The sequence below is a fragment of the Ochotona princeps genome, chromosome 6, assembly GCF_030435755.1.
Source record: "Ochotona princeps isolate mOchPri1 chromosome 6, mOchPri1.hap1, whole genome shotgun sequence".
Lineage (NCBI taxonomy): Eukaryota > Metazoa > Chordata > Mammalia > Lagomorpha > Ochotonidae > Ochotona > Ochotona princeps.
Window position 1 is genome coordinate 41,648,051 of NC_080837.1, and position 288,358 is coordinate 41,936,408.

Sequence of the window (288,358 nt, forward strand, 5' to 3'; positions counted from 1 at the left end):
TTGCATTGTGCTCTAATTATAGCTGTTTTAAATGTGTGTGTATTTGATTTGGAAGTCAATTATCATCATATAGCTCTGAGTTAAACCCCTACTACAAATCTGTTTTCCGAAACATGGTTGATCTGGGTCTTTGATTACAATTAAATAAAAAATATCATAAGGAAAACTTTTTATGCTTCTAAGCACCAGCATGAGTTTACTTCATGATTTCTCTTTACCCAGTATGTCACCAGCAGATTTATACTATACATTTTAAAAGACAGTTGTTTTGTCTCTTCCATCTTGTCTTTCCAGGGATAGGGGTGTGTGTGTGTGTGTGTGTGTGTGTGCTCTGTATCAAAAGCAGAAATTTATTAGAAGACCTGATAATGGCCAAGAAGGGATGGATATGTTTTGGAAAACTTAAGGCAGGTTTTCAGCTCATTTATAGGTAAACAAAAATTTGTTGACTTGACAACTTTCAGATGTTATTTAAGCTTGGTACTATTGTAAGAGGAAAAAAAAAAATTCATCAATCTGTGAGATTCAGTTCGTTTGATATAAAATGTCCTAAGAATACAAATGAGAAAAATAAACCAGGAACTCTACACCTTTTTTTTTTTCATTTGAGCACACTGGAGCTTGGATAGTTAGCTGCCAGTGTGTTTCAAAGTATTAATTGCTACTACTCACTGTAAGCATCTACGTACCATTACTTTGCATTTATGATCTCCTTTAGGCCTCCCAACAGAAGTATGTTCCTTATTCCCATTTTATGGATTAAGTAAAACCTATGCACAGATTCAAGAATGTTCTTAAGTTTCTGTAATTAATAATGGTGTAACTGATATTAACATCAACATAATACTATGACTATTCATGCATTTACTTTAAATACTGAAACAATCCTGAAATAGAAACTGTATGTATCCTCATTTTACCATGAAGGAACAATATAATACTTGACTTTAGCAATTTGTAACAGATGATACTTAAGTAGTGCATGATTCAACTAGGATTTCAATGAGTTTATTCCAAAATTAACGCTTTCATCAGTTAGCCAAACTAATGATTCAATCCCCTCAAATAGGAATTGGCCCCTCCCCCTCCCACTAAAACTAAAATTCCGTTTTACCTTACTTGGTAGGAATAAAAAGTTAAAGTATGTCTGAGTGGTTGGTGTCATCCTTTTCTCCTATCATATAGTAAGATTTGCCCTCATCTTTGTCTTCTTCACCCATGTTTATCCATATGTACCCAAGTCTCCTGGGTTCCCACATCTTGAAAAACCTTCCTTTTCTGTATCAGACTTAGAGACAATGCTAAGATTTGTTTTTCCTTTTATTTCGTTCACCCATGCTTGCCTGCCTTTTCCTACAGCACCTTTAGTCTCAGGACACCAATTGCTAAGAAAGTAGACCATACTTCATGCAGAGAAAGTGTCCTATTTTTTTCCAGTTCATTTTACATCTTGGTTTATTGGTTGGTGTCAAACCCAGAACTCCCACATAGATTCTACAACTGGTTTCTTCATAATATTCTTACTCAGCCTCATTCTCTTCTTCACTGGAAAGCTGTATTGACAATTCCATTTTCTTTCCTCTCAACCTCATGCCTTTTACTCCCTATTTTTCATATACATTTCAGCCTTTCATTTTCTATTTCAATATCTTCATTGCCCATGCCATTGTATTTTGTTCAATACTCATCCATCTTTTTTAGCATCTCCATATATTCCAACCTTCAAAATTTTTTCAAACACAAAGAAGACTTTATATGAAATGAAAAAGTGAAACATATAGTTAAGACTACTACCCAATATATTCTCTTACATGGCAAGTCATACTTAATTGTGAAATGTTTTAAATGAGCACATTTTTTACTATGGTGGTTTTGTTCATAAAGCTTTCTATAGTTGCATATATTGTGCTGATTTGATTTCCTGCTTATATTCTTGATTAAATTTATAAATAAAAGCTTTAATTTATACACATTAGTTATAGAATTGCCATCTTCTCACTCTACTTATTGACAATAATTTGGAAATAGAAAACATCACATCTGATTTATTATGCTATCCATTTACCCTGACCTGGGGCCACTTCTTAGTGATTAATGAGGTGTCAGTATATTGCAATATTAAAAAGATCAACCTGAGCCTTAACTGCAAGCATAACAAACTCTTCAGAGACTTATAATTTTGCTTATTTTTATTTCTATATGTCAATTAAATCAATAAATATTTTTACTTGGGAAATCGGCTTAAAGAATTTGTTTAAAATTCAATATATGCAGTAATTATAGCAATATGTCTTCTAAAGTTAGTGATGAGAAATTTGTAATAAACACACACTTATATAATTCCAAATGTTAAAAATTTAAAACAAAAAAGTCCCTTTTGTGAACATATTACTTCCAGATATCATAATTTTATGGGATATTTCAGATTCCTGAGTTACATGTTCCATTTGAATAGCAATTTATAGCCTAAAATGCATTTTTAAAAATGTAGTAGATTTCATTTATTTCCTACAAAGTAGTGAGGGCAGATAATGTTATAAATGGAATGGGATGAAATGCAGTAACACTAAATGGTTTCCCAAGGTCATTTACTGATCCAGGGCTTTGACTCCTTGTTCAGGCTCCTTTCCACTTTACCGTATTTACCCACACATTGTTTCAGACACTTTCTATCCAAAGTGATAAAAACTTTAATCCTTTAAACTGAAATTTCTTAAAAATACATTCTATTATGCTCTATTTGATCTGGTATAATAAAAGAGATGCTCTGATTAATTTGCTTTTTGGTTTTCAATTTTCCACATTTAGATATAGAAAAAAAATTCAACATCATGAAAGAATTTAAATTTCAACCTAAAGGGTACTTCAAAATCTTATAGTACTTTAGGGTTATAATTTTTCCCTTTAGTTTCAGAGAGATAATATCAAGTAAGACATTTCCAGTTGGGACATACCAAGTGCCTTTTTTCTTCTATAGAGCACTACGTCCTGGCTATGTCAATACAAAAGAACCACAAGGTTATAAGTTTTTTTTTCAGAGCTGAAACATTTTAAATACTGGCACATTTTCACATAAAATTTCATTGTGAAAGCACTTTGTCTTCCTAAACAAAAGCTGATTTCTTATTAAAATTATTATTAAAATGATGGTTGCAAATATTTTGAACATAGAATTCACCATGCTTATAGCTGAAACATTTATTTTCCATATAGGCAAAAATCATCAGTTCTACTTCAACAACAAAGGCATTGGTGACTTATATTTTTATTCTGAATAATCTCAGAAGTGAGGAAGGTGGATGATAAAATCAATCTAAGATAGGAGAATGACATTATCCCCAAGGAAAGTGTATCTTAGTTCCTATTGATGCTACACCTGATCACGTAGACTTAGATACGGATTATTATTTTGAAGATTACCCAAAAAAAAAAAACCTGAACTAGATTTTTAAGGATAGAGTCAATGTGTCAGGAGTTCTACAGGAAAAATTCATTCCTTGTCCACCTTCTAGAGAGTGCCTGCATTCCTTAATTCCTGGCGTTGTTACTCCAACTTCTCCTACTGGCCCCCTCTTCTTTTCAAAGCTCCAGCACTCCTAAGAATCCTGGCAATAATCAAATTCCTGCATAATTCAGGATAATCTTCCAGGCTCAAGAACCTTAGCTATACTCAGGAAATCCCTTTGTCATGTAGGGCTTTGATATTACAATATAGACATCTTTAGGTCAGCCTGTTTACCACCAGTCTGCATAAAACACTGAACTTTTCCATGAACATTTTTTTTTATAAAAAATCTTATGTAGAATTGATTTGAGATAATGCCATTATTGAAAAAATAAATCTTTGTAGAATTGATTTCTTTATATGAATCCTGAGATCTATGAAGAATATACCAGGTAATATTAATTGCCAGCTATTTTTAAAATATATTTCATATTTGATGAATAAATTGAATGTGCAATAAGAGTTTGTTAATGAGAGTGTTCTTCCTAGTTTTAGCAGGATCACAAGATGAGCAGCTGGGACTGGATCTGACAACCATAACATGACACCAGCACTGAAGGCAGTGGCTTTGTGGGCTATGCCACAGTACTGGTGCCTACAAAATTTTATACCATTTCAACATTAACACAAAGATGTAATAGTCAACATCACTAGTATAAAAATGCAAAAATCACAAAATATCAAACTTTCATCACCATTGATATTTTTGAAAAAAAAAACTTTATGTATAGAATTGCTAGGAGAAAACTGGGTGACAAATTAAATGCTTGGTCTTAATTATACCAGAAAAGACTGCTCATGATTAGGCCTAGCAACCAAGGTTGCTAATAGTTCCTTCACAGTATCTTTCACCAGGCCATTCTCCAGCCAAGCCTGCAGGCAGCACTCTGGAGAAGAGCCACTGTGTGCTTTAAGAATAGCTCTTCCAGACAGAGCCCAGATCTGGCTATGCATCTTCGTGGTAGGAAGAAAGAAATCCTCAAGAACCTTTAGGGCTTTTATAGATACTCTTGCTTCGACTCTATTTCTGAGTCTTTCTAAAATGAGAGCCAGAGAATGACAGAGTGTAGTAGTCAGTTCATTCCAAACGCTGAAGTGCTTCCCCACCTAGTACTTTACACGTTAACAATTTTGGAGTCATTTGAACTACTCATTGGCTCTGTGGTGCAATATTTTTTTAAAGTTATTTCTGACCATAACAGACACTTTTAGACCTGCAATGATGAGCAAACCCCAGAGGCAAAATACAATAAAGATTTAAGGGCTATGCAGTGCAGCAGCACCGTGGCCTCTTTGTGGGGGATGTAAACAGAAGTAGGCTGGCTGGCCTGGTATGTGATTATTTCTGACAATGCTGTAGTTTGTTTTACTTTCAGTTGATGCCAGCACTTTAGGGTGCTGAAATATATGATTCAAAAGAAGATAAGCTTTCATCTAGATGTGAAATTGTTTGTGTGCTGCTGTTTTCTTTATTGATTTAGTAAACAGCATTTGAAGCAGATGAAATATCCAGCAACAGAACTCAAATTACCCCCATTATGCCTCATATCAGCCCCTGTGCTTGGCTTTCTGTGTATGTAAAGAAAGATAAGACATATTAAATTCTGTATTTCAGTTATTTTAGCTAAATAAAGAAAGCCCACTTCATCCCATTGTTTATTCCATGTGATGACATAACTTGTCTGCTTCTTATCATAAAATTCTGATTTTACACAGTATTATCAGAAATATGCTTGTCATTTCTGAAGCATTTCCATCATGGAAGTGCTATTGTTATCAATGTTGGCATTTTACTTTATCAAATTTATCAACCAGTCCAGTTTAGCTATTGAGAATCAGAGTAGGGTCTCAAGCTTAGTCCAATATGATTTCATGAATATTTTCATGTATATGTATATATTCAGGTCTCTTACAGTTTTTAAAAAGAGTAAAGTTATGCGATCTTACACCCTTTACATACACATATGCATATATACATATGTTTACATATACTTAATACTCATAGTACATATACTCTTGGAATATTAAAAATACACATGTTAATTCATGTGTATCTACATGTGCATTCACATTTCCCAATGACCATGAACCTTGGTACAATTGACTACCTATTTCAGCAGAGTTCTGAGGTGTTTGTTGATATAAAAAAATCACTGGCAAATATGAATATACAGACCAAGGACAGAAGGACTTCCAAAATCATACAGGAATCCTAATTCACCACTGTCTCCTTTGAACTTTAAGCTTTTCCACGTATTTTAGCTGTTCCCTCTCCTTCAGTCCACAGTAACATTCAAGTTGAGTTTCCCTGTCTTTGCCAAGAAATGTTTTCTTCCTGACATTGGTATCTTTCTCATGAACAGGTTCTTCACCTGTTTTGTTTTTTTTTTTTTTTTAATTCTCTTTATAATCAAGATTCTGGGAAGAATTATCTATACTTGCTAATGTCTCACCTTGTTTTCATACTTCTATATCATTTCTAGTTCTACATATTTTTGAAACTACCTAATTTTCAACCTGACTTTTGATATCACACATTAAACTGATGACTCCCAACGGATGTCACATTAATAAGGCCATAGTCCCAGGATTCCTCATCTTAACTCAGTTTGTTACCAGCCTCTGCTGAAGGTGTCCCTTCTTCCTTTGGGAATACTTTCTTCACCTTGCATTTGAAAGGTTAGCCTCTACTGGGTTTATTCCTACTTCTTTATCTGCTCTATTTCAGTCTTTTTTGCCAGATTTCTTTCTTCCTTCTGGATTTCTCAACTGTTCAGTGTTCCAGAGCTCACTTGATGGAATTTAACATTATTTCCTTTTTTTTTTTTTTTTTTTTTTTTTTTGAGAAAGAGATGATTTCCCATCTACTGGTTCAGTCTATAAATGCCCTCAGTACCCAGGGCAGGACCGGGCCAAATCCAGGATCCTGGAAAGCTTTCTGTAAGTCACCCACAAGGGCAACAGATTGTCACACACTTAAGTCATCTTCTGCCTCTTAGGGTAGCAGAAGCTGAATTGGAAGCAGAGGAGCCAGGATTTGAAATAGGTACTTTGATATGAGATGCAGTCATCCTAAGTGTCAACTGACCCTCCATGACAATCACGAACCTGTGGTAGACTTTTACACCTATCCTATCCTCCTTGAGCTGATCCTGTTAACAATGCTTTCCCCATCATCTAAACTCAGATGACAAAGTTATATATAGTGTGAACATCTCACCTGAGCTTCTGATATACTATGAAACATCTCAAGGTGAGTGCCTAACATTTATGACTCAACCTAATAGTTCCAAAACTAAGTTCTTCTTTGCTTTTTCCCTTCATCTCAGTTAATGATGGCCTATCGCTCATTCCCAAAGTCTGAGTCACTGTCATCTCTAATTGCTCTTGTTCAGCACAATTATCCATCAGCCAACAATGGGTTCTTCAAAATACATCTGACCCATGCCCCTTTCCATCACTAAAACCTCTGACCACCACCACACAGAGCTCAAAATTCTGTTTCTCATCACAGAGTAAAGCCCATAGAATTCATAATCACTAACAAATCCCATGTAATCTGGCCCACTCATCATCTTCTATTGCTATCTTCTAATGTCTGCTGTAGCCATGCTACTTTTCATGTTCTAAAACCTTCTGGTGGGGCCCGGCAGCATGGCCTAGCGGCTAAAGTCCTCACCTTACAAGCGCCAGGATCCCATACGGGTGCCGGTTCTAATCCCGGCAGCTCCACTTCCCATCCAGCTCCCTGCTTGTCACCTGGGAAAGCAGTGGAGGACGGCCCAAAGCTTTGGGACCCTGCACCTGCGTGGGAGACCCGGAGGAAGTTCCTGGTTCTCAGCTTTGGATCGGCAGAGTACCGGCCGTTGCAGCTCACTTGGGGAGTGAATCATCGGAGGGAAGATCTTCCTCTCTGTCTCTCCTCCTCTGTGTATATCTGACTTTGTAATAAAAATAAAAATAAAATCTTAAAAAAATAAATAACACCTTCTGGACATATCCAGGCATGGAAATCCCTACATCTAGTTATGGAATTTAAAAGAAAAAAGTTCATATAAAATTGATGATGAAATATACAAATTAAGGGATGGAATGTTAGATCAATTGGCTAATCCTCCACCTTGAAGGACCCTCATCCCATATGGCCACTAGTTCATATCCCAGCTGCTCCATTTACCATCCAGCTTCCTGGATATCCCAAATTTTTGAAACCCACAATTCACGTGGGAAGATCTGGAAGATGCTCCTTGTTTCGGATCAGCTTAGCTCCAGCCACTGCGGCCATTTGAAGTGAACTAGTGGATGGAAGATATTTCCCTGTCTCTCCTCCTTTCTGTAAGTCTGCTTTTCCAATAAACTTAATCTTGATTTAGATTTGTATATTATTTCCTTATTTAAGTTTTAATGTTTTGTTTTGTTCCTACAGAGAACTTAATATGGTCTTGAATTCAGGCCAACAATGTGGAATGATTTGCTTTTTCCCCCTTTGCTTCTTTGGCCTTTGCAAGTGAGAAAGCCTGGTGTTTAATCAAATTATTTGTTAACGGTATTTCCATTTAAAGGACACAGCAATGAGAAGAAATAATAGTTCAGAAATATGCTGCTCTGTCTTCCTCCAGATTGTTACCTGTGTGACTCTTTCAGTAAACTATAACTGAACCTGTGGACACAACAGAGAAACTCAGTGTGCATTTATTATGTTTGGTATTCATGTTTCTGCAATCACTGTATCTAGTTTTCTAGAATCAGTTATTAACATTCATAATGTGCAATTTTCATACATATATGGCTTTAAGGAATATAGAAATACAGGTGTTATTAATTAAGGTTAAAAAGGAAAGCATATTGGAATTTTATAAAGAAAATATTCCCACTATTTTATACATAGAACATGTCTATATGAATCAGCAAAAGCTTACATCTATTGACTAAAGTTACCATAATATTAAGTATAAGTGTGATTATATATTGCACTCTCCTTGGCCTAAGTACGAGAGGTTTTGCCTGCATAGTAATTATTTTCATTCTGCTACTATTTTGTATTTGTTTAGTCACATTTAGGAAACTCTTTGGAGAGATCCTCATTAAGCAACCTCAGTTTAATATCATATGCCTATTAGCTTTCAATATCAAGTTTCTTTCAGAACTGTAAAATGTACTTTAGCATTTGTACAGGTAAAGAATTAGTTGTATGAAAAAATCAACTATAATGCACCATTTACAACATGATGAGAATTGTTTCCATGATGGGAATTTTTTTTTAACTTTGGAGTGGCATCATCTGGCTAGACAAGGCCAACAGCATTAACTATAGAGATGATGCTAGGATGGAATACTTGGGTCCCTTTCATTGCCATAGAACTTAATTTGGGAGTTAATATCAGGGCTGCCTCTAATACCATTCATCTGATGCTTGGCAAGTGAGTTGTCAGTAAAGGAGAAAATGTAGGAATAGTTCAGGTCAGTTAAAACAGGTGCTCTTATGTGTTTTACCAGAAAATTCCCCTCAGTTAACATCTTTTCTGCCACATTTTTGTTGAACTAAAGTGTCTTTTACAGTGTCAGAGTTATGAATACGGATAGACCTTCTCCTAAAGTGCCCCTCAAGTTCGCTGCCATTTGATCATTAGGTTTGCTTTTTATTACATGTCAGGAAGTGCCTCTTTTTTAAGCACCTACTAATAAATGGAAACTGATGAGAACCATATCTCCAGAGCAAGTGGTTAATTTAAAAGTCTTAAGTGAGGAAGTCTGAGGCATCTAGGATTGGAACATGTGCCCGTGGATCTTGATCTGCCATGCAGGGAACAGTTTATTTGATGTTAAGAATGAGGAAGTACACATTGTTTGGTAGTACTTCAGGTTCCAAAATGGAAACGGTTCATTTCCCATTGATAAAAGGACATGATAAATGATCTCTTTAAAGATATCTCCAGAATAATTTTTTCATTGCTGTTTATATGAGTCATACAAACGGTAACTGTAGGAAGTGTTAATAAGATCTGAAGTCAAAGGTGTTAGGGGTGGATGAAAATGGAAAGACAAAGCACATGGGGGTGCTTACTAACTGACAGTGGGAGCATAGGGATTGTGCATATGATCGCTGTGCCATCTGGGAATGTGAGGATGAGGCTGTGTAACAAGGAAGGCAAAGGAAGAGAAAGAAAAAGCAATGCATTTGTCTCACATATATATCTCTTTTGGTTGGGTACAGTTGAGATCCAACCCTATGCTACCTGTCTCTGGAAAACTTCTGACAAACAGCAACTCTAGAAAACAGCTCTTCAGTTCATGGAGATGTTCCTGATCTTATCTTAGTGAGCCCATATTCTAATACAGAAAATGTGAATCAAACTCACTGATGAAATGATACATAAAAATGTTGATTTTATGAGCTGCAGTGGTGTCAAGTAATAGCTTGTAGAGCCACAGAAAAGGCAGAAAACTAAAATCAGTAAGACAGAAAGGTGCAACTACTTAGCAGCAAATCATGGAAATCAAAGGGGAACCAGAACCCTGAAAGCGTTCAGAACTTCTAAATCAATTTTTCCCAAACATTTATCTATGAGATTCATGGTATAGTCAAATCCAACAAGTGTTAACATTTCAATTAAACCTTTCCTATTTTATAATTTCTAATTTTAAAATAAACAACTTCAAATAAAAAAATGTAGTAGGTGCCAGTTCACCTTCAATCTTGTAACAGTCTACATTTTATATGTCCTACACTTTGGCAAACAGTGCTAAATGGAAATGAAGTGTCTCATATTTTGGAGACCCGACCAGCAGGGACCAAGAGAAGCGGACTGAATGTTAATTCTTTGAGTGATTTAGAAGTGAGTTAAGATTAACACATATATAAGACTGTTAAAGTAACTTTTATACACACAACACATACATATGTACACACACACACACACACACAAGTTGGAATTCTGCAGAAAGGAGAAGCAAATATATTGTCCCTCCAGGCTAAAATAGTTACCATGTTGACTATTAAATTTAGTCCTGTGCTTTCTGGAAAGGTCAACATTATATCTATCTTGCTCTTGGGCTTTCTGACCTCTGTTGACCCTTGTTACTTAAGGGAAATACCCACATGGAAAAACAGTGCTCTTTTTTCTATGTTAAGAAACCAAGTTTCCTGAAATTTGTATTGGAAATTCCACGTACCCAGCCATCAGTTTCAAACCTGACAGGTCTTGCTAATAGGAAGGAAGGAGAGCTGGATCTGTCAAGGTAAGCAGGATGTGAAGAAGTCAGTGAGGCTCCAAGAGGGGCTTGCCTAGCATCTGACATTCAATGGCATGAGTCTGTGGGTAATCCTAGCTGCTGACTTCTGAGCCATCAACTCTTTCACTTGTCTACTGATGGATTAAAAACCACACCCAGATTTAGGATAATTATAACACAAAAATAATTACTACTTCTTAAGTTCTGTGCCTTGACTGGGCTCATCTGCTTGGCTTTCAGATGAAACTGCTCATGCTTATACAAGCTGTTGCAGTGAAGGCTGAAGACCAAACTCATATAGTCTAAGTGTCTAAGTTAGCACACTCACACAACTGGCAACTGATGCTGCAGCCCTTAAATATGGCTTTGCTCTGCAGCTTTTGCATCTAACAACATGGAGACTGAATTCTAAGAGGAAATAACTTACAACCAAACAATCTAAACAAAGGAAGGCAGCATCTTCAAGACTACTTAAGGGCCATGTTCAGAGCTGTATAGCATTACTTCATCTATATTCCATCTAGGAAAAGTAATTGCATGACTCACATAGATTCAGAAGAGCTTGAAAAAAACTCTTAATGATATGGCTGGACATAGCACAGTATAGAAGAGCATGTAAAATAGGAAATAGTATCATGATCACCTTTAGAAATAAAAACTACCACATCTTCCAAGAATTCTCTAGTTCCTAATGTCTATTATGATTCCAGAATACAAGCAGGTATTTTGGGAACATTTTATGCATCAAAAAGTTATGTAAACAGTGGACTACATTGTCATGACTTTGGCATGTATAGAAACTTATGGTATTGTGTTGATAGGGAAAAGAGTAAAACCAAAACTTTTTCTTGGCTTTATATTTTGCTAAGCTGTGTAGCCTGAGATAATAACGGCCTCATGCCTCTGCATCTTCAAAATAAAAGGTGAATTTGGGACATGTAGAAGAGCCTTTCACTTTTTAATAATTAGGAAACTATAAACTTAATGCCTATTTTCCTGTTGTGAGTCAGAGAATGATACAGTGAGTGAATTACTAAAAATATGATATTCTTGAGCAGTTCTGATTTCTGGGAATCAATAATTGATATTAAATACTGTAAAGAAGCTTGTTTATGACATTGATTATTAGACTAGCCATTTGGCCCTGGAGTTATACAAAAGCATTACATAATGATCTTCTATAGCACATAAATATTATTAATTTTCCCCTTTTGTATGTACTACTCTAACCAGACCTCTAACTGATAATCTTGGCCTAGTTAACAGTTACAGACATTGGTGAGTTTATCTGTAGTCAAAATAATCACCTTTTAGTAAGTCAGCTCTCTGTAACTCCAGCTTTTGCAACTTGGATTGTACTTACTATAAATAAAAAATATTTGAAAAAATTTGCCTGTACTGAACATGAACACTTATTCTTTGTCAACATTTGTGAAACAATGTAGTACAACTGTGTGACACTTTTTGATATTGTAAATAAGCAAAAGATGGTTTGAAGTATACAGAAAGATGTGTGTAGGTTACATGGACATAAAAACATTTTCTAGGGCCCGGTGCGGTGTCCTAGCAGCTAAAGTCCTTGCCTTGAATGCTCCAGGATCCCATATGGGCGCCAGTTCTAATTCCAGCAGCCCTGTTTCCCATCCAGCTCCCTGCTTGTGGCCTGGGAATGACCACAAAGCCTCGGGACAGCCCAAAGCCTCGGGACACTGCACCCACATGGGAGAACTGGAGGAAGTTCCTGGCACCTGGCTTTGGATTGGCTCAGCTCCAGCTGTTGCGGCTGCATGGGGAGTGAATCATCGGACTGAATACCTTCCTCTCTGTCTCTCCTCCTCTCTGTATATCTGACTTGGCAAAAAAATAAATAAATCTTTAAAAAAAAAAGTCCATAAAAGACTTGAACATTGAATAAAGATGCCAGAATAGGGTAAGGACATGTTTAAACAGAGAAATATTAGCCAGTGTGAAACAGAAAGGGCATGTTACAGAAAATAGAAGAGGTCAGAACAGCAAAGGAGTACCTGGAGACTGACAGACACCGGAAAGCAGTGGAAACAACAGTGTAGTGGTGCAGTGACTGATATTCCAACAGCATTCAGCAAACGGCACTCTGAACTCCACCAGCAACCAGGTGGTATGGGACATTTACTGGGAGCTCCAGAGGTGAACCCAGACTAAGAACTGCTCGTCTTGATGGTCTGTTTGATTTGAGCAGGAACTGAGACAGACGAGCACATCCCAAAAGGACAGTGTAGGAACAGGGTGGATTTTACAACCCAGCCCACCTCCTAAAGCCAAACTAAGCATTTTGTTTAATGAGGCAAGGACTATGGGGCAGGACTGCACATGCACGGAGCTGCGAGTGAATTAATTTCTGACTCAGTGAATTGCAACGTGGCATCCTACAGGTTCAACCCAAGACAGATCCAGGTAGCCCTCAGACATGATGGTCAACAGATCAAGAAATCTAGTAGTGGCCTATCAGGCACCATTTCATAGAGTGTAGCAAAGAGTTTAAGACTACAGGGACACAAATCAAACCACAGAACCACCTGGAGAGTGCATAATCCGGGAGTGGGAGAGACCTGGGAGGGAGATAGTGGGCTTCTCCCTCTTGGGTTACCACTCCCACTGGAGGGCATTAAAACCAGGACAGGGGCTGGGGTCGTTAGACAGAGAGGCACTCAACAATATCCGTGAGGGCTGGATAGTTGAGCTGGTTAGATGGAACTAAGCTTCAATACCCTTCGACATGTACGAGAGCCAAATGGGATGTGGGACAGACTGGACTAGTCTGCTACACATACTGGCAAACCAGGGTAGGGAGCAGGCCTGGTGGGGGTAATTGTGGGTCACTCCAACTAGGCTCCAGCTCCCACTGGTTTATGTGAGGGCCGAGTATGTGCTGGGCAAAAGCAGGCTGGAATGCAATACCCATTGGTTCTAGTGGAAGTTGGGGCTCAAAACAGAACCAACCCAGCAATTGCAACCACCAGCTGATTGGGGTGATGGATTGTGCCGGGCCCTGTGCTTGCTAGAATATACAAGAATCTGGTCTGGGAACACCTCAGACAGTTTCTTTGGGGATTCCCCCCAATCAAAATGCTGGACTCAGAACCCTAGCCAAGAAAAGACAGAAGACAGAACAAGTCAATCAACCACCTCAGCTATATGTTGGCAGCAAAATACTGGGCAAATGGAGACTCTATGATGGACTATGTCAATCAGTGGATTCAACAACCTCATCATGCTTGGAGTGGCGAGACTGGCAGCGATTCATAACTGTTGAACTATCAAAATCACTTGAGCAAGAATCCCAGAGCATGCCCCACATCCGGGACATGGGGAGGTGGGTGGGAGACTGGGTGGGGCTTCTCCTTCAATATCCCCCTTTACCTCAGATACATGAAGGAAACAATATGGAAATAATAGTCTTACCTACTTCCCTATAGCCCTTGAACCTTTTTACCCTAATTAACTATGTAAAGATTGTCAAAAATATAATAAAAAATGAAAAAAAAAAACAGACTGCAGGGGCAACAGAGAGCTGCATATGCTCTCTGAGCTCAGTGCATTGCACTGGTCCCACAGGGAAAATAATACTGACTACGACATTGACTGGGTCAAAATCGGTCCATGTGGCCCTCAGACCTAATGGCCAACAGGTTCCGGCAAAATCAGCACCACCAACAACCTAGCTATAGAGGACACATGGTGTCTCTCTAATCCTGGGACCTGCTCCAACCGAAATGGGAGAAAGGTTGTGCAGACAACAGTGCAGCCTCAGCATGGTATCACAGGAGGCGGAGACTGGTGAGCAGGAGCTGGGGCTAAGGAGATCATGGTGGAAATCTAACGTAAGAACCCAGACCTGGAACTCACTAGAGGGAGTGGCACAAGGGGTTGCAAACAAAGATCTGTGTACCAACTGCAATAAGTAAAATCGAACTGTTGACCTGTGGGTGACACAGCTTAGAAACCTGCCCCAAGGAGAAGACTCTGATAACCAGAAGTACAATGACCAAGAGCAAAAGAAGACACAGAGGTACAATGACTATTACTGAAGATTCCCCTGCAAAGGAGCAAAACACTTTGCCAACCTCAGAGTTCACTGAGGAAGAAATCAAGAAAATGGGGAATACAGAATTCAAAATACTTGTTACAAAACTTCTTAACAATGAGAATCATGTAAAGCAGGCATTCAAGGAATTCAAGGAATATGTCACACTGGATATGAATCAAAGGAAACCTGATATATCAGAAATGAAGAATACAGTGGAACAAATTATAAGTACAGTGGAGAGTCTCCAAAATAGAATGAAGCAAGCAGAAGAATCTCAAAATTAGAGATATTTCCTGTCACCACAGAGAAGCAAACGAAAAGCTGGAAGCAGAACTGATCAGGCAAAAAAAAAAAAAAAAGTATTCAAGAATTGAATGACACTATTAAAAGGCCAAATGTAAAAGTTCTAGGAGTCCCAGAAGGTGCAGAAAGAGAAGCTGGGTTTACAAATGTATTTAATGAAATAATAAGGGAAAATGTCCCTAATCTAAAGAAAAAAAATCGGAAACAATATCCAGGAGGATATTGAATAGGCTTGACCAAAAGTGATCTTCACCATGACACATGATAATCAAGCTCTCTTCAATTGAACATAAGGAAAAGATTCCTTGAAACCAATGAAAACTCGAGCACAACATACCAAAATTTATGGGATACTGCCAAGGCAGTGTTAAGAGGTAAATTTATTGCAATTGGAGCCCATGTAAGGAAACAGGAGCAACAACAAATATGAGTTCAGTATACACCTGAAGGATTTAGAAAGTCAACAACAAAATAATCCTCAAAATACAAAACTTGAAATTATCAAAATAAGGGAAGAAGTTAACCAAATAGAGACCAAAAAATCTACACAAAATCAATGAATCAAAAAGTTGGTTCTATGAAAAAATAAACAAAACAGATACCTCACTGGCCCAAATGACAAAAACAAAGGCGAGAAAAACTAGAATAGCATCAAAGATGAAAAAGGGAACAACCTAACGGACACCACATACAAAGAATAATTAGAAGTTACTACACACTACTATATGGCAACAAATCAGAGGACCTCCAAGAAATGAAGAGGTTCCTGGACTCCCACCAACTACCCACACTTAGCCAAGAAGCAACGGAAAGCCTAAACAAACCTGTAACAGAGGCAGAAATTGAATCAGATATCAAAACCCTACCAACACAGAAAAGTCCAGGCCCAGACGGTTTCACTGCAGAATTCTACAAAGCATTCCAAGCAGAACTGGTCCCAATCCTCCATAAACTCTCCAAATCAATAGAAGGGGACGTAATTCTCCTAAACTTGCTCTATGAAACCAACATTACCCTAATACCAAAACTGGATAGAGATCCGACAGAGAAAGAAAACTACAGACCAATATCCCTGATGAACATCGATGCTAAGTTCCTCAACAAAATACTAGCCAACAGAATACAAAAGCACATCAAACAGATCATTCAGATATGGTTCAACATACATAAAGCTATAAAAGTCATACACTATGTCAAACTCAAGAACAAGAATCATATGATAGTCTCAATAGATGCAGAAAAAGATCAAATTAAACGGATTAAAGATCTAAACCTACAACCAGAGACCATCAAACTTTTGGAAGAAAAAGTTGGACATACTCTGCAAGACATAGGAGTGGACAAAAACTTCCTAGAAAAAACACCGGAAGCCAAAGAAGTCAAGACCAAAATTTAAAAAATGGGATTATATTTAGCTAAGAAGTTTCTGCACCACAAAGGAAACAATCAATAAAATAAGAAACCAACAGAATAGGAGATTTTTGCACACTACACAGAAGACAAAGGGCTAATTTCCAGAATATACAGAGAGCTCCAGAACAACAATAACATCAAAACAAACATGCCAGTCAAGAAATGAGCACAGGAAATGGACACTTTACAAAGGAGCAAATTCATATGGCTAGCAAACACATGAAAAAATCCTCAAGCTCTCTGGTCAAAAAGGAAAATTCAAGTAAAACAGCACTAAGTATCCACCTAATACCTGAAAGGATTTCCTGTATACAGAAAACTACCAACAACAGGAACCTTATTCCACTGCCAGTGGGAATGCAGGCTAGTATAGCCACTATGGAAGTCAGTATGTAGAGCACTTAGGCAATTAAAAATTCACATACCATATGACCCAGCAATACCACTTCTAGGAATATATCCAAAAGACTTGTTATACCACAAAGCAACATGCACCCCAATGTTTACTGCAGCAAAATCAACAATCACAAGAATTTGGAAACAACCTAATTGCCCATCAACAGAGGACTGGATAAAGAAACTGTGGTTCATCTACACTATGGAATACTACTCGGCGATAAATAATGAAATGCATTACTTTGTGGCCAAATGGGCCAAACTAGAGACCATAATGCTAAGAGAAATGAGCCAATCCCAAAAGGTTTGTTCTAATATAATATAATATGATGTCAAATCTAGTGATATTATATGTGAATCTTATTCTATGTTAATCAGTGTTACTTCATGTACATTGTATCTAATGTAACAAGAACTTGTGATGTAATTCATTAACCATTCACCAGAGGTGGATTGTTAAACCACCTGAGATTTAACAATTATTGGTACGGCCCATAAACAATGAAGGCCTAATCCTCGCTGTACCTACATTAGATCCCCAGGATACAAGAATTAACCTACAATGAAAAGTTATTCTCTTATATGACTGGGAGATACTCCAATGGATGCATGATGGACTTGGGAAAATTCATGATGTACACATTATGATCCTAGAGAAAACAGAGGGGAGGGATTTGGGGAGGCAAGAGGGCAAGGTCCACCGCCAACTAAATTGTATCAAAAAAAAAAAACAACATCTATTTGTTGCCTAAAGAAGACACATTTTACCAACAAACACCAGGAGAAACTATATCTCATGTATTTTCAATTTTTTTGTTAGTTTCATCTCTTCAAAACACTTTCTTCTGATTAAATTCTTCAATGACACATAGATCATACAGTCATTTTCTTCAAGAATGTTCTTCATTTTCTTTTTCATTTCTTTAGTGATACATTAGTCATTCAGTAGCATGTTATTTAACTTTATGGTGTTGTTAATTTTTTTCTTCCTGTTTGATTTGTCACTTTTAAGAGGATGTATAGTAACTGTGTAATGGAGACTATCATATCCAGATGTGAGGATACAATGCAGTATGCATCTCTACTTCCAGACCAAAGATGGACTCCCAATGAAACTGTTTACTATATCTTGACAATAGGATGCTGAACTCTCTGCCATTGCCCATGCTCATAATAATGGACATATGACTGTGTTTGAAGAACTATGCTATAGTAATGATATAGGGGAACTCAGTAAGGGGGGAGGGAATCGTCGAGGGGATAAAGGAAATCCCAGGGCTTATGAAACTGTATCATAAAAAAATAATAATAAAAAGAAGTAAATAAATAAATAAATAACAGTCCTAAACTTGTACTAAAAAAAGATTTGAGCATTTCTGGGCTTTAGTAACTGAAGTACTTGCTGTTATGTGGGGTGTGGACATCTTAACTGCTAGACCACCCACTAGCGATACTCTTTTCTTCAAGCTACTTTCAGGTAGCTTAAATGACAGAATTGGGGTTAAGGACAATAGTAGCCTTCTCCCTTTAACCTTCAGTCCAGAGATTATAGTGGCTTATTTGCTGTTGTAATATCTGTTTCCTCATTATGGCTGCTCTATTCTCTGTATTAAAATTCTGCCTACATGAAATGTCTATCATTATCCTGATTGATATAATAATCTTGGTTCTTATTATGAACTATGGATGTTCTAAGCACTCTAACACCCTACACTAAATCTTTACCTCACCCTTTCATTTCAATGAAGATCAGATCATTCTCACATTCCAGCAGTCATTTATATGAAACTGCTTTCATGTATTCCCCAAGCAAGGTAAACCTCACTGAAATACAGTTTTACTCTATTCCATCAATAAGCAAATAATTAGTTGTTTCATTTAGCTTCTGGATAATTATAGACAAAAACAGGATTTATACAAATCCATGTTATGCTGGTCTTTTAATGTAGTTGCCTAATTGTATGTGATGTAACATTCATAAAGATACTTTCACACAATATGTCCCACAAAGTCAATATTATGGAGAACAGAGAATAAATGTGGGGCAACAGAGTAAGAAAAATTATGCAATAGGATACCTGGAGGACTAACAATCTAAATTCCTGGCAAGTTACGCTGTGTCTTAAGATTACCATTGATATAGAAATATATTGCAGAGATTGGACATACATAAACCACAGGATTGCTATACCATCCTTAAATTTTGTAAATGTATTTTCCCTTAGCACTTGTCTCTCACTGTTCAAAGACTTAAAGACAACACATGGCAATGGAGGACTCTTTGATATATCAAATTACATCTTCTCTTCTCAATCCTCTGCAGGAACTTCACTGTGCCTGAAGATTAGTTGCTCCTAGGCTTCTCTGAAAAGTGCAACACATGCCAGATCAACAGAAAACACTGTTACCAGGTAAAGATGATGTTTTGCATAATGGTTTACTTGCACCTAATGTCTTTGAAACATGCCAAGAGATATAAGTTAGCTGCCTGACACTTACAACTTTTACAAACTGTGTTGTGACAAATCCACAGCAAAGCAGTTTTCAGTGTTTGTGCCTGCCTCCTGACAGATGGGATCATCAGACACTATGAGCCCTCGCTTTCTATGTTAGAGGTAAAGCACTGCCTAAACTGAACTAGTGAAACTACTGAGCAGGTTTCCTGAAAGAACAGGATCTACTATCATGTACTCTGATGGGTGAAGGTCACTATATAAAGTCAGAGTTTCACTGGTTGAGATACAGTCTTTAACAAGGTGATTTTTTTCGTGTTATGTATAATATTCAGAAAGACTTTATAACATAACTTTAGGAATGAACATTGTGAGATGGCTGAGGTTGAAGATCACAGAGGCAGAGCTTGAAAGGATATTATAGCAAATGCTGCATTTATTCACTGAACTAATTCTCTAACTTCAAAAGCACAGCAAGTTAAGCTACTGACTAGAATACCACATGAACACCAGGCAGGAGCAGGCTGCTTTACTTCCAGTCTGGGTGCCTGGGAAAGCAGTGGAAGGCAATCTAAGTATTTGGATCCCTGTTCCCTTGGGGAAAACCCAGATGGAGATCCAGGGTCCTGGCTTCAGCCCGAGACAACCCTGGCCTTTATAGACATTTGGAAAGTGGAACAGCAGGTGGGCCATTCGTCTTTGACCTATCTCATGCTGTTTAATACTACCTTTCAATGAATGAGGCAGTCCCATGGGCTTAAGAGAGCCAGAGTTGCAGACTTGCAAGGAGCCTAAGGAATAGCCTCCGCAGGGGTGTGCAGAGACCTGGGGGCTCAAGCTGAGGCAGCTGGAGCAATAATGGGGATTTCCCCCACATGCTTGGTCCCAGAAAGGCTGAGAGAAGGGGAGGGGAGAGCTCGAGGTTAGCAAGATGGTGCAGTGTGCTGTGGTGGTGATGGGCTGAGCTAGGTGTGACCATGGAACCTGCCATCATGGGTAAAGGAACCAACAACAGTCTGGGCAGGTCAAGACAGCAGCACCTGAAAATGAATCCTAAAATAGAATGTGGGGTGGGCTGAGCTGTAACTGGAAGGGGGCGAACTTGGCATGGCCAAGCAAACCTCAATTCACAAGAAAAGAACAGAATTCAGGATGGAGTACAGGTCATGGTGAACTAGGCTCTTACACCGATTGGTCTGTATGAGCCAGGGATACTAGGCCACAGCATTGAAAGCAAAGGCTGAGATAGCTGAGGGGCTAAGTCAATTGGGTCAGAACAACCACTGGCATGTGTGTAATCAAGGGCTGGGAATAGACTCAGTTGTGGAGCTGTGAGAGTACACCCTTGCTGGGTTGGGATTCCCAAGGAAGAATGCGGGGGCCAGAGTGGGGGCTGTGTTCTGGTCTGGATATGGCTGTAATCTCCCTTGGCACAAGTGTAAACTGGGCCTGGATGCACCTAACTGGGCTAGATGCCAGCACCATCTGGTGTTCTGGAGAACCTGCATAGATGTAGGACAGACTAGACTAAGTCTCTGCACCTGCTGAGCCATGTGTGAGCAGTTCCTGGGTAAGGATGAGCCTTGGCTGGGCTGAAACATCCAACAGTAAGAACCGAAATGTATTGACAGCCAGCAAGGAGAGCTGGCCCATGGACCCAACAGTATGCACAAGATATGGCATAGGGAGAGGTTCTGATGGAGGAGCTTGGGAAACTCCTCTGTCGGGACACAGTCCCTGCAGGTGAGTGCAAGAACCACGATAGGGAGCAACCGAGATCAGGCCAGAGAAAGATACCCACCTGCATACATTTGGCATAGGATGGGGGCAGACCAGACTGAACCAGTTCACATCACCCACTGGCGAAATTGAGCACCAGAATAGAGTGAGGGTCAGGCCTGGTTCGGTTGTGACACAAAGCAGTGCACATTACAGAATGCCAAGGTGAGGTGAGCCATACCAGATGTAGCCACAGCGCCCAAAGAGCACACATGAGAACCAGGGAGAGAGGGGGCAAAGCCGGCAGGGGGAATGGGAGTTCCCCTGCTGGACAATCACTCCCACTGGAGAGCATGAGTTGGGATGGGGGCAGACCAGGCAGGGCTACAACACCTGTGGGTCTCATGTGAGCTAGATCAGGGGAAAGCCAGGTTGGGCTGACTGTTCTGACTGGTGCAAGCAAAAATTAGAGTGGGTAAGGGTTGGTTGGGCTTTGCCATAGCATCAGCTGGCAGAGGATGCTGGCACAGGGGGCTAAATCTGCCAAGTTCAACTGCAGAACCACCTAGAGTGCATAATCCAGGAGTGGGAGTGGCCTAGAAGGGAAATAGTGGGCTCCTCCCTCTTGGGTTACCACTCCCACTGGAGAGCATGAAAACCAGGACACGAGGAAAGGGTGGCTAGACAGAAAGGTACCAGTCAGTATATGTGTGGGCTGGATAGTAGGGCTGGTTGGGTTGAACTAGGCTACAATGCCCATTGACATGTACCAGAGCCAAGTGGGATGTGGGACAGACTGGATTAGTCTGCTACACATACTGGCAAACCTGGGTAGGGGGCAGGCCTGGTGGGGATTATGGGGAGTTGCCCCAACTAGGCTGCAACTCCCACTGGTTTGCGTGAGTATGAAGTATCTAGAATAGAGCTAGACTGCAACACCCATTGCTTCATGTGGAAGACAGGGCTGGAAACAGAACTGACCCAGCAATTGCAACCACCAGCATGTGCATAAGCTGATTGGGGTGACGGATAGTGCTGGACCCTGTACTGGCAAGCACACAACAATCAGGTCTGGGATCAGCTTAGAAGTTTCTTTGGAGATCCCTCCAAATGAACTGCTGATCTCAGAACCCCAACCATGAAGAGACTACGTCAGCCAGTGGATTCTGAATGGATTTCATCGTTATTGGAACGGCGAGATTGGCAGCAATTCAGAACTATTGAACTATCAAAATTGCTTGAGCAGGGTCCTCAGAGCATGCCCCACATCGGGGACCTGGGAATGGATGGGAGGCTGGGTTGGGCTTCTCCGTTTGTTTCTCCCATGATCACAGATAGAGGGAAAAAATGATAATATTAGCATGGAAACAATGATCTTACCCACTTTCCTGTAGCCCTTGACCCTTTATACTCTAATCAACTATGTAAGATTATTAAAAAAAAACAAAAACAAAAAAAGACGGTGCAGTGTGCTGGTGGATCAGGCTTGGGGAACTTTGAATGGGATAGGAAATTGAGTGGGCAGTGGGGTAAGGTCCAGGTTAGCACACATGCCTGGAGCTTGTGAACCTCATGGGAGGACACAGCTCCAGGCCAGCATATCACCCCACTGGAAAACTGGGCTTCAGCACACTAGGCTGGGGCACAAGGACTGGTGATTGCCCAGGGAAGGAGGTAAGGGGATGTATGGGAAAAACTACCACTGAGAGAGTATATTGCAGATGAGGAATGACTTCTGAGGGACTCCCATCAACAAGGCCACTGTACTTGCATTCAGCGAGGGGGCAGAGACCAACTGATTTTGAGCGGGGAACTGATGCACCCACCCATGTGGGAGACCTGAGCTGGACTAGTCAGCTTAGACTACCACTGACCACTACTCCCTGGCACACACTAAAGCTAGGGCTGGCAGCCTACCTGGCAAGGATAGATCACAGTACCCACCAGTGAGTATCGGAACAGGGGACAGGTAATGCTAGGCTGGGCCATGACATTAACCAACATGGGAGAGAATCAGATCTAGGGGCAGATTTTGTGGGGGTAATGTGGGCCCACCCCCTATGGAACTCCAGTTTCCACTGGCTTGCTTAAGAGCTGGGGTAGTGACGGGTTAGGCTAGGCATGACCATGGACCCCTCTGACACTCATGGGTACTGGGATTGAGAACAGGCTAGGCTGCAGCACCTGCAGGTACATCCAAGAATGGGGTATAGGGTATAGGGTGGGTCAGTCTAACATCTACCAGCTCATACAAAGATCAGGTCAGAGGGGACAGACTATGCCAGGTAAGGGCATAGTACCTGCTGGTACATGTGAAATCTGGATGTGGGAGTCGGCCTGGTGTGGGAACTTGGGAAACTCCCCTGGTGGACCATAGCTCCCACTGGTGAGCATGTGATTCAGACAAGGTAGATCCACCAGTCCACAAGTGTGTGGGTTGGTTCTGGAGAGGGGCAGACTGGGCAGGTCTAGTCTGCAGCACATGCCAGCAAGAGTTGGAACTGGCAGTGGGCTGGGACAGGCCACACACTGGCAAAGGCCAAGATGGGGGATGGGATATGCTGAGCTGGGTTAGAGCAACCACTGGTATGGGCAAAATCTGTGGCTGGGAACAGGCATGGTTGGGGAGCAAAGAGGATACCCTGGCTAAGTTTTGGTTCCCACTGGTGAGCCTGACAGCTAGAATGGGGGTGGCAGTCTGAGTTGGACATGGCTACAGTTTCCCTCGGCATGGGTGTGGACTGGGTCTGGAGTGTGCCAGATGGGTTAGACTCCAGCACCCACTAGTGCCTGTGAAAGCTAGTCTTGGTACCCACTGAGCCACATGAGAACTGTATCTGGCCATGGACCAAGAGTACCTGGGCTGTAGCGCCCACAGTAAGAACAGGAATGCATGTAGGGTGAGGCCACTCACTGTTCCTGCCAGGACAGGAAGTGGACTAGGTCAGGCTGGGCCAAGGACCCACCAGTGTGTGTGAGATCTGCCACTGGGAGGAGACCTGATAGAGGAGCTTGGGGAAGTCCTTTGTCAGGATGCAGTCCCTGCAGGTGAGCTCAAGAATCAAGATGGGGTCAGGTTACAGTACCTGTAGACATATGTGCAAGTCAGGTCTGGGGTTGGGCCAGGCTTGGTCAGTTCATAACACCCACTGGCAGATCTGAGAACCAGGACAGGGTGCAAGACAGGCCAGGTTGGGACACAACACCAGCCAGTTCATATTAGGACCGGGACTAACTGTTGGCTGGGCTGGACCAGGATGCAGCACCCAGCAGCATGAGCTGGAACCTGACACAAATTAGGCCAGGCAAGGCTATAGCACCTGTGAGCAAATGCCAAGGTGAGGCAGGCCATACCAGACTAGGCCACAGCACCCACAAGCACACGTGAGACCTGGGAGGAGGGGTGCAAGCCTGGTACGAGGTGCAGTAAGCATGAGAAGTGGGACTGGGAGCAAACCAGGCCAGCCAGGGCTACAACACCTGTTGGCCTACATGTGAACTGGGTTGGGGGAGTGCCAAGTTGGGCTAACCATCTATATCCACAGGTGCATGCATGAGCCAGAATAAGTGCAGGTTGCTTCAGCTTTGCTGCAGTATCATCTGGCAAGTGCTAGGACTGGGGACAAATCCTATCAAGCTAGACTGCAGAACCACGTGGAGAGTGCAAGATCCAGGAATGAGAGTGGGCCAAGTAAGGAAACTGTGGGTACCTCTCTGATGGGCTGCAACTTCCAATTGTGAGAATGAGAACCAGGGCTGGGGGTTGGGCCTTGTTAGACTGAACTGACCCAGCAATTCCAGCTATCAGTATGTGCATAGACTAATGCAGGTGACAGAATGAGGCAGACCCTGTACTGGCAAGCACAGACAAGAGTTAGGTCGAGGATCACCTCAGACAAGATTTCTTTGGGGAAACACTAACTAAACCACTATATTCAAAACTCTAACCATGGGGAGAACTGCAAGATCTGTGGACTGACCAAGAAGTGCATGTATCACTGGGCCTCCTCAGTGGCTAAGACAGAGCAATGGATGGCATACCCAGATGCACATAGAGGATATTGCAGTCCATTGGGGCCTGTAGAGAACATCTGGTACCATAACATAGGAACGAAGACAAAACAAATTGGTCAACTACTCCAGCCAAGTGTTGACAGCAAGTATCTGGGTGAATGGAGACTCTAAGCTGGACTCTGTCAGCCAATGGACCTTAGAAAGATTTTCTTGTCTTTGGAGTGGTGAGATCAACAGCATTTTAGAACTATCGAAATCACTTAAGCAGAACTCTTGGAGCATGCTTTGCATCAGGGACCCTTGGGTGACATCGGATGGCCATTCCCCATTTCCGGGTAATGAGGTGGCTGGGAATCTGGGTGTGGTTTATGCCCTTATCTGCTCCCTTCCCCCAGATACAGGAGGAAGAAAAAATTTGGAACCAATGCTCTCATCCACTTTCCCTAATCCTTGACTCTTCCCACCCTGAGCAACTATGTAAACATCATCAAAACTAAAAATCAAATTAAAAAAGAAAATTGCAGATTAACATTATTTTTCACAGTAACAGCATTTAGGATTTGTTCTAGATTTGCCAAGGTAACTTGTACACAATGCAGATTTTACTGACAATTTTAGCTTCTTTAAACACTTGCAATTATTCATTGGTACCCAAGTCAAAAATTTTTCCAGACTAGAAGGATATCTCTTAAGGAAAAGACAGGAAGGAAAGAAGAAACAGCCAGTCTCTAGGACATATTGTTTTCTTTAAAGATCAAATTTTCTGTTTTGCTGTGACAAAAACTTACTGGTAAAGGTGAGGTATATTCAGATTACCACTTTGTATGTTTAAGCTTTAATCCATGACAACTAAGAACCAAACGAATTACAATTTTTCCAGGCAATTCTGATGCAGAATATTTTGAAGATGTTTTGCCAGAGTTGAATAGTCAAAATGTAATTGATACCAGAACTGTTCGACTTCCATATGGAATAAATAAATGATAGTTCAGATCATAGGAAGCAGTATATTGCTACTATGTGCTCAGAGAGCTTGGTCCAGATTCTGCGTTTGCTACTTGTGTGCCTTCAGATAAGTATTTAATCTTTCAACTTGAATAGTAAAGATAAACCACCCTTATGGGTTAGGCATTGAGTAGCCAAATTAGGGAAACAAAGGGCTAACTCAGAGTTGGTGGTTACAATCCTCATCTACACATCCTTTCCCTCCCAGTTTCCTAATTACAGAGATAAGAATATGATGCTTCACGCCGTTTTCCCAAAACCCGTAACTCTAAAAAAGAAAACACAAAACTACTACTAGCCTACTACTAGCTCAGAAATTAGAAATTCGATCATGCTCCTGCCCCTGTTTTATTCATTTATCATACTTTATAAAGTTCCTTCAATATTCTATGTATCTATGACTAATTTCTACCCCAAGCCTTTGGACTTCGATTAATATATATAACAATGAATAAGGCTAATTTAATTTCCAATCAAGATAATAGCAGGGGCAAGAATAATCCTTCTCATTACATTTAGCATTAATCTTGCCTGATCTTTCTCTGATAATCTGAAATCAGATGAATAAACAATGAACAGGCTGATGCTAACTGTATATACAACCATATACTAGTGTACCTGTAGGGACTGGGGTGCAGGTTGCAGGTTGCTTGAACATAAAGGAAGCAATTGTCTGAAATTATGTGGAAACAGATTGGCAAGAAATAATAGAATCAGAAAACTTCAGACCAAATAGTTGAATTATTTAAATAGCTGAAATGGCACATGTTTGTTACTTCTATGTAAGGGAAAGAGACAAACAAATAAGGAACTTCTAGAATCTTTACATTTTAGTGAGCATGGATCTTCCATCCCCTGGTTAATTCTCCAAATGTTCATTCCATCCCCTGGTTCATTGGCCAAAGTGTAGTCAGGCCAAAGCCAGGAGCCAGCCATCACCACCCAGAATGGCAGGGAACCAAGAATGAATTTTCAGAGAGCTGGGTCAAAAGCACAGTAACAGACTTGAACTCTGTCATGGGATTTGGAAGCAGTAAACCTGCTGCATGATATAATGCATGTCTCTTCAGAGTTTTGACCTTGGAATTCCAAGCAAATATTAGCAAAATGGTTCATTATTTTTTATTAATAATCACACTGATGCCATCAGAATGAATGGAGTCATTTAGAGGTAAAATATTGTAGATGCTAAGAAAATTCAAGTGTACACTTCAAATTGATCTAATCCTAAAGTGATATCTTCTTGACGACACTAATATTGAAAACAGTTCTGTTTTGCTGATGCTTTCATAAATGCATATGGCTACAGAGTGGCCAAGTGATATGAGAAGAGGATTTGCTGAAGAGGCCACACTTGGCATCTAATAAACAGTATTGATTCTTCCTATCTGTTCACCATATCCCAACTGAACTTGTTGCCATGGTATTGGTGAACATAGCTCAACATAATCACAGCTTCCCATTCATGTACCACAGTGATGTATTTGAAATTAAGTCTCTTTAAATCCCATTTAACAGTCAAAATGAAGACACAAGAAGATAAAGGGCAATGTGTTGCTATGTTTTCAAAAATTGATTGAAATAACACTTCCTAACATAAATCAATATTATCAACAATCTTTATAAACTGTGCATGATTTACCACCGATACACATGACGCACCAATCCACTTGCTGTTTGCTGACCTTGTGCAGGCAGATCAGAGTTGAAGGCAAAGCACTAAAATTTGGCTTCTGTTAAACTGGAGTTCTTCTAAATTATTTTTACCTCCTAGCTTCGCTCCACGTCCTTACACTTTATACAGCAAAAGTTTCTGGTGCACTCAGACAAGAGAATGGAAAACAATTACTTTTGGCACGAATCAATTTGTTTCTAGAAGAATCTTAAGCTGTCATTGATCTTAAAATATTTTTGGACTTAAAAATCTATACACTGGGCCAGCATTGTGGTGCCTATTAAGTATATATGAATTAGAGACATGTGTGCTGTATGGAATAAGCAGAGGCTTAAAATGCAAGGAGAAAGTAACTTCTGGCAAATCCTATTTGGTATGTTGCTGATTCTAAACCTCAAGACTTAACATATGAGGATGAGTTTGAGGTAAAGCAGAGAAACATCGACGTACATAGATGCATAGGTTTAAGCTGCTGTCTGAGATATCAACATCCCACATGAGTACAGTTTTGAGATTTGGACATTTCACTTTGGATCCAGCTCCCTGCTAATGTGTTTGAGCTCCTGCCCCCGTATGGGAGACTGGAAGAAGTTCTGGACTCCTGAGTTTAAGCTAACATAGTCATAGCCATTTGTGGCCATTTGAAGATTGAACAATCAGATGGAAGAGTCTGCCTCTTTCACTGTAAATCTGCCTTTGAAATAAAAATAGATCTTTGGATAAAAGCTCTATGCATCTATGTAAGTCAATGAATCTCTTCATGCTTCTGTGCTTTATTCCAAGCCCATCCACATAAGTTAACTCTTGGAAATAATGGATTAGGTTCAGCGATACACCAAGTATGATTTGCCAGAAGTTATTTTTTGTTATATTTTAAGTCCCTGCTTATTCCAGGCAAATGCAGCACACATGTGTCTAATTCATTTATACCTAATGAGGTGAAACATTTGTCAGTACTTTACTGGTCCAAAAATATTTCTGAGACTCGAATAAGCTTCTTTTTGTTTTCCATGTCTCCAATGAGCTGAATCCAGAAGACCTGACAAGCATAGTTTAAATAGCAAGATACACCTTTCAATTTAAAACTTGATAAAGATATGTACCCTTGTTTCTTACTCTATCAAATTATTTATGATGTGATTATTTTAATATGATTTTAAGCATGTCAAATGTTTGAATTGTATTATTTTCTTTTGATGCTAACACAGAGAATTCTGCATGTGAGAAAACACTTCCTGGTTTGTACCAGAATAGAGATTAAATAATCAGTATCCTTTTCACTGTTTAATAAATTATCCAAAGCAAAGTCAAAGATTAACAAAGGTATTTTTATATAAGCAGCATCCAAACAATGATGGGTCTATTCCTGTTAACATGCTTTAATACATAAGAGTTGGCTTCTTCTGATCACTCATCACAATCATACCCACAAACTCCAAATTTCTCATTTATTATATTCTTCTGCAATATTAATTTAACACATCTGTTGCAATTCTGGGAACACAAGAAGATACAAATTCCATGAATGTCAGGCAGGCTAATGACAGTCTGAAGCCCAATACCCTTGAAAACACTGGATAACCTCTTGAGGAAATGTTGTGAAATGACAATTATAGAAGAATATTTTGCAAAGACAATCACAGAGCTATAGAGTCAGAGCATAATAACAGAGCTGTCTTCCAGAGAAGTAGGTTCTCTAGCTTCAATCTTTATGTCTCATGAACTATGAATCCATGTCTCTAAATAATTTCTCATGTTGCTTAAATCTATTTTATCTTTTCAAGTCATCTGCCTACATTTAATCAACTGTATCCCAAGCTTTCCTATGGAAACGTGTTCTGTTTTTGAAAAACATTAGTGGGCTTAGAAATGGGACATGCAGGGATGGCACCAAGGCGTAGTGTGCTAGGTCTCAGCCTGCCGCACCAGCATCCCAAATAGCTGTTGGTTCATACCTGGCTGCTCCACTTCTCATCCAACTCTTTATTATAGCATGGGAAAGCAACAGTAGATGGTTCAAGTCCCTGGGCTCCTGCACTCATGTGGGAGACCTGGCTGAAGCTCCTGGATCTTTGCTTCAGATCAGCTCAGCTCCGGCCATTGTGGCCATTTAGGAGTGAATCACTGATGGAAGATCTTTCTGTCTGTCCTTTTCTAACTCTGCCTTTTAAAGAAAAATGAAAGAAATCTTTAGAAATAAAAAAGAAATGGTATATGGAGATTGGTTTCTCAAAGGAATTAATGAGACTGAAGCACAACTCACTGGATAATGACTAGAGTCAGGTGGCCTGAATTAAAACATCACATTTGTGTACACACACACACTTTGGATACAAAGCTTAACACCCTTGTGCCTCACTTTTCTCAAGCAAATATTTGTTTCTATATATAATTACATAGAGCTGTAATAGAATTAAATAACACCTGTACGGAAAATATGCTTCCTAATAAGTAGCTAGTGAATACCTCAGTGCCAACTTCCTTGTTAATATTTACTCACTTGTGTCTTCAAAATTGGCTTCTCCCAGAAGAGCTCCAAAATTCATCCAGTTTATTCTCTCCTCATTCTTACTCTGATACTCAATAATGGCTAAACTGCATTTGTAAGGATTTGATGTTTTGAAATAATCTTACTACAATATGTATTTCATTTCTGTCTTTCCAGTTAGAAAGCCAACTCTCAAAAGCAGAAATACTTCATTGTCCCTTTTGAGTTTTGTACCACCCTCTCCTTATCTTTATAACCCATACTGCAATGGTCAAAATATTTTCCATAGTTTATTATTTTTAATCAAGAAGTATTAAAAATCTGGCTTCAAAAACTCATATATATGTATGTATCCTAATATATACAACGTAAACCCCTTTAAAGTGTACAGTTCAGTGGTATTAGGCATATTCATGTTGTAAAATGATCTACATGACCTTTGCATCCTGAAAAACTACAACCTTAGCTATTAAACAAGTACCTGTTCTTTCCTCCACATCTCCAATAACTACAGTTGTACTTTATTTCTATGAGTTTAAATACCTTAGATATCTTGTCTAGGTGAAATAATATGGTATATTTTTGTGACTGGTTTATTTAATTCAGCATAAAGTTGTTAAGCTTCATTCATGCTTAATGAAGTACTTTATAAAGCTGAATAATATCTCACTATAGATATATAGCACTTTTGTTTAGCCATTGCTTGTTTTTGTGCATTTAGGTTTCTTCTACATTTTGGATATTATAAATAATGCCATTATGAATATGGGTAGACAAATACTCTGCTTTCTATAACTTTCTATTTATGCCTAGAAGGGAAATTGCTAGCAAAGACCTTTATATAAATGCAGATATTTTCCCTGCTATTGAAAAAATTCTTTGCAACTTACTAATTCCATAATTAAATTCTGAATATCAGATGTTGGAGTAAGCACTAAAGATGTGAAAATCAGTAAGATGTCATCCCTAAACTCAAATATCATGTGACTTCAACATAAAATAATAATGAGCATATGAATATAAAGGAGGAGGAAAGGTGTATATAGGAGACAAGATTTTAACAGGTTCTCAAGTCTTAAGTAGAAATTATTAGGCAGAGGATAAAGGAAACGCATTTCAGGGTAAAGAAACTACAGGTACATAGCACAAGTGGTGCGACGGTGCATTATGTTGGCAGAAAGCACTAAATTGGTGGAGCTGGTATGGCTCAGTGGCAGGAACAAGAGAGTGAAGAACTTGGGAAAGATCAAATTTAAATCTGTTATGACAGACACTGAATGACAAAAATAAGGGTTAACACTGAATTTTAGGCAAAGAAGCTCCAAGAGAGGCTCCTGGGAAGGAATACTGATTTTACTTGCTTCTGGGAAGGTTAAGAGTGAGTAGTAAGGGAGATTTTATTAGGGATAATAGATAAGAGGTCACTGTAAAATATAGACAAGAGATAATGAGGGCTATCTTTTTGTTTGGTTGTTTTGAATAAAGGAAACTATTGAAAAGGAAATGCAGGAAGAAAATGAGCAATTAAAACCTTTAGGTGTCTTTTTACTTTTAAAAATTTACATTAAAAAAAATTTATGTGTTTCCTATGCCCAGTTTTAAGAGTATAATGATACTTCCCACTATTACCTGTCACTTAACCTCTCTAAGTTTTGGGAACCTATCTATAAAATATGAACAGTGATACCCAGAGGACTATGAAGATTGAGCAAAGTGATGCATATGTATGTGCTTTGTAATCTGCCACATTCTGTGCAAATGTAAAGTGATATCAATATTATTATATACTCAACAACCCGATAATTTAGTCGAAACAGTATATTTTAAATGTATTTTTCAACTAACAAGGTATCCTATTTTCACTAATAACACCAGGTTGAATAAATCAAACCTCATTAAATCGAAGTCAGTTCTTTGCAGTCCCTTGCATTTAAAATTAATGATGTAAAACTGTAGTAGAAAAGAAAATGGAGCTGACTAATCATTTCAAATCTACTTGGACCCATTTTTTTCCCATGTTTTCTCCAAATTACATGACCTTTACTATCAGTAAAGACTACTTTTAGACAGGTATATAACCCCAAAAAGTTCTTGTGCAACCTCTCCATTTTACTCAGACGCACACATATAAAGAGATAGAAATATGGGACATTTGTCAAGATGATTTGGTATTGTGCAGATGGGCATTATATAAATGTGGATACTGTTGGGATATTTAAAGTAATGTGGATGCAAAGACATTTTAGTTTTGAACTGACACAGACTTTAGACACACTGATGATAATAAGAGTTAGCAAGACTGTCCATTTATTCCATGTGTTAGCAGTCTTAAGTTGCACATTTCCTAGCTACACCATGAGTGGAAGATGTTGCAGGCCTTGAAGTTTTCCCCCCCGCCCCACCCCAAGAAGAGACGGAAAGAAAAATAGCAATTATTTTTTGAATCTGGAATAAATTTGCTAAGAATTTGACTTGGAAAGGTAGAAATGGGTTTGTGAATACTCTTCCTCTCACATATAAGGAGTCAGGAGCATAATCATTAGAATGATTTAGAAAGAAGTTTTTTAAGTCAGTCAGAAAGTAATAGGTTGTATGCACTGACTGGGTCATGTGTCAGGAATTTTGGCACATACATTTTGAATAGATAGTAAACCTTAATATATAGGATAACTTTTTTCTTTAAAAGTTGATTTTTTTTATTTAAAAATCAAAGTGACAGAAAGGAAAGACAGAGACAAAAAGAGATATATTCTTTCTGCTGGTTCACTCCCCAGATGCCTATAAAAGCCAGGGGTAGGCCAGCCTTTTTGCCAGGTGCCTAGAATTGATCTGGGTCTCTAGGGTGGGTGGCAGGAATTCAAGCACTTGGGATATCTACTTTTTTTCAGGCACATTAACAGTAATCCAGATGGGAAGCATGTGCTAAACCAGGATTTGAACTCCAGCACTCCAGTGTGGGATGTGGCACCCCAGGCAGTGGCTCAGTGCACTGTACTACAAACCCATCACTAGATGTGCAAACACATATATACACACAGATACATATATGATGCATATTATGAATTGTTTCATTTTTTAATTGGGGAAGAAGTTCAAAAGATGGCATAGAATGACTCATACCCACATATAGGCAAACATGTACTGAACCATCTACTATTAGAATTATGGTGGGTGAATTTCATTTAATATCTAGTTTAGTAGCACTGCCATCCAGAATGCCATCAATTTTAAATGAAAAACTATCCTTTTTCCTCAATTTTCTTTGCCACAGTAGTATCATTTTTCTTCCAAAAATGCAACTCCATTGCCAATTTTTACCTTCAAATAATTGTTGGCATTTTATCCGTAATTTTCATTCCCATTAGATCTAAGATGGAACTAAGTCAAAATTAAAATATGATAGTGAACAACTAAGTAAATACTTGCACATATTCTGATTGACTTTTTCCCATCACATCTTTATCTATATGGTCTTTTCTCCCATTTGAGGCTCTTCCCATTCTGACTCTATTTTCCATCCCTTTGATGTGTAAAGTTGGCTCCTGCAGTTAGGATGATAAGAAATTCTTATTTAATAAACAAAAACACTCCTATTTATTCGCTGATTATTTATTAAATAAGAATAAACCAGCGGGGGGAGGGGTGGGGTGATTCCCAGTTCCAACGAAACTGTATCACATAATACAATGTAATCAATGAATAAAAAAAAAAAAAAAGAATAAACCAGAAACAGTCTGGTTGAGTAAATCCCAATATGATAACTTGGATTTTTTTTCCAAAGTTACAAATTTACAAGTAGGTACTTACAAGCAAGCAAAGATAGGTTAGTCAAAATCAAATAAAACCCGGAGTTCAAGAACAGCCAGCAAGTAACCCAGCTGTAATGTACTTATAAGAGCTGCTACTACAATAGCTCAATAGAACATCTTAAGTACTAACTTTATCACAACATACACAAGAGATAGAGATGGATAAACAGATACTTAGAATGGTGGTTATATAGGTACTCATAACCCAAGTTCTTATAAGCTGATCAGTAGGAGAGCCAAGAAGGGTTCCTTAAGTCATGTCACACTACAGATTTCAGATACTTTAACTCATTTCCTTATTTCTACAGCACCTAAAAAACATCTGGATGATATTGCAAGAAAAAAAGAATAATTTTCTCTACTTTAAAGGAGTTAAAAAGTCTATATAGTCATAACAATATTCCCTTGTAAGTTCCTATGAAGCCGACTCCCTACGCGTTAATTCAAATGGGTGTAATCAGAACATCAAAATATGCAACATATGTTCATTATTTACAGATAACCAGCGAGGAATACAAAAGCCTATGACATAGGGAACCCTGACCTCCTAAAGTCCAGGAAAACTTCCCAGGAAAGATGGTCATGAGCCGATGATTGGGCTGGCATCACAGCTCACAGCCCCTGAAAAGCAGGTTGCCCTAGGTTTTATATTATTTCCAGAGGAATCGCTTGGCTGAAGTACTAAGAAAAAGGTTTCAGAGCTTTGAAGAGGGTGGGGGTGATAAGGAAGCATCTCCAACAGAACCTGGTGTGTTCTCTCTCTCCGGGTTGTAGATCATTGCACTCCCCACACATTCTAGTTGTTCTGAGAACTACAAGGAAAGGATGAGGACTGTTTGTCCATGGTTATCCACAGAACTGTCTTGTAATCTCCTAGGCTCAGACGTCTGTTAGCAAAATTGATCCACTTACTAATCCACCCATCTACCAAGTCTAAAGGCAGAGAGTTTTCACATCAAATAAATGCAACACCTTGACTGGCACAGTATCAGCAAACTATCATTGAGCCACAGCCAGGCTATATTTCCTAGGTCAAGGTGTCACTATCTTAAGCAGGATTGATTATAACGGTTGCCTGGGCCAGCCACATATCCCAGGATACCAGAGATCCAAGTACAAAGTTGTTAAAGAAATCAAAGCCAGGTCCTTCAAAGGAAGCTCCACTGTTTATAGTGGTGAGATTGCCTTTGGATTTCATGTCATTATAATAGCAGATGTTTATCCAAATGCAGAGAGATATCAGCTACTATATACATGTACTCCACTCATTTTGGTTCCAAGTGTATACTTGCAACTCTACTGGTGTGTGTGTCTGTGTAATCTTATGGAGGGACTTAAGGGATGTCTATAGGACTGTCAAAACAGTAGCAGAGGAAGAAGCACACTAGCAAAGGTCTAGGTCAGGCCTTCAAATATTGTTCACAAAACAGAGTCCTAAGCACAGTACTAATTAAATTAGAAAAAGATACAAAAACACAGTAATTCACACTTCCTGGAAGGTTCCTATGGTCTGAGTTCAGCTTTAAGCTGCATCTCAGTCCCACAGATGATATTTAGGAGGTTGGAACATTATGCTCAACACAAAAGTCCCAGTTCTGCCAGCTTTCCAGGCTTGACACTGCCTATCCTATATTTGGGTCATCTCCAGAACACCCATGGAGTTATAGTCCTGATATGCACATAACACCTGCTGTGTTATTGTTCTGTGACTCACTCACAGCTATGGGGGCAATGACTGTACCAAGCCAAATCTCTGAATGCACATCTGCATGAAGTGTTTTCCTTATTTGATGTGGACTTTCAACACAGAGGGCTGGTATTAGGTCAGTCCTAGTGTTCACGGTTACTTCTGGGAACATTAACCATCAATATACTCAAAGGAACATGGTACAAAGTACGTATCTACCAAAGTTTTTTTTTTTTTTTGATAGTTGTGGTTGTGACAAAAGCATTACTCCCTCTCACATGATGTCAGATCCTTATAAGGTAATCCAGGCTTTGGGTGGCATTGTTCATTTTGGCATTAAGAGTGGTTTACTACTGACAAAACTCAAAGGTTGCTATGGACTGTAACAGAACGATGTCTGAAGATTGCCCCAGCTCTTTACCAAATTACCAAAAGTAATCACAGCTTGGGAGGATGTAAAGGTGAAATTAGGCTTCCTGACTCCTGCTACCATGCCCTGATACAAAAGTCAAGTTCCTCCCAAGTCCTAGTTATTTTGGCTACAGTGTTTGAACATTAAACAACTCATGGTCCCGTCACCCAGACTAAACTCCCAGTTGATTTGGAAGACTATGCCTCTATTTTTTCCCATTTTTTGTTTCTTTTCCCTTGCTTTCCCATATTTCTCTTGCAATTCTAAAGTTGCTCTCTTCTTCTGAGGCAGAATCCTCCAGTAAGTGGTTTAACTGTTGTGTCCTAAACATATCACATATAAAAGTGCATACTATGAAGAAAGTACAAATGATATTAAAAAGAACATGGCATTAAAATGCTTAATATAATAAGGAAAACAAAGAATGATAGATTGGTATTTTGCAGGTGCAATCTAATCAGATGGATGTCTGGTCTACTTGTATCCCTCTGTTCCCAAAGCTCAGTGTGTTTCAAGATGTGGTGATGTTTTCCTTTTGATGGAGTACAATCAACATTTCTGCATTGCCCAGGGATTAACCCCCATTGCAAGACTCTCCATTTCCTTTATTTGCTGAGTCAGCTGCTCCATTGCCTAATAGCTCCACAGAGTTGCAAACAACAGGGTACATTGGAGCTTGTGATATTTTGTGAGATTGTGTCCATTTTCATTTTGCTTAGTTAGAGACATGAGCATTCAGAAACAAGACAGAAAGTTTCCCTAAAAGAGGACTGCAAAGCCCCGGTTGCTACAACACATAAGAGACCAATTTTGTTGTGTCCTGAAGTAAGAACACCACCCAAGTGGCATATAGGCCATCTCCAGTGACCATAATGGTCTACAGGCTGTTAGGTCCCTTTTTGTTATTAGGTCAATAATTATTGCTCAACTGCATCTGGGGTACATTTTTTGGCTTTCCACTCAAGTGGCCATGGCATTCAGCCCATGATAGTCTATTGTTAATTGCCATGTCCCCAAGGCCTTTTTGACTACCCTGCTACATTGTGACAGAATGGATAGTAACATTTTTACTTACAATATCTCATGAATTCACAAATCAACATCCTGGATTTTATTCTGATGTAATGCTGGTTTTGCCGAATGACCCACTGGGTCTTAAGATAAGCTGGCAGGATTACACATCCCTCGCTGTCATGATTTAAAGTGTGGGTTGTGAAGGGCATGTAATACTCTTTCAGGCTACCATGATATTCTGTGAGACTGTCAGCCAAAATGTCAGCATCTACTATGTTCTCAGTGATAGGAACCATGGTTGCCAGCAACAGAAACATTTATCTCAAATCATCCAAATTTTTCCCTAAGGGGATCTAAAAATATTCCTTTGTGGGATCTAACATCAGAAATTATGAATTCTGGAGAGAATCAAGATGGTGGAATAGGGTAAGGACACGTTTAAATGGACAGAAAAACATTTAATCAGGATGAAGCAGAGAGGACATATTGCAGGAAATAGGAGAGGGCAGAGCAGCAGCAGAGGGGTACCTGGAGACTGACAGACACAGGAAAGCAGCAGACACAACGGTGTGGTGTGGTTGCAGTGGCTGATGCTCCAGCTGCATTCAGCTAACAGTGATCTGAACTCCACCAGTAGCCAGAACTCCACCAGCAACCAGGTGGAAAGGGACTGTCACTGGGAGCTTGGGAGGTGAGCCCAGACAAAGAATTGTCCATCCTGCTGGTCCATTTAATTTGACCAGGAGCAGAGACAGAGCATCAGATCCCAGACAGATGGTGCGAGAACAGGATGGATTTCACAGCCCAGTCAGCCCTCTAGAGCCGAATTGGGAGCCATTTTGCATAAGGAGGCAAAGGAAAGGGAAAGGACTGAGCACACACTGAGCTGGGAGTGAACTCATTTCTGACTCAGTGAACTGCATCAACGTGGCATTCTACAGGTTCCACCCAAGACAGGTCTGGGTAGCCCTCAGACCAAATGGCCAGCAGATCAAGAACTCTAGTAGTGGTACGTCAGGCTCCATTTTGTACACTGTGGCAATAGCTTTAGGACTGCAGGGGACAACAGTGAACTGTGCATGTGTTGAGCTCGCAAGAACTCACTGAGGTCCGTGGATTGCACTGGTCTGCAGGAAAATAATACCGACTGTGGCATCGTACGGGTCAAAATACGTCCCTGTGGCACCCAGACCTAATGTCCAATAGGTTCCGGCAAGATCAGTGACACCAAAAACCTAATTATATAGGACACATGATCTCTCGCTAATCCAGGGACCTGCTCCAACCAAAACTGGGAGAAAGGTTGTGCAGACAACGGTGCAGCCTCTGCACGGTATCACAGGAGGTGGAGAGTGGTAAGCCAGGAGTTGGGGCTGTGGAGACCATGGTGGAAATCTGACAAAAGAACCCAGACCTGGAACTTGCTGGAGGTTGTGGCACAAGTGGCTGCAAGCAAAGAGTGTGTACCAACTACAATAAGTAAGACCAAACTGTAGATCTGTGGGTGACACAGCTTAGAAACCTGCCCCAAGGAGAAGACTCTGCTAACCAGAAGTACAATGACCAAGAGCAAAAGAAGAGACAAAAGCACAATGAATATTACTGAAAACTCCCCTGCAAAGAAGCAAAACCCTTTGCCAATCTTAGAGTTGACTGAGGAAGACATCAAGAAAATGGGGCACACAGAATCCATAAGACTCATTTTAAAGCTTCTAATCAACAACGAGAAGCACATACAAGAGTTCAAGGAATTTAAGGAAGCAATAAAGCAAATTAAGGTTGGTATATCAGAAATTTAGAACACAGTAGAGCAAATTACAAGTACAGTGGAGAGTCTCCAAAGTAGAATGAAGCAAGTAGAAGAAAGAATCTCAGAATTGGAAGAGATTTCCTGTCATCAGGGGGAAGCAAGCAAAAAACTGGAAGCAGAGCTGGATCAGGCCAAAATAAGCATTCAAGAATTGAAAGACACTATTAAGAGGCCAAATATAAGAGTTCTGGGAGTCCCAGAAGGTGCAGAAAGAGAAGCTGAGTTTGCAAATGTATTTAATGAAATAATAAAGGAAAAGTTCCCTAATCTGTAGAAAGAATTGGGAAACAAAATCCAGGAGGGGCACAGAACTCCCAACAGGCTTGATCAAAAGCGATCTTCAACAAGACACATGATCATCAAGTTCTCTTCAATTGAACAGAGGGAAAAGAACCTGAAATGTGCATGTGAAAAATCAATTGACATATAAAGGAATGCCAATTAAACTCACAGGAGATCTCTCACAGGAAACTCTATAGGCCAGAAGAGAATGGAGTGACACATTCCAGATTCTAAAAGAAAAAAAAATGTCGGCTTCGGATAACATCACCAGCAAAACTTTCTTTAATTTTTAAAATGAAATAAAACTTTTCCACAGTAAAGAAAAGTTACAAGAATTTGCCTCTTCCAAACCTGCCCTACAAATGACACTTCAAGATGTTCTCTTGACAGAGAAGAGGAATAGCACCTACCAAAACCAAAGGCAAATGGGAAGAACATCCCAGCAAAATGACAACAGAAGACTAAACCATTAACAACCCATTCCTAAAATGACAGAACCAAAGTACCATTCATACATATTAACCCTGAATATAAACGACTTAAGCTCAATCAAACGTCATAGCTTAGTAGACTGGATTAAAAAACAAAACCCATCTATTTATTGTCTAGAAGAGACACTTCACCAACAAAAATCAGCGGAAACCATATCACATGGGTTTTGTTGTTTTCTGTTTCATCTCTTCAAAACAATTTCTTCTGATTAAATCATTCAGTGACTCGTAGATCATACAGTAGCATCATTTTCTTCAAGAAGGTTCTTGGTTTTCATCTATTCAGCTACACATTAGTCATTTAGTAGCATGTTATTTAACTTCTTGGTGTTGTTAATTTCTTTTTTCTCCCTGATGTTGATTTTGTTTTGTGGCTCTTCATTTAAGGGGATGTACAGTAGCTGTGTAATGGATACTATCATATCTTGTAACATGTCATTTAACTTCATGGCATTGTAAATTTCTATTTATCTTTCTATTATTGATTTTGTATTATGACTTTTCATTTGATGGGATGTACAGTAGCTGTGAAATGGTGACTAACACATCCAGATTTTAGGACACAATGTAGTATGCATTTCTACTTCCAGACAAAGATGGAATTACGGTGGCGGCTGTGGGGCGTGCCCCTGCCGGGTCGGACCCAATGCTGGGGGCTCACGCCAAAGACACTGCCGCAAGGCAGTGAACGAGTCCTCAGCCTCCCCCAGGACCCAAGAGAGCTCTTTCCTCAGGGTAAGTGCGCCATGAGGGAACTTGGGAACTGGGTTAAAATTCCTAGCTCCACCGAAGACTACATCCCTACTGCCAAGGAGACCACAGGGAAATGGAGTGCCTTCGGAGACCAAGAACTCTGAGGTCACCCACCCCAATTTGGGTCTACCACACGGGATGGAAAAAGCCCAAATCCTGCCTTGCAGGATCCAAGCTCATTGGAACAACAGCCAGGATCCCTGAGCAGTCCACAGAAAAAGAAGAACAGTAAACTTCCTTCGGGACTAGGGAGAGGAGCTTTCTCTGGTCCTTGCCTGCCTCCAATTTTGGGTCCCCACCTCCTCTCGTAATAAGCATCAGGAGTGCTCCAGAAACCCCTCAAAACAAACAAACAAACAAACAAAACTAGAATAGATAGAGAACAACAAGGAAATCTGAGAAACAGACAGGAAACGGCCAGCGGGGATGCACTTATAACTCACTGGGTGGGACAAAAAGATTAGTTACTCCTCACTGGGGTATGAAAGATTTCTCTGCACACCCCTCCTAAACATGCTCACCTACACTGTTGACATATATCCTGTTAGAATTATACAGTTAGACCACCTGAAAAACAGCCAGGTTCAGCGAAAACATGCTTCAATGCTATAAACTGCTAAATACTAAAATTAGAATAGGCATGAGACAGCTGAATAACAATCTAAGCCATTTTAAGGTGTATAGAACATGGTTGAATATAAACCAAAATTGAAATGACTATGAAGAAGTCACAGGTTGTGGTTGAGAATCTGCATTTTCCTGTTAACATATTGGTTAATCAATACCATGTCAATTAATGCCACAATGTTGTAAATGGTTGGAAATATTATGTTGGGGCTTTTAATTGATTGGGATGATACTCTGCCAGCTCTACCTTCAGACCAGAGATGGTCTCACCAAGAAACCATTGAACTTACCAGGACAATAAGATGCTGGACTTTATGCTTGGTAAATACCTCCAATGAAAGAATATCAACTGAATTTGAACTATGGAAATGCAACAAGGTGGAGCAATCCGCCATGGGGGGAGGGTGTGGGGAGGGGTGGGAAGTATCCCAGTGCATAAAAAATGTATCACATAATGCAATGTAATTAATTTTAAAAAATGAAATGCAATAAAAATGTTTTTAAAAAAAATTCCTAGCTCCGCCCAGCTGCTAATAGCTGGCGGCTGGGTGAGTTTGGAGGGGTTCAGGCCTTGGGTTTGGGGGCAAGTGCCGCTCCTCACAGTGTGGCAGCTGTGGGGGGTGCCCCTGCCGGGTCGGACCCAATGCTGGGGGCTCACGCCAAAGACACTGCCACAAGGCAGTGAACCAGTCTCGGCCTCCCCCAGGGCGGCCAGTGCACCATGTGGTGCCAGGCTCTGCCTGCTGGCTGCCTGGCCAGGGAGCTCTGGGGTATTGGTTGTCTGAATCGCTGCTTAGGTAGCTCCAGGTTGATCCCACTGTGCTTCTGGGATCTCAGTCAATCCTTAACATTCCCAATGGCGGTAACTCCTCCTTTGAAGAAATTGGTAACGGAACAGAACGTACTGGGCAGGACTGAGCAAACCTTAGCCTACAAGCAAAACTAGAAACCAGCATGGAGCACAGGTCATGCCGAGCCATGCTCTTGCACCTACTGGTCTACTTGAGTCAAGGACACTAAGCCACACAGTCTAAGGCAGAGGCCAGGACAAGTGAGGGACTGAGACAAGCTGAGTCAGAGCAACCACTGGCAGGCGCATGATCTACGGCTAGGAACAAGCCCAGTTGGGGAGGTAAGGGGACACCTTAACTGGGTTGAGGTTCCCACCAAGGGGTGCGTGTGCTGGAATGGGGTTGCGTTCTATCTAGGAAACAGTTGCAATCTCCCGAGGCACTAGTGTGGGCTGGGATTGGATGCACCAGGCCAGGCCAGACTCCAACATCATCTGGTGTCCTGGAGAACCAGGGTGGATGTGGGACTGACTAGGCTGGGTCTCAACCCCCTACTGAGCCATGTGTGAGCTGTATGTGGGTATGGACGAGCCATGGCTGGGCTGAAACATCCAACAACAAGAACCAGAACAGGGTGAAAGCCAGCCAGGAAAAGCCACTGTTCCTGCTAGGACAGGAGGTGAACTGAATAAGGATGGCTCAAGGACCCCCTGGTATGCACAAAATCTGGCATTGGGAGAGGTTCTGATGGAGGAGCCTGGGCAACTCCTCTGGCAGGACACAGTCCCTGCAGGTAAGTGCAAGAAGCATGATAGGAAACAGCCCAGAATAGGCCATGGAAAGTTTCCCACTGGCATACATTTGGCATGGGTCAGGGGCAGACCAGGCTGAATCAGTTCATGTCATACACTGGTAAATCCGAACACCAGAACAGAGTGTGGGTCGAGCCGGGAATGGTCACGACAAAACCAGTGCACACTATGGAACGCTAGGATGAGGTTGCCTGTACTGGATTTGACTGCAGCACCCAACCAGCACGCATGAGATCCAGGAAGGGAGGGGCAGAGCCGGCAGGGGGATTAAGGGGCTGGTCCCCTCACCAGACAGCTACTCCCACTGGAGAGCTTGGGCTGGGAAGGGGACAGACCAGACTAAGCAAAGCTGCAACACCTGTGCGCTGCACGTGGACTAGATCAGGGAAAAGCCAGGCTAGGCGGATTATTCCTGCTGGTGCAAGCATAAATTAGAGTGGGTGAGGGATGTTTGGGCTTAGCCACAGCATCAACTGGCAGAAGCTGGCACTGGGGACTAATTCTGTCAAGTCAAATCACAGAACCACCCGAAGAGTGCATAAACCGGGATTGAGAGAGACCTGGGAGGGAAATAGTGGGTTCCCCCGTCTTGGGTCACTACTCCCACGGGAGGGCATGAAAACTAAGACAGGGGTTGGGGTGGCTAGACAGAGAAGCACTCAACAACATCTGTGAGGGCTGGAGAGTTGAGTTGATTAGATGGAACTAAGCTTTAATACCCAGTGACAAGTACAAGAGCCAAATAGGATGTGGGACAGACTGGACTAGTCTGCTATACATACTGGCAAACCAGGGTAGGGGGCGGGCCTGGTGGAGGTTATTGTGGGTCGCCCCGACTAGGCTGTAGCTCTCACTGGTTGATGCAAGGGCCGAGTATGTGCTGGGCAGAACCAGGCTGGACTGCAACACCCATTGGTTCCAGTGGAAGTCAGGATTGAAAACAGAACCAACCCAGCAATTGAAACCACCAGCTGATCATGGTGACGGACTGTGCCGGGCCCTGTGCTTGCTAGAACATACAAGAATCTGGTCTGGGAATACCTCAAAGTTTCTTTGGAGATCTCCCCAATCGAACTGCTGGACTCAGAACCCTAGCCAAGAAAAGACTGAGGACAGAGCAAGTCAATCAACCACCTCAGCTATATGTTGGCAGCGAAATATGGGGCAAACGGAGACTTATAATGGACCATATCAATCAGTGGACGACCTCATCGAGTGAAACTGGCAGCGATTCATAACTGGAGAACTATTAAAACCATTTGAGCAAGGATCTCAGAGCATGCCCCATATCCGGGACTTGGGGTGGGTGGGAAACTGGATGGGGCTTCTCCGTCAATATCCCCCTTTACCTCAGATACATGATGGAAACAATATGGACATAATACTATTACCCACTTCCCTATACCCCCTGAACCTTTTTTTTTTTACTGTAATTAACTGTGTAAAGATTGTCAACAAAAATACAATAAAAGAATAATAAAAGAATATAATTATACATACTGAGTTTCACTACATAATAATTTTACTATATTTGATATTCAGATATTTTCAAATTTCGCACTGATTTCTTCTTTGAAGCACAAGTTGTTTCTAAGCGTACTTTCCCAATTCTAAATGTATATTTTTTGCTACTGGTTTTCAAATTAAGTGAATTTTTGGAGCTACAGAATTTGTTGAGGATAGCCTTATGTTCAGCATATGATCAGTTCACAAATGTTTATGCATTGTCCAATTGTTGAGTATCAAATTCTATATTGTGTCTGTTCAGAATTTTGTTCAAGTCTTCTGTGTTTTAACTTACTTTGCTTCACCAATTCTGCAAGAGATGTATTGAATTTTTCAGAGTAATAATTTGTCAATTTTTATCTTATTAGGTCTTCTTTATAAAGTTTGAACCTAAGATGTCAGATAAAGTTTATAATTGTTATCTCTGACTAGTGGATTGATCCTTTTATCCTATGTAATGACCATCTTTTCTCTAGTAATGCTTTTTGCTTTGTGGTCTCTTTGGGTGATACCAGTATAACCACAATGACATTTTAGTTGGGCTAGAGTTTGTGAGTTACATATTTTTCTATACTTTGACAATTACTTCTTTTGTGCACTTATGTGTTAGGTGTACCTCTTTTGAACGTCTTATAGCTAGATTTAAAATATTTAAATAATTTTGTTGTATTTGCATTTACTGTAAAAATTACTTGTTTTGATTTATCTGCATGTATTTGTCTCTTTTCTGTTTGTATCATTTATTATGAATCCTCTCTTTTTCCTGAAATTTTAACATTAAATGATGATCAATTTTAAAAAAAAAGATGGAATTACAATGAAACTGGTTACTATATCTTGACAATAGGATTCTGGACTCTCTGCCATTGTCCATGCCCACAATGATGGACATATGACTGTGTATGAAGAACTATATTTTAGTAATGATATAGAGGAACTGGGGGGGGATTTGGGGAGGGGATAAGGGAAATACCAGGAGCCTATGGAACTGTATCATAAAATGATAATAATAATAAAATGTAAAAAAAAAGAAAGTATGAATTCTTCCCTTTTTTCTCCTTTCATCTTTAAAAGGTACATAGAACACATGGCCTTTAGTGAGGACCCAGAGACTTCCACCCCATTCCTTATGGCATTCTTTTTTGAGATAATAAACCATTCTGCCCTCCCTCATCAACTCCTTGAAATAATCAAGACAATGTGTCCTCAACCTAGATGTTGCTCGTATCTCTCCTACTGATAGACAGTCTCTCCCTCTGAAGGTCCACATCACACATCCTGGGCTCCTCTCAGATGCATTAGTGACAATCTGGAGTCCCTTTTCCATTCCACATGAAGTGTACTGAGAATTATTCTCAATAATCACTTTCTAAGTTCTCTGGCTGTGGCAATGAACCATTTCATAAATGTGCAACCCTTTACCACATGGCTTTCTTTCTACCTAAGTCCATGCAGCTAGCTCAGCCACACTGCGTGTGTGAAAGAGAGACTGAAGAAGACTGAATCTCTGCCAGTCTTCTTTCCATAAAATATACAGCCAAATGTCCAATCTCTGTGTCCCCAGGCTGACATCCCTGCCCTGGTCAGGTACTGGGCTGTTTCATCCCCCCTTGCTTGCATCAATCAGCCATGGTTCCACTGTAATGGACCCTGTTCCATATGCAAAGTTTATGAGGCAGATTCACAGTGCACAATTATTAACCTGAGTTTAGTGTTGCATAATACCCAGGTACACAGGTTACATAAGGTAGACCTATTACTTGTTGACAGGCACAAAGGGACAACAGAAACCTAGAATGCAGTGAAGCAGCATGGGAACTGGAAGCTTTTATACCCTCCTATGCATTCTGTATCTGAGGGACCTTGGCAAGCATCGCAATAGGGCATTATACCCATGTACATGTGAATCACTGGGAAAAGGATGTCACATTTCTGGGAGGTGGGGTAGATAAGAAAACAGCTTGAGCCATTCTAATTAATTACTCCTTTATCTCAAAATATTGCTATCCTTAAACATTCCAGTTATTCTAAGAATTGTCAACAAAAATGAAAGACCTGGGTTAAAAGCCACTCAAAGAACTCCCCTGCAGCTCTTATTTCCCACAGAGACAAGAATGCAGATGTGCTACAGTTTGGGAAATGTACTTAGACACTTCTAGGGAGGAGTTTGTCTCACAGGCAGACACAAAAGTATGCCCTGTTTTCATGAGGTTGCCCAGCCTTCAACTCTGCTTAAAAGTCCTTTTAACAGAGTACACTTTCCACTTGTACCCAACTGAGGTGGGAGTTGGTGCTTACTGCCTTCTGCAGGAACTAAGGCTGAATTACCCTCTTTCTATCCTGCATGGTCTAAGAGAAACACCTGGTTCAGTAGACAAGTTCACCTACAAGGTGAATTTGATGTAAAGAATGAGGACACTCCTTGTTCCTGCTGCAAAATCTTTGACTTGTTGGTTACAACCCTACACCATTCTCCCATTCTTGCTTGTTTTTCCAGACCCTATTGAATCGATAGGGTCAATCAGTTCCCTTTGGGCTTTTATGCAGAGGAAGTTTCTGATGCAGTCACCAACCCAGACTGACACTAATATAGTCAACAGATTGCAATCTTACTCATGGCAGTATTAGGTTGCTCAAACTCCTCATTCCAAGTATGGTGTCAGTTTGCCTCAAGAGGATTCTCATTGGCGTTGGGTGAGTGACCTGCTTATTCCACCAAGATCCATTAGATATCACATCCAGGCAAGAAGGCTGAGGGAGTCTCAGATGTATCTTGGGTGCAGCACTGCCAAAAACACTAGTGTGAGCATTAGATTCTACTGTTAACCTATGGAATGAATGATCTCTTGTTCCCATCACTTAGACACAATTGACACCCAGATGACTTAAGTTTTAGGATGGATAAGAACTATTTTGGAAGCTTGCTTAGAAGTGCAGCATCCTGATTTTGTTTTTTTTAAAGTGGTATGGTTTAAGTCCCTCTCTTCTCTCCAAATCTCACTTCCTTAGTTTCCTATAATTTCTGTCAGATTTTTTTGAAGTGTGGAATATATATTTTTTTAAAGATTTATTATTATTGGAAAGCCGGATATACAGAGAGGAGGAGAGACAGAGAGGAAGATCTTCCGTCTGATGATTCACTCCCCAAGTGAGCCGCAATGGGCCGGTGCACACCGATCCGATGCCGGGAACCAGGAAACTCTTCCAGGTATCCCACGAGGGTGCAGGGTCCCAAAGCTTTGGGCCATCCTCAACTGCTTTCCCAGGCCACAAGCAGGGAGCTGGATGGGAAGTGGAGCTGCCGGGGTTAGAACTGGTGCCCATATGGGATCCCGGGCCTTTCAAGGCGAGGACTTTAGCCGCTAGGCCACACCGCCGGGCCCAAAGTGTGGAATATATGTTTTATCAAAAATATTTTATAACCTAGAAAATGAATCAATATTAATGTAACATAGCAACATACAAGGTTGCATAGAAGTCCACTTGAGCTTTAGATATTCAATTATGTAGGCTTAGAAAAAGAAAACAAATGGAGTGCAAAATTGTCAGCATTTCAAGAATTCTGCCAGCCTTCTATAGAGGGTCATGCACTCTTGCTCAATTTCACTGCACTCTAGAAAGCATCCATATCACTAAACTGCAAAAGACCCCAGTACCTAGAGATGTGCACATTTCTAACAATATGCTCCCCAAAAGTGAACAGATTACTTCATCACATATGCAACTGAGCAAGAAGTAACCTATTCTTAAGTATCAGGAAAAAATATGGCATGTGAAGTTGATTAAGAGGCCAGCTTGGGATGCTCCAAGATAGTTTAAGTGTTTCTCAGGCTTATGCTATCCTTGGAATATTATACTCTAGTAAGATCATTCTCCTTTGACGGTGCCCAACATTTAGAGAAACTATGTAGTGTAAAGAAAAAGTTAAATGCCTTCACCTTGGAGCAAGACTGAGTGAATTCCTTGCTCTGGCATTTATTAACTTTGACTTTAGGTGTATTGCTCACCCTCTCTGTTTCTTCACCTATAAGACAATAGTCTCTCCTTCAAAATGAAGAACTCCAGGATACTGAGTGTCAAAACCACAGGCAAATCTTGGTGTAGGGAGAGAGGGGGTTGAGGGATCCTATCCACTCTTTCAATTTATCAAAACCAGAGTTCTGCAACATGTACTTGACTTGCATTGCTTCATTGAAATTTAGGCCATACTAGAAAAAACATCTGCCTTGCTTTCATTGTGGCATCCACTACGCCTGGAAGCAATGTCAGTTGGAATTCCACATGTGGACTAAAAAGTTCAGCCAAGCCAGTCATACTAGAACCATAAATGGGCTACAACTGAATGATTCACTGATCAGCCTAGGTTGGGTTCCCATCCCTATACTCTTAAAGTATCTCGTAATTCTCCTTGGAGATACTTATCAGATTCTGCTTAAATTATTATTTATTGCACACCATCCATTTGTCCTCGCTATTATCCATCCCCCTGCTCCATAATGCAAACTTTATAAGCACCTGACATGTTGCTTTGTGAAAAGTAGACAATAAATATTTACTAAATGAAAAAACTGCATGAATGGCAAAGAGAAATGTACACATTTTAGAGTTTTAATTTTTAAAGTTGAGAATATGAATAGGAGAACCCAATATCCATTTATATCTTGGTTTCCAAGTAAACCATGATTCACCATCCTGAATGTTCATTGAAATCATCTGAATGTGACAAATCTTACATCAGCCCTGGTTAAACTACAGTGCTCAGGGTCCAGAGATGTACAAACCAGCAGATGGAAGATTTCTCACTCTAATATTGACATTCAATTAAACAAATCTTATTTAAATTAGACAAAATTGGAAATTTTATAAAGAATCCAAAGTCTCATTTTTAAAGTTTATACCCTCCTAATTTCTTTGCAGATCCAGTGGCCCTCCAGCAAAGCACCCTTTCCAGAATAAGGGACCTCTTGTTTTCTTCTTGTGGCTCTACATATCAAGATTTACACTGCAGGACTGCCTTGGAAAGAGAACAAAAGCAACAGAATACTCCCATTTCCCTTTAGTTCTTTGGCCCAGGATAACATTAAAATTGTAGCCAGTTTGATCAGAAAGTAGTATGACTATCTGCAACGGGTCCAGGAAGAAGTAGAGAATCAGATATGGGAAAGTGTTTATCACAGTGATATGTTATACTTTTGTCAGGGCCAGTGACAATCAGTATGGTAAATTGAGATCAAGGCAGACCATTAAAACCTTTTTAGATGTTAGAGAACATCTCCTGTGCCTTGAGTTTACACCAGAACAGACTAAGACTAAAAGGTTTCTGATGATTTCAGAATTAGTGAGGGGACAATAGAGGGGCTACAAATCAGGTGCGCAGAATCCTAGGAATTGGGAATTGAGAAGACATCGTCATGCTTCTCATAACACCCTCTCCTGCCATTCTACATGACTGGTTATGCAAGAACTGGACAAAAACAAAGCTTTTATGAATCAGCCAGAGTAACTGCATGGCAACGGATTAAAATGAGGCAGAGCCTTCTATTGCAGTAGAAATTCCAGTTCCTTGAACTTTCTGTTATCAATATATTACATTATTTAGAATGAGAAATTCAGCAGGCAGGAACTGAATTTTGTTGAGCCCTAAGGTCAGGTTTTAAAATTTTTATTATTAAGTATGTATGTTTTCTTACAACATAAGTACAAATATTTAAATTCTGGATTGGAAAATTTTCTGATGTTTGTTGGGCAGATATGAACTTAACTATAACCTGTAGCAAGTGACTTTGACTTATGTATGTTATTCTCTTTTATTTATAGTTTTTAATGACATTGAACATAGATTTAAATATTAGCAGTTTAATTTCTTGCAATAACTACGAGAAATTTTAAAAGAGAATATTTTTAAAATAACTTTGTTGGTGGTTTAGTTCATGGAAACCCAAAATACAGAATTATGTCTCTGTTCTTTCTTCAAAGTCCCTTATTTTCATGTAACTATAGGGCTCTTCGGCACTAGCATGAGAAGTGACACAAGGAAACAATAGCAGCAAACATCTTGGCAGGATTTGGAAATCCTCAGACTTGACACTAGTCAAACCCAAAGTGCCAACTGATGAGCCTGCAAACTTAGACGTGCTTACAGAGCCTTCTGGAGGGTCTACAGCCAGAAGTACATTTTCAGGTCATTTTCAAGTGCCAGTTAACAATTACTCCAAGGATTTTCATAAGAAACTGTTTCCACAGGAACTCTTAGCATAGTATCTCCTGTCCTTCCAGTAGCATGGCTATCTCTGACATCTTTACACCTTTCCTGTCACCCTTAGGTTATGAAAAAAATAAGAAAATTGTATTCAAAATACTTACAAGTATATACTAATAATATATACGTCTCCTTCCTTTACAAATTCCATCTTGTTAGCCCACTACCCTTAAGCTATGCATAGGGATCAGTGGTTTTTCAGATCTGACGCCAACACCAATCTTCAAATTGGCTGGCAGGCAGCACCAAGAACCAGACATGGCTGATACCCTCTGATGAATATACATATCTTCCTTCTTTCTCTGTAAACCAATTAACTTCTTGAGCTGGCATGACTTTCCTGGGTGTAAGCCATGACTCCAATTGAGTATTTTCTAAGCCCCTGCTTAGAAACAGGGCAGCTTATGATAAGTATTAGTCACAACATTATTTGAACTAACTAGTACAGGTAAGACTTGCCAAATTAACTAGATATTATTGAAAGAACATCAGTTAAGAGTTCATAAGTGGGCCTGGCATGATTGCTCAGTGGCTAAGTCCTTATCTTGCAAGAGCTGGGATCATGTCCCACCTGCTCCACTTTCTATTCAGCTCCTTTCTTATGGCCTGGGAAAGCAATAGATGAATGACCCAAAGCCTTGGGAACCCGCATCCATATGAGATTTCTAGAAGAAGCTCTTGGCTTTGTATTGGCTCAGCTCTGGTCATCGTGGCAATTTGGGAAGTGAACCAATTGATGGAAGATCTTTCTCTGTCCCTCCTTCTCTCTCTGTAAATCTGTCTTTCCAATAAAAATAAATCTTATAAAAGTAGAGTCCATAGGTATACAACATATTTCTATGAGACACAATGTTTATCATTAATAATCTTTCATCACTACCAAATACTAAATTACTGGGACCCTGTGAAATCATTGAAGTTCCCTTGGCTCCATTCCTCTGAATTGAAAGAGTAGGTGGCCTAATTTGTTTTTATTTTCTCATGTGGTATGTGAAGATGAAAGTGAGATAATTCTAAAAATGCTTTGAATAATTATAATGTCTACTGAATACAAAGTTGTTCACTGCTTGTGGGGGAATTAAAAGGTACAACTATTTTAGTCTACTTTCTATTACCATAACAAAACACTAGAAACTAGGTAATTTATGTAGAGCTGTGTTTGGTCATGGTTATGGAGGCTGGCGAGTCCGGGACCGTGGTTTCAACATCTGCTTGGCATATCACATGAACTTCTTGCCATGTCAGAAGATGGTGGAGGACATCACATGGTGATATAGAGCACACTCACGAGAGACACTTTTATAGCAAAACCATCTTCTTCATAACCTAACAATGTCTGAATAGATTAATCCATCCAGGAGGTCAGAGTCCTCACCAACTCAATCACCCCATAAAGGTCCCTTCTCCAAATATGACCACCACATGAATTTGGGGGTTAACTTTCCAATACATGTCATGGACACGTTTAAACCATAGCAACAACCACCTGAAAACTAATCCAGAGTCTTGTATCAGTTAGGACTAAGTCTACAACAGAAAATGGAGGTGCTTATATATGAAAATAGATTCATACTGATCCAATACAGCCCTAAGGAATTAAGTCTATTTCTAGTAGAGTAGCAGTGGGAAGGTATCCAGATTCCTTCTACGAGTGAGATCCTAAAGGTTGGCCCTTATCCTCATGCTCAAGATGGCCATGGTCTCCAGGCCTCCATCTATATTTCTGATACTAAGAGCAAAGGAACGAAGAGAAGAGAGGGACAAAGCTGTGTGCCAGTTGTGTTTAAAAATAGTATCCTGAGAACTGCCACACAGTTTTTCTACTTACATAACATTGGCAAAATACAGTCAAGTGGACAAACTGAGAAGGAAGGGCTCTCTTCTACATCTTCATGCGCCCAATAAAAATCAAGGGAGAGTGAGTTTTAGAATTGACAGCTAGCAGTTTCTACTTCATAAAATTCAATGCATACATACCTTATGACTCAGCAAACAAAATCCTTCCTATTTATATGCTCTGTGGGGAAGCACCTTCCTAAGGCTAGAGTTTTCCCTGTGAAATAGCCTATCAGGAGTGGAACGAATAATGAGACTATTGTTTGTCATTCTTACTATGGAAAGCACCAACATACAGAGGTAACTATTTTAGGGCTTGCAGTGTGGGACAAGAGTAAACTGCTGTATGTAATGCCAGCATCCCATATTGGAGCACTGGTTCAAGACCCAGTTAGTTACTCAGCTTTCTGCTAATGCCTTTGAAATTGTAGGAGATGGACCAAGTAGTTGGGCTTCTGCTACCTATGCAGGAGACCTGGATGGAATTCAAACTCATGGCGACAGCTTTGCCCTGACTTGGTTGCTGCTTCCATTTAGAAAGTGAACCAGCAGATAGATGATCACTGTCTTCTTTTCTGTGTCACTCTCAAATATCTAAAAGGTACTTTATGTAAATGAATCTACTTAAACAACTGGCAAACAGTAAATTATGAAAATACTGGTAAGTATGATAATATGCAAATTGCAAAAAATTCATGGAATAATAGTGTATACTGCTTATGGATGAACACAAACATGGAATTTGTGGGATACCTTAACTAAATACCAGATTCATGTGTCATGGTATACAATGCTATGGGCAAATGCATGAAGCCCACTATCCACTATTAACCTACAAATAGCTTTGCAACTCTAAAATCAAATGCCCACCCCACTCATCCCTTCTTTCCTTCCCTATTCATTTGACAATAACCAATTTTGTCACTATCTTCATAGCTTTGCCATTTTCAGAATGTCCTTGCTTGCGATCCTACACTCAGCATCTGCATTGGCTTCTTTCACTTAGCAATCAGAATTAATGACTAATATTTTTGTGTCTTCATCTCCTTACTAAATGACATTTCTCTATGTATATATCACAGCCCATTATCAACTTACTTCTTTTGTTTCAAATTTTCTTCAGTACTGAATAAATCTGCCAGACATTTGTGATCAGATTTTTGTGAAGATGCAATATTTTCATCTTCTATGGTTAATTACATAGAGCACAATTGCTGAATCATATAGTAAACTTAGGTAACTAACTGCCAAACTCTCTTCCTAACTGGTTATATATTTTACACCACACAGAGATGACAGTTCCATATCCTCAGCAGCATGTGCATGTTCTCAGTGTTTAAATCTTAGTCATTCTAGTAAGGATGCAGTGATATTTAATTTTAATTTGCAAGTTCTAAATAAATGACATTGAGCAACTTTCATATACTTGTTTACCATTTATTTTCTTTGCTAAGGTAGTTCACAAATTTCACACAGTTGAGCTTGTTATTACATTTTGAGACTTTTTTTGTTTTTTAAATACAAATTATTTGTGAACTTTGCACTCTACAAATATTTTTACCCAGGCTACATCTTACCTTTTTCTTCTCTCTCTTTAAAGAAAGCACTAGTTTTTTGGGCCTGGCGTGATAGTCTAGTGGCCAAGTCCTTGCTTTATATGCGCCAGGATTCCATATAGGCACCGGTTCGTGTCCCAGCTGCTCCAGTTCCCATCCAGCTCCCTGCTTGTGTTCTGGGAAAACAGTGGAGGATGGCCAAAGCCTTTTGGCCCTGCACCTGCATGGGAGACCCAGAAGAGGCTCCTGGCTCCTTGTTTAGGATTGGCTCAGGTTCGACCATTGCAGCCCCTTGGGGAGTGAAGCAGTGTACAGATCTCTCCATAAATCTGCTTTTCCAATAAAAATAAATAGATCTTTTAAAAATGCTTTATTTTTAGAATTTATTATTATCATTTATATGATGCAGTTCCATAGACCCTGGGATTTTCCTTATCCCCTCTCCAAGTCCCTTCCACCCACACTGAGTTCCTATATTATTACTATAGTATAATTTTTTTAAAGAAAGCAATAGTTTTCATATAGAAATTTACCTCAACTACCCTGTGATATTGCTGAAGTCCCTTCTCTTTCTCTTCTACCTCATTTCTACCTGCAGACATTCAAGGAGAGAGGCTGCCTTGAGAGTTGCATCCATATCTCTAGATGAGGCAAACATCTACTGTCAGATTATCAAAGACATTTGGCACCTGCTTCAGTTTTACCCTACTGACTCCACCCTGCCTTTCAGGCTCATCAACTGTTCCAATCCCTGAATCAGCCTAATGGTTCTGTTTTTTTCCTTTCCTTTTTGATTAGTGTCTGGACCCTCCTTCACCTGCTCTGTTCAGAGATTTTATTTTGACTCTTGCTGCAAAGTGGTCTGAACAGATCAGTTAAGACTTTCAGTGCATAATTATGTAGTTATATGAATTATTAGCCATAATTTTACCAACAGGAGCAAGTACCAAATTCCCTTAAATATTCTGAAATTATTTGAACTCATTTTTACTAGAAAGCAGGCATGTGTTTATAACCTATTCTATAATTTCAATGAAGTCAATTCTCTATACTTTCAAGCATGCCTATCATACATTGTAAAGACAGTTTACTAAAGACAGACAGATCTATATTCAAGTAACAGGATTTCTCAGTCCTAACAATTTATATAGGCATCAATCAAGACACAGAATCTCAGGTGACATCCTCTGGGCACAGGCTACCAAGCATAATTCCTACATATGGAAACATGGGGGTATCTTAAAATATCTTATCTACACATGCTAAAGAATACCACTTACTTCACCAATGAAAGCTGATTTCAGATATGCTAATTAATGAATCAAAATTTCACCAGTGAGAATTCTAGCTTTTACTCTAACTGAAAAGATACTATACCTGAAAGAAATTATAGTGGACACTTGTATAGTTTGTACATTCTGAAAATATTTGGTCATCTCTGAAAGTTAAATTTTTAGGGTAATACATAGTATAGGACTTAAACTTGGCTGTACCTACATTCTCATGTCAATTTTTTTGAAATATCTCTTTTGGTTACTATAATAATCCTCACATCCTCCCTTGGACATAACATTTATTGCATGCTCCCGATGTGCCAAGCAGTCTATTGGGTGTTTCATAATTACAGTTATAGTCATTCCCTAGAAAATTGAGTAATTCAAAGTACCAGATAGCATTACATGTCCACATTTTACAAGAAGAATTGTAATTTTTCCAAGATAATTTTTAGAGATAGATCTGGAATTCAGGTTTGGATCTACCTACTTTCAAAAAGATCAGCTTAAGAGATACGGCAGTATAGTTTTCTAGTATATACTTAAAGATACAAAAGTCACTTTTAAATTTCCTTGTTTTTTTGGTTAATGGATAACCAGAAGAATCTAGTGACAGCATCTGTTTTGCCAATAACTTCCAGATGTTTATGAAAACTTCCCTTTCCTCTCAAAACTCAGCATGAATATTAAATTAAGGATTGCTGCCACAAGGAATACTAAATGTGTCTCTACTAAAGGATTTTAGTCTACACTATTTCCTCTGATTCTTTTCCTCACACTTCTGAATTTGTTAGCTTTTCCTAAGGTAAAAACACCATTTACTTTCTAGTTTTATTTCTTATTCCATTTCAAAAGCCCTTGGCAGTCAACTTTTAAAGATTAACAGAGGGGCCTGGCGGCGTGGCCTAGCGGCTAAAGTACTCGCTTTGAACGCCCCGGGATCCCATATGGGTGCCGGTTCTAATCCCAGCAGCTCCACTTTCCATCCAGCTCCCTGCTTGTGGCCTGGGAAAGCAGTCGAGGACGGCCCAATGCATTGGGACCCTGCACCCAAATGGGAGACCCGGAAGAGGTTCCAGGTTCCCGGCTTCAGATCGGCGCGCACCGGCTGTTGCGGCTCACTTGGGAAGTGAATCATCAGACAGAAGATCTTCCTCTCTGTCTCTCCTCCTCTCTGTATATCTGACTTTGTAATAAACTGAATAGATCTTTAAAAAAAAAAAAGATTAACAGAGATTTCTTCCTGGTGATTACATTTGATGACTCTACCTTCAAGGTTTGGATTCTGCCACAGAAACTGTACTTAATGACCCTTCCCTGAGACACTATACATTAATAGTTTTGTCCAAAACCACTACAGAAATAGGATCTCTCACCCAAATGATATAAACATGCTCACCCAAGAATCAACTATTTGCCACCCGACCGATTACTTGAGAGAAGTGGCAATGAAGCAGCCTCACTTTGATCACCTGACTTCAATAGTGCACCTATATTTTTCTGCCTCCCTCCAGGTTCTTCAATGCTGTTGACATTAAGTAAACCTTGCAGGGTCTGGCATCTTGCCAGGGTTTTGTGTCATGTGACTAAAGACCTTCTTTGAGGAGAGTGTATGAGCTTCTCATTAGCATAATTTAAACATCAATTATGAAAACAGGCCCCCAAATGCCATGAAAATAAATAAACCACTGAGCCACTACTGAGCAAACTACCTTACTGCTGAGGCTCAGGCACACAATAGAATGATTAGCACAAATGCATTACTAGACTCAGCTGTATTTCACACAATATTTGACAATCCATAGGGCCCACTTCTGTTTTCCTATAAATAAGATATACAATTTAATGGTTCTCTTTTATCTTGCACATCATAGTGAATCTGTGAGAACATCATTTAACTTCAATCCCTCTTTCAATTGCTGTATACTTACAGATGTGAGTGAACAGAAGTAGTAACGGTTTCCATTTTAGCCTATGAATATGTACCTTCATACTGCTACCAGTAAAGTGAAAAATCCCAATGTTCTATATTAAGGGTGATTCTCAAATTTACCAAAATATAGCTATGAAAATTGGCATTTTTGCCTATATTAAAATATTTTATTATTTTATTTGAAATTATGAGGACCTCAAACTGAGTTTTCCAAATAATTAAATCTTGATATATGTGTAGAGCACAGTGAAAACACTGCTTTATAATCACCAAACTATCCACATATTAATTTTCCTATGTATAACTTAAGGGAAAAATAATCCAATATTAAAATTCTGAATTTAAAAAATTCTTATCAATTTATGCAATGGGTCATTCACTCTTAAATGCTGATCAAATGTGTTCTAGCAATACCAGATAAGTGTAGCATTTTGAGAGGCTGCATTTGCTTTCTAAGAAACTCCTTGGTAACATCTCAAACTCTATGCTCTGTGTTTTTAACTCATTTATACAAAATAAGACTCAGTTAACACACGATTTTCTCTCATATGAAATGGAATAAATAATACTAATCATATAATTGGCTTGTTGTGAAAATGAAATCCAATATTTTATGTAAAGAGTCTGGTCTGGAAGGCTTCTGGCTTCAACTCCAACATGAGAAGAGTTCATAGATCATCTGTCGTGCTCTTAGAACATGAAAAGCTTAGACAAACCGAGAATGTATTTGGATCCAGTAGAGAACTAACATCACAAGGCAAACGAGCACCTTATAATCTAGAGGCACAGGTACATCTAACTAGACAGCAGAGATCTGCAAACTGGGACATACAATCGACAAATCTGATGAAGGCTGAGTGTGAGAATCTCTCCACTTTTTCATGAAGTTTAGCTCCAGAAATTCAAGGTTCTTTATGAGAAACCGCCTTATGCATGGCTCTAACAAGCCCTGTGCACGAATCATTATTCCCTGTAACAAGGTCTACTTTTTGCTCCCCTCACACCACTTTCTCCCACATTGACACGCCACTTGCCTTCCTGTCTTCTCTAATGTTTAAGACAACCTATTGTATAAAGACTTCAAGGAAAGATGTTGTAAATTTTTCAGCCAGGGAAAGAAATATGGGTGTGAGAGAGTTCCTTTGGCATAACATGGAGAAACACTTGCATTAGAGCAGTTTGTAGTATAAAGAGACAGACATCTAAAAGACTGAGATTTAATCAAATCATAGTAGAATCTCTCCCCTGCCATACTGGACCACAGTTAACAACTAAGGAACTGTAACATGCATATTTTTTAAAGGCAGAATATTCAGGGAAGCCCGAAGTCATGAGGGGAGATAAAAACTAGGACACCAGAGAAATTTGCAGCCTTTGGTTTTTACAGCTAGGACAGCATTAAACAAAATTCAACTACTAGATAGATGAATGTAAATACTCACATAAAGTCCCCTAGTTACTTTATCTCCTATCAATAAATACCATATTTTGACTTTAAACAAAAATAACAAGACTAATAGGTATGCAAAAGCTACTATCTCTTTGAGAAACAGCCTGAATTATTTTTAAACAGCTAAACAAAGTTTATATAACCTAGCAATCCTATGATATATTTACCTAATACATTTGAAAACCTGGTCCATCCTATGCCTCAATTTTTAGAGAAGGTTTATTTATCACCAAAAAATTAAAAGCAATCACAAGGTCTTCGAGATCCTCTCTGGTGGCATATACCAGGACTGTGTTGTTCCATAACAGAAACACAGCTGTTTGAGAGTAGACTTGGTACATGAACGACACAGTTGAATGAACTTCTGAAGCACTTCAGAGATAAGGCTTAGAATCTGTCACAATGGACTGAATAATGTTCCCAGGGGAAACACACACACACACACACACACACAGAAGAATTAGCTATGAAGTCATAAAAACACATGAATTACTTAAGTACTCACTGCTAATTGAGAGACGTCAGACTCAAAAGGCTGAACAATTTATGTTCCCAATTATTATTCCATGAAAGGAAAAATTATAGTAATAGTAAGCAAATCAATTGGGTCAAAGATTCATTCTAAGATATTTAGTAGGTAAAGCACAGGACAGTTGTCTGTGCAATGCCATCATTGTGGGTACATGACATGATATACTTGACAAAACCCACAAAATTATATAGCAGAAAATGGAACTTAATATATCAAAAATTTCAAAAAGCCATTTAAGAGGCTAGAAGTTCTTAGGATGGAAAGTACAATGCAATTAAGTAATCTATCTGTATCACAAATACCTGAAAACATCTTTCTGGGGAAGTATGGGGCATAGGGATGTGCCTTCCTAGGTAGCTTTGGAAATGCATAATTTGCAAGACTAAAGACAACAGAGGATGCACACAAGGACTGTATGTAACTGATTAAGCTGTTCCCATGGGGACATGGGTAATAACTCTGCTCCAATTCTATGTGTATTATAGAACTGAAAAATTAGGTAGATGGCAGGTACTGGGAAGCAAATTGCTCCCTGCAAGTGAGAAAATTACAGGTGAGCAAGGAGCTGGAGTTTCCATGACCCAGGATACAATGAATTAAAATATAAGCCGTTTTATGGACTCAGTCTTTGTTTATATAGATTCTAAGGGTTACATGCAGAAGTATATGCAAATACATAAATTCACGCAGGTTTTTGCTTTTTCAACTGCAAGAGGCAAAGCCAGTAACTCCTGGAAGCAAGAAATATACCTAGCCTCCAAATCTTGGTTCTAAACCTCCGGTTAGAGGAGTTACATAGTCCATGGAAATGACTGATTCTAGGGCTAGAGTAGAAAATGTGTGAGATGAATAAAAAAAAGCTCATAAATATAATCTCCTAATAGTACATATTAAAGGAACACAGGAGCCACTGAAAGAGCTACCAGTTAATGTGAGCAATAAATAGGGTAATCTTAGACTATGCCCACACTACCAAATTGCCACAAGTATGAATTCATACTAATAATTACAAATTGCCAAATAAGTGAGGGGAATAGACAAATATCTGAGTAGAACTCTCAGTAACTTATGTAGATACTCTACCCACAAGGAGATAGAACCTAATTTGCCACTCCCTAGAATAGGCTGTACTTAATCACTTCTAAGGAATATGACAGAAGAAACAGGAGAAATAGGAAGTTTTTAGCTGAGAGAACATAATATGTGTTACTTCAGGTGACAAAAATTTAACATCAAGTGATGGCATTTCAATCTTATACCCTTAAGATGATTTGATCAGAAAAAAGTGGTTTCATCGCTTTCATTATCCTCCTTCAAACCCATAATTCCAGTTCCAAGTGATTTGAGAGAAACTTAGTCCTTTTTGCAGTTGCTCATACTATTGTCCTTGCCTAGAATGAGCAACACTGGATCCTTCCACACCCACATCCTTTTGCTTAGTGACTAAGAAAGTGAATCTTAGAGTCACAGATTGACACAAAAGAACTCAGTAAATGTTATGTATTGCTATCAATGTTCAGCCTTTAAACCTAAATACCACACCATAATTTCTCCTTTTTATGGATCCCACATCCCTTCTGCACAAACCATAAGGACTTTCTTTTCTCTGAAAATTCATTATTGCTTTGCTAATGTCTATGTTTTTAATTAGTGCTCTAATAATCTGTATCACCTCTCTCGCTACACAGAGAACTCTTTGAAAAGCCAGGCCTATATCCTGCCTTCAGGCATCTCACAGTACCCAAGACAATGCCATTATAGTGTCACAGTAAGTATTCATTGATTTTGAATCCATATACAGCACTCCTTTGTTTTGGAAAATACTTGAAGTCCACAGTTTGGTAGCATAGGAAAGTTAATGACCGTTATGAAAGTCTTTTCAATGTATCAGGTTACTTAAATTTCAAATTAAGTTGCTCTCTCCATCCTGAGATAATCAAAGGAAACAATGTATCAAGAAATCTGCACACCCATACAGAGCCTAATAGTTATCTTGACTCTGCAGAGATGACAAGGAAAAGCCATTTCATTTTGTTTTCTTGCTGAAGAAACATATGACATTCATCAGTATAACTTTATGAGATAATTTTAAGAGCCTCACATTCTTAAAGAAAATCCCAGTCATTTTTATTTATTCTGAATTGCAAGAGGAATAGTTTATTACTAATTCCTCAATTATTTCATTATGCAGCACAAATAAAAAAATTCTGACATCTCTATTATGTTTAGCAAAGAATCATGTAATTTCATAAATAATTTTGAACATAGTGATTATTTACTTAAAGCATAGAATATGCAGGAGGAAACAAATCATATTTTTCTGGTACCATGTAATAAAATAATTGTGCAATTAGTAATAAACATCATGCAAGAATGATAAATGCTTTATTTAAAACTTGGGTAACAAAAGCACATCACTTGTGCTTTTTTCCAAGAGAACAAAATCCGATGGTATATTAATCAAAGGGGCTTTTTTATGCCTCTGGCAGCAGTGTTTCAAAGTAAATCCTTAATATAAGATCCCAATCCCCAGTTTCAATTTGCTTCCAATGGAAAGGACATTAGAGTTTATAAAATACTCCTTGATTACTTTTTTCGAAGGCCTGAAATCTTGACATGTCCATGACTTGCTCACACTGCATCAATACACAGTGGTTGAAAGAGCAATACCCATCGTGAACATTGCCACATTGACTTATAGAATCATGCCCTTGAGAGAAAGCCAGAGAGAAAAAAGGAGCGCCAGGCAGTGACAAAAATGAAATAGAACTGTCATCTGGCAGTTCTTCATAGTCCGTCAAGGAAACTATTAAAGACGTACAAAGAGGCAGAGAGTGCTTGGGCAAAGGTTGTTAAACCATCACTTCAAGGGCAGGTCACTGCAGGCTGTTCAAGAGTTAGTGAAAAGACCAGCAAATGCTCACTGAGGACAGCGGCACTTGCTTCCTGCCCCATCCCAGGCCAAGCAGGCAGAGGAACTGGACTTTTTCCAGTTTGTAGCAACTTGAGATAAGGATTTGGAATTTTAAAAGAACAGACTTTTTTAAACATAAAATTCTTTACCACTGGCTCCCATTTGTATCAATTGAAAATTAGTAAGAAATCGTGAATATGGAAAGCAACAGAAAAATGTAAGCCAACTTCTAGGAAAAAGATTGGATCCAGTCACATCTAGTAATTAAATCCCTAAAGCAACCAAGAAGATGGAAGTTCAAATTTTATTGTATTTTTGTTGTGAAATACTTGATTTTTTAATGTCTACATAAGCTCAAATTCCTTTTGTTCTGTCTTTTGGTTTACAGAGCTGTCCGGAAGACATGGATGTCTTAGACTCTGGATGCAATTTAGAGTGTTCACACAAGCTGAGGCAAAGCTGCAACTTCTTAAAGCCATATTCGTGTAGGGGAAGAAGAGTTTTGTTATCTTCCTTTTCTATCCAAGATGTTATAACCACTTTTATTCTAATTTGTTTTTATTCATCCAAAAATTTTATATTTTTCCCAGAACTAGAGTACCTTGTCTAGAATAATCTTTTAAAACATTTATTTATTTGAAAGGCAGAGAGAGTCAGAGTAAGCTTACATCTGCTGGTTCACTCCCCAGATGGCTGCACTGACCAGGCAGGGGTCCAGCCAAAGCCAGGAAACCTCATCTGGATCTCCCACCTGGGTGACAAGAACCTAAATACTTGGGCCATCCTGTGCTTCTTTTCCAGTTACATGAAAAGGGAACAGGGTTGGAAGCAGAGCAGCTGTGATTTGAATTGGTACTGCAATATGTGGTACTGGTATCATAGGCAGCGGCTTAAACAATTGCACCCTAGAATAATTTTTGTCTTTCACTCTCATGGATTCTCTAGGTTCAGGGAAAAAGTCTCTGCATAAACAGATACACACACATACACACCATAGGTTAAGAGGTCATTTCAGAAGTATTTCCTTCAAGCGCCCCATAATCAAAAAGTATGCTATAGACCAATAGTCATCTTAGCACGGGCATATCAATAATGATTTTTTTTACAGTGTCACTAGTCTCATACAGATGGAAAATCTTATTATGGTCTAGGCTTTTCTAATACCCCTTTGGCCAGGCCAAAGCTACCATATGTCAAAATGAACAAAAAAAGTTTTTTATGATGCTGGAAGGAATACTGCAGAATTCAATTTGCAAATTTGGCTACAGATACAACTACAACCAATATGATACTAAAAACATCAGTAACAAAAGTATAATGAGTAATTTCCTGCTGTGTAACCAAATATCTGTTGGACAGGTCCTTAGGGGTTCATCACAGTGACTGTCACTAACTACTACTTTTGGCAGGGACCTTTATATCTTTTGTTTAAGAAATCTTTTTAAACATTTATTTTTATTGAGAGTCAGAATTAGAGAGGAGAGTTAAAGAGTTCTTCTAGGCCCGGCACATGCACAGATCCCATATGGGCGCCAGTTCTAATTCCAGCAGCCCCACTTCCCATCCAGCTCCCTGCTTGTGGCCTGGGAAAGCAGTTGAGGATGGCCCAAAGCCTTGGAACCATGCATCTGCATGGGAGATCTGGAACAAGCTCTGGGCTCCTAGCTTCAGATCGGCACAATTCTGGCCATTGCAGCCACTTGGAGAGTGAATCAACAGACAGAGGATCTTCCTTTTTCTCTCTCCTCTCTCTGTGTATCTGACTTTCCAATAAAATAAGAGTTCTCCCATGTGCTGGTTTACTCCCAAGTGTCTTCAACGTCCCCAGTGGAAACTGTCCAGAGCTGCTTCTGGATTTCCCAGGGGGGTGCAGGAAACCAAGGGCTTGAATCATCCTCTGCTGCCTTACAGACCATCAGCAGGAAGCTAGATAGAAGTAGAGGCACAGGCAAGGCTCAGCCTACTATGTCATGGTGCCACCCTCACCCTTACATTTTTAAAGAGAAAGATTAGCTGTAAATAGCATTTAGTTAATATTTTATTTTTGTAACCAAGTGCTTTAAAATGGTTTTCTTCATTTCCCAGACTGAATTTAATTTAATGTACAAATTATTTTTTAAAAACAGTATAAGGCAAAGTGTTCTTGGCTGCTGTGTGTCCAGATACATCTAAAAGGTTAGCAGAACTAGAAGTTTTTGCTCATTCCTCTAGTCAGTTAATGCTGAGTTTTATATTTGTCAGCAATGTTCCCCATTCGACTCATTTTATGCAGGTGAGGATGAGGGTGGAGGATGAGAAGGAGAATCAATGCCATGAGGTCAATATCACAGTCTCCTACAGAGGAGGAAACAAGACACAGTAAACAATCTGTGCGAGTCCCCACTCCCCACGGCCAGTAAGTAGCAGGACCAAGATTTGAACCCTGGACTCTGATGCCACTATATTTTCAATGCCTGAGCTGACAAATTGGAGCTAAAGATAAGAAATTAGCCCAGATTTAAATCAACAGATGAGTAGATAAAGACAATGTTGTGTATGCTCGCGCATGTGTGTCATATATATGTATGTATACATATATGTGTGTATATATGTATATATGTATATATACATCCATACATATATATGTTAGAATAGAATAATACTTAGCCACAAAGAATGAAGATATGCATTTTTCAACAAATTGGATGCAACTGGAAACCATTATGTTTAGTGAAACATGCCAGTCCCATAAAGACAAATACCGTGTGCTCTCTCTAAACCTGGTAGCTAATACAAAACACAAAAATTAGGAATGAAGGGTCACTTTGAAATACAATGGTCACTTTTAGCCTGTGTCTATATGCCAGTGGAAATGTTGTCTTCCTACTTTTTTGTTGTTGACTTTATTAGTGGAGAATTAATCCTGTGACTATTGAGTGGAGAAAAGTTATGTCTTTGTAAAAACAAAAGTTGATGGAGAGGGAGAGGCGGGAGTATTGGGTAGTAGCAAGGGAGTGAAAGAAGTGTGATTGTTTTCTTGGAATTGTATCTATGGAACATGTGAAATCTGCTGTGTTTATAGCAATAAAATTTTTAAATAAAGGTTCAAATAGGAAAGCTCATGAAAATGACAGTATAGCACTATAGGTCAATTTAAAAACCAGTCAATATATATATTATCATAGGTCATGCATTTTTATGTGAATTGTAGAAATGGATAGTAATTGTAAGTAACATTTAAATAGTAATGTGAGCTGGCAGCATCCCAAGAAAATGTTTGAAGAACATGAACATGTGAAAGAATGAAGTCACTACCATCTGAGATAGGACCACAGTAACCAGAGATTACATGCAGGAAGCAGTCTGAATACGGACAAGTTCAACATTCTCTTTACTAAGAGATAACCACAAAACGGCTTCAAACAGCACCCCAATGACTCTCCATTGCATTTTCATTCAATCCCACATAGCACATGGTACATTCCTATGTTAAAATATTATTTGTTGCCTATCTAAAATTAAAATTTATCTGGGCATCTGGTATTTTTCCTTGCCAATCCTGGCAACCCTACATAACACATACATTTGTCTGATTCTCTTTAAATGTCATCCCCTCCAACTTCCCATCCTAAAATCAAGCCCAAGCAATTACCCGCTTTGTTCCTTCACCAAAAGCTCAACGAGAATAGTGGCAGGCACTGGGATTTGTTCAATCACTGGATGAAAGGAAGAAATTTCTAATTTAAGCATTTGTTTAACTCAGTGTTACCGTATTTGCTACTAGAAAGACAGAAGAAGAAAATCTATGTTTTTATTGGAGAACGAGGGAGCTGGCATAGGAAGGTCAGGAAAACAGGAAAAAATTTTTTTTTCATGATTTTAGTGAAATAAGCAATGCACAGTCTGTGGAATTTTGGTTAAGGATGACAATTTAAAAATGAGGGGGATGGGGCCCTCTTAAGTATAATGGACCTTGATGTACATGAAAAATGACTTGAGTACCAACAGATGTTAAACTCCCTTAACTTTTTTTTTCAAAATACCAAAATGGATTAGAAAAGTGCAAAACAAAAGAGTCGAACTATCCCAAATTCTTCGAATTCTCTAACAGGGCTGTAAGCAATTTTACTTTAAGGGTGTGTTTTGTTTTTGTTTTTTTGAGTTTTAAAAAAAGTAGAGGGATAATTTTATCCAGACTAGTACTTTTGTTCTTCAGCTCATGAAACCTAATATTAAAGAACTAATCAAAATTACAATTTCAGTTGAGGACACATTCAGGCTGTGTAAATAGTGATTCTGGTAGAATCATTTGGAAATTTCGTAGTTTTCCTACTTATGTTAAAAATCATATTTCTTTAAACTATTCCTCTCACATTTTTGGTATATTTGGCACCTGCCACTCCTCATCTACAAGAAGCTTGCATAAGATAGCATCTGATTTAGCACAAAATGGTACTTACATAATTTTTAAGATTTATATGTCAACATTTTATGATGTTCAATAAATGTCATCATGAATTCCATATGCTTTAGTACCTGAATAAGATTTAAATTATGGCAAATCTTGCTACAGATCCTTCAGAAATAGGAATATGTGTCTTTAAATGTCATTTTAGCTAAATCTCAAAGAATACCTTCTTTTCCAGCCCTGTTGTCAATTTGACAGTGCACTAAGATCCTCTGTAAATGGGAACAGTATCTTACCATCTTCTGTTTGTGTTAATGCAGCAATATTTATCTTCCTTTCTCTAAAGGTCACTAATGGGATAACCAGCTTACTATCATTAGCATGCCTAGTGGACAGAAGTATCAATTCAAGTATATCAAATTACTGAATAGCTATCAGACAACTGGTGTATGCAGGCAAGATACTCCGAGGTAGTAAGAAAGTGACAAATACAATATATTCCTTTAAGTTCAGAGTCTATTTGGGAAAAAAAAAGGTAAGTATGATCAGATCAACTAACAGTACAAAATTTAGGTATCAATTTCAAGAAATGTATATGGTTTCACTTCAAAATAGGAGTTTATGCATAATATACACGCTTTGAGAATAAAATGTTGCAGGAGAAAATCCTGGAATATAGAGGAAAGATAGTAGTAACCAGAGAACTGAGAGAAATAGCAATAAATGAACAAGGAAAATATGGCAGGAATATAAAACAGGTTCTGCCTTTTCACATGTTCAGCTGCCTCAGCACAAACCTTGTTTCCTTGACTAGTCTGTTTGTATGTTGAGATTTGCTTTCATTTTTCATTGTTTTTGGTCAATGCTGTCTAACCAGAATGTGTCTAACAGCTACAAAAAATGATGAATAAAGATTACTTTTTCATTTTGCTCCCCAATCCAGCAATCAGAAACAGAGTAGGTGCTCAATAAGTCTTGATTTACTTAATTACCCAACTAGTGAAATACTATTTCTGATCAGGTATAAAGCCACGATCCAGAAAAGTATAAAGGAAGTAGTTTTCAAAAGCACATTTTATAAAACATTCAGTGTGTGTATCACTGGAGGAGTAGTTTCACAGCTGAAATAGTCCTAAAAACAAACTACTATCTCCCTCATACATGTTCCCTACTCATGAATGTTAAGGGTTTCATTGTGATTTCTCTAATTCCAAAGTAAAAAGTTGATATTTGGCTAAGATGCTTGAAATTATAGTGACCATGTTTGCTAAAAATAAAAGGTGTGGGGCCGGGAGCTATGGATTAGTACTAGACTAATCTTCTGCCTGTGGCACCAGCATCCCATAACTTAATGACAGCAGGCCAACTTGAGTTCTGACTTCTCCACTTCAGATCCAGCCTTCTCTTTCTGGCCCAGGAAAGCAGAAGAGAACAGCCCAAGTCCTAGGGCGCCTGCACCCAAGTGGGAGACCTGGAAGAAGCTTGAAGGTCCTAGCTTTGGATTTGCTTGATCATGGCCATTGCATCTATTTGAGTAGTGAACCAGAGGATGGAAGATCTCTCGAATTCAAATATACCTTTAAAAAATAAAGATGCTGGGATTTTGTAAAAAATAAATCTGCCCTACGTATTTTATTGGCGCATATTTTAACAACAATAGGGTTATTTTATGGCAATCAAGTGACACATAAATTAGGGGTTCAAGTGGTTTAAAAGTCATTTTTGGCTTTTAAACATTCTTTTTAATGCCTAAAGTAAATACCTGAGCTAATAAAAACTTTAACATAGTAATAAAGTATTAAATGCCCAGGAAGTTTCATGTAATATACATAAACATATACCATATGTATAAGTGGGAGGACCCAAGTGTACAACAGAAGTCAGCCCATCTTAGTACAAGAAGACAGTAACAATTTCAAATCCATCATCTAGTACCAATTCAACATCTTATAATTATGTTTTCTAAAGTGATAGAGAGGTCTCCTGGTGGTAAAATGTTAAGAAATTAACTTTTCTTTCGATTGCCTTGTAAGTTTTTTAGAAGGAAGACTTGCATTTGAAATATGCTGTTGTGATGTGACCAGTTAGCTCAGTTTGTTACCGTGTGATGTTAGTAATAAAATATGCTGTTGTGATTGGGTGTGCTATTTGGATTCTTTCAATTGCGGTTTTGACTCCTGGAAACTGGCTGGTACAATTGAATTGATAACTACATAAGCATTTTAGAAAGCTATAACTTAGATAAATATTCGATGTTAAGTGATTAGAGATCATTTGAAGTTGGAAATTCAGTGAGATCAGAGAGCAAAATCTTCCATCTTTATGTCAATGTGGTGAGATTTTTTTTTTTTTTTGGCCCTAACCTAAGCTAGTGCTTTTGATTAATAGTTTTAAGTCTTTCAAAGAAAAGTGGTTCTGCAGGATCAGAGACTAGGGCTTGAAAGTTCAATTCATCAACAAATGTCAGTTGATTCAACAACCACTTCAGACTCCTGAATCTAACACTGAGGAATAGTGGTAAAGCTGAGGACAAAATCATAGCATCCTCAAAGTCAGGAGATCCTGTACCTAAGTTACTTATCTATTACATTTAAGATTATGATAAATATTTCAAGGTTCCCTAAAAAAATCATCTGTGAATCCCCACCTTTGGTTACTGTTTAAGGGACTTGAAACATGGCATACCATAATGATATAATACTTTAAGACATTATTTTAACACCTTAATCATTAGTATGACATCATTAGTAACCTTACCTCCCAAACCTTATAGTATCTTACATTTGAATTTGTAATGCCCTCAGTGGATTATCATGAAAACTGCCTACCTGTTATTCTAAGCACAAACACCTATTAACTGTAAATTAAACTGACTTCAACAAATTTTACTAAGTATTTTCAATGGGCCAAGTACATACTAATTAATATAACAGGATCTTTCTTCTTATAATTTACAGTATGGTGTAGATAAATGCTTAAATGAAATTAAGGCCTATACTTATTTTGCTTCAGAAATTTAGCACAGAAAAAAATTCTAGTACTGAGTTTCTTAAAATAATAAGCCCTGCATAAATGGCTCAGTCTCATGGAGGAAATAAATGTTTTTCTTTTTTCCTATTTCTATTTTTTCCAGAAATAAATGTTTAAATTGTTCAGCACTTTTAATATTAACTATATTTGCTCAACTACTAAAGTCAGCAGGCAATTGCTGGTATAGGGTACTGTGGGTGGATGACTTGGGGTGATCTAATCTGCCTGCTCTGTAACCCTCATTCTCTAACACACATTCATGGAAACTGCAGAAGAGAAACAGTAAGATACAACCATGCACACATTTTTCTAAGCATCTATTCATATTAGATCCATCAACATCTCATTGGCTGAAGCAAGTCACATGGCTAAGTCCAAAATTAGTGGGGGAAAAGTCACATGAGAAGATGTGCATACAGGACCGAATGACAATCTACCAAAGGGCAGTTAAGTGTTACAGAAAACAGAGTGGAAAAAAAACCAGAAAATAAAAAGCTATGAGGGGAGTTAGAAAAATTAGGTGAAATCTGAGCCGAGTTTTGAATTAGGTGAGATAGCATTGTTCACAGTGGCAGAAATGATTCTACAGAGTGAAGGCTCTGAGCCCAACTTGGATTTGGCATGACTGAGAAACAGCAAGTAAGCTGGAGCAGAGAGAGAAACTGGTAGGTCAGATGTTGATAGGAGGGCTGCACCAGATAGGGCTCATGGGCCATAATTAGGACACTAGCTTTAATTATGAGTGACATCGGATGCATTGGATTTTGAGCAGGGGATGACTTAATTGAACTCAAGTTTTAAGCATCTCTTTTATTCCTGCAAGAAGGATTAACTTTGTGAAGCAAAAGGTAAAAACAGAGAAGCCAGTTAGGATTTATGGTCTTAATATATCTACAACTTGATGGTGGGGAGTTTATAAGAATAATGTGAAGGTGGTGAAAGGGGATAGTATTTTGGGAGTTTTTTGATAGTGCTAATACTATTTACTAAACCTTGAGGCTGATGTGCTAATTGATATTATATGTGTGTATATCACACATATTTTTAATTGCTCATTAAAATACACATTTTCATTGCTGTAACAACTAAAGCCACCTCATCTACCTGGGAAGGTAGTATATGGAGAACTACACCTTGGGAAACCCTACCTCTAGGGACATTTGGACCAACAATCCAGCTAAAATTCCTAAAACTTAGTTAAGTGATCAAAGGCATACTAAAAGATTAGACTAGCAAATTTTATTGGTGACTCAAAATCAATTTTTCTAGAACTTTGAAAAAGGGCTATTCTCTTTTGCTAAATTAGTAAAAAGATCAAATATTTTCTGCATCTTAATGGCTTTAATTTTATCATATAAGTCCCTAGCATTGATTCCTCACATCAGTGCATTTTCTTTTAGTGTTTAGTGACTTAGGTTTTATTTCCTTGGTTTATTATGTTCATAACTTGTGAGATTGCCCAAGAGCCCTCCTTGGGCACATACAAGTCTCTAAATTATAAGCATATCCAACTATAGGGAAGGGTGCTCTATAAATGAAGAGTACACATACCACTACTCTCAAACCATATAGACTTTGAATGTATCCTTACAGTTTTATTTTATTTATTTTTACTTGGAAAGTAGAGAGCGAGCAAGAAAAGAGAGAGGAAAATATCTCCCATCTGCCATTTCACTTCCCAAGTGCTGGTAATATGCAGGACTGGGCCAGACCAAAGTCAAGAGCGCAGAACTCCATTCAGGTATGCCACATAGGTGTCAGGGACCTAAGCACCTGACCCATCATCTGTTGTACCCCAGATGTATGTTAGTGGGAAGCCGCATGAGATGCAAGGGGGGACTTACATCCAGGCACTCCATGACATGTTGGTGTTCTACATGGTGACTTAACTACTGGATCACAATGCCTGCCCCTGTAAATGTGCTTTATTCTTGTTGCCACTTCAGTTCGTGAAAATTATGGTTTTCACAGGTACTACATTTTAATTTTTTCTCCCTAGACAAAGTTAACTTTTCGGTAAAAATGTTTCCACAGCAGCAACTCAACAAAAATGTATAATCTTGCCCCTCAGGGTAACTCCTCACTTGTTTGAGATGAAAAGCTGTTTATACACATGGTTGGAAATACACACACCAGAAAAATTAATCATGCAAATATTTGCAAAGTGGGAACAGTAAATGTTGGAAGCTTCAGCAGCAAGCAGCAGCATACCATTAGAGTGAAATGCGGGAGTCACAAATGACAACTCATTTGGACAAAATCATGATGCAAACCGCCTCAAAAACATCCTGGGTGTGTTCCCTGAGGGATTAGGTTTTGGCAATCCTACTGCCAAATATTAGAGTGGAAGGGATTTTCAGTAAGCATCTCCAAACAGTACTGTAACACACAAGATGTAAAAATTAGAGCTGGCATTCTGAGGTAACAGGGTTGGCTATTTGCTCTGACAACGTTCTTCGCAGCTGTATTCATGTATAAGAAGGATCTCTATTTTATTTTGTAGTTTTCAACAGAGAAGAAGAATTCTCCTTAATTTCTGTAGGGAATTTATAATGTTCAAAGAAATGAAATATAAATTCAAACAAGATATCATTTTTGTTACGTGAACAGATAAAAAGCTTAACTTCCATTATTGGAAGAGTCTTACCAAGAACAATGGGAAGGCATTTGATGGTGTAATGGCTTTGTGCGTGACTAGCTCATGATTTCAGGTCTCTGGACATGGGATATACTTAAAGACCAACAATTCCCCGTCTCTATCTCCTCCTACAGGTCTCTGCTGTCTCCATTCACAAGGGACAGAAGGAAGAACCAAATTTAATGTGACAAATCAGAGGTTCCAAATCAGTGTGACTACCTAGTGTGTAAAATATTTTTGTAAAAAAAAATTGTAGGCACTTTGTTAAAAAAAAAAAAAAAATGAAGCGTTTTAAGATGACAGGAAATGTTAAGCCAGCCCAGAGTCCTGTGAGAGTGCAGAAGTTACATATCAAGGAAATTGACATTGATTTTTTTAATTTAAGATTTATTCATTAAATGAAAGGCAGACTGACCAAAAAAGAGTAAGTGAGTGATAGATTTTCCATCCACTGGTCCACTCCCCAAATACCTGCAAACGCCAGGGCTGGTCCAGGCTGAGTGAAGCCAGGGGCCAGGAATTCCATCTTTGTATTCTACATGCATGGCAGGGATGCAAGTACTAGGGTCATCATTACTTGTCTTACAAGATGCATTTGCTTATGGCACTGGCTTAGTTCAGTGATGATTTCTGATTATTTCTTGAATACTCAAACCACTGAACACAGACATATACCGTATTCCCATATTTGTAGTCAATGCTTATAGTAATCAAGCTTTCTATGTGTGATATTTATCACTTTTTGGAGAGAAAATGATTATTATGATGAGTCACAAATAAAATACATCTTCTCATTTGGGTTCCCCTTTCTGAGCAAAATAAGCTTTGAAACTAAGACTATTCTCACCTAAAATGAAGACAAAGCAACAACCCTTACATGCTCAGTTCATCTTCCTTTTCATTACTCAGTGCATTTTTAAAGCTGACCTGATGACTAAGTTGTGCTGTATTCACCAATACGAAAAAGTAACACTGAAAGAGAAGGGGACAGTGGGATATTGCCCCGGTCATCACCTCTGTCAACCCCTGATTGTGGTGTCAAATGGGTCCAAACAGTCCATGCTCCATTATCTGCACTGACAGTCCCCTGCTGTGAATCAGGTTTTAAAGTTCTGCTGGAATACTTAAGCTTTATATCCAGACATGGTTAACTGTATGGTTTATTTTTGCCTCCCCATGCAGTCTGCTGCCCAGCAGGAAGCTTTTCAAACCCAAACATTCAATGACCTTCTCCAACCCAGGAAAGTGTGAAAGTAAATAGATTCAAATCAATATAGAAAATTCACATTACACTTTTGTTGATGGGTAATATGTACCTCTAGTCATTATCGCTTTTGATTTAGACTCAGGGAACAGCTCTGCACAAAGGGTAAAGTGCACAACTCCTCTAAGTGCCATCAGTGCTCCACCAAATGTCTATATGCTGGACTTTGTTTCACTGTCACTGCTTCTGTCAAAAATAGACTATTGACTTCAGAAGTAATAGACAGCTACAAGGTAGTCACACTATGATTCTGCTAATTCTGCAAGTGTTATCAGGATCCTGTAAGACACTATAAGACACTATCCACTTATTGCATGTGGTTTTTCATTTGCATTGAGCTTGTAGAAAATGACTTTCTGCTGAAGAACCTGTAGTTCATCCCATTGAATCCTGTCACAAGATAGTCTGAGCAGAAAAATAAAAACTAAAGGGAGTTAGAAGGAAAGCATTCTCCAACAGAGAATGTTCATGTTCACATCTCATATATGTAAATACCTCAAAAGCACCTCTTGCTGTTTCAATCACAGGTGATAAAGCATCATGTGATTTTTTTGGTGATAAATGCTTAGAAGCTTAGAGCCTAATTTGCTATTGGTGACTCACAGTGTAATGAATGCCTCGAACCAACACATCCTGAAGTCTTCCTCTAATTAGCTGGTAATCCAACATACATAGACACTGTTTGGAAGAGGAATTCATTGAGGCAGTAAGCTGTGTTCCCTTCATTAAAACTTAACCTTATTGGGCTCAGCAACATGGCCTAGTGGCTAAGGTCCTCACCTTGATCCCATATGGCCACTGGTTCTAATCCCGGCAGCTCCACTTCCTCTCTGTCTCTCCTCCTCTCAGTATATCTGACTTTGTAATAAAAATAAAAAATAAATCTAAATAAATAAATAAATAAAACCCATGATAAAAAAAAACTTAACTTTATTATGACAAATCTGCCTTAATACTACCTATGTCAACCCTCTTTAATCATACTGAATAATTTGTTTCCAAAAGTTTTTATGTCTTATTCAGTGTGAAATACTTGAGGAAAAATAGATCACATCATTGAAGACAATGTCATCCATTAAAAATATTATACCCAATACCCTGCTGTTAGCAGCCACTATGAGACAATACACATTTCAATGCTGCTAAAAACTCAGGCAATGCTATTCATGCACACTTGATTCTTCAACATCAGTGCTCAACTTTCCTACAGGCAATGCTGTAGACTTGAAAAGTTCATAGATTTATTTAAGATTAAAAGTAAAATATTTTATCCTTTATTTTGGCAATTCACAAGCATTGGTGGTATGGCCATTGCTCTGGGCATCACCGAGTACTGCAAACCTACCTACTCTATCTTGTTAGGACCTCTTTCATCTTTCATGACAATAACTTGCAGTATGTAGTTACTGTCTTCTGGTAGCGGGTGAGAGAAGGGGGGGGAAGCCCCAGCAATTACTGTACAGTACTCAAATCTGCCTGCCAACAGAACAGTGATTTGTGAGACACATCAAGAGGTGCTGGCAAGATCAATCTGCAGAGACTCCTCTGATAGAGGAATAATGAGTTGACAAAGACCAATGTTCAGTTGGGTCCAAGCCCAGTAAGATTACTGTTCAGCATCATCAATATTGACTCTGTTTGGAACTGACACAATCAGACTGGAATCTATTGTATTTTCCACAGCACTGTCACACATGATTTTTAACTTTGGCTCAGAAGTTTGTAGAGGAGCTTGCAGATGTTGGTAGAGTTTTTGCTAACTTAAGGAATGTCGTTATTAAGTTGGAGTTTCACCCATACTCACTTGTGGTTCTGCTGTGCTTTCCAGAGGTCTGTGCATTGAGTAGAGTAGACAAGCACAAGGCATAGGAGGAGATAACAGATTGAGGAGATGAACTTTTCTGTTTAATCTCCATTTTCATTTTTGCTAATTTTTTAAACATAATTACCAATTACTATTTGTAAATGTGTAGGCTGTTTGGCTTCAGCTTAATAAGAACTCAAATGTTTCTGCTGATACACTCAGAATTTTCTGCTCTTTAGCAAAACATTAAAACTCATGCCTAGGGTCGAGCGTGGTAGCCTAGCAGCTAAAGTTCTCACCTTGCCTTGAACACCTGGATCCCATATGGGTGCTGGTTCTAATCCTGGTAGCCCCACTTCCCATCTAGCTCCCTGACTGTGACCTAGGAAAGCAGCTGAGAACACCCAAAGCCTTGGGACAATGCACTCACATAGGAGACCAAGATGAGGCTCCAGGCTCCTGGCTTCGGATCGGCACAGCTCCGGCCATTGTAGCCACTTGGGGAGTAAATCAATGGACAGAAGATCTTCCTCTCTGTATATCTTTTTACAATAATTTTTTTTAAATAAAAAAGGGTCATGTCTACCATTACAAGGCAAGTTATATAGAGGACTTTCTATAAAATGAGAAATTGTTCAAAGAGTTAGAAATTTGATTTTAAACAATTCCCATAGTCTTTCCCACTGTGTTTTATAAGTCATTATTCCGACTCCAGAAAGCTATCAACTTTATGTTGACTGAGATTTATTTATGCCTTTGGTCATGGCCATAAGACCTCTGATACCTGCTGAATGATGTAGCCATCTAGAACTTTGACATGATCCATAGCCACTGAATTAAATACTGAGTAGTCAGTAAGAGACAAGGACTGGATTTCTCTTTTGCTAAAGCACACAGAACAATGGCTCCTTTTGATCTTTCTTCCCATGCAATCCGTCTCAGTGTAAACTTTATGAGCTGTATGTGCTATAGGAAGACAACAAAATATACGTTGAGAAACTCACAGGTTTACAGCAGGTTTACAATTAACTTCATTCAGATCTTTAAGTCAAAGTTAATTCATCAGTGGCATTGTCCCACTGAACTAATCAGTCACTACATGGTCTCACTACCCAGCCTACAATGACACTAATGGTCTAGAGTTTTATGTAATTAGTCTTTTATGATGGCATCTGCAGCTTCTGAGCAAAAGCACTGCCTGTGTTTTCTATGTGAGGCAGAATTACGCCTAGCTTCTTGGGCAGGATATCTTTGTGAAGCCGTAGCACCTGCTCACCTGTGGTCCAGTCTACTTAGGCTAACATTCCTTTTTAAGAGTGCTGCCTACACCCCAAAGTTCTTATAAATGTGAATTGTTTTCCAAACAACTATAACTTCTTCTTCTCATGGAAAAAAAACCCTTTTTGCTTTCCTGCAGAGGCTTTTGTTTTGACTTCCCTGGTGTACAAAACAACAAAATGTCCTTTTTTTTTTTTTTTACTTCGTTAGAAAGGACACAATAAAGGCTACCATCTTAAAATGGTGCTGGAAAAATTAGGGCACAAACTGGAGTCTTAGTATTCTGGTGACCTATAGCTTAGTGGCTTTGGAGAAATTCTAATCCTCTGAGCCTCATTGTAATGGCCTGGATTATGGGAAAAACACTGAAGGCCAAAGGATGGTAAGCATAATTTGTTGATGCTAGAATATTAGTAACAGCAGTTACTGTTTTGTTGTTTTTTCAAGATTTATTCATTTGTATTGGAAAGTCAGATTTTACACAGAGAGACAGCGAGATAGAAAGATCTTCCATCTTCTACTGCTTTCCCAGGCCACAAGGAGGGAGCTGGATGGGAAGTACAGAAAACGGGATACAAACTGTGCTCATATGGGATCCTGGCGCATACAAGTACTTTAGCCACAAGGCTGCCACACTGGATCCAGTTACTGTTTTTAAATGGCCCGTATAAAGCAGAAAGAAGTTTGCAGTGTGTGATACGAGAAGTCTAATCTTCCACACAATTTATTTCTTAGGTGGGATGGATTTGGTTTGGACAGACCACAATTCTGAGTAACATGCTAACTACAATCTCTGAGGACTTCAAAGTCATCACTTTCAGCATTCTCCTATAGGACTAAGAAATGCCATTGGCTTTAAACATTACAAGCATCAAGGGAAAGGGTGCAAATGTCAGTATGTGGATTACATGTGAATCTTTGTGTGCAGCACTGAAGACCTGCCGGTCCTCCGAGTACTTAAATATCAATGCTCAGAGTTGGCCATATATACAATTGAATTAAGCTTCTATTAATTTTAACATACCAAACAATTATTGGAAATGAAACTCCTATCAGGAATCTTCTCCAAGCCTAGAAGTACTAACTTAGGGAATTCTAATTTAATCTGAAGTTATTGTTTGATAATTCAGATCACAACAAAGGCTGGTTTATCCAATAATCACACAGCATTTTGAAATTTAGGAGTACAGGACTGGAGCCAGCCAGCATTGTGGCACAGCAGGTTGTCTAAAACCTATAAGGTCATAATCCCATGTGAACCTTGTTTGAATCCTGGTTGTTCTACTTCCCATCCAGTTCTCTAATGCTTATTGGAAAACAGTGAAAGATGGCACTGAGCCCCTGCCACCAGCATCGGAGACCTGGATAAAAATCCAGCCTCCTGCCCTCGGCCTGGACAAGCCCTGGCTATTGTGGCCATTTGCTAAGATGATCCAGCAGCTGGAACTCTGTCTTTCAAATAGTTTGTTTTTTTAAAGTACAGATGAGGAGTACACTATTGTTTGAGAAGGAGAATAATTCCAAGCACAGAAGGGGAAAGGAGCATGGTAGATGTTCTGTGGTAAAAAGAAAACTGAGCACTGAAACAGAAGGCCTATACATCTAGACACAGATAGTATTCCAGGTACCACGCATGAAGGCAACAAAGGGAGACGAGGTATTGGCCAAAGAAAAGAGAAAAATAAAACACAACTATCCATCACAAATTCTTGCCAGGGCTTTTCCCCAATTCTCATTTAATTTAATAAAAATAATTTAAGCATGGATATTAAACATTTCCCCTTCAAGAAAAAATGGTGTTCAGAACAAACTGCTCAAGAAATGGGCAAGGGAAATGGGCAGACATTTCACAAAAGAACAAACCCAAATGGCAAACAAGCATATGAAAAAACGCTCAAGTCCCCTGGCAATAAGGGAAATCCAAATGAAGACAACAATGAGGTACCACCTAACGCCAAAAAGGATGGCACACATACATAATACCACCAACACTTGCTGGCGAGGATGTGGGGAAAAGGGAACCCTTCTCCACTGCTGGTGGGACTGCAGACTTGTACAGCCTCTATGGGAATCAGTTTGGCGAATACTCAAACAACTGAAAATCAACATACCATATGATCCAGCAATAGCACTCCTAGGGATATATCCAAAACATCTCATACACAAGAAACCAACATGCATGCCTATGTTCATAGCAGCACAATCTACAATCGCAAAAACCTGGAAGCAGCCAAAATGCCCATCAATAGAAGACTGGATAAGAAAGTTATGGTTCATCTACTCTATGGAATACTACTCAGCTATTAAAGAAAACGAAATGCAGTTCTTTGTGGTCAAATGGGCCCGACTGGAATCCATCATGCTAATAGAAATGAACCAATCCCAAAAGGTTAAATACCACATGTTTGCCTTAATCTGAGATGAAAAGATGACAACTTGGAAGATAGTACCTGTATATTGTAATATTAGTGCAATCTCTAACAACCTGTATCCAATGCAATAAGATAATGCGATATAATCTATAAACCAACAATTAATGTCAGAATACTTAAGATCTACATTGAAAAACTGTAAAACCTACTATACCCTCAATACGCTATGTTAACCTGTAATGGGGAGGGAGTGCAGGGAAATCTTTCAGGACCATAAAAAGAGTGAGAAAAAAGTACAATATAGCCTATCAAGATCAAATCTGGTAATCCATAGACAACAGACTCAAAGCGGCACTAAACAACAATAAAACTACTATACCAATGCATGAGGGGGGAATCAGGTGCGATCCTGACAACCTCTTAGCAGGAGGTCATGTGCGTGAAGCAGGGGGGCACTCCAGAGTGGAGCAGGTGGTAAGGAGGAAGCTTGGATCCCAACCATGAAGACTCCCAGACCTTCACTACAAACTATTAATACAAGCAACAAGGACTATATCCCAACTGCCAAGGAGGCCACAGGGAATTGGATGCCCTCGGAGGCCGAGTACTCTGAGGTCACCCACCCCCAACCGGAGCTTCCACAGGGGATGGAAGAAGTCCAAACACCACCGTGCAGAAACCAACGTCATCGGAAAGACAACCAGAAACCCTGAGCAGTCGGCAGAAACAGAAGAACAATAAATGTCCTTCGGGACCAGGGAGGAGAGCTTTCTCTGGTCCGAGCCTGGCTCCACCTCTGGACCCCCGCCCTCCCTCGCAATGACCATCGGGATCGCTTCGAAAACCCCTCACAGCAAACAAACAATCATACAAACTAAAAAAAAAAAAACCTAAAATAAATAGACAAACAACAGAAAGTAGAGCTTGAGATCTGACAGGAAAGAGCTGGCGTGGATTGGCTCATGCCTCGCTGGGTGGGACACAAAGATTAGTTACTCCTCACCATGGTGTTGAGGATTTTCCTGCACACCCACCCCCCAAAAATGTGTTCTGCACCTTAAATGTCGACAAATACCTTGTTAGAGTTACAAGCCAGTCTAGATTATCCTAAAATCTGCCAAGATCAGCAAAATTATACTTCAACACAACAAATGGCTAAATACGAAAATGAAATAGACACGAGACAGCTGAATGGTACCTTCTAGCCATTTTAAGGTATATAGCAGCCAGTCCAGTATATAAACTAAAATTGAAATGTCAATGAGCTAATCATAGGTTGTGGTTAGGACTTGCGCTTTTTTTTTTTTTTTTAACATACTGGTTACTCAAAACCATGTCAATTCCATAATATTGCAAATTGCTGTTGATGTTATATTGGGACTCTTAATTGACTGTGATAATATTCTACCACTTCTAACTTCGGACCAGAAATGGTCTCCCCAAGAAACTGTTCAACCCATCTGGACAATAAGTAGCTGGACTCTATGCTTGGTATATGTTTGCAAGGAAAGAATCTTGATTGAATTTGAACTGTAATACTGCATCAAGGTGGAGGAATCCACCAGGGGGGAGGGGAGCGGGATGGGTGGGGGGATCCCCAGAGCCTATGAAACTGTCACATGATGCAAAATAATTAATAATAAAAAAAGAAAAAAATGGTGTTAAGTATGACATGCAAGGGCTTTTGAGACAGTAGGAATCACCTACTACTCGAAGTCAAAATCACCATTTATTTTTGGTATTAGAGCTTCATTCATATTCTCAGTCTCAGTTTTTGCCTCTGGATTTTAATAACAGTTCCTTTTGCACCAGGCAGAGCAGATAAAAGTACATACGTAAGAGGCCTAAGCCATCTTTCTCCATAATCATATATAGGAAAAACACATATACTTGACAATAAGACAGATTACAGTGGTATGTAGGAGCCAGTAGGTCCACTGCTCTTATTTTTCTGTTTAGAGAAACTAAAACAGAAATTCTGTTTTAGGGACCCTAATTTCCTGTCTGATGTATGTCCATGGTCTTCACGTGCTTTTACCTGTAAATTCCCTTGATGCGTAACTATCAAAGTCCAAAGAAGGGTAAAACTATAATGTGATAGTATTTACAAATTTTTTATACCCTATATTTTTCCAGGCTCTAAAGAGAGTAAGATTAAAATATGGAATTAGGAGTATTTCATGAATCATTTTTCTTCAAAATGGTAGTCTTTCAAGAATAATTCTAATAAGATTCATTTATAATCACCTGAAAGAATTAGACACAGCTGATTCCTGATCTTCCAACCTGCCAGATCTTACTTTTCTATGAAGTTTCCAGAAACACTCTAGACTTTATAAGAATTGTTAGATCTCTAATTCTTGTTAAAATTCAGTCATCATTTCCTACTCAATACAGACTGCATCACTACATGTTATTTTTCTGATGGTAAATGGTGAAATGTCAAAGAGAAACTCACAGAATTATGTCACACACTAACGATATCCCAGAATTTGAGCTCTGACAAATATGAACATTCTACTAAAATATAAATGTCATATTAATTTCAAATTAAAACCTGAATTAAAATTTTATTGACATTTATACACATGTTGTGTTTTCCCCAATATGAAGGAATTTAATTTTATGATTGAAATGTTCTGAGTTAGTGCACATATTCCTTTGCAGGTTTCTATGCCCCCCAGTAGCCAGTCATGTTAAATTTTGTGATAATTGGCGAGAAAAAAATACTTAAGATGTGGTAACAGAAACAGTATTGCACTTACTTCTCAGCTTGTGGGTCCAGTGATCCCTCTAACATGTCATTTCACTCAACTGTCCTTGAAGGTGAGAAGAAACTTTAGCTTGCGTTTGCATTTGTCTTCTTGGGTCATGCTTCCTCAGTTCTCTACTGCCTGGTGTGAGCTGCCAACATTAACAATAAGAAATGTGAAGTTTATCATTATATTCCTACAACTGTATAGATTAAATACATGCAGTTTTTGCCTTTAAGTAGACATTTACACTTTATATATTTTTTTTACATAAATCAATCAAAGGAGAGATGAATTTTGTCATCAGCAACAGCTCAGAGTTACGAAACGCAACAGCAAACCAGTTAAGTAGAGGTCAGTGTTGTAGCTACCTATGTAAAACTGCTACCTGTCATGCCAACATGACAAATGGGTGCCGGTCTGCATATCAGCCGCTGCCTTTGGATCCAACTCCCTGCTAATCGCTTGGGAAAAGCTACAACACAGGGCTCAAATCTTAGGGCCTCTGACACCCATGTGGGGGACCCCAAAAAGTTCCTGCCTTTGGAATGGTCTAGCACTTGTCTTTGCACCTGAGGACTGTACAGAGGATGAAAACATCTCCCCTTCTGTAGCTCTAACTTTCAAATAAACAAATGCTTAAGAACTCCAAATGACCCTGGAACCAGACTGTACCAGTTCAGAGAATTACCTTGCCACTGATTAACTCTAAGACCTCTCTTTATCTCAGATTCTCCATTTGTAAAATCAAGATAATAATTACATCTCAGGAATTCTGTAGGAATAAGGTGAACTAATAACATAACCAAAGCACATCGAACACTGCCCGGGACATAGCCAGCAGCAATTAACATTATTAAATAATTCTGTAGAAGAAAGGTGTGAATGCTGTGATACATTACTTTATATATGTTGAATGCACACTATGGATATTAGATTTTCTTTATTAAGATGCTAATATGGATGTAAAAAAACCACTAACATACATTTAAATGATCTGCAGCCTAATACAGAAAAATATTCCTAGTAAGTATGCTTATAACTTAATTGTAAAGAAATAAACTATTTCAATTAATTGGGACTAAATGAAAACAGAACTAGAACCATAAAGTCTGGAATTTCAGACTTTGGGATATAACACATTAATTAAAGGGAAAGTTGATAAGGCAGCACCAAGACAGTAGGGCAACTCATGTAATAAGGAACACAAAATATTGCAAGACTCATTCTCATCAAGTTTATATAAGGAATGATAGTTAATCATCTTAGCCTGATGAAATTGTGAGAAATCTATGAGAAGTTAATGGAAAAACAAGGGTCCAGCCTCGAGCTTGGATAGATCAACCTCCTCCTGCCACTAGAAGGAAAGCAAGTAGGGTTCAGATCTTTTTATGGGATAAGATAATTACGTCCAGGGGGAAAAACAGAGAATCAGCCATAAGAAATGGAGTGTGAATTGGTGGAGAAAAACTTAGTTTTTGGAGCATGCCAGTTTTGTATAATAGATGTTCCCATAACAGCCAATTCCAAGCCACTCAAGTGGTTCCAACTATCTTATAAAATTTCCAAATGCTTAACAGCTGATTGACAAGAGCTAGCATAAGTCAGCTTCCAGACATGGAACCTGGTTTTCAGAATTCAGGAAAAAGGTTAAAGGCAAGGAATTAGAATAGAATACTTATGATAAATCCCCAAATAGTGAGTCAGATCTTCATGTTCTCTGCCAAGTGTCCAAGGTTTAACCTTGAAAGATTCGGCAAAGGTGAGCTCATGAACAGCAATCATGCACAGCCTCCCAATGAAGAGAACTGAAATGAACACATTTGAGAAGACATAGCTGTCTCCTTTCTATGCATGGCTTCGAACGGAACAAGTAAACACTAACTGAATCGGTTGTTGAGCATCAACATAGAAAGTCTAAACCAGCATCAAGGGCTCACCCATTGAACATTTCATGATAAAAACAAATCGATAAGAGTTCTTTTAAGAATAAAGTGCAATGTTTTTCCTTCTCATAAAGTTTCCCTATCTTCCAGAGTGAAACCTAAGAACAACTGGAGACAATAACACTAATAGTTAGCACTGCGTGAGTAGATGCTGTATGACTGGCAAAGGTCAAGGCTTAATTATGCAGCCTCCATTAAGCATATTGAAATAGATTTTAAATATTATCTTCTGGAGCCTAGGGCTCCACTGAAGTGTCTGGTGGAGGAGAATCAACTGAGGAGGAACAATCAAGCCAATGAGCTGAGGCCTTGCATTCTCATTTCAACTTCAGCAAAGCCAACTCCATCTGTATCTGCTGATTGTTTTGAAGTTAATGAGATGACTTTCCAAAAATGGGTTCTATTGACGTTTTAAAGATTTAGGCTGGTATGGGCATCCCATGTTTAATGTAGCTCGATTCCATGCCAACAAGACTCTGGCTTCTTGGTGACGCACATGCTGGGAAGCAGTAGTGATGAGTTGAAGTCTGAATATCTGCCATCCCTGGATTGCTCCCAACTTTAGCCCTCAGTGTGGACATTTGGGAAGTGACCCAATATTTGTTGTTAGCTCTGCCTCTCTAACTTAAAGAGTTAAGAATTAGAATGAAAATCTTAAATTTTTTTTCATGCTAAGAAAACCAAAACTAAAAAAAAATTATTTTTATTTGTGTTTCCACATGTTAATGACTATTAGCCTCTTATTGAATATCCTTCCAGATGTTTTGTTGGCTTTTTACAATATACATATTAAAGTATGTTTTAAGAAATTCACAGATGCCTGAACACAGATGAGCAGGGACCATAGTTAACGTCTGTCTAATTTCTTAGCAAGAAAAAACAGGGAATACCACAGTCTCTTACACAAAGGCCTTATAAATTGGTTCCTTTGTCTAAGAAATTCAGTGAAACAGCTAATGATGACATTCACTTCCGCCTATTCTATTACATCTAAGTCAACTGTCCCCCAGAGGAGGAAGTTCCACGCTAAATTCCATGAAATATAATGCATATTCTTGGGTTGGGAATAGATCAGATAGACAGGTTACACCCTGGCCCCATGGGTTCATATAATTCTTAAATGTTATATTCTCCTGAGGCCCAGCTTTTCTCATTAGGCATTAATATCATTTCAGAGGGATAAAAGATTGATACAAACTTCGAAAGATTTCAAGAGCAAATAAATGCTAACTTATCAGTTTGAGTCAAAGAATATTAAAATTAGATGAAAATATACAATTAACCTAATACATTTTGAATTAGGACTAATTGTTTGAAATTCAAAAAGACCCCAGGATATTTTTCACTTGAAACACAGAAATAAAAAATTCATACTAAACAGGCAGAGTATGCCCTCAAGGTTGAAAACATTAATCATCATGCATCTAACTGTTAACTGTAAAAAATCATTTTTGTTCTGATTTAAAGGGAATTATTTAGTGAGTGTTTTTAACTTCTCTGCTTTCTCAAGCAGAGGCAGTAACATGGGGTCAGGTTCCTGGCTTCTCTGCCCTTCATGTCTCCCTTCTCTACAAGGAGCCGCCTTTGATATACAAGGGAGCTTCTGGCCCAAAGGAGGATGCACAAAGCCCAGGAAGAAATGAGATTCTGCTAGGAATGTAATTGAGAATTAGTTATTAGATTCAGAAAATGAGTTCAGCTGAACAGTCCATATATGAAGGTGTTACACATTAACCCCAAGGAAACATGAATTTAAGGTGACAATTAGTAGGATAGCTCCCCACCAACTGAATTTTCCATAATATTCAAAAGACTATCAAGCTTTAAGCAATGGTTTCAAGATAAAATTTGGATTTTTTTATAGAATCAGTGAGAAAATATACCAAATATCTTGCTTTATAACCCATTTATACGGCTTTCTCTATCTGACTAGTATATAATGGTATGATTGGACTCTTCAATTATGAAACTTAACTAAGCAGGATACAAGGTAAATTTTCCTGTCTTAGAAATGGTTCCTGTACTATCAGAGACTCAGAAGGAGTCATCTGGTTTTTTATTTGATGTTTGCTTCTCTGAGACAAGAAAATTTTCAGAATTAGACTTTGATTCTAGACAGTATATTCTTCTGACAGGGCTGTGGCATACCCTCTATAGGAATACATTTTACAAATATGTGCATCACTACATGAGAACTTTTGTACATTTAAACACCAGCCAAAACTTGACAGATGTTGTCTACTAAAACAAATCTTCATATTTTTTTTTTTTTAGTGTTTGGAGGTCATTGTTATACTCTTAATACTGTTATTTACATGAACACTGGATAATTGTAACAATCACTTTCTAACATTAATTTGAAGATATGGCTATTTTCGACAGTGTTTCAGATTGATTTTTTTAACATATAAATTTTCGAAACTATAAAACATTGACTAACCTACATGGTAGGACCTATGTCACCTAGAAAACCACATACTTCACAAGTACAGTTAGTATTGTTCATTCATTTTCTACATTTTTCTATTTTGAATTTTATGGTACAATTCCATAGGATCTGGGATTTCACACCACCCCCCAATTTCCCACCCCTGACTGATTTCCCCCATATTATTACAACAGAACAGTCCTTCATAAGCAGTCATAAGTTCATCAGTCTATTATTTAAGTGTGCCCCAACGTCACTGATACAAACAATGTCACACAGTCCAGAGGCTCACTCATTTCTAAACTACTAAATTTCACCAAGTTAGTGAAAATTTTCTATATATATATATGTATTCTTAAATATACATTCTTATATATTTTTTCCTACCATTGACATCCCTGAATCCAATTCAATATCTCAATCAAGCCAGTATTACAGGTTATAGCTGACAATCTAATTTTTGTGCCTATATCTCTTTGTATGTTTTCTCCACTCCTACCTGCTCCAAATTGAGCTTTCATTGCAAGTAGTCACTTTCAGATGGTTATCAGAGGATAAAAATTAACAGGTAGTTCAGGGGTATACCTTAAACAATGACTGACAAGCTGAAGGCATTTAAATGTTCTAGCTTCTTTACCACTCATTGGAACTTCCTCGAAGGTGTCACTAATAAAATTACCAGAGAAATCTGACTGAGTCAAAGTCACCAGATTTGATCTTGTGTTGTTTTTTCTAAGACCCTGGAGTATTTCCTCGAGAATGTTTCCTAATTGATGAGAATTCTTGTAAAAATTATCAGCATATCTTTTTATGGAGAACCCAAGCTAAGATGGATTAGTGTAAAATTTACATCAACAAGAAATAAATTTTAACTTATATGCTCCCACTTTATACAAATAGTTTTCCAAGTAGAAGTCATTCTAAACTCTCATTCACATTCAGACTGGGTAAGATTTAGGACTAATGTAGAATATTTCTAGTTGTTATAATGTTGAATTAGGTAATGTAGCTGACCACTCCTTCTGAGAACATTTGGATATAAGATTGGAAAGTTAAGGGAAAATTGAAAACCAAAACAAATATTAAATGTCAACACTGCCTGCAAAAAAACATTCTTTGCATTTATGCCTTAAAAAGAGGGTAGAGATGAATGAAACTAAAGTATAAAGTTTTTGCTTTATCTAGAGATGAAAGCACTAGTTAATGTTAGATATATATGTCAAGGATGCATGCTGTCATCTTTAGTATAGTCATCAAAAGGACAGTAGGTGAATATGTAACTTCCAAACTAACAGAATGAGAGTGCAGTTATGAAAAGTGATCACTGAACTAGAAACCAAGGGGTGGGATGTAAAGGGAGGCAAAAAGCCGCTGGAAGAAACAGAAACCAAATGAAAAGAGACTTAAGCCAAATATACTGATAAGCAAGTCAAATATAAATAGGTTAGCCAAGTCAACTAAACACAAAGGATGTCAAGCAATTATGAAAAAGGAAACCCATGGAAGTATTGTTATAAACATAAGTAGCTTAACTATAAGGATACCAAAATAGTAAAAATAACATGAAAGACAGCTTACTCATTAGTACACAAACACAGATGAGGGCAAAAAATTTCTGGGGTTAAAACAGAATACCTAATAAAATTAACTGGAAAGATACAATAGATGCACTTAACATACCCTTAAATGCATATAAAGTAACTAGAAATAAACAAAAAAGCCCAAAAGATTTTAACACATAACTGATAGAACAGGAAAACAGGAATTATAAACATGATCAAAAAGAAATGTGATTGAAATAATGAAGCAATTATTTTAGAACATTGTCTCTGGGAGTATGACATTTTCCCATATGGGTGCCAGTTCTAATCCCAGAGGCCCTGCTTTGCATCCAACTACCTGCTTGTGGCCTGGGAAGGCAGTCAAGGACATCCCAAAGCCTTGGGACCCTGCACCTGCATGGGAGATGTGGAAGAGGCTCCTGGCTCCTGGCTCCTGGCTCCTGGCTTCAGATCAGCGCAGCTCTGGCTGTTGCAGCCACTTGTGGAGTGAATCAACTGATAGATCTTCCTCTCTGTCTGTCTCTCTGTGTATCTGACTTTCCAATAAAAATCAAAATTAAATCTTTTAAAAATAAAAACACATGGACCCAGTGCGGTGGCCCAGTGGCTAGGGTGCTCGCCTTGAATGCGACAGGATCCCATATGGGCACCGGTTCTAATCCTGGCAGCTCCACTTCCCATCCAGCTCCCTGCTTGTGACCTGGGAAAGCAGTTGAGGACAGCCCAAAGCCTTGGGACCCTGCACCCACATGGGAGACATGGAGAAGTTCCTGGCTTCTGGCTTCGGATCGGCACAGCACCAGCCGTTGTGGCCACATGGGGAATGAATCATCGGATAGAAGATCTTCCTTTCTGTCTCTCCTCCTTTCTGTCTGTCTGACTTTGCAATAATAAATAAATAAATCTTTAAAAAAATAGAAACACAAAGAATAGGTAGAATATAAGGAGCAGAAACTTTGAAACATGTACTTAATGGATAACAATAAAAATCAAATTTATTCAAAAATGGTACATTAATAAGCCCCTGATAAAACATAGTTAAGGGATTGCAATTGTGCAGCAAGTTAATCTGCCACTTAAAATGCTGGTATTTCATATAAGGACAGTTTGCACATTTGCTGCTCCAGTTGTAATCAACTCCCTGCTAATGCACCTGCCATGGCAGCAGAAGACAGTCAGTCAAGCTGTTTGGGTTCCTGCCAACTGCATGAGAGACATGAATCTCCAACCTCCCCCATTGTGGTCTTTTAAGGTGTGAACCATTGGATAGAAGGTCCGTCTCTCCTGCTCTGTAACTCTTCTTCTAAATAAATCAATCTTGGGAAAACAAAGTTAAAAGAACAGTAGCCATGGGCCTGGCATGATAGCCTACTGGCTACAGTCCTCAACTTGCTCATGTTGGGATCCCTTGTAGGCACTGTTCTAATCCTGGCAGCCCTACTTCCCATCCAGCTTCCAGCCTGTGGCCTAGGAAACTAGTGGAGGATGGCCTTGGGACCCTACACTCGCATGGGAGACCTAGAAGAAGCTCCTGGCTCCTGGCTTCAGATCAACTCAGCTCCAGCCATTTTGGCCACTTGGGGAGTGAGTCTTCAGATAGAAGATCCTTTTCGGTTTCTTTCTTTCTATAAATCTCACTTTCCAATAAAAATAAATAAATCTTAAAATAGAACAGTAACCAAAAATAATCAGTATCAACACAAATATCTTCATAAATCCCATACATGTGATGACAATAAAGCAAAGTCTAGAATAGACACATTTCTAGAAAACATTAAAACTGACAAATATTTTTTTTAATTCAGTAGTCACACAGTGCTTGTGAGAAACTAAAAAGATAACCTGCACATGGAATAATTCATATGATTAAGGCACTCTGAAATGTCTATACCCTATCTGAGTCCAACGTTATGGCATTTAGGAATGCAACTCTATGGAGACAGTAAAAAGATCACTGGCTTCTGTGAGAGAAGGACTGAAGGGAGATATTTAAGCAGAGTACAGAGTTACAAGTCAGTAAAAATACACTGTATGATTAATGGAGATATGTGCCATTATACATTTTTTTCCAAATAGACTGAACATACAATACAGAGTGAACCTAATAAAAACCATGGAATAGGTGATAGTAATTTATCAATGCAGGCTCATCAGTTTATAACATCCCCACCAATGCCACACCTGTTAATGTGTGAGGGGAGATCTATATGGAAACACATATTCATTTTTTACTGTAAGGTCAAAACCTCTCAGAAGTATCTTATAGGCCAGCATTTTGGTTTAGCATGTTAAGCCACATCTGTAGTGCCAACATCCCTTATGGGCACCTGTACAGATCCTGAAAGCTTCACCTCTGATCCAACTCCCTGCTGATACCCTGGGAATGCAGAAGATGGCCCAAGTCCTTGGTACCCTGCAACCCACGAGACATGGATGGAGTTCCAGACACCTTGCTTTGGCCTGACCCAGTCCTGATCATTGTGCCTGATGGAAGATCTGTCTTTCTCTCCCTCCCTATACCTGCCTTACAAATAAGTATTTTTTAAATCTATTTTAAAACCCTAAAGTGAGTCATTACTAGAATAATTTTTAAAAGATTATAGGTGAGTTATGATATGGAGACGTTGGTCAAAAGATATGTAAAAAAATCCCATCTAGTTAAGATTATTTGAAAAGGAGAGTTATGCAGAGAGGGGGAAGCAAGCGAGAGCACTTCCATCCACTGATTCACTCTGCAAATGCTTACAGCATCTGGAGTTGGGCCAGACCAAAGCCAGGAGTCTGGAACTCCAAACAGGTTCCCATGTTGGGAGCAGGTTCATCTTTAACTGCTCTCAGACACACCACCAGGGAGCTGGATTGGAAGTGGAGCAGGCTCCTATGGAATGTTAGCATTGCAGGTGGCAGTTTAACCTGACGTGCCACGGTGCTGGCCCTAGGAATTATATGTTCAAACAATGTATAGAATAGGAATACAGGAAGTAGATGTGTGATTGTTAGGGAGATGGGTGGGAGAGGTAGGCAAAAGCAGAAAGGACAAGCAGAGATGAGGGAGAAAAATAAGGGATAACAAGAATTTTGGAGTTTCCTTTATACATAAAGTTGTAAATATGTGATAATGGATATATATCATAACTTTTGGATAGCATGCTTTAATGAGTGAATTGAATAATTGTAAAACTTAAGACGATGGAAACTAATGAAGAGTTAGATATATGATGATGACAACCAGACTCAGAGTGCATACAGCAGGATTCTAAGCTGTAACAGCAGAGGGGTGGGTGTTTGGCAGAGAAGACAGCACTTGCGACTCTTGCATTCCATATTGAAGTGCCTGATTCAAGCTCCAGCTCTGCTTCTAATCCAGCCTCCTGCTAATGTGCCCCATGGGAACCAGAAACTGGTTAACGGAAGCTGGTCCCTGCAACTCACATTGGAGATACAGCTTGAGTTCCACGCTCAAATCCCTGCCTTTCCACTAAACTTTTTAAAAAGATAGCTTCACAACCCAAATGTGAACATTTATAAAGAGTAATAAAGTGAAAAAAAGTGGTTACTCTGGTTCAGAGGGAATGACAGGGCTGTGATTACAGAAACTTTCTAAGTTGCCTGGCAATTGCTAATTCTTGTCACCTGAGTGTTTCCTTCCTGATAAATCACTAAACTATACATCTTTGCTTCATTGAGTGTAACCATATGTTATGTTTTAAATAACTTTTTGAAAATAAAAGTGTTAATCTTAACCAACTTGAGGGAATATTAATGTTATATATAGTCACCCTATTTTGTTGCCTGAGAATATTCAAATATAACTTCATAGATAAATTCATAGCATTTGAATGCTAGCAGCTTAAAAACTGGTATTTGACAATTCTAAATGCAAGTCTTAAGAGTGGTAGGCTTTTACAAAGTTCAATCTGTTCTCTGCTAGACATGTAGTAGGATATTTGAGTGAATTTAATACTCAATATGAGTTATTTATCTGTAGCAGACACCAAGGTATGTATTTTTTTTACAGTACTAGAGGTTATATCTTAAAGTCACTTTCACAAGTAAAAGGTGACTCAGAAAGCAAAAAGATTGAGTACATTTTAGAATGATCAAATTGTTACTGTCATTGTACTACTGATGCAAACAAAGCTCAAAGAAACTAACATTTTGGTGATAGAACTAAAGAGCATTTACAGTGAACGTCTCACAAGGAAATTTTAGCGTCAATCTCACTTGAACACTGGAGTTTTATTTGCACGATATTCAAAACATTTTTGCACGATATTCAAAACATTTTTGATTGAGTCTTAGTAATAAAAAAAAATGCTGCCTTTCTTCTCACCCGTTTCCTCTGATGGGACAATAATCCGTCTGACTTAGGAGGCCTTATTACTACATGCACATACATGAGAGCATACCCATGCAATAATGATGTTCAAATTTATAAAAGTATTTAGAACTAATCTTATTTTCTATTTCTTTCCACGATGTTCCAGAATTTTAGAGGGCATAGAGGCCATGCCCAAAAATTTATATGGTATAAACAATGCAGTGTAAGGAAGTTGTATTATGGTGCTACAAAAATAAAGAACTTCAATGTATACTAACATTATAGACCTAATTTTTTTTTAAAGATTTATTTTCTTTTTATTACAAAGTCAGATATACTGAGAGGAGGAGAGATAGAGAGGAAGTGGAGCTGCCGGGATTAGAACCAGCGGCCATATGGGATCAAGGCGAGGACCTTAGCCAATAGGCCACGCTGCCGAGCCCTATAGACCTAATTTTAAAGATCAAGATAATATAAATTATTCCACAGATGAAGTTACTTTTAGCTGCTGGTTTTATAAAAACTTGGAAAGTTCATTATTTCTAAATTCTGTGCATAAATTAAAATTTAAGCTTATGATTTCTTACATGTATTTGAAAACAAAAGGTGTTGAAAATAGTTAAATCTTAAACCTAGAATTATAGCACTGTATTCTTTAGTGTCAGCACACAACTATTTCCCTACATGTCACCAATAGTAACACACACACACACAACTAACAAAAAAGCAGTCAACTCCCAGCGTAAATTACTGAATCGTTATTGTCATGGCGAAAAGATTATCTAGGATTTCTTGCCACATTGTAAAAATTCAATGACAGTCAAAAATGAGCGAAGGAGTTCGAAGGCAGTGTGAGCTGACTCGTAAGTTGGCCTCAGAGAATAATAGCAAATCATGTCCTAAACTCAGAGTAGCAAAAAGTTTGAACTAAATCCAGACTATTTGAATTTTTCTCACGGAGAGAAAAGTGAATTTCCTCTACCTGCACTGTTCTATTCCTATAACTAAGCTTGACATGGTTTCTAGTTTCAATACAATAGAAACAAAGACAGGAAATTATGCTTAGTATCCTTCACATCTATGTCTTCAAGTTTGTTTGGAAATCTTTTAGGCAGTTTTCCTTTCTCCAAAGTTCTCTTCCGCTGTTTCTTTAACTGGAAGAAGGTTTTCATTTTATCTACTGTACATTTCCAAAGTATATGTGTTTCTGGGCATGGTATTTGCTTTTCTTAGAGATAGGAATCGCTTTTGTTCATTTACCTTCTTTGAAATTCATTTCTAGTAGCTGCAGAGCGGCTGCTATGGAGTGTTAATAGGCTCCTAACATAGCTGTCATTTCAAGTAATAGGTGCCAAGCTTTCAGCAGCTTATTAACACATTATAACAGCAACCCCTGCACTAAACAAACAAATTGCACAGAAGAGGACACAAGCAAAATTAATGTATATAAATATATACATCCGCATGTATACATATATATATACTTAGAACTCATCAACATATTTGGTTCCATACATGATTAGCCTAGAATTGGCACTTTGTTTTTATGAATATTCACAGAGAGAAGGAGTAGATCGGATTTGTACTTGGTCCCAAATGTGAGAGGAATACAAACTGGTGTAATTACTGAAAGATTTCCATCCTCCCAGCCCAGTGATGCTCTCAAGACCGAAAAATTGCAGACTTGTGGTATTTCACATCATGGTGCTGTGCTAACGTGATCTTTCAGCGCCACTTCATGGGGGATACTGCAGAGGAGGAAGAGGGGAAATAAGAACTATACCAACTGGCAAAAATACTGAGAAAGGAAGAGATACAAATATAAAAATGTGCTTCGAAGAGTCAAAATTTGCATTTGGATATGAACACTGGACCAACTCTCTACAAACACAAGTGCACTCTTCCAGATGCAGGAACAGACATATGTACAGATAAATATGAGTGTATATTCACACATGCTTTATATAAATATGTATAAATACACACAAATATACGTATATGTATCTATATATATATTGTCCTTTACAAATGTTTATATAGCTAATGGTTGCATAAAAATTCCTAGCAGCTTTCTTGAAAACAGTTCAATAAGGGCTCTAAATTTTACATTGTAGTAAAAGCTGATCTTTTTAATCATTATAATAAATCCCAAAGCAACTTATAATCATGTTGTAATATATTTGGAGGTTGCAAATATGTTATACCCAAAGTTTAAATTAGCAGGATAATTTATAAAATTTACCAAACTTGGTGATATTAAGAGGTCTTTATGGCTTGTTAATCTTGTAATATTTAATCTATGCTGTCTGCATTGTTACTAATAACATATGGCATTAAGCATCCACTAAATACAAGTGATGTTGTAGTGCCTCTATGAATTACTTGTGTTGTCTTAACTGATTCTAGCATCTGGATAATTTTCAATTCTAAAGAAATTATAGACAAACATTTATAGAAAAGTGAATAATAGGTTTTCCAAGAGAAATAATTGCTTCCCAGTACTACTTTTGTTGGACTAGATACCTTGACATCATAGTTGGAAAAAAATTGAAATTTGTAGCAAAAGACTATAATGGATTAACAAGCGCCATTACTTAAACAGCACTGACCACCACCGCCTCCCCCTGCCCCTGCCAATAAAGCTTAGACGAGAAAGCTAAACTCCAAGAATGACCATACAATTTTAATGCTTACTATAGAATGCAATTCATGAATAATTAACACTTGTCAATTCAGCAAAAAAAAGTTTTTTTTTTAAAGTGGATATAGCACATAAGTAATCAAGTCCCAAATTTTTAAATCAATCCAGAGCTTATTCCAGTTACAATGCTACACTGGCTCCTATCTTATCCCTAACTAGATTGTACTACTGCTACTTTAATATTTCAAGTTGTTTTTCATACCTAAAAGGTGCTTTGAAAGTGAATGTATTATTTTGTGAAACTCCTTAGTGAATCAGATTCCTCATTGCTTTCCTTTTTAGCTGTCTCAGATCACATTATCATACACATACATGCTACTCACAGCATATATAAAAGTGCTTAAATACTCTTCCGGCTGCACGCTCTTGAGAGAGTCCTGCATTGTATTTTTCCTCAATACAGTACCTGGTGCATGGGTGCTGTTCCATAAATGCGGACTTCATGAGCAAATTAGGGGGAAAAAAGAACACATCCTCTGTAGTCTCAAATCTGCCTCAGCTCTTGCTACTTAGGCAAATTCAATTTCATTTTCTCATAAATATCTACTAGTTCTAACTTATGAGCCACAACAACAGTGTCTGAAAGTGAGGATCCCAATTCCACTCAAAGAACTTCTCTTGTTTCTTTGCAGGAGTAAATTGATGCCTACAAAAAATAAATATGCAGTAGGGTCAGGGCCAAGGGTCCCTTTGTATGATTTTAGTAAAAACATTTTTTGTGGAAACGTATCTGCAATAGCCTCCCAAGAGTTTGGTCAAATCACCCCAGAATTTGGTTTCCGATGACTGTTATACGATATATGTGTGAAAATAATGGGCAGTGGATTTCATATTATGAATGTTATTTTGGCTAACATTCCCAGTAATTACCATGATTTTAAAATAAGAGTACAAAAGTAAAAAATAAGAAAATGAGGAAATAAAGAAAATATTTCTAGCTGCATGGACCATAAAGTATGAGCTTTCCATTTTCCAATTAAACTGTAGAGGGAAGCTGCTCTGTGTTCCTAGCTTATTTTTAATAATCTCCCCCGTAAATATAGAATATATAAGTGCTTGCATAAAGGCCTAAAAAGACTTATTACACAATAAAGGCTGATGGTGAAACCTGTTTTCCACCTCAACTTATTGCTATTCTAACAAGTTGAATAAACTTAGAAACTAAGAAAATGTCATTTTTCCATTTCTGCTAAGGAAGGTGACAACTGCTACATAATCAAAGCTACAATTTGCCAAGATACTCCTAATATATTTTTCCTTTTATTGAAAGGCTAAAGGATGACACATGTAAGTAGGGGAGTTAAGTTTCATGATGATTAACATACTACAGAGGAAAAGGTAACCAGGATGTTTAATTTTAAAATCAAAGTGTAAGGAGTTGGCAGCTTCCCAGAATTTGATCATGTGAGTGAGCAGGAATTTGAAGAAAGTGCAAAAAAAAAATGCTCAGCCTTTAAAATAATCAACAGCTTTCCCAAGTCTTGCTATTATCACGGGAAGAAAAAAAGTAAAAGAAACACCCATATACCATACATGCATGTAGTTCTATGGCCTCGTAAATTAACCTAATGACAAAAGATTATACCCAAGTGATGAAAGTCCAGAGCCATGATTATCTTTATTGGTAATTGGGACCATAAAGTAGTTCCAAAGCACCTTTTATTCGTCATTTGTTGACAATTTAACCAATTCTCCTGCCTGCCATCCTCCATATTTAATACCCCTATCGAAATATGCAACACACTCGTTTGTATGGGAAGGATGTCTTCATATTGTTATGCTGTTGCATATCCATTACTTGCTTATGTTGCTCAGTCTACCTCGTGCTTTTTTTCCTGTGACACCTCTGAGATGGTACCCATAGCAACATCCCTGAGATGGTGAAAGTGAAGATGCTGCAGTCAGCCCCAGCACACGGTGCTGACAATGCCAGTCATTAAGACTGCAGCTTCTGCCTGCTCAGATCTCCCTCGCCCCTCTCTGGTCTTGCTTCCTTCCAGCAGCAGCCACCGAGCTCACTCAGAGATCCAGAGACTTGCTGTTAATGATTTGTCACTTGTTTAGAACACCTCAGGATGGCAGGTCTGTATAATCTACTCTCAATGGCACTGCCAGGTTGCATTAGGAAACAATTACCCGGTTTATGACTAGTGAACTAGGCACTAGAATTTCCAATTAAACTAACATGTTTCCAAAGGAGCCTGGGTGCCCCTATTTTTGAGGAAAGGAACAGATTAGAGACAGTTCTACTCACTCAGCTTCAGAGTAACCTATGTGTTAATCTGTGCCCTGTCAATTCATAAACCGAGGGCAACTGAATATGGACAATGACTTCATGTGAAGTTAGTCATTGATATTTGTTGGATTTTCACCACTTGTTAGAATCTGTAAAATGAACAATGGATATATTTGTCTAAATATTCTTATAGGACAGAACCAAAAAGAGTTACAAATAGCTTCATTACTTTATTCATTGCCTTTCTGGTGTGTGCAAGCAGATCTGCTAAAAAATATATCATAAATAATTGCCTGGATCTGTAGTTTTTAATCAACATTAAGAAATTTCACCATAAAAACCATCTAATAATGAATGACTAACATCAGTCATGATAATACATTCGTATAAAAAGACTAAATGTTGCTGCATTGAACACATTTTGTCTTACATACATCCATGCATTTGAAATCACTACATGTTTCTTAAAAACAGTAAGGTTTTTTTTTCCTTATAGTCAAGAAAGGTCAAATGTTATTAAACTTCAAAAAGTTACAGTCTGGAGTTTCCAGGAAATAGTTCTCATAATGTCAAAAATAACAATTTGTAAAACAGAATCTTGTTTAAAATTATAGGGAAAAAAGTTTATGGATACTTAGTCAAAAGTCTACATGCAGGAATATACACATACTCCCACATCCCTTATCATACCCCTCCAAAAAAGATGACAGCCAACCATTTATCAGTAGCAGTGTGAAAGGAGAAGATTTATCATTGTAAATTTTTCATTGCAGATGGTTTTCATTTTAAGAGGCAGGGAAGCAAGTTTTTTGAAATCATTTTTTTCCCTTAATGCAATTGAGCCAGACATTTCTCGTAAATCTTGTTGCTTTAGTAGACAATACTCAATTCTCTAAACTTTATATGCAATATCCAGCTTTTTAATTTTTTTAAGCTGCCTGTCTCCCCAGCATAAGAATACAAGGCAACCAAAAGGTGGACTCATAGCCAGGCTTCTTCCCTGGACCCTCCCTCACAGTTCATCGAAGGCATTCTTTGTGTTCAAACATAATGGTGAATTTCAATGATTTTGACAGTTTCTGTTTGTTCATTTTTTTAAAGAGGAAAACAAGTGAGTCTGCCGTTAATGATATATTTCTAGTCAGATAGCAAACTCATCCCAGTGAGCCATTTAATTCATTGAGTCAGGGAGCCAAAAAATAAGTAAAAGCCAGGAAAGGGGGAAAGAGAAAAGCAGAAATGAGAGGATTCTTCCTTCATAATTAAAGAAAATCATTTAAAATAATTGAACTGAATTTAGTGGCTGATGTCAGTTCCTATAAGGAATAAGGAACTATCATTTGGTGGCACAGTAGTGGATATTTTCATTGAACAAGTGACCTGACAGTACCTTCTAAACAATGAATCTTGTCATTAAAGTACATTCTGTCAATTTTTAAGTCTTCAGGATATCTAAAAGTCAACATACACTGAGATATTATCAAAAAATACTATCATTTTTACATAACAAGTTTAGTGCCAGATGCATATAAAATTATTTGCATTTCTTTATTTATATCCATCTATATGTTCTAATGAGAGATTTACCTCTACTGTATCCAGGCTAAAATACACTGATTTTTCAGAATCTGAGCTGGATATCTTGTGAACATTTACATTCTTGTGTCTTATTTACTTAATGTGATATGGTACAATATTTCAACATAACTAAAGCATAAATCAATCATACTACCCATCGATTCCTTCCATTTCCTTATCTTTTCTTTGTATTTGGAGCCTACCAGCTCTTTTCTAGTTCTTACAGAATATAGTCTATCATCATCTACTACAGTGACCCCACTTTGCTGTGGAACATCAGAACCTGTTCTTTCAAACATTTCAATCTTTCTCCCCTATTCCCGCACAGAATCTAGTAACTTTAAGAGAAAATTTCAGGTGAGAGAAATACAGTATTTTTCATTTTCTAGTCTATTTTTTATACATTTCCAGCCCGAGTTATAAGGATGAAATAAAAATGGAATCACTGATACAATTTTTTAAGCTCTAAGAAGTTCAAGAAGTGAATTCTACCAAAGATAATATTCAACTAGTATTTATAAGAGATGCAACCAAAAAAAAAAAAAAAAAACCTCAGTAATCATTCATAGATTATTCTTCCTTTTCCAGCCAATAAGCAAAGCTGGTTTGCTGGTGAATGCAGGAAACCTCTCCTGAATAGAGAGTGTATTAGAAGGGGCATTGAAGCCTCTGTCCATTGATACCCCATTCAGTGGTACTGATGTTAAAAATCAGTGGTTTTAAACAAAGTGAATATTGAGCATTTTAGAAATAGATAAATGATCTCCAGTCAGGATTTCCTAAAATAATTGTTGTGTAACTTCACACCAAGGAATGCCTTGACATTTTTTAGCTGCATCCCAGATTACACTTCTGCTGCCAACATATCTGCTTCCTGGGCCCACTTGATATTATTAAAGAATGAAAATCACTCAGAAAAAAATAATCCCACTTTCAAGGGCTCTATTTCCCTATAGTCCAAATTTATATTTACTTGACATGATTTTCTTAATCATCTGGCAGATAGGCTAAAGCAAAAAGCTAGGATACCCTTTTGCTCCTAGAATACATCTTTAAATTTAATTCTGGAAAGTCTAAACAGGAAAATTAGTTATAATCCCATAACTAAGATTTTATACAGCCTGGGTGATATGTATTTGTTTTTCTAAAGCAAACCACATTTGGTATAGAAATGCTACCTCTAAGAAGTCCACATTAAGTCATTTTTAAATCTCTTCTTGCCTAGGATCTCAGGCAAAAACCTTGAACTTAGAAAACTCAGGAAATTCCCAAAGAGGGACCTTTGGGAAATTGTAGTTTCCGTTATAGTGATGATGGTCAACTCAAAGACATGTTCCTGTTGCTTCCTCAGCTATGCCACCCTCAGCTCCAGGAACTTATTACTATAGTTTGAGGCCAAATTAAATGTTTCATTTAAAGGGATATAAAGTAACTGTGTAAAGGGACAATCACATCCAGAAATGAAGATACAATGCAGTATCCATCTCTACTTTCAAATCAAAGATGGACTCCGAATAAAACTTAAATATATCTTGGACTCTGCCATTGTCAATACCTACAATGTCAGGATACACTTATATAGCCAAATGATGGACCTATGACTGTTTGTGAAGATTATACTACTGTAATGATATAGGGGAAATCAGCAGGGAGGAGGAAGGAAAATCCCAGAGCCTATGGAACCATACCAAATAATAAACTTTTAAGAAGCATATTTTGTATATCTGTGTGATCTTTCATTGTATAGCTGTTAAATTTTCTGTATCTCAGCCACACAAGGATCCTATATAGGCTCTGGTCAGTGTCCCTGCTGCGCCACTTCCCATCCAGTTCCCTGCTTGTGGCCAGGGAAAGCAGTAGAGAATGGCCCAAAGCCTTGGAACTCCGCACCCACATGGGAGATCTAGAAGCTGTTCCTGGCTCCTTGCTTTGGATTTGCTCAGCTCTATCTATTGGCAGCCACTTGCATTTATATTCCTTCAAGAATTTATTACTATATTATGAATCTTTTTATATTGAAATTTACATCTAAAGCCACATTTCTATTTCAAAAGAATTGATTCTTAGCAATGGGATTTCTGTATTAAAAAATTCAGGAGCCAGTAGGGTGGCTCAATGGGCTAATCCTCCATTTGTAAGCATCAGCATCCCTTACGGGTGCTGATTCTTGTCCCAACTGCCCCATTTCTGATCCAGCTTCTGACTTGTGGCCTGGGAAAGCAGAGAAGAATGGCCCAGGTATTTGGGCTCCTGTTCCCTCATAGGATACTCAGAGGAAGCTCCTAGTTCTGGGTCAGCTCAGTCTGGCCATTGCAGTCATTTGGAGAGTGAACCAGTAGATTGAAGATCTTTCCGTCTCTCCTCTCTGTGACTCTCCCTTTCTAGTAAAAATAAACAAATCTTTTAAAATGTAGACATTTTTGAAGATCTCTTAAAATTTCTAAATTTCTGGGCTGGGAGCAGTAGCCTAGTGGTTAAAGTCCTCACCATGCATATGCCAGGATCCCATATGGGCGCTGGTTTGAGTCCCGCCATTTCCATTTCTCATCCAGCTCCCTGCTTGTGGCCTGGGAAAGCAGTCGAGGACGGCCCAAAGCCTTGGGACTCTGCACCCACTTGGGGTACCCGGAAGAAGCTCCTGGATCCTGGCTTTGGCCAGTGTGGCCACTTGGTGAGTGGGTCAGTAGATGGAAGACCTTTCTCCCTCTCATTTTCTCCCTCTCTCTCTACCCCCTTCCCTCTGTAAATCTCACTTTCCAATAAGAATAAATCAATCTTAGATTTTTATAATGTGGTTTATACAAAGGAACAAAAGTGATTAGTAGCTGATTAGAAGTGTTCAGAGATTAACATTGTTTCTCCCCTAATCCACCACCTCTCAACTACTACCAGAGTTTGCTTTATAAATATTTGAATTGTCTCAACTTTGGATGGTTAGTGGCATTTGGGCATGAGTTTTTCTACTGATTCCCACATTTTCTTTTTTTTTTTTTATGTATAATCCATTTTATTGTATTGTTGTTGACAATCTTTACATAGTTAACTATAGTTGAAGGAAAATCAAGAAAGAGAAGGAAAAAAAAAAAAAGGTTCAGGGGGATAGGGAGGTGGGCAATGCTATTATGTCCATATTGTTTCCATCATGTATCTGAGGTAAAAGGGGATATTGAGGGAGAAGCCCCACCCGGTTTCCCGCCCACCCCAAGTCCCATATGTGGGGCATGCTCTGAGATATGTGCTCAAGTGGAGTTAATAGTTCTCCAGTTATGAGTCACTGCCAGTTTCGCTCGATGAGGTGGTCCACTGATTGATATGGTCCATCATGAAGTCTCCATTTGTCCCATATTTCGCTGCCAACATGTAGCTGAGATGAATGATTGTCCTATTCTGTCTTCTGTCTTTTCTTGGTTAGAATTCTGAGTCCAGCAGTTCAAGTGGGGAGATCTCCAAAGATACTTTGAGGTATTCCCAGACCAGATTCTTGTATGTTCTAGCAAGCACAGGGCCCGGCACAGTCCATCACCCTGATCAGCTGGTGGTTGCAATTGCTGTGTTGGTTCTGTTTTCAGTCCCGAGTTGCACTGGAACCAATGGGTGTTGCAGTCCAGTCTGGTTCGGCCCTTACATCAACCAGTGGGAGCTGCAGCCTAGTCGGGGCGACCCACAATAACCCCCACCAAGTCTGCCCCCTACCCTGGTTTGCCAATTTGTGTAGCAGAAGACCAGTCTGTCCCCCATCCCATTTGGCTCTGGTACTTGTCAATGGGTATTAAAGCTTAGTTCTATCTAATCGACTCAACCATCCAGCCCTCACAGATGTTGTTGAGTGCCTCTGTCTAGCCATCCCAGCCCCCGTCCTAGTTTTCATGCCCTCCCACGGGAATAGTGACCCAAGAAGGGGGAACCCACTTTTTCCCTCCCAGGTCTCTCTGTCCCGGTTTATGCACTCTTTAGGTGGTCCTGTGATTTGACTCGACAGAATTAGTCCCCAGTGCCAGCTTCTGCCAGCTGATGCTGTGGCCCTGATCTTGTCCACATGCAGCGCACAGGTGTTGTAGCCTTGCTTAGTCGTGTCTGTCTCTATCCCAGCCAACACTCTCCAGTGGGAGTGGTTGTCTGGCGAGGGGACCAGCCCCTTAACCCCCCCGCCAGCTCTGCCCCTCCCTTCCTGGATCTCACGTGTGCTGGATGGGTGTTGCATTCATATCCAGTACAGGCAACCACGCCCTGGCGTTCCAGAATGTGTACTGGTTTTGTCGCAACCAAACCCGGCCCATTCCACACTCTGTTCTGGTGATCGGATTTGCCAGAGGATGACATGAACTGATTCAGCCTGGCCTGCTCCTGACCCATGCCGAATGCATGCCAGTGGGAAACTTTCCATGGCCTATTCTGGGCTGTTTCCAATCATGCTTCTCGCGCTTACCTGCAGGGACTGTGTCCTGCCAGAGGAGTTGCCCAGGCTCCTCCATCAGAACCCCTCCCAATGCCAGATTTTGCGCTTGCCAGGGGGTTCTTGAGCCAACCCTACTCAGTTCACCTCCTGTCCTAGCAGGAACAGTGGCTTTTCCTGGCTGGCTTTCACCCCATTCTGACTCTTGTTGTTGGATGTTTCAGCCCAGCCATGGCTCGTCCATACCCACATACAGCTCACACATGGCTCAGAAGGGGATTGAGACCCAGCCTAGTCAGTCCCACATCTACCCTGTTTCTCCATAACACCAGATGGTGCTGGGATCTGAACCGGCCTGGTGCATCCAATCCCAGCCCACACTAGTGCCTCGGGTGACTGCAACTGTTTCCTAGATAGAACGCAGCCCCCATTCCAGCACATACACCCCTTGGTGGGAACCTCATCCCAGCTGTGGCTTCCCAGATTGGGACCGTTCCTAGCTGTAAATCACACACCTGCACGTGGTTGCTCCGAGGACCATTAGGTGCCAGCCTGCTACACAAGCCGGAGCTTATCTTTTACTTGATAGGTGTTCAAAGCTCAGCATTGTTAAGGGATTGGAAGTTCTTCAAAGGAAGAGTTACTGGCATTGGGAATCTTTAGGATTGACTCAGATCCCAGAAACAGTGGGGTCACTCTAGAGCTATCTCAGCAGCGATTCAGATGTCCAATACCCCAGAGCTCCCCGGCCGGGCGGCCAGTAGGCACAGCCTGGCGCCAAATGGCGCACTGGCCGCTCGGACCCAGCCCGCCATGAGCCATGGGCACATGGCGGACTGGGTTCGGGATCCGAGCTAGACGTCCTCTCCCGCAGCCCTCGGCTCGCCTCTGGCAGCCGGAAGTTAAATCCTGCAGGCCCGAGGTTGCGCCCCTCCCCAATCCCGTTCACCCACCACCCAATGAGGGTGTTGGGTGGGTCCCGGACATGCCCAGTCACGGAGGCCTCCCCCCTCGGCGTACTCACCCCAGAAGGAAGCAGGCCGCACCCAGGCATGTCCGGGCCCAGCCCGCCATGAGCCATGGGCACATGGCGGACTGGGTTCGGGATCCGAGCTAGACGTCCTCTCCCGCAGCCCTCGGCTCGCCTCTGTGATTCCCACATTTTCAAGCTAGTTTAGGTTCCACTTGCCCATAATGGTGAAGTGCTTGATACTAACTGTACTCACTGCATTACTCTTCCCCATCTTCTCTTCTTGCTTCCCAATATTTCCTGGAAGTATGCTATCATCTCTCAAATCAATTCTCAGCAGGAAATTCCTTCTATCAGTGTGTGCTTCATAAAATGGCATTCACAACCAAAAAGCACAGCCCAATCTAGCCTTCCAGCGTTAGCTTTTACCAAAAATGTGCAGGGTTTCTGTGTCAGAGTTTGACTTCATGGTTTCAAAATTCCTAGAGAAATTTAAGTTTGAATTTCTGCCACTTTGTCTACTCTCATCTTTTAGATAAATTTAAAATTGTAAAAGTTTAATCCTACTAGGATCTGATATAAAATTCTGTTCACAAGAAGTTAATCTGAAACAATTTTTGTACATTGTACCTGGTACGTCTTTTCATTACTTTCAGTTTTATATCTCTCAGTAAAACATGCTATTGTTTAAAATGATGAAGTTCATCTCTCATAACAATGTGAAGCAAATATTTCTTAAAATGAAACTAAACCTACCGCTAAAAGTCAAAGAAGATTTTTTCTCATTTTTCCACTGAACTGTCCTTTTAACTTTTTGCTTGTTGATTTCCTTAGAGGAACATTAAAATTTGGCTGTAATGTAAATTTAAAATGTTATCCAAAAAATTGGGAAGGAAAGGAATATCAAATTCTTAGAATTTATGAACTATGTGCAATCTCTTCTGTTTAAACATTAATATGAGAATTAAGTTGTAATAACTAACACTTGCTGTGAACTTCAGATTCTAATGTGTTAAATTATTTAAAAAGTTGTCTATAGTGATTTCAATTACAATATAGTACAATAGTGTGGATACTTGCTTTTAATATGCTGTCCTTTTAGTTTACAGATATAAATGCATAAAGTTTTAGAAAAATGCTGGCTTCTAGTATATATTTATACTTAATATTAACTAGATAGAACTTTATTTCTGAGATAGTTGGTAAACAGTGTAGTAAAGTTTCAGCTGTTATTTGATTTTTAGAATTCCATGTTTGTTTTACTTTTTTTAAAAAAGGCATTTTTTTCCTTTCCAACACAACTATAATAGAAACCCATTTTACTTACTTTGTTTTGTTTTTAGTGCCAAATGATTTGCCTGTTTTAAACATGAAGTTGCATACTTAACAGATAACTTTGGAAAAGGTGTGGACACTAAAAGTAAGGCTCAATGAAATGCCATGAACTCATGACAACTTTCAAGAGTCAATTTTTGTTCTTCTGTGCTTAGAAAATGAGTTTGAAATGCTGCATTTAATGTTAACTCCTAAAGAGGACTTTGACAAATCAAAGTTTGTCAAATATCCAGTTTTTGTCACTAGAAAATTTAGTTCTCCAGCTCTCACATTTTTTATCTAAAATAACTTCTCTGAACAGCTATAGTTGGTACCTTTATCAACCCTTGTTTTTACTAAAGTAGCCAGCAGCTATCCAGGAAAAGTACTTGCTTAATACTTGTCAAGATACAGTTTTCATACCATGAAAGTCATCCATTTAAAGTATTCTCTGGTATGTATTCAAAATTCTTTTTCACTTGGATAGAATTATAGTAGTTTAAATGCTAAATTCTCTACTAAATTGATGACACAGGATTTCAGAGAACTTGTTCATGGAATAATATGTTTAGTCAAGTCAGGTTTTCTCAATGTGCTTTCATCATTACAGTAGAAGCATTTCAAATCACCGTAAAACTCAAACACAAGTCTAGAAATACTTTTAAGGGGTACATATGCAGAGTTCTGCTTAAAATATTACAATAGGTAAACCTATTTGAAATAGAGGCTGGCAAGACATTGGAATGGCTATTTACCTTGAAACAGAGGAAAATACATTTCTTAGACTACTCCATCCCTGTTGCATGTGATCATCAGAAAACTCCCTGCCTTTGCTCTCAAGACTGATACAAGTGAGATTACACTGCAACCTCTTCCTTGTTGTAAGAGTATAGATATTTTAATTAAATGACAGTGTGAAATACTAAAAGTTCTCCAAAATTAAATTTTCTAAGATAAAATGTTTTGATGGGAACCAATGGTTATTTTTAGGATTTTATGCTACTGTGAGTTTAGAATTATAGGAAAAAAACTGTTGCCAAATGAATGAAGTAAAATTCACATTCTTGGGAATGAGTCAAATGCTTGCATTTACTTTGGTGGTGCATTAGTTCTTGACTAGATTTGTTTGAACACCCATGTGCAAGAATGGTCTGATATTGCTCAACCTATTCAGAAGTCAAATTTAATTTCATGGTTCATCTGTTTGATCTGTTCCATTCCATGTTTCAAGATTTTCTAATTATGATTCAGAATATCGATTTAACATGATGTCAGGTTTGTGTGAATGCTACCTTCCACATTGGAATCACTGGTCTAAATTCAGGTGGGAGGAGACCTCAGATAACATGGGTGTTGGATCCACCATACTGAAAGACATTCATGTGTTTTCACTGCCGGTGATTGTGTTTCAAAACCATGTGGTCTCAACAACACATAGCTCTTCCCATTAGCTATCAGCATGAAATACTGAGTGCCTGTCATAAGCAAAATCATGTGGCAAATGCAGAGGAAAGAAAGGCAAAGTTAGGACTGTGTGAAAATAAACTTGACTGAAGGCTACTGGCAAGAGTAAAGCAGAGGGAGCAGGAAAGGTAACCCTCTAAACTCTCAATCCAGTTACTCAAAGAGCAGAGGTTCGCTCCAGACTTACAAGATGAGCATAATCATCTACCTTAATCAGATTAAATCACTGTACTAAATAAAGGCTTGTCAGAACAAAATATGCCAAATTCTCTTTGTGTATACCTAGAAATTAAGCTCCATTCCATGCAGACAATATTTACAAAAACCTTTTATTGTGTAAAATTAGAGCATGAAAGTGAAGAGTTAAAATCATAAAAATGATTCTATTTTATAAGATTATCATCCCAAAGCCTACACATTAGATATAAACACTATCCTACAGCTTCCACAGACAGGATATAGCAATAAGAGAAAGGATTTTTAAAAAGAAAAAAACTTGAGTTCAAGTAATGAACTCAAGCAGTGGGGGAAAAATGCATAATCATGAGCAGGAAGTTTTATCCTGGAGTTCAATGTGAGGGAATTGGTTGAGCTTTGGTTTGTTATATTTTTTCCTTTAGACCATTAGGCTCTTGCAGCACCACCTCTGGTTCTGGGTCAGTGCATGTGGCTCCAAGTCACAGCCCCACCTCATTCACCCAGGGGTCCAATGATGTATGATGCTAAATCATCCACAGAATACAGAACCAAGTACTCAGGCTTTTCTAATATTCAGAGAAAATGAACTTTAACTCAAAGCTATGCCTGGCTAATTAAACATCCCTGTGATCTAATTTGTTTTAATTGTTTTCAGAAATTGAGATGTAACAGGGGTTATATAGGATTATCCTAACAGAAAATTGAGTTTTAGTCTGAAATAACCTAAAAATGAGCGTTTTCTGAGTTGTTGCAACCTGTTGCTGCTTGGTCATAACATGCAAAAATAAGAATGGCACAAAATTGCCCTTGTACCTTTCTGACATCCTAAAATTTCAGTCTCTGGGAAGTCTAAAGACGGAGAAAAGAAAGGGTGAACAACAGGAGAGAAGTGGAAGTGGTTATCACCAATGAAAACAGATTATCATGAACCAAAGGGCCCTCCTGCAAGTTGCAGCAAACACCCAAGAGACCAGAACCAAATGAACTCAGACTAAACTAGTTTAAAAAAAAAAAAAAAGCACGAGTTAGGACATTGGCTAACTAGATCACTGACTACTTACACTGGTATAAACCTGTTAATAACACAGATCTTGGTCTCCTCCAATGGTAATAATTGTCATCTATAAAAGTCTGATGAAATTGCCTCATAAGAGTTATTTAAGTATATAAAATTAAACACATCTATATTTTTAATGCACCTCATTGTAGTTCATTATGTAAGACCCCCATATGTTCTGTATCATTAGTAAAACATTCTCAGTGGTGTAATGATGTAGTACATACACATGGGGTAAAGTAATGCGTTTTTCATTTATTCTGAACATTTCATTACAGGGTAGAGACACTGCAATTTTTCACTGGAGATTTCATTTTGGTGTGGGCAAGGGGAAAGAGACCTAAAGCCAAAGCAGCATCCAACCACTCTAATTTTCTCACTCCGCCGCTGATCACTTACTTAAGGATAACTTCTTAACAATCCTATTCCTAACAGTATTTAAAAGAAAAGACAAGTTCCTGGCATTTTTTCAACCTGACTTCCTTGATTTTTGAGGAAAAAGAATCCCTTAATTCTTGATGGCTGTTTTTAACCAAAATAGTTTATGCTCTACTTCCTTAAAGGGAAATTTTGGCTTACAGGAGATGAGAAATTTAGGAGGCCATACTTGCAGATTCAGCTCTCTTGAATATTTGCTTTTGGGGGTGATCCACTAGAATTTAACCTTTTCTTTACTTGATTGGTATAACCAGGGATTTTCAATGTCCTCATCAAAAAGACAGCTATTTAGCAGAGTGGTCCATAGCTCTTAGGATGATAAGAGGTGGTAGTATTACAGCTTTCCAATAGCTATGTGATGATTATATCACATATCTTAATGAAAGCTTACAGGTTCCCACACAGATACAAATGTTAAGTATTCCCATGGGATATTTCAGGGTCCCTGGTGCTTACAACTGTCTCTTCATTTTGCGGTGTTTTATCTTCTCTTTTTTCACTTATTCACAGTAGTGTAAGGATAGCTAGCTTCTTGCTCAGTCTGAGCATGACATTGGCTATGCTATTTCCTTGACCCGTTTCCAAGCCTTTGCCGTATCTTCAGGCCTAGGCAAGATATACAAGCAAAGCATGATCTTCCAGCAGTGCCCTTCCATACAGTTACTCCTACCTGTAGATGCCTTCTGTCAAAATGAAGTCACATTTTATATATTTCATTACACGATTCACTGTTGAGCAAAGGGTACCAACTGGGCTAAATGAAGAATTCTGGTAGATGTATGTGGCTGACTCTTGTGGGTTGGTTTGTGACAACATGCTTCATTTTTCTTGGGATCCAGGTAGTAATAGGCACTTTTCCTATTCACTGTCACCAAATATCTGATCTACAGCCTATTTTCTATTCATTTACTTTATATGTATTGTAGTAACTCTGTTCTTCTCCTTTAGTGTTTGTGTTATGATCAGAGACCAGTCTGTCAGAAATAGATGTAAAATAAGGGAAAGTAAGGGGGAAGAGACACTTGTGAACTAAGAAAATTAACAGCCAGAAAACCATCAAGTCCCTGTTGCCTACCAGGCATCTAATAATAAGGCAGGGAGCCAAGGATATTGAATAGCTACTATTTTCTGTTTAGTATCATCCCCTTGTTAGACTTTATGCTTGATGTCTAACAAGATGGGCAAACTGGTTTTTGCTTGCAGCCCTTGAGCTGAGATGACTGCATGGTAGCCAGTGCACAGGTAAGGCAATGACTTAGTATTTTGTTACAACAAACCCTGATGAAGAAACACTGTGGCAAGTTGAGAGAAATGAGTTTTTCAATTCTCATTCCACTGTTCTGTTATCTAAGAGATATTTCACAGTCTGCAAATGAGGAACCAGAACTTAAAATAGAATCAAGGCTAAGCTAAAAGGAACTCAAGGTTAATTACATTTGCTGCCTGCTTTATAACAGATTTCCTTTCTATTCATCGTAAGTACACAGCACCTAGCACGTGATCCTCCATTCCCGTATGACCCACATACAGCTGTGCACATTATCTGGCTGACAGATGTTGGATTAAGACTGGATGATACAGCTCATGTGAAGAAGAGTAGTCCATTAGAACAAATTGTCTTCTTTGTTAACAGATTCACTATTTGACCCAGACCTTGTGTTTGCTTTATCCGTAAAATTTAGTAGATTCAATCTCTTCTTGATGTTCTCCTGTCTCAGAGAAGAGCTTAATTGGGTTAAACTTAGAGAAGAGTTTAATTGGGTTAAAGGTTTTCGCCTTCAGTTGAAACCTCTGATTCTAGTCTTTAAACACAAATGCTGTTACTTTAACCCCTGCTCCCACAGCTATGTTCTCCAGGGACTGGTGATCGAGACTGAAATTAGATGACAAGTGCTAATATCTGCTATAGGTTTATCAGTTTTTGCTGGCCTTGCAGCAGCCTTCAGTATTTCCAGTTTATTCAGTACAAGATGGTGAGGGACAAGGGTCCTAACTAGGTCGCCATTTTCCCATTCTATAGCTTTTCTCATTTCATTACTCCCACCGTCCTGTTGCTCTCAACTACCTCTGAGCACAACTCTCATCTTGCTTTCACCTCATCTCCCATGCCTACAGGAGTGGGACCAGAGGTGATTAAGAGTATCCTTCTCAACTCAGGGAAGGAGATGCACAAAGGACATTTGGGTTATTTTAAGAGTTTTTTTTTCTTTTTTCACTAGCAACTGTGTGAGGCTGCAGGTGCTGATACAGATGGCCCTCTCCTTTATCTAGATGGAAGTAAGAGTCCCCAGTTTGGCAAGACCTCAGAACAATGTGGAAAACGAGGTTCAGATGAAGATGTTTCAAGAATCACTTCCTACACAGTGAAGACATATGGGAGTAGATCTCAGCTGAACCTATGATCTTTCAAGGTTATGAGATGGATAAAGGAGAAAGAAGGAATGAGATCATAGTATAAAATAAACTGATCCTATGATACCCTTTACTACTGTATTTCAAGACTCAAGGCAAAGAGGTACCTGCTCCCACCCACAGATGCTCCCCCAAAATAGAAACCCCAAGAACACAACAGGGAGGTGTACAGTTCCTTTCTTGATGCAAGACGTGAATGGAACAGGGAAGTTCTCTCTGCAAAGATTTTAAACCCTAAACTCCCTCCTACAATGGGTTCTAAGCTGCTTCTCCTTTCTTTCCTCTCTATTTCTTCTGACAAACATTTTTCAACCTACCATTTTAAATTAAACTTTCCTCTTCCCTTCCTGTCTTGAACTGAAAAGGAGACCTTATTTTTTTAATTTGGTTGTCTTTCCTGGATTGTATTTATGAAGTCATTTGTTGCTCTGTGTCTGCTGGCATCTGAGACACTCTAATGAGCTCTCTCTTACCTACCCTTTTAGTTTACTTCTGTCAAATTCCACATCCCAGGCAGGTTTCATTTGCCTCTTTCATCAGCTTTAAAGCAAGAAACAACTAACAGCAACCTTCCCTAGACCACTTGATACAAGTTGTTTGGGTCCACATTTGTATTTAAATGCAATATTCATCTTATTTTTTGAAATTCTGTTGTCCCCAGATCCTATGCTAACAGAAACAGAAATATTAAAATTCTTTTCGTTTCTTCATTTTGCTAGGATAGAGTTGATAAGCCCAGAAGGATGAGACAACTTGCTTAACTTCTTTGCTCCCAAAAACATTTCAAACACAAAATCTGCTTTGACTATCTTAGAATAGAATTCTCTAGGCTCTTGGTTTAGAGGGTGAGGAAGAAGCATGGAGGTATACTGGAAAGAATAAAGCATCACATCCCTCCTTTTAACTTGATGTCAGTTGCCTCTACATGAATCTCACCTGATGGGCAAAGTCATCCACGCCAAAGTACAGCTGAGAGAGAATCGACATTTCATTTGCACCTTAGTAGTGTTGGAAGCCCTGTATCCTGGAGACAGGGTGGAGAGCTTTTAACATAAATGACTCCCTCTAAATGCAACCACAGATGGAAGCACAGCAAGGGCCTGGGAGCAGGCAGGGGTTTCTCATCCACAGTGACTGTCTGACACCAGATATCCTATTAGGGTGGCCTAGGAAACACAGTGAATGATGAATGGTTTATCCCTGGGCTCTTGAGTCTGATTTAGTTCCACTAAGAAGGCAATGAGAGACAACACATAACTGCTTCTTCCTTTGAGTGCCCAGGTAGGAGGTTTGCATGGTGGGCTGTGATCACTGTGACCCGGGGCACGGATGTGTGGCACATGAAAACAGAAATACAAGAAAAGTGCCAGGCATAGGGCATAGCTATGCCTGCCTTTTACACCACTAAACATTGCTTTTTCACAAGCATATAAAATTCACCCAAGTTATTTAAAAAGCAGAGGAAAAAAGTTCCCATAACAATTACATGGATATTCTGTCAACAGCAGTAACAGTAGCAGTTACAGAATAACTACAGATAATTACAATTATTTAATTCAAGCTACCAAGTCACTTCATGCAGAACATGACTCATTTATCATTATTGACCTTAGAAGAAGCAAATTTACCCAAATCAATAAAGGTTCCAAATATCCATTAGAGCAGACAGAGATTGGTTACAAGTGTTAGGGGTTTCTATATACCTGGATTAATAGGGGGAAGTAGGTCTGGATGCTTTTGATTAATGAAGAGGTTTTTTTTCCTTTTGAGACAGTTATTTGAAGCAGAATTGACCTTAATTTCTCCTTTAATTCATGTTATGGAAAGTCAGTTATTTTTGTTAAGAAGTTTCACTCCCATTAGTTGCTGAAACATAGTGTAACTACAAAGAGAATTAATCTATAAATAGGTAGAGTTCAACTTTGTTTTTAATGGACTCTTTGGGGCTCCCCTGAATATTCATGTGGCAGAGGTCAGTCTGGTTGGAGCAGACCAAACATTATCGTGCTTGTCTTTGAAACGACAATTATGAACTTCAAACACTGAGAAAATTCCTCCAAATTACAAAAGAAGCAATGGTTCAAGAATCCCATCATAATTAAATGGATGCTCAGTCAACAGCAGTAGTGGCAGCAGTTTCAGATAACTACAGATCATTACAATCTCCCTATTGTAGAAATGAGAAGCTTTAGGCTGCTTTTGAGAGTCTGGTATTGAAAAATAAAATAAATGTAGATGAAAATTGTGATAAAAAGCAGTCCAGTCCCTTAAGTTTCGAATAATTTCAATTGATTCCCAGGTGTTTTGCAAACATTTCCCTGCATTTAATTCTAATACTGAGAAAGGCAGGGAGAGGAATCAGAGGAGAAAAGTTTCCCACCTCTTGAGTACACAGGTTGAAGTGTGCCCCCTCTAGTACTCCAGTATAAGATCCAGGATAAAGAAATTGGTCTTCTGACCAAAATATAACATTATGAAATTAGCTATCTTATGAAAAACTTCATTTTTTCCTTTTATTTTAATTTATATTAACAGATTTATTTCAAATTTAAGAAGCTTACCATATTTCTTTCCCTTCCTCCATCAACCCTCCATATTTCTTTCTTTAAAATTTTCCAATGACAATTTCAATTTGCTTTATAATCAGACTAACTGCATCACCAGCAATGTTTAGCAGTTTAAAAAGTAGAAAGATCACTGCTCCATGGGTATATAGATAAGGGCTATAAACAACAATCAAATCTAAAAACAGTTTCATTTTTTGTAGTTTTATAAAAATTCTGTATTAACTACCACATATCAAATAAAACTGAAATTTCTTTCCTATTTTGACTTATTTCACTAAGCATGATTGCCTGAAGTTGACAAAATTTCATGATTTCTTTCATGACAGAAAGTAAAATGATGCCATTCTACAGGAAGATCCATTTCTACAAGATAACGTGGTTTTCCTGTACCACACCCAAAATTCTTGGCCATATCTCTGGATCTGTATCCTTATTGGCTAGCATGAACACCCAACACTTGCAAAGGCCAACCTCTGAGCAGTCTGTGCTGTTCAGGTGGTCCCAATCAATGCAAACATTCCACAAACGGATCATTTGGAAGAACTACACCCATATGCTCAAATGGGTTTGAGGTCTCCCTGACCCTAGGATGAAATGCTCTTTGCTCTCCTTGAAGATCAGGGGCAGCATAGAGCCCACACTTTACACTTTTGTCAGGAAGCCAAATTCCAGAGCCCTCTCATTACATATGGAGTTTAAAAATCTCTTACTTGAAGAATTAGAAAATTCTCTTCAGCTCAAAACTCAGCACCACAGGCAGTCCAGGTACTGACAAGGAGGCTATCAGCTGGAAACACTAAAGGGGCAATTGCTTCCTTGACACCATCTGGGGTAGGAAAGCTAGAGTGAGGCTGAGAACATGGAAAGGAGCTCTAAAGGAAGAGGAAAAAATGCACAAGCAGAAGTCCCTGGGATTGAAAATTTGTTCCATTTGTGTTTCTCTGCAGGAGGAAATAAAGAAATGCTGACAGGGCATGCCAGTCTGAATCCCCCGAGCAGTTGGCCTGTTTGACTTTGTGTGATGGTGGGCCAACCTGTGTGCCTGCCGGCTCACACCACTGTAGCTCTTCAAACACATTCTATAGATCCCGCTAATAAATTCCGTTTGGCTGCAACCCTTTCCCAGTTCCAGGCAGTCGCCTCTGAAGTGTAAGTGCAGCCTGTCTTTAAGCCAGGCTACTGCCACTTACTGTACCTCTTTGGAAAACTAATCTATGCTGCATTTAAAGGCAGGAAGCAGAGATGGAATGAAAATGCAGTACCATGGCTAGAGGACACAGCTCTCACACCTTCTGCAGCTCCAGAATAAGTGCTATGTTTTAAAAATATATATGTATGTGTTGGCAACATTGAAAAGGGGGCTAAAAAAACATCCCCCACAGAAGTGAGAGCAGCAGCAAAAGAACCGTTAGCGCCCTGCTGACGGGAACAATAGAGCATATGGACATCACACTGCGCTTGCCAAGCAGACTAGGGCAGGGTGATCAAAATGGAGTCAATCTGCTTCTCTAATAGCAGAAGGATCGCCTTTGTGAACACTGTCTCCAAGTGCACAACGAGGCTCTTTAATTGCCTGAGAAAGGAAAGAGGGTTCAGTTCACATTTCAGCCAAATGCCCTTCTTCCACTGGGCATCTTTTTCTCTGCACGCTTCCCATGGTGAGTCTGAGGGAGCCATTGTGTGCAGATCCAGTGGCCTGTACCTTAGCACCATGCTAGAACATCCCTGGACAAGGACCTCCTGCAGAAAGCACTCCCAGTCATGTCAGAGGTGGGGCTGACTCAACTGCTGTAAACAGCAGGACCAACAGTACACGCTGACTGGGATCACAACCCACCAAGCAGCTCTGTGGTTCCTACTTACTCCCTTACATGTCCTACCTTGTTACCCTTCTCATAACAGCTGTCTTTACAGAAAGTAGCACAGGGGAATCTAAAAGCAAGATTATGTAATACAATTACCTAAAGTTGTGTTTATGTCGACATTTATTTGAAAATCAATTCTGACAGTGGCAACATTGGATATTGAACTAGCACACTTAGGTCAGCAGGACATTCATGTGGCTAAGATTGTGAGTTTAATGACCAAATGGACCTGATAACATTCTCAAAGAGGAAAGTTCTATATGAATCAGGATCAGAAGAGGAGAATTAGGATCCAGGAGCAGACTGGAGAAATTTTGGATAGGCTGCCCAGCGCTGGGCTGAAGCTACTGGCAGAAATAAACAAGAGCATAGAAATGAGTCTAACATGCGAAAATTGTTTTAGTACAGTAACATAGAAAAAGAGAACACAAACACAACTATCACAAGGTCACTCTTGAGTCCTGGTTTCAGTGTGTGTCTGTACACTGTGTATGTGATGTGAGTGACTACAATGCTAGTGAAAGGATAAAGGACCTCCATATTCAATCAACATCTGTTAGAAGACCTGTCCCATGACAGGGACTATGCAGATGCAGTCTGGGAAGTCTGCAGGTGAGACATGAAAGTTTGTTGTGGGAGTCTGAGGGGGTCACATCAATATTCTCTCTTGGAAAAATTAGTGATAAAAGGGAGGAATCTGATTAACCACTAACACAGAATACAAAAAAATTTACAAAATTCCAGATAATGCCTAAAAAATAGGAGTACTCAATAATTTTTTTGCTGAGAAAAAGAAAAGAAAAAATTAAAATATGATAACTGACACAGTAACAGAATTTGTAATACAAAAGACCAGCTACTTGGTCTATGCATTGGTTACACAGGCATGCTCATTCAATTGTACTGTATGATTGTACTATAGAATTGTACTGAAGAATCATTGTACTGTATGATTCTGATATATGGACTTCTCCATATGGACTTTTATACCTTCAAAAAAGACTTCAGAAAATAAAAACAAAAAAAACTCAAAGTCACTTAAAAATTGAAACATCCAGATAAACCAAAATGATCACTACAGAGCAATCCTTAATCCAGAAGATTTGTCCTAAGGTTAAAAAGCTGAAGTAAAAGAACTCTCAGAATTACTTAAATCTTAAGATTAAAAGACTCATGTTACTGTAGTTCAGAAAAGAAAAGCAGGAAATCTACTAATGTGACATTTCATAAGCTTCAAAGTCAACATATATATGTCTGTCATAGCCATGAAGAAGGAAGGCTGTTGGCTTGACAATACCCATCACATTTTCTGAACCATTTTGAAATCGATTTCCCTTCTCTGTGGGTTGACTAATTACCCAGCATTCACGCAAGCAGTATTAGCATCCTAGAGTTCTCATTCTTTCCGTAAGAAGGTTTCTATCACCGAAACACATTGTGACATCAAGTAGAGTCCTTGAATCTTTCACCATATTTCATGGTCTTTTATTCTGTATGTACACAAACACGACTCCCACATGTATATTTAAAGCACAGGTCCTTTCTTTGAACTTACTACTCATGTATCTAACTGTTTAACACCTCAGCTTGGCTGTCACACAGGCATTTAAAACTATACACAAGTATATCCAAATCTCTTAATCCCAAATGAAATCATGCTTCACCTGAAAAGCTGTGAGAGTCCTTTCTGCTCATCATATCCTCCATGCAATCATCTATTTTTCCGCCAAAAGATACAGTACTTTTAAAATATCAATTGAACATTACTTTCCTATTTAAAATGTTACAGTGATTGTTAAGTGCACTTCCATTAAAAACGAAATGCCAACCCATGACATTCGAATCCCTAGAAATCAGCATCAATTTTCTCATTTACAGTACTGTTGTCAAACGGCATTCTCCCAGTCCTCTCAACCTGAAGACCAGGCCCTGCCTCAGTGCCACTACAAGCTGCAGTGCTCCTCCGGTAATCCTAGAGTGGCTTTCCTCCTTGCTTATTTTGCAATGGAAACAATATCCCCTGGCTACTCTCTATGATAACTTTTCCTACACTTGATCTTAGCCAAAAGGCTGAAACTCTTTTTAAGAAGGACCCTCCACCCATGTCTTGTTTTTGTCCATTCCTGGGCCCTATTTATGTACTTCAAAGTATTCAACATATTGTGCTCACAAAAAAAAAAAATCTGTTTTATACATAAACTTAAACAAAAGTTGGACAGAACCAGAAAATGCTGGGATAGTTTTGCTAGGTGCTCAAAAGCGAAAATACCTAGAAATAAAGAGTGCAATTTCCTGCCAGATATAATTTAAACATACCAAAAAAAATGTAAAAAAAAAACCATTCAATGTAAACAATGGCTATGAAGAAAGTGACTATAATCGTAATTATATTGGTTAAGGCAATGTTAGCCAGTGTGACAGATACACTTCCCAATCTCAATGGCTAAAATATCAATTTCTTCTTACCCTTGTAACAGTTCAATATGGGAGCTTGTTGCTGGGTACATCTCCTTAAAGAGTCAATCAGATTCGACCATCTTTAACATGTGCCTCTCAATGTCATCCTGGGGTTTGACTACACTACAGTTAACTGGAGGAGGAAAAGAACATGAAGGGTCATGGGTAAAGAAGCTTAAGGACAAGGCTCAGAAGAGGAGCATACCATTTCTGATCACATTAAGTTGGCTAGACCTCAATTTTATGAATGATTGAATTGCAAAGGAGGCTCAAAAATGGAGTTCAGCTTTGTGTTCAGGAAGTAGAGTAAATGAAAATGCCTTTCAGTAACTCTTTAGAGGAGGAACAAGTCAGGTTTCTCAAGGTTATTAATGTCCTCTCCTTTTCTGGGTTCTGATTACCACATGAAGATGCATTGAGATGAGTCCTTTATGATTTGGCCAATATTCTGTATAGGTTACATTTCAATTAATTTATTTTTAAAAACTTTTAAACATTTCATTCAAGTTGTCAGAGTTAAAAAGTGTTATTTAACAGGACAGTCAACCCTAAAAACAGAATGAGCTCACTTACAAATGCTTTGTGATAAAAATTTCTTAAGGTGCATTGGGATACTTTCTTTGAGGTCCTAGTCAATCTCCCTTATTCAGAAGTGAGCTACAGGAGACATCGGAATGTGCTCCCGGCTGGAGTCCCTAACGTGTTAATGTGCAAGGTCTGTGTGCAGAAGGCAAGCTGCCATAGATTTCACTGACTTTGGCAGCAACTCAAGGGTTATATTTTTCTCAGGGATGAAATATTCTTGGATAATTGTTCCAACATGTGAAGCCCAAAAATGTTTTTTGTGTTTCTTTTTTTTCTTGTGTGTGTGTGGAAATGATCTCAGGAAATAGAGACAGACAAAAATACATACTAAGTTATCTAGTCTGTCTCTTGGGACTCCAAGCAGATTTATATATTTCAAGATATTTCACAGAACAACCCAGTTGTATGTGGAACAGTTAACCACAGACCTCCCTGTCAGTCTGCCTTTATGGTACATGACACACAACCCCACGCATGTGCACCATTTTCATCCTTCTTAAACACAGGCTGGCTTGGCTTTATGGGTGTACATAGATTGAACATATGCCTATGTAATATGGTATGAGAGATGCTAGAAAAAAATGACTGTCCAAAAATAGCTCCCTACCTAGTATGTAACACTTTGCTAAAATTCTGCTATGAATGAATATGTAATATGAATTTTCCACCTTTGTGAGAATTAGATTAGCAGATCCTTCTTCTCCAACATAACGTGCCAAGAGTGTGACACTAATATTTAAAAGATAAGATAGTAAAAGATAATTATGGAGTATATGGCCCTGTTCAGGAAGAGAAATCAAGGAAGTTGCTCTGGATATGAGAAAGTGAGAGCTATTGCATACAAAAGACATTACATACATATCTGATAAAGACATAGTTATTTAACGTCTTTCACTTGAAATGATGGAATATTAAATTCAATCATGGCAATTCAGTTCTGCAGTTTCAGTGTTACACCATATATTGCTCTATTTCAACAGCTGCATAGACTACTGCAACCTATTCATGTCAGCTCTGTCAACCACACTTTAACAGTGTTAGGCCTATCACTTTCTCTTGGGAATCTCTTCAACCCACCCATTTCTCAGATGAGAAACTGAGGTCAAGAGATAGGAATATCTAATCAAGGACTCTAATCCAAATCACCAGACTTCCCATTCTTCTCTACACTGTGTGACGGTAATTAGTATTAAGGTTTTACTTAGAGTGGGGCACTTTGGGTTATACAAAAAGTTCTAGTAAGTGTTTGCTCCCAAACATGCTCATACTATACACCTAAATCAATCAGAAAAGAAGTGTTATTGTTAGTGGGAAATATCTGATGTATCCTTCCCACAGGGGAAAAATAATTAAAATAGAAACCCTGGTTCCTTAGGGAAGCAGAGTTTCACTTGGAGAGGATAATTTGTATAGGTCTGCTTTTGTGACTATTCCTGAATGAAAGATGCTCAACTTCTCCTCTGCACCTCCAAGACTTTGGCTTACTGCCTAAAAAAAAAAAAAAAAAAAAAAAAAAAAAAAAAGTATGTGTAGTTCAGAGCTTCAGCTACAAAGCTCAATTGTTTATGTTCATACTAAGTTAAGTTCTCCAATGTAACCTCTCTTCTTTATTTTAACCCTCAACATCCTTAGTTCTAAACTGTGGAAGAAAAAATATGATTTATTGGTGATTTCCATAGACAAAAATGTCCGTATAGTTTTGCAGTCAAACTAAAGGTTAATTATTGTGGAATGTAATTATTGAGGAAAAAGTCCAAAATACTAAACATTACAATTGGAAGGATATTTTAAATTGGAGTTGTTACCTCCAAGGTCTTCAAGACCTTGGTAGGTAAAAACATAAATGTGTACAGTGAGTTATTGTCAAACAGTGAAATATGGTAGGAACTGAAGCAACTATCCTTTAATTCTTGATGGTAGTCCCTATGCCAACTACACAAAAAAATGTATCAAAAAATCCAATTAAAACCATGCCTGACTGCCTCAAATACGGAGCCCTCAGAAAAGCTATGTCATGTAGGTACTACTTGATAAGCAAAAATTCTTCCTCCACAGTTGAAATATCTATGTCACATACCTTCCTGCTCATTTTAACTCCTGGGGCCATCTACAACCAGGCTAATTCCACTCAGACATTAGAAATTTTGCAGCAATTTGATTTTAGATGCCAGCATAGCAGTTAGTAAGGTATGCAGAAGAAGGTGACAGCTCTGTGCTTTCTTCCACTGGTGTGGAAATAACCATAATAAATTTTATCAAATGTTGAGGACAATATTTTAAAAGAATCCACACAGAATGGAACATTTCTTCAGAGATGAACCACCAATGATGATGAGAAACAAATCAGGCATATCTTAAGAGGACATTCAGGGTACAGTCACCAGGAATCAATGGCCTTGCCTACTTCTGGGTCATCTGAAGCCATGCTTTTAATTCCCTTCAGCAATTCTGTAGATGACTTTTGAACTATGTATTGTATCCATTATGGGATACATGTTACAGGTATTATTCACACCAGTGGAGAACAACATGCAACTCACTGCCAACATACCCCCTTCCTTGGTGTACATGTCTTATTTACTCCTATTAATACAACATAAAACCATATTGCTTGAAAATGAAGTTACTTTTCGCAAAACTTCCAGTTTACCTTCACTATTGTTGCTAGTATCCTACATAGCCCACCCTATAATTAAATAGTACAACACATAAATTGAACATGAACATGTTTCATGTTCTATTTTACCTACCTAATGTTGGCTCCTTACTCTGACAGAGCTCACAAAAACATTTGCGTATCCACTGAGGAGCTAAAAATTTATAAAAATTTTTCCCATCAAATGTCTTGCAAGTTGCAAGGAGCCTTAGAAATAAACAGAAGATCTGGTGCTGTAGCCTAGTGGCTGAAGTCCTCGTCTTGCACATACTGTGATCCCATATAGGTGCTGGTTCCAATCCTGTCAGCCCCACTTCCCATCCAACTCCTTGACTGTGGCCTAGGAAAGCAGTTGAGGATGGCCCAAAGCCCTGGGATCCTGCACCCACTTGAGGAATGAATCAGTGGACAGAAGACCTTCCTCTCTGTCTCTCCTCCTCTCTGTATATGTGACTTTCCAATAAATACAAAATAAATCTAAAAAAAAAAGAAAGAAACAGAAGAAATAACATTGAAGCAGGGATTGAACATGGTAGTTAAGACACCACATGGAATGACTGTGTCCCATATTAGAGTGGCTGGAATAAGGTCCTGGGTCTTATTCCAACCCCAGCTTCTTGCCAATGCATTCCCGAGAAGAAAGTGATACTTTAGAGTCCTTGGGTCTCTGACACCCAAATAGGTGTTTTGGATTGGGTTCCAGACTCACACCTTTGGCTTGATGAAATGTGGCCATTGCGGACTTTTGTGGAACGAAGTAATTGATAGAAAATCTCTTTCTACATCGCTTGGTCTCTTAGATAAATGTCTTTTTCTAAAATAATTTATTTTTCTTTTTATTGGAAAGTTGGCTACACAGAGAGGAGGAGAGACAGAGAGGATCTTCCATCTGTTGATTCATAAGCCTTAGGATGCTGCATCATGTGGGAGACCCAGAAGATCCTGGCTCCTGGCTTTGGATCAGCTCAGCTCCAGCTATTGTGGGCACTTCAGGAATGAACCAGCAGATAGAAGATCTTTCTCTTTGTCTCTACTCTGTAAATCTGCCTTTTCAGTAAAAATACATAAAATTGATTTAAAAAAAAAAACTATAGAGATATCCAAAGTAGGTCTTCAAAGTTGGGTAGGAGTTTTTTTTTTAGGCACAAGAACACATGTGGTAGGTTATTTCCAGATGATGAAACTTCTTGAGGGAAGCAACTAAGGTGTTAAAGGCATCTGGGAAAATCCGGGTTCATGGCAGAATATAATGTGAAAAATAAGGAGCTATGTTTACATACTGGAAAATATGAACTTTATTAAGCAAATTATTAACTGTTTTTTCAGACTTGCGCTATCTGCTAACTTGATAATGACGGGTATATCTAGTCCATGTTATAGATTATAATGTTAAAGAGGACTGCTCAGACAGGAAATACCTGTCATGTTTTCATCGAGTTATTCATCTGTTGACAATGGAAATAGTGAAGATGTAAGACATCTAAGAGAAAATGCACAAGACTGTACACATAGAAAATGTTGGGATTTAGTGACAAGCTGTTTCTGAATGATGATGGAAAGAGGAATGAAGAATAACTTTATCCTGAGTGAATGGCAAAATTAGTTTCAGAAACAGCATGATTATGAAACAGAAGATGTTGTGGGCAAGTGCTGATTCAGCTTGGTAGCTATTAGATGTTAGAATTTGGCAGGGCCACAAGAAATGAAGATTTCAATGCCAATTGCAAATTTAGGACTGAAGTCTGGGTGAGACATCAGAGTTAAAAATGGAAGATGTTGAATTTATCCACTTAAATGCATTTCTGAAACCCTACAAGTGAACAAAGTTTAAAAGGATGCTAAAAGTCATGGCCATTATTTTTCTGACATTTATTATATCACTGGATAACAGGTGGAAGGATGCAAATATATTACTTTGTGAACTTCCTTTCTCTATTTTAATGAACCAAAACCATCGGAAGACTACTAGCTAAATTGAGGAAATTTTCACACAATCAATGAGTGCCAATCACTGAGAAGATGAGTCTTCTCTGCAAAACCAGGAGTCAGTTAAAATTAAAATTCTGGTAAGAAATATTTTTTAATATCTGTTCTCTAACCTACAATGTGTGCTTGGAAACTTCCTGTCCTACAGCATCTTTCATTGAGATTATTCATTTGATGCAAAAAGGCTCTCATTAAAACTACTCTCCTTTAGCAGAGAAAAGCTCCTCTTAGAATTGCTTCCAAAATGGTTTGACCAGGAACTGTATTTATGAATTTCGAAAATATTTTCTGTCACGATTGACATCATTTATCCATTTAAAATGAGTTTTATTTCAATGCACTTTGCTGCCATCTATGCTAATTGGAAAGTCAGTTTGAGATATCTTTTAATCTGCTTTTTAAAATTGACCAAGGCTGCACAGTTTCTTTAACCAAATATAATTAATTTCCATCTGTCCAAGCTGATCGCTGTAGGCTGACAGTCCCTCATATTCTTTATTTCTAATATAGTCTTTTGAATATAGTACACCTTCCTTTTATCTCTTTTCTCTTCCTCCTGCAAATTGGCATTTTCTGTCCTTTAGGAGTCTCATTATCATCCAAGAATTTTTCTCCACAATAAAGGCATGAAACTGGGGGTCCCAACAGAAAACACACCCTCTTAAGTACAGAGCACATTTTCTTTCCTTTCCTGGAATCTTCTCTGTGATCCTTATGGTTTCTCTAGCTCTCAAGTGTCAACAGAGACCTGAAACTTCTCAACCGTTGACTGCCTACCTCATTCGCCCTCTATTCCTCCCAGGCAGCATCCTAAGTAGAATGGAATGCCGAAGCACCTGATTGGCTCATGGACAGAGCGTTCATTCTCCGGGAATGCCCTGTAGATACCAATTGAAACTGCATCATCCATAAAAGTAATCCATAGACCCATTTGCTTTTCATTTTTGGCTTATGATAGCAATAATGACTATAACACAGGGTCCAGGAATTGATGACCAGCTGGGGTTAATGGCCCTTGGCTGCACTGTGGGCTATCAACTCCCCCAGCTGGTCATTAATCCCCAGGAAATGCCCCATACCTTGATCGTTATTACTTAATTAATGCCTCTTTCACTTTCAGCCTAAGTGCTCAGACCACTGTAACCCTAACGGCAGCTTGCATTTGAAATTGTGTATTTCCACTCAAATACTGGAATTCCCTATGGTTGCATACATATTTTAAATTTTTCCTAGAATAATTGATTATGTTTGCCTCAGGCTTTTTTTTCCCTTACAAAAGTCGGGGGTGGCGACAGTGGTGAGGATTTATTTTTCACATGAAAACTACTTGCACATCAGAGCCACAAGGTCAAAAAGGAACTTAACTGTGCTCATCCTGCCTTTCATTTTTAGGTTGTCTAGGTTGTTCTTCTAGAGCTTTAAATGAAGAAATAAACAGGAAAGAAGGCTCCCTTTTCTGCAACTGCCTAGAATAGTCCTCATAGTTCTTGAAACACAACAGAATTTGACTGCATCAAAACTCCAAGTATTTTTTATAACTAGTTCCATAAAACCAGAAATAAATATTCAGATAGTTTAACATTATTATGTATTATATCGTCAGAGGTGACTATAACCTATTATCAAAGAATAAATTACCAGGCTAACAGAAACATTTTGTTTGGTTTCATGACTGAGAAAAACGGGTAAAGAAAAATGTAAGGGGAGCTTTTTTTCTGAGCACACAATTACCACATGGAACAGGCCAGATGCTTTGGGTTGGCTGGGTTTATGTACGAAGAAGTGCCTGGTTATGAATCAGATATCAGCTCCAAGTGATCTTAACTTCTTTCTCAAGTAAAACTATATTTACCGCAGAAGCATAAAAGAAATGCAGTCCTCTGAGAAAAAACTGATGTTATCTGAAGAAATGTTTCTAAGAGATTAGCACTGATTCATGACTATCAGTGGTTCAAGTGTGGAAAACAACCTGAGATCATTTGGGAAGATCTAAACTGTAATGTTTTATCTTAAAGTTTGCTTTGAAAATCACACATCTACAGGATGAATGCAATAAGAAGAAATATACTCTTACCAATGGAATCACTGAATCTTAAAAACTTGGTAAAGCATTTGAAGAAATTATTTAGCCCCCTAACCCAGCTTCATACAGGTTTACGCACAAAACAGTATGAAATAGCTTTAGCAGAGAAAAATATACCCTAAATATAGTTATATGACTACTACCCTAAATGCATCTTAAACAGTTGTAACTGATGGGTAATGTTTTCATGTAGTTAAGTTTGAGTTCATTTTCTCTTGTTTTTAGTGCTGATAGAAATGTCTTGAATATATTCATTAAATTGCCTTCCCTTCTAGACCCCTACAGAAACAAAGTACCAATTCCTTCATCACACCTTTCTGGTTTTATTTCTATACAATTTGTTTATTTGTGTCATTAGTTCCTTTTAATTCCCTACGATCTGCTTTCAGATATGTGTTACAGTGTGTGTGTGTGTGTAGGTTACATGTTAGGACCTAAATAATACAAACATTTAATCGAGGCTCATGGCTCTTGGTGTCTGCACTGAATCGCAAAAGATTAGAATCTAGTTTCTTCTCTGTTGACAACTTGTCAAATACTTGAGTGACTTCATGATGGGCATCCTGCTTCATTTTTCTAGTCAATGTCTTCCACAAGCACAGAATGTTTGTTGTGGCTATGCTTTGCACTAGGCATGGGGCATACAGAGATTTAAACCAAAAAGGGAAGTCCGTATAAGAACCAAAAAGTAATACAGAACAGACACAGTTCAGGTCAACAGATGTATCGTTAGCATACAGAAAAGTCAAGAGATCATGGGAGCATACAGTAGGGAGGTGACATCTAATTACACTTTCAGAATTAGGCATCTTTCCTCAGAAAAGTAATACCAGAACTGAATTGTAAAGAAGGGAAATGAGTAAATGAAAAGGGAAAAGAAAGCTATTCCAGGCAGAGGCAGTAGCATTTATAAAGGCACAAAATGTGAAAACAGGTGAATATTACAAAAGGTATCAAGTTGACATCATTCTTGGTTGCATAAGTTACTCCATGAGCTTCAAGGTTTTTTGTTTTTGCTGAACCTCCCCTCCCTGGTCCCTTTCCTCTTTGTAGTTGCCATTTTTTCGCCTCCCTCACGCTGCATCTTTACTCTTGAGCAAGCTTTCCGGGCAGACACATTTGTCCCTGTCTGATCATCCCCATTCCCGTATGTTCTTCAGAATTCTCCTAACCCTATTAGGTGGTGTTTACTAGGCCATGTTTGTTTAATGTGATACATTGCAATTGTAATCTCACTATAAACTACCTTGTAAAAAACAAACAAAAACTACCTTGTGCTGGTGGTTCAATGTCAAATAACTAAGTATTAAAACACAGTTTCTTCTGTAGTTATGCTTAAATCTGTTCAACCTTTCCCAAATATGTGTGTTTCTCATTTGATGACTTTAACCTATTATCCTGACTTAGAATCTGGGACAGCTATGTTCACTACAGGAGAATTACATGAAATTTACTTAATCAACAATAAAAAAATTAAACAGTATATAATCCAGGGCCCAGCACAATGCTTACGGGCTTAATCTTCTCCTTGTAAGCGCCAGGGTCCAGTGTGGGTACTGGTTCATTTCCTGGCTGCTCCACTTACCATCCAGCTCCCTGCTTCTGTCCCGGGAAAGCAGTGGATGGCCCAAACCCTTGCAACCCTGCAACCCATGTAGGAGACCCAGAAGTTGTTCCTGGCTCCAGATCAGCTCAGCTTTGGCAGTTGCGGTCATTTGGGGAGTGAACCAATAGATGGAAGATCTTTCTGTCTCTCCTTCACTCCATAAATCTGATCTGCTTTTCTTATAAAAATGAACTAAAAAAAATAAAAATTTTGCCCTTTAAAAAATAGTAAATAATTCAAGAGTAACATGAATATAAAAGTCATTTGAATTTTATTTCCTAATATTTTTGTTGTAGATCAGGCAGTACCCTTTATCTACATTCTTTAGCTATGTATCATATAAAATGGAAGATGATTAAGAAAATAACACATCTCAGAAAGTGACTTCATTATAAAATGAACTATAACTTTGAGCAGAATATTTATAAAATTAGAACTGAGATGTGTAAATTATTATAATAATAACAATATAGATACAATAATGAAGTATTACTAACTAAATTCATGCTTTATTTGTATTCCCTTAGTTTTACTGAGTATCTTTTTTGCTTCTCAAATTCCATCAAAGACATCATCTGACATCATTTATAAAGTCTTACTTGATTGTCTAGATTGTGTCAGCTTCTAAGGATTCTCTGGTTTTTGGTCACCTTGAAATTTTTGAGGAATCTGGGTCAGGAACTTTGTACAACACTCTTTAATCTTGGTTATCTGATGTTTTTCTCACAATTGGACAGGGTTTAGGGAGATGTTGGAAAGCAGACTACAGAGGTAATTTGCCATTTTCATTCTGAGATCAAGGGTATATGCTACACATACCAATGAGACCAGTGATCACAGGTGACCTATCAACATGGTAGCACTTATTCTTCATTACCTGGATGACATAATATTTCTCATTTTTTCTCTACAGTTACTATAAGAATGATAGTCATGAGCCAATGCAAACATTACTCTTTTCTTTGTTTTTACCTAGTCCCATAAAGAAGCATGGTTTATCTTCTACAAACCTTAAAAAAGATAGAGTAAATAATACAAAAACTAGAAAAGTATATATTGCACTTAATTGTAAATGAGGTATCTTTCATTATTGTGCTCTTTGGAAAAAAGCCCTTACATATGGAGAAAGTTATGTTCTACCTTCTTAAGAGCAGAGATAATATCTATGTGAATTGGAAATATTCAGCAGGAACTTCTTGGTGCAAAAAAATTAATTTAGAAATTGTACATATCATCTGTCACTTTTGTGTTTCTAAAAGAACTATAGATAAATACAGATCTATAAATTCTGGTATTGAATACAGAGACATACAAGAAAGCAAGAACAAAGATTATTCTTGGGCATAAGAACAGAAACGGATTGGAGGGCGCCTCATTGACAACTGAATTATCATATACAATGTTACATTTCTTGAGTCATTTACTCTGTCCATCTATTTTAAATATTTAGAGTGCAAAACACTGTCATTTATGCGAATAGGTAAAACCAACCAAGACAAGAATAGCCGCATTGGCTTATGAATGTTTTAGAATACAGGACAGACCAGATCAGTGATTTCAATGATTGTTCTTAGCACCTCAAGGTGCGCCCCAGACTGCTTTAGTGTAAGTGAGAAGTCAATGTAGGGGCTGGTTTTGATAATAAATAGTGTATGCCACAGTTGTGTGTGTGTTCGTTGGTAGCAGCAATTGGGTAAGAGAATCAATAGTCTGATTAAAAAAAGAAAGCCCAAGAGTCTTCTAAAGCTAAAAAGTTGATTTGCTATTTTAGTGCATGTCATTGAATGTACAAACTACTCTGGTTGCCAGATTTACTAGGAGAATTACCCTCCATGTAGGCTTCAACAAAGATTAATATTGGCATTGATAAGGAGAAATGCCTGTATTAGGTTAGTCCCTTGGAAGGGACTTTTCTCTCTATTGTATAACCAGTAATTCTCAAGGGATAAATAATTTAAATCACATCTCACCAAATGCATTACAGAATTGGTGTCTGTTTATTTTCTTTTGCACTGGAGTAAGCTTTCACTATTCCATGTAAGATATGATTTAATGATTTAACTACTGTATTCATAAAGAAGAGATTATATTGCTCAATAATTCATTAATGAGAATAAATTACTTTTTTTTAATTTTGGAGTTGCTTATTGTGACGAGAGTAAACACAGAAGTTCTAAGAAAAAATCACTAGAAAGAAGTCTAAATGAAAATGTTCAAATGGAATTAAAAATCAAGACAATTGTTTTTTAAGAAAAGATTATAATTCTCACTAGTTTGAAGGCATAAATTCTGAAAAGAAGTGTTGCCTTCTTGAAAACAGAAAATACTGATTTTGTCATAATTTTAACAAAGCTCTGCATAAGGTTATTAATATCAATTGATTTTATATAGGCTTTAATAGAATCCGAAGATGCTGATTTTTTTAGATCATACGTAGTCAAAGAGAAAAAGAAGAAATCATAGCCTATCCAAAAATAGAGGTTAGAAGAATAAGTAATATTATGTAAAATGGAACATTTTATAACATTATAAGTAACATTTTATAAAATTTTGTAATTCTACATTTTATCCATAATAGTTGTATATTGTTTTAATTTATTTATAATGTAAGTATTTTCATATGAAATTGAGAGCATTTTTAGACTCCTCAGCTATCTCAGAAAAACATAGCTTCTCCTCAGCTTAATGATATGATCCTGAAAATCTTTCTGGACAAAACCGACACTGTATAAAAATTGTGTGCCACATTTCAGCTAATGTCAAATGAGCTTTCTCTGCTTTCTGTGCCATAACATAGTATAATAGTCAGTTCTGAAATTAGAAAGGAAATTGAAATTTAATTCTTGTAGCTGCCCACTATAAAATTTTATCAGTGCTGTCCCAAAAAGGATAGATGCAGAAGTAACGTTGTATTCCCATATTATGTTATTTCAGGTCAGTGCCAGACTCACAAAAGACACAAAAAGTCTGTTAGCATACAGCCCAGCTCTACAAATTTGCCAATAATTGCAATGAATTTAGCACTTACATCCTCGTAAACTCTTGCAAGTTATATGGCAATTGGGTGAATGCATTGCATACCCTTGAAATCTAAAATGGATAGCAAAAAAAAAAATGGATAGCACATATTAAAAGAATGCTCTAGTGATTGAAAAGGGTAATGATATTTTAATTTCCAGTCAATGTTGATTAGTACAATGTACAATTATTTTCATATAAATGATCCTAGCTATGTTTTAGTACAAAACTGAGTATTCTTTTACTACTGTATTGATAGTATTAAACCATATGGATCTTGCTGTAAAGAAAGAATGTATACTATCCAGTGTTTCACTATCACCAGCAGATAAGAGTATGTCATTAAAAACTACATATTGATTTTAATTAGAACGGGCACTACACCATTAATATGAGTTGTGATGCCACTAAGCCAGTTGTCAAGGGGGGATTAATTAATTAATTGTAAATTAATTAATTGAGAATGAATCAAATCAACTTACGAAAATGAATACAGAATTTGGTAAGGGGGATTAAACTCACAGAGCAGATTGAAAACCCAAGGCAATCTAAATTGTTAATCAAGACTGGAGAATATTAAGCAACTCATTAAAAGAAGTACCTGTTGGTTTTGAGAAAGTAGTAACAATGAAGGCAATACATCAAATTCAAGCATTTCTTCTAAATATCAAATTCAGAAAAATATGATTTTCCAGTTTATATTTTAGCCTTAGAAAAAAATCTGTAGTATGAGTTACTTAACACTAGTTACAAATTTAATCATTTTATTTTCTGTTCATGCTTAAAGATGAAACTCTCAGATGCCTGAAAGGAAATTAATACACTACACAGAAGAGAAAGTCTATTATAAAGACAGAGTTACCTTACATTTTTTATGGGTTTCTCTCCAGTTACAACATTTTGTTGTTTATGAAATTCAGTGTTTCAGCACTGAGCAAAATGGATAGTTGGCTAACAAGTGAATATTGTGTTTGGAGGGAATAAATAAATTTCATAAATTCAACTGTGAGAAAATATAGGTAGATTAAAGTTCATAAAAATATGCTAAAATGGAAAATATTTGCTCTTTGAGGCAATGTCTTATTAAAATTTGTTTAATATTTCTGTGCTTTCATGAAAAAAGGGAAATCAGGGGATTTCTAATGACCGAAGAAGACTAATACATCAATTATAACCTATTAGCAATGACTTAGATCAAACATTGCACCATGAAAATTAAAATCACAAATTATGAGATTCTGATTTCCAGAAACAGTCCTTATTCACAGACAATTCCTTTCTGAAAGCACTTGTAAATGGATACCAGAAAGAAAATTCTAGTCTTTCTCTAGCTCGTCTGCGAACAGGCTGCTACGCTGCTAATATGTATAAAACCATTTGTAACAAGCAGTGCTATATGTATTAGATCTTCATCAGACAACTGAATGAAGAATTCCAAGAGGTAAAAGGGCATACCTGTGCCTAACAGTGTTAAGGATTACTGGGTAAAGTTAACATGCTGCATTACAGCAGAGACTTCTGTGACTCAGCATTTATGCAGGGTATGATATGGACATGACTTCAGTTACTGCCAATAATTACAAAAAGTAATCTTCAATTTGTCCTGTGCTGGTTGATGGTGAACCCACTGTAATGGAAAAAAAGCACCGCAAAACATTGCCTAGAGATGAAGCTCCTTATTTTAACAGTTTATTTTGTACATGCAGTGATGATTTACATTCTGTTCTAGGAGCTTGGGATATATTGGTAAGAAAATGGATGGATGGATGGATGGGTGGATATTTATGATTAAGACAGAAATAAGATGCCTGTGTCCCATATCTGAGTACCAGATTCCAAAGCTCTTTTGGCTCCTGAGGCAGCTTCCTCTAATGCAGAACGTATAGTTTTGATGGACTAAGTGATTGTGTTCCTTCTAGCCATGTGGCAGGCCTACACTGAATTCCTAACTCCTGAGAGGAAATTAAAATCCAGGATATATAGAACTTTGTGGGTCACCATCAAGACTAATTTATCTCCCTGAGTGAAATAGTGAAGCAGGTTTTTTGAACCCAGCCTTCATGCAATATCATTCATGTTTCAAAAGAATGAGCCTTAGCTGTTCTACTGATCACCAGGGATGACTAGAAACAAAGACAGCAGCACAGCCCAGAAGAAACATGATGGAGGCACTAACCTGCATAGTAATAGAAGCAATGAAAAGTGGTCCAGTTCCCTGCTTATGCAACTGGGAAATAAGTAGAAGAGACTCAAGTGCTTACACTGTACCTCTGCAACTTTTAGCATGGCCCAGTCATAGCCTTTGCAGACATCTGGGGAGTAAACAAGCAAAAGGAATATCTCTCTCTGACTGCCTCTGTTTTTGTAACTTTGCCTTTCAAATAAATAAATACAGCTTTAAAAAAAAATCCTCAAGAAGGATTAACCAACTGTGTTGTATAGATATGTGGATCATTAAAAAAATGTAAAATATGGCACCAACTTTAGAATCTTGAACTGAGGAACACTTTTTAGCAATATGTCACAAGATCCAGAGTTAGAGATTCAGTTCCATCCCACTTACAACCAGCAGCTATTTACTGTATAGTATCTCTGAACATTATTTCCTACACAGCAACCTTACAGAACTTCTTTGAAGTCAGTGAAACAGTTTATGCAGAATCACCTATGAAATGCCTATCACTTTACATGTTATATAATACAAATACCAACAGGAACTCAGATTATTTCATTACATACTTATATATAATTAATTCTATATCGTGTGAATTCTGATATTTTATTACTCATAATTCATTTATTCTTTTACTTATCAAATATTTTATATTATTTAAGTTTAGTAAGTTACTAGCCCCTAAGGAAAACAAGAAGATGAGATGTGGACTTAATCCCTGAGGACATTTAGAATTGACCGGGTTCTACAATAACTACTCCACAGAGCTTATCTGTACACTTCAGGGGAGGAATTTTAGGAGTTGCTCTATCAGCACCCAGAAAGGGAACTATAAAAACTGTGCTGCAGGCAGTTCCTGGCTCCTGGCTCCAGCCTAGACTAGCTCTGGCCACCTGGAGAGAGAATCAGTGGAGGGATGTCTGTCACTATCTCTGCCCACCTCACCCACCCCATCCCCAGTCTCTATCACTGTGCCTTTCAAATAGAAACAAAAATAAATAGATCTTTAAAAAATGTTAGATTCCCTGATCTTCAGAAAAACAAGGCACATTTTCTGCATTTGCAAAGTGGCAGTACAGATTAGCAAAGATACAGTGTATCTTCTAGAATCTTACTAAATAGGCCTTCACAAAAGCATAAATCTTTTCAGTTTTCTGAACTCTAAATTTGGTCAAAGAAAAAACACTGACCTATCTTGAAGTGACTTCATGGCTTCTGCTTTTCTGAAAAGTTGACATGCTTTAAAATAATATAGATGATATTCTTATAAATAATATTTCATTTATTTATACTTTCTTATACCTTATGACTAAACAAACGATTCAAGATAATAGAATTTTTAAGAGATAATGATAAAAATTTTAAGTCAATATATAAATCTATGTATATGCAGAACCTACATATTATTATATTCCACTTGATTTGTGGTTTCAACATTTTTAAGTTAATTCAGAGATTCCTGGCAGCAATGACTAAAGGGAAATATAATCCGTAAACCAGAAGGCTCTAGTTCCTCATAAAAGCAGTTTCCTTGGGGAAGGCCGCTGGCCTAGCAGTTAAGATGCTTCTTAGAATGCCCGCATTCCATATCAGAGTGCTTGCATCCCCCTCCTAGCAACAGTCCTAATTTCAGCTTCTTGCCAATGAAGAATCTGAGAAGTGGCAGGTGAGAATTCAAGTACTTGCATCCTTGACGAGCACATAGGAGACCTGGATTGACTTCCCAGTTCCAGGTGTTCACCTGGCCCAATCCTACCTATTGCAGGTGATTAAGGAACAAGTAGAATTTCAGTCTTATTTCTTTCTCTTTCTCTCTTCTCTTTCTCACTGTCTTACTCTCTTCCTATTTGCCCTTCAGATTTTTTTTTCAAAAAATACTTTCTTAATATTGAACTCCTTTTAAAATGTTTTGATAGAGGTCTCATACATGAATTGATATATCAATATTTTTGCAACAAAATGAGTCAGGAATTTCATAAAAATATTCCCTTAAATACTTTTCAATAAAAATAATTACTAGGGTTTGGTGCAGTGGCCTAACAGTTGAAGGCCTCACCTTGAATGCACTGGGTTCCCATATGGGCACTGGTTCTAATCCTGGCGGTCCCTCTTCCCACCTAGCTCCTTGATTGTGGCCTGCGAATGCAGTCAAGGACAACCCAAGGCCTTGGGACCCCGCACCTGCATGGGAGACCTGGAGGAGGTTCCTGGCTCCTGGTTTCGAATTGGCTCAACTTTGGCCGTTGCGGTCACTTGGGGAGTGAATCATCAGATAGAGGATCTTCCTCTCTGTCTCTCCTCCTCTCTGTATATTGGACTTTGCAATAAAAATAAAATAAATTTTTAAAAAACTAATAGTTCAAAATAATCCAATAATGTTAAACTTGTTGCAAAGGAACACTGTCCACAGATATCATAATCATACATGTGACCATTCAAATCAGGCACTCCAATTTTATATCTATCTTATCATCCATAATATACCCTTATACTTGTTCATTTATAACTTATATCTTTATATACACATTTACATATATGCATGAATTGGTCTTAAAGGATCTATAGTAAACACCACTTCTAGTTTATGAATGAAGAGTTGGACAAGGGTCTGGGGAACTGTGTGCTATGCCATTCCTCTGGATGAAAACAGAATAATCTCCTGTAGAAATCAAACTAATGAGAGATGTAGGACATTGCATTTTTAAAATATGACCTTTTTAAGATTGTCACCCGCATGCACATCCAAGTAGATATTCTCATCTTCAAATGGCACTAATTCCCAAGATGACTTGCACTGAATATCAGTGCTTGTCTCAGAATATTTTTGTTGAACAATCATATAAACAAAGGTTCTTTTGAAGTCCCACTGGTAAATCCTTTTGCCAATGTGGATTTGCGAAAGTCTAACACTAGAATTCTTCCTTACACAAACCCATTTTATACTCAGAGAGGTCTCTTGAGACTGGTGGATTCATGAAATAAAACATCCAACTTCTCTTAACTTTCCATATTAATTTCAGGTATTTAAACTAGTAAAGATGTTTCTCTATTGTTGTCTTTGTATTTGTTTGCCCTGGTATTAGTTCCCCTACATTTTAAAAGTTACTGGCCAAACCTGATTTTCCTTTAAAATTGCTCCTGATGCTATTGAGGAAATGTCAAAAATAATGAAGAAAAATCCTAACGTGCTGTCCAACTGAAGTTCATCTTTTGAGATGAAAAACACTCATAATGAAAATGAGTTGACAGCTTACTTGATGATATTTACAGCTGGATATGACGTCAGTAGGAAGGATGGTACAGATCAATTTTAATGGCCAGCAGCTAAGCACGCTTATTGATCTGGCAGCTTGCTACTCTACAAATGGCAAAGACCATTAATATGCTGGCACCAGGGACAGGGGAGAAGCATAAAACAACAAGTGACAATGAGCCTTTAAAAAAGATAATTTAGGAGTGCTGATTTGATGATCATGAGGGAAAGTGTGAATTCATGATTTAACCCCCATTCACTACCTCTCAACTAAAAATTGATTACCATCTTAGGAGTCATATTTCATTTGTGAAAAATTTAATATATTTCATAATTTCCTCTTTAAGCTCTTTTCTTTCAGCAAAACCATTTACTTTCCAGTTTGTACTAAAGTATTTTTCTGGAAGAACTGAATTATTTTTGCCAGAGCAGAGTGATCATATGGGTGAAGAATAAATAAAAAACATATGTAGTATCCTCCATGCCTGTTTCTATATTTCTTTTCTATCCAAAATAGACAATAATATTAGTTCCTCCCTGGAATATAAAAATGGATAAGATATGCCTATTGAATGCTGCTAGAAGACATTTATTTTGGGAAAATTGTATTTTAGTAAAAGCAGTCGGTAGCTCCCTCATAGTAATAGTCGGTATTACAAATATATATCACTTGAAATTGGCCACTGTTACAGAAACTAGACTTATCCTAAGCTGGAGGAGATGTGTATACATGGCTACTCACAAACTTTTCATTCAGACATCCTGCATTGTATGTTAATGTACCTAATGGAATCTCAACAAATGGATGTTAGGTGGGCTGACTGTGATAATGAACTTCTAACCTCTAGAGATGCAGTACATCTGTTCACATCAAAATGTGTTGTTTATTAAGCTCCCACACTCTGAAGACATATGTAGAGTATCAATGTGAAAATAACAAGTTTCAAACTCTTCAAATGGTTCCTAGTTAGCCAGTAAAGAAATATTAATTCTCACAGTGTGGAATAAATGCTTCTGCAAATTGACAATAGATTTGAATCCTAAAAAACAGTATCTGGTATACAAAGCCACCTGATATACCAGTATCTGGTATACAAAGCCACCTGATATACCAGTATCTGGTATACAAAGCCACCTGATATACCAGTATCTGGTATACAAAGCCACCCGGTTATTGTTGAAAGGGGAAAATTATAAATTTCAAACTTAAGAGCTCTGTACCTCACTGCATAAATCCAAATGGCCCCTTAAGGAGAGAAGAGAATGAAGTCATAAATTCAAGATGATTTATGATCTCTTATACTCAAGTCTTCTCACCCATTTCTTAATGCTAACTGAAAGATTGAATTCCATTTTCTTGCTTGTTCTTACAAGAAACCAAAATTTTCACTTAACCAATATGCATATTTTCAAGATTTATTGGTTAGTGCTTTGTAAAAAACTTCAAAAGAATTTCAAACTCTGAACTATTTATAAGTCTTGCTAGTTATCTCCAAACAAAAATAGTTTCAAGTCATATACTTATACTTCTCTGGCAATAAGTATAATTCTACTTTCTCCTGAATAGTCTTCTCTCAACATACTGGATTTAATACTTTACTGCCTGGCAAAAGCAAATGATGGCAAAAGATGATAAAATAATTTTCTTTCCTAAAAGAACATTTCCTACTAATTTTTCCCAGGTGAATAGGAAAAGGATCTCTAAAACACAAACATGTAAATTACTTCTAGCATCCCTAGTTGATATCTCCACATTACGACCTGTTACTATTTATATAGCCTAACAATCCAAAAATCACTTACAATAAACTTTCTATTGAATACCTAAATGAGCTAATTTTAATACAGTACCAGAATATGAAATACATACCTCACATATTCAATATATGAAAAAATGTGAAAATTACCAAAGATATTAACTATTAGTTCAATATCAAATCAAGCATTTTAAATTTAGGATGTTTAAATATTAAGATATTAAAAACTAGAAAATTCTTGATAAAATAAATGTTATTAATACCCTTACCAAATCCCCTTCATTGAATCGGTCAATCGCTGTGAATGTCGGATTACTCTTGGCCTAAAGAAAGCCACATTGCTGATAAAATCTCTATTTCTTTCTCTCACACACATGTACACACATAGCCAGACGTTCCCACTGACACACAGTCACACAATAAGCAGCTCACAGCCAATGGCTGCTTCACTTGATGGTACAATGTGTCACTTCCTTACCTCTTTATAAGAGTGCCTAGCAATGCTAGAATTTATATTCCAGAATTCCTTGCAGAATTATGCTGGAAACCAGATACTTGCTTAGATCCTTTTCCTACTGCACTGTACCTCTTCCCTACTTTGCTCCTGAAAGCATTCACTTATTACACCACATACATCAAATTCATGTCTCAGGTGTGGGCATCCTAAGCAGGGGCTTATGCCCACCATACCAAAATGCCCCACCTGTTTTAATTTAGCAAGCAATTTGGAAAAATGTTGACGTTATGAAATGAAACTAAAGCGAGTAATTGAATAGTCATGTCCGGTATTAAAATTTCCAGCTTTAGGAGTTTTAAGTTGCTCCGAGTTCTCTCCTTGATTCCTGACCTTTTGCCACCACCTAATACTAATATGCCAACAGTGGTTCTGCCAAAGGTAATTTCCATATTAATCCTGTACAAAATTCTTTTCTCCTCTATAGACTATTTGTTACTTTGTATTATTGTATCTATTACTTTTGTAACAATGCCTTAAGCAGCAGCAGGATAGAAATTAAGCTGATTAATGTGACTATGAATTAAAACTAAGATCTAAGAAGGAAAGAAAAAAGATAAATTTGTTCAAGAAAAAGGTTGATCCTTGAAGCTGAATTCGTACTGATGGGATTAATGTCCTTTTACCAAGTAAGGACACAATGAGAAGGTACCACCTATGAGGAATGGGCCATCATTGTTCGGTGAATGTTCTGAGGCTGACGTCCTGGACTTAACATCCTGAAGAACTGTGAGATATAATTTCTTCCTGTCTATAAGGCACTCATTTTATGACATTCTGTTACAGCAACCAAACATACTAAAACATACACAATCAATCATCAATTAGTAAAACACTTAGAAATCAATGTTTCTCACAGATGATCAATTTTATGATTAACTCACTGACTCATCATCCGTGAGACACAGCTCAACTTGAAACTCACAGAAATTCTTCATATGCAACTGTTCTTACAAGATATCCAGAGAGACCACGAAACACTCTCCTTGAATGTTCACCCACGTTATGCTTACATGTTAAAATGTCTGTCAGTGGTATACTTTGATGTCTGTCTTCCAACCCTGCCTGTTGGAGAATGCTTGCCAACTCAGCCTTCAATGTTTCCAAAATAAACAAATGAAAATGGAAGAGGGCATTCCTGGAAAGGATCAGAAGGTAGGAAACACAGGCAGCATATTCAAGAAATAATTGTTTAGCCTCACACAGCACTGACACCTTTCAGTTGACAGTCATTTTCAAATCAGTTTTAATATGTGTATCAGAAATTCTACAATATGACCACTAAGTAGAAAACTTTTATCTGTGGCATAAAGGGTAAAAGTAGTTTCCTCTTTAACTACTAACTACCAGAAATTAAAGTTTTTAAGAAGTCCTAAGAGACAGGAAGGAATCAAGCTAAAAGTCCCTTTTGATTTATTTCAATCTCTTTTTACAGAGATAGCCATTGAGACATGTATTTTTTTTTTTAATGTCAACTCACTGAGTACTGACTGCAACCACTGGAAAGGCGTAATAATTGATTTCAATAATTAATTCTTACTTGCCGAAGTAATGTTGCTTATGTACTCCTCCTCGGGCCCCAGTTAAAAGGAACTCAAAGGCAGGAGTGCATAAACAGCTACATTACTTTGGGGAGCTAAAGTCCCCTAACATACTGCAGATTTGGGAAGAGCTTTTAGGCCTGGGGCTATTTGAAGTTAATTCTTGTATGGTCCCTTGTTCCCTTATGTTGTCCGTGATTTCCTAATCATTTCAGAGTAGAAAGCTGAGTGGAGAGTTAGACATATTTGATCTCGGTCGGCTCAGTCAGAAAATCCATCTTTCCACTAAAACAAAATCTTCGAAAAAAAGAGAAAGAGAGAGAAAGAGAAAGAGTTCTGGAAGGTAGGGAATCGGAGTATTGGAGAAGAGAGCTAGAAGGAGAGAATAATCAGAGATGAATGTCAACAGAAAAACACGATGGAAAATGCTACTTGGGAAATCAAATGATCCACATCCCATTTCATTTGAATGCTTGTTAAAGTCCAAGCCACTTCTAACTATAGTCAAAAAATGCTAACATAGATTCACTCTCTGGCTCTTTCCAAAGGGCTATCTCAGATGCCTCATGCAAGTAGAGACTAAACTAACTCCATATGACAATATATTATTGTTTCCTCTAAACTATTTCCATACATTTTTAAAAATAGTATTTCATTTGCCTGAATTTATGCTTGCCGATAAGGGTAAAAATCACAGTTGATACAATATTTTACAACAGTTATCATTAAAAAGCAGTTACATGCCCATACCTGTAAATTTCATACTTAAAAATAACTTTAAACCACCCTCGAGGTTATATATCTGGGTCCCCTTGACCCAAAATGTGTCACAACATAGACATTACACAAATTGGGGAATTTACAACCCCATACTGATTGTGATGTCAAGGCTTTGTTGTATATTAAGGCCCATAAAAGGCTGGAAAGCATAAATGGAAAGCAGACCCTTATTAGGCATTGGACCACGCATAATCATGCCCAGGTACGAGAACCAACCTCTTGTTACTACCTGGTCCCAGGGCGATAAGGTTCCTGATGTAAAGAACAGATTAAAAGTAAAACAAGACCAGATGTTTTTCCTATTAGATGGATTAAGTCAGACCAAACCTAAAATTAGGAAAACACACGGGGCTGATTTACTACTGCCTTGCGATGGGTAGATGCAGTAGGAGTTGGGGCTGGTGGCAGCCGAGCCAGATCTGTGTTTATTAATGGGACTGAGGGAGTAGGGAGGCCTCACCCCTGACTGCTCTAAAAATGCTGAACGGGAACCCCAGCCTGGCGATGAAAGCTGCTTTCTGAAGGTGGACGCTCAGGAAGAACAACATCAGAATTTGCTTCACACACAGTCGATGCTTTAGGGGCCACAGGCAAAGGCTGCATGCACTAACTTCCCTAATAAAAAATATCTCAGGAATAAAAGTGCCACATTTGCTGCTCAAAGAATGTTTCTCCCTCTAAACTGCTGCTAAGATTCAAAAAAAAAAAAATCAATTTCATTGAGACTTTAAAGGCCAGACTCAGCAATTCAACCACATATTGTTTCTTTGCAAAAAGAAATTGTTCAATGGAATATTGCTACCAGTGAGCCAGTTTAATTTCACTGGATAGAAGACATGAGACCAAGATGTTCAGAAACCCTGTTGTAACTGCTGGTCCTTTGACTACAGCTCTTGACTGTAGTCCCTTACCAGGAACCTGACACAAGCAGATGAGACAGTCACCTTGAAGTATAGGAAAACTAAAAAAGTTTTCCTAGGGATGGAGTAGATGAAACATAAAAAAATATTTTGACAGCAGCATGCTTAGGATAGAGTTCCTCAAAAGAAAATGTCTTCCTAATTCTGTTAGGTATCTTAAATAATTTAACTATTATGAAGATACTAAAAAGTATTATTGCTTCTTTTGTTTATGTTGTTACTTTGTATGCATTAAAGAACCAGCAATATTGTACTGAAAGATATGTGGACACCAATTCAGACCTGAGCTACAACTCTGAATTATCACATAAACCATAACACATAAATTCTATCCATCTCTTTTACTTGCAAAAAATAGAGGTCAAATATACATTTTAGGCTCTTGATAGGGGTGAGATAGAACACACCTGTAAGAGCACATGGTATTATATTACTCTGTATGGGTGTTCTATAGACCCAGAATACTTGCCTATCTGCCTACCTCCCTAAACACTTGTATTATTCCAGTTGTCCCAATACTTTGCGGAAATTCACCAATCTATCAAGAAGGCAAATCCTAGGTAGCCTATTAGATTATTCTCCCAGTCTTGAGGTCTCCTATGAAGAAACATTTTTGAATAGATTATTCTAATGAATTTTTAAAAATTAAAAATTTTTGAGCTTTCAGAAGTCTTTCATAAGATAAATTACTATTATCATCTCCTGATTAATTCATGAATGGGTCTCTACGAGCAATCCAAGCAGTTTAAACTGCATGTTGATGTGAGACGAGGACACATATGGGCCCCTAAGACCAATAGCTAGCAGAAGATGTACATATGGTTGGAAGCTAGATGCTACACTGGCCAAAAGAAAGATAAATGGAAATACAGTCAGGGCTTCAGGGAGTTAAGAACCAAGCCAGAGACACTAAAAAAAGAAGAAATCTCTCAAAGAAATATCTCCCCATATGCTTCCAACTCCACCCCATTTCTCTCTCTCTCTCTCTCTCTCTCTCTCTCTCTCTCTCTCTCTCTCTCACACACACACACACACACACACACATACACACACACACACGAGTTCACATATGTGGTCATTCTAGTTTTACCATTAGGCAGCTTCAGATAGCAAGCTCTATAGGTAAAGAAAATTATACTGTACCAAATGAAATTTTTAAACAAGCATTTGGGAAATCTGTATTCATAAGCTGTTTGCTAACAGATGAAAAAGCATTACTTTTGGAGGAACAAATGGTCATCACCTAATTTGCAATGCATGTAGTCTCAAGAGTGTCACTTTTCTATTACTTGCTGGTTAAGGCGACATACCAGAAATTACAGTACAGCCATAAGAGTACTTGTTGTACCTAAGCATGTTAGTTTGTGCTTCATTTATACTCCCACAGCAGTAGCATACATCATTTTTGCAGTGTTTACCTTATAAATTATTTTTACCCATAGAATAAGAAATGTGGTCACTGATAACATGATAAACCGTATTCCAAAATAGATGCAGTTAATATAGGTGCGGACGCATGTTCCAGCTGCTCCACATCAAATTCAGCTCCCTGATAATGGCCTGGGGAAGCAGCAGAGGATGTTCCAGGTCCTTGGGCCCTATTCCCAGGTGGGAGACCAGAGGAAGCTTCAAACTCCTGGCTTTGGATAGGTTCAGCTCAAGTTATTATCACTATTTGAGGAGTGAACCAGTGGATGGAAGTTCTTTCTCTATCTTCCCTTCTCTCTGTAAATCTGCCTCTCAAGTAAAAATAAGTCATTTTTAAAACATAGCAATAATGTAATAAAATACCTGTAATAGCAACAAACATTTGGTCTGGCAGTCAAGATGCCAGCTGAAATATCCGTATACCACCTGTTGGAGTGCCTAAGTTCAACTATTGGCTCTGCTCTCAAGCCTAACTTCCTGCTAATGCATACCCTGGGAGACAAAAGAAATACTTTGGGTAATTGGGTACCTAGAACCAGTGTGGGAGACCTGGATTGCGTTATTACTCCTGATATCGGCCTGGCCCATTCCTGGAAATTTTGGGTAAATTGGAAGTAAACCAGTGAATGAGAGCCCTCTGTTACTATCTCTCTACCTATCAAATAGATCATATTTTTTAAATTCTACAACATAACAAAATTGTAATAGTTTTAATAAAATATGGCCTGTATTTCCAGTAGGATTTTTGGAAGTTAGTATTATTCCATGGGCTTTAGGGAAAGACAACCAATTCTTCCCCCATAAAAAAATCTGTTGTTAGACACTGCAAGTTATAGCAAACATACTGAAAGCACCACAATTTGTGATCTTTCTTAATTTTTCCTTTTAAGTAAAAGATTCTATAGTAGTTTTGAAATGTATGTCTATTGTTAAAAGAAGTAATCTTTACAATTATATATTTAAATGTACTTGTCAAGGGTGAGATGGGAGTGATGGAGACAGAAGACTTGAAGGTCATGTATTTATGTGTTTTATGTACTCTATGACATTGTTATTACTCCTTGACGACGTATCACTTTGAGAACAATCCCATCCCTAAAAGAAGTACACTTTAATGAACTTGTAAATAAACATTTCTATGGCGAGCTGCTGAACATATTGAAGAACATTTGTAGATAATTCTCCCACAAACCACACATTCAGTGAAAAATGAGGTTTAGTTCATGATTTGATGTAACACCAACCCTAAATAACACAGATCTAATAATTTAAGAAACCACATATTGAAGAACAGAATTCCCATGCAAGGACCCATTCGCCAAAATCCTGCCACTGCCAGGGTAGGGCCAGGGTCAAACCTGGGAGCATGGAATTCAATCCAAGTCTCCCACATGTGTGCAGGGTTCCAATTCCATGAGTCATCATCTGCTGCCACACAGGGTCTTCATTAACAGGAAACTGGAATCAGAAGCCAGAGCCATCATTCCATGCATCAAAACCAGATACCCAGCATGGAATGCAGGCATCTTAGCTGGTATTTCACTGAATAGGCCAAACAATCACTCACCCCCCACCCTTAATTTCTTGATACAGCAGTGTACATTCTAAATTTCAAAGAAGTATTATGGAAAGTCAACAATTAACAAATTGAACATGTTTTGATGACGCATTTATTTCAAGAACATTGTTATTCCACATTCACCTTTAAAGCAAATCATATTAACAGATAAAGCATGTTTAATATCCATCCAAGCTTCAAATTATATATCAAGTTTTGTAAGGAATATAGCTTCTGTGTTCATTTACAACTGCTCCAATAGTAATAACATGGCATAATGGAATATTAAGAAGTATCAAAACATTCCCACTGTCTAGAAACCATACTTAACCCAGAAAAATTGTTGTTCATGCTGTTTTTTGAATGCTCAAAGGAAGCATATAGAAGTTAGATTATCACGTTAACTATGCAATATCTGTGAGTAATATATACAACTGTGTTTTTATGGCCACTGTATTAAAGATATTTCATTCACTCTACTTTAAATTCTATTCAAAAGTAAGTGTGCAGATACATAACCTATGTAACTCAAAGGAGAGTAGAATGTCAATGAATGAAAATTATTCACATGAAAATCTAGTTACATTACTTTGTCAGTATTAAACTGATAAATTAATAAAGATATTCATGCTACTGCTGTTATACAATAAAATACTGTAAATTCTTGTGCAGTAATTCATATTGGAAGATTTCTGTTCCAAGAAGTCACACTGTAAACGTATTAACAAAATAAATATTTGTTAACAAATTCAAATAAACAATGATGTTCATCTGTAATGAAGTTTGTTTTAGTGTTCAAAGTAACTCTAATGTCAAATTGTATTTTTCAATCACAGAACTTTTTGAAGTTTAAATTTTCAGTTTAACATCATATAACAGACAAAGATGATAAATGGGAGCATAATGAAAAAGTAAAACACTCCTGTGATGGACTGAATCATGTCCCCCATTCTTTTGTTGAAGTCCTACCCACCAGAACCCAAGACCATTACTACATTAGGATAAATGGATCTTAAAATAAGTGCAAAAGATAAAACACAGCTACTACTATGGGCCAAAAACTGACCAGTGTCTTTCTAAAAACAAAACAAAGCAAGAAGGAAATCTGGATGCACAGAAGAGAATCAAGGGACACCTCATGCTTAGCAAAATGCACCATGTGAAGAAACAGTGAAAGTTGCCATCCACAAGCCATGGAAATGAAACTAAAAAGAACCAGCCTGTAATACCCTGATTTTGAAAATGCTTCAAAACTGTAAGGAAGGGAGGCAGGGAGGGGAGGGGAGAAGGGAGGGGAGAGGGGAAGGGAGGGGAGAGGGAAGGGGGAGGGGGAGAGGGGAGGGGAGAGGAGGAGGGGAGAGGAGGGGAGGGGGAGGGGAAGAGGAGGAGGAGAGGAGGGAAGGGGGAGGGGGAGAAGGGGGAGGAGAGGAGGGAAGGGGGAGGGGGAGAAGGGGGAGGGGGAGAGGAGGGGAAGGGGAGGGGAAGAGGAGGGAAGGGGAGGGGGAGAAGGGGGGAGGGGGAGAAGGGAGGGGAGGGGAGGGGAGGGGGAGGGGAAGAGGAGGAGGAGAGGAGGGAAGGGGAGGGGGAGAAGGGGGGAGAGGGAGAAGGGAGGGGAGGGGAGGAGGGGAGAGGAGGGGAGGGAGACGGGAGGGGAGGAGGGGAGGGGAGGAGGGGGGAGAGAAGGGGAGGGGAGAAGGTGAGGGAAGGGGAGGAAGGGAGGAGGGGAGAGGACAGGGGATGGGAGGAGGGGAGGAGAGGAGAAGACAGGGGAGGGAGGAGGGGAGGAGGAGGAGGGGAGGGGAGAAGGGGAGGGGAGAAGGGGAGGGGAGAAGGGGAGGGGAGAAGGGGAGGGGAGAAGGGGAGGGGAGAAGGGGAGGGGAGAAGGGGAGGAAGGGAGGAGGGGAGAAGGGGAGGGGAGGAAGGGAGGAGGGGAGAGGACAGGGGAGAAGGGGAGGGGAGAAGGGGAGGGGAGAAGGGGAGGGGAGAAGGGGAGGGAAGGGGAGGAAGGGAGGAGGGGAAAGGACAGGGGAGGGGAGGAGGGGAGAAGGGGAGAAGATGGGGAGGGAAGAGGGGAGGAGGGGAGGAGGAAGAAAGGGGAGGAGGGGAGGGGAGGAGGGGAGGAGGGGAGGGGAGGAGGGGAGGAGGGGAGAGGAGAGGAGGGGAGAGGAGAGGAGGGGAGGAGGGGAGGGGAGAAGGGGAGGAGGGGAGGGGAGGAGGAGGGGAGGGGAGGAGGGCAGGAGGGGAGAGGAGGGGAGGGGAAAGGAGGGGAGGGGAGGGGAGGGGAAAGGAGGGGAGGGGAGGGGAGGGGAAAGGAGGGGAGGGGAGGGGGGAGGAGGGGAGAGAGGAGGGGAGGAGGGGAGAGGACAGGGGAGGACGGAACAGGAGAAAACCAACCCGAAACCTTCAATCATCCGAAATCACTTTATAAATATTAATAGAGGTCCAAAAAGCTAATCCTCAACCTACAGTGCTGGTATCCCATTTGGCCACTGAATCATGCTCCAGCTGCTCCACTTTCAATCCAGCTCCCTGCAAAGAGCAGCTCAAGTCTTTAGGCCACTGCACTCTTCTGGTGGAGGTTCCTGGCTTCTGGCTTTGGTTCAGCTCAGCTCCAGCCATTGCAGCCATTTGGGGAATGAGTCACCAGATGAAAGATGTTTCTCTTTCTCCCCCACCCTCCCTCTCTCTCTCCCCCTCCCTCCTTCCCTCTCTCCCTCTCATTTCTCCTCTCTACAAATCTTTCAAATAAAAACAAATATTTAAAAAATATGAATAGAATTTTAAAAACATGTAGGACTTCTAGTTTATCTAGTTTAAAATCAGTGATATGAAAAAAGGGAAAAGTCGTTTCACATTTATAAGAAACAAAAAACCTGAAAAACTGCACTGTAAGTTCTCTTGAGCCCAATATAGCACTGAAATTAAAGTGCATCTGATATCAAACCTAAAGAAAGAGATGTGCTTGGAGAAAGAACAGCAAGAAAGCCTAGTTACCAAGAAAGATGCTCAAAATACAACATAATTTGGTAAAAGAAATGAGTTATAAAATTTCTAACAAATTATAGAAGATTAGTATGAGATACTATGAAAGAATAATCCCTAAGAGGCCACATTAATAAAGGGATTTGCACTTTCCTGCAGAAAAGTATTGAAATAATTATGTAACTTTTCCAAAACTCATCTTGTCTTAAAATATATATATAGAATTCTGAACATACAGTGGAAAAGTACCAAGATTCACTGAAATACACTGGAGAAAACCCATTACAACTGAAGGAGAAGGAGCAGGGGATGCACTCCGTACCTAGAGTATATGAATGAATACTGGCTAGGCCAAACATTAAATGTACACACATTCAGTATTAGGGCTTAGTCATACATCAGAGACTGTCATTCAACCCACCCATCACCCTACATGTTAACTAAAAGTAATAACAGAATATAGCTGAGAGAGCTGAAAGAAAAAAAAAATAATCCCTGAGGAACAGCACATGAAGAAGATCCAAATTAAGATACATAGACTGAAAATGAACAGCTGAAAAAAGATGTATCGGGCAAGTGGAAAACAAAAACTAGCAGAATTTGCTATAACATATCAGCTAATTTTAAATTAAAAACTGTAAAAATACACAAAGAAGGACATTACTCATTCATAAAAAATCAACTAAGAAATTATAATAATCATAAATATATATATACCCAACTCAAGACTACTCAGATGCATATGGCAAATACCATTAGCCCAAAGGGAAAGACAGATCCCAACACAGATTGTTGGGGACTTCAATACCTCACTATCATCAATGGGCAGATCATGCAGATAGAAAATGAAAAAAGGATACATCAAAGTTGGACCACACTATTGAGAAAATAGGCTTACCAGAAATTTACAGAGCATTAAGAAATAGAAAAGGAAATGTAAAACTTTTAAATTAAAAAAAAAAAACAACATTAGAACACATGGGATACAGCGAAAGCAGTATAAAAGGAAGTTTATAGCAATAAATGTTTACATGTTTAAAAAGGAGAAATACTGTGAATAATTTATAGTTTCATCTCCAGAACTTAGAAAAAGTAAACCAAACACAATTAGTAAGGAACAGAAAATTTTGATCAGAGCAGTTTTGTTGAAATTGCAACCAAGAAAAAATATAAAACAGTACAAATACAAAACAAAAGGCTATTTGTTCTGAGAGGATAAAATGAAGGACAGAAGAAAGCTCAAAGAATCACAAGGAAAAATTTGGTGCACTAAGGATAATTATAGCCATAACAAGCTCCTTGGGCATTCTAGATTTTTACTAGATTAACATAAACATTCACACTAAAATGCTGACAAGAGGGAAGGTAAGTTCATCTTCAACCATAGGAATTTTAAGAGAAAAAAAAATGCAAAAGGGACAATGCAATCATCAGAACCAGACTCACATAAGAAAAGGTAAATATAAAATATCTATAATTGACATATTTCAACTTCTAATGGAAAGTACAGAAAACATGTGTAAAATTTGATAGGTAATTATACCAAAAAATGGCAGTTATCTGAAATAATAAATCCTAGCATGTCATCCAACTTTTTGGGAATGAAGACTCAAATCTCTGGAAGTTCACTTCGATGCCATACCATGACCTCTATGAACTGCTGCCTATCAGACAACTATTGTGCTCATAGACATTGGTGACACAGAACACAGCTAAAAGAAAATCACTCAAAGGTTATCGCACTTCTGAGCTCATATAAAACAAAAGCCAAAGCAACAATGCAACTTATGCCCCATTATGCCTAAACAAAGAGTATTTTCCAATAAAAAGCTACTTAGCAAAGAAGAAATTATTATGCCAGATTCAGAGATGTCAATGGTGGAACAGTATCTACCTGATGCAGCTGTTCACAATAGCCAAAATATGGAATCAGCCACAGCATCCATCATCAGATGAATGTGTAAAGAAAATGTACTTATACAATATGGGATACTATTCATCCATAAAAACAATGAAATCCTACAATCTGCAGTAAAACAGATGGAAGTAGAAAGATATCATGTTGAGTGAAATAAGCAAAACAGAGAAAGACACACACATAATGATCTTATCCATATACAAAAGATTGAAAAAAACTCAATCTGAACACAGGGATACTGCAGTTACTAGAGTACAGGAGGGGTTGAGAGTTTTTCAACATTACCAAATGGATGCTATTTTTAATTGCTATAGAAACTTAAATAACTTTTTAAAGTCTATACTGTGAGTTCATATCATGTAGAAGATGTATAATAAAAATGACACAGAGGTGAGAAGGAGAAATTAACAAAATACAGAAATAAAAGTCCACTGATAAAAAATCAATATAATATTTGAAAATGGACTTAATTTCATATTACAAACCTATAGAAATAATTAAAATGTTTTTAAAGAGATTCAAATAAAAAATAGATAAAATTAATTTTAAAAATATTTGATTAAAAACACAGAATAGGAAAGGGAAACAAATAATACAACAAAGTAGCGGAAGGCTTACAAGATGGTAGCTTTCAATGCACTCATAGAAACAATCAATTTAAACCTAAAAGATTTAAAAATATGCATTACATAGTGGATGTTAACATTGGATTTTAAAAAAATCAAGACCTAACTATTTTCTTACACAATCTCCTTTAAGTATAATCACAAACTGACTAAAGAAAAAGTTTGCTGTAAATATCATGTTTTGTCAAATTTTGTTTTAAATATTGTCAAATTCATCAGACATATATATCTCCACGGTATGTATGTGACTATTTTTAAATTTATTTGATATAAGTGAACTGAACATCTTTCCATTTGATTATTGCTTATAGACATTGCCTGTTTTCCTGCTGGATTATGGTCTTTGTAACTTTCATTTGCTTGACTCTCCAATTAATAGATCCAGTAAGTATTTGACTATAAAGCATATTTAAAATGTTATCTCAAAAGATTAAACAAATAAAAGAACAGAGAGGTTTATAGCATACAACCACTAATCAAGTGTAAATTGAACTAACTATATTAATTTCAGAAGACATAGAACTCAGAAAAAGAAATGTTAAGAATGAAGAGGTATGTCACCTAAGAAATTACTTCTACAAAGACAAAAATTATGAACAGAAGAATATACTTGTCAACTTTTGTGAAATGCAAATAGAGTGTTTTTATGAAAACTTGTAGCATGAAGTGCTCACATTAGACAATATAAAGATTTAAACTGAATAACTAACCATATGAAACTTAAAAAAATGGATGGAACAAAAAAATGGATGGAAGTAAGAAACATAGACTTGCATAAAACTTTTTGAAGACTTTTTAAAAATCAATGAAAATGTTGAGGGGTGTTGAATGGATAAACAGACAACAAATCTGATACTAATGCAGAGGTCAATGGTATAAACTCACTGAAAGGAATCAGAAAAAAGCTCAATTAATTTACTCTGACAATTGATCATTTACTTGTCCTGCAAAGCTAAAAACAAAAAGAACTCATAAACACTGATCTTTAACTGGTGTACTTTTTCTCATAGGGGATGGTATTAGTAATTGTGAAGTTGCTTTGTACATACACCAGACACTTTACCTCTTTGAACATATAATCAGATAAATGATACATAATGGAAGCCAGATTTCTGAGACATGAAAGAGATTACAGATGAGTGAAAGGGGGATTTGAATGAATCCTGTGTGCTGGATTAGTCACAAATGAATGTATAGTGAAAGTTATATCTTAACATATCAATACATACAAAATATGAATATTAAAATACATAAAATATTTACCAGCACTACCATTGAGAGGGCTAGACAAAGTGACAACCATAGGAACGAGCACAGCAGCATCCAGATCTATAATTTCTAAATATCAGTCACTGATCTCCAACAAGAGAATCTAGAGCTTTTGAGGAAATATTGACTCAAGAACTGGAACACAAAAATCAAAAGATGAAGCCTGGGAATCTAGTAGTGCCAAACATTAAGGAAAAATCCAACTGTCTAAAAGGACTGGACACATCAAAAGTTTATCTGAGACAAACTAAATAAGCTCCCATTGGTTAAAGATGTTGCTTGAGCACCAAGATTATCAAAAATAGTTTGATACTGGAACTAAAAGAATAAAATAAATACCTTTGTTATAAATATATTTGAGAATTAACATTACAGAGGTTTTCTAAGTAATATCTGCAGATATGCCTCCCTACATGGAGGAAAGCTTAATTTCCCTCTACTTGAAAATAGGTTGGACTTAGTCGCTTATTGCTGAGACTTAATGCAGAAAAAGAGAGTTCCTACCTTTACAGTACAGAAACTGACCATACATCACCTATCAAAGCATCAAGGTCATTAGCATCACAACCTGTATATCATAGTGTATCATACACCCCTTAATGTGATAGGTACTTCATTAGTTTAATATTCCTCAAAAAATAAATAAATAAGTAAAAACACTATAGCCCCAGTCGTATCATTAGAAAACAGCAGGCACATTCAAATTAAGGAACATTCTACCAAAACACTTGAATAGTAATTCTGCAAATTAGTAGTATCATGAAAAACAAGAAATGTCCATGAAGATTAAAGGAAGAGATACGGCATTAAATACATCATGATACAATAAATATGATAGGAAAAAAAAACAGAAAAAATAACCCACATGATAAAAATCTAAATCATAAAGTCTTAATTATATGGCATCGACATAAACATATTAATCTTAACAAGCATACTGCATTTAAGCTCAAAGTCAAAATTAGGGGAAATTGGAGGAAGAGAATCCAGGAATTCCTCTGCTATCCTCATAACTTTTCTGTAAACTGAAATTTCAATAAAATAAAGCTTTAAAAGATTTGCCAAGCCTGACTCCATAATTCTTGAGTAATGTTTTACATAACAAAAATGTTAATTCTATTTATAAAGACATATAACCATAGAAACACAAAGAAGCATTTTTGAAATAGCTTCATACCTATAGCAGTGTTCTAGTGGGATGTTTGTTCAAAGCTAAAGAGTGTTTTAATACATGCTTTAGATGTACCAATTAGATTCTTAGAGCAGATATAGGGAAGTGTGTGTGTGTGTGTTAATATTGCTGGGATTTCATGCAGTGATAGAGATGCCTTGAAAAATGTTTCACAGATGCTTCAAATCATTCATTTCTCATAAACATATGGAGTCTATTCTTCCGTCACTGTGCGTAATTCCTATTGACACTAATGGTAACTGTGCATGCATATCAGTATAATTTGGCCTCCAACAAACTGAAGATCATCACTACTGAGAGGAAAAGCAAAGAAATCTAACAAAGAAAGAAACTGACTCCTTAAGGGTTAGACTCTAGCATCTCTTATTAAAAAAAAAAAAAAAAAAAAAAAGGTCTGCTGTCTCCACAGTTAATCTGCAGTGATTTTAATCCAACAAAACAGAATAATCAGACCATGGCATAGATGCTATATTTGCAAGATCTGAAGATAACAGATTACCTTTTTCAACCATAACAGGAATAACTAAACATTTTTAAAGCAACTGAACAAAAATTCCAACGCTCCGAGGATAGCTAAAAGCTACTAGTTGGTAATACTCTGCATTACGCGCTTGTCATTTAAAGAGCTTCATTCAAAGCCCTACCAACTGAAAGATCATTTCTTCAAATTTTTTTATGAGATTATTCTCTATTTTTCAGCTTCACATTAAAAGTAGATTTTTTTTTCCTATTTAAAATGTAATACAACAGGAATCCGCCAAGGGGGAAAGTCTCACATTCAAGAGCAGTGTTCACGGTTGCATTGTCCCATTTCCACATCATAAAACATAACAAAGTTCCTAGTTGTGCATCTCAGCAGTGTCCTTTTGGCCAGATTCCAAGATGCAGGGGGTCGCTTCAGAGCTCAGTGGGAAGCAGCCATTATGTGTTTGGGGGAAGCCATTTGAAGCTGGCAGGTGAGCCAATTCTATCACTGAGGAGAAAGTACTGCTAGTAAAGTCACCTTGTGACAAGTGTCTCCCTGCTGTGGGTTAACTTCCAGAAAGAAGATTTGGAGAACACATAACAGTTCACAACAAGGAAATCAAACAAAATAAATTGGGCATAATTTGACACTGTTAAAATAAGAAGTGTCACCAGCGCTGCTATGAAGTGGGAGTTATGAAGAGCTTCTGCAGAGATTAAACATTCAGTTAGACAATAAGATAGCTTGCTGTGGTCAAGCTGAAGACATTATTCTTAATGTGTAAACTGATGGGAGCTGGTGAATAAGTCTGTTTGACAAACAGGGCTGCCAAAGGGGAGCAACCAGGCCTCGGGAAGCACGCATGTGTTCATGTTACTGATTAGCCCAGGAAGAGATACATAGCAATAGTTAACAAGATAATAGAATATGCTATTTTTAAAAACTTTATCAATTTCAGAGAACTGAACAGGAAAAAAAGTACTGTACAGAAACATGCTTTTCTTTTCAAAATTCACTTGGCTCTTGGTAGACAGAACAGAAATATTTCCACATTATAGTTTTTTCTAATACCAAAACACTGTCATTCATTTTTTTAAACAAGTCCTTCCTCAGTGCATCCCCAAATGGTTTAAATTATATGGAAGGAATGCCCAGTGGAAAGAAGACAAATCATACGAAATAGTTCAAATAGAAATATTGGCACAAATTAGCAAAATATTTCAGTCACAAAGTAGTCAGTCTCTTCAGTGTTTTTTTTTTAACCTTTTGTGCATCCATCTCCCACTTGCCAAAAAAAGCATTTCATACATGCTTTTTTTTTTAAAGATTTATTCATTTTATTACAGCCAGATATACAGAGAGGAGGAGAGACAGAGAGGAAGATCTTCCATCCGATGTTTCACTCCCCAAGTGAGCCGCAACGGCCAGTGCTGCGCCGATTCGAAGCCGGGAACCTGAAACCTCTTCCAGGTCTCCCACACGGGTGCAGTGTCCCAATGCATTGGGCCGTCCTCGACTGCTTTCCCAGGCCACAAGCAGGGAGCTGGATGGGAAGCGGAGCTGCCAGGATTAGAACTGGAGCTCATATGGGATCCCGGGGCGTTCAAGGCGAGGACTTTAGCTGCTAGGCCACGCCGCCGGGCCCATACATGCTCTTATGTGCAGGAACCCAGCATCCTCATTTAGGCTTTTGCTTCACTAGTATACGTCTATTCAGAATGAAACCCTATTCCTCAGCTCTCATCCTTATTTGCTAAATTTGAGTGAATCTGAACTGCTTTTAGAAATAAAACTGTTTACTTGAAGAAATCCACACTGAGATATGAATTACTGGCCTCATAAATTGTTTGCCCTCGAAGGCAGTGCCTTCCAATATTTGGTCTCTGACTCTCTGCACCATGCCAAACACTCATTTCTGGGCCCATTTAGTGATTCAGAAATGCTGCATATTAAACAATCTTCTACAGACGACTGCACTGACAGAAAAGTTGAACAACTGATGATGCAATCAGTATCAAAGAAAATATGGATAATTCAAAAGACCACCTCTAGAATTTCCAGAACAATGGTTAGGAAGTAAGGAGGGGACAGTATGTTTGAAAGGAAAGTTCTTTGACACTTTTGAAAACAAATTAGGCAAATTTTTTTGGCAAGAATCCTGGGATAACGAGCTGTTGAAAATTGTAGGCAACTGGAGCAAGAATAGTCTTAGTTTCAATTATTGGAACTTTTAAAAATTGAAAACAGCCTGATTCATTTTCTCTTTTATGTCTTGCTCTTGTTTCTGTGATGTCAAAAACCATTGTCCGTAACCTGGTTTATGTTATACAATTACAAAGAAATGTATAGAGCAACAATGATGGACATATGACTGTGTATGCAGAACTAACTATAGTAATGATATAGGGGACCTCAGTGAGGGGGGGGTTGGGACTTGGGGAGGAGATATTGGAAATCCCAGGGCCTATGGAACTGTATCATAAAAATGATAATAAAAAGTAGTAAAATAAAAAATAAAGATTATATGAAATTTCTCCATACTAGTTTTCCAAGTTCTATTTGAGTTTAAATATATTTCAAAATTAAAGGTCAAAACGTTTCTGTCTCTGATGCAACAGATGTGGAATCCAGTCTGAGCTCTCCATTACTTCAGCTCTCTGAACTCCATTTTCAAGGGCAAAATGGAACTAATTCTGTCACATCCATGTCATATGGGGTGTTAATAAAAATTTGCACTTGTAAAGAAAAGTGATATGGAAATACTCTATGAATCATTATGTTGTATATGAGTACATATTAAAGCCCTGATTATTACATTTATAGATATAATTAATTCCAAAAAAAGTACAGAATGGGCCTGGCATGGTAGCCTAGCAGCTAAAAATCCTCACCTTGAACATGCCAAGATTCCATATGGGTGCTGGTTCTAATCCTAGCAGCCCTATTTCCCATCCAGCTCCCTGCTTGCGGCCTGGGAAAGCAGTCGAGGATGACCCAAAGCTTTGGGACCCTGCACTTGCGTGTGGGAGACCCGAAGGAGGCTCTGGGTTCCTGGTTTCAGATTGGCTCAGCTCCAGCCATTGCAGCTGCTTGGGAGTGAATCAACAAACAGAAGATCTTCCTCTCTGCATGCCTGACTTTGCAATAAAAATAAATAAATCTTTAAAAACAAAACAAAACAAAAAATGTATAGAGCTGTTCATTATTTAGGAGAAACTATTACATGTTGTGATTCATCTAAAATTTTCTATGCTATCTTTTTTTTTTAAAGATTTACTTATTTTATTACAAAGTCAGATATACAGAGAGGAGCAGAGACAGAGAGGAAAATCTTCCATCCGATGATTCACTCCCCAAGTGATTGCAATGGCCGGTGCTGTGCCGATCCGAAGCCAGAAACCAGGAATCTCCTCCAGGTCTCCCACGTGGGTGCAGTGTCCCACAGCCTTGGGCCATCCTCGACTGCCTTCCCAGGCCACAAGCAGGGAGCTGGTTGGGAAGTGGAGCTGCCAGGACTAGAACCGGCGCCCATATGGGATCCCAATGCTTTCAAGGCATGGACTTCAGTAGCTAGGCCACGCTGCCAGGCCCTATGCTATCCTTTTTTCTAGGAAAACCCAAAACAGGGATCAGAGTGTTGGGATCTGATCCAGCTTCCTGCTGATGCTCACCCTAGGAGGCAGCAGAGGATAGCTCACATACTCATTTTCCACTGATCCATGTGGGAGATCTCAACTGAACTCTGAGTTTTGGCTTCAGCCTGGCCCAGCCCTCATTTTAATGAATAAATAGATTTTTAAAAGACACTACATTTATGAAATAGTTGAAATCTGCTTCTTACAATCACCTTATAATGTCATAGTGATATAGTAAACATCATTAGTACACTATATTCTTCCAAGGAAATATTTCTCTCTCTACATTAGCAAACTTAGGATGAGTCACTTTTAATTTGAATTGCGACAAAGGGAAAAGAAAGGCCCTGGTTTGTAGTTCATCTGTCTTTGCAAACTGTTTGGCTTCTTCCTGCCCCTTCACCTCAGTCAACTTTGTTCATATTCTTCATCCTGCTTCATGTGTAGATGTGTAACAAAAGAAAAAAGAGAAACCAAGAGTAGAAATACAAGTCCCTGGGAATGACAAAGAAAAGGGAATGATAAAGAAAAATAGAATAGTGTCTTGCTTCTCTCATCGGAGGCTTGAATTTGCTGCCTGAAAGTACTTGATAAAGTTCACACAATCCAAATTGGGGTACCAGAGTTCACTTCCTAGCTCGGGTTCATAACTTCCTGTCAATACAGACCATCAGCAGAAGCAGTTATGGCTCAAATAACAGTTCTTGCTACCCACATGGAGACCTTGATTGCATTCATAGCTTCTCACTCTGGTTCTGGCAGCCACAGCCATTGACAGCACTAGGGAAACGAACCAGTAGTTGGGGACATTCTCTCTCTCTCTCTCTCTGCTTCCACAATAAGTTAAATAACATGTCTAGAAGTCCATGGAAATCAAGATATGTTAATTTGGGTGCAAAAAATTTAAATTTGTGCATAATTTTTTCATAATAAGCATTTCCCATGAATTTCAGAAGACCCCCTTATAGTGAAGTCCTGGGAAGTAGTTCAGAATGTAAAGAAAAGATGGAATATCATTGGACCATGAAGTAACGAAGTTTTGGGAAATACATCTGAATACACAGTGGTTAGCTTCTCTAATATAATTTTATTCATTAAGATATAAGAACAAAACACTATTTAAAATAGAGGATAACAGATCTACTGTTTCCTCAGAGCCCTTCCCTTCATTTGCCTTCCTCTGATCATCCAACATCCAAAAGCTACTGTCCCTGCCAGTCCAAGTCCACTGCCTACTTGTACAACTGCAGAGGGGTGGGAAAAACAAGTTGTAAGCATATCCCTTGAACAGTTTGATTCTCATCCAAGGTCAGGATTCCATAATCTGCTTATCCCAAGATACCAGCATATTCTCAAATTTTGTAAATGGTCTTCATACCATATTCAAGGCAAAAACCACAAAATTAAGCAAAGTCAGTTTGCCTTATTTTTATATAATAAAATGTTGACTTTAATATCATTTTGGCATTTCTCACACACCTGAGACTACTCTAAAAACATTGTATAAAATAGGTTATTTAATCTTTACAGCAACTAAGGAAGACAAAGGAAGCCGAAGGTTAGAATGCTGTAATGATTACTTTGATAGGTTAACGAGTTTGCCTAGTTTGAGGTAGGGCTGAGGTTCAAACAAGGTCTATTTAATTCCAGAGACAAGCTGCACATTTAGCTAGTTTGATATATAATCTCCCTGCAGGATTTTATCAGAGCACTTAATAGGCTAATGTGATTGTGAATCTCCAAGTGGGAGATGCAATAAACAGCATTTCACACTTATTTGATTATTAAGCCCCCTACCTCCTCGCCCCTCTTATTTTTCTTACAGAATGTTGTGCCAACTGCAGAACATTGCGTCTTGTTTTGTCCCTTAAATGCATAAAATACCTTTGCTTTTCTCACTCATTCTTCTTTGTTCTGCCCCTTACAAGTTGTGTATTTTATACTCCTTTAATTTCCGATGAAAGGAAGACCTGCCCCCACCTCCAAATCCAGAATATTCATATTTTGTAACATTTTGGTCCTGGATAGTGTGTCTTGTACCTGTTAATGCTTCCTGGCATAACAAAGCTTCTCATAAAGTTTTCATTTTTTTCATGGCCCAAGGACACATGAGAAGCTAAAGAGTTGTTAACTCATCCTAGGTCTATCGTTTGTTATCTACAGGAAAAGATACTATATTGTAATAAATTTCATAATGATTTACACACAATAGGCATTTGCAAACAATCAGGGTCATCACCTTGCAAGTCTTTCCTATTTCTATAACTCCATGTTCATATATGAACCATAATTTATTCACCATGCATTCTATCTCAGGCATATTTCATTCTTAATTCATACTAAATGCATCATTATTTGATTATGTTTTAATTGGCAGATCTCTATACAGCAAAAGAATGCTTTCTGGGAGTCAATCTCGATCACGTTAAAATCCAGAGGGAGAAGTTCTGAAATTTGCTATTCGCTTTCCTCTTATCTCAAATCATATATTGAAGATCCATATATATACTTCTAAAATGACATTTAATGCAAGGATGTGTTTTTTTCTATATTTGTTGTCCCTTCCCAATGTTTCAAATAGACATAAGTGGAAATCTGGATAGACGGGAACTTAACAGGTTTCTTTCTTTTCTGCTCGACTTCTCATCTGCCTCCTAAAATAGATCTTTACATAGGACTAACTGAGAACGCACATACAGATGCATGGTTAGTTGCCCAATAGCCCAAGCAACTGGGTCGCAACGGGTGTGGATGTATTTTCTTAGCATCTCTGCTGGCAAATAGCTTCAGGGATTTAGCTTGTGGAAAATGAGCCCTGTTTTGCTTAATGTTTTAGGTTAGGGAGTGGCTGGCAGCATTCTGTGAAAAAGTGACACTTTCAACACTGTAAGTGATTTGCTGACTTTATTTAACAATATCTAAACCATTTTAACCAACAGTATCATATAGCTTGGCACATTATACCACTACAGATCTTCCGGAAAGGATGAAATGGCCAAATATTTACATGCATTCCGTTTTCTTTACATATTTGTATTTCTACCATTTTGAAAATTAGAATATAAACATTCTGTTTAAAAAATCTGTTCTCCCCCACATACTACATATTCAAAGAGCAAACACACTTTTTCCCTTTGGTGTGTATGTGTATATATATAGATAGATGAGTATATATATAAATATATATATAAACAAACATATAAATGTAGGTGTATCTGGATCTCCATACTTTAAATATCTATGTGTATTTAATAGCCCCAATACTTTGTTTTATGATGTACAGCAAAATTATAAAATCTGCTGTCCCTGTAATTACATTGCCCTTTGCCGTCTCTTGAAAAAAAAAAAGAAAAAAAAGAAAAAAGGTTGGTGTTCAAATTTTCCCCCTGTTTTATTTGCACCCTATTAACAACTGTTACTGGAGCTTTAATTATGCCCCTGTGATTGTGGAGTTGTGGCTGACTTGTGTCATTTTCCTCCCAGGGGATGCTTTATAATTACCAGCATCCATCGTGGCTGCCTGTAAGCTGATGCTTTTTTATTACCAGTTCAATAATCACTGCATCCTTGTGAACATCTGCTCTGCAAGCCATGCATCGGGGGTCCTAGCGCCTGTCACTTGATGTTCCCTCACCACAGTGACCTTGGTGCCCTCGCCTTCGGTTTATATCTAATTTGTTTACCAGAGGCTCTGTCCAGAAAGTCTCCCAGGAATGCAATTAATACACTAGATTTGCAAACAAAAGAAAATTTTGCCCTTTTTCTCCTTTCTCTTTTTCTAGATTATTGTCTTACTCTTAGATTCCATAATTTCTCTTCCTAGGAGAATGCATCTTCTAGGACTTGTGGGAACAGGCAGCATGAGAAATGATTTTATTTGGAAGCCTTCTCCCTGCTTCTATTACAAGTAGGTGTTTGCTTTTGTGGTATATCTCCTCGTGGAAATACAGAATGATGATGAGTTACAGGACAGATGTTTAGATTGAATGCTGCATTCATATGGCAAAGTGAAAAATTCATTCATCCCCATTCTGGTTTTATCTTCTTTCTAATCTCTTGTCTCATTTCCCTTCTTATCCTAAATAAATCTCTCTATGTTTTATAGAATTATTCCTCCCTTTACCTCCAGTCTCCTTCTTTGGAGCATGTGCTTTTCTTTTATGGTCTTTTCCTTCTTATTCGCCTCCTTATACTAACAAAACAATGTAAGTCAAACATAAAAATGGGCAAAAACAACAGATCCTGAGCTTAAGGTGCAATGCAATAAGCAGGATTTGCTGTAATACTTGCACAACAGTAATTCCTCAAACCTGAAAATTACACAGAAATAGTATAGAACAAGCGTGCAACAAAGTTAAGGAGAAAGACTGTCAATTCGACTTATATCGCTCACCTCAGACAGCATTGAGTAGGGATCTCTTTGGTCCTTCTCTACACCCACAAGATTTTGTCTTCTCACTAGTACATAGTACACATTCACTAAATGTTCCTTGAGTGACTGACTAGATGATTCTGCTTATGGTTGAAATTCTATTTTAAAGCCATTTAGGACAACTGACTCCAACCTCAAATAAAACACACACACACACACACACACACACACGCACCACAGAGTATTTTCAAAACTTGTAGCCTATGTCAAGACCAACATTCAAATCCATGATTTGAGGTACACTTCCTAACAAAGCTTAGTCAAACTTCTACATAGAAGCATTCGCTTTCACTTGCACCCCAAGGAGGCAAGAGATCAAAATAAGGCACAGCAGTTAAAAACCAGTATTTAGTATGACTTTCACCTCCCCTTATATCACCAGTCTACCAAATCCCCACTCAAGAGGCTGAATAATGCTGCTGTTGACTGTAGCCAAAGGCTGAATATTACAGAGCATAAGACAAAGCAGAGTTTGACAGCCAAACTCACTGTCTTGTTGGCTAAATCTAAGAAATAGCTAATTGAACAACGAGATATTGGTCCTGAATTGCTAGAGTTCAAAACCAAATGAGCTAGGAGATAAAGTACAGACAACTGTAACATAAGTAAATCAGAGGATATCACATAATACAGAAGGAAATCGGGGAGGGAGCAAAAGAGGAAAGAATTAGAATAGGAAAGAAGGAAAGACAGTAGGAAGAAAGAAGGAAGGAGGGTAAGAAGCAAGAAATGAAGGAAGCAAACAGGTAAGCCAACAAGAAAGCAATCCAGTCAACAAAATCTATACTTGGGAAATTAATTCTCTACAGATTAAATGAAAATAATATCACATATGGAAGTTACTCTTTATAAAAGATTATGTTTCAAAGAATTTTAAGTGCCTCCACCAAAATGAAATTACATGAAGTAGATATGGAAAATAATCAATGAGAAATCCAGCAAATGGAAAACGTCATAAAGGAACTGAAATATAAAATCTCACAAGTTACATTTTAAACTGAATACAGTTGGTTAAAGAATAAGTAAAAAAGTGCTGAGAAATACTGAGTATTGAGACATTGCCCAGAACACAGCATCGAAAGATACAAGGATTGTATAATATGAAATAGTAGTTAAGCAATAAGGAAATTGTGAGGATCCAATGTATATTTAAAAGAAATTCCAATAGATTAACTCAGTAAAATGGGATAAAAATGGAATTAAAAGAATAATGTTTGAGAAAATTCTAGAATTGAAGACAAGTATAGCACCGCCAAGCATGTAGAATTAGAACTGGTCTGAAACATAGTATTGAACAAGATTACCATTTTACAGAATCTCAAAGTGTTTCAATAACTTAAAAAATTATAATAAGTATGAAATTGTTATATAAAGTCTTCTAGTCCATTATTGGGTGTATTTTGTACATATAGAATTTTTTAACATTTTTGTACAATTTGTTAATTTGTGTTTCTTATTATTGCTTGTTGAATAGAATATTAAAATAAATTTAAAAATAGAGACCCACTTTCATTATTTATGCAATTTAAAATACATTCAGCATAAAACACTGCTGCAAAATCTAAATCCTAAGATATTTTGCTGCATATGCTATCATTTCAAACAACAAAATACAAGAAAAATCTGATTTTCACAGCCATAGGCTATGGTAGAGCTAGAAAGCTCATTCCTCTATATTGCTTACCTACCAAAGCTGTATTTCATGCTTAAGTTTTTTAAAAATTTCCAATTCAAATGAAACTGCTCCTCACCAAAATTATACAAGTATTGAGATGTGTATCTATCGTGAATAACTAGGGTCATAAAACCCAACTAATACAAGCATAAAAGACAAGTCAACATTCCCAATTCAAGGGAATTATAAAATAAAATTATTAGTTCTTAGTAATTAGAATCTTAGCACGTTAAGTGAGAGTCTGGAAGTTATATTGAAGAGTTTACCTGTCCATGAAGGAAGAACAGCAGCATAACTATACCCTGTGCCCCTGGGGATAGAGGAAAGGATGGAGCACAGAGAGTCTACTGTGGTATCATTATGTGGGTGTTTCTGCAACAGATGATGGGCCTTTTCTGTTAAGACAGAAAGCCACATCACCCACTGACATCTCTGAAAGGCACTTTGGCCGTGAACGGATTCCCTCAACATTCCCTACTATCGATGGCTGACTCTTCCAGATCCTCATAGTGTTCTCTCTGCTTCTTTCTCTGTTCTCCAGTTTACCATTTTCCCCTCCTTTGTAATCTGCCTGATGTCCACCACTGTCTTCCTGTCCCTGTGGATCCCTCCCCACCTCCCACCTCACCTCCACAGAAGTGCTGCCACTTGGTGTGTCACCCTCAGTGCCAACACAGGGCTCAGGACCCTCAGACTCAACTAATGTCATAGTTAGTTGAACCAGAAAATGGTTCAAATCCAGAGTGTTAGAAAAAGATACTCACAGGAGGGGTCTGATACAAAACCCACCTTAGAGGGTACTGGGGATTTCATGAACTCAAACTCACAAATTTCACTTTACTAACATTTATGAAAAAAAAAACTGATGTTTAAAAAAATTAGTTGGCTTATTTTGCTTTATATCTAGGAATCATCAGAAAACTACTGAGGATTTAAAACATAGTATTATTGGCCAGCACAAATACCACCTTAGGCCTAACTGTGAACTCTGATTTTTCTGGTAAGCATACCTAGGCTATGAAGTTGTGTCAATCAACACATATACTGCCCTTTATTGTACCAGAATATATTTCTATCTCGTTTCTTTATTTTCACTCAAAGAAAATAAGTTGAATCATAAATTTGGGGTCATTAGTTGAGTGAAAACATTTCACTAAAACTTTGGAAAGATGTACTCTTTAGAGATTCAAACATGAAGACAAATACCATCCTACTCATTCCAAGGCACTGTTCAATCAGCCCATCATGCTCACTGAAATAAGCCATTCCCATACTATAGATAACATATGTTCTCTTACACAAGGCAACATTTATGCAACATACAAAACAAACAGATACATAGGTAAACATGTACATACAATATATTCTCATAGAGGAACTGTATAATTGGGATTAGCATTCTGGGAAATATGTCTAGGCAATAGAATACTAGATTTTCTGCCATTGCCAATACCTACAATGCCCCAATACACAGCAGAATGTTGCACTTGCAACTGTTGCTGAAAAACTATACTATTGTAAAATAAGAAAATGGTATAGGTTGGAGGGGGGTAAGTGGGGAAGGGGTAGTAGAGGGAGAAATCCTTATACCTACAAATGATCATGAAAAATAACAATAAAAAATAGAAATGGAAAAGAATACAACAAAAAAGGTCAATTGACATTATCAAAAATTAAAATAAAATAAGAACATGTATGTACTACATCCTTATGACATGCAGTGATAACAAGTTACATGATTAACTTGGTTGAAATCTGTGAAATCCTGTGAGTTAAATAGAATCACTCAAAGACAAGCAAAATTGTTACAGACCATAGGACCTAGTTAGTAGCAATTCCGGGACACACACCCATCAATGTATTGCATGTGTGTTATATCACCCTATCCCTTTATACATACACTGAGTACATCAGGGCCATAACTTGCATGTAGGCAATAATAAATGGGATGCTATCTAATTATCTGATTTAATGATCCCATTATATTCCATACATAAGAGTTAGTTGATATCTCTTATATGTCCAGTAAGTAGTAGAACATCACTAAAGACAACTTTCTCTATACCACATGTCAAGGCACTAGGGTTTAGGACTGGAGGTTGATGGAGTAGAATACATGCCTACTTTTTCATTTCTGTTCTTATCACTTTAATTCAGCTCATAAATAACTGGATAGAGTTTGTGGTCTTCTTTCCAAATCAATTAAATGATTTTCAAGTTAGAAGGGTAATTTAAATTTACTGCCCATATATCTATGTCATTTAGCCCCTCCTCAAAACCTGATATATATGGTTATTTAAGAATGCTTCAAGTTCAAAGCTAGTATCTACATGATGAATATGCAGCTCCTCATATCAAACACCCTGATTAATGATAATGTGATCATTTATCAACGTTAAATTATCAACATTCACAGAAGGCCTAGCACGCTGCTCTCCACCCACAATCCCAATCAAACTGGCAGAGCTCCTCCTCCAAGAAAAACATCAGCCCTCTAACATAGCTTGTCACATCACCTGCTGTCAGAGCAAAAAAAAAAAAAATACTACTACTACTACTATTAATAATACAAACAGTACATGTGTTTGTGTGTAAGGACTGCATTAACAGCAGTTTCCTTTGTTTCTAGGTATTGAGGAGGACACTCACTGTGGACAGCACGTTTTATAACAAACTAGTTTTGGAAAATCCTGCTCTTCATTTATTTTTCTAAGAGACTGATACTTTTGTTCAATAGTGCAATTTTTTTTAAAGATTTATTTTTATTACAAAGTCAGATATACAGAGAGGAGGAGAGACAGAGGAAGATCTTCCATCCTATGATTCACTCCCCAAGTGAGCCGCAACAGCCGGTGCTGTGCCAATCTGAAGCCAGAAACCAGGAACCTCTTCCAGGTCTCCCACGTGGGTGCAGTGTCCCATGGCCTTGGGCCGTCCTCAACTGCCCTCCCAGGCCACAAGCAGGGAGCTGGATGGGAAGTGGAGATGCCGGGATTAGAACCGGCGCGCATATGGGATCCCGGGGCGTTCAAGGCGAGGACTTTAGCCGCTAGGCCACACCGCCGGGCCCTCAATAGTGCATTTTTAGAGTTACAGCAGCCCAAGCAGTTAGTAGAGTCCCTAGTTTTCCACCTATATGGCTAGAATCCCAGTGTGGAAAAAGGAAAGCCACCATAATAATGTATGCAATAGCAATCAGACCATTATGAGAACAAAGTTGGTCAAATAGAACTCTTTGACAGAGAATGTAATTTTATGAGACCATCGCTGATTATTCCTAAATAATTTTCTGAAAATAATTATAATTCATTTTAACTTACTTCATCTCCATAAATACTACTTTGAAATTATAAACTACATATCACTATAATGGCTTCCTTACAGGCCTACTGAAATATCTGAGGAACATAAATTCCACAGTATTACCCAAATATAAGGATGAAAGCAAATGATACAGGTTTAGGGTATATAGTTTCTAACAAGTTAGTTTCCCCTATGAGCTTCAGTTTACTCATCTGTAAAATAATTTGAATAATATCTCAAGATATGTGATTAAGTTGTACATAAACATTTCCGTAAATCATCTAGCATAGTGCTTAAGATTGGTACACACCCCATAAATAGTACCTATTACTGTGATAATTGATAATAATTTATGCTATCATTATAATTATTTATAGTTCTCAAAAGAAATGGAAGGTTTCATTGTGGGTAATAAAAATTAAAGTTGAACTTCAGAGTTGTCTTTGATAATGAGGCACTTTTTCATCAGGAGTCTGATCTACTTTTATTTTTAAATATATTAAATATTCAAGCTACAGTGTCCAGTTGTAAATATATTCTTCCTATGCATGTACATAAATGTAAGGAAAATTAACTTTTGGTTTATGTATTATGAAGAGAAGAGAATTCTTAAGTCAATATCACTTAAGCAAACTCATGCCCCTTATTTTTGCATTGTCTCACGTGACTTTCCACCAGAAAAAAAAAAATAACCATTTTTTTTCAACTCTGGTATCCCTTCTTTATCATTTACATGCCTTTCCTCTTATCTTCATCATCTAGATCTTTTCCAGGCCATAAAAGTGTCTGCAATTACTAGTGATCTTCTAATATGGAGATAAAACGTCAAGAATTTAGCTCTGTTGGTCATTATTCAGTCTAGCTTTCCAAAATCAGCAGAATTAGGATCTGCCGATGTTTTGTTTGTATGCTTGATTTTGCTTTTATTTTCTACTTGCCCAATGTCTACTATTAGCCTAAGGAATAGGACTTTAAGACTGTACAGATTAAGTTCAAATCCCAGTCCTTTCAGTTACTAGATTTTTACCTTTGGACTACAGAATACATACTCTAAGGTAAGAATATCTCATCTTTCAGTGAAAATTCTACTACTCACCCCATTCTGAGAGGTGTTCATAGGAGTTAAAGGAGTTGATATGTCTGTTTAGTGGCTGTCACATGAGAAATGTTCAGTAAAGATTTGAGACTATTAACAACACCTATTTGTTTAGCTTAAGATATTTTTCAAACAGAGCAAATTGGGTTTTTCTACTTTAATTTAATGCCCCTGGTTTTTCCAAATTAATGATTCTCTAAGTTTCTGTAAAATGCAACAACTTAAATATACTCTTAATATTTTCTATGACATATTTTTAATTATCAAATAATAAGCTATATCATCTTATTAGCAGACCAATTATATTTTGACTTTTTTGTTTAAACCATGTTTATTTATCTAATTGATACTATTTATTAGGGTTTATGCATTAAATGCATGCTTCTTAAGCTGAGTAAGGAAAAAATAATATTTTTATAACTTGCTCTTTGTCTTGTATAATTAACAGAAGATACACCTTTAAGTCACTGCCAGCTAGGGAGAAGTGAGTCACACATGAGAGAAATATCTACAATCTACAATGTTGCTCTTGTCATTTCTTTAACTGCTTCTATCTTTAGAAATGCATCTCGAAATAGAAATTTTAAATTACCTAAGAGGGCTCTCAAAACAAGTTCTGTTAGCTTATGGAGTTTTAAAAAGTCCTTATGACCATAAAAAAAGATTTGAAGCATCTTTATGATGTCTGAGATGTGATGTTTAGAGCTAACAAACTAGGCACTTGGGTAAAGTCTTAACCATGCAAAACTTCAGCGAGAATTGCAAAATCTGCTTCACACAGTAATACCATCCACATTCCTGTCCTTAGAGCTCCCACTGAGTGTTATTCAGATACCAGATAAGGCTTCTTACAATCCTCAAATGGTTCTGAAAAGATCATTCCATGTACTTTCTTAATCTTTTATCCTACACAGACCGGGCATCTTACAAGTCTCTGCATGAGACAGACCATTAATCTGAGAGTCTTTCTCACAGCCTGGGTGGCCACTCCGCTAAGACTTTGTACCTTTCATTATGATCATACTTTACTGATTGGTTTTATACCCAGGAAGATATCTAGATTATATCATTGCTTTATAAATTAATTTTTGTTTATTCCGCTTATACTTTTTTAGGGTCATATAATTAATTTTCATCATTTGCATTCATCCTTACAAAATGATATGACCTGCTTCTCTCTAAAGGCCCTCTATGCTTCCCCAAATGGAAGAGGATTCTATAGGGAAACTAAATTGCTCACTAATGCTAACTTTTTGTTATCTAAATTCGCAGAAAGCAAAGAACATGTAGTCCCACAAATCAAAATAGTGCAAAAGCTCATTAATAAAAAATATTTTACCTCAGCAGAAAATAAGGAGTTTCAAAAAATCAGTAGCACCTAACATTAAAAATCACAATCTCAGTAACACAAAAGCAATGGAATAATTTTCATTTCTACAATGTTTTTCTTCCCCAAATTAAAAAGAGGAAATGACTGAAAATGCAACTGCAGGGCATACATTCAGCAGAACTTAAGATGTCCCTTGGGATGCCAAAATTCCCATATTGAAATACTCCATTCCCAGTTCTAATTTCCTGCAAATACATACCCTAAGAGGCAGCTTAAGTAGCTGGGTCCCTGACACTATTATGGAAGATCTGGATTGAGTCCCAAGTTCAGCCTGGCCTAATCTTGGCTGTTTCTTTGGCATCTGTGGAGTGAACCAGCAGATACGAAATCTACCTTGCATACAGCAGAAACACAGCAAATATTACTGAGCCAAAAGTTAAAGACAATGAGATTTCTGCTTATTATTGTTTAAGTAATTAATATTTTGCAAATAGTCATTTTAATAGATGCAAGGTAGACTTTTTAGTCAAGTTAAAACCATGTGTTCCCTGAAATTGTGGTATCACTAACTTCTTACAATGAGCTGTCAATTATTTTTGCAAGTTGATATTCTATGAAAATTTCAAACAAAAAATAGTATAAAAATTTGGGGGTACAGGCCCAGCACAATAGCCTAGTGACTAAAGCCCTTGCCTTGTATGTGCCAGGATCCCATATGGACGCCTGTTCGTGTCCCGGCAGCTCCATTTCCCATCCCACTCCCTGCTTGTGACCTGGGAAAGCAGTTGAGGATGGCCCAAAGCCTTGGGACCCTGCATCCACGTGGGAGATCCAGAAGAAGCTCCTGGCTCCTGGCTTCAGATAGGCTCAGCCCTGGCTGTTGGGCCACTTCAGAAGTGAATCAGTGGATGGAAAGTCTTCCTGTCTCTTTTCCTATCTGTATATCTGCCTTTCCAATAAAAATAAATAAATATTTTTAAAAAATCAGAGGCGGCTCCATGCAATGGCTCTGTGGCTAAATCCTTGTCTTGAATGCAACAAGATACCATACAGGTACTGGTTTGTGTCCCAGCTGCTCCACTTCCCATATAGCTGCCTGCTTGTGGCCTGAGAAATCAGCAGAGGAATCCTAAAGCTTTGGCACCCTGCACCCATGTGAGAGACCTGGAAGAAGCTCCAGGCTCCTGGCTTTGGATTGGCTTAGCTCCAGCCACTGGGGCCACATGGGGAGTGAATCAGCAGATGGAAGATCTTTGTCTCTCCTTCCCTCTGTAAATCTGTCTTTTCAATGAAAAAGTAAGTAAACCTTAAAAAAAAAAAAAAAAAAGTAAGAAGATGGGGGCTAGTGCTGTGACATAGTAAGCTAAGCTTCTACCTTCATCCAGTACCCTATATGAATTCCAGTTCAAATCCTGGCTACCCCACTTCCCATCCAGCTCTCTGCTTATGGCCTGGGAAAGCAGCAGAGGATGGCTCAAGTCCCTGGGCCTTGGTACCCTGCACCCACATGAGAGAACCAAAGGAGGTGTCTAGCTTCAGATCAAATCAGCTCCAGCTGTTGCAGCCATTTGGGGACTCAAGCAGCAGATAGAAGATATCTATATCTCCTCCTCTCTGTAACTTAGCTTTTCAAAATAAAAATAAATCTTAAAAAAATGAACATGTACACAGCTTTCTGTGTACAAGCTTCTGTGTACAAGCTCCCCACAGAGATGAAAAGAACATTCAGTCATCCACAGAGGTTACAGACACCATGATAACTGTCAGGAAAGAGGAACCAGAGACTCACTGCCCTTTCAGGGGTAGCCATGTCCATACACAGTCCTTTCTATTACCATGCAAAGATATCTAACCCAAATCAATCCTAACCTTTCTCCTACTACTACACAGTTTTTGCAGTTCTATGGCACATTGGCCATTGGCTAACAATCTGCCCTTTGTGAGTTAAATCACATAAAATATGTAGTCTTCATACTTTCAAGTCTTTCCTAACAACACAAACCTCAGCTTCTCCTCACTCCTCATCTTTAACCTGATTCTGCTACATTTATTTTCTCAGTTTAGCAGATTTCCATGAATTATAAATGATTCTAAGTAAAGTATGTCTGTTACTGCAAGCTCTTTAATGGCAAAAGATGAGTATAGAATGATTATTCTGGATATTTGTTGTCCTTCCCCATCCTCAGGGTACTGAGGCAGCTGGGAGGCTAGGTGTAGCTTCTCCCATTACTTCTCCCCTTCCCCCAGATACAGGAAGAAGAAAAAAAAAATCTGGAAGCAAAGGTCTCACCCACGTTCCCCTAATCCTTGACCCTACCCACCCTAATCAACTAAAATAAAACATCAAAAATAAAAAAATTAAAACGATAAAAAAAACAGACCCATCTCAGTCCTATTTTTCCTACCCTTCCCCAGATCATAATCTCTATGGAGTATACTAAACTGGCCCCAGGGGTACTTTGGGAATGGGAAGCATCACCACTTGTCCAGATATTTTAATGAGAGATATTATGGTATCTGTTGTCTTGACTCCCTCTCTGCTGAATAACAGATGGACAGAGATTGTATGTTTCTCCCAAAGTCTACCCACAGTCCTTATCATGGACTTATACTCTTCAAACTCCTTTCCACAGTCCTTATTCTGGACTCATACACAGTCCTTATATTCTTTTCAGTTCACACTCTTTCTCTCCCCATCCATTTCTAGAAAATGCTCCATCATCTTGCTTGAAGCTTATTAGTGGTGATGTCACCTTGCCCTTGTGAACCCTCCTATAACTCTCTTTCTGAGAGACAGGCAGAGATCTTCCACCTGCTGGTTCACTCCCCAAACTCTGAAAGTACTCCTAAACTACATGGACCTATGTCATTCCAAGGCCAGATGCCTGGAACACAATCTAGGTTTGCCACATGGGCAGCATGGACCCAGGTTCTTGAACTACAACTTACTTCCTCCCAGAGGGTGCATTAGCAGAAGCTGGAATTCACAAAACTTGAGAAATGACACCTTACCCTGACTGGCTATGATATACCTCACTCTTTTAGAAAGACCAAGAGAGAAGGGAAATAACCGAATCTTCCATCTGCTTGATGCCACAAAGTCCTACTTTGTTCAGTATCTCTCTTTTTTTTTTAAGATTTATTTTGTTTTTATTGGAAAGGCAGCTATGTAGAGAGAAACAGAGACAGAGACAAAGATCTTCTATCTGATGATTCACTCCCTAAGTGGCCACAATGGCCGAAGCTGAGCCAATCTGATGCCAGGAGCCAGGAGCCTAGAGCCCTTCCGGGTCTTCCATGTGAGTATAGGGTCCCAAGGCTTTGGGCTGTCCTCGACTGCTTTCCCAGGCCACAAGCAGGGTGCTGATGGGAAGCAGGGCTGCAGGTATTAGAACCGGTGCCCATATGGGATCCCAGCAGGTGCAAGGAGAGAACTTTAGCCCCTAGGCGACTGCACTGGGTCCCAGTATCGCTTCTTGATTTCCTCAACACTGTTCTTATCTATTAAAACTGTTGTGTTAAAATCTCCTGTTACCCCATTTAAGTATTATCTATTTCCTAAAGTATTTGAGTAATGTGAGGAGGAGGGTATGTTTTATAACCACAACAAAACACTGACTAATTTTCTCCCGTTGCAGCAATTCCAATATTTTAATGTCAGTATCCCTTCACCTTCCTAAAAGTTAACAATGCCTAAGACTCTTCTTTTGCTTATATTTATGAATATTAATGGATATAAATAGCTTATATTTATGAAATTAAAACTCAGCATTTACTTAATATACTTATTAGTTCATGTAAAACATGATTAACTAAATATTAAAATAAATAGCATGATAATAACATGATTGTTTTTAAAAATATTGAGAAGGGTGAAATTTTTTATCTCTTTTGCTACCTGACATAATAAAAGACAGATACCTGCTTCTGTATCCAGGCTACGGTACTACGTTGTTTTGGTATAGTACAGGAAGCAAATCCAGGTTTACATAGAAAAGAAAGGGGTAGTAGAACAGCTGTGTCTGATGATTATAGATGCCCTTCTATGAAGACACATAAAGACTCAACAATTATAGTGAAGCATAGTGTCTCAAGTGTGGAATCTTAAACCCACCAATAAGCTTTTAATATTCTGCAGGTTAGAAATCATTGGTTTATTTTTCTTTGGCATAAATCCCTTACCCAGGTCTCATTCTGTAAATGTGAACAGGCTACTTTGAAAACATTATTTCACAAATTATACAAATTTTTCAAATATTTATTCATTTTTGTAGCAATATCTAAAATGCACATTTACCTATGTCAGAACCAACCTTAAGAGAATATATGTAACTATCAGAAAGCTCTTAAGTTCATTGTGGATGTTAGTGCCACCATAAGACTTCTGCTAAAGCAATAGCTTGTTTTACCTAGAAATGTGTCTTGCCATTAAGCACAAATAAAAACAAAAAAGTATTTCAGTATTTTGAAGTAATGAATAACTTCAATCTTGAGTATCTAAAACACTTGCTCATTTGCCAAAATTCATTCTAGTTCCTTCTCTCTCGCGTGCGCACTGTCTCTCTCCCTCTCTCACCATACACACACACACACACACACTTACACACTCACACACACACACTCACACATACTCTTTTGATGATTAGTAGTTGCTGAGAACTTCAGGTCCAATAAGCAAAGTACAAGGTAACTGTGAGCAAAACAAGACTAGTCATGACTTTACAGTCACCCTTTTGTAAAGTCAACCAGTTCTTCCCATGAGATATCAACTCAGTCTTCTTGTTCACAGTGAACTCTTTAATCCAACAAGTCAGTTACCACTGTCATGTTTTTCCTTTGGACTGATACTTCATCCACCACATGTACAGTGTCAACCCTGCAAGATACTATGATTTTTCTCCAGTCATTTTTCATCCCTGTTTAAAAAACTCAAATTATACTTGCTTTTTAAAGAGCTCATTGTTTTTATATTTAAAATCTCCCTCTAAAAGCTACAAAATACATTATACTCACTACTATAATCTAGTGCAGAATTAAAATTTCTATTATCTGCAAATCCAATTTTATCAGATTTCATTTCTTTTCTATTTTCCCTAATTTCTTTACTTATTTCCTTTAACAATTTTTCAGCAACTTTAGACAAAACATTCATCTTCACTGAACATTCTGCTAATTTCCTTTACAAAGCAATATTCTAACTTTAAACAGAAAGTATGAGTTTTAAGAATAACTATTTCTCCTTGCTTAACAATGATCTTTCTTTGACCTAATAACTAACTAACATTAAAATGTCCAAAACTGACATGTTCAAATTTACTGTCTGAGTCAATACCAAAGGTGTTAAGGGAAATTTTTCAATACTTATTTCTTATAGTGTGAACTTTCAAGCAGTTTACAAAGATTTTGAAATGGTTCTGGATGAGTCAGAAATAAACTTAGTAGGAATGAAATTTCAGAGCTTTTTGTATGTACTTAAGCAATGAATGTTAAAAGTTCTTTCAGAAAAGTCAACAGTATTTTCTGTATAGTAAATTCTTGGAGAATGAATAGTCATCTCTTCCAACAATTAAAACCTAAGGTTTGGAGTATCTAATTCCACAGCAGCAATGTCATATCTGGCAATGTGTATGGTCCCAGAGAGCAAGACATTCTTTCAGCTGTTTTCCGAAGAAGAGTGACAAACTAAATTGCTTTGAACTCATTATTTGTCTCTCTGTGAACTTATCCTCATAGCCCTTAGGAAGATAACAAAAATTGCATAATTAAATCAAAGCATGCTGTTTAAGTGATAAGACAAACAAGCAATAAAATAGATAGCAGCCCATTCTCAAAACTATCACCTTAAGATGCAAACTTCCCTTGTCTCAGCTTCAAGTTCCACAAAGCACATACTCCAGAAAATTGGTGGATCTTGGCTATGAAACCAATATATGCCCTGAATCTTGTTAAAGCAACACGAGAAAATGATTCCCTAAAGGATTATCTTCTATTCCAAATTGAAGTCATATCCAACACTCTAGCTTTCAAATACCAAACAAATAAGGCTTGTGGCATAAGTCGATAGCTTCAGGATCTGAAACTCAAGTTCAGGGTGCAAATATGCATTGAGTGGATAAAAAGTGAATACTAACTGTCCAACAAATTGTTAAATAAGATAAAATAACAGCACAGAGGAGAAAAGCATGACTTGCAGTGTGGTGAATTAACTTAAGGGCCCGTTTCATGGAGTTTCTTTATGCAGGAGGCAAGAATATATCTAAGTTATTTTCTTCCAGAGCATGTCATAAAGTATTTACAGACAATAGTAGCAGGCACATTGGTAGAATTTATAAAAGATTTTGAGTTTTTGAAGTACCATCATGTGCAAGAACTAATGCAATAGCAAATCAGAAGAGAAAGAACTGAGCTATACAAATTCAAACATCGAAGTTACTATGTATGAACCATGAATTTTGAACAGCCACAAAGCTGGAGAATTCTATGTGATTCACTCCAGTACAAACACAAAAGTACATGGAGCAATAAGGGGAAGATGGAGAGCAGTTTAATAGGTAAGAGTCAACATGGAGTGAAACAGAATGAGGAAGTGATGCGGCCAGTGAAGCTGAGAACATAGTGGCTGATAGAGAGCTGGGATGAGAGAGCACCTTCACTTCTCTCAATACTACAAACCATTTTATCCAAGTGTCAATTAATATTAGAATGGCCCTCCAGAAATAAATACAACTGCTTGGTCATTGTCTTCTTTCTATCAGTTCAGCTATGAATTAAACAAAAAATATTGAAAGTTTGAGTTACAAACTCTGACATCCTTAAACAGTTAGTCCAGAAATACTAGCCTGACCTCCACAGAGCACCAAAGAAATCTCCCAGTAATTAAAAGTCGTTCCCTAAAATCATTGCCATAGTCAGCTAAATGTCAACACAATGTTGTTTATATACACTTGTATATAATACGAATTTCTAATATACAAGTTTCTAATATCTAATTTCCAGTTTTTGTAGACTGAAACTTAAAAGAACTTAATGGAAATCTTGAAGTGAAAAAAACATAATATTCACTTTTAGAAAACAGTTTGTTATTAGACTTTTCAATTAAAAGTCCCTGTCATCACTTTTCTGCCTAGTCTTTTAAACATATCTTCAGTGAAAGTAGTGGCTATGTCAAGCTGGGTCTGAACCTGTCTTGTAAACAGAAAAGAAAAATGTCACAGCTGGGCCAGATTACATGTGCTCATTTTGGGTACTATGTATTTTGTGCATATATCCATTATATATGTACAATGTATATGTGTGTGTATAAATGTTTATGAGCACCTGTGGAGAGACATCATCAGAAAGACACTAGGTATTCTCCTCTATGCTTTTAAGAATATTTGGCCGGTAATTTGTTAGTGGGTAGGAGAAAAGGAGATGGAAGAACATGTCCAAAGCTTTTTCACATGTTCTGGCATTTTTTAACAAAGACCATTAAACAGATGGCATGTGGCTTCACAAACTTCCAATTTCAAAGTTGATTACTCTTAAACTAGCTTGGATAACTTCTACAAAACCTGGTTACTTTAAACCAAACTTTTGTTTTTTACCATGTAGAGTAAATCCAGCTCTCCGTATGCTTTTGTCATTAGCAAAAGCTCTGAGGGTGGTTTCACAGGGATTTTTATGCATTGTTCTATGTTCTTTGTTTGATTTATAAACTGCTGAGGGGAAATGGGGTTGTAAACCTAATCCAGGTTTATGGTATAAAAGGGCAGCACATTTTAGAAACACCTTGTGGTCCTACAAATAGAGTTAACTTTAAGCAATCTATTTAGTGAAATCACTGACTCAACTATGTATTAAATTGCTGCCAGTTGGAAATAATGGGGCTTGGCAGTTTTACAGTCAAATGTAGTGGGTATAGGAAAATATGTGGAGACAGGAGACTTGCAAAAGACCAAGCTGTTGCAGCATTTAGTGATGGAAAAACCAAGTAATTCACCTTGACTACACTCAAAGGGTAAAAAACCTGAGAAGCAAGCTTCCACTATTAAACAGTTAATTATGGTGTGTTTATGTGTATAGGGCCTGATTGTTAATTGCTTAAACTAAGTTGTTCTATAAAGACAAGTGCATGTTGCCTGGATTCCTATGTGCCTGAGTTTGATCTGTATGGCGAACTGGTCTGTTTTCCAGGGTGTTAATTGATTGACATAAACTTAAAGTCTGGTTTTAGAAAAGAGATTTTATAGATACCTTGAGCAAGACAGAAACTATGAGGAAAACTCACAATTGTAAAAGTAAAAATACTACATGCTATGCATTTTTGTCTCTTTATTCCTTTGAGCAAATAATAAATATGAATGATTGTAAGGTTTTTTTGGGTTCAGAGTCTTTGAGAACAGTCATAGGAAATAAGATCCCTGGGAAAAGGTCAAAAAAAGGTAGGATTGTTTGGGCTGGAACAAGGAAGATAAAGAACTAATATAACATGGTCTTCAAACTTCTGAATGTCATTACATGAAATAAACAGACCATTTTATCTGCACATGAATGTTGAGTTGGCAAAGTTACAACAGAAATAATTTGGGATAGAAATAAAAATTAACAAGTTTATGTCTACATTTTAAATGTTTGTATATTTCTTTAAAAATTATTCTAATACTGTATACATACCAAGAAGTCCACATAAGTGCACAATGAGTTTGTCATCTGATCATACTCATAATCACCACCCAAATTAAGAACAGAGTATTATGAATATCCTGAGTTTTTATTATCCCCCCTCTCCATTTCCTTTAATATGTAAAATAAGAGTATACCTCATTATTTACATGATACAATTCAGTTAAATAATATTTATGTACCAAATGACCTTGAAGTTACATAAGGAAATGAAATCAGCACATGAAAGTTACATGCATTCCCCCTGCTTATAGCAGCTAATTCACAATAGCTAACATAAAGTACTAACTTAGATGCCCATCAACTTTTGGTACATAAAGAAAATGTGGTATGTGTGTTCAAGAGCCAGATCTAGGGGTGGGCCTGGCAGGGGTTCTTAGAAGTCCCCCCAATAAGGCTGCAGCACCCATCTGTATGAGTAAACACTGGGGCCGGGAGTGGGCCGAACCAGGCCTCTGCGCCCACCAGTATACATTAAAACTGGATCTGAGGACCAACCTGGTAGGAGTTCTTAGGATTCTCCCTAGGCAGCTACACCCACTACTCTGCGTGGGAACTTGAGTTGGGGGGCAGGCTAGGCCTGGTGCAGGTTTGGGTATGGTAGGGGGATAGGCCAGGTGAGGTGGCTACATCCAGCAACATACACGCAAATCAAATCTTGAGGACTGGCCCAGTGGTTTCTTAGGGGTTTCCCCAACTAGACCACTGTACCTGATCTCTCACCTCAGGGAACACCACATACATGGGTGGTACAGCCTTACAGCACATGTTGCAAGACTGGGCCACTTCCCTTGCTGACTCCCATGCAAGTATAAGGAACATACCCTGATTCTCATGAAAAACAAGACAGCTTGCTCCTCAAATCCAACAGAAGTATCAAGTATTTTCAGATCAAAGAGTGGAAAAAACACACTTGAACACCATTTCAGACTAAGTTCTACAACAAACACCTGAGTCTGTGGTCATACTGAGATAAACAAGGCAAGCCAGTAGGCCTTAAAAGGAATTTCTTACCTGTGGCCGAATGAAGTCAGCAACTTCTCCGAAAAATGAAGACCACTCAAGTAACACCTTCAGGACATTCTTCTCTGCTTCTGGGTCCATAAGATAACATCAAAAGACTGTCACTGTCCCTTGGTAGGGATGTAGTCCGACAGCCAAGAGCAGCGCACCAGCTTCCTCCCACTGCTCCTCCAACTGCTCCCTGCTGAGCACGCAGGAGGGAGGGCAGAAACATTTATCTCACACACCTGCTTGCCACGCCCCATCCCTCTCCATCCTAATCAGTAGCCCAAATGAGTCTGCAATCCTCTCACCTGTGTAATAAACATTTAAAGATAAGTTGAAAAAAAAGAAAATTTGTTACATAGATACATGATGGAATATTATTCAGCCATAAAAAGAATGAGACCCTGACATTTGCAGCAAACAAATGCAACCGGAGATCATTATGCTAATAATACAAACATACATAAAATCACATTTTCTCTTATTTGTAGTAGTTAACATAGAGGATTTCTTAAGAGTGTGGATGCTGTTTACATTTTTTAAAAACAGACACCAGAATTCTGCAATTGACATAGTGACATTTCATACAGAATATAGACCCATACTTAAAATTTTGCACTAAAATTTATAAAAAGTTGGCCTAGAAAACATTTGAATTTATCAGAACTATAAACTTTAGAAAAATTGTTACAATATTTTTAAATTGTTTAAATTGTGCTTAGTATGCACATAATTTAACTGTAAACCTAAAAATGTCCTAAAGAGAAAAATAGTACTGGCAAAAGCTGTAACAGGTGGGACTTTTTTGTTTTTCACATTTAGTTAAAATTGGTCAAGGTTTCTACCTTGGAAGGACATGTTCTCCAAGATTAAAAAAAAAAAAATACAATATTCAAGGTGCTGTGACTTAAAGTTTTGAACTTGGAATTTGGTCTTCCATTTCAAATTCAAATTTAGAAAAAAATGAGTAATAAAAGACAGCCTTACACACTATATTGTATACAGCAGACTTCAATATCAAATTAAATTCCCAGCTGTTCTGAATTAACTGCATGGGGACCATTAGTTTTATCGGGCATAAAGTTTTGTTAATCCAGTAAGCACTTACTGTACTAAGGATGGTCTACAGAAAGTATAGGGAATTTCTGTTTACAGAAATCCTGGGAGTTACAGCATCCTGGAAAAATATACCCAGGGAACTCATGAAGCAAATCAGCAAGAACAAGTTTCATCTAGTACAGATTATAAGGAACATCTGATAGAATTCAGAAGGAATTCAGATTGTAAGGAACATCTGATAGAATTCAGAAGGAAACAATTGACCAAAGGACAGCATGCAGTTCCAACATACCTTGTGTCTGGTTCAAATCAGAAGGGAACAGAGGTGTGTGTTCTTTCCTATGTGGACCTTAAGCATAGTGGTACAAAAATTGTTCAAAAATACGGGTAGTTCTGTTTGATGGATTAAATTAAGAGATTAGTAATGAAAGTAAACTAAGAATGTTCCAATTTTCTTATTTGTAACAGCCCTTTTACTTTCTATTATCAAACTTGGGGCTTTTCTACATTATTCTTACTAGTATTCTTTGAGTTAGAAGTATGGCTCTATAAGAAGGAATAAAATCATCTGTTTTTTTTTTAAGATTTATTTATTTTTATTACAAAGTCAGATACACAGAGAGGAGGAGAGATAAAGAGGAAGATCTTCCGTCCGATGATTCACTCCCCAAGTGAGTGCAACAGCCGGTGCTGCGACTTTAGCTGCTAGTCCACACCGCCAGGCCCTAAAATTATCTGCTTTTTAACATGCTACTCAGTAAGCTATTTTTTCTAATGTTCTCCAAGTGTAACTCTCACAATTTTTTCTAATTACCATTCTTCCCATCTATTTTCACATTCCTTAGTTTGCATGTCAGCCCCAAATGCCTCAATCCATCAGTTAAATTAGTTCTGTTTCTACAACAGCTCACAACAGAGTTTACAGCTGAAGCTCTTCCTCTAATCTAGTTCTTGTTGCATGTACTATTTCTTTATTGACCTTAGATTTGGAGAGGTTTAAAAATAATACATATTAGCAAGGGTTGCATGCTTTCTAATCATACATTTTCTCCTGATAACCATTTAGTTACTTGATTAGAAACAGATGCAACCTATTTGAAATGTGAACTGAAGAGTAAACTGCTAGTAATTTTTACATACCTTTCATTCTATGTGTATGTTATGAAATGCCTTATAAGTTGCGTTTTTTAAATAGTAAGCATTTCTTTTTTTTTTTTTTTTGGTAGTTACAATATTTTTTCTGCCAAATGATCCATTCCAAAACCAAACTAGCAAAACAAAAAATAAGCCACAACAAGACTCAACAGATACTGAAAGCCATAACATTTAAATAATCTGCAAACAAGAGCCTTAGTACTGTGATACTACAAATTTTAAAACCAGCAAAGATCCTGGTACTAAGGTCATGCTATATAAGAGAGAAAAATTCATCAACAACTGTTTATAACCTGAAGTAGAATATGATAACTACCTTAATTAAAATATATACAATGTATTATGTAAAATGAGGAGAGGGAAAATATACCTGTCTAAGGAGAATCAGGCAGAAAATGATGGGTGTTTGTGTTGGATCCTAGCAAAAGAGTATGGTTTCAGTGTTTGGGATGGGGAGAAATTCTAGGTTCCAGCTTTAGGACAAGCAACAACCTCTAAAAAAACATCCTTGTAATCCATGCCAGTGTAATCAATTGCAATTTTATTGATACAAGGCTACATCTCTGATTGTTACATATCTTATTGAAGTGACCCATATCAATTGCATGGTGTCAACCAAAGGTGAACTAAGCCATGAAACAAATGACTTTTGTAGAATTTCTTTTGCAAAGGTACTAAAATATTTCCTTAATCAGAGTGCCAATTGAACTGAAATTTTTTAAAAATAATAATAATAAAAAAAAGCCCAGGGAATCTCTTCAAAACAGAGCCAGCTCTATGAGTGATTTTTGCAGTTGTTGCTGTTGTTTTATAAATACAACAAAATTAGAGCCATCAGCTCAGTCATCAAATCAAATCTAAGCTAATCCAATATTCATTATGCCTGGTTCATATCTATGAATAATAGCTATCAGTAAAACACCAGCTAGATTGGGCCCGGCGGCATGGCCTAGTGGCTAAAGTCCTCGTCTTGAATGCTCCTGGATTCCATATGGGCGCCGGTTCTGGTCCCGGCAACTCCACTTCCCATCTAGCTCCCTGCCTGTGGCCTGGGAAAGCAGTTGAGGACGGCCCAATGCATTGGGACCCTGCACCCACGTGGGAGACCCGGAAGAGATTCCTGGTTCCCGGCTTCGGACGGGCGCACACCGGCCGTTGCAGCTCACTTGGGGAGTGAAACATCGGATGGAAGATCTTCCTCTCTGTCTCTCCTTCTCTTTGTATATCTGACTTTGTAATAAAATAAATAAATCTTAAAAAAAAAAAAAAACCACCAGCTAGATCACCTAAATTTGGATACCAAATTGTTAGCCTTAGTAAACTGAGGCTTTTACAACTGTTTGACTTAGAAAATTCTTACCAAGGGCTAAACAAGTGCAAGGAGTTCCTAAGCATGAACTCGAGATTAAAGTTATAGTTTCTGTGTGTGACCAAATAGCTTGGTTTTTACACTTCAGATTAGATATGGGAATGACTGGGGAAACCTTCCCTGGGAGACACGTGTAAATTAGAATAACCAGACACTTCAAAATTCGCTGCCTCTTAATGAATAAAAGTTTATCAAGAGACTGCTGATTTCATCCTGGCAATGCTCTTTGCACACACAGACCTTTCAGTAACCACACAAAGCAGAGAGCAGGGATCTCTTAACTAAATGGACCTTTCTTTCCCCACTGCTTTGATCAACCACCATTTCTATTTAGTCATCTCTGCTCCCAAAACTGAGTTCTTGTATAATTCTGAATGTCTATAATGGCTTGTTTTGGCACTAACTCTGTAGAGTTCAAACTTGGCTACAGAAGCAGAAAGATTTAAGAGCCTCTCACTTCACAAACTTGAGTTCCAGGTTGGGGCAGTGACAACCTGTCAGAACCTTGTTTGTGGCACCCCAAACACATGGACAGTGGGAAAAGGCTAGAATAATCCTAAGGCCTTGGTTCTCTTGGTCATTAATTCCATTGATTATTTAAATACTAAGACAGGCTCTGATGCCAGCCCAAAAAATAACTAGTCAACTCATATTTCCCTTGGCCTTTTAGAAAAGTCAGATATGCCAAAATGCTGAAATGCAGCTGAGTTAAAAAAAAATCTTTCTAAAAGAAGTAAAGGAAGAGAAGAAGTGAGGGTAAAAGTGTTCCAAACAAACGAAATGTTGATCTGCCTTTTATTAATTTCATTTTTTATCTTCTTGTGTACAGACGTTTGACAGCTGTGACATTCATGGGCAATGCATTTGAAAAAGAAGACATAAATATTCAGAGACATATTAGAATGCTGTTCAATGTAAGCACCTGTCTACTTAGTGTTGACAGAAAATCATTTACTTTGCTTTATGCATGTTCCCTCCAGAGACCACAGAGGTCCTATTTTATTTAAAGAGCTGGTCCAATATCAGGGCTTGCTCTTGAAACTGCAGTATATATAGCTAATTATATTTATTGAGGAAATAATTCTGTTTTATATTTTCAATAATACTTAAACAATTTTGTCAGTCTTGACCTCAGAAATGATTGTCCCCAAGGATTCTGTTAACAACAGACTTCACACACAGCCTGAAACCAATGTCCTCATGCTACACTGTTGCCATTATCACCCAGGCAAGATCTTCAAACATAAGTGGCAGGGAGACGTGTGCAAGAAGAGACTGCAAGATCTCCATGGATTTTATCAAAAAAAAAAAAAAAAAAAAAAAAGCTCAGGCAATGCAATCCACCCTTGTGTCTGAAGGCAGTGGTTCTTCCTTTATCCACAGCTGTACTTGCTGAGGCTTCAGTTATCCAGAGTCAGCTGTGGCCTGAACGTATTACATGTAAAATGCCAAGAATAAGTGACTTATGAGTTTCAAAAAAAAAATTTATAGATTTATTTATTTAGTTTTTATTGCAAAGTCAGAGAGATACAGAGAGGAAGATCTTCCGTCAGATGATTCACTCCCCAAGTGACCGCAACGGCCAGACCTGAGCTGATGTGAAGCCAGGAGTCAGGAGGCTCTTCCGGGTCTCCCATACAGCTACAGTGTCTCAAGGCTTTGGACAATCCTCGACTGCTTTCCCAGGCCACAAGAAGGGAGCTGGATGGGAGGTGGGGCTGTGGGGATCAGAACTGGCTCCTCAGCGGGACCCAGTGCATTCAAGATGAGGACTTCAGCCACTACTAGGCCACCGTGCCGGGCCCAAGTTTCAAACAAATTTATTACATTGTATTGCTATAATTTTTGTTTCATGTTAATAATTGTGCCTAATTTATAAATTAAACTTTAAAGTAGATTTGGATATTTGGAAAAATAATATATACATAAGGGTTTGGTACTATCTACTGGGGGTCTTAGGCCATATTTTGTTCAGATAGTGAATATTTATTGCATATTATGTTGATATGGCCTTAAAAATTAGAGTAACGCATGAGTCAGTGCAGTATTATAAATCTCATGAATCGTGACTTACAAATCAAATTTGGTACATTTGTTCCTCTCTATCTCTACCAAACCAGAAAGTCATCATGTTATTCAACTAAACAAGTGAGGGTGCACAGAGAACTGGAAAGAAGGGAGAAATAGCATCCCTTGTATTGGCACTAAATTTGCTCTGGCAACCTCAGTAGTTGACTGTCAAATATTGTCTCAAAGCGTTCTAACTTGCCCCCAGGTGATTAAAATAGGCACGCATAAGTTAAATTATTCACCTCAAACGTAGTTTTTCTTCCTGTACTTGGCCAAATGCATTTCTTGAAGTAGTATGGCCAGCAATGGGTTAATGCCGGTCTACCAGGCGCCTCCTGCTGAAGATCAGGTCAGAATTACATACATACCGTAATATCAGAAATATAATGAAACACAGACCAGAGTGAGCAAAGCCTAATTTTTTGGCTACGAAATTTTTCTCCATTTTAGTTTTACCCGACCTGAGTATGTAATGACGTTAGCCGGGTCTGATGGGGGTGGGTGTGGAGGCAGGAGCCGGAGGGCTGGGTGAGGCCTGAGGGAAAGGGCACTAGGAGAGAAGCCCTCGCGTTCCCGGCTTCCAAAACCTTACAATGCTGCCACCTACAGGCAGAACGTGTCAGGGCCGATTCCGCTAACACTGTCTTCTTACCTTAACAATGAAAAACATACCAGGCGGTGGTTGAAGACCAGAGCCCCAAATCCAGAATCCTGGAAAGAGTTAAGTAACCAGGTGATATGAAAGCACAGGCCCTTTAGCTTAGCTAGTTCAGTGCCGTTACATAATTTAATTAGGATCATCACATGGCAACCGAAGCTGTCTAGAGGAATTATGAGCCACAAGTTCAGATCACATGTGAATCCTTTTGCTCAATTAAAGCTAAGCAATTTTTAAGATTTTTTTTCCTCTTTGCAGTATATGCAAAGAGCAGTGAAGCATGACCTGCATATTTTTCACATTAAAATTATTACATAAAGCCTGTAGCATTTGAAATACTTATGGAAATCAAAATGTTACACTCTGACCTTGGGCATTTAAACTTCGTCATTTTTAAAGCTATTGTTGCCATGTTCTTCTTTGTTCTAAGAAAATTACTGTGGTTAGTTATAATAGCTGAATGAATAATTACTGGGGGAAGAACAGAAATATGTAATCGTGATGAAATGATTCTTGAGCCTACAAACTACTAAGCAGAGTTTTAATTCTGTTTGAAGTTCCAACAACGTGACTAAAGGCAATATCCTACCGTACCTGTCAATACAAGTGATTGCTTGCTTTCTCAGTAGGCACTACAGTCCGTTTGCCTTCAGATCAGGGAAAAAGCTGGGTGAGGGGAATACTGCTGGAGGAGTCTGTTACAGGTTGATCTATTTTTTTATGGTGTAAGCATATACAGCATTAAGCATTTTACTCTAAGGTTTATTATTATGCCTTTTTCTACAGTTTTGAACTTTCTGGAGGCTTCTACCTTTCTTTTCCACTATTATATCAGAAGACAGAAAAGTCAGTGGTACTCTATGTTCTTAACTTGGCTTTAAACTTATATAAACAGGGCCCGGCGGCGTGGCCTAGCGGCTAAAGTCCTCGCCTTGAAAGCCCCGGGATCCCATATGGGCGCCGGTTCTAATCCCGGCAGCTCCACTTCCCATCCAGCTCCCTGCTTGTGGCCTGGGAAAGCAGGAGAGGACGGCCCAAGGCTTTGGGATCCTGCACCCGCGTGGGAGACCTGGAAGAGGTTCCTGGTCCTTGCTTCGGATTGGCGGGTACCGGCCCGTTGCAGCTCACTTGGGGAGTGAATCATGGGACGGAAGATCTTCCTCTCTGTCTCTCCTCCTCTGTGTATATCCGGCTTTCCAATAATAATAATAAAATCTTTAAAAAAAAAAAATAAACTTATATAAACAGATGCAGAATAATAATTTAAATTTCATAAAATAAATTTCATAAAAATAATTTAAATGAAAATAATGTAAAATGATACTGTGGGATCATATTTATCATTTAAATACTACTATTATTTAAATCACTACTCTAAAAAACTTGTCTTGAAATTTTCAAACTATTGGAAACTTTAATTTTTAAATAATTGGGAGAATAAATATTACTTTTAGTAAAAGAACATCCTAATAAATATTACAAAATAGGAGACTATGAAGAAACAAATGTTGATGTTAGAAAGCATAATACCTTAAGTTAGGAAATCTCTGAAATTTAAAATAATTTATTTATGTACTAAGATCTTGATATTCCCGCATGTATTGCTTAATGCATTGAGATGAGAACAGACAATAGAACTTCCAATGAGTACTGTAAGAAATTCTTCACTAAATCCTCCATCAAAGAGAATAGGCAAAATTAATTTTACGTATATAGTCTACTTGTCATTTTCAACAACAAAAAATCTCTTTGGATCTTAAATATATATGCTTTGTAACTGAGACACACACTGTTAGCTTTTTTTTTTAGATAAGAGGTGTATCAAATGCAGAAATTATACAATCTTTACTCTTATAGCAATCTGCAAAGGTTAATTGTTCCTACTTTTGCAACCAAATATTAACAATTCCTTTAAACACTAGTTGGATTTAGCCATAATAAGAATATAAATTCAATAAGACATTCGTAAGGGGAATACAATTTTTTAGAAATTTCCATATTTGCCACAATAAATGTTATGCCTAGAAATTTTATAGCTAACAGAAGCACAGAAAATACTATACCCAGAGCTAGAAAACCGTTCCAGTACAAAGAAAGTCTGATATATTACCTTCCAAATACATAGTATATCCCTGGTAAAGTTGTAAATTATGGTTGCAAATGAGGCCACAAACAAAATTTTGCTCAAGGCATGAATCATAAATTCAAACAATAATCATCTCCTACGCTAGGCACAACTACTTTGTTTACTTCTTAGATGCTGTTTCCTAAACATGAAGATGAAAGTAGGTCAAGGAAATTTAGCATCTTTTTCTTATGAAACTTGCTATGACATGGGATGGCACTGCCTTATATGAAATTATATAAGCCTTGTAAATGTTAAAAATCTGTTTTTACAGAGCTGTATCCTTAAGCATATTTATGGTGTGACTCACAATGACACCATATCATCAAACCATAGACATTTAGTGAGGAAAAATAAATGACTCACAACAGAAACTGACTAGGTGGAACTCTAATGCATCTTTATACTGCAAGGAAAAGGAGTTTTAACTCACGTAAAATAATATTTTTAATGTATTTATTGAATTTGATAGTTTGTTCCTGTTTGAACATCTATGGAGAATCATCTGTTTTTCTCATTCATTATTTCTCAATTCTGTAAAAGCCTAATTCCATTAAAGCCTTCTTAAACACAAAGCATAAGAAACCTGACCTTTGATTAAATCTGCTTAAATCACAGAAAGAACAATGACGTGAAGTCACTTAAATGCCAGTGGTAGAACACACAATTATAAAATATCTTTAGAGTACATTTTAATATTAACATAGTGATTTTATTTATGGATGATAAAAACGAATACAATGTGTTTGCTGATAACTCTAAGTTCCTTAGTTGTCATAAATGTCTTGCTCCCTCAGCCATGAATATTTTTTTTTTTTTTTACAAAGTCAGATATACAGAGAGGAGGAGAGACAGAGAGGAAGATCTTCCGTCCAATGATTCACTCCCCAAGTGAGCCGCAACAGCCGGTGCGCACCGATCCCAAGCTGGGAACCTGGAACCTCTTCCGGGTCTCCCACGTGGGTGCAGGGTCCCAAAGCATTGGGCCGTCCTCGACTGCTTTCCCAGGCCACAGGCAGGGAGCTGGATGGGAAGTGGAGCTTCCGGGATTAGAACCAGCGGTGCACATATGGAATCCCGGTGCGTTCCAGGGGAGGACTTTAGCCGCTAGGCCACGCCACCGAGCCCAGCCACGAATATTAATGACAGCAACAATAACAACTGACATCAAATCCATGTAATATATGAGAACTGTGCTATATGCTTTACATGGATTAAATCATTTTAAACAAAATTAACTCCCACAGTGATTGTTACAGCAGAAATTATATTCATATCTGTTTTACAGATTCTGCAACTGAGAAGAGTAAACCACCTTACCAATATCAGTAAAAGCTAAGCAGTGACCAAAGTCAGGCTAAGGGACAATCTGTTTCCTGAAGAAACCAATGATCTTAACATTAAAACTTTCTAGCAATACTTACACCAAGTTGAATGTATCAAATTTCATTTGTTTTAATTCAACAACTTATGGACACTCGTGTGAAACTTATAAGTTGAAACAACTGACCTACAGAATACAATAATTTGAAAAGCATCTATTGATATTTAAATAGGTACCGCTGTTCTAGCTGGTATGAATTCAGAATAAGAAGATACAGTCCTATCCCTGCCCTCAAAATCTTTTAGGGTAGCGAGAAAAAAAAAAAAAACTTTTTAAAATATGCAGCTAAAATAATTTAAAAGCAAGCTGAATTAAAAATAATGAAATTTGTACCAGTGGTCAGAAAATGTCTCTAAATGGGTAATATTTAAATTGGATCCTGAAAGATAAGGCATTGCCAAAACATGGACATGGACAGGACATTCTATCCAACAGGAAATACCATGAGCAGAGGGGACTGAAAGGGCTGAATATAGAAAAGCCCTAGTCTGGTGACACCAGAAAACAGTGTGTGGCTAGTCAGTACATACATAAAGTATCTTTGTTCTCATTCCAGACCCCAGCTTCCTCCAAGTCGTAACTCACATCACCACTACCTGGCAGCCAAAAAGATAGGGGCTATACTCAATTGCTCTTGACCTTCACAGCCCACATTGAATCAATCCGCAAGTTCCACTGGCTCAGCCGCATTCTTTTGAATCTATCTACCCCTTTTCATTCACTGAGTCTGATTTATAACCTACTCTTTTTAAAGATCTATTTATTTTATTTATTTGAAAGAAAGAGATATCTTTAATCCACTGTTTCACTTCCCACATGGCCCAAATACCTGGGGCGGGAGTAAGCCAAAGTCAGGAGCCAGGAACTCAATCCGTGTCTCCCATGTCAAAGGCAGGGGCTCAAGTACTTGGGACTTCTAAAGGGCTATTTACTTAGAAGACATTATCACAAATGGAGCAAATTGGACTCAAGCTGACTAGTCACTTGTGTTGCAAGTGTAGGCTTATTTTGCAGCACTGTGCCACTCAAAATCATCTCTTGCATTGACTACAGCTATAACTTTCTTGACCTCCTGCACATACTCTGTCTCCTGCAATTCCATACTCCTCACAGCAGACAGACTCATCTTTTAAAGATGCAAAACATTTCAGGTATTTGCCCTCCATGAAATCCTCCAACAGTTTCCTTTGTACTTCTTTCTTACATTCACATGATGGGTTCCATATTGTATCTGAATTTTCTTAAATGCTCCTTTTTTAAATTAAAAAAGAGATTCATTTATTTTTATTAGAAAGGCAGATTTACAGAGAAAAGCAGAGACTGAAAGCTCTTTCATCCTCTGGTTCATTCCCCAAGTGGCCACAATGGCCAGAGCTGTGCCAAACTGAAGCCAGGAGCCAGGAGCTTCTTCCGGGGCTCCCGTATGGCTTTGAGCCATCCTCTATTACTTAACCAGGTCACAAGCAGGGAGCTATATGGAAAGCAGAGCAGCTGGACATGAACCAGTGCCTTTGTGGAATCCTACAGCATTCAAGATGAGGATTTAGTCACTGAGCCATCGCACTGGGCCCAAACGCTGTCTTCTAAATGAAGCCTTCTCTCACCCCTACAGGTGAGCCAGAGTAGAAGTAAGAAAAGGGGTCTGTGACCAATTCAGAGATTCAATTTAGAGATGGGTTCAGTTAAGCAGCAGGGTATTGGTGTTGACAATGAAAGACAAATGAATGGTTTTATAATATAATCCCAATTTGCTGAGGGGCTGGATTTGGGAAGGAAGAAAAACTAGAAATTAAGAATAGCTCCTACTTTCATTTGTTTTATTTGCTTTGGCCTGAAATTGGAAGCAGGGGAATATGGGAAAAATTGACCTACAGGTAGAAGAATGAGTTTCAACTGGATGCATTTCATCACCCTAAGTCAAATCTAATTTTGTGACATCCCCGTTGGGTCTATTTCAGGTCTGCTGTTTCTCCTCAGAGGGGCAATTCAAAGGAAGGTCAACCTACTGATGAACATTTAGCTCTACATTTTTATGCCAGTTTTCTAAAGAAAACCACACCCACATAGAATTTTGTGAAAGAACTTCCAGCCCTAAACTGTAACACAAGAAAGAAAGCATGGCTTGATAAGGCTTCTTCTTGGTGTGTCAGCCACTTTAGAATGGACAAGGTGAGTTGTACATTGAAAACACTTAATAAGTAAATAGTTACACAAGAGGACATATTTTCATACCTAATTTTGAACACTAACATATAAATAATTCCTTCTGGTCAGGTGATTTTCTGAACCCTTAGATCCTATCTATCCATCAATATCTCTTGTCTCTCCTGTGATGATCAAAGAATGGCTCCCTTAATGACAAGGATGCTCTGGAACACTAAGACATCTTCAAATTTCTCATCAGCCCAGAGTGAAATGTAATTTAATGATAAGCAAAAATATAAAACTGGATTTTTTTAATATCAATTGGGCTAATTTTTCATATAACAAAGCTGGTATATAATAAAGTGTTTCTACCAAAAGAATAAATTAAAATTATTTTCATTTCTCACCTCAGAGAAATACATGGATATACAAATGATAAAAGCTAAAAGGGGAATATATACATATAGTTGACTAAACACCAGCAAGGTTAGAAAAAACACCAGATCTTCCTAATTGCAATGATGCCTTCTACCCAACTGGATATAATTGAAAAGATGTCTGTAAAACTTGTTAGAATTAAAACAGACCATTTCAAACCAGACTTTACTATAATATATACACAATTCTTGTCAAACACAGTTCTGGTATTAAAAAAAAAGTACTAAATCTACACTATAAGATTGACTGAGACCTCATCTGTTGAGTTTCAGCTTGAAGCTAATTTTTTATAGCCAAGTTTTATACTCCTAAATATGGAAAGTAGTTATGAAAAGTGTAAACCAAAAATAATACAGTCAATAAATATTTTTTGTTTGTTTTAGTTTTATCAAGCTACATGTGAAAAGGTAATCATTTAAACCCATGCCATATGTAAACAGACTAGAGGAGTAAACATCAGTAGAAGATGAGTCAGAGAAGGTACATGATGAGTATGGTGAGGACAACACATACTTTTTCTTTGCCTTCCGTAGCTTCATTAATGTGTGCCCTCCTGCTTTGCTAAAGTGTGAACTAGTTGTTGTAGTGGGCTATAAAATAAATCTTGAGAGCAGTGTTAGTATTATTCCTGTTTTGCAAGTGAGATATGGAAGGAAAGAACGACCTCTTAGCTAAATAGAGTTTTGATTTGAATGATCTGTATGTTACGAGTCAGCAAACCAGAGGGTTCACAGTCACAAAGCCACCCACAGCCATCAAGCTGCCTAGAAGATTGGCATCTCTTGAAGAGTTGAGTGGAAATGCTGATTTAGACAAAATATTATGCTAGCAATCTCAGATTTTGTTTTAGAAAAATCCATTAGCAACCAGTTGATTAGCTTTCTCACAGTTGTTTGGGTTTTTTTTTTTTTAATGCCTAAAGTATGAACTGAATGTCAGGGCTGTGTATACATTTGTACTAAATGTATGCACAACTTCAAAATACCTGTGAAGACAGTCTTTAGAATCCTTAGACTGCTGGGCTTGGCAGCGTGGCCTAGTGGCTAAGGTCCTCGCCTTGATCCCATATGGCTGCTGGTTCTAATCCCGGCAGCTCCACTTCCTCTCTATCTCTCCTCCTCTCAGTATAGCTGACTTTGTAATAAAAATAAAATAAATCTTTAAAAAAAAAAAAAAAAGAATCCTTAGACTGCTTTCAAGGTAGCAGTTTCATAGACCTGAAGTCAAAAATGGGTGACAAAAAGAACCACCCAGTAAAGGAGTATTGATTGGCTTAGAGAAGTGGGAAAGAAACCAAGGAACTAGAAGCAGCATAAACCACTAAAAGTCTGGCTGGCCTGTTAGAGATAAGATATTATTTATAATAAGACATCTAAAAAGAATTATTCTTGGTTTGAATAAATAAAATATCCTTTGAAAAAGCTGACATTTTAAAAGACAAAATAAATGCAAAATATCCCAAAGCAATAAAATCAGGAATAAAAAATGGGTGAATGGTTAGTCCACATAATATGAGAGCATGATTGAAAGCACACATCTGGAGGCACAGGAACAGGCCTGCATCATTCAAGCAGCCAAATGATTTCAGAGAACACCTAAGTCCACTGGCTCTTACATTTTTGAAGATGAAATGACAACACTAACAATCCTTACCACAAATGGCATTTATGTGAATTAAGGTACTTACTATAACTTAAATTGAGATCAGGTGAAAACTTCACTAGCAAAGCCTTGTAGCTAATGTGTCAAATGTAAAATGTCAGAATTTACCTTAAAGACTTTTCCATATCTGTCTTATTCCCACAGAATCCAAGAAACTCAAAGATGCTGACTAGAAAGATCTCAAGGTGTTATAAAAATGAAACTCAGTAACTGAAAAATAGTTTACAAAGTCAAGGAAACTAAAACATAAAGTAACTAGTTACTTATCTAGACATCTAAAATTTGAGTATATGTACAGAGTTATTTTAACTAAGTCTCCATTCTAATTCTTTAAATATTGCTTGTGAAGTAGAGGCAAAGAAAGGAAGACAAAATTCTATAAACAGTTTGGTTCATTTCCCAAAATGTCCACAATGGCTGGAACCGGAAGTTGAGAACACCAATCAGGTCTCACATGGATAAAAAGAATACAGCACTTTGGCTGCCACCACTGTTTCCCAGGACCTGTATTAGCCAAGAAACTGGACTTAACAGTTGGACTGGGGATCAAACAGGTTCTCCTATGTGGGTGGACCCTTAACTACTAGGTTAAACATCCACCGCAATTTTCACTCATGATGACCTATAGTGAAGCAGATATTTTACATATGAAAGTAGCCTGAAGCTTGACAATGCACCATGTCACTGCAAAAATCAACAGCATTATTAACATTTGGTTTTGCTTAGAGTACGAGGTAGCAAGAGTATATTTATAGCTCCTGTTTAATAAATATCATGTAGATTTTTATATGAAGACTGGTAAAAAAAATTCTAGGCCACAGAAAAACTCATGGTACCAGCTACAGGAGTAAAAATCAGTAGAAAATACGTGTCAGAAAAGGTACACGAGTATGGTGAGCAAAACAGGTACTTTTTCTTTGCCTTCTATAGCTTTCATAGCCCTCTTGTTTTGCTAACATTTGAACTAAGGAATGATCGCCATGTGTTCAGCAAATAAATTAAAAACATTGTAACAGGATTTTTTTTTCTTTTTTTCTCTTTTTTTTTTATTAATTATTATGCATTATGTGACAGTTTCATAGGCTCTGGGAATCCCCCAAACCCTCCCCCTCCCCTCCCCCCTGGTGGATTCCTCCACCTTGATGCAGTATTACAGTTCAAATTCAATCAAGATTCTTTCCTTGCAAACATATACTAAGCATGGAGTCCAGCTACTTATTGTCCAGATGGGTTGAACAGTTTCTTGGGGAGACCATTTCTGGTCCAAAGTTAGAGGTGGTAGAATATCATCCCAGTCAATTAAGAGTCCCAATATAACATCAACAGCAATTTGCAACATTATGGAATTGACATGGTTTTGAGTAACCAGTATGTTAAAAAAAAAAAAAAAAAGCGCAAGTCCTAACCACAACCTATGATTAGCTCATTGACATTTCAATTTCAGTTTATATACAGGACCAGCTGCTATATACCTTAAAATGGCTATAAGGTACCATTCAGCTTTCTCGTGTCTATTTCATTTTCGTATTTAGCCATTTGTTGTGTTGAAGTATAATTTTGCTGATCTTGGCAGATTTTAGGATAATCTAGACTGGCTTGTAACTCTAACAAGGTATTTGTCGACATTTAAGGTGCAGAACATTTTTTTGGGGGGGGGTGTGCAGGAAAATCCCCAACACCATGGTGAGGAGTAACTAATCTTTGTGTCCCACCCAGCTCTTTCCTGTCAGATTTCAAACTCTACTTTCTGTTGTTTGTCTATTTATTTATTTTAGGTTTTTTTAGTTTGTATGATTGTTTGTTTGCTGTGAGGGGTTTTCGAAGCGATCCCGATGGTCATTGCGAGGGAGGGCGGGGGTCCAGAGGTAGAGCCAGGCTCGGGCCAGAGAAAGCTCTCCTCCCTGGTTCCGAAGGACGTTTATCGTTCTTCTGTTTCTGCGGACCGCTCAGGGCTTCTGATTGTCTTTCCGATGACGTTGGTTTCTGGACGGTAGTGTTTGGACTTCTTCCATCCCCTGCGGAAGCTCCGGTTGGGGATGGGTGACCTCAGAGTACTCGGCCTCCGAGGGCATCCAATTCCCTGTGGCCTCCTTGGCAGTTGGGATATAGTCCTTGTTGCTTGTATTAATAGTTTGTAGTGAAGGTCTGGGAGTCTTCATGGCTGGGATCCAAGCTTCCTCCTTACCACCTGCCCCACTCTGGAGTGCCCCCCTACTCCACGCGTAACAGGATTTTTTTAAAAGTTTGTGGAAAACGGTATTAACAGATAAGCTTATATTGGTGTTAAAAAAATGAAATCCAAGCATTTAAGACTGCATGGATTTCAAACCCTTTTCACATGAAAATAAACTTTTTAAAAAATCTTTTTTGAAAGGAACCTTATTGGAAAAGGAGAGAGAGAGAGGTGGGAGAGAATGTGTGCAAGTGTATGTGTGTGTGCAAGCGAGGGAGGGAGAGAGAGGGTGGGGAAGAAAAGGTATGGGGGTGGGGCAAAAAAAGATTCTTCCATTGGCTGGTTCACTCTCCAGAAGTCCGCAACAGTTGTGGACCTGGCCAAAGCCAGGAGCTTTATCTGGATCTTCCATATAGGTGACGGGAATCCAAGCATTAGGGCCATCATTTGATGCCTTCCATAACATACGTTAGTAAGAAGTTACAAAGAAAGCAGAAGCAGAAGGATGCAGGTGTCCCAAGCAGTGACTTAAACATCGTCCAACAGGCCTACCCTTCTATGAGTTTTTCAAGTATGCTTATACTCTCTTTCCCAGTTCCATGATATTACCAAGTGCTGCAAGATATCACATGCAAAACAGATTGTGTTGTTGCCACTTACTGTGCTCCAGTTTAAGTGATCTTTGTATCTTACAAGGCTTTGAGGTTTGGAGGCCTGTTTCATATAAGGACTCAGAACTTTTTCTTCTCTAGTCTCCAAGGTTTCTATGGTAGCAAAATTTACATTTTCATTACTGAAACTCTCCAACCAGATAATGTCACTTCAAGCAATGTCGTATAGAACCTTCGGAGTCTACCAAACGTTTGACATCTGATCCTCATGAGGCTGTTCTCATTAGACAGTTTGCTTGACTCTCCTTTGCTTGACTGAGTCACTTACTAGGCCAAAAATTCACCTAGTTTACATTGTGACCCATTTCTTCAGGATTTTCCTTTAGCAAAGAGATTTCCATGAAAGCTTAAGTATTGTAATAATCCCTGGTTGCTTTCTGTTCACCTGTTTTATTTTTTACTGAGTCTCCGGGATTTGTCTGAGAGGACTGAGAGCAGGTAAGTGCAGTTTCTAAAGGGACAGCACAACACAGCATTTTTCCTAAAGTGAAATCAAATGCATCCTACAACGGAGAAAGAACCAAACTGCAACCAACCACCTTTTAGTTTTATACTTTCGTGATCTCACACTATCTGATTAAGGATTTCTCCCTCCAGTCTTAATGCTTCAGACAAACTCTGAATAATGAATGGAGGAGCTGGGATAGGGGAAGCAGAAGAGAAAGTGTGAAGAATCCTATACCAGGAAATGAAAATAAAAAGAGCTTGTAGAGCCTCTATTGGATCCAGATGCACACAAGACAGCAATGCTGTTTTGTATAGTTGCCAAGAATGTACCAGCTACACATGGCTTCTTAGCAGGATGGAAAATAGCAATGGAACAATGTAAGAGCCATGCTTTTACTATTGAAAACAAAGCTATAAATTGAGCCTCTGTCTTAGATCCACCTGCAACATCAGCAATTACTGAGCACTCACGATGGGAAGGGACCTGGACTAGCATTTGGAATCATGACTCTCCCATCATTTTTCTCCTACACATGTCCACAACCATAAGTCTTCACTGCTACTCAGCTGGAATAATAAAATTATTCTATAATAGATACCTCTCCTTCTAAACCAAGTTTCATACTACTGTGAAATTGATTTTTCTAAAGCATAATTTTGATCATTTTATTTACTTTATCAAAAGCCTTCAGTGGTTCTTCAGTATACACAATTCAGTTCAAAGGGTGTGGTCTCGCATTTAAGACCTTCTACATTCTCTGCTTTCTCCTCTGTGCTCCAGAGTTCAGTCTTTTGACAAACACCACAAAATCAGCAATTCTCCAGATGCTCCAAGATAAGCCGGAAACAGTCAAGGTAGCAAGTCATTCTGGGAGTTTCCTCCAGGATCAGGGTATGAAGGAATGCAGTAATATCCCTATTAAAAAGAAGGCTGTGGTTTGTGATAGCCAGAAAAGAATGCAGGAATGGGTCCATGATCAAGCTAGAAATGGTGTGATAGCTCAAGTAGGTGGTTTCATGTCACCCATTTGGAAGACCTACATTGAGTTCCCAACTGCTAGAGGAAAACGACACACATGGTAAGAAGAAATATTTACTATATGTATTCAATGCAGGAATCATATTCAGAATATATAAAGAAGTCCATAAATCATCAATATAAAAAAAATCAGAAAAATGGGAACTAATTTCAATAGACCCTTTCTGTAAGGATATCCAAATTAAAAAGTTATGATATGAAAAGATTTATATTCTGCTTAGTAATGATGAAAATACAAAATGAAATCACAATATACCACATATATCGATCTAAAATTGCTGAAATTCGAAAGTCGGAGAATACCAAGTGTTGACAAGGAGGTGGAGAAACTGGGCCTCATACAATGCTAGAGGAATTGTAAACTGGCACACTTGTTTGGAAATCTCTAGCAGAGTATACTAAAGCTAAGTATATACAAACTCTAAGTCCTAGTAATTCCATCCTCAAAAGAAAAATGCACTCACATGTGCATCACAAGACATATATAGGGAAATTTCTTAAAATATTAAACACAGAATCTTCCTATGACCCAGAAATTCCACTCCAGGAGAAATGAAAGCATGCAACCATACAGCAACATGCTTGTAAATGTTTGCAGCAGCATTATTTAAAAGGCGAAAATAGTGAAAACAATACAAATGCTCATGAAAGAACAAATTAAATTATATTCATACCTTGGTATGTGATTCAGTCATAAAAAGTAAATAAACACTGATACATGCTATGGTTTAGATAACCCTTGAATACCCTAAAGTTCAATGTAAGAAACAAAAGTAATATATTGAATTATTTATTTTTCAAAAATATTATTTTATTTTATTCAAAAGGCAAAATTACAGAGATAAAAGGAGATACACAGAGAAAGAGATTTTTCCATCTGCTGGTTCATGCCTCAAAGTGGCTGCAATGGCCGAAGTTGGACTGGTCCAAATTCAGGAACCAGGAGTTACTCTGGGCCTCTCATGTGGTTGCCAGAGCCCTAGGACTTAGACCCTCCTCTGCTGCCTTCCAAAGTCATTAGCAGGAAGCTGGATCAGGAGTGGAGCTGCCAGGACATGAACCATGCCCAGATGAGATGCTGATGTTGCAGGCAGAGGATTAGCCTGCATTCCATGGCACTAACCCCGAATGATTTGTTTAAATTGCTATGCTCAGAATGGACAAATCCATATTGACAGACAGCAGGCTGTTTTCTACCACAGGGTCGAGGAAGGGAAAACAAGGAGAAGTCAGTTAATGGGTATGGGGTGTTTTCTCTGAGATGATGAAACAGTTTTGAGAGTAGAAAGAAGCAGTGGTTGCACAGCAGTGTGAATGCATTGTCAATGAAATGTACATTTCAAAATGGCTAATTTAATGCTGAAGTTTATCTTAAGATAAAGATCTAAAATTGACCTCTTTCTGTTTCCACTTTTACCTTCTCTGGAACAGACACCTTTATGTTATTCAGGCAGTTCTCACTCTAATGGTGCTGGAACAAATCTGTTACAATAGTTAAGTCAAATTACACCAGCTCCCACTGTAAGCTATTCCAACTTCAGTTGCCATAGTATATTAACCATGAGTAATTGCATAAAGCACTAACTTCATGTTTGTTTTTCAGTCTAGAAATCACTATGTAAATAACAGATTTGGATCATAATCAGTGACCCAATCACATCATTTCCTACATCTGCCAGTGAATGGTCACTGCACATCTGTTACCCTAGCTTAGACAGTGAAACTTCGAGATATATTGCCTCTCTGTCTATGAAAAATCCTCATGAGATTTTACACAAATGGATTACTGAAAGAAGGAATTGATCAATAAAAATTAAGGCAAAGAAATTAAAAGTGATAATGCCAAAAGCGAAATTCTAATCCCAAGTACCTAGAGTGATGATTGGCAGCCTGCTGTCTTAGTTCAAACTACTATTCCAAAATACCATAGACTGTGTGGTTTATTTTTCACAGTTCTGAAAGCCTGAGGCTTGACACCACAGTACTAATACAATAGGGTCTTGATGACAGCTCTGTCAGTTTTCCTTATATCTGCAAATAGTATAAAGAAGAGGAGAGAGGTCTGTTGGATTCTTTTATGAAGGCATTAATCCCATTTTGAGGGCTCCACTCTCAGGAACTAATTACCTTCCAGTGTCCCCATTTTCTCATATGGTCACACTGGGGCCTAGGATTTCAACACATGCATTTTGCAAGAACACAAACATTTAATCCGTAACATTTGATTACCACTTAAGAGACTAAGAATATACCCTCAGGGGCCAGGCGTGATAGCCTAACCGCTGAATCCTTGCCTTGCATATGCCTGGATCCCATGCATAGGCACCAGTACATGTGCTCCATTTTCCATCCAATTCCTTGCTTGGGGCCTGAGAAAGCAGTTAAGGATGGCCCAAAACTTTGGGATCCTGTACCCACGTGAGAGACCTGGAAGAAACTCCTGGCTTCAGGCTTTGGATCTACTCAGCTCTGGCTGCTGTGGCCATTTCGGGAGTGAACCAGTGGACAGAAGGTCTTTCTGTGTCTCTCCTTATCTCTGTAAATCTGCCTTTCCAAGAAAAAAAAAACATATTGAAAAAAAAAGATTATCCCATCAGAGGAAGTTTGTGAAGGTGAACTTATCAACTTAAATGAGGAAAGTGATTTTGATGAAAAAGATGAAGATGTCCCACAGGAAGTAATGTCAGCAGACAACTTCACATTAAGGAAACTCTGAGATATTCCATGACATTGCCAGCTTGAAGGATAAAATGTTGGAAGCTATCCAAAACTTAGAAAAAGGTATGACAATATGCCAATGTATAAAAAACAATGCTCATTCTTTTGTAAATTATACAAGACAAATATTGCTAATACTACTTTAAAGGGTAAGTTGTTCTGTTTTGCCAACATGTTAATATATTTTGATTCTTTTTTTTTTTTTAAGATTTATTTATTTTATTGGAAAGGCAGATGTACAGAGAGGAGGAGAGACAGAGAGGAAGATTTTCTATCCGATGATTCACTCCCCAAGTGGCCACAATAGCCGGTGCTGCGCTGATTCAAAGCCAGGAGCCAGGAACTTTTTTCTGGGTCTCCCACATGGGTGCAGGGTCCCAAGGCTCCGGGCCGTGCTCGATTGCTTTTCCAGGCCACAAGCAGGGAGCTGGATGGGAAGTAGAGCTTCTGGGATTAGAACCGGCACTCATACGGGATCCCGGCGTGTTCAAGGCGAGGACCTTAACCATCACACTATCGTGCCGGGCCAATACAATTTTATAAAGTCATTGAACAATTAGCATTTTTTCCATTGATTATTATGATGGTTTTGTACAATCTCATCCTGCATAGTCATTTTTATGATTCCCAACCTCTAGGCAAACTTAAAATTGTCTGTAGACTATTCTCTATATCCCAGTCAAATACTCATTATCGCCACAACTTAAAATATGTGTTTCTCCTAGCAGTATCTCTACCACTTATTATTGGTATTAAGTTGTTTATACCATATGAAATTGTTTACACATATTAAATTGTTTACACCATTCTTTCCCTACTCAGTGACTTTGATCATGATGTTTCTTTACCTTATAATTCCTCATCCCTTGCAATTTCAAATTGCATTCTTTCATGAAGATACTTCCTGATTTCCTACTCACCTACTCATCTCTCACTTGCTTCTCTGCAACCTCATTGACTGTTATAGAAAAATATTCCTTTCTTATTAGCAACAGTCACCTCTTCAATATCTCTTGTTCTGCTTTCGTTTTTTCTTTTGCAAATAGGGAGCTACATAATTGTAACATAATTGTAAACAATAATTGTAAAGGAAAATATGGGCAAAGTAACAGACAAACCAAAACTTCTCTTCCATTTTCAACAAATGTAAGAATCCTAATACAGAATTTTCTTGGAAGACAGCTAACCTACCTTATGACTATTTATTTGAGTATATTTAGGATACTGAATATCTCTAAAACATGTGCTAAGGCCAAATCTATGAGAGTTTTGTTCCTCCAAGGTGTGAGAAAGGACAACGTTGTGCTTTAATTATTTTGGAAATCATTCCACTAACCTCCCAGTTGCTGTGTCCATTTGTGCTTTTATGCATTACCGTTTAGTAAGTGGTTTGGTGGCTCTGAAACATCCTGAACCAGAAGCTGTTTATTTAAGAACTCACAAAATTTTTAATAAAGACTAACTGAAAAATAATTGATTTTCCCCCCTGGTTGGAGTATGTACTCAAAAGACTGGTAAACAATATCTACCAGGCTTTTCCTTAAGAATGTGTCTTTTGATTTGTACTTTGAGGGAAAAATAGAAACACAGTCAAAATTTGTTTTTCTTTTATAGTAACCATATACAGAATTTTCTGTAACAGGGATACAATATATACCTATTCCTGTTTGGAAGTGAGTGGGACAGTTTTCTGCTCATATGCTTATTCTATATGTTTACTTAAAGTTTATTGCATCGAATACATAATTTCTGCCCATGTCATTTACAACATACGTTTTATTATTACACATCTTTGATCCACTGCCATCCCATACATGGTGGTGGTTATGTTAGCGGCTGTGCTATATAGAACCCTTACCCTTTTTCCAGGGTTAATCACACCAGGAATGCATACCTGCCTCATCCCAGACCAAGAGAGCTCCTTCTTTAAAAATTGGATTTACAAGTGAAATCCCTCCTTTTCAAGGGACCTGGGTCTCAGAAATATAAAGGGAAATATTTTCATTTGTCATGCAGAATAAACTAAGTCTTCAAAAAGAAAAAAAAAAAAACTTCCTATGTACGTTCCTTACTCTTTACGAAATCCAAATTCCTTTCCACTACTGAGTTCTACTTGATGTCTTTGAGTCTTTATGCAGAATACTTCTTTCTTACCTAAACTCACTAGAATTGTTTTCTGTTAACTGCTGCTATGACTCTTAGTAAACAAAGACCAAAGATTCTTCCAGTAAAACTTCAGAGACTTCATCTCTCATGCAAAAAAGTGGTTATTTTAAAAGAGTTATTTATTGTTTTATTTCAAGGGCGGAGTAAAAGCACATAAAGACAGAGACAGAGAGAGAGGAAGAGGAGAGAGACTGAGAGAAAGAGAGATAGAGAGGAGTTTTCATCAAATGGTTAACTCCCCAAATGCCTTTAACAGCCAAGAGTGGCCAGATCAAAACCAGGAGCCAGAACTCTATCTGGGCCTTCCAAATGAGTGGCACGGACTTGTGCCAACATCTGCCTACTAAGAGCATTGGAAGATGCTGGATCAGATGCAGAGCCTGAACTCTATCCCATGTTTTTGAAGTGGACATCTCAAGCAGCAACTTAACTTGCTACACTACAACAACAATGCCAATTATCAATTCCAGCAGAGGACAACACAGCAATGGATGATCTTTTAAAAGGGAACTCAACCACTGATAATGTTTGCTTACAAAAAACTTATCCTAATTCTTTTATATAGGTTGACATTCCTAATTTGCTGCATACAAGTTGATCTGCTACTCCACAAAAGCACATCAGTCAAACATTTTAGATTTGCAACTCTCCATCTGAATGGGATATGCTGTCTCAAATATCCTAGATCTTTATATGTGTCGTTCTCCTAAATGAGTAACAATTTCAATCTCTTAACAGAGTCTGTGCTGATTTCCTGGTGCCACAAGGTCCTCACCAGAGAAAATATATCTCATCTGACCACTGACCATAACGGCACTTGTTTGCTTCCTAACATTATTTACCTTTACAAATGTCTAGTTATTGATGCTTTTGAAATTTAATATATTCTAAAACATACTCTGTATTCTGTCCCAGAGGACTATTTTTCCTTCTTTCAGTTTCTGTGGGTTTTTAAATTCCATTCTCATCACTAAAGTGTACACAGGAACAACCATCTAAAGTAACTATAAATTTAGGGAGCTGGTAAGTGGAACTTGAAATACATTGCTAGCGGATAAACAATTTCCTAAACTTAGTAAAAATAAAAATTTTAAAAATCTATCCCATTCTGATCAGCCCACCAACTAATCCTTAATTTTTGAAAAATAACCCGAGGAGTAGGCATTTCGCCTGTGTAAGACACCTGCAGCCCACCTTGGGGTGCTAGGGTGGAAGACCCAGTACTGACTCCTGACTCCAGTTTCTTGTTAATTCAGACCCTGAGAGACACTAGTGAGAGCTCATGTACTTGGGTTCCTGTCATCCATGTGAGAAACCTGAATTGAATACAAGATCCTCACTGAACCTATCTGCATTACCTTCCCCAGGTGGTCTGGCCAGGATGTACACTGGGAAGTTAAACAGTGGCTAGGAGCTTGTTCTCTCTCCACTTGTCTCTCTAAATAATTAACTATTTTTTATGAAATTATTACATAACCCAAATCCAAAATAAAAAGTTATTGCTCCTCTACAAGCAACATAATCAGTAGGATTCATTTCCAGTATTAGTATTTGTAATTAGGTCTAAAAATGCTTGAATATGATCAGATATATTAACAGGTATTTAGCTTCCAAATTTTTACTAGTTCTAACACAGTTCAATCTAACACCTTCGGCAAGTCAATTAGCCAATCACTTGTTGAAAGCCCAGAGAAAAATTAGCAAATTGACTAGTTTACTAGCCTATTGTCAAGGCTAATTATTGCTTGCTTTTTAATTATGTCATTTCACTCTATAAGTTTTCTGTCCTTTGTAAATTAAAATGTATTTGATTTTTATAAATACATTTAGTTGAGCTAGAACATGTCACAGCAGGGACACAGGTTCAAATAATCTGACATAAAACAGACAATTCATGTCAAGAAGCAGTATATATGAAAAATGGGATAGCATTTTAGTGTAATGGATTACCAAGTGCAATACAGGGATAACACATGGCATAGCCCCTAGCTCTACTTCCAATACAGCTCCCCGCTAATACACCTGAGAAAGCAGTAGAAAATAGCCCAAGTAAATGGGCCCTTGCCACCTGTGTGGAAGACCCAGATGAAGCTCTTGCTCAGCCTGGCCCAGCCCTAGTTGCTACTGTCATTTAGGGAGTGAGCGATACAGCCGATGGAAAATCTCTATCTTCTCTCGGTCTTTCCTTTTCTCCCTCTCTCTGTAACTCTGCTCTTCAAATAAATAAATCTTTTAAAAATTGTAAAAGGAACAAGAAATGACAAATACTATGTTAATATTTTTCTTATAGCTATTAATATGTAGATAATCAAATATATCATATAGACAAAATTACTTCACAAATCACTCATCAATGTAATTATGTTTTAAGTTTGTACTTAATACTAACTGCAACTGTATGATAAGTGATTTCAATGAGAGAAATTTTAAAGTCTATAGCAATGAGAATAAAATTCAAGTTAATCATCTCACGTATTAGAATTGACTTTAATCAGGGGCTAGTGCTTTGGCTCAACAAGCTAAACCCTCCACCTCCAAGCTCCAGCATCACATATGGGTGCTGGTTCATGTCCTGCCTGCTCCACTTCATCCAGCTCTCTGCTTATGGCCTGGGAAAGCAGTGGAGGATGGCCCAAGTCCTTGGGACCCTGCACATACTTGGGAGACATGGAAGAGGTTCCTGGATCCAGGTTTTAGATAGTCTGCATTGCAGTCTTTTGGGAGTGAAACAGTGGATGGAAGATCTTTCTATCTCTCCTTCTTTATAAATCTTATCTGCCTTTCTAATAAAATCAAATCTTTAAAAAAATGACTTTAGGGTTCCAGAGTGGTAGCCTAGTAGCTAAAGTTTTTGCCTTGATGGGCCGGGATCCCATTTGGGAGCTGGTTCATGTCCTGACTGCTTCACTTCCCTTCCAGCTCCCTGATTGATGCCTGGGAAAGCAGTAGAGAGCATGGCCCAAAGTCTTGGGAACATGCACTTACATGGGATACCCAGAGGAGTCTCCTGGCTCCTGGCTTCGGATTGGCTCAGTTCCTGCAGTAGTGGTCCACTGGAGGAGTGAACCAGCATAAGGAAGATGTTTCTCCTTCCATCTCCTTCTCTTTGCATCTGTCTTTCCAATAAAAATAAATGAATCTTAAAAATTGCCTTCTATTAAAAAATATTTATTTTAGAACAACTAGAGTTATAAGCAGGGATAGATGGATAAATTAAATAAGATTATTAACTATGTAAGAATTATCAAGCTATAAAAAATAAGCCAAATTCTAGTTTCTATGGAATAAAATTTTAAATTTCCTCAAAAAGCTAAACACAGCATTAACACATGATTATACTTCAAGGTATAATTACATTTTTACATGTATACATACTCCAAGAAAACTGAAAACAGAAACAAAAACCTGTATGTAAATATTTGCAGCAACCTTATCTCATATTAACTAAACAATGGAAATAATAAACTGTCTATTAACTGATAGAAAGGCAAGCAAAATGTGATATATCTACATAATGAAATATTATTCAGTCATTAAAAATGAAATAAAAACATGCTACAACGTGGCAGAATCTAAAATATTAGGCAAAAGAAACCACCCAGGCACAAAAGGTCACAGATAGTATGATTTGATTTACATGGAATTTCCAGAGAGGGAAATCAATAGAGACAGAAAGTATATGAGTGCTTTCTAGGGACTGGGGAGAATAGAGATTGACTGCTAATCATTTTGGGGAGATAGTGAATATATTCTAGAATTAGATTCCAATTTTGTTGCATAAGATAACATATTTGGATTGTGCTGAGAACCACTAAAACTTCATACTCTATGGAGTGAATCACAACTTTAGAAATTATAAGGAAAATGTAAAGATAGGGAAAAATTCAAATTTAACTAAAGCCTGTGATAATATGGGAAAATCACTTGGTTCTCATCTTCCTATATAATCCTAAAAAAATGGTTTAATGCAGTTAATCATCTTATATTCAGAAGTATCCTGTCACAGATATCCACTAAGCACAATATCTCCAGGACAAAAGGGAAGACATGGGAAAGGACTAAATAAGATCCAAAGAAAGAGAATGCATGATAGGTTTACAGCACCATAGGAAAATAGTGCTGTACTACAGAGGTGTCTTCAGGGTTGGAATTGTAATCATTACAAGGTTGCTAAAATAAAAATATGAATACAAAACAGCTTTCACAAAGTGAACTGAAATATCCATCTAAGTTTTTATTTAATGTAGTGCCATCTACTAAGCTTAGACTCAGCAGCCATGACCTTTAAGTGACTGCGTACCCTTGGTTAGTGTTAACATTAGCCTTCTCTGAATGTGTTGTTTTTTTTTTTTTTTAAATCCAAAACATTCACAAGGGAAAAGAAAATGAATTTTTAGCCAGAGATGCAAGTGAGCACATTTGGGGTTTTCACAGTAAGTGACAGAATACTTAACCTTTTTCAGATAGTGTGCATTGATAACACCAACTCTCATTTTATGCTACCCCTTCTATTTCCACTAATGTCTCAGAGAATGAGATCCCAATTCCTCAGAGTACAAGTGTGATCTGTTGAAATGTATCTGTCTTACCAGGCAATGTCAGTATACTAAAATGGATGCATTTAGTGTTAAGTACCTTACCAGCAATTTCCTGTTTGAATATTAGAATTTGATAAAGCCTTAGAGCTTCACTCTTAGTAAAATGTAACACTCCACGAGCTGTGAGAAAATAGGATGGGAAGAACTTCTTGCAACAATATGTCCCTGTATTTGGCCAGCAGAGAATAATAAAATTGTATTCCTCAATACCGGTATTCCACTGGAATTATTGCACACTCCCTATTACACATTTAATAAATTATTATGCTACTAGAACAAGTAACTTCTCCATTAAATGAATAAATTTGACCACTGGAACATGTGAAACAGCAAAATAGCACCTACAAACAATGAAAGATCCACTTTCATCGTTTCCTAAAACCTGTGGGTCTCCTTTAGGGTAAAAGTAGACTTTCCACATTGTATTTTGAGGCTCATTTGATTGGTTCTGAGTCCCAAATTTATCACATTCTGACAGGAAGCATCTCCAGCTGTCTTTCAAAGTAGCTCCCAAATTTTATAAAATAAGTAATCCAATATAAAGTGTAAGAGATTTCTACCACAAGAAGAATATCATGGCTAACAGAGAAATATTTCACCAGACTGTTCCTTGCATTAAAAATACATCATGCATACCTGCAACAATTAAGCAATCCTGTCCATATGAAAATCATAATCTCCCGATACATTATTTTACATGAAAAAGTGTCATAGCCTATTTATTTTTTTACTTAAACTTACAGTTGAATGGTTATACAGAAGTGAAAACTGTGTTTTCCCTCAGTAACAGTCTAGCAAGTTTTCCCACCTCAGTTCCTCCTTTTCTCTATATCTGACCAAGCAGCTAATTTTTTAGGCATTGTGAAATGTCAATACACAAACAAAGGAGACCGGAAGCAATCCCTTGCTATCACAGAATCACATTTTATAAACCAAGAAACACTGACATGGAATGCAACCTTATTCTCTATTTTCCCTCCTCTTTGTAAATGATTTGCTTCCCCCTCCTTCTTCATGTATAAATAAACAGAAAAGTGTCTGTATATTTGGTGGTTTTTTTCTCCTTTGGTCTTCATAATCAAGGGCTATTACAGCAATAGATCTTATCTGTAGAATGGCAGTCCCTCTGCACCTTCAGTTCAGGTTTTTGTTTATGCTTGGCTGCCATTGTGGCTGTTCCTGATAGTTTTAGGTCAGCCATGACAGACTATGGGTGACACAAAATAAACAAGCTGGGAGTCTGGGACCAGCCAGGAAGGAGTGGTACTAGGGCTCACAGTTTGATTTTCCTTGATTAATCACCCCCTTTATTTAGAAGAACTTATTGTGTACGGTACCTAGTTGTCTGGCTAAGCAAATTACACCATCAACCAGTAAGGACTTAGAATTCTTTATAAACAAAGAGAAACAAGGAAGACAAGTACAGCTTACTCAACTGCAAAGCAAAGCTGCTGGCTGTGGGCACATGATCAGAGCTGTTTATTTATTTTCTGAAACAGTGTACAGCTCTTTCTTCTGCTGCTTGTTATCCTTCTTTGACCTAAGTAACCCTGTCAAGTCACCTCCCAGGTTGCTCCCAGGGATACTACTACCAGACTAATCATTCTGAAATTATTCTGAATGATAAGAAGTCCTCATGATCGGTGTGTCAGCATCTATCTTGGCTCCTCAAAAATATCCGGGGAGTTGGGAAGGGAGGGTGGACAGAGAGCAGAGTTTTAGAGAGAAAGCCATTGAATGGGGTCATGGTACTTTATCATGTTTTTGTTCATTTTCTCTGAAACTCAAAATCATTCCTTGGATTCTGACTATAAATTAAGCACTATACCACCCACTAAAAAATAATCATTATCATTGATTTCCTCAAATTGTGCCATAAAGTAAGCAAAGTAGAGCTAGTTATCCCCATTTAGGAAGAAAATTTCACAAATCTATTTAGAAATAAGAAGCACTGATGATCCTTCAATTAGCATTCAATCAGTTAATAAAAGGTCCAAGAAGTTGGGCTGGCTTTGTGAGCCAGTGAGTCAAATCACCTCCTGTGGTCACTAGTTCAAGTCCTGACTGCTCCATTTCTGGTCTAGCTCTCTGCACATGAACCTGGGAAATCATCAGAAAATGACTAAAGTACTTGAACCCTGCTTCCTTTGTAGGAGATTTGGATGAATTTCCTGACTCTTGATTTTGGCTGGGCGAAGCTCAAGCCCTTGTGGCCATTTGGAAAGTGAACAGCAGAAAGAACTTAATCACTTTCTCTCTATCTCTCACTCCCTCATTCTGTAACTCTTTCAAATAAGTAAACACACCTTTTTTTTTTTAAATGAAAAGAACATTAAAAAAAAAAAAAAGGATCCTAATGTAATTAGGTAAGTCCCAAATAATTATACCAGATTAGCACACAACTACCAAAAGTATGAACAGAGAATTCATTGGCAAGTAAATAACCTCACCAGCAATTAAACAAGAATAAATATTAACATTAGCAAATTGTCATTCTTACCTATGTAAAATGTAACTTAAAAATTAAGGGTAGGGGCTGGCATCATAATTTAACAGTTTATTCCTCTTTCTGCAGCACCAGCATTCCATATGGGTGCCAATTTAAGTCTTGGCCACTCCACTTCCAATCCAGCTCCGTGTCTATAGCCTAGGAAAGCAGTGGAGAATGGGCCTTGGTCTGCTGTGTCCATGTGGGAGACTTAGAAGATCCTTAAAGAGGATTATTGGACCAAATTAAACAAATCACTAGCAATGACTGATCCAATCCCACTAAGCAACTAGCAAGCCCATTTCTCTCCCATTGAGTCACTATTTACTTCCCAGAAAAGAACAAAAATCTCAGTGTATTAAAAATGGTACAATCTTTTGTCCTAGACTATTTTTTAACTGCCATTTCTGAGACATTAGAGTAGCATATAGACTGACACTCATTGATAGATAAATAACCCCTTTCTAGTAAATCGCTAACCACCTACTTCAAGATGAAAGATATTTTTCTTTCTTTCCTTTCTCTTCCTTCCGTCCTTTCTTCCTTCCTTCATTCCTTCCTTCCCTCCTTGTTTCCTTTCTTCCTTGCTTCCTTTTCTTCTCCAAGAAAAGGTAAATTTCTGCAGCTTTGTGTGTCTAGATTGTTCACTGCATATTTCTTAGGACAACTTGTGTAGATGGGGAAGCTGGACCATACTCTTTAGTTTAATGGATAGACTTCAGGGTAATGACTATTTGTTCTTCTCAAGGTTTTGACTCATGCTGGACTACCATATGGACTTGTCATTTGCTGATTTATAGTGGGCCCTGTTATAACCAAGCTTAGTTAAGACTCTCTACTATACCCTAGGCTTGTCTGGCATGATCTTGCTCAAACCCCCAACAAGCGGATCTTTCTCCCTTTCTCTAAGATTTGCTTTAAAGGCAGAGTTACACACAGAGAGAGACACAGAGACAGACTGAGACCTTTCATCAACTTGTTGACTCTCCCATTGGCTGCCAATGGCCAGAACTGGGCCAGACTGAAGCCAGAAGCCAGGCTTCCCACATGGCTGCAAAGCACCTGTACCATCTCTCTACTGATTTCCTGGGTGCATTTTCATGCAGCTGAATTGGAAGCAAAGCTGCCAGGACTCAAATTGACACTCATAGGTGATGCTGGTACTACAGGCAGTAGCTTTACTCACTATACCACAATGCTGACCATGGAGCTCTTTGCTATGTCAAAATTCAACCAGGAATAGGAGGATCACAATAAATCATTCAAATCGCTTTGTTAACTCTCTCCCATTGAACCACATTTTACTTCCCAGAAAAGAACTAAAATCTCAGTGTATTAGGCACGGTACAATCGTTTGTCCTACACTCATTTTTAACTACCATTTCCTGGTGAAGATCCTTTTACTAATCCTCTTACTGGCTTGCAGCTGGTCATTACCTCTTTATGTCCCCACATGGCAGAAAGCAGAGAAAGGAAGTGAGTTTTCTTGTGTCTCTTCTTTTATAGGCACTAAGCCTATTCGTGAGGAGTCAACCCCAATGTGATAATCACAGCTCAAAGGCCCTACCTCCTAAAATCACAACATTGGAGTTTAGGTTTTCAACATGCAAGCTTTGAATCCGTAACTGACGTTGTTACAGGTAAAATTGCACAATGGATAGAGGCAACCCCATTTCTTGTCTCACATAAAGAAAAATGTCCATGAGGACAAACTAGTGAGCAAAGCAGAAACCGCCTGTCACAGCAATTGTGATGGGTCAAAGCAGAGTTTAATAAGCAGGAATTGGGAGCAGGGAGTAAGAAATAGAATAGCAGTTAGCAATCAAGAGGGCGGGAACACAAAATTCAAAGGATGAGAATTCTAATCCTATCAAACTCAAAACAAAAAGTCAATGGGAAGGGTGTGATTAGTAACTTCTAGTTTCATGATAAGCTAAAAACTCAGAAGGTGGGATCACCACTTACTTATTCTCATGATAAAACTAAAAACTCAGGAATGGGATCCATAATCCAATAGCAGTTCCACCTAACTGCCAGTTGTTATTCTTATGATAAAACTAGAAACCCATAAGAATTTGGCATTTTGCCTTTCTGTAGGCAGATTTTAGGGAGAAACAAGATTTCATACATTTTCAAAGGGATCCCCACCCCTCACTCCCAACCCTTTCTCATTAGCACCTGGTCCTATCTCTTTATAAGCCCATCTAACTCCTTACAACATAAATTCCAAGGCATCATGGCAAAGTAAGTGATTACCCATATAATACTCTGGCAGAGAAGATACAGTTTTAGCGGTCTTCACTATCTCTTTACAACTACAGGGGAAAGGAAGTAAATTCAATTCAAATTAAAACATTTCAGTCTTTCCAATATAAAGTGTCCTTTTTCTTAAACCATTAAGTTTACAGAAAATTCATTTTCTATCAAGATTGGTTCAATTACTATCTTTATGAAAATTCAGCCACCTGCAAATTTTCCTACCTCTTTTATTCTCTTCTCAAACTGATATCTCCGTATGACAGGGATTAGCAGCTCTTTGTGCCACTGGGTTGGAAGAGTATTCAAATCTAATAGCAATTTTTTGCCTCTCCAGTTTGTTTTCAAGTGTGGTTTTCACATGACTTCCACTCCTTGTCCTGAAGTAAGTAGCTACGTGCCTGATGTGTGGTCCATCTAACAGGATGACAGTCTAGTGGTGACCCCTGATTCACTTTGTGCCTTCCAACTGAATTAACATAGGTGTTCAGGTCTCAGCCTGTGCTTTGATTGCCTTCACCAGGGCATTCAACACATTAGCCTGCTGGATCTCAACTCTGCATCAACCAGAATAAAAATTCAACAAGGGTATCATCTTATCGGTAGATTTTATGTACTGCTGTATTCCCAGTGCAGACCAGTCTCTAATACATAGTTGGAATCCAGTAAGTGTGAATAAGTGGACATGATATGCCTTGCTATTACGCTAAAGGAAAAAACCCTTTTCCCCCCTCTGTCTTCTCACCTAGTTTCGAGACTGCAAAATCATGCACAGTATGTATGAAACTTAAGTTGAATATGAGGCAGATGCCTAAGCTTGCTGGGGTCCATGCTGTGGGTGTGAAGGACAAGAAGCTGTGTGGACAACTGTTTCATTGCAGGCAGGGCCACACAGACTTCTCTACAAACCACCTGAAGGCAGTTCCACCTTCCTTTGCATGGACACCAGACCACCCTGCTGAGAAATCTGTAATCTATTCAGGCATTGTTTGCTGCTACAGAGTTGGTGTTTACTATCAATGTGAGCTTGGAAGTTGATGTTGCTGCTAACATCTTGCAAAAGGGCCTTTTAGGGTATACCCTCTCTGAACTTGACTGGACAATAAGATGCTGGACTCTATGTTTGGTATATGCTTGCAATGGGGGAATCTCAACTGAACTTGAACTGTGGTTATGCAACAAGGTGGAGGAATCTACCATGGTGGGAGGGTTTGGGGAGGGGTGGGGAGAATCCAAGTACCTATGAAACTGTGTCACATAATACAATGTAATTAATGAATTAATAATAATAAATAAATTTTTTTTAAAAAAGGGCCTTTTATAATTCATGCTGTCCCTGTCACTGCTGCCCCCATTGACCTTATGCTAACCAAGGGACCTATTTTAGGGTTTCTTCTATTCTTTCCATTGATCTTTAGGTTTGCCCTTTTTTGTGATGCATTTCTTCCCTTAGCTGATTCAAGATTAAATTGTAGAATGAGGGTTGTAGTAGGAATGATTGATATGCACCATCTATCGAGAACTTCTATTGAGAGCTTCAAGGTGACACCCATTTGACCATGACATCAAAAGTCTGTGCCAGATCCTTTGTGACTGCTTCTGTATAAAGGGGACAGCTTTCTTGCATTTGTCCATTATGATCCTGAAAGTGTAGTGGTCCATTTCTTTTTTTACACCTACTCCATGCACCCTTCTCGAGCTCCAAACTTGGCTCTAGCTGGAACCAGCATAAGCTGAATAGAGATAACAGAACTTTAGAGTTCTGCTGATCCCCTGACCCATGTATTCCCTTACTAGCCAGAACCATTTAGACAATTTTGTAATGAAAAAAATCTCAAAAACTTTCCCATGAAAATTCTTCATGAGCTCATTCATTAACTCACAGCAATGTAGCTTGGCAACAGAGAAGCTTATTTCGTTGTATCCAGCATTTCTCTGTGTTCCATTACTTTGGCTGTAACAGTAACAGGTAGACTAGATGAGCTCTAACATGCTGTTCTATACTCTTCTAGACAATTTGTTCCTTTCATCTCATGAACAGAATACAGACTAACCTAGACAACTTAAATTGTAGAGTCAGATGAGTAATAGCTAGTTAGGGTAAGGAGCACTGGTGAAATTTTTCCTTTGAAAATATAAAATCTTGCATCTGCACTGCTATTCTGCCCCTTGGAAAGGCAAGTTCCTCCTGACTCCTGGTTAAACTGTAAGAACAGCAAGTAGACAGCTTAGATGGGACCTTGACACAATGGCTCAGTGGCTAAATCCTCACCTAGCGTGTACTCAGGGTACTGATTCGTGCCCTGATTGCTCCATTTCCTTTCCAGCTCCCTGCTTGTGACCTGGGAAAGCAATAGAGAATTGCCCAAAGTTTTGGGACCCAGTACCCACTTTGGAGACCTGAAAGAAGCTCTTCTGGCTCCTGGATTTTGATCTGCTTGGCTTCAACTTATTGTGGCCACTTGGGGAGTAAATGGACAACGATCTTTCTCTCTGTCTCCTTGTCTCCTGTAAATCTGGATTTCCCAGAAAAAGAAATAAATCTTTCAAAACGAAAGAAAAAGGAGGGAAAGAAGGAAAGAATGACAACTTAGAGAAGAAGGAGAGGAAGGAGAGGATGAAGAGTAAGAGGAAGAAGGAAGAGGAAAACAACAGGAAGACAGTTTAGGCAGATGTCCTATTGGAATGTGACATCTGCTTTCCTGGATTCCAGTTTATCTTGAAATAGCTAAAGAAATCAGGAAGTCCCATCGAGGGAATGCAAAGGAACTCCCCAAAAGCTATCTTTGAGCAGATCAAAATGTCAACCCCCATCTCTGAGCCTTCTCCTCTTGGATCACTGCCTCCTTGGATTTCAATTTATCCTGAGACTGGGAGGGGGAGGCTTTTGTTTCCAGAAAGCTGGACAGGATTAGAATTCTAACCTGTAATTGTTAGCTGACATTCTAGGTTTTTGTTTTGTTTCCTCAAAATAGTGCTTAAAAGATACCACTACCAACATTTCTTTTTAAATATGTATTTATTTTTATTGCAAAGTCAGATACATAGAGAGAAGGAGAGACAGAGAAGAGGATCTCCCGTCCAATGATTTGCCACCCAAGCAGCCGCAATAACCGAACCTGCGCCGATCCAAAGCCAGGAGCCAAAAATCTCTTCCAGGTCTCCCATGCGGGTGCAGGATCCCAAGGCCATTGGCCATCCTCGGCTGCCTACCCAGGCCACAAGCAGGGAACTGGATGGGAAGCGGGGCTGCTGGGATTAGAACTGGCTCCCATATGGGATCCTGGCATGTTCAAGGCAAGGACTTTAACAGCTAGGCTACCGTGCCAGGCCCCCCAACATTTTATCTGGTCTTTGTCTCTTGAAAACCCCCATCCTGATGCTGTTGTAGGAAGTTTCTATCTTTAATAAATCTCACTTGCTCACAGAAATTGTCCACATGAAAACTCTTCTTTCATATGAGGAAAGAACTGAGGTCATTCTGGTCTTTCGTGTGAAATCCCATGTAACAAAAACACTGATCAGAATTATCCATTTAGTGAAGTTTCATTGAGTCATCTCTAAAGATACTTTTGAACCTTATTTTTCTAATGTGAGTAAAATTACATTAGCATTCCTTCAAAGAAAGTGAATATGGATTGCAAACCAGCTCTTGAGCAATAATATCTTGCTTCCAAATTCATTTTAAACAGCAATGATTTTCTAAAGTGTGATGTTGGCCAGAGTAGCTGACACCAGGATAGTTTAATTAGTTACACATTTGCCTCCTATCCAGGTCCAATAAATACACATTCATTGGCACAGCTGCATCTCAGCATGCACATTTAAATTAAAGAGGCTTCCTCAGAGGCTGGGGCAATCCTGGCATCCCATCATTTTGCCAGAAGCTACATTAAATCCTGAATCAGTTGTCCTCTTAGAATTTCAACATAGGTGTCATATAGCAATTTCAAACATGTTGCCAGATTAGACTTTCATATTGTTGCCTAATAACCAAGGAATTATTTTTAAGCTATAACAATACCTTCATCTTTCATAAAATTTGACAACTCAGAAATTGTCTCTAATATGGATGTGTAGCAATGAAGCTTATAATAAGAGATCAAAAGAACTACTGCTCCATGCTTCTGAAAGAATTTAAATTTTATCTGGAAGGCAGAAAAACAAAAATACAGACAAAATCACAAAGAGAACTCCCATCCACTGGATTGCTCTCCAAATGCACAAGACAGGCAGAATCTCAGAGCCAGGAGTGGGTCTCCTACACGAGTTACCTACTCTTTCCCAGGTGTGTGCAATTGCTAGAAGCTAGAATATAGAGTGGACCCAAAACATTTACTTATGCACTTCTGATATGGGATATGTTGCCTGAAGCATCATCTTAACTGCTAAGCCAAATGCCCTAATTCCATGCTTTCCTTTCAATTGTCACTGTTTTGTCATTAATGGAAATTGAAGAGCCAGAATTGTGACATAGCAGGGTCTCTGTTTTGTCATTAATGGAAATGGAAGAATCGGGATTTTCACATAGTAGGTAAAGCCACTGCCCACAATGCTGACAACCCATATGGGCACCAGTTCACTTCCTGGCTTGCTCTAGATATAATCCAGCTCACTGGGCCTGGGAAAGTTGTGGAAGATGGCCCAAATACTTGGGGCCACTCCATTCATGTTGCAGACCTGAAAGAAGTTCTGGCTCCTAGTTTTGGCATGGCCAAGCCCTGGGTGTCATGACTATCTGAAGAGTAACCAGTGGAGGAAAGATCTCTGTCTGTGTCTCCTCCTCTCTATGTAACTTTTTCGTATAAATATACATTTAAAATATGTGAAATTAAACTCAAAAGATTCTTTTTTTAATATTAGTCTTTTGCATATTTGCAAATGTAAGTTATCTCAGCTAACAGACAATTATAGATATTTAAAGTAAGATTCCATTTTGTGAATGTTAACCTTTTAAAATGATATAAAAATTATTTTCTTCCCAATCAGAGCTTCCCTGGATAATAAGGGTGGGGGAAAGGTACATTGTTAAGTCAATTCTGACCAGTGCTGTGTCAGGCTCTGAACATCCATCTACAGGTTGCACTTGACATAGCAGTGATGGATGAGCTAACTTGCTGTTTGCTCTCCCATGCAGAGATTGCAGGCTTTCTTTTCCAGAAAACCAGGGGAGAAGGATGCCAAAGAGACAGATGGGCATTCAAGAGGCACCTGCAGAGACACCGTAAGTATGATAGGCACCAGTGGCACCTGCCAAGACATGGAGCCATGCTAGGAGTCATCATAACCAGTAGCAGGTCCTCTCAGACTGGACACCTCAGGGATCCAGCAGAAAAGACCTGACTTAACCGTGTAAGCACCCTCCCGTGGTCTTTACAGGCTGACACCAAGTTAAAGCTGCCACCATCCCCACCAACTATTTGCCACATGAAAAGTGTATCCTACATATTTCAAAGATAACCATGGGATAGAGGGCATAGCACAGGGAACAGATGAAAATGAACGAGGTAAAGAAAGACTTGGAGAAGAAAATCTCAATTTTTCTTCCTGCTGTTCACTCCTTTTAATAATGAGAGGGTTAATGGTGTCTGCAGTCCTAAAATATACCTATGTCTGCTTGATTCCTGAAGGTTAATTGCTGCTGCTGGGGAGCTGCCCTGATTTGTACTGCCTTTTAATAACCTTCCTGTAGGCAAATGCCAGAAGAGGCCTGCCTGCAGGTGTGCCACACACTCAACAGACAGTCCCACCCAGGGAAATGTTGACTATGCTGCTGAGGTATTGGCGAAGTTTATTAGCGAATGGCAGTGATTGATTTTCAGGGCAAACTGTTGCTAGAAGAGTTCATATTTTCCATCTGTGTTACGGGCCTTTATTTAGTAGTTTCCAATTATACTTCAAGTGTTCTCTTCCTATCACCTGAAAGCTTCTGCACTTTCCTCAGTACAATCCTGTAATGTAATTCATGCTTTTGAGGGATTGACAAGAGAAGGAAATGACACAAGACAGCCGATTCCTAATCCAGAGCCACACTATTCCCTTCCCTTGGTGTCAGTGATTGTATGTTCATATCCACTAATTGAGATACAATGCTCCCCATCTGATACCAGAAATTCCAGCATATGGAATTACCATAATTTTTAACAACAAACTAGTTTCTAGTGACTCAGCAATTAAACTGACCTATATTAGGGCAAACTTTTAACCTGAAGGTAGATGTTGGAAATCTATGCACTGGTATTCTCAAGACATATGTAGGAATTAGTTTTGCCAGTCATTTTCCTAGCAATGGCACACAGTTATTTGCTTGGCAAATAACTTGAAAAATCAGTTTCTCCTAGGTTGCCTTCTCCTATCTTTTAATCAGTTGAAAATGAGACACACTCAGATACTCCTGTCCCCTTTCGCAAGCTATACACAGAGGCAAGTAAAGAAGCAAGTAGCCACCTTTGTCATGTATGAAAAGCACAGGGCGCAAGCCGTCCTCTACCCTGTCATAAGACACCAGAGGCACTGCCCCAATTATCATTATAGTTGCTTTTCTTTGGTCCTGGTAAGAATTTCCTTTTTCTAAGATAATCAAATTGGTAGAGGTCACTTCTCCCACTTGCTAACTATATAAGTGTGGTGTGACAAAACACACCCATAAACACAGCAACAGGTTTAGTGTGGAAATAGATGGTATTTTCGTCTCAGCTCTGTCACTGTGAATTTGGGTCAGGCACTTTGACCCCTTATGTTCTTAGTGTAGTTATCTTTATAAAAGCAATTGCTACTCTTTGCCCTTCCTGTGTCTCTTGGTAATTGTAAGGGCCAAAGGAGAAAGTTAATATAGGAATTTTGTGTAAACTACAGAGGTTTTATCAATCCAATGCCTCATCATTTTCAACGCATGTCTTGGTAGAGATCAAGAAATAGTTTGGTCATATTAAATAAAAGAACTGAAAAAGAAAAAGAAATCTTGGATTGAGATGTGGTATTCTAAGCCAAAGAACACCAGTTATAGCAGTGGGCATTATTGCATAATGAGTTAAGCTGCTATTTGAGATATCCTCATCCCCTATCACAGTGCATGAAAGTAAATCTTGCTTCTACTCTTTTTTTTTTTTTTTAAGATTTATTATTATTGGAAAGCCGGATATACTGAGAGGAGGAGAGACAGAGAGGAAGATCTTCCATCCGATGATTCACTCCCCAAGTGAGCCGCAACGGGCCGGTGTGCGCCCATCCAAAGCCGGGAACCAGGAACTTCTTCCGGGTCTCCCACGTGGGTGCAGGGTCCCAAAGCTTTGGGCCGTCCTCGACTGCTTTCCCAGGCCACAAGCAGGGAGCTGGATGGGAAGTGGAGCCGCCGGGGTTAGAACCGGCGCCCACATGGGATCCCGGGGCTTTCAAGGCGAGGACTTTAGCCGCTAGGCCACGCCGCCAGGCCCTTGCTTCTACTCTTAATTCAGCATCCTGTTAGGGTATCGGGAAGGTAGTAAATGATGGCATATGGCCCAAGTACTTGAGTCCCTGCTGCCTGTGTAGTAGACTTAGACAGCATTCCTTCAGCCCGGTCTAGCTGTGGCTTGTGCAAGCATTTGGGGAATAAATAAGTAGATGGAAGGCCTGAGAAGTATGAATGTATCTATGTGTGTTACACTTGTCTGTCGCTGTCTTTACTTCTTTATATGTAACTCTGCCTTTCAAATAAACACATAAATTTTTCCAATAAAAGAATGCTGCTGGTGCTACATTATGGCATAGTGAGTTAAGTCACCACTTGAGAGGCAACACTGCATATCAGCACTGGTTTATATACTGGCTGCTCCACTTCCAATTCAACTCTTTGCTAATGTGCTTGGGAGAGCAATGAAAGATAGCCTCAGTACCTGGGCTCCTGCCACCTATGTAGGAGACCAAGATGGAGTTTAAGACTCCTGGCCTGACTGTTGTCACTTGTGCAGTGAGCCAATGAATGGAATACTTCCCTGTCTTTCTATTTCTGCTTCTCTCTCTCTCTCTTTCTCAGTAACTCTATCTTCCAAATAAATCGCTTTTTAAAGGAATAAAAGAATGCTGGGCATCATAAGGAGAAGAGACATAAAGAAGGGGTAAGGTACCTAGAATAATCACTAATAGTATTTATCAAATGTTCATGTCTTCTCCAAACACATAGGGGAGGATTTCACTGTCAAATCTGAAGACAGAATGGTCATGTTATTTTTCTTTGCAATGAAATATGAACAGATGTACTGTTTGCCAAAAGTATGCCTCTAAAAACTTATCTTTAAGAGCTTATGATATACAGAACTTATGCTAACTTATTGTTAGACAGGGAATGTTACTAAGAAATAAACTTTGTTGTGTTAAAATCATTGGAATTTTAAGACCATTATCTAGCCTAATCTTATGGATATGGTTTTGAAAACAAATTTTGAACACTAAATTTCTGCCTGTATTTACTGCGTCTCTGAAAGGTAGAAAAGTTTTTTTTCTGGTGAATCACAGATATTTGATACCAGTGATTCACGACTGTTCTAATCAGTGAGTTGGCTTTGGCTCACTTTGTAGAAAAGTGCAGAAGAAGATACACTGTGGCTCATTCTTTTATTGGCTAAGTGTTTGGCAGCTTACCCTAATGCAAATGCTGACTGACCTACTCTGTAGGGAGGGCCAGCTTTGGGGACTGGCAAACAGCCATGAGTGCTGAGTGGATCCTGGAGTGATGTTCATGTGGAATGTTGAATGTGGTGAGTTTTCATGAAAGAGTTTCAAGATGGAAAAGAAAATGTTATAGGAGATGAAAAGGATAAAGTTCAGTATTAGGGAGAAGGAAAAAGTTTTATGAAAGCTCAAGATAGGGTCCTGTTCTTCATGACAGGTGGGAAAACCAACTAGACTACAGGATATCTGAGGTTAGTTCCAGATGTCTCCATCGGAAGCTCTCAGTTAAAATCAGCAAAGGTCAGTGATGATTTAATTACAAAGAAAAACTCTAGACATAGAACAAAACTTATTGGAAGGAATACTAGGTAAGTCCCAGCATTTTAATGCAAGTTAAAATAGTGTTCATCAGAAAGAATCAAAGCAACTTTGAGCATCCAGAGTGCAGGGATGAAAGAGCTCCTGCCATGCGATGGCTTTCTGACATTAATTATGTGTCAAATTTCAAGAAAAATATTTGAATCGTAGATTTTTGCCTAGACCAGAAGGGAACAATAAGCTTGGTGATCAATCCCTGTAGACTCTACACAACAGAGCAAGATGTTTCCCCATTGGAAAGCTGAAGTGTTGTTACCAGGAGAAACAAATGTTAGGCAGAAAGAGAAAAAAAAAATAATTCCCCAAAAGAAGCATCAGCAATGTAGTCCTGGAGGTATAAGACTGAATTTAGATTTAGCTTACAAAATAACTAAAGGAGAAACCCTGACATACACAGCAAGTGAAGCCTCCACCTGTGACAACGGCATCCCTAAAGGTCACCAATTCAAGTCTCAGCTGCTCAACCTTTGATCCAATTCCCTGTTAAGGACAGGCCAAGTGCTTGGACCCTTGTACTAATGTGGAAGCCTTGGAAGAAGCTCCTGGTTCCTGCCTCCGTACTAGCCCAGCCTGTACTGCTGCAGCTATTTGAGAAATGAACCAGTACATTAGAGGATCTCTCTCTTTCAGTCATTCTCACTGTTGTAACTCTTTCAAATACAAATAAATAAATATTTTAAAAAAATAACTAAAGGCACAACTAAGACATTTCACATAAAAACAGCATATCTTGAAAAATCTTTTTTTAAAAATTCTGTATTATTATTATTTATTTGAAAGGCAGAGTGGCTGTGTGCATGTGTGTGTGTGTGTGTGTGTGTGTGTAGAGCTCGATAGAGAAATTTTTCATACACCATTTCAAATCCATGAATCAAGTGCTCCATTCAACCCACGTGGGTGGTAGAAAAACAAACACTTGATCCATCATCCGCTCCATAGTGTGCAGTACCAGGAAGGTAGATTAAAAGCACAGGCAGGACTTAATCCCAGCACTCTGATATGGGATTCAGGCATCCCAAGTGGAGGATTAACCCACTGAACTACAATGGCTATACCCCTATATGATCTTTACAAAGGATGACCCCTACCCTGTGTACAGAATATAAAAATGTGGGACAACTATTTTGGGTAAGCTTCTGCTCATGTTGCCAGCATCCCACATGACCATTGGCTCATGTCCTAGTTGCTCTACTTCAGATCTAGCTCCCTGTTAATGTACCTGTAAAAGCAGCAAGAGATGGCCCAAGCATTTGAGCTCTTGCCAACCATGTAGGAGATGCAAATGGACTTACAGACTCCTGTGTTCAGCTTGTCCCAACCCTGGCTATTGCAGCCATGTGGTATGTAACTGGTGAATGAAAGATCTTAATCTGTCCCCCTCTCTTTGTTACTCTGCTTTCCAAATTAGTAAATCTTTAAAAAATATATATAACACAAAAATATAAACATAAGTGTAGCCATTAGATGATTAAAACAGTAGGTCTGCATATGAAATAGCAACTGGTATAAAATGTTTTTTTTTTTTTTTTTGAGAATTATTTTACTTTTATTTGAAAGGAAAGTTACAAAAAGGAGAGACAAAGAGATCTTCCACACACTGATTCACTCCCCAAATGGCCACATCTGCCTGAGCTAAGCCAATCCGAAGCTAGGAGTCAGGAGCTTCTTTCAAGTTCCCCACATGTGTGTAGGAGTCCAATGACTTGAGCCATCCTGTGCTGCTTTTCCAGGCCAAATCAGGGAGCTGAATTGGAAGAACAGCGGGGACACAAGCCAGCACCTTTATGAAATATCTTTGCCAAAAGCAGAAGCTCAGCCTACCACACCAAGGTAGGGCCCCGAAGTGCTGACTTTTCAAAGGAAGATGGAAGAATGTAAAGCCTCTGAAAAACTGGTAGGCAGGTACTTCAGGATGTGACTAGTGGACTGAAAAAGAAGGAAGTTAAAGACAACTCTTTGTGTAGTAACACAATCAAGTCATGCAGAAAAGTTAAACACTGTGCAGAGAACAATAATTAAAAATGACTGATCTTTGAAGGCAATACACTAATTTCAAGATTTCCACAAATGATTTATCTTTTCTCTACATGACAAATTGAGTTGAAGTTCTATGTTTGGATTCAGTGAATGCTGATGGGTCCAAAAATCTCCTTTCAAAAGCATTTTTTAAAATTCTTTCCCTCTCTTCCCTCTATTCATCATTGTAAAAAATGTTCTTCAGATTGTGGTTAGTTCTAAATGGATTGATTGCTTGTTTTAAATAGCTCTCTCATTTCCTTTGGTGCAGGAATTGTGCTTTCAAGAAGGCCTGTTCTAAGACGTCATGCAGAATTACAATTCACAGCCCCTCTTACATTTTCAAGCAGGAATAGGGAATGAGACACCTACAGTACCTGAGGAGAGTTAGGATTTTTATCAGAAGATAGGAGACTTTTGTTCTTTTATATGTACTACATGTATAAATGTACAGGTACATACATACACATTTGCCAGTCTTCAAAGACAGGCATTGAAAAAGCAGTAATACTGAGAAGCCTGAAAGATAAGGCATTATATGAACAGAACATGTCCTTATAGCGAAAGATACTGTAAGGAGAGAGGTATAGACTGACAGATAATGTGGTGGGGAGATGAAAGGTTAATAGCTTAAAAGAATTTTAAATTCTCCAAAATAGAAAAAAAAGATATATGTCTTATTTAAGTGCTCCATACTCAAAGTTAAGAATGTTATTTTACTTAAGTAATATAATTTCTACAGCGAATACTCTGAAATCTAAGTGTGAGGTTTGAAATATACTGCCCGTATGAATGAGCTCAGTTGAGCAGGTTCTGCATATCTTCCCTTGCCCTACTGAGGCACATATTGAAGAAAGGGTTGTGAGAAGACCAATTTACTCAGGTTCCTCAGAAAAAAATTTTCAGAATCAAAAATATTTTTTAGTTTGAATGGATATAAAATGAGTCCCTGAGGCATGAGACTCGAGTAAAATATATATACAATATATATATTTAATATATATATTTAACTCTCGAGACAGGTTTCAAAGTCTTTTAGTTGTAATATTCACAAATAAAAAATGACGACTAGCTGGTTTCCTTGTCTATTCCTTGCCAAGACCAGAACTACTAGAGAAAAGGATCTAAATTACAAAATTACAACTGCTTATACAGAAGGAATGATTTCTTGCTTTGGTTCAGTGGGCAAAGAATGTTGTACATTGCACTATGGTCCAAGAAATACAGATTTAGGCCGAGTTTTGCCAGCATCAGACTACAAAGGACAAGTCACAAAAATTGCAGAGCTTCAGTTCCCTCCTTCAGGAAAATAAAAAGGTGTTGAGCTGAATTTTCATTCACACTATTCATATAAGCAATACGGCACATATTCACATTGTCTAGAACCCATGTTTATGAATGCCATTACATCAATAATTCACTATGCCCACCTGACACAGAGTGAGGCAAAGGGAAGTGAGATGTTGTTTGGGAAGATTTGGTCAGACACATACACTTAAAACTGTTTCCTTACTATCAAGCCAAATAATTCAAGACAATTTCGAGGATGTGGAAACTGATACATGAGTTTCACTTGAAAAAGTTTTATGATAAATGGATGACTTCAGCTGCTTCTATGTATTGAGTGAGAATAAGGGCTTCAGTGGATGCAAGCTGACTTTAATCAATAGCAGGTAAGAGTTCTTTTTTCCCGTAGAGAGCATACAGTAGCACTACTGTTGCTTAAAGACTCAATAGATCAGACAGATTGAAATCCTCTGCAAAGGCAAAAGAAATAGAACAGAATCAGGAGTCATTATTTTGAAAGCACATCACCTGCAGCAAAACATGGTACAGCAAGAAGTCCTGCCATGCATCTGAAAAAAAAAAAAAAAAAACCCACAAACTGTTTAATGAAACAGAACCAGTAATGTTGCCATGTGCCACAGATATAAAATTCAAACTACATTAAAGTTGCTCTTCATTTTTTTCACCATCTTTCTTAAATTCAATTTTTGAGAAGCCAGAGATAGGAATAGAATTGAAATGTAGGTAAAAGTAGGAAGAAAGGGAAAATGGGGTAACAAGATGAGAAGGGAACAGAAAGGAATGAAAAAGTGGGGAAGGAAGAGCAGGGAAGAGGAGGAAAATTGAAAGTTCTCCACTGCAAACTTCTAAATGTGGGTCAAAGAAGAGCTACCCTGGGAAAAGGAGTTTAGGACTGAAGGACAGACTGAATTTTGATATTAGATTCAACTTGACTCAAATTTGTTTTAATAGTTGGGTAGGTTATTGTTCATGAATGATTTGCTACTTTCTTCCACTTAAAGGAGGCTGCCTTGCTTATTTAAATATGTGGGTTGGAAATAAGTATGTGACCATTCCAAGCCCAGGCCTTCAGTTAGACATATGTATTTTTTGTTACCCTCTGGAAACTTTTTACTCTGAAAAGAATATGACTTAGGAAATCACTGCCTCTCGAAATAGTGCCCCATCATAAGACATTGGAAGAGAGCTAATTAAGTTTGGACTGTCATAACTCATAGGTTGACAGTTTGTAAGCAAAAGAGGTTTATTTGTTATAGTTCTAGAAGCTGAAAGTCTGATCAGGGTTCCAGCATTTTCAAATTCTAGTGAGGGCCCTCTTCCAGATTGCAGACTATAAAATTTCCATTGGATCCTCACAAAGTGGAAACAAAAGTGTTCTCTGGGGTCCTTTTACATGAGAGTATCAATCTCTTTTATGAAGCCTCCATTTTCACTGCCTAAATATATCCTAAGGCCCCAGCACATTAAGGGTTACAATTTCAATATATGAATATAGGGGGAAACACATTCAATCTATGGACAATTACCATGGCAACAAACACAAGCCAAGTCAACCTGTGAGCATAAATCAATGCTTAGTGCCTATTAAGAGTTTGAGAACAACTTTTAGGTGTCTTTTTTTCTTGTGACAATACCTGATTGAAATCAATAGTAATGCATTTATGTCCATTAAAAGTTAAAGAGAATAAAAAGATATTCACTGAAAACTTTTCTCCTCTTTCTGGTTGCCCCAGCCAGCAACTCTTACAAATACTTTTATTAGTTCCTTGGTAATATTCCAAATGATATTTAATGCAAACATAATTAAATATGAATATGTGCCTTTCCCTTTATAACATATTCGAGGGCTATTATAATCATCCTCCCGTTGTTTTTCCCAGTTAATATTTTCTTTTGGTGCATAAAGACCATCTTCAAGCTTTTTGCTCACCACATGGTATCCATTATATTAATATATAAGGGTTGCAATTTCTAATGCAGTATGTGAAAATCCATTAACAAATGTTAGGAGGTCTGCCCAATATATTGTCTAGAGGTATTCAAAAAGAACTGAGGCAATGGAACTGAAAGGCTACGTTAGGAGGAAATACAATTGGTGCTTGCCTTGAGTCTAGCCTATTAAATAAGCTAATTGTTCTTGGAATTAAAGTAACTATTATATTGAAATCACTTATAAAACTATGTGGCATATAGTATGTACTCCATATTCATTTGTTATAATTCCATTCTTATCATCCACACCCACCAACCTCAGGTTGACCCTAATTGATATATTGGAGAACTCTGAGGTAGAACTCTGAACTTCACATCCACAACAAACCTTTTTTTTTTTTTTTTAAAGATTTTATTGTTATTGGAAAGCCGGATATACAGAGAGGAGGAGAGACAGAGAGGAAGATCTTCCATCCGATGTTTCACTCCCCAAGTGAGCTGCAACGGGCCAGTACGCGCCGATCCGAAGCCGGGACCAGGAACCTCTTCCAGGTCTCCCACGTGGGTGCAGGGTCCCAAAGCTTTGGGCCGTCCTCGACTGCTTTCCCAGGCCACAAGCAGGGAGCTGGATGGGAAGTGGAGCTGCCGGGATTAGAACCGGCGCCCATATGGGATCCCGGGGCTTTCAAGGCGAGGACTTTAGCCGCTAGGCCACGCCGCCGGGCCCCAAAACAAACCTTTTTACAACTTAATTCTTCGAAATATTTGTGTGGTTTTCCCCTCTTCTTCTTAAAGTGTTAGATGCATTGGTTTCCTTTTAAAATATTTATTTCTATTGGAGAGACAAATTTACAGAGTCGGACAGACAGTGGGAAAATCTTCCATCTGCTGGTTCTTTCCAATAATGGCTACAATGACCAGAACTGAGCTGGGCTGAGTTGAGCTGATCTGAAGCCAGGACCCAGGAGCCTCTTACAGATCTCCCACATGGGTATGGGGTCCCAAGGAGTTGGGCCACTCTCCACTGTTTTCCCAGGTCGACAATCAGGGAACTGGATGGGAAGTGGTGCAGCCAGGACACAAACTGATACCTTTATGGGATCCTGGTGCTTGTTGGCAGAGGATTTGCCATTTGAGCCATCATGCCATGCAGAGAGGAACTGATTTCACAATAATAGCAGCTCAAGGGTTCCCCTTCTGCCTTCTAAGGATACTACTGCCAAGTCTTCACCCCTGTCCTTATGGGACCAGAACCAACAAGATTTCAGAGTTAGGGAAGTAGGTTCAACCCTAAGATATGTGGTTAATTCTTGTGCCATCTTGGACTTTGCTGAGAACCATTCTTCATTGTGTAAAATGGAGAGAATCACACACTGCATAAAATATTAGATTTAAATGAGATTTAAATTATTACACAGTGATGTCAATAGCATTTCTCCATTGCACCAGATCCATATAAATCTTCTCTTTTCTACAGATTCTGAAACACATTCCCCCCTTTGCCCTATTCACCATGAATGTCATTAGTTTCCCTTTTTCAAACCTCACTGTCATTTTCCATTATTCTCCCATTATTCAGATCTATGTTCATTTACCAAACTTATACTTTCACAATAATTTTTATGTAATAAAAACTGTCCAAAGCTTCCAGAAGAAATTTTTTTAAAGATTTATTCATTTTTTTATTACAGCCAGATATACACAGAGGAGAGACAGAGAGGAAGATCTTCCATCCTATGATTCACTCCCCAAGTGAGCCGCAACGGGCCGATGCGCACCGATCCGAAGCCAGGAACCTGGAACCTCTTCCGGGTCTCCCATGTGGGTGCAGTGTCCCAATGCCTTGGGCCGTCCTCGACTGCTTTCCCAGGCCACAAGCAGGGAGCTGGATGGGAAGTGGAGCCGCTGGGATTAGAACCGGCGCCCATATGGGATCCCGGGGCTTTCAAGGCGAGGACTTTAGCCACTAGGCCACGCCCTCGGGCCCCCAGAAGAAATTTGATAATCATGTAGGAAACCATTCTGAAGAAACTGAGACTTGGAGAAGGAATGTTCTAATTGGAGGAGAGGTAGAACTAACATCTGTGTTCTCCAAAATGTCAGAGAGTGTTCTTACCATGATATCCCTGCTATAAACTCCTTAATGTTTCTGTTGTCTTCACAATGGGCCAGACTCTCAATATTTCTAACCTTATGACAGACAGTGCAGTCACATCTTTACAAAGAAATGGATGACTGCTCTGGTAATCACAGTACAGACATAGGTTATTGTGTGACAATCTTCACAACTTCAGTCACATATTCACACACATTTGGACATTTATACAATAGCTTTATAAATTCAGCATTACAGGAAATATTCATTTTCCCCCTTAACTTGTCCTAATAAACCATGAATTTTGGATTTAGCTTACTAATATATATAACCTACATATGAACATATTTCAAAACTATATTTTATATACATAGACATATATATCTATACACATGCCTTACATGTATAATATATGATGTACATAAAACTATTTTACCATTAAATATTTCAAAGATTTACAGAGAGAGAGACACAGATTTTCTACCTGTTGGGTTCACTCCTCAAATATCTATAATAACAGAGTTGGACTCGTCAAAGCCAAGAACCTGGAACTTCTTATGAATCTCTCCTGTTGTTTCAAGGGCCCAAGAACATGGGCCATCTTTTGCTGCTTTCCAGGAACATTAGAAGGTAGCTGGATTTGAAGTGGAGCAGCCAGGACTTGAATCAGAGCCCATATGGGATGCTACCATTACAAGCAGAGGCTTAACTTACAATACCATAGAGCAGGTCCCTAACATTAAAATTAAAGATACTCTTTTGCAGATCACCTAAAACTGTGTAGAGTACCACATTTTTGAGACACTAAACTAGCAAATGAATGAAAATCCAAGGATGACAGAATTTGTGAAAAAAATTTCAAGTAAGGATAATTAAGGGGAAGTTTCTAGCATTAGAGAATGGCAAGGCAAGATTGAGCCTCATTTCTAAGGGATGTTGTCAAGGGAGTATGTGCAGTAGAGGCTTAGATCTTGTTGAAGACTTTGAACAACTCTGATATTCCTTGATTTTAGGACTAACCCCAGTAACTCAATTAGCTGTCGCTGAATTAATGTCTTACAGAATAACTTTTAGCCCACCCGCCCTCCAGGAAAAAGACCGTATTTGTTTTATTATCATCTAAATAAATATTTATGAAGTGATTAAGTAATACCTTTCTTTTAATTTAGAAAGTTTCTAATGAATCAAACTCAGTTGTTTTTGTAATCAAACATCTCTATAAATTCTCATTACCCCAGACTCATTTTAGTTTCTCTCTCTCTTAAAATATATATATATTCCACTGAACTCTACAATTATCTGTATGGGGAAACGCCACAGAAAATAACAGAAGAACATTTTAATTACTTTGGGATGAAGAAAGTTTGTCTCTTACTAAATCACAGAATCAAACCTTGGCTATTCTCATTCTAGCAAATATAGCATTCCTCAAAAAAAAAAAAAAAAGTAAGGGTCTAAACTACTAATCTCTATCTGAAGGAAAGAAAGAAATTTTACAGCTTTTAGCAGTTGTGAAAAATCAGGAAATAATAGAGAAATCATGCATTCCACAAGAAGTCTCCTGAGTGAATTAAATTAAACTGACAGCACTGATATCGCTATTCATGTTGAAATAATTAGCAATTCTAAGGCTATTAATGGTGCATTGTATCACTGTTTTAGAAGTGGTAGGATGAATGCAAAAACCTTTTGGTGACTTTTGCTCCTACTAAAATTTAATTAGCCTTAGTTACTGACCTCATGTTTTATGTAACAGTACACTCCAAAATGATCTCATCAAGAATTGAAATTTTGGAAGAAAGTCATTCTTGCTTTAAAAACTAGCATCACATAAAAGTTCTCTCAGTGTTTTTTTTTTTAACTACTCTTGCAAAGTATTCTTATAATTGCTAACATTACCTATGGGACTGATTGACTTTGAATTTAATTGAAGTAAAAACGCGTCTTTTTGACAAGGTCACTTTTAAAGTGGAGCTCAACTACTTTGCATTACATTTCTGATGTTTTTCTTTCTAAATTAACTATGATCTATAAAATTATCAATAAAGACTTATACCTTAGCCATCAAATATTAATAATAATTACAAGAGAGGAAAACTACTCCTACTGTGCATAAAATTTATGAGCGGTAATGAGCTCTACTAAATCTGGACAACCAGGTCTATATAACTGTGGGCATAAAATGTGTCGAGTTCAATGAAAAAAATCTGAGCCACATCACATACACTTCATTAGAGATTTGAGAAAATAATGTCTAACCTAAATGAAACAAAATCAAGGCTTAAAAATAAAATGAAGCAAGGATTATCTCAAATGGTGTGATGCTGCTGCTGATGGTACTGTTTGGGAGTAGGTGGGAAGGAGACTGTCTACCAATGATTCCATGTATCTTAGCTGGATTGTTTCTAATACCTGGTCACTGCAAATGTGGATATTATTCTGAAAGCACTTTATGGTATTCTTAGCTTATCTTTTTTGGACAATTTCATAAATGTTACAAATTCCTCTCATTTGGAAAGTTACTATTAAATTTACCTTCCCACCTCTGAGAAAAAGCAAAGTAAATGCATAGTCTTGTCTTCCTTTGGTGGTCAGTTGGCACCAAAGCTTACACTGAATTTGATCTACAGCACTTGATCTACAGCTGGATTCGTGTTGGTCAAATGAAGTATGAGAGCTTGCTACATTCAGAATGCAATGTTTGGGATATATATAATTCTTTTTCATTCAATATTTAGTTCATTAAAACAAGTTATTTTAGTATACAGTTTTAATATGCTCAAACATAAATGACACATAGTAGTGGTAAAACTCTCTTGGTTGATAGTATGTGCAAGTGTCACATGATGCAGGGCTGTTCCTTCAAATTGAGGTACAACATAAAAGCTTGCAATATTGGCTTTATGCAATGATGGGAAGGCAAGAGTATGGGGATCCAAGTATAAAAGGAAAAACACAAATAAAATAAAACACTGGAGCTTGTGGTTCAACTACCTGCAAGATTTGAATAAAAACAAATCATAAAATTCTTTCGTGGTTAGGTTTCCTCAGGCATAAAAATTTAGTCAATACATATTGATTCCCAAATCCACTAAGAAAAATATATTAAAAATATTTGAAATCTAAGGAGCTCTGCATTTATAAGTGGATGTTCATTAAAGATAACTAAGCATTGCCATGTTAGACCATGTTTGTCATTGGGAATTCCCTGATCTGGGAGCTATATAACAAATCCTTCTTCTGATTGCTTCCCATTTCTAAATTGTGTTAATCCTGTATGGTGAACATAATTTTTGTTGCCATGATTCATATATCACAGTTAATCAATAAACATATCTGGATTATATAAGCTACATAAACCAATATAATAGACCTACAGAATTGAAATTATAATAAAAAAGCCTACCCTTTAATTGAATGGATGGAGCAGACATATGAAAGAGTTGAAGAAGGCTTAGGAAAAATACAGAAAGTCAAATGTAGTTATCTTGCTTATTCACAGATGTCTACATATGTCAGTGAAGTGGCTTTGCTAAGGAAGAAAATTTTTAAGAGGTTTAACTTTTTAAGAGGTTCCAGATCTAGAGTGGCAGAGAGCAAGGAAGAAAAAAATGGTGTGAGTACAGCAAGGACCCATTTTACAGCCTCCTTTTGTGGTCTGTTTCACCTTGCAATCATGTATTTTTCGCTTGCTTCTCCTCTAGGCATTTGTCTAACATGTAATTATAGCTTCAGTGCTGTTGAGATCATTCACATGTCTTCCAGGAATAAGTCGTAGATATTAAAACAAAAATTGGACTCTGTTAAGATTAGAGAATATTCAATTCCACAAACACCTATCCAATAAAAGAAGATTTCCTTGAAAAGACTGTTTTGTGGGGGAGGCAGGTGTGGGGGGAAATCAGAAATGACACACACATGCATTCTAGATTCCCTGAACAAAGGCAGGATCTGTTTTCTTTCTGTTGTAGTAACACTGCAGAACTAGAACTTGAGTATTGCATACAATGAGCCTTGCTTGGTGACCCTTGAGAAAGTCACACTTCCCCTTGAGTCTCAGTTATTCCTCTTCATAATAATAATCCCAGTCGCAGCATGATGGCTCAGTGGCTAAATCCTTGCCTTGTACACAACAGGATCCCATATGGCTGATGGTTTTTGTCCCAGGTTCCACTTCCCATTCAGCTCCCTGGTTGTGGACTGGGAAAGCAGTAGAAGATGGTCCAAAGCCGTGGGATTCTTTTCTTGCGTGGGAGACCCAGAGAAAGCTCCTGGCTCCTGATTTTGGATCAACTCAGCTCTCGTCAATGCAGCCACTTGGGAAGTGAATAGGAGATCGTTCTGTCTGTATCTTCCTCTCTAAAATTTGCCTTGGCCATAGAAACAAATAAATATTTCAAATCACAGTATTAATCCCAGATGATTTTCATCAAGTGTGTTGAATTTGGGCCTGGTACAATAGTCTAGTGGCTAAATCCTTGCCTTACAACCACCAGGATCCCATATGGGTGCCAGTTAATGTCCTGGCTGCAGTGGGGGATGGCCTAAGGCCTTGGTACTCTGCACCTGTGTTGGATACCAAGAGGAAGCTCCTGGCTCCTGGCTTCGAATCAGCTCATCTCCAGCCATTGTGGCTTCTTGGGGAGCGAACCAGCAGATGACCATTCTGGCTTTTTCTCCTTCTGTCTGTATATCTGCTTTTCTGATAAAAATAAATAAATCTTTAAAAAAAAAACCATGCTGAATTCTTATGAAGGAAAAATAGTGTATAGATTATTTGCTTTCATTAATCTTTCCTAAAATAATTATTTTAAACAGAGAGAAAGCTTCCATCCAGTGGGTCACTCACCAAATTCCCACAAAGCCTTTGGTTTGAGCACAAAGTCAGGTATCAGGAACACAATCCATAACTACCTTAGGGGGGCAGAAAGTCATCTAAGCCATAACCACTGCTTCCAAGGGTCTGCATTCACAGGAAACTGGAGTCAGGAACAGGAACTAGGCATAGAATCCAGCCACTCTGATATGGTAAGTTGGCACTCACTGTTGGCCAAACACCCAATCCTGTTAATACTCTCTTAAAAAAACAAAATCCAAAATGTTTGTGACAAGAGATTCCAGCTTTTTTTTGTATACAATGTCTTCCTAACAGCTACTCTTATCTATAGCAGGTAGAATTGAGTCACTAGAAATTTTAGCATAGTTGAGAAAGGATTAGAAGAATCTGTTACATGAAAAGAGGTATCCGACCAAAGTTAGCATTACTCTACCTCATTATGGATGATTGTTCTCCCATTTGTAGTGAAAATTTAAGATTCTGGGCCCAGTGTTGTAGCATAGCGGCTAAAGTCCTCGCCTTGTATGCGCCGGGATCCCATATGGGCACCAATTCTAATTCTGGCAGGCCTGCTTCCCATCCAGCTCCCTGCTTGTGGCCTAGGAAAGCAGTCAAGGACGGCCCAAAGCCTTGGGACCCTGAACCTGCTTGTTATACCTGGAAGAGGCTCTGGGCTTCTGGCTTCGAACTGGAGCTCAGCTCTGGCCGTTGTGGCAGCCTTGGGAGTGAACCAGTGGAAGGAAAATCTTCTCTGTATATCTGACTGTCCAATAAAAATAAAATAAATCTTAAAAAAAAGAAAAGATAAAAAAAAGAAAATTTAAGATTCTTCTACCAATGACCACTACATACATAAGAATTAAACACCAATCTAGAGTGTTTAAAATTGCCTTCCAATTATAATTCTGAACATTAACCTCTTAAACTATTCTAAAAGGATGAAGAATTCCTATAAAGAAAAACCTATTTTTCTGAAAATTTTCCATACAAAGATCAGGAAATACATTCTCTTTAGTGGAAGCCTGGTGGGATGCACTCTAACTCATAAAATGTGTGTGAAATTACCTAAACTGGAAGCCTTCTTTAAAAAAAAGTAACAAATTTAAAAAAGCATGAAGAACAATATCTTCAAAAATTCTACATAGTTTTTAAAACCAGAGCTTGCCTCTCATCGATGCGAAAAAATGGAAGAAATATAATTTTTTTCTTTTCTCATATAGGTTGTAGATGACAGCTTCAAAATGGAATTGACAGAGGCAGCAGTCAAATCGCATCTTCTAACCCTGTCCCCAAACAAGGTCAGGGAAAGCTCTTGAAACTGGCTTATTTTACATCATGGCCTCAGGTTAAGCCAAAATAATCTGGGAGGAGGAAAACAACAATCAGAACAACAAAAAAATTCCCACAGTAAGCTATATACCCCAGATGCCCAGAGTTTCCATGGGATCTTAATGAGGGTCAGAGGTCAGTGGTAAAGGAGCCTGGTGAAACAGTGAGAACCAAGATCCTGTTTCCATTTTAATGCCCTTTTGTTTATATTTTGTGTTCTGAGGGGAAAGACCCAGACAATTCCACTTCCAGAGAGGCTGGAGAAAAAATGCACTCGACTCAGTAGTTTGACAGAAAAACAGGGGTGTTTCTTGGAGCTAAGGGTAGCCTCAGTTCAGAAAAATACAGTGTTGCCAAAAAGTATACTGTTAGCTGAGAGTTCTCAGTAAACCCTGGTCTAAAATTAAAGTACATTATGAAAATAAAGGCCATTGTTTTCAAACTGCCCCTTCACCTCTCCACTCACACACCTCCAAAGAAGGCTACTTGTGTTTAAATTTAGCAGTGATGTTAGTTACATAATAGTCATGAGCCAGCTCAACATCCGAGTCTCCCAATTTGTCACGCCTGACCTTCCTATCACACTCTGATAAACTTCGTTCTATTACAGTTGCCTATTTTGTTTATCTTGGAGAGGGGGTTATTAATTATCACCAGATACTAATTATCATTAATTTATAGTTACTTGTTTTCTTGAACCCACACTAGGATACAAAATACATTTCACTCTTTGCAGCAAGTCTTCTCGTTCGTGTAAAATGCTAGAATCTCCCACCAATTCTTAAACTGTGATTTCTTTTTCAACTTCTGAACCTTCAATGACCTTTGGAACTAGATCCAAATCAACATTTCACATAGCTCCCTAGCTTATCCTTTTTAGATAACATTAACTTCTGGTTTTCAGGCCAGGTCTAGCTGGAAATCCTGAAACAACATGAATATGTTCATCCAAGAAGGAAGTGCAGGAGGAACGGGAAATGCCAGTCTTCTATCCTGCCCATATGTCTAGATGGTCCTTGTAAGGATTCCAGAGGAGTAAGTTGCTCAGGCCACCTTGTGGTTGAACAAAAGAGAGACAATGCAATGACTGTCTCATACAAAGCAAATAAGAGAAGGTGACTCTTTAGTCTAAAACTAGTACTAAAACTGAAATATGCCACAGGCCTCAGCAATTAACTAATTTTCAGTGGCTACTTTGTGTAAACCTTGAGCTATGCAATAGTAGAGACTGTCTCCTTGAATCCATCTGCCTAATGCTCCAGGAATGGTTATTCTTTTTTAAAATAAAGTTTAGAGTAATTAATATTCTTTTTTTCTAAGAGGGGTTGAACTTACAAGTAAAAAGCTGTAACTAGGTAGATCCAGGTTTCAAACCACATCTGGTGCCTGAGCCGGCAGCTTGTTCTCATCACTGTAAATACCCTCTGCATACATAGTTCTGGTCACCAGAATTACCCATGGAATGCTGATCCTTGCTTCCTCCAGCATCCATCATTTCCCAGTGGCACACATCCATTCCCTAAGGCACACTGGATTACAGGTATAATATGAAAGAAAAATCAGAATCCGGCCTAGGCGATTCTGCTTTACTCAAGGCTGGAACCAGTGACACAACAGAAAACGATGTAGGTTAATTGATTTTGCAAATGATAAAGCACACCCTGAATGTTTCTGCAAAAGACTTTAGATTATTTTTCCAGTGGTTCATTGAACAAATCTACCAATTACTTAATATATTCCAGGAATAACAAAAGCCTTTCACAAATCAGACAAGTTCTCTGAGGAAATAGTGTAAAGACCAGCTCTGCATTTCCCTCCGACAAAGCAGTAGGAATTCAAGCAACAAACAGTATGTTTCAAAGTATGGTACAATGTGGGAATTCCAATAAATAAAATGTGTTCATTGATCTCAACTTATAGCTGCTTTTTGGATTAGGCATGATCCCTAAGATCACCCTTTTGATCAGTTAATGCACAAACATATTTTATTCTGTATCCACTGTCCCAATATCACTGCCAAAGTTTCCTTTCTTTAACACACTAACATGTGCTTCCAAGTGGTAAGAAGCACCAACATAAACTACCTTGTGTCAGAAAGAGCTTTCAATTTTGTTTTCTTGTTCTACTGATGGGATTACACTCTTAATCCATCCTTTACTGAGGACACTGAAGTCTACTGAAAAGTGGGCCCAGTGCAGTGGCCAAACAGCTGTAGTCTTCACCTTGAATATGCCAGGATCCCATAAGGGCACAGGTTCTAATCCCGGCAGCCCTGCTTCCCATTCAGCCCCCTGCTTGTGGCCTAGGAAGGCAGTTAAGGATGGCCAATGGCCTTGGGATCCTGCACCCGCATGGGAGACCCGAAAGAAGTGCCTGGCTCCTGGCTTCAGTTTGGCTCAGCTCCAGCTGTTGTGGTCACTTGGGGAGTGAATAAATTGGACGGAAAATCTTGCTCTCTGTCTCTCCTTCTCTCTGTGTATCTACTTTGCAATAAAATCTTTACCAAAAAAGAAACAAACAAAGGAAGAAAGAAAGAAAGTGGCATTTCCAATTGGTTCCATCCTTGAAGTTTTCAGGTTCACTTCTGTTTACCACTAGTTCCTCAATAACATAAAACATGTATCTGTAACATTAGACTAAAAAACATAAACAAGATTTTGTATTTGTGATTTTAAAGGCATGATTTGTACACTCAGAAAGTGTAAGGAGCTGAAATTGTGGCATAGTATATTAACCTGCTGCCTGTAATGATGGCAACCCATATTATCACTGTTTCATGTCCTGATTGCTCCGCTTCCAGTCCTACTCCCTGCTAATGCACTGAAAAGGCAGTGATTGATGGCCAAAAGATTTAGCCCTTGTACATACGGGACATTCAGATGAAGCTTACGGTTCCAAGATTAGTGCTGGTCCTGCTCTAGCTGTTGTGCCCATTTGAGTTGTAAATCAACTAATGGAAGACTTCTCTCTCTCTCTCTATGTCTCTCTCCTCTCAAATAAACAAATCTTTAATAAAAATAAAAAATAAAATTTTATGGAATTTATTTCTTGATTTCTATGTCTGGTAAGTAAGAGATGCCTCAACAGAAGTCTTGAATTAATTCATAATTTCAGACATGTATATTGTAGAATCAAGGAAAAAATTATACTCTGTAAACTATCATATGCTAGCATAGTATACAAGTGAGATGACTTAACATGAATTTTTTTTAAAGATTTGTTTATTTTTATTACAAAGTGAGATATACAGAGAGAAGGAGAGATAGAGAGGAAGATCTTCCATCCGATGTTTCACTCCCCAAGTGACCTCAATGGCCAGTGCTGCGCCAATCTGAAGCCAGAAACCTGGAACCTCCTGCAAGTCTCCCACGCGGGTGCAGGGTCCCAATGCATTGGGCCGTCCTCTACTGCTTTCCCAGGCCACAAGCAGGGAGCTGGATGGAAAGTGGAGCTGCCGGGATTAGAACCGGCGCGCATATGGGATCCCGGTGCATCCAAGGCGAGGACTTTAGCTGCTAGGCCACGCCACCGGGCCCTAACATATATTCTTTTTAAAAAAATATTTATTTTAATTAGAAAGTCAGATATACAGAGAGGAGGAGAGTCAGAGGGGAAGATCTTTCTTCTGCCGGTTCACTCCCCAAGCAGCCACAACAGCCAGGGCTGCACTGATCCAAAGCCAGGGGCCCAGAGCCTCTTTCGGGTCTCCCAAGCTGGCTGCAGCCCCCAAAGTCTTGGGCCGTCCTTGACTGCTTTTCCATGCCACAAGCAGGGAGCTGGATGGGATGTGGAGCTGCCGGGTTTAGAACTGGCACCATATAGGATCCTGGTGCATGCAAATGAGGACTTTAGCTGCTAGGGTACAGCTCCGGGCCCTTAACATATATTCTTATCAGACCAAATACTATTCATTTAGTGTTCAGTTCCACTGATCATTATATCCTAAGTTTTGTTATAAAATAGTGGTCTGAAAACTATACGCCTAATAAATCTACTCTTTTTTTTTTTTTTTAAAGGATTTATTCATTTTATTACAGCCAGATATATACAGAGGAGAGACAGAGAGGAAGATCTTCCGTCCGATGACTCACTCCCCAAGTGAGCCGCAACGGGCCGATGCGCGCCGATCCGAAGCCGGGAACCTGGAACCTCTTCCGGGTCTCCCACGCGGGTGCAGTGTCCCAATGCATTGGGCCGTCCTCAACTGCTTTCCCAGGCCACAAGCAGGGAGCTGGATGGGAAGTGGAGCTGCCGGGATTAGAACCGGCGCCCATATGGGATCCCGGGGCTTTCAAGGCGAGGACTTTAGCCGCTAGGCCACGCCGCCGGGCCCATAAATCTACTCTTAAATGAAATAAATTCTTAAAGTCTTTTATCCCATGTAATATGTTTTTCTTTTGAAATATGCCTGTTTTTAAGAATCTACCATGATTTTCTTGCACATGTAAGATTAATAAGCAAGGATAATACTATGAATAATTCAAAAGTAACATATTTGATATTAACCCCCTTCCCAAATTTAAGTTCTTTGATTGTCTAAAATAGGTGATACTCACTGGAATCCAACCTAAGATCTTTTCTTTAGTTGGGGATATGGCCATGAACTTAAGAAAAGATGAGATCAGGTCCAAAGCTTGACTTGACTTTGAGGAACTATCATTTTTTCAGAGTGAAAATAAATGATATAAATAGTTGGCTCTGGCATTAAGGGCTCTTCTAGGCAATTGAACAGCGTATAGTGTTCTTACTAAAGGCAATTTAGGGGAAGGAGAAAGCCGCGTCATCTAAATAGTGACCCAAATCACAAGAGCCATAGCATGCCTCTTGAAGGGCAAACTTAAAAATCATTGAGGCCCAGCATTTGAAGACTGAGTGACACTCCAGCCCAGGGTCTAGAACTTAGGCACGAGAATTTAGTCATTTGTTTTGCAGCAAACTATAAGCAAAGATATTTTTATTACCTTCAGAACAATTTATCTTTCTAACCATCATCTACAAATTAAATATGACCATACAGAGCATATTCAAAGACCTATACAAGGAAGCTTCCAGACATAGGGTTAAGTAGCACCCAGTCCAAGATCCATGGCCGATATTTTGAGTGTCTTCCACTTATTAAACACTGGGAGTTCAATGGAACATAAGAGGAAAAGTAATGAACAGATGTATCAACAAAGTAAAGATGAGGTTGAAAACTGTGATTAAAAAAAAAAATAAAGTAATATTGGTTCAAACCAATTGTTTCTTATACTACAGTTATACTAGGATTTTTACTTCATGAGTTCACTCGATCTGGAAGTTAAATTCTAATAAAACCAAGAGCAGCAGAAAAAAACACAAATTATTTCACATTTGAATTTCATTTATTCTCTTTTCTGTTATATTAGCGGTTGTTTGTATAAGAACGGATCAAAATCCATAGTTTCTAGAATATATAGCCACTACTAAAATCAAATGTCTACTGCACTTATCCGTGGCCTTTTGATGCAGTTAGAAGTCCTAGAGTTGTTTTACAACCTGTAGTCGTACACTTTACTGTGAGACAAGTTTTTTTTTTAAAGCATAAATGTTGTGCTTTCTGACACATCTTCTAAAACAAAGCAGTTCTACCTTAATCAGATAAAAGATCTTCATAAATTTCATGGAAAATGCTTACCAAAAAAACTGTACAGAGATTTCAAAAAAGCTTCTGCACCAAAATAAGCTTATCGTTTAACATTTTCTATAAACATTCTGAAAAACATATTTGTTTTAAATTAGTTAAATGCCTTCTGTTCTCTGGAGTTATGAGGAGCCTTCATTACTTGGTCATTTCAGGTGCTGTCTCAGTGTAGGGGTAATATCTTCTTCATTGTCAAAGATAAATTCTAATAAAACCACATCTGTTTTCAATTCAGTTGAAAAATAATGGATTTTTTTTTATTTTATAAAGGTATCTTAAGAACACAAAGAGTGACTAAGTATCTCTCTCTTTCTAAGAAATACATTTCCCTAATCCATACGCCCCTTAGGCGATTTAAAAGTTGTTAATTCCTTGCTGTAAAGAGTTGTATTGAATTTGAGATCTCAGGTGCCATGGTAGTTGACCAGATACAACCAGAGAAAATAAGGTTTGACTCTTTTGGGACAATTTTAATACCAAATGTTCTTATGTTAAATTAATTGCTCTCTGAGGTGGTGTTAACTCTAGAAAATATACTTTTAAAACCCCATATCCCAAGGATGTAATGTTATTCACAAAGATTCATATTATTGTACCAATCTGGGTCAAGCTTTAGCACTTTAGAAACTGTACATGTGCTTTTCAAAGAGGGTGAGGAAAAAAGGCTCCTGAAAGTCTCTCCGATAGATAGCACAGTGGGAGGGAAACAGAACGCCCTTCTGTTTTCCATTAAAGTTATGTTCTGCACCAAGTTTGATTGCTCAACATCTGGCATCTTTTCTCTGATAACATAGTTCAATAGCATGGACAGTGCTATCTTTGAAGCTCCCCTTGTAACTCCTAAATGTTATGTGAACAAGAGAAGATAAGAATTCTAGATTTTCCCCTTCTATCAAACGTGGTAAAAGAGGCTTACAGCCTTTATTCTTTTCACATATATATTTTTTTCTTCTTGAGGTTTCATTATTCCCTTATCCGTGGTGTAGGATATAAGAGAAACTGGGGATTTCACTAAAATGCTTTACCCATTTACCTTTCAAAAACAAAGTCTCTACTTTTTTTCTTTGAGTTAGAATTGATTGAATATTCTTTATTATGTCTTTAAGTCCATATTTGGTTGAAAGTATTTGGGGTAATTTATATGAGAAAAAAAACAGAAACATCCGAAGTGAAGAAACCTGAAAGGCTCTACTACATACTTAGGCTCTGATAACGAGGTTATGCATCATTTGCTTTCTGTGAAGTCCTTCCTTCATTTAACCAGGCTATCACTCCCAACAACAAAAGCTTAGTTAAATTAGGACTCAACATTTTGAAGCTGAAAGAAACCATAAGATCACAGACCTAACTTTATATTTTAAATATGAAGGACTTACATCTCCAAGTGGCAAACTGATTTGTTTGCTGGCTTACAGTTACAGAAGAGGATTAGTGGGGGTTATAAGAGGCATACAACAAAGTAGTTATTCACAAATAAGGAGATGAGTGTTTCTGAAAGTACAAAATACACAATTAAAAGTCTGTGAAATTATTACCCAGACATAACAGAGTCCTGTATAATAGATAACTGTCTCTGCTACGGATTGCCTCTAAAAGTCTTAGCAACAAATGTAAAGATCAACCTGACCTATTACATATTCATGATACGTTGTGTAGTTGTTACCTGGATTCCTTTTAAGAACTTATATTCTGATGTGAATCATTCCTAGGGTAAATGCATAACTATGACACTACATTTCCTCAGGGTTGCTTCTCTCAAAGAAATCTATGGCATATAGATTTTAGTATTATAGTAAACTTACTAGAAACATAAATGATTCCATTTAAGTACACCACTTGGTGGTTTGGTTTTTCATTCAGAGATAAATTCTGCACAAAGCAATAGATAAACTAGAGAACTAGAATTAGAGTTTTAAATACATATTAATGATATATAATAATATATAAATAATTAACATATATATTTGTTAGATTTATATACATATAGGCCAGACTTTATTTGTGATGCTTCATGGTTATGAACCACTTTAATCCTTACAGGAATATTATATTTACTTTGTCTTCCCATTGTACACATAGGGAAAATACACATGATTTGTCTACATGCAAGGTTGGAAACCTATTCCCAAGTTCTGAAGCCTGGTCTCAAAGCTACGATTAGAAGCTGCTAGTCAGTATCATTGTTGCTTGATTTCCTAATATATTTTTTTTCTTTTATGTATCTTACTATAGTTCTCAACAAAAAGCCTCTTGATGCTGAAGGCAGACCAACTTTCTAAATCATTTTTAACCAAAACTAATCAACACGCAGAAATGCTGAAAAAAGTTCTCTTCTAATTTCTGTAGGAAAATATAAGAAATGCAGGTAAAGTTCTAGGGCTCCCAGTGAAATAATTCATTACAGAAAAGACTCCTGACACAGTAGGCAAAAGGCACTTGAGCTCACACTTCTAAATGTCCCTTAAACATGCTCTCCTACTTACTTTGTAATGATTGCTTGTTTTCCCTTTGGGCCTACTAAAGTATTTAATTGCAATTACACTCATTTACATAGCAGATGAGGCTAATTGCTGGTATTAGTTACCAAATGCATGCTTGTATTGTGAGGGTGAAAAAAATGCCCCACAGAAAAGAAAATGACTGTGCCTCTAATTAAGGAGTTATGAAGTCAGAATGAGCTGGCTCCAAGATGTAAATATGAAATTGAGGGCTTTCAGTACTCTATAATGATATTTTATTACTGAGTCTCACTTCCTTGATTATACACAATGTTTTGGGACTAAAGATAAATGTAGTGCAATGTTCACAGTGCTGACCTGATTGCTAGTCATGTTCTCTCATATACAGACAGACTGAAATAAATGCAGTTGTCTTGCAAACCCATGATTAGTGGTGGGTTATGAGTATCTGGTCTTTAGCTTCTTGGCTACTCAATAGCTGATTGTGGATTCACTTATTGCAAGAGCAATGGTGAGATCTCCAGATAAATGCAATTCGGTATTTGAGGCTTGTTTCGCACAGATAACGAGGTTATAAACAAAGAAATAGTGAAATGTAGTGGAAATTCTTGTTTGCATGGATAATGAAGAATAAACAAAGACACAGCAAAATGTGGTGGAAATTCTTTGGGAAAGACTAGAAGTTATAAACCCCTATGTCATTTTGAACTTTCTCCGTAATTTCTATATTGAAACTATAATGCCAATGCAGAATTTTATACAGATTTACCTTGAGGAAACTTACAATCTCACTAAGGAGACAAAATTTATAAATCTACACCCCAGAAACCATACCTATCTGTCTATATCTATACCTATATTCATATTTCATACACATTTCATGCCAGGAAGAATTTCAGACAGGATGGTAGCCAACAATAAATGTGAATGTATTTAGTGCCAACTGGAAATGAGTTCAGGAGGTCAGAGAGGTGAGCTGTTAGAAAGGACCAGAGCCTTTTCAGGAGGCATTATAAGAAAATGATTTCCTTAACAAATATTGACAGTGAGCTAAGAAACCAACTCTCAGTGCTGCACACACTGAGGTATCTAAGAGTTTCAGTTTCTCATGACGGTTTTTCATCAGGAACATTGTTTTTTCTGGTTTCACATACACTTTTCTCTTAGTTCTGGCTCCTCACTCCTACCTCCTACATTTTCTCTGGGAGATAAATTAGTGTTTTATAGAAAAAAGACAAAAAAAAAAAAAAGAAGAAGAAGCTCTTCTAGCCTCAAAATACACTTGGCTTTGTTAATTTCCTCTTTACCCGGTACTTGCTCATGATAATATTACGTCGTGCAGTGTTCAGTTACCTACCCAGGTAATTTCAAGGAATACATTTGGCTGCAAGCCAAGCTTCTGCTTCTCTCCTTTTCTCTTTGTTGAAAGAAGGAAGGAAGGAAGGAAGGAAGGAAGGAAGGAAGGAAGGAAGGAAGGAAGGAAAGAGGAAAGAAGAAAGAAAGAAAGAAAGAAAGAAAGAAAGAAAGAAAGAAAGAAAGAAAGAAAGAAAGAAAGAAAGAAAGAAAGAAAGAAAGAAAGATAAAGAAAGAAAGAAAGAAAAAAGAGAGAAAAGGAAAGAGAGAAAGAAAGAAAGGGAAGAAGAAAGGAAAGGGAAAAGAAAATAATCTCAATGGGTATAGGGTGAGGGGGAAGAAAGTGCAGACGGATGAAAGGATAAAAACTTGTCCAAGTCACCAGAACGTGCATGTCACAGATACCCCGGCCTCATCCTCATCCTTCCTAGTAAGCATTCCTTTGAAATGGGGACCTTTGGCAAACCAATCCCAGGTGGTAGGATGAGGGAGTCATCTGAGTGTTATTTTTTAAACTTCAGTGAAAATCCACCTTGAGTTTTATCCCATCCTCTGGGCATTCACAGATTGCAATCAACAGGCTCTGGTGCCAAATATAAACAGGACATCCTTTCAAACACAGAGTCCAGCTAACAAGAACACACACCCTCTGCTTTGCCCTATTCGGGAAACTGACTACAGCACTTTCATAGAGGGATGCTGGATGAGGGGAAGTAAACAAAATCCTTACAAACATTTTTTGTTGCTATTGTTTGATGTGTTCCTCACCATCTCTTTCCTTCTTCTTGCATCACAGCAACACCTGTAAGCTAAAGTTATCACAAACTATTCATGGTTGCGATTGACCACGCAATTTTTCCATTCATTGGGGAGCATTTGTATCATCAACCACAGACTTGGAGAGTTCACCCAGGACAACGTTCATGCTTTGCAGATGCTGAGGATTAAAGAAAGGGTATAGGCTTTCCGTTGCCCAAACTTCAGATGAATTGTTGCTCTAGGCACTTGTGGAAGCAAGTGAGTCATAAATAAAAAGGAGCCACGAAGGAGCTACAATGGTGTCTAATCTCATCGTTTCTTTACATAAGACAACACACACACACACACACACACACACACACACACACACACACACAGAGAGAAAACAGGTATATTCACAAGAGTTCAGCGAGATACAAGTTATAAGCAAGTACAAGTTTACAGATTCAGGGCATCAGTGAAAAACGAATATTCAGAAAATATTTTAAGGAGGGGCTGAGATTCTCAAAATGCTGCCCCTTCCACACAGTTAAAGAAAAGGAAATATTCTGAGTCTAATCCTAGCTAAACAAACATCAACAACAACCAAAAACAACAACAAAGAAAACAAACTTCTATCTCTACTCTGCTCTATGAATTCACTGAACCCTGCGACAATGTGACAAACCCTGTAGGACTGCTCTTGGCTATCTGCCCAACACTGTTGATTCACTTCTCCTCGGAATTTGCTCACAAGAATGGGTCCCCTGCTGGCTGGTCTCTATTGCTTCACTTCTCTACTCTCCCCACCCAACAAACTGCTGATCCTGATGGAGGCCAGCCAGTGCTCCCAGGAATTTGGAATTAGAAGATGAAAGGGTTCATATTCAAGTGGAAATGTAGCAATTCTTCAGTAATTTTTTTATGTTCCTATAACAAAGTTCCAATATTCACTTACATAATTCAAGTTGTTACCTGCTACTGAAATCTAGAATTTCAACTAAAAACATCCACCATAGGCTTGAATACAAGCAGCTCCATTGGAAGGCTCCCTCCCTTTACTGATCACCGACCCAGTACAAGAACCAACTCCTTCCCCAAAATTAAGGGCAAATCTAAGTTCATTTGCTTTTTTTCCCCTCCGTTAAAGATATATAAGATAAATAGCCTGGTAAAGTTCAAATAGTATTTAAAAACAGCTGACTAGGACTACATGTCTCCTAGCAGCATTTTTAAGGAGGAATTAAATTCAAGGAAGTACACATCGGTGACTCCAAGCAATCTAGCATTTAGTATAATGATTTATCAGAGAAATTCTGTTTAACTAAGTATTGAAATGACATTATTAGTTTGTGCTTTTTTACAACAACATTTATATGACTTTAACATGTTCATTTACTTTGTTTAGGTTGACAATCAGAAATTCACTACCCAAACTCAATTCAATCTTCCATTTGAGTGGCAGGAACTCAAATATTTGGCATCATCTATTCCTCCAAGAGAGAAAATGAACAGGTAACTAGAATGAGGAGATGGTTGAGAATCGAACCATGTTTTAGTAGATCTGGGTGTCCCACCCAAGTAGTACCATAACTGCTATTCCAAATGCCCCCTGCAATATTTTTATAATTTAATAATATGATATTATTTAATTCAAACACATGCTTATTTATAAAATGACCATAACAGTGATTTCAGATAAAATCTTTGCAAAAGAAGTTTCATTTCATCATCAAATTTTCTAGTGAATGTGAGTAACAAAAGATCTGATTCTGTTGGACCTAGCACAATAGCTCAATTGGTTAATCCTCCCCTTGCAAGCACTGGGATCCCAATGGATGTCAGTTCTTGGCCCAGCTATTCCACTTCCCATCCAACTCCCTGCTTATGGTCTGGGAAAGCAGAGAAGAATGGCCCAAAGCCTGTACCCACTTGGGAAACCCGGAAGAAGCTCCTGGCTTCTGATTAGCTCAGCTCTAGCCCTCGCTACCACTTGGGGAGTAAAGCAACAGATGGAAGATCTTTCTCTCTGTATATCTGCTTTTCTGATAAAAATAAACAACTCTTAAAAAAAAGGACTGATTTTGCTTATATTTCATTTTATTGATTTCATGTATCAGTCTATAAAGGAGAAAATATCTAAGAGAAGACTGTATTTTTCACAGGACCATGAACATTTGTTGTCTTTGGTCAAAAACTTCAGAATAACACTTTTAGATGTTTTGTTTCTTGCAAACAGGCCGATGTCCTCTGAATATTCACTAATTTCCTTTTTCTTCAAGATGTTAGAGACTACTCCTCACTCCATCTCTTCTGTCCCAAGGATTCTCCATGTTATTCTTTTGCAGATTTAGTTTTTTTTCGTGGAAAGGCAGATTTACAGAAAGAAAGAAACAGAGAAAAGAATTTTCCATCTTCTGGTTCACTCCCCAAGTGGCTGCAATGGACCACAACTGAGCTGATCCAAAGCCAGGAGCAAGCAGCTTCTTTCTGGGTCTCCCATGCAGGTCCAGGGTCCCAAGGCTTTGGGCAATCCTCTACTGCTTTTCCAGTCCACAAGCAAGGAGCTGGATGGGAAGTGCAGCAGCCAGGACAGGAACCTGTGCCCATATTGGATCCCAGCACACACAAGGTGAGGGTTTAGCCACTACGCTATCTGTGCCAGGTTCTCTCCATTTTATTTTTTGCCCAGTACTTTCCCCCCTGGACAATGTCAGTGTTTTTAATTTCATTATTTTGCATTATCATCATTTACCTTTCCAAGGCCTCCTTGGGGGCCCTGTTCTTTGCTGAAGAAGTATTTTGCTGCTATCAATAATTTAAATCAGTATTTCATTCTGGTAATGAAGTTTGGAGTTTTCATATTTTATTTATTAGAAAGTCATAGTTATACAGAAAGAATTCTTCAGTTTACTGGTTCATTTCTCAATTGCTGAAAAGGCAAGGGTTGCACAAGGTTGAAACCAGGAGCCTGGAACCTGAAGTGGGTCTCTCATATAAATGGCAGGGGTCTAAGGATGTGAGCCATTCTCTGTAAGTTTCCCAGGAACATTGTTAGGGAGCTAAACAGGAGGTGGGACATCCCCACTTCTATTGGGGATGCCAGCATCACACATGGTAGCCTTACTTGCTGAGTCAAAATATGGGCTACAAACTTATATTTTGAGAAGGTTTCTGGGAAAAATGTCTATATACCCTCTTTTCACGCACCCTGCACAATATAATATAATTCAGACTTCATAGTTAATGCCCAGTATAAATCTGGATTGAATTCCTGAAGGGAATTAAACTAAGTTTTCTCCGAAGTCTGTCCATCCATCTCTCGTCTCCTTCCCCACATATCTATATGCTGCTCATAGTAGAAGTGATGTTAGTCAAAACTGAAGTGACTGTAGCTAAAAACTACATAATACATGTGGAATTTATTAGCTTGTTTCTGTATGATGGTCCCATTTCTCAATTTTCTCTTCCATGAAATAGGGTTAATATTTGACCTATTACTCCTAGACCTTTTGGTAACATTCTATTTTGGTAAAACACTTTGGGAGCCTTCCAGAACAACTGTCAGAGAAAACTAAATTTCTACTTTTTGAATTAAATAATGCTTGTCAAAACCTATTGTACACACAGCATAGTATGATCTGCTATGGAAGACACAGATATAAGTATTAGTTTCTTACTTTTAAAAAATTACACTGTAGGGGTCAGCAACATGGTATAATAGGTTAAGCCTTCACCTACAATACTGGCATCCCATATGGGCACCAGTGCATGTGCTGGCTGTTCTATTTTCAATCCATGTCCCTGCTAACGTGCTAGGGAAAACAGCAGAAAAGAGTCCAGGTCCTTAGGTTCCCATTGTCATGTGGGAGACCAGGAGGAAACTCTAGCCTGTTGGTTTCAGACGGGCTCAGCCTGGGCTATCACAGCCATGTGGGGAATGAACCAGTGGATGGAAGACCTCTCTCTGTAATTCCTTCTCTCTCTGTAAATCTTCCTTTCAAATAAAAAAAGTTAATAAATCTTTAAAAAAAAAAACCCAGTAGAGTCTAATGTGTCATTTTATAATCTAACTGATTTTATTAGTTGTAGTTATAATTGATAATGATAAAATTTCAGCAATAAGTAACCATATTTATTACTGTTATGGAAAAGGAATAGTTATGTTTTTACTTATCTTTTAGGATATTCCCTATAAGTAACACGGAAAGAAAGTAGGAAGACCTTTACTAAAGGTATGGACTACAGAATATAGTTAAGTGAATAATTCCTTATTCTTGATTAAACTGAGCAAAAATTGACCTTGTATCTTCCACTGTCCTTTGAATGCCATTTATCTCCATGGATTTCTCTGTTAACAGAGTGTACACTTTGTTAACACTAATCATGGACTTTAGGTTCTGCTGAATGTACTCAAGCGGCAATATAATATAGAACTTACAGGCCCAAGAGACAACTAAAGAGAAACAAAGGTAACAGTTAAGCTAAGCAAAGCTGAAAAACTTAGTATGGCTTGAAATACAGCTCTCCCCCACATATCCCAAGTCAACAGAAGGAATAGGATGTTGGGTGTGTCACTACACATTGATCCTATAAACACATGTTGGTTTGCTGGGGAAAATTTATATTATTTCAAAAACCACCACTTCTATACAAGACATTTTGGTAGAAATGACACAGTTTTCCAGGGAAATGCTGAAATCTTAACACTTAGATCCTATCAATTATTACCTTAAGGAAAAAAATTCCAAGAATGTAAATTATACCTAGAAATATTCTGAATATTCATTGAAGATGCTGCTGTTGACTTGTCTCCACTTTGATTTATTTTGCTTCCTAATTCCTGTTCATAAAGAATGTCCTTTGAATGTTCAAACTTAAGTGTGAAGAGTCCATTCTGGATTTTGAGGCTGATCTGCCATCTTCTTAGTCAATTATCCAAGGGAAAAAATATGCTCTATTCTACGAGAATGAATAAGATTATATTTTACGCCAAAGCCCAAGGACTTGACCCATCCTCCACTGCTTTCCTAGGCCATAAGCAGGTTACTGGATTGGAAGTGGAGCAGGTGGGACTATAACCGGAGCCCATAGAGGATCCAAGCCCTGCAGTCAGAGTATTAGCCTGATACACCACCATATTGGTCCCAGTTTTATCTCTTATTTAAATGTTATCTTATGATAGAAGCTCAGATCAACCAATCAACCAAAATGAATTTTTTCTCTAACATCTTCCTTCTATACATTTTAAAAAATGATAAACCTTACTACAAATGCCCACATTTCCTCCTATCTCTATGTAGTAGAATCAGTGATTACAGTGCTGGGGTGTATTGCAAGCTTAAAAGTGAATCTGATTTGTTAAAAAAAACTTCACCTTAAGAGGCACATCTCAGAACAGAGTAGATAGATTTGTTCATCACTGCATCTTTGCAGACTACCTTTTTTCTTATTAATCCTTTGCCTGGTTAGACTTAGAGACACCTGGAGTTTAACAAATAAAGCTGATATTCTTCCTGTGTATATGCCCCACAAGCTATTAAATCATTGTGTGTTAAAATACCCAGCTTGTAAAGTGCTTTGGTCTTACAGAGATGAGCACTAGAAATACAGGAATATATAGATGTCTTTTTATGTAGACTTTTCCTAACCAAATTTAGCTGCAGGGGGATATAAAAGACAAATGTGTTGACAAATGACAAGATGTTACTCACTTTAAAAATATTGCATGCACACCATTTCCTGTTATGGTACATATATTGACTACAACTTTGTTCAAAATGAACTTCATATTAACAGAACCATCTTGCCTTTGATCCTTTCGAGCTTGACTTTGAATTCTCTTGGTAGTAACTGTTTTAAAAACAAACCTTACCCTGAACCTAATAATCACAAATAGATGTGAATTTCCCCATGAGAGGCCACAAATTAAAAAATGGATTTTATTTGGATCAAAGTGGTTTGGGCTAGAAATAGATGAAACTATTTCAGATAAAGTACATGAAGAATGTGACTCTGGAGACACATTAAGAAGTGTAACTGCCAACCTTTGCTGAATTTAGTGTTCTTCAATAATGATGTACAGATAGACATGTGGCTCTTCGAATTTATTATCAATATTTCATTTAAATCAAAGTCTTTAAAGACAAATTTGACATCAAAAACATCATTCCTGCTTGTGAGGACCTTGGAAACTACAAATTTATAAATACTAATGTAAAATAGATTCCGATGTTATTGATTACAAAAGAACATTTGTTATAGTTCCAGGATCTATGAGCAATAAAAGGACCAAGTAGTCCAATTTTGTATTTGCCTAAATAAGATTATCTTTTAATACAAGATAGCAGATATTACAAATGATATAATGAGGATTTCATATATAACTGTTCTTATACTTCATCAAGCCTTGGCATACTCAAACCTAGGTTAATATCACATAACTTAACTGTAATAGACAGATGAGACTTGAAACCAGTAATTAGAACAGTTTACACAGAAAGAGAACAACTTCTATAGAAACATAGGATTCTTAAACATGGAACTCGTTGTTTTAAAAATCATGTCACAAAAGGCATCAGACTTTGACTAGGATTATAAATTTGAATTCCTCATTCTACTGCACTCAAATAGGCCAAAATAGCTCAACTCAAAGGTTATGCAGTATTCTTAATATCAATTGCAGTTATCCCCATAGTTTATGTTATGTCTTCAGAGGCTTTGATAAGCGAGCCTGTTCTGGATTAGACAAGGCCAATAGTAGATACAGCATCATCATTACAGGAAAATCCTAACTGTGTTTGGCAGAAATTCAGGCTAATGAGACTTCCAGAGAATAATCCAAACATGAGCAAATGGCTTAAATTGGTAAAATCTAAAGTATGCCACATTTCAAGCAAGAAATAAGACCACTACTTTGTCCAGTGTTTTATTTGAAGTCAGTATTGAACTGTATCTGTCACACTGCTTGCCCTAGCTTGTGTATCTCACAAAGCTACCACACACAAAGAGGAAAATGTTTTTCTGTTAGACCTTCAGGGTGGGGATTCCATTGAGGTCAGTGTTTCAGAACTTGGTACATCCTGGCTCAGGGAAATCACTGATAAGCGAGGCATTTATTCTTGATTTCCCACAGAGTTGGAAAAAAAAAAATAAGTACAGTTGAAGTGACTCAGGAGAAATGGGTAAAATGTGTTTTCCCAGCCCAGCAAGCTCCTCCCGCCTACCCCCCCATACACACAACATACTCCTACACACCATCTCTGTTTTTTTTTTTTTAACTTTTTTTTTTCTCCATCTTTGGCTTATGCTGTTCTTTTTTGGTCTCTGGCCCTAGTTATGACAGCTGATTGACATAGCTGGCAGTTCCCCTGGTGTCTGGATAGGCAGAAATCCCCCTACAAAACTAAGATACAAAACAAAGAACAGACAACAGTGTAGAAAGGAAGACTGAACAAAACAGAACCAGGAGAGAAGCAATATTGTTTGCTGAAAATATTTTTAAATTTTTCAAAATGAGGGAGCAAACCTTTAAAAGATTGTTTTAATCATCTGTGTTGCTTTTTTTCTTCTTTCTTCTCTTCCTAGCCATCCCATTTCCTTACACCATACACACTGCGTTTTGGCTTCCATTTCTCCATCTGCTTCCTTCCTTGCATTTTATTCCTGAGTCATAAACATTTTATCAATAAGAACTCTCCCTATTTCTGACTTTCCTCAGAGCCAAGGATTTTTCTACCTGAAGGGCGTAATTGTGATTACATCAACTGAAATTGTAAGCAACTATTGCTTTGCCTCCTCCCATTTAACATCATCCTTTCACTTTCCTACAGGAAACTGGATTTCACATCGTTTCCAACATCATCACTAAGCAGGATTCAGCATCCCCCAGCTTAAAATGCCCTTCCCTGAACTTCTCTCACATGGCACAGCTGCCCCTCTCTATCTCCCCTTCTTCTTAAATATCACTTGGGTGTTATTGTTTTGTTTTCTATTTTTTTCCTTTCCTTTTTTCTTCTTTTTTTGAGAAATTTCTCTCCATTCTATTACACTGCAAAAGATCACATACAATTATGGCATCTTTTAAAGTATTCTATACCTTTTAACATGGTTAGGTCAAAGAAATGAATATCTAATGATAGAAATTCACATTCAGCAACATGCTTTTTTACTTCTTTCCTGATTTTTTAAGGGGAACCATCTCCACCATTTAGAGCACAGGTTGGCTCTACATATTCATCAGGGGACTAATTTTTTAGAAAGTTTTAAAAACCATTCTAAGCCCTCTCTTCTAAACCATTTTTACTTGTAACAACTTTGTATGAAATTTAAAATCAACATCTTTCCATTGCTTGTTTTTGTATATTTAGTTTTCCTGAAATTTTAAAAGGAAATTTGGTTTTTATAACTTTCCTACCTTAGTAGATATTTTCTTAAATTATTTTGGTGTATAGCAAATATATATGGTATACTATTAAAGCACTTGAACCAAGAATCTCTAAAAGCTCAGCACTGAGGAAACACGCAATCCAATTTAAAAAATGGTAAATGATACCTAAGAAAACATGGATGCCAAATTAGCATATGAAACAATGCTGAGTGTTATTATTAATCATCAGCAAAATATGAACTGAAACCATGAGACATCATGCCATACCTATTAGGAGAGCTAGAACTGAAAACCCTGATCATCCCAAGTGTTACTGAAGCTGTGAAGATACTGAAACTCTGGCACACAGCAGGGAGGAATGCAAATTGGTACAACCATTTTGGAAAATAGCTTGGCATTTTCTTAAAAGCCTACACACTCATGCAATGATTTGGCTACTATATTTATAAATACTATGTATTTAAGGGACATAAGAATTTATGTTCATATGAAGATTTATATACATAAATGTTTATAGCAACTCTATTTGTAATAACTCCAAACTGGGAATCACCCAAATGTCTCTCATCAGGTGAATGAGAAGACAAATGGTGATTTATTGTCAAAATAGGAAATGACTCGGCATTAATAAAAAATGAACTCATGCCATAGACTTGCAATAGCACAGGCAAATTTCAAAACAATTAAGCCGAGTTAAAAAAAAAAGCCAGAAAGAAATAGTACAAATTTGATTATTCAATTTATACAAAAACCTTAGAATATGCACACTCATCTGCACTGACAGAAAACACATCATTGGTTGTCTGGAGAGCAATGTAAAAAGACAAGAAGTAGGGCTCTGAAAACCTCATGAAAAACTCCACAAGTTAATAGATGTGTTCTCTCTACTGAGCTATGTGAGGGTTTCACATGTCAAAGCTTGTCAAATTGTACACTTGAAATATGTGTGATTTATTGCAGGTCAATTACATGGGGCATTAATGTCACCTCCAGATATATTAACAGGAAACTGGATTAGAAACAGAGCAGTTGGGTACTGGGAATTCACATAAGGCACCAGCCACACTGACCTACTTCAGGAGAAACTCACAATCTAGTGAAGAGGGTAGGCAAGTAAACTTAATTAATTCATTACAATAATTGCCTTAAATCGCCTGTAACAGTAGGATTGTTGTATTGTGTGCCAGTTGGTGAATTTTTACTCCCTTCAAAGATTCCCAATTAGGTGGTGTATAGTGCAGATGTCTGGGAACCTTTTTACTGGAAAAGTGAAACATCTTACTGTAAGAATGCACATTTATACTACTTTTATTCTGTGCATGTTAAAATACTTGACATCTAAGTGACCAATTACAGCAAACAAAAAAAAAAAAGAAGAAAAGAGGAAGCAAGCAAGCAAGCAGACATAGGCAAAGCTGAAATCAGTCTGTTACACAGAGTTAGAAAGGATAGAAAAAATATAGCAAAAATTTTAGTGCATTTCTAAGTTTGAAAGGAAAAAGAAAAAGTTCCAGGTGCCAGAAACAAGGGAATTCAAAGCCCTAATTGTAAGCATATGAGCTGACTCTGCAGCAGCCTTGGGGAAGGGTCCTCAGATTTGGCAACAGCCAGGGGGCTTAGGGTAACAAAGCACACTCAAGGACAGGAGACAAGACCTTGGGCCCACAAGATGCAAGGATTTAGAACTGAAATTGAGCAAAAAATCAGGACCTTCAAAGCCACACCCTCAGAGGAGATGAGACTAGAAAGAAAAGAGATCCTCACTCAAGGGATATGATAATGAAGCTTGTCTAGGAGCTCTGAGAAAATAAAAATGATTAGTTAAAATCCCAAGACTGTAACAGACACAGATGTAGGAATAGCCTGAATTTATACTGCCTTCAGAATTCAGGATTCCCTGTAAATGAAAAATTAATAATAAAAAATATTATCCCTAGGGACACAAAGCACTCACAAAAATAAAACCAGTAGAGAGATATTTTTGTTTTTTTTTCCCACATTTTTCTCATTTTTTTTTCTTTATTTTTGACAATCTTTACATAATTAGGGCAAAAAAGGTTCAAGGGCTACAGGAAAGTGGGTAAGAGTATTATTTCCACATTGTTTTTTTCCTGTATCTGGGATAAAGGGGAGATAAAGGGAGAAGCCCCACCCAGTCTCCCACCCATCCCAGGTCCCTGATGTGGGGCATGCTCTGAGGGTCTTGCTCAAGTGGTTTTCATAGTTCAACAGTTATGAAATGCTGCCAATCTTGTCATTCCAAGATTAATGAAGTTGCTGCAGAATCCTCTGATTGACATAGTCCACCTTAGAGTCTCTGTCAGTTTTTCACTGCCAACATATGGCTGGGGTAGTTGATTGATTAGTTCTGTCCTCTGTTGGTGTGCCAGGTATCCTCTGCAGGTTCCGATGGACTGCCATATCCTCCATGTGCAGCTGGTAATGCTCTCCACTGCTCCGTTTGAGCCTCTGAGGAGGCTCGGCTCTGGCACTTGCACTCAATGGCAGACCATGGTTTCTGAATCTGGCACTTCAATTGGGGAGATCCCAAAATAAACTTTGTCTGAGGTGATCACAGACCAGATTCTTCTATGTACTTGCAACTACAGGGCCCGGTATAGTCCATCGCCCCATCAGCTGTTGGTTGCAATTGCTGGGTCAATTCTGTTTCCAGCACTGTATTCCACTGGAACCACTGGGTGTTGCAGTCCAGCCTGATTCTGCCCAGAACACACTTGGCCCTTACATAAATCAGTGGGAACTGCAACCTAGTCGGAGCGACCCACAATAACTCCCACAGGCCTGCCCTCTGCCCTGGTTCCCGTGCTTGCCAGTATATGCAGCAGACTAGCACAGTCTGTCCCACATCACATTCAGTTCTCATACATGTCTATGGGCATTGAAGCCTAGTTCAACCTAATTAGCTCCGCTATCAGCCCACAGACATTCTGTTAGTTGCCTTTCTGTCTAGCGACCCCAGCCCCAGTCCTGGTTTTCGTGCCCTCCAGTGGGAGTGGTAATCCAAGAGGGAGGAGCCCACTATTTCACTTCTAGGCCACTACCACTCCTGGAGTTTGCACTCTACAGGTTGTTCTGGAATTAACCTTGACAGATTTAGCCTCCAGTGCCAGCCCGTGCCAGCTGATGCTGCGGCTAAGCCCAACCACCCTCACCCACTCTAATTTTTGCTTGCACCAGTTGGAACAGCCAGCCCAACCTGGTTTTTCCCTAATCTAGTTCACATGAGACCCACAGGTGTTATAGCCCTGCCTTGCCTGATCTGCCCCCATCCCAACCCATGCTCTCCAGTGGGAGTAGCTGTCCAGCAGAGTAGCCCACATTCCCCCTGCCGGCTCCGCCCCCTCCCTCCCTGGTTCTCACGTGTGCTGTTGGGTGCTGCGGCCACATCTGGTATGGCTCACTTCACCTTGGCATTCCATAATGTACACTGGTTTTTGTCGTGACCGAACCTGGCTCGACCCACACTCTATTATGGTGCTCAGATTCGCCAGCAGGTGATGAGAACTGGTTCAGCATGGTCTGCCCCACCCGTGCCAAATGTATGCCAATGGGTACCTTTCCATGGCCTGTTCTGGGCTGTTTCCTATAATGCTTCTTGCGTTTACCTGCAGGGACTGTGTCCTGCCAGAGGAGTTGCCCAGGTTCCTCCATCAGAACCTCTCCCAGTGCCAGATCTCGCACATACCAGTGGGTCCACGAGCCAGCCCTACTCAGTTCACCTCCTGTCCTAGTAGGAACAGTGGCCTTTCCTTGCTGTCCTTCAACCCAATCTGGTTCTTGCTGTTGGATGTTTCAGCCCAGCCAAGGCTAGTCCATAATCCCACACAGCTCACGCATCGCTCTGTAGGGACTTAGACCTAGCCTAGTCTGTCCCACATCTACCCTGGTCCTCCAAAGCACCAGATGGTTTTGGAGTCTAGCCCAGCTTGTTGTGTCCAGTCCCAGTCCACATTTGTGCCAAGGGAGACTGCAGTCATATCCAGATCAGAACGCAGACCCCATTCCAGCCCCCGCGTTCCTCGGTGGGAATCTCAATCCAGCTAGGGTGTCCCCTTAGCTCCTCAACTGGGCCTATTCCTAGTCATAGACTGCGTGCATGGCAGTGGTTGCTCTGACTCAGCTTGGCACAGCCCCTCACCTGTCCCAGCCCCTGCCTTAGATACTATGGCTTAGAGTCCCTGGCTCATGCAGACCAGTAGGTGCAAGAGCCTAGTTCGGCATGACCTGTGCTCCATCCTGGTTTCTATTTGCTTGTGAGTTGAGGTTTGCTCAGTCCTGCCCAGTCCATCTCGTTCCATTACCAACCCACATATTAGCTAGCCATTGGAGCTACTTTGCCCGCTTGTCCAACCCCCAGGTCTGGACCATGTGTTCACCAGCGGGAGCTATGACCCACCAGGGGAGTTTCCCAAGTTCCTCCACTTGACACTGAGAGAGATATTTGTTAAGCACAGAATTCACACACACACACACGCACACACAGCACCACTAGAAATGAACTCCTGGTTAAAACTTATAAAACACACAATCAACACTTATCAAGAAAACCAATGTGAAAATCAGCTTCCTGTAGCAAATGCTGATTGCCCACCTAGTGTGCCTTGGAACTTGAACCTTACCACTTTACATTCATGGTCAACTCCCAGTTGCACATATCTGTGTATTTTTGCCTGAGGGCTGACTCGAAGGCAGCAGCAGATGCCTTGCTTATGGCATGTTGCACTGTTCCAAGGAGTTTACACCCCTGGAGCAGCCCTCAACCAAAGACTATTAGCTATACTTCTCAGCTCTGTCTCCCCTGCATGGGACAGGAACACAAAATAACTCTGAAGCACGAGTTTTAGCTCTTTCCTGCTTTCAAATAAACCATATGCACTTGGATTTTCTCAAGGCCAATTCCTGGAGAAATCAAAACTAATAAAATAATAGAATAATTTGTATAGGAATATTGTATATTGAAAAGAAAGTCATGAAAGAAGAGATAAAAATTACAAGTAAAAAACTAAACCTATGGAAAAAGAAAAGGCAGGTTTAAAAAAGAAATAAATTAACAGCTACATAATGAAAATCACAATCACTGAAAGTTATGTAAGTGGATTGAATATAAGATGAAGCACTATCAAAAGTCAGTGAACAAAATCATAAATCTCAACAAACTGCCGAGAATAAAGCACAGATAGTGAAAGATAAAAATAGATGAAAAATATGAAAAAGGAGATAAAAGTTATGGGGCACAGACCTAGCAGAGCAAATATACCTGTAAAACTTAGGTAAGAGAAATGGGATATACCATTCAAAGATAAAGCAGCTCAGAATTTTCTAGACTTAAAATACTCAAACTTAGCTGTATATATGACATATAAGCTTATCCTTAGACATATCACTAGGGAAATCGCAAAATCCCTGGACAGTAAGAATCTAGAGACGTGTCTAGCAGTTAAGACACTAACTTAATAACACCATGTCCCACATCAGACCGCCTGGGTTCAGTACCTGGTTCTGGCTCCTGACACAGCTTTCTGCCAAAGCAGCCCCTGGGAGACAGGGGTGATATGTAAAGTAAGAGATTCCTGCCAACCTACACAGGGCTTTGGGAAGCAAACCAGCAGATGCGAACTCTGTCTTTCCCTCCCTCCTTCTATTTGTTTATCTATCTCTCAAATACATTTTTAAAAAGAAGTGAAAATCTGAGAAGTAACAACAACAACAACAAAAACACCAAAATGCCTATCTGGGATTAACCATTATAAACATCACAGACTTCTCTCAAAAGCAGCAACAGCCATTAAGTAATATCTTGAAAGTGTTAGGAGAAAATGATAATCAACCCCAAATTCTACGCCCAGCTAAACTATTACTCAAGATTAAGGACAAAATAAAAATGGTTCTCAGATGAACAGAAACTGAGTCTACCATTTAGATTCATCTTAAAGGGACTACCAAACATTGAACTGAAGAAGGAAATTATGGAAGGTAAAATTACTAATCAAACTAACAGATACAGACGTAAGAAAACTTGTGAAAACTTCACCTGTAAAAGGAAATAATCACATAAAAGGTAGTGGTTAAAAACAAAACTATACTAAAACCCTAGGTAATTACATCATACAATGTAGGAATGGTAATGTTTAAATGTTGAACTACTCTAATAATCTATATCTTGTGTGGTTTGAGAGGAAGATAGATATATGGCTCATTTTTGAACATTAAAAAGGTCAGAATAAACCAGGATCCCTGAGCAGTCCGCAGAAACAGAAGAACAGTAAACTTCCTTCGGAACTAGGGAGAGGAGCTTTCTCTGGCCCTTGCCTGCTTCCAACTTTGGGTCCCCACCCTCTTTTGTAAGGACCATCAGGATTGCTCCAGAAACCCCTCATAACAAACATATGAACAAACAAACTAGAATAGATAGAGAACAACTAGGAAAGCTTAGAAACAGACAGGAAGAGGCCAGCCGGGATGCACTTACAACTCACTGGGTGGGACACAAAGATCAGTTACTCCTCTCTGGGGTGTTGAAGATTTCTCTGCACACCCCTCCCAAAAACGTTCACCTAAACTGTTGACATTTGTCCTGTTAAAGTTATAGAGTTAGACTACCCGAAAAACAACCAGGTTTAGCAAAATCATGCTTCGATGCTATAAAATGCTAAATACTAACATTGAAATAGACAAGAGACAGCTGAATAGCAATCTATAGCCATTTTAAGGTATATATAACATGGTTGAATATAAACCAAAATTGAAATGTCTATGAGGAAGTCACAGGTTTCGGTCGAGAACCTGCATTTCCCTAGTAACATATTGGTTAATCAATACCATGTCAATTAATGCCATAATGTTGTAAATGGTTGTAAATATTATGTTGGGTTTTTTACTTGATTGGGATGATACTTTGCTGGTTCTACCTTCAGACCAGAGATGGTCTCACCAAGAAGCCATTGAACTTACCAGGACAATAAGATGCTGGACTTTATGATTGGTCAAAACCTCCAAAGAAAGAATCTCAACTGAATTTGAACTATGGAAACGCAACAAGGTGGAACAATCCGCCGTGGGAGGGGGAGGGTTTGGGGAGGGGCGGGGAGAATTCCAGTGCATTAAAAAAAATGTGTCACATAATGCAATGAAATTAATGTAGGTTTCTACCAAGCCAGTAAATAGGATAGGAAAATAAGGTAATTTTTAAATCTAATATACATAAAACAATTATAATGAACGACAAAGATAAATGACAATTGTAATGACAATGCTGTACCCGTCAAATTGGGTGTTTAAAACCTAAACAGATAATTTTTTAAGAGATTCAAAAATATAGTACACCGAAAACAATCCAAAAGATAACTTGGTTTAAAAATATAAAAACAGAGACATAACATCCCAAAATTAAAATTACTAATATATATATAACTAATATTTAATACTAAAATTAGTTTTTACACTCAGATCTTCCTAAATCAGAACTTATGCACATAGCTAATATGTATGAGTAGTAAACATAAACACAAATATTTGTAAATTATTATTTTATCTATGAAATTTAAAGTATAAGAGTAAATAGATATTGAAAGAGATATTTTAATTTTATAGCATATAGTCAATGTTTCCATATTTTTACATAGTGAATGTACTCATATATAACTCAGCTACTTAAAATTAATCATTCAGGGGGGCAAGAGAACAATAAATCAGAATGTGATGTGGGGGGGTCAGCACTGTGGCTCAACAGGCTACTCCTCCACCTGTTAGTTCTGGCATCCCATATGGGCACTAGTTCTGGTCCTGGCTGCTCCTGTTCTGATCGAGCTCTCTGCTTATGGCCTGGGAGAGCAGCAGAGGCTGGTCAAGTTTTTGGGATCCTGTACTACATGGGAGACTAGGAGAAAGCTCCTGGCTTCAGATTGGCTTAGCTCTTGCCTTTATAGCCATTTGGGGTGTGAATTGGTGGAGAAAAGATCTCTCTGTTTCTCTCTTCTCTGCAATCTGCATTTCAAATAAAAATACATAAATCTATATGTTTAAAATATATACAATGTAGGAAAATATTTCTAATAGGAAAATTTCAAATATAACTACATGTCCAGCCATATAAATGCTGAATAACAATAGCCAAAAGTTGTTTAGAGTTGTAACCAGGATAAAAGGAGCAAAGTGCAAGAGTGTGTGTGTATGTGTATGTGTGTTAGAGTTCTAAATGCCCTTTGCAACAAGTTTGCTTACCTCATATTTGAATTATTTGTAAAGCGAAGTAGCCAAAAATGAACAGTAACAACCACTGGATTATACAAACACTCACTGCATTTATTTAACACACTGTTTGCCAGTCAGTATTCTAGATTTAGAGATATTACAAGTAGGATCATAGTAATTTCCTAAACTTGGAGTTTAACAAACAATTTTAGGTCTCTGAATTTCTATATTAAGTAGTAGAAATGTCAGAATATCAGTAGTAAACACTTGGGATTTCTGGGGAAAAAAATCAAAACATTTAAAACAATCAATGTGAAGAAATTAGTCACCAGATTAAAAGCAAAATTAACAAAGATAAAGAGTATACAAGGGTAGAAAGGAATAAGTGTTTTTTTGCATTGTCATCATACAATCATAACTACCTATAAAATGCCAGTTTGGTAATATGAACTGCTCTCACTACAACCTCGAGAAGAGCAGATAAATTCTAAGGGCATGATACATTTTCCTTCATCAAAACATTTCTCAACATCAGAAGCATTTCAATTTGTCTTGAACTTGGTATTATCATACTTTTGTTACTTTTGAATTTAATCTTTCCAATGTAGCTGAAAATTACAGAGAAGGCAAGCAAATTCTCTAAGTTGGGTTTTGCTTTTGTTTGTTTGTTTGTTTTACTTTTTGCCTAGGGAATTGCATCAAAGAATACAGATTAGCAGAGCAATATTTGAACTAAACAGTTTCTGTGAAAAAGGTCAGTAACAGTTGAACACATCCAATGAAACTGAAACCCTAAGTATTTAATCCACTCTTGTATAAGACAATAAACAAATCACCAATGGGGGAAAAGTCGTTGATTTTTGCCTTTATTAATCTCTAAAAACCTATACAACTGGGTTGGGCAAATGATAGCAGATGAAATAATCTAAAACACCAAAGAAGACATATATTAAAAATATTTTAGGAGACAAAATTTGGGACTTTTACAAAAGTGCTTTCAGATTATTATTTGTATTGAAAATTTTCTAATGGTTAATTTTCATTGTGTATGAAAGGCATGTACAGAAAGAGAGATTGACAGAGATCTTTTATTACTTATTCATTCCCCACATGCCTGCAACAGCCAGGGCTAGAGAAGCCAAAACCAAGAGACCAGAACTTCTCCCAGCTCTCCCGTAAGAATGAGAAAGTACTTGAGCCATCCCCCACTGTCTCTCAGAATTCTCCTTACCAGGAAGTGGGACCAGAAGCAGAGGTATCTAGGACTGGAAACTAGCACTAACAGGGCAAGCAGGCAGCCAACATGAAGATTTCTGCTGCTGAAACAAATATCTACCCCATCTTTACATTTGATAAGGATTTCAACTTTGAATTTCTCAGGAGACTTTTAGAAAAACAAAGGAAATCAAAATATTTTATGATGGGAAAACAGAACCAAAAGTTAATTAGGATCACATGCAATGATTTAATGTCTCTACTACTTTTTTTAAAAGATTTGTTTATTTTTATTACAAAGTCAGATATACAGAGAGGAGGAGAGATAGAAAGATCTTCCGTCCGATGATTCACTCCCCAAGTGAGCACAACAGCCAGTGCTGCGCCGATCCGAAGCCAGGAGCCAGGAACCTCTTCCAGGTCTCCCACATGGGTGCAGGATTCCAAAGCATTGGGCCGTCCTCGACTGCCTTCCCAGACCACAAGCAGGGAGCTGGATGGGAAGTGGATCTGCCAGGATTAGAACTGGCACCCATATGGGATCCTGGTGCGCTCAGGGTGAGGGTGAGGACTTTAGCAGCTAGGCCACGGCGCAGGCCCAATGTCTCTACTACTAGTGAAAACAGAACAACAAACCTGACCCTTCTAACTATCTTTAACTTGAAGACATTATATTACAAATTTAACTTTCATCCTTAGATTATTCCTAAGTCACCCTAAATAGACTGATGAATTTATAAGATATAAAATACATCTAAAGCTATTCTTAAATAGATTTTGCAACTCTGAGGCAAAGAAACCAATAATTAATATTGGATATTTGCATATTTCCTGAAAATTTTTGCTTTTAAAAAATTCTTTAGTCACAGAAACATGTGGCTGGAGATCAAATAACGTACTATTTTATTAAAAAGATGTTGTCTCTTGTCATCTGAGATCTTAAAAAATTTAGTCCCTGATAAGACAGAAACATATGTTAAATGGATAAAACAGGGCATGTGTCAATGCATCGTCTTGAATCTTTAGTAATAAATCATGTCATTTAGGCCAGTTAGTTGTAATAGCCAATCATCCTTTTACTTAATAGAGAAGATGAAATCCTGGTAAATATATATGTAAATAACAAATGTCTATATAAACCATAAGGTATTCTGGTACAACGGAATTAAAATAAGACTACCTAGAAAAATAAGAGAACCAGCTTGCTTTTCCCAAAGTTTATCCAGGGATACTTGCTGCTTTTCTACTTGCTATTTCTGTGTAAGCTAACCTTGGGCTGAAGCAAGTGTGAGACGATGAAAAGAAAATGAAAAGCATGAAGCATGCAGGCTGGTTAAGAAGGGCCAGGATGTTCAATCAGGGTGTGTGGGAGAAACTGGAGAAATGACAGAGTGTATAATCTAGTTAGAGGGTAATCACCTACACACACAAGTGATTTATTGGGTATGACAGACAATCAGTAAAAATAGACAACTGCACATAAGCTCACATTAACCAGTACCACTAGGTGATAAGAATGGGCTGCAAATCATTTTTTTTATTTGTATTTTTCAGATGTTGGAAAGAGGATACAAAGCAATACATGTGCATTTATTATGAAAAAACTACCTAAAAGATGGATTTTTGTTTTTAAGATTTATTATTTTCATTGGAAAGGCAGATATGCAGAAAGGAGGAGAGATAGGAAGATTATCTGTCTGATGGTTAACTCTTGAATCTGACACAACGGCTGGAACTGAGCCAATCCAGGAGCCAGGAGCTTCTTCTAGGTCTCCCATGCGGGTGCAGAGTCCCAAGGTTTTGGACCAGCCGTCCTCAACTGCTTTCCTAGGCCTCAAGCAGGGAGCTGGATGGGAAGTGGAGCCGCCAGGATTGGAAATGGCACCCACATGGGATCCTGGCACGTTCAAGGTGAGGACTTCAACCGCTATGCTATCATGACGGGTCCCCAGAAGATGGTTTTGAACCTTTCCTGTTCTTATAAGTACAGCGATAGTGATGCAGATATTAGACTTCATGTGACAGCTCTGATTTCAAATATTTGGGCTCCGTGCTTCCCTAAGTATATGTGTATGCGGTCATGTCATTTTTCAGATTAGACAGTCTCCCTTGAATCCTTCATTCAGGTTTCTGCAAATACTTGAGCATCATCAAACTTACTACACTGTTATAAGAAGTTATAACAAGCTACCATAAATCAGTGCAATGAATGTCCTTTATAAGTTTGATAAAAAAAAAATGAATAGCTGTAAACTATTTTTTGGTGACATACTTTTATTGTAAAATACAGTAAGGGCCTGTATTCTCTCACTGCAAGTGCTGGGATCCCAAATGGGCACCAGTTCATAAACCAGCTGCTCCATTTCCCATCTAGCTCCCTGCTTGTGGCCTGGGAAAGCAGTCAAGGACGGCCCAAAGCCTTGGGACCCTGCACTTGTATGGGTAACTGGAAGAAGCTCCTGGTTTCTGGCCTCAGATTGGCTCAGCTCTGGCCATTGCAGCCATCTGGGGAGTGAACCAATGGCTGGAAGATCTTTCTGTCTCTCTGTCTTCCATAAATCTGATCTGGCTTTACAATAAGAACAAATAAATTTTTTAAAAAAGATTTTTAATTTATTTTTACAGGTTAGGCAAATACACAGAGAGGAGAGATAGAGGAAGAATTTCCATCTAATGATCCACTCTCCAAGTAGCCACAACAGTTGGAGCTGTGCCGATACGAACCCAGGAGCCCAGAGCCTCTTCCAGGTCTTCCACATGGGTGCATGCAAAGTGAGGACTCGAGCTGCTAGGCTACTGTGCCGGGCCCCAAAATAAGTAAATCTTAAAATAAATAAATAAATAAATAAATAAATAAATAAATAAATAAATAAATAAGTAGATAAATAAATAAATAAATAAATAGACAAACTATAGTTAAAAGTTTATTGTTTCTCCAAGACTTTTAGTTACTAGTACAGATTGCAAATATAAAGCAGAATTATACAGACCTTATTAGAATTAATATATTTATTTTAGACATTGGACTCAAGTAATGGCTATAAACAATGGAAAATAGTATTAACATTAGATATGTCAGACAATGTGGGTTAGTCTACTAAAAAATTATTCTGGGAAGAATGTTTGGCACAAAGGTTAAAAATTGAGATGCCATTAGTATGTACTGGAGGATGCCTGGGTTCAAGTCTCAGCTCTACTTCTGCTCCCAGGCATTCTGGGAAACCTTCAGGTAATCTTGGAGCTCCACCTTCGATATGGAAACCCAGACTGAATTCCTGGCTCCTGACTTTGACCTGGCCCAGTCCTGTTTGTTGCTGACATTCGGAGAAGGAATGGGAACTTGGGAGATCTCCTCATGTTTCTTAACTAAAATATAAAGAAATAAATAAAAAATTAAAAATAAGTCCTTCTCACACTGAGGTATTTCCAGTGGATTCAATTTCTGCCTTTGCAAAAATTAAAGAAAACAAGCAAACAAAAAAAAAAAGTAAAGGAAAATGGAGAGGAATTGAGGGAGGGAGAGCTAGATGAGGGAAATATGGTTATTTTAAAAACAAAAAATTATTCCCCACAAGTTTCTTCTTTGCTGTCTTGTACTGTAAAAATGGATAAAAATTAATTTCCCAGTCTTTTAATTAATGCGACCATGTGACACTGTTCTCCAATCCAAGTACTAACTAGGTCCAAGCATGCTTCCAAGATCAGATGAGACGTGTTCATGATGTTTAGTCCATAAATGATATGGTTCACTGCAATAAGAGGTAGCATGTGTTCTACTGAAAAGATGCCCCTCCCAGCATATGAAGGCAAATCAAACTCAATTCTTTCTCTTTTCTAGCCTGGAAGACATACAGCATGTTGAAAAGAACAATGGCCATCCTTGTAACAATGAGTCAACACAGCAAGAAAAGGGAGAAGACATCCCAGAAATGTGGGCCCAGATAAAGCTGCTTTGCCATTCGCAGAAACAACTGATTTCTGACCTTTTTGATTGTTTTGGTATGTAAGATCAAATAACCCAATAAGCATCTTTTTAGCTGTTTCTTTGAGCTGAACATACTCCTACCAAATGGTAACAATTTAAGACATAGTAATCCAGTAAACTAATTAAGGAACTTTTTTTAAAAAAAGATTTATTTATTTTTATTGCAAAGTCAGATATATATAGAGAGAGGAGGAGAGACAGACAGGAAAATCTTCCGTTCGATGATTCACTCCCCAAGTGACCACAATGGCCCAACCTGCGCCAATCTGAAGTCAGGAGCCAGGAATTCCTCCAAGTCTCCCATGCGGGTGCAGGGTCCCAAGGCTTTGGGCTGTCCTTGACTACTTTCCCAGGCCACAAGCCGGAAGTTGATGGGAAGTGGTGCCACCGGGATTAGAACCGGCGTCCATATGGGATTCAAGGCGAGGACTTTAGCCGTTAGGCCGCTGCACTGAACACTAAGGATCATTTTAAAAAAAATTATTTTAATTTTTTTGCAATAGTTCTGCTCTTCCCTCTCAATTGTTTCACTGGGCACTGTTGTTCTGTGTATTTCTACTGCTGGGAAATTTGTTTTTAAAAAATCTGAACAAAACATACAGCAATTTGACTTTGTGAGGATGGGTATGCTTCCAGAATGTTGGTTTATTTTATTTAACTTACATGGATGGTGGTGAGTCACTGATATTTTTTCTCTTCATTAAGTAAAAATGAACCAAAATAGTTAATAAGTCTGATGTTGAAACTACTTACTCACTTAGAGAATTGCCAACTCAAACATACTATTAAATAGAATCTGTGAAGTGGGAAAAATATTAACTTTCTGGCTAAGAATCTTCTGCATCAGTTGTTTTTCTATCATCAAAATAATGATAGCAGCCTTTCTAAAGCTAAAATATGTAAACATGCATACATATATATATTTCTACACAAATTCACATTTTTCGATGAAAATATTTGGTTTCTTATATGTGACAGAATTCTTCCAACTATATAGTTTTTGCCTCAATACAAAACAAAAACAAAAAGTAGCAATGAGGCGAACTGAAACCCCAAAGTTGTTGTAAAAAATCTCTCTCTGTATATACTGTAAACATGCATTTGCAAGGTTGACCAAACTTAGTTTTTGCATTTATGATCCTAGTATATTACATTATAGCATATGATATGACATTATTGAGAAAGCAACAAAATTAATTGAAGCTCAAAGAATATCTGTCTGTTTAATTACTGTACTATCGGAAAATTTGTATTTTTTCTCACTACTAGTGCAGAAGGTTTTCAATGTAAATGTTATCTATCCAGGTCTCGCTTTTACCAGTATCAATTTATAATTATATATTTATTAAATTGTATTCAGGCATTAGATTAATAAGCAGAAGGGGACTAAGCAAATGAAATTTTAATTGCTATAATTACTTTATGAGTCGAAAAGCTACCTATAAAAAGGCTTTTCTGTATGAAGAAATTCAATTATAAAACTATGGTTGCATATGGTTAAAATGCACATATTTAGGATTATATTATATAAGGCAACAAAATTGTGAGCATCATCTTTCCTTTCTTCCTTGTGAGCAAGCAAGATCCCCAAAGTAGCTTTGAGGATACTTTATTTATGGGTCTGCTAGTTCAGGAGCCACACACCAATTCATCATGCTCCTGCTTTGTGCCATCTGTTATAAATAAATATCCCTGCCTGCAACTTTCTGTCGGGCATGTGTTTACTGTTATGCAGATGAATGCAATATGGGAAGACATTAAAGTTAAAAAAGAGAAAAATTGCTTATGAAAATGTCTATTGAACGTATATATTCCTCCTACTTGTGTACAAAGGTTCAGCTCATAGGAAGGCCTCTAGTCTGAACAAGCACTAACTCAGAGCTCCTCTTTTGCTTTGCGACTACCTTGGGGGATAGCTGAAAACAAGCTAGCCAGCACTGTCAGGTTAACAAAGAAATGCACACACAAGTGCTTTCTTCTTAGAGCCCTTTTAGCCATTTCATAGAACATATTGTTCTAACTTTGGGAAAGAAAGGACAGATAGGTCATGTGGGAAGAGTGCTGGGGAATTTTGTAGGCAGCAGTCAGTATACAAGTTAAAGAGTGAAGAGAGGTCTCTGGGGGCCTGTGGGAAGCAGAGTGGATGACCAGGGCTCGCAGAAAGGAAAATAATGCTGAGAAATGTGTAGAAAATGTTTACTGCAGAGAGAGCCTACGAGGTTGGGAATGACATGGACGTGGAGTCTAAGAAACCCTAAACAATTCTACAACTTATTATGAAAGCACACATTCACCTAGGGTGGTGAAATCCCTTCTTTCTTTTCATGTCGTATCTTGATCACAGCATCTTTAAGTCAATAAAATGGAGAGAAGCGATCTAAACACAATCATTTGACTTCGGCTGCTTTAGCTGATTAGTTTCATGCACTGATTAAGTATAATAAATGGATGATTATCATATTCATAACTGAGGGTATATATAAATAACTGCACCTGGTAACACTGTGACTTTTTTTCATAGCAGTAGTACATATACAAAAACCATATCATTTTTAGTGTTGAAATAGATATTTACTACTCAATATAGGTAATCACCTTAAAAATCTATTTACAATCAGTATTCCATTTTCATGCCATAAAATTTTTTAAAAATTCATGTAATTTGGCTATGAATTTATTGGAAACACTCATGACCTAGGTAAAATGTTCTATTTAATACATATAAAAAAGGACAAAATTTTTACAAAATAACACCACAGACTAAATGATTTTCTGACCTCCAAATAAATTGTAACCATCAGCCCCCGTGTGTCATATGGGAGCCTGTTCTAATCCCGGCAGCCCTGCTTCCCATCCAGCTCCCTGCTTGTGGCCTGGGAAAGCAGTTGAGGATGGCCAATGGCCTTGGGATTCTGCTCCCACATGGAAGACTTGGAAAAAGTTCCTGGCTCCTGGCTTCAGATCGGCATGGCTTCTGATCGACACAGCATCGGCTGCTGCAGTTGCTTGGGGAGTGAATCATTAGATGGAAGATCTTCCTCTCTGTCTCTCCTCCTCCTCTCTGTATATCTGACTTTGTAATAAAAATAAATAAATCTTAAATAAAAAGAGTTGAAATATTTTCCAAAGAATGTTTTCCAAAGTCATTTCTACAAGCATTTTAATATTTTGTAGTACTTTTTGTAAGCCATTTTATTATCACTTTTAAAGGTTTAATACAATTTTCATTGTTTCTTAAATTATTCCTACTATTTACCCTTGGATTAAGACTTTTCCTTAAGAATAGTTCCAGATCCTTGCCTTTATTGTTGAGCTTATATATTTCTGGTTTTTCTAATGAAATGAAAAACCATTTTTCATTAACTAATTTGTTCTGCACATAGTGTCTTAGTAATTCCAAATGTTTTCAGAATTAGTCAGTTTTGAATTGTTTATTGTAAAATGGGAACTGCTGATAAGAAGTACCTATGATTACCCATTTACAAAATTGCTTCATCACTTGAAGTAGGAAGCACTAATTAATTTTAGGACAATAAGTAAGTGTTACATTTTTCACCTATTATAGAAATATATTTATAGGTCAGGAGTATAAAAATTATGTTCTTCCAACTGGAAGAGTTAGAAACTAAACTAATTTTCACAATCAGAACCCTGAAAATGGCATATTAACTTGGGACTATCTCAAGAAGAATAGGCATAAAACTATAGTTTGATCCTCTAATTTCTGGTCATTAACCGTAGTACAGTCCAGGTTGGTTAGACATGAGTGTCCTTTGATTTAAGTGGCCTGGAATGGTGTCAGTTTTTAGGTTTAATGACTATTTCAATGCTCATTTGAGCTACTACACTAGTAGTTATTCAGAATAGACTTTTCTCTGAGCAGAATCCATAGTTGAACACAGTTGTATGTGGGCATGTTACATCTGAAATTAAAAAGTTCAGGGTCCTAGCCTGTTGCAAGTCTTACATCTCAGTGTTTTCTACTTGGTCAATCCAATTGTTTGCTATTTTCTTTCCATCTGAATTTTTGCCAAATAGGAGGTGGCAAATAGTAGAAGTGATAGTAACTTTCCAGTGAGTAAGAACAGTCCCTTCTATCTAAGAGAAAGAATGTCAGATCTGCAAAAGCCAAGTGATCCCAAAGCACCAAGAGGAAAAACACCCCAAGTGACTCCAGCACCTTGGGTCTCCTCCCCAAACAAATCCTGGGCTGCTATCAGTTTTGATAAGCATGCTTTCCTCACCCATGAGGCTATAACATGATAATGTCATTCAATAACTCTCACACCCTTTCCTGCTATTTGTCCAGCACAGGAAACTGAGGATTTTCTTGTCGTGTGGACACAGCGGAAATATCTAGCTAGCAAATAGTGACTCTTGCATGCAAACAGACCCATATCCTCTTTCCGCCTGACAACTTCCTTCCTGCATCCTAAGAACAATCTACCCTTCTTTTTTTTGTTGTTCAGACTTTATACTGAATACTCTTAAAGCCCTTAGGGAGAAGACCAATGTAAACTTCCACTCAACAGCTGGATTTTCAGACAAACAGGCTGACATTAAACATGATTGAAAGTACTGGAGATGACCTCTCTATATGGAGACATTTTGTTGGAAATTGTATGGCCACAGTATAGGAAAAGCAATTCTATGGTCATTACCTGAAGAATTTGACCTTTATGGAAAAATCACATCAGATATTTCAGACCTAAATCTAAAATATTTCAAATCATATCACAAGCAAGAAAAGTGAACACTGCAGAACCAAATCAGTTATAACACAATATCCTTCAAATCAGACAATGTATATACATAGTAACTTAGACCTACAGAGTCAGTAGATCCTATGTGTACACATTCAAACCAGCAGCTATGTCTGCACTGCTCATTCATTTACTAAGGTTTACTGAGACATGAAAAAAATGTAGTCATCTTAAAAGAACTTCTTGATATTCAATAAGAATATCTTAATATCTGAAAATCTAACCCAAATCCAGGGGTTGGAGTGTAGGGGGAAAGGCACAAGGGAAGCAGTCTTTTAGAATTTGGTTGTTTCTGATGGATAAATTTAAAATTTTCATTTAACATCATTGACAAAATTCCATCTTGGGGCCAGTAACATAGTAGGCTTAGCTTCCTCTTGTGACACCAGCTGAGTCCCAGCTATTTTTCTCATCAAGCTCCTGTTTATGAACTGGGAAAGTATCAGAAGATGGCTCAAGTCCTTGGGACCCTGCCCACAGGTGGAAAACCTGGTTCCTAGCTTTGGCTCAGCTTAGCTCTGTTACTGCCATTTGGGGAGTAAACCAATAAATGGAAGATCAGTGTATATACGCCCTTTTCTGCAATTACAGCTTTCAAACAAAATACATATTTAAAATTCCATTTTATCTAAAACATTTGACTGCTTGGAGAAATCTAGCTTCATGACATACCACTGTAACCAGTGCCCTGGGTGCAAAACAATGATAAGAAGACTATCAGTTGAGAGAAATGCTGCCAACAATGATGTTCCCAGCTACACCACATCTCATATGAAGATGCTTAGAACAGTTAATGGAAAAATAGAATTATTAAGGGTAAAAATTTTTTGAAATCAATGCATGTTTTTAAATAAAATATGTGTTTCGTGTATTATAGAAAGAAATGTGTACCAAAAATAACTTACACTTTAATTTTATTTTCCTGCAAACATTTTGGAGTGCATTGGTCTCTAAAAATTCTTTAGAACAAAACTATACCTAATGGCTTGAAAAATAAATCAATTGCTCTTTTATTTATATTTATTTATTTATTTAATTGGTAAAGACGGTTAATGGCCAAAATTATAACCTCATCAATTTGCTCAACTGATGAGTTTTTATATCTTTAGACCAAAAATAACTGATTCTTTAACAATTCAAAACGATAAAAGAAGTTAAAAGGTATTTTGGTGTTGTTACTAAGGGAGAGACTAAAAGTCTTCCAGTTCGCAGCCAATAGTCAATTGAAGAGAGCAGAATGAACATAAGACAGTATGAAAAATATTTCAGGCAAAAAAGTCTTTATATTTTGCCTGGAAATGTTCTGGGTTTTGGATGCACTATTTCATTGATAACTCATCCTGTATCACTTCTTGGCCTAAAAAAGCAGATCTGATCATTTTACAGTATCATATAAACAGCAAGCTTAAGATACTTATCATGTACAAGTTACTACTATTCAAGAACACATTAAATGAATCCTGACAAAAATCCTGGAGTGGAAGCACTTTCTTCACTTTAACAGACAAGTAGTAGAGAACTTGGCCATAGTCAGAGTGAATAAGTCATGAAGCTAGGTCTAGAAACTAGAAAACCAGACTACTAAAAATATTAAATGCAGAGTCTAAGACCTTGAAAGAGCCACTGTGTAGCATTTTCTTCATCTCTAACATGGGCCTAAAATCAACTGTCCCCCTCCCTTCCCAGGGCTATTATTTGGACCAAATGAAAAAAGGTGTGTGAGTAATTAACTTGGAATTTTCCTTATCCTCAACACACACAATTTCAAATCACTAGGGCTAAAAGAGACTGAATGTCAATTAAACATAAAAGCCACATTTCTCATCTTGTGGCTTTTTGTTTCTTCATTTCCTTTAACAGTTTCTGACATTTTCATAACTTGGCTCAAAAGAAAGAAAGCCATGCCATTTTGAGAGCAAGGAGCAATTTACTTTATAATTGATTGGATAAAATGTCAAGAAAATGAAGAAACAAAAGTGTATCGATGTTGGCTGCAGCTATAAAACAATCCTGTAAAACTTGCATAAAAGTTCTTGAAAAGCACTTTATAAGAGAATCTTAGATATCTATACCATAGTTGTTGCTTAAAGATGCTGCAACATCAGCTCTGATTTTTATGACTGGAAGCATAGCAGCAGTGATGGGCCAGCATTGGTTCAGTGATTATTGAGAGGCCTGATAACAGAAGGAAGGTGTGGGATATTAGATACACTTGGTGTCTCTGTCACTGGACCTAAATCTTGGGGCGACTTCTGCTCACACATCTCCCCACTAGCACTCAGCCACAGTCCCATAAAAATACTCAAAAGAAAACGAATACTCCCACAAGAGAAGGCTGGCATACATTAATGAACCCATACACTTCTCAGCCAATACTCAGCTTGATTTCAGAAGATCAACTTCCAGAATAAAGGAGAGGAGTGATTAATAATATTCCCCATATTGTCTATTTCTGTTCTTTCCAAAAGAATGGCTTAATGGTGATAATAACTAATGTTTATTACTCACATTATGTCTTTGAATATTTACAATATCCCTCAATGTTGTTAGTTTTATAATTGTATTTTAAGAATTCTTTAAGAATTTAACCTTAAGAGGTTAAAGGGTTTACTATTCATAAAAGTTATGACTAATACAAATCCTTAAATTTTGTGCCAGCTTCCTTGCTCTAAATAGCGAAGACTAAATTCTGATCAAAACATAATTACAAGAGTCAATTAATGAATTTATTCCAATCAATAATTCAACAGATAACTGTGCCAGACTAGATATAAAGCAGTGAAAAAGGAAGCCAGTTTTTGCTCTGTCTACATGGAGCTTGCTATCTAGCTGAGAAAACAGATTTGTACATAGAGTTTTAAATGTGTTAAATTTCCTGACGTTTAATCTTGAGCGATACCTGAATAAGCAACATTTACATGGAAAGTGGAAGTAGGTGAAAAGAATACGAAGGACATTTCAGAGATAGGCATCAATGTGTGTGTGTGTGTGTGTGTGTGTACAGGAATGAGCACTTTAGTATAAAGTAATTCAATCCATCTCTATGTAATACTGCCCATACACAAAATGGTAGGGTGAAACTAACCCTTCAGACTCCAGTGGAAGAGGTAAACCCATACATAAACGCAGGAAGAATAAGTATAACTGGTAAAAGGAGACGTATAAAAGAGGCAGAAGGAAAGTAAAGAAATTGACATTGCTCTAAAGTAACATTTAAACTCTAACGGAAGTAATCTTCAAAATGTGGTCAATTTTCCACTCATGTGAGAGTAAGTAGTAAATCAGGGATTAGGCCAGAAACTGAAGGCTCTACACTCTGCAGCACCCCATCCCCCAAAATATGAGTGAGATCTCCATAAGAGAAACAGAAGTGGCTAATAAAATTCCAGACATCTAGAGATGACACTTGCAGGGACAGCAGTAGGAAGCCTATGGAGTGGAGGGCTTTGATGAGTAAATTCCTGCCATTGTTCACAGTGGCCATTTACCTTTCCAGAAAGTGTAGCCTCAAGAGGGCTGTGTATTTCTGCATGTTGTGCACCAAGGAGAAAAGAACAAAAGGGTAAAAAGAAAATAATAACAGGTATTATCATACTTCAGAGGACAATAGCAAAAAATTATACTCCAGAATCCTTTTTGTAGTTGGAACCACATAGCCCATGAAGCATAGCCAGTCTTTCAATAAATATGAAGTTCCTGAAATAAACAAATGAACTTCATAGAACCAGAAACAAGATAGAAAACATGAACTCAGTAAAGGAAGAATCTGAAAACGAACCTGTAACTAAAAAATTGCCAACTCCCTAAAACAATACACTCTGATAAATACTAGAGAACAGAAATACACCTGTACAATAAATCTACAATTAAAAATAAAGGAAAACAAAATACTTGTAGAACTATTATAGTGCATGAAACATATATTTCAACTAATCTTACAAACCACCTTGTGCGATAAGTGTAAATCATATCAAATGGAATGTTAGCAGATACGTATCTACTAAGAAAGAAATGGCCAAGAAATAACATTCTAAATGCTTAAATCCTGTCCTAGACTGACTGGTCTATGTTTCCTAAATTTGAAAGTTTCCAGGGGAGCAAAAGACAATATATTACTCTAATACTGTCAAAACATAGTAGAATTTGGGTATGGGTCAGGTGAAAAGCTGTTTTGCTCTAGAAAAGTGGCTTTAAGTAGAGTGAATCCACAGCAGATCTTAAAACTCATAAGCCTTCCTCTACTGCATTCCAGTGGGAAAAAAGGGCCAATGCAGAATGCACGCGTCGGTGGGAAGTAGTGGAACTCCCAAAAGCAAGAGAGTAGCTGCCCTGGTCTTAAATTGTATGCTTCTATGTCACTTACTTTGCACTCAGGAGACAGAGAGAGATGGTGTGTTCTCTCAAACAGAACTTGTCTGATCTCATGGGGTAAGGGTGGGAGGAACTTAAATGGGCCATATACAGGGCAAGTGTTTGGCATAGCTGGGAAGACTCTGCTTGGGAGGTCTACATTCCATATCAGAGTACATGTGTTCAAGGCTTGGCTGTACTCCCAATTCCAGCTTTCTACTAATCAATACTCTAAGAGATGGCTCAGATACTTGGGTGCCTGCCACCCACATGGGAGACCCAGACAGAGTTCCAGGCTTCTGGCTTCCACTTGGCCCATCCCTATTTGTGAGCATTTATGGAGTAAACCGGCAGATGGAAAATCAGTCTCTCAGTCTCCTTTTCTCTCTTCCCCTGTTATTCAAATTCGATGAAAATTCAAAAGGGTCAGGCAGGCTAATGGGTAAGCTAATTTTTAACCCAGGACAGCCCCTTAACATTATGTCAACAAAACAAACCCAAACAATTTGTAGTAACTTTGCTCTAGGAAAGAAAGCCTCCGTTTCTTTCTCCTACAAAGAAGTATTAAGACCCATGTTTATCACTGTAAATGACTTGGGTAAGCGTTTACAATAACTAAAGGAATTCCAGAAGTGGAATCTAGATCTAGTTCAAATTCCCTGTTCTTGGTTAAACAGGGAAGTCTAATTTTACTAAATCCAATTTTATTGATGTGATTTGCATACGCTCAAATAATACCTTCACTTCCAAAGTTTTACATTAAACATGCATTTTCTAGAGTAGAAATGCCTCTAGGTGAAGTAAACAGTGATACTGTCATTACGTTGATGTCTTCTTTGAAATGCACAAGAACCTAAGGAGGAACCTGGGGTTAAGGTTCCCACTACCCTATGTGGTGAATGTGAAAATATAGAACAACTGCAGGTCCAAGTCCACCTATATTTTCAGTGACCTCAAAGCAGGAGTCCTAGGTATGTTACTTCTCTCAAGTCTGTGACGACAAAGAGAAAACACCAATAGTTGGAAATGTAGTCACGTAAATCAAGTTCTCTACTATGCAACTAGTATAAGTTGCCAGCAAGCTCATGGGTATGTTTTAGATGCCATCTTAATCTACTGTTTTGCTCTATGAGTGCTTGCTTTGTTTTAGTAAAAGTCTTCAGTAAAGATGGCCTACTCAGTACATAATTTCTCTTGCTTCTAATTTAAGAATTTCGTACATTAAAGCTTAGAGAGTGTGAAGGAAATGGATCATGACCTTGTGACATTTGGCATGATTTCTAAGGCAGGTGTCAGAGAGGCTCATGGCTACTATCTTGCCAAATCTTATCAAAACCTAAAAGACAAAAAGAGAAGAAAAAAATGTGCACTTTATAATTGACATCAAAAAGGAAGTTATTTTATTTTTAGTACACTTGCTTTAGAGGGAGAGCCAACTAATTGGAAAGAGTCCATGATTTAACCAACATCAGATCTCCTTATTTCATTCCCCATTGAAACTTAATAAATGCTAGTTTCCAGATTTACTGACTTTACAGTTTTTTCCAGTTAATGATCAGCAAGCCCCTTTTATTCTTTAAATGAAAACAAAATAAAAACCTGAATTCCTGTGATCGAGAATTGATTTCTGGCTGACAAGCAAAATCGTTTGGTCTATTTTTATAGTTGATATAATTGTATTCAAAACCCATAAACAATGTACATCCACTTCAATACTTTTTCAGCCTGTCTTTGGTCATAAACTTTAATTAAAACAAAACATCCCTTAGGTAAATCAAAGGAAGTGCCATTGAAATAATATAAACACCCGCAGAAACCTTGGGCTGTTTCCACGCTGAAGTCTGATTAGATGGAAAAGCACCAAACACTTGTGTCAGTAGATCAACCAATAGGGTTTGTGATTACGAGAACTGCCTCTAGTATTAGAGGTCTTTGGCACAGTTTCTGGGAAAAGTTGTGTGCCAAATTTCTCCATTCTAAGGGAGGATTTTCCACTTAAGAGACCGTCGTATCTACAAAGGCTATCTTTCATAATGCAAGGTGTCCTCTATTTAGCTGTCAGAAGGCCTGTCTATCACAGGACTCAGACTGTCTGTCCCATTTGGCTGATGTCAGAAACTTATGCTACAGTTATGGCAGAGAAAACATGTTTTCCATTATGCCCGCAACAATGTGTTGATTAAGGTGGCACATGTCAGACCTGGGAGTAGCCAGCACTCAAAACCAGTATCGACCTTTTACAGATGCTGAAATTGTTTCCAGAAAATTTAGCATCCAGCTTATCTTTCTGCTTTCTTTCTTTTTAATGAGAGAAAGGACTCCTGAGCCATTTTTGCTTATTTTTAGGCTAGTATTTGCATGTCTGATTTGAAAAAAAAATAGTTTTGTTGTTGTTGTTTTTATCATACATTCAGACCTTTGTTTTGTGCTTGTTGCTAAAGAACATTCTGACAATTGGAGGATGGATTTTAGAAGAGGCAAAGGTTTCATATTTTCTTTGAGATTTACTGTTTCCTGTAAAGGAACTTTAAGAAAATTTATTCCCAACATTTTCAGAATTTTGAGTCATTTCAAAATCTATCAGTATAGTCTACCCAAATGTTGCATAAAACAAAAAAAAATTTCATTGTTTATGTGAAATTAATTTTAGCTGGCAACTCTATAAGGATCCCATAATTTACAGCCACATCACTAGTGCCTGGGGAAAGTGAGGCCTGGGGATTCTTAAATACTCAGCAATGAATGCCAAGAATCACCATCACACTTCACAATGCCACTTCAATGAACTGTTGTGTTATTAACAGTAAATGCAGGCCAAAGTGAGAAGAGATTGACAATGATCATTCTGTTGTTTCCCCTTCATCATCTAACTCTATTTTTTTTTCTTTCTCAGTCCTTTAAATCTAGGTAGCTATTCTTCTTCTCTCCTAATTAGTCCGATCTATTCTTCATCAATTCAAATTTTCTTTGCATGTTTATTCAACCTACCATTCAGTATTTTTTTTACCAATGATCCCCAAATCCATATTGTCTGCTCTAACTGTAGCTTGTTGTTTACATTTGCCCAGCATCTTTTACATCAGAAATAGACTTATTAAACTCCTATATTAATAACTCAACTCACCAGTAAAGTATTGTTTATTTCTCTTTTTTAAAGATTTATTTATTTTCATTGGAAATGCAGATTTACAGAGAGAAAGAGAGACAGAAAGAAAAATATTCCATCTGCTGGTTCACTCTGCAAATGATCTCCACAGTTAGAGCTGAGCCCATCTGAAATTAGGACATAGGAGTTTCTTTTTGGTTTTCTACATGGGTGCAGGATCTCAAGGTTTTGAACCATCATCCACTGTTTTCCCAGACCACAAACAGGAAGCTAAATGGGAAGTGGAGCAGCTGGGACACAAATCAGTGCCCATATGGGACACTGGCATCTGAAGGTGGAGGATTAAAGAGTACTTTTTAAAGATTTTTTTTTATTGCAAAGTTGGATATACAGAGGAGGAGAGAAGGAAGTTTAGTCAGTTGAGCCAATGCACCAGCCACCATCTCTCTTTTTTTCTTCTTTCAAATCACCAAACTAATTGATGATGCAAATAATGTTTTCCTAGATGTGACTCTACTCAATACGCCTCTCTCTATTCTCTATCTAGTTCAAATCCTCACCATTCCTTTCCTATACCATTGCATTACCTTGTCAGTGTTCTCCCATTGCAGTTTATCTTCATGGCCACATTAATCTTCCTTTTTTTTTTTAAAGATTTATTTATTTTTATTACAAAGTCAGATATACAGAGAGGAGGAGAGATAGAGGGGAAGATCTTCCGTCGGATGATTCATTCCCCAAGTGAGCGCGATAGCAGGTGCTGTTCCGATCCGGAGCCAGGAGCCTGTAACTTCCTTCAGGTCTCCCACATGGGTGCAGGATCCCAAAGCATTGGGCCGTCCTCGACTGCCTTCCCAGGCCACAAGCAGGGAGCTGGATGGGAAGTGGAGCTGCTGGGATTAGAACCAGCGGCCATATGGGATCCCGGGGCGTTCAAGGCGAGGACTTTAGTAGCTAGGCCACGCTGCCGGGCCCACATTAATCTTTCTTTCTAACTTAACCATTTATTGAGTGTCAACTGTTGACATAGAACATTTTAGCTAGTATGAAAAGTTGTTTAAAATACTTGGGATGCTGCAATGGTAATTGGCTAAGTATTGTAGGGATCTTTGTGGGAATGACAAGAGCCTTCCCTAAATCAGTGGCAATAGAGACACAATGAAGGAATTCAAGTGATATTTAAACTACTTGATAATGGATTAGACATGAAAGGTAAAACAAAGCACGTCTTTGAATATATCACTAAATCTTCTCTAATTCACTTATCTACTGTATGATTTTCAAACATGGGTGACTTCCCCAACAGGGAATATCATAGTCTAGGTACACATTTTTTGAAAAGAGGGATTATTACGAGGAAAAGAGGGATGAATTTTAGGGTGAAAAGAGGGATAATAAGGAGGAAAGCAAGTGATAGGTTAGTAACGATCTACTAGGAAAGCTCCTCACAGTAAATAATTCTGTGACTTAAAATACGTAGTGCCAAGGTTAAGAAACCCTGCTATAAAACGTAAATTGGGTCGTTTAGTAGCCTAGTGATTAAAGTCCTTGCCTTGCATGCATTGGGATCACATATTGGTGCTGGTTTGTGTCCTGACTGCTCCACTTCCCTTCCAGCTCCTTGCTTGTGGCCTGGGAAAACAGTTGAGGATGGGCAAAGGTTTGGAACCCTGTACCTGTGTGGGAGACCCAAAGTTCCTGGTTCCTGGTTTCGGTTCAGCTCAGCTCCGGCCATTGTGGCCACTTGGGGAGTGAACCAGTGGACAGAAAATACTTCTGCCTTCCTCTCTGTATATCTGCCTTTCCAATTAAAATAAATAAATAAATAAATAAATAAAATCTTAAAAAAACCATAAGTGAATTCGACCCTGAAATATAAAGCTTTTTATGGCATTACCCATTTTTTAATACTATATTCCTATCCCTCCATAAGTGCTCTATATACCAAGCAAAAATGACCTTATCCTGATATCCCAAACATGACTCTTGCTTCCCATTTTAGCAATCTTGCTTTTCATTATCCTTTCATCCAGAAACATTCTCTCCTCATTCCAATATAATGCTACTGCTGCCTCCTCCATGAAGTCTGTATAATTTTTTGTTTTACATACACTTCCTAACTCCTTGGAATTTTTTTGTTTTTCAACATTCATTACTTATTGCTTATAAATGCACTGCTCCCTTATTAGCTTTGTCCTAGCTTACAGAATGATAGGTCAAACACAGTGTTTTCAATAAAGTAAGCATTCAACAAGTATTAATATTAAGTATGATTTCTAAATGTCAGTTTTCTAACATCACCAATGTGTAGGTTTTTACTTTTATTTGTGTAGATAATTCAGAGTTGACAGGTTCTCATTTATTAGTGATAAATGTTACATAATGCCTACAAACTACACCCAATACTTAGTCCTATAAATATTATACTATCTTGGGAAATTGAATATAGTTATCATCACATCCCATGAAATAGCTTAGAGTTTCATCTTTGGCTCTTGCTGCAGTCTAGGCTTTGGATTTGGTTGACAGAACAGATGTTTAGGATTCCTTATATATTTTTATACCATGATTCACCTATCTACCAAGTGTTCTGCATTGCTCTCCACCACCCATCCTGAGTCACTTGATTCTGAAATACATTTTCATTGCTGATAGCTTTAGGAAAATTTCTGTCTGGCAAAATAAAAGCTGTGCCTTGTCAGCTTAATAAGCATCATTAAACTGCTTCCTAGAAATACTGGGAAATATGAATAGCATGGGTGGCCAAGACTTTGCTACTGAATTTCATACTTTATTTCTCTATGACTTTTACATGACATACTTAAAGACAAAAGAATTGGTTATTCTTCCAAGGACCACATGTCCATGACAGGCATTTCCTTTACCCATACACTCACTCATTTATCACTACCTCTGGGACAGTTTATATTTTCCAAACTCTATAAGAGGTATGAAACTGAAAAGAACCCGTGAATCACCATGTTACTGAATACTGAGAAGGGAATCTCGGTAGTCTGGTTGCTTCTGTTTTGTTTGGCACATGTGCGGCAGCCTCAGACCAAGGCTCAGCTCTACACCTGGCAATACAAGCCATACTAATCTCAAAGTCATAGAGAAATTCTATGTCAGACATAGCAGATAAAATATATAATTTGTTTTCCAAAGCTAATACTTTTGAATCATCTTCAACAGGGTTGGCTTTGAGTACTCAGATCAAAAAGTTAGAGTGCATCCTCTTTCCCTCAAGCAGCTAAGCCTTTTTGACAATTAGATTTTATAGATAGAACCAGTTTTGTTCTATACAGGATGAATAATGGTTTCTAATTCTGTTCTTCAACCTTTGTCTTTAATTAGTGTCAACTAAATATTCAAGGAGATGATATGTAGATAGATACATAAGTAGACAAAGACAGATGTAAAATAAAACTCTAAGAAATCAATTCTTGCAGAGAATATTAAAAGTTGGGAGATAGATGAGGACTCTTTGACTTTTTTTTTTGAGAACTTGTTATTCTAGTGAGACTTCTAAGCTACTGACTTCTGTCTGGCTTCCTCTGAGGTGACACGCATAAATGCATTTTCTTCATGTATGCCTATCCAAAGGTAAATATATTTCACCACAATATGAGCCCCTGAATTTTTTTTTGTCTTCATGTTACCTGGTGAATGAATTTACATGTTTTAACTATCTAGTAATTATTATTGACTTTAAATCTGGTTACAGTTATGGTATGGAAATAGGAGTGGTCTGAAACAGCTCTGCCAACTCTAACTGCATGTTTCTATATATTGAAAAGAACTAAGACTTCAGTTTGCAAATGATATTTTCAAGTAACATTTATCATAGTTATATAAAATGTGACTGTTTTCCATAAAACTAAAAAAATTTATAATTTATAAACAAAAGATGGAGGAAAATTAAGAAAATGCTGGTTATGTTACTTTAATCAAGGGCTTAGATTATGGAAATGTGATACATTGGTGTAATACAGTGAACTACAAGTAAAGGAGATTAAATCAATAAATGACAAATGAAAGGCATCTAACTGAAACTTTTCACTTCCCAACAAATTCCTCTAATAATTTCCTTCCAAAAGTAACATTCCTGGTCCTCTTCAATGCAAGCATACTCACCATAATAGTATAAAAGAAATTTGTCATTGTATGTCAAATATTAACAATATTCTGTATTCCATATAAAAATGTAAAAATATTTTTATATCATCCAAAGAATTGTCATGTAGATAGGAAGGGCTAAATGTTCTCTGATTGAAAGATAGAATTTCATCTATTCACACTTAATTCAGAATCAGGGAGGAGATGCTAACAAAAACACCCAAGCTAACCATAGGAATTAAGGCATTCCTTCTCTCAATTCACAAATCCCAGCTATGTCCCTCAACTGTTTTGTGCACATGTATATTTCCTTTTTTGGAATAGGTTATACCCAAAAACCGGATGATACACAGTTACCAAGCACGAACCCTTTTCCTCTATTTGGGAAATCCAAGGATACCTTGTAATTGCTTGGTATTACAGCTTCTCTCACTGATCTTACCTCTTCCCTTGCTCTTCTCAGGGATGTTCTTCCTGAGAGGAGTTTTTATGAAACACATCTCTGAGTCTCCACCAAGTCTTTTCCACCAGGATCCTAAACGCTGCCTGTTGCTATGAGTCCTATAGAAGAGAGATTAAACTGGAATTTTTGACTTTCTGGATACATCCAGAGTCACACTAAACTTTAATTTGCAGTTGCATCTTGGTTACTGTATGTTCCCATAGGCCAGCAGGAAAAGAAACAAAACAAAACAAAACAAAAACCCACCATCCTAATAGAGACAACTGATAATCAGAAGGAGGTTTACCTAATTTTGTACAAAGAGGACAAGGAAGAACATGTTGGATGCCTTAGATGATTCGCAGGGAATCTTCTAATGCTCAAGTGACCGATTTTAAAAAATATTTATTTATTTGAAAGGCAGAGGGATAGAGAGGTAAGACAGAGAGATGCACACCTGAACATGCACACATACACACACAAATAGGTCTTTCATCCTGGTTCACTTTCCCAGATGTCTGCAACAACAAGGTCAAAGAGCTTGGTCTAGGTCAGGCCAAAGCCAGTAGTTGAGAACTTGATCTATGTCTTCCAAATGGCTGGCAAGGGCCCAGATGTTTGGACTATTATACATGGCCTTTTCAGACACATTAGCAGAAAGGTTGCTTGAGAATCAACCAGGGCTCTAATTTGAGATGCTGAGCTTACAAGTGGCAATTTATTCTGCTATACCACTGTGTTGGCTTCTGGTGACCAGTTTTAATGACAAAGAGACAAGTAACTCATCCATGGCTGTATCCTGTATTTGTCAAATAACTCTAACCGATATCAGTTCTATTTCTATTATACATAATTAAAATATCCAAATTTGTCATTTCCTACTCAGGATTAAAATTTGCCATTCAAGTGACAGAATTAAAGCAAAAAGCAAAATCATTCTGTTTCCTGACTTATCATTTTTCTTATCCTAAAATGACTAACAACACTAAGTTGTTTTTATTTCATTTTAGGCAGCAATATTTTTAAACAGCAAATATTTTATAAGGCTTGTCTGTCTGCTGACTCAGAACCTGTGTGTTGGCAGGTCTGAACAAAATAGATTGTCATGATCCATTAAATCAATAATCCATGCACTAAAGAAAATTTACATGATGAGTTCCATTCTACTCTCTAATAAATATAACTACAAAGCTAGAAGTGGGGGCAGGGGAGTCAGCTGCTTTAACTAACACATAAAATGGTAATTTCTAGGTTTTTTGCTTATTTGATACTGGAATCAATGAGTGGAGTTTGGACGCAGGAATTCTAGTCAATAATACCAAAATGTAGCACTGTCAAACTGAATGGGCCCTCAGGAGAAAACTTCATTCAACCTAACTGAAAACCAGGTTTGCTTGCATTCTTTCTTTCTTTTTTAAGATTTATTTTTATTTCGATTGGAAAGGTGGATGTATAGAGAGAAGGAGAGACAATGATTTTCTTCTGCTGGTTCACTCCCCAAGCGGCTGCAACAGCCAGAGCTGAGCCGATCCAAAGCCAGAAGCCAGCCACTTCCTTCAGGTCTCCCACATGGGTGCAGAGTCCCAAGGCTTTGGGCCATCCTATGCTGCTTTCCCAGGCCACAAGCAGGGTGCTAGAAAGGAAGTAGAGCAGCTGGAACATGAACTGGCACCCATATGGGATCCTGACAGATGCAAAGTGAGGGATTAGGCACTAGGCCATTCTGCCTGGCCCTTATTTGAATTATTTCAAAGTCATTCTTTTCTAAGGTGTCCTTACATCTTCTCAAAGAAGCTACCCACTCCAAGACGCCAGAACCCTTGTTGATGTACATTCTTCCTCAAACAATAATGGGATTTCCTCCCCACACTCATTTTCTCTGTACTGCAAAATAGAACAACTAACATCTTTCTTGCCAACTTTCCTGTACTTATGGAATGGAAGACTTGTAACTTTATAAAAAGAAAACTCCTTCATCTGTTATTATATATATAGTTTCTTTAGCTTTTGCTCTAAATTCTATTGTTAAGAAATTAGAGCCAATTTAATTAATTGAATACAAATTAGTAGAAATCTCACCAACAGTATTTCATTTGGTTAATTCTAAATAAATTTAATTAGTTTGTGGCTGGCATTGTGGATTTACTAAAACTCCCCTTTTCCAACCATCAGGTAACACACAAGTAAACAAAAAGCTAACAGTATAGACAATGAACAAAAACAGTAGAAAAAGATACTGTATCTTCAATAGCATCTTTTAGCAAAAGAGTCAACAACAGCCATAGCCTTTCAACTTCTTATTGTATGAGAATAAAGCAACCCTATTTCAGTTCCTATTCATCAGACTTTTGTTACTTCTGATCTGACACAACCCTAATTAGTGCCATAATCACAAAGATGGGATATTCACTGTTTCACTCCTATAAATGACACACCCAGCACCACTCTTCCCTTTGTGTTGCATATGTTTAGCCTATGGTGCACTATTCATTGTCATTTGAAAAACTGCAAAAAGTTTTCTCAAATCATGTAAGTTATTTCGTTCTCTAACTGCATCACTCCTCAGTTTGAAAGGCGGAGATGATGAAAGCAATGATGGGAAGAGAGAAGTCACAGTTAGTAAATTACAGCATCTTTCTTTGGTTGCAATATTACAAAAATTATTCATTTTGATTGAAATTAAGTCATCCTGGCTTTGAGTAGGTGGGTGAATAGGAGTGTTGTCTGTGAGCAAGCCCTTAGTCATCTCTGTTCAGTTGAGTCTGAATTGTATCTTTAGTGGGTGTCTTATTTCCATTCTTTGCCACATGAAAAGCAATGAGTTAAATGTACTAAAATGTAAATCAGTTTCTTTAAAAAAGAATTTTTAGCAAAGCTTCTTTCCCAACCAAGAATGAATGATTCAATTTCAGTACCAAAAGTCTTTTTAATAAGAATATTCACCCACTGAGTGGATTAAAGTGTTCTTTAAATCCTAGTGACAGCATTGTGAGGTTCAAGTTCTTACTGTTGTGATCACAAGAGGCAAGCACTTGCTACCACTTTACACATGGCCACATTATCGTAGTTTCAGAATACTACACTTCTAAAATTATTATTACTTAACCCAATCATGAATTTCTATGACACATTCCTTTGTTACTTAACCTTCTACAAAGAAATTTACTACATAAATGTGATATTACATAAATAATGTTAAAACATTTTCTAAGATAGTTTTTCTAGATATTTTTACAACTTAAACTCTCATACACACAAAGAAGGAAGTTTTGCACAATATAAAATACTGGATGATTTTTATTCTCATTGAAGAATTTTCATACTCCTGAGCTTATGAAAGTAATGACCATCCATTAAATTTTAATTAATTGTTCTTAGTGGCTGACAGTAGACAGAACTAGAACTCTAAGAATTTTTATCCTATGATGTAGCTTTTCTAGTATAGATTAAAAGAAAAAAAAAAGCTTCTTTGGAAAACGACAAGTTCTTGCTTCCTTACAAAGGCACATCGAATACAATTCAATTATCTAAAATATTTTATTACTGCAAGTGAAGTTTTAAAGCCATATTACTGTTAAGTCACATTAGAACACATCATAGAAACATATAATATTTTGAAGTCTTTCAATAGAAATGCACAAGATTACTTACAGTACAGTGTCGCCATTGATACACCTGCAGTTTTTGGGGTCTTTTATATGGTTAGTTCACGTCTCTTTACCAAAAAGGAATTAATTTACTTTGTTAAAAATTACAGCACAACCCAATTTTTCTGAGGACTCTTTGTAAAATTATAATAATTAGGGGTGTGTATCTACCGTTCACTGCCATGGGTCAGGATACCTACATTCCCTAATTCAGTGCCAGGGTTTATATCCTGGCTCTGCTCCCAATTCCAGCTTCCTGATAATGTGCACCCTGGGAAGCAGCAGGTGAAAGCTTACGTGATTAACCTAACTGGGAGACCTAGGCTGAGTTCTCTCTCCCAGTTTCTGCCTACTTGAGCCCTGACTGTTGAGGGAATTTGGGGGGAAAAAATCAGGAGACAGGAGTTGTCTCTCTCTCTTGCTCTTGCTCTGACTCTCGCTCCCCATCCCTTCCTACCCCCCTCCGATCTCTCTCACATTATACATACTTATATATTAATTTATTTATAGTAATTAGTGAACAGAAAAAAACTCTATCGAGATTTGTTGGCGACTCACTTCAATCAGACCAACTTAAACACATTTCTACCTTACCCAATTTCATCTAAAGACTACATAATGAAAAACCTTTTGACAAGTTGATTAATAATACTGAGCTGTTAAAGTTCAGCTGAGTGAGCAATTAAACATTCTAAACAGCAATGAACCCTCAGAAGGTAATTTATGATAATTTTATGCACAAGAGCTCAGTGGCTTTTTAATTTGATAGAATGTTAGTAGCACAAATTTCTAACAAGGGAGTGTCAGGGATCCATACATCACTGAGATTACTTAAACATTTCAAACGCGACTGATGAATGAAGTTTCTTGAGATGTAGGGAGATACAGAAGGTGTTGGAAGGTTGAGATTATTCATCATATCAATTATTAAGAGTGGATGCACTGACATCATACTCCCTGATCATATTTTATGTTCACAGTAAAGATAAGTCAAGCTTGAAATAACAGACTTTCCTAACTACAGTATCTACAGGTAATTTAACTCCCTTTGCTTCCCTCCCTATTTCTTTATACCTTCTTTCAAACTCATTACCACCTCTTCCATTGTGATCCAGACTTAAATATTCAGATCTCTTGCTTGAAAAACTATACCAAAATAACTAAAAACAGGGTCAGTAGTGAACAAAAGACAGCAATAGAAGTGGCACAGAGTAAAAAACTAGAATCATAAAGAAATAATGGAATAACAATTTAGCACAACTTTCACTAATACACATATGTGCATAAATAAATACACCCACTTTTGTGTATTTACACATATCCCAAATGTGGAACTCTGTTTTCGATGTGGAACCCATCGCCTGCAGTGGTCAACCAGCTGTTCTTCCAGGACCTCCAGACTTCAACTAACACACCTGACTTCTGCCAGACCTTTTACATTCTTGGATGATTCTAAGTGATATATTTGAAAGACAGAAGCTAATTTTCTTTTTCACTTTCTACCTAGAAGTCTTGAATTCCAAAAATTTGAAAAGACCCTGGTGGTTATTTAGCTTAGAGTTACCACTGTTAGCTTATGGACTCTGTTGCCATAAATATTTGACAAATGTATTTTTTTTCCTGTCTTCTCTGATTTACTGCTGATTTAAATGAATTGCCAACACTGGAAAAATAGTTATTTACTAGGACTTCTTTTTTGAAAAACAAAAACGGTAGGAGCACTGGAAGTATATGTATCCCTCCATTCCCACTAAGAACTCTTGTTTGGGCCTGGCAGCTGCTGCACATATAAAGAAGTCCTGCTCTCTCCAATTCATCAGAAGCCTTGCCACCAAGGAAGATTTACTCACATGTGATACCAGCCTGCATCATTTGAAATTTTGAGTTTGTGATCACAGACTTGGATTAATCTCTGACCTTACAGTCAAGAAAATAAAGTCAATAGTAATAACATGAATTTAGTCAACATCACCCAGCTAGTTAATGGTATGATATGAATTTTCTTTCATTATAATACTCAGATAATTTAATAATACTATGGTTTTGACACAGTTCACCTTCTCAACACTTCTATGTGTATTCTTTTACTATGAAAAGGAAAACAGTACATTAGCCTGATCAAGATACAAGTTATGTCTCTTCATCTAGTTCTATTCACTAAATTAAGAATAAGCCAAACAGGGTTACATTTGACCCACATGTAATTAGGTGGTTTTGTTTTTTTTTTTTTAAAGACTTTATTATTATTGGAAAGCTGGATATACAGAGAGGAGGAGAGACAGAGAGGAAGATCTTCCGTCCGATGATTCACTCCCCAAGTGAGCCGCAACGGGCCGGTGCGCGCCGATCCGATGCCAGAAACCAGGAACCTCTTCCGGGTCTCCCACGCGGGTGCAGGGTCCCAATGCATTGGGCCTTCCTCTACTGCCTTCCCAGGCCACAAGCAGGGAGCTGGATGGGAAGTGGAGCTGCGGGGATTAGAACCGGCGCCCATATGGGATCCCGGGGCTTTCAAGGCGAGGACTTTAGCCACTAGGCCACGCCGCCGGGCCCAATTAGGTGGTTTTTGACTTGGGGACTGTCTGCTCACTTCTCTCCATCTTTGACAAAAATTTCGGTTGTGACAAGAAAGTAGGGAATGAATTAGAAACTATATCATTAGAGTAATAACAAGCATGGATTATCTTTATACTTGCTTCTATTTTCCTTTATACCTCTTTCTGTATTCTATATAGTTGCACAGAAAATATCAAAGGGTGGCATGAATCAAGAACATGTCTTTTACACAAATAAAGAGACTGAGTTTAAGATCACTCTGACTACTTTCTAATGCTTTTATTTTATCAAATGGTTTGGAAAACAAAACCAAACAAATAAACATAAGCTCATCTAGTTATCATCTCTGCAGATGTCATTTCTTTGTAATGTGTTATTACAATTCATGTCAGGTGAACAGCTTTGCAGATGAAGCCAGAATTATTCAGTTAACTTCCTTCCCACTGCCCTGTAAAGCTGTTTCTTTCACATGGGAAACTTTCACAAAAACTACTTGTTTACAGAGACCATGTGCCTTGTCATCCTCTTTTGTGTTTCTCTCTTCCTGGTACCAAGCATATGTTTTTAATGTTAACACTCTCTCATCTATAGAGACCATCTGCTTATTTAAAGGAGTGTTCTCCTCCCTTCTCCGCCAACTTCTTGCATGGAGATTTCTCTCTGCCAGATCCACAAATTCAAGTGGAAGCAATAAAGACAGTGACCTCCAGAGACACAAGAAGTGAAAAATGCTTGAGTGACTCCTGTAAAAACATTGGTATTATACACCCAAATGCCAGAAGTGGTGTTTTCTGTCCACACAGCCAGGGGTTAAAGCTTTATGGCCTATCATCTCTATTATCATTACTACTTGATGCTGCAGATTCAGTTGCCTTATGTATTATCTTTGCAACTGTGCATACTTCCAATATTATCACAACGTGAATTAGGTTTCACTGAAAACAATGCACTTTGCCTTAAAAGTTGAGTAGTAACAACTTTCACATGGAGTCTACGGGCAAAAAGAATTTCCATGTGCAAAAGAGCATAAGGTAGTAAAGAGTGTGTGGTCTATAGTAGTACAAATTACTTGGCATTTTAAAAGCTTGTTGAAAAGTAAAAACAAACCTGGAATAAGAAAAAAATTCTGAACATGAAGACTCCCACAATAATCTAAGGTGGATTTGACTGGTAAATCCTGAGTTGAATTTATGGCACCGTGGGTTGAGGGAACGAGGTCTCAGTTCATACCCAAAGAGTGGCAGTTATCCCAGCTGCTTTATTTGGAGATTCGAGGAGGAAAACACTCTTGGCACA